Source organism: Gambusia affinis, linkage group LG14 (genome assembly GCF_019740435.1).
Source record: "Gambusia affinis linkage group LG14, SWU_Gaff_1.0, whole genome shotgun sequence".
Classification (NCBI taxonomy): Eukaryota; Metazoa; Chordata; class Actinopteri; order Cyprinodontiformes; family Poeciliidae; genus Gambusia; species Gambusia affinis.
This window is the reverse complement of record NC_057881.1, coordinates 4,267,586-4,552,491: the sequence shown is the minus strand read 5'-3', so window position 1 is coordinate 4,552,491 and position 284,906 is coordinate 4,267,586. Positions and strand designations below refer to the sequence as shown.

The 284,906-nt window shown below is 36.7% G+C and overlaps 15 protein-coding genes, 1 long non-coding RNA gene, 2 pseudogenes and 27 gene segments (V, D, J or C); 31 read left to right on the top strand and 14 right to left on the bottom strand.

Moving 5' to 3' along the window:
- The window catches only part of LOC122844129 (F-actin-uncapping protein LRRC16A), a 30,288-nt gene extending 21,348 nt beyond the window's left edge, over positions 1 to 8,940 (top strand). For both annotated transcript variants that reach the window (XM_044139321.1, XM_044139320.1), the window contains 20 exons: positions 16 to 115; positions 189 to 243; positions 366 to 538; positions 756 to 824; positions 900 to 993; positions 1,068 to 1,166; positions 1,258 to 1,386; positions 1,494 to 1,616; positions 1,703 to 1,878; positions 2,337 to 2,424; positions 2,525 to 2,686; positions 2,768 to 2,834; positions 2,979 to 3,229; positions 4,421 to 4,536; positions 4,795 to 5,332; positions 5,457 to 5,499; positions 6,106 to 6,297; positions 6,436 to 6,573; positions 7,302 to 7,457; positions 7,761 to 8,940. In XM_044139321.1, the coding sequence (XP_043995256.1) occupies positions 16 to 115; positions 189 to 243; positions 366 to 538; positions 756 to 824; positions 900 to 993; positions 1,068 to 1,166; positions 1,258 to 1,386; positions 1,494 to 1,616; positions 1,703 to 1,878; positions 2,337 to 2,424; positions 2,525 to 2,686; positions 2,768 to 2,834; positions 2,979 to 3,229; positions 4,421 to 4,536; positions 4,795 to 5,332; positions 5,457 to 5,499; positions 6,106 to 6,297; positions 6,436 to 6,573; positions 7,302 to 7,457; positions 7,761 to 7,888 (2,897 nt within the window). In that variant the 3' untranslated portion in view covers positions 7,889 to 8,940. The remainder of the gene's footprint in view (positions 1 to 15; positions 116 to 188; positions 244 to 365; positions 539 to 755; positions 825 to 899; positions 994 to 1,067; positions 1,167 to 1,257; positions 1,387 to 1,493; positions 1,617 to 1,702; positions 1,879 to 2,336; positions 2,425 to 2,524; positions 2,687 to 2,767; positions 2,835 to 2,978; positions 3,230 to 4,420; positions 4,537 to 4,794; positions 5,333 to 5,456; positions 5,500 to 6,105; positions 6,298 to 6,435; positions 6,574 to 7,301; positions 7,458 to 7,760) is intronic.
- An 87-nt stretch (positions 8,941 to 9,027) lies between these two features.
- On the top strand, positions 9,028 to 13,532 carry LOC122844130 (secretagogin-like). Its single transcript, XM_044139322.1, has 11 exons — positions 9,028 to 9,256; positions 9,773 to 9,843; positions 9,996 to 10,091; positions 10,405 to 10,494; positions 10,613 to 10,669; positions 10,822 to 10,899; positions 10,986 to 11,041; positions 11,791 to 11,836; positions 11,950 to 12,009; positions 12,336 to 12,404; positions 12,852 to 13,532. The coding sequence occupies exons 1-11, from the start codon at positions 9,187 to 9,189 to the stop codon at positions 12,975 to 12,977; spliced, it is 819 nt and encodes a 272-aa protein (XP_043995257.1). The 5' UTR covers positions 9,028 to 9,186; the 3' UTR covers positions 12,978 to 13,532.
- Positions 13,533 to 14,560: 1,028 nt separating this feature from the next.
- On the top strand, positions 14,561 to 16,278 carry LOC122844128. The gene is made up of 3 exons (XM_044139319.1): positions 14,561 to 14,798; positions 14,882 to 14,925; positions 15,001 to 16,278. The coding sequence occupies exons 1-3, from the start codon at positions 14,683 to 14,685 to the stop codon at positions 16,110 to 16,112; spliced, it is 1,272 nt and encodes a 423-aa protein (XP_043995254.1). The 5' UTR covers positions 14,561 to 14,682; the 3' UTR covers positions 16,113 to 16,278.
- Positions 16,279 to 19,238: 2,960 nt separating this feature from the next.
- LOC122844126 (protein MTSS 1-like) lies at positions 19,239 to 71,361 on the top strand. 6 transcript variants are annotated; one of them, XM_044139314.1, is made up of 16 exons: positions 19,239 to 19,660; positions 29,819 to 29,880; positions 32,341 to 32,414; positions 54,297 to 54,381; positions 55,079 to 55,170; positions 55,287 to 55,361; positions 55,993 to 56,004; positions 60,609 to 60,766; positions 61,007 to 61,114; positions 62,534 to 62,631; positions 63,761 to 63,983; positions 64,632 to 64,703; positions 64,916 to 65,176; positions 66,035 to 66,202; positions 66,293 to 66,449; positions 66,915 to 71,361. In XM_044139314.1, the coding sequence occupies exons 1-16, from the start codon at positions 19,589 to 19,591 to the stop codon at positions 67,556 to 67,558; spliced, it is 2,361 nt and encodes a 786-aa protein (XP_043995249.1). In that variant the 5' UTR covers positions 19,239 to 19,588; the 3' UTR covers positions 67,559 to 71,361. The 6 variants fall into 6 exon arrangements, with proteins under 6 accessions (XP_043995249.1, XP_043995247.1, XP_043995250.1 ...); XM_044139312.1 differs by having other exon boundaries at positions 19,242 to 19,660; positions 63,758 to 63,983; XM_044139315.1 differs by lacking the exon at positions 64,632 to 64,703 and having other exon boundaries at positions 19,243 to 19,660; positions 63,758 to 63,983.
- Positions 71,362 to 72,926: 1,565 nt separating this feature from the next.
- Positions 72,927 to 101,250, bottom strand: tmem65 (transmembrane protein 65). Its single transcript, XM_044139311.1, has 7 exons — positions 100,558 to 101,250; positions 82,685 to 82,729; positions 80,992 to 81,059; positions 80,828 to 80,882; positions 77,929 to 77,971; positions 77,238 to 77,343; positions 72,927 to 75,883 (listed from the first exon to the last, which is right to left on the bottom strand). Exons 1-7 carry the CDS (start codon positions 100,850 to 100,852, stop codon positions 75,752 to 75,754), a joined length of 744 nt encoding a protein of 247 aa, XP_043995246.1. The 5' UTR covers positions 100,853 to 101,250; the 3' UTR covers positions 72,927 to 75,751.
- Positions 101,251 to 101,624: 374 nt separating this feature from the next.
- Positions 101,625 to 108,036, bottom strand: rnf139 (ring finger protein 139). Its single transcript, XM_044139310.1, has 6 exons — positions 107,476 to 108,036; positions 105,638 to 106,293; positions 105,332 to 105,479; positions 105,134 to 105,240; positions 104,377 to 104,628; positions 101,625 to 104,284 (listed from the first exon to the last, which is right to left on the bottom strand). The coding sequence occupies exons 1-6, from the start codon at positions 107,636 to 107,638 to the stop codon at positions 103,505 to 103,507; spliced, it is 2,106 nt and encodes a 701-aa protein (XP_043995245.1). The 5' UTR covers positions 107,639 to 108,036; the 3' UTR covers positions 101,625 to 103,504.
- Positions 108,037 to 108,550: 514 nt separating this feature from the next.
- On the bottom strand, positions 108,551 to 112,613 carry tatdn1 (TatD DNase domain containing 1). Its single transcript, XM_044139307.1, has 12 exons — positions 112,436 to 112,613; positions 111,897 to 111,962; positions 111,490 to 111,539; positions 111,300 to 111,363; positions 111,010 to 111,153; positions 110,844 to 110,886; positions 110,339 to 110,424; positions 110,204 to 110,244; positions 109,866 to 109,942; positions 109,460 to 109,530; positions 108,846 to 108,972; positions 108,551 to 108,741 (listed from the first exon to the last, which is right to left on the bottom strand). The coding sequence occupies exons 1-12, from the start codon at positions 112,506 to 112,508 to the stop codon at positions 108,639 to 108,641; spliced, it is 945 nt and encodes a 314-aa protein (XP_043995242.1). The 5' UTR covers positions 112,509 to 112,613; the 3' UTR covers positions 108,551 to 108,638.
- Positions 112,614 to 112,725: 112 nt separating this feature from the next.
- ndufb9 (NADH:ubiquinone oxidoreductase subunit B9) lies at positions 112,726 to 115,450 on the top strand. Of its 2 annotated transcripts, none has more exons than XM_044139308.1 (4): positions 112,726 to 112,870; positions 113,606 to 113,798; positions 114,113 to 114,226; positions 115,065 to 115,450. In XM_044139308.1, the coding sequence occupies exons 1-4, from the start codon at positions 112,782 to 112,784 to the stop codon at positions 115,194 to 115,196; spliced, it is 528 nt and encodes a 175-aa protein (XP_043995243.1). In that variant the 5' UTR covers positions 112,726 to 112,781; the 3' UTR covers positions 115,197 to 115,450. The 2 variants fall into 2 exon arrangements, with proteins under 2 accessions (XP_043995243.1, XP_043995244.1); XM_044139309.1 differs by having other exon boundaries at positions 112,745 to 112,858.
- A 284-nt stretch (positions 115,451 to 115,734) lies between these two features.
- Positions 115,735 to 123,014, bottom strand: LOC122844121 (angiopoietin-related protein 7-like). Its single transcript, XM_044139306.1, has 6 exons — positions 122,409 to 123,014; positions 119,543 to 119,777; positions 117,969 to 118,103; positions 117,551 to 117,767; positions 117,218 to 117,413; positions 115,735 to 116,292 (listed from the first exon to the last, which is right to left on the bottom strand). The coding sequence occupies exons 1-6, from the start codon at positions 123,012 to 123,014 to the stop codon at positions 116,149 to 116,151; spliced, it is 1,533 nt and encodes a 510-aa protein (XP_043995241.1). The 3' UTR covers positions 115,735 to 116,148.
- Positions 123,015 to 126,458: 3,444 nt separating this feature from the next.
- On the top strand, positions 126,459 to 128,038 carry LOC122844119 (pro-opiomelanocortin-like). Its single transcript, XM_044139305.1, has 2 exons — positions 126,459 to 126,575; positions 127,346 to 128,038. Exons 1-2 carry the CDS (start codon positions 126,459 to 126,461, stop codon positions 127,856 to 127,858), a joined length of 630 nt encoding a protein of 209 aa, XP_043995240.1. The 3' UTR covers positions 127,859 to 128,038.
- A 1,856-nt stretch (positions 128,039 to 129,894) lies between these two features.
- On the top strand, positions 129,895 to 130,619 carry LOC122844120. The segment is given in 2 exon segments: positions 129,895 to 129,982; positions 130,115 to 130,619. Coding segments are annotated over 2 exon segments (360 nt in total).
- A 565-nt stretch (positions 130,620 to 131,184) lies between these two features.
- On the top strand, positions 131,185 to 132,181 carry LOC122844108. The segment is given in 2 exon segments: positions 131,185 to 131,594; positions 131,697 to 132,181. Coding segments are annotated over 2 exon segments (384 nt in total).
- Positions 132,182 to 134,204: 2,023 nt separating this feature from the next.
- On the top strand, positions 134,205 to 134,698 carry LOC122844113. The segment is given in 2 exon segments: positions 134,205 to 134,256; positions 134,364 to 134,698. Coding segments are annotated over 2 exon segments (375 nt in total).
- Positions 134,699 to 135,854: 1,156 nt separating this feature from the next.
- Positions 135,855 to 137,870, bottom strand: LOC122844055. The segment is given in 3 exon segments: positions 135,855 to 136,337; positions 137,216 to 137,321; positions 137,841 to 137,870. Coding segments are annotated over 3 exon segments (480 nt in total).
- A 441-nt stretch (positions 137,871 to 138,311) lies between these two features.
- Positions 138,312 to 139,151, top strand: LOC122844106. The segment is given in 2 exon segments: positions 138,312 to 138,483; positions 138,591 to 139,151. Coding segments are annotated over 2 exon segments (387 nt in total).
- Positions 139,152 to 139,881: 730 nt separating this feature from the next.
- Positions 139,882 to 142,348, bottom strand: LOC122843506. The segment is given in 3 exon segments: positions 139,882 to 140,357; positions 141,207 to 141,312; positions 142,217 to 142,348. Coding segments are annotated over 3 exon segments (570 nt in total).
- Positions 142,349 to 147,426: 5,078 nt separating this feature from the next.
- Positions 147,427 to 149,098, bottom strand: LOC122844054. The segment is given in 3 exon segments: positions 147,427 to 147,918; positions 148,689 to 148,800; positions 149,042 to 149,098. Coding segments are annotated over 3 exon segments (498 nt in total).
- Positions 149,099 to 150,506: 1,408 nt separating this feature from the next.
- Positions 150,507 to 151,197, top strand: LOC122844110. The segment is given in 2 exon segments: positions 150,507 to 150,699; positions 150,845 to 151,197. Coding segments are annotated over 2 exon segments (375 nt in total).
- Positions 151,198 to 153,119: 1,922 nt separating this feature from the next.
- LOC122844053 lies at positions 153,120 to 157,341 on the bottom strand. The segment is given in 3 exon segments: positions 153,120 to 153,617; positions 154,557 to 154,638; positions 157,336 to 157,341. Coding segments are annotated over 3 exon segments (420 nt in total).
- Positions 157,342 to 157,997: 656 nt separating this feature from the next.
- LOC122844052 lies at positions 157,998 to 158,549 on the top strand. The segment is given in 2 exon segments: positions 157,998 to 158,119; positions 158,227 to 158,549. Coding segments are annotated over 2 exon segments (375 nt in total).
- A 3,577-nt stretch (positions 158,550 to 162,126) lies between these two features.
- LOC122844112 lies at positions 162,127 to 162,717 on the top strand. The segment is given in 2 exon segments: positions 162,127 to 162,243; positions 162,344 to 162,717. Coding segments are annotated over 2 exon segments (375 nt in total).
- Positions 162,718 to 164,073: 1,356 nt separating this feature from the next.
- Positions 164,074 to 164,648, top strand: LOC122844115. The segment is given in 2 exon segments: positions 164,074 to 164,214; positions 164,309 to 164,648. Coding segments are annotated over 2 exon segments (360 nt in total).
- Positions 164,649 to 165,497: 849 nt separating this feature from the next.
- LOC122844051 lies at positions 165,498 to 166,002 on the top strand. The segment is given in 2 exon segments: positions 165,498 to 165,578; positions 165,686 to 166,002. Coding segments are annotated over 2 exon segments (369 nt in total).
- A 942-nt stretch (positions 166,003 to 166,944) lies between these two features.
- LOC122844118 lies at positions 166,945 to 167,407 on the top strand (annotated as a pseudogene).
- Positions 167,408 to 168,085: 678 nt separating this feature from the next.
- Positions 168,086 to 170,555, bottom strand: LOC122844050. The segment is given in 3 exon segments: positions 168,086 to 168,556; positions 169,711 to 169,858; positions 170,469 to 170,555. Coding segments are annotated over 3 exon segments (564 nt in total).
- A 207-nt stretch (positions 170,556 to 170,762) lies between these two features.
- Positions 170,763 to 172,106, top strand: LOC122844116. The segment is given in 2 exon segments: positions 170,763 to 170,860; positions 171,006 to 172,106. Coding segments are annotated over 2 exon segments (360 nt in total).
- A 1,475-nt stretch (positions 172,107 to 173,581) lies between these two features.
- On the top strand, positions 173,582 to 174,334 carry LOC122844109. The segment is given in 2 exon segments: positions 173,582 to 173,768; positions 173,876 to 174,334. Coding segments are annotated over 2 exon segments (384 nt in total).
- A 3,138-nt stretch (positions 174,335 to 177,472) lies between these two features.
- LOC122844048 lies at positions 177,473 to 179,178 on the bottom strand. The segment is given in 3 exon segments: positions 177,473 to 177,935; positions 178,886 to 178,997; positions 179,122 to 179,178. Coding segments are annotated over 3 exon segments (498 nt in total).
- A 659-nt stretch (positions 179,179 to 179,837) lies between these two features.
- Positions 179,838 to 180,554, top strand: LOC122844114. The segment is given in 2 exon segments: positions 179,838 to 180,040; positions 180,141 to 180,554. Coding segments are annotated over 2 exon segments (374 nt in total).
- A 1,360-nt stretch (positions 180,555 to 181,914) lies between these two features.
- LOC122844117 lies at positions 181,915 to 182,411 on the top strand. The segment is given in 2 exon segments: positions 181,915 to 182,009; positions 182,104 to 182,411. Coding segments are annotated over 2 exon segments (360 nt in total).
- A 766-nt stretch (positions 182,412 to 183,177) lies between these two features.
- Positions 183,178 to 186,545, top strand: LOC122844047 (annotated as a pseudogene).
- A 308-nt stretch (positions 186,546 to 186,853) lies between these two features.
- On the bottom strand, positions 186,854 to 189,513 carry LOC122844046. The segment is given in 3 exon segments: positions 186,854 to 187,311; positions 188,306 to 188,357; positions 189,427 to 189,513. Coding segments are annotated over 3 exon segments (462 nt in total).
- A 1,892-nt stretch (positions 189,514 to 191,405) lies between these two features.
- Positions 191,406 to 191,937, top strand: LOC122844045. The segment is given in 2 exon segments: positions 191,406 to 191,498; positions 191,606 to 191,937. Coding segments are annotated over 2 exon segments (384 nt in total).
- Positions 191,938 to 194,372: 2,435 nt separating this feature from the next.
- On the bottom strand, positions 194,373 to 196,099 carry LOC122844044. The segment is given in 3 exon segments: positions 194,373 to 194,830; positions 195,766 to 195,817; positions 196,091 to 196,099. Coding segments are annotated over 3 exon segments (387 nt in total).
- A 676-nt stretch (positions 196,100 to 196,775) lies between these two features.
- LOC122844107 lies at positions 196,776 to 197,367 on the top strand. The segment is given in 2 exon segments: positions 196,776 to 196,933; positions 197,036 to 197,367. Coding segments are annotated over 2 exon segments (384 nt in total).
- A 1,219-nt stretch (positions 197,368 to 198,586) lies between these two features.
- On the top strand, positions 198,587 to 199,116 carry LOC122844043. The segment is given in 2 exon segments: positions 198,587 to 198,703; positions 198,806 to 199,116. Coding segments are annotated over 2 exon segments (363 nt in total).
- A 2,167-nt stretch (positions 199,117 to 201,283) lies between these two features.
- On the top strand, positions 201,284 to 201,819 carry LOC122844042. The segment is given in 2 exon segments: positions 201,284 to 201,397; positions 201,500 to 201,819. Coding segments are annotated over 2 exon segments (372 nt in total).
- A 1,870-nt stretch (positions 201,820 to 203,689) lies between these two features.
- On the bottom strand, positions 203,690 to 206,879 carry LOC122844041. The segment is given in 3 exon segments: positions 203,690 to 204,211; positions 205,244 to 205,295; positions 206,865 to 206,879. Coding segments are annotated over 3 exon segments (399 nt in total).
- Positions 206,880 to 207,230: 351 nt separating this feature from the next.
- LOC122844040 lies at positions 207,231 to 207,869 on the top strand. The segment is given in 2 exon segments: positions 207,231 to 207,391; positions 207,499 to 207,869. Coding segments are annotated over 2 exon segments (423 nt in total).
- A 1,184-nt stretch (positions 207,870 to 209,053) lies between these two features.
- zgc:174904 (uncharacterized protein LOC564690 homolog) lies at positions 209,054 to 217,331 on the top strand. Its single transcript, XM_044138299.1, has 6 exons — positions 209,054 to 209,254; positions 211,916 to 212,032; positions 212,715 to 212,885; positions 213,403 to 213,578; positions 214,102 to 214,217; positions 216,050 to 217,331. The coding sequence occupies exons 1-6, from the start codon at positions 209,155 to 209,157 to the stop codon at positions 216,213 to 216,215; spliced, it is 846 nt and encodes a 281-aa protein (XP_043994234.1). The 5' UTR covers positions 209,054 to 209,154; the 3' UTR covers positions 216,216 to 217,331.
- An 838-nt stretch (positions 217,332 to 218,169) lies between these two features.
- Positions 218,170 to 229,092, top strand: gnb3b (guanine nucleotide binding protein (G protein), beta polypeptide 3b). Of its 2 annotated transcripts, XM_044137961.1 has the most exons (11): positions 218,170 to 218,249; positions 218,329 to 218,370; positions 222,577 to 222,869; positions 224,646 to 224,762; positions 224,939 to 225,084; positions 225,846 to 225,909; positions 226,238 to 226,394; positions 226,472 to 226,538; positions 227,035 to 227,236; positions 227,749 to 227,965; positions 228,099 to 229,092. In XM_044137961.1, exons 4-11 carry the CDS (start codon positions 224,694 to 224,696, stop codon positions 228,203 to 228,205), a joined length of 1,029 nt encoding a protein of 342 aa, XP_043993896.1. In that variant the 5' UTR covers positions 218,170 to 218,249; positions 218,329 to 218,370; positions 222,577 to 222,869; positions 224,646 to 224,693; the 3' UTR covers positions 228,206 to 229,092. The 2 variants fall into 2 exon arrangements, with proteins under 2 accessions (XP_043993896.1, XP_043993898.1); XM_044137963.1 differs by lacking the exon at positions 218,170 to 218,249 and having other exon boundaries at positions 218,267 to 218,370.
- Positions 229,093 to 230,460: 1,368 nt separating this feature from the next.
- Positions 230,461 to 235,355, top strand: LOC122843482 (triosephosphate isomerase). Its single transcript, XM_044138263.1, has 7 exons — positions 230,461 to 230,705; positions 231,817 to 231,940; positions 232,257 to 232,356; positions 232,820 to 232,937; positions 233,560 to 233,645; positions 234,351 to 234,438; positions 234,775 to 235,355. Exons 1-7 carry the CDS (start codon positions 230,597 to 230,599, stop codon positions 234,891 to 234,893), a joined length of 744 nt encoding a protein of 247 aa, XP_043994198.1. The 5' UTR covers positions 230,461 to 230,596; the 3' UTR covers positions 234,894 to 235,355.
- A 1,796-nt stretch (positions 235,356 to 237,151) lies between these two features.
- Positions 237,152 to 264,396, bottom strand: LOC122843910 (gamma-enolase). 2 transcript variants are annotated; one of them, XM_044139039.1, is made up of 13 exons: positions 263,974 to 264,396; positions 254,878 to 254,963; positions 254,505 to 254,600; positions 253,666 to 253,724; positions 252,975 to 253,044; positions 251,718 to 251,851; positions 251,529 to 251,620; positions 251,301 to 251,431; positions 251,013 to 251,210; positions 250,721 to 250,922; positions 239,612 to 239,720; positions 239,329 to 239,387; positions 237,152 to 238,189 (listed from the first exon to the last, which is right to left on the bottom strand). In XM_044139039.1, exons 2-13 carry the CDS (start codon positions 254,960 to 254,962, stop codon positions 238,120 to 238,122), a joined length of 1,305 nt encoding a protein of 434 aa, XP_043994974.1. In that variant the 5' UTR covers position 254,963; positions 263,974 to 264,396; the 3' UTR covers positions 237,152 to 238,119. The 2 variants fall into 2 exon arrangements, with proteins under 2 accessions (XP_043994974.1, XP_043994973.1); XM_044139038.1 differs by lacking the exon at positions 263,974 to 264,396 and adding an exon at positions 258,586 to 263,514.
- LOC122843912 lies at positions 249,193 to 250,714 on the top strand. The gene is made up of 3 exons (XR_006372794.1): positions 249,193 to 249,245; positions 249,315 to 249,399; positions 249,676 to 250,714. It is a non-coding gene; the product is annotated as an uncharacterized LOC122843912 (long non-coding RNA).
- Positions 264,397 to 268,752: 4,356 nt separating the features above from the next.
- Positions 268,753 to 283,224, top strand: LOC122843911 (cell division control protein 42 homolog). Of its 2 annotated transcripts, none has more exons than XM_044139040.1 (6): positions 268,753 to 268,828; positions 272,097 to 272,201; positions 278,347 to 278,419; positions 278,610 to 278,719; positions 279,462 to 279,659; positions 280,860 to 283,224. In XM_044139040.1, exons 2-6 carry the CDS (start codon positions 272,097 to 272,099, stop codon positions 280,947 to 280,949), a joined length of 576 nt encoding a protein of 191 aa, XP_043994975.1. In that variant the 5' UTR covers positions 268,753 to 268,828; the 3' UTR covers positions 280,950 to 283,224. The 2 variants fall into 2 exon arrangements, with proteins under 2 accessions (XP_043994975.1, XP_043994976.1); XM_044139041.1 differs by lacking the exon at positions 268,753 to 268,828 and adding an exon at positions 270,970 to 270,980.
- Positions 283,225 to 284,906: the final 1,682 nt, after the last annotated feature.

The window sequence follows — 284,906 nt, the reverse complement described above, 5'->3', positions numbered from 1 at the left end:
CTGTTGTCGGTTTAGGTTTGGACATGGATCTCACCACCCTTCTTGTGTGGCTGGCCAAAAACCGCTCCATCAGGCACCTTTCGTTGGGCAAAAACTTTAACAATATCAAATCCAAGTAAGTGGCCACAAAAAACAATTACTTTATAGCAGCCCAGGATTAGCTTTTTACAATTATGCTTTTACCACAGAAATGTTGCTCAAGTATTGGATAACCTGGTCCATATGATTCAAGAAGAAGAATCAGTGAGTGATACATTGTTGCTTTTCATTTTCCCCTCATGGTGACAATTTTATAGTGGTGGAACTTATTTACGTGGTGTTATCTTATTTTTTCCTAATTTCTTTTTTTTTTTTTTTTTTGATAGCCTTTGTCTTCACTGTCCCTCGCTGATTCCAAGCTGAAAGCTGACCTGTCCATCGTCCTTAATGCTCTGGGCAGCAACACCTCTCTGATCAAGCTGGACATCAGTGGAAACTCCATGGGAGACATGGGGGCCAAAATACTATCCAAAGCCCTCCAAATTAACACAAAGCTGAGGTGAGTAAGGATCCTAATCGTATTTTCTAAACTCATTTTCTTTGAAAATTGTGTTTCAATGTGAATCTTGAAAAATCAGGAACTGTATTTGCCTGTTAAAATTTAGTGAAAGGGGTTCTAAAGAAGAAGAAATGCCTTTTTATTAATTTCAACATCCATTGATCACAGAACATTTTTTAGGCTTAATTCTGTCTGTTTTATTTTTGTGGCTCTCCAGGACCTTAGTGTGGGACCGAAATAACCTCAGCCCCCAGGGTTTACAGGATGTAGCTGCTGCCTTGGAAAAGTAAGAATAACATTATTACATTTCCAGGTTTTAGGTTTCTTCTTGCTATTAATCTTATGTTCTCTTTAAAATTAGAAACTACACAATTCGATTCATGCCTGTTCCCATCATGGATGCTGCTCAGGCACTGAAAGCCAACCCAGATAAGACGGAGGACGCTTTACTAAAGGTTCCTGCTAATTTACATCTTATGTTTTGTAAAGTTTTAAAATCTAAATGTTCCTTTTTCTTTGATTCCTCCAGATGGAGCAGTACCTGCTGAGAAACCACGAGACGCGTAAATACCTCCAGGAGCAGGCATACAGGCTGCAGCAGGGAATAGTCACCACCACCACACAGCAGGTTGACGCAGCATTACAGATACACTATCTGAACAGTTCTTTGATTCGTTTTAAGAAATTCTTCTTAACCTTCAAACTTGTTTACAATTCAGATGATGGACATGATGTGTGTGAGAGTCCAGGATCACCTTAACTCTCTGAAGTTCTCAGAGGCCAACTCTGTTCAAGATGACATGAAGCTGGCAGAGAACCTCATGAAGGATGCAAAGAACTCCAAAACTGTAAGAAAACACAGATCATCACCAACAGAGTATCTTTATGCAGTGCACTAATAAATTCAAATAAAGAAGTAGAATAAGGGTCTTTTTTTGCTTGAATTTTGTTCCAGCTGCTCCCCAACTTGTACCACTTAAAGAGTGGGGGGTCCAGAGTTGCATTTGTTGCAGCCATTCAGGACAAGCTGGAGTCAATGGCTGGAGAAGTGGCAAGCGTAATGGACGAGCAACTGCAGGTATCATAGAATCAACGCCATCAGCATTGACAATGCAATCTGTGAAAGTTTAAGAGTCAGGATTCAAATGATATTGACTATTCCAGACCATGCTGGTGTCTATGGTTGATGCTGCTGAAGGCCTTTGTCCTCATGTGATGAAGAGGAGCGGCCTTCGTCAGGAGCTGCTTAAAGCTGCTACAGGGAGGATGACCATCCCTTGCAGCTTCGTCACAAACACCCTTCTGGAGCAGTCCGGTATGGACATCATCAACAAAATCAGGTTTGCTCTGCACCATGCATGCCTGCTGATCAGATTAACTTTACTCTGCCTTTATTAGGAGATCACAGTGCAGATCGTAGCTTCAAAAATTTATGTTGTTTTGTAATGTTTTGCCACCCAATGCAACTTTGATAAATAGTGTGGTATTTTATGAAATAACCTTTTGAACAATCTCATTATTTGCATTTTTGCATTTGTTGTGGAGTTTCAAATTACAACCAGTTAATTTACAAGAAATATATCCTGTAACTTTGAAGCAAAAACTTCAGCTCTTTGCCTGGTCCCCAGATAGCACAGTAATAAACACATTTATGTTTGTCTGAATCCACTAGAGTTTTAATCAAGAATCACAATAAAAAAAATTTCTTTGCTAAAATTATGATTCTTTGTTGCATCAATGTTCTTTTAGCTGCTTTCACTTTCATTGACACTGGCCTTATTATTTCTGTGTGAAACAGTGAAGTGAAACTTGGCGTGGCGTCCATTCTGTCTGATCGCATTGTTGATGAGATCCTGGAGTCTCTGTCAAGATCCCAACATACACTGGTTACTGCCATCTCCTCTTTGTCAAATATTCAGATTCCTCATCTTCTGGGCCATATTCACCATATTTCACCATATTTCCTTTTGTTCCATCTACCTCTAGGCCGAGCACCTGATCAGAAAGTACCATCCATTGTTACATCAGGAACCCCAGTCAGAGGCAGAAGTCCTGAATGAAACAGTTCTACATCCAGAGAACTATGACCATGATCAGAAACGGGATCAAGACAAGAAACATGGACTGAATGATGTGGAGTCATGCATGGTGGGAATATAAATTTACTTTATGAGAAATTGAAGAGGAATTTGTGAAAACAGAAAATGAAAATGTCCTTTCTCTCAATAGATGACACCTAAATCCAAAAGAAAGAGTATTCTTGTCAGAATGTTGAGGCCTATTTCTGTGGCATTTGGTAAGAGATCTGTATCCTGCTGGATGCTTAATAGGCTATCTATAGAAATATGAAAAGTTATGGAAAATTCTTCTGGAGTATCTTTAAAATTCACCATTGCATTACTTTGCAATGGTGAGTTACTATAGCTTCTCTCTCCAACAGAGATGGAGTTTGACCTGGACAAAGCTCTGGAGGAAGTTCCGATCCACATTGAGGATCCTCCTCTTCCTTCTCCTCCCCCACAAGTATCAGATAGGATGTCATATTCTGAAGCTCTGCCTCCCCCTCCCACTCCGTCAGATGGGAAGTCTGTGTGTTTAGGAGAGCTGCCACAGATGGAGCACAAAACTCTGGAAAGTTGCACCAAATCCCGACCAAAACCGAAAAAGAGAACAAAACCCACCAGAACCCCAGTAAGAAGATTAATAAGATATGGTTACGGTTTTTCAATATTTCTTTCTTTTTCAGTATTAAAAAAATTATAGCACAGTTGTAACAAAAAGATTTCATACACTTTGACTTTGTCCCTTCTTTTCATAATTTTTGTTTTAGGTCAGTTTGAATAATTAAATTGACTGAGAATTTTTCAACTTTCTTTTAAATTCAAAAGGGGACATACCTTTCCTTAATATTTTTCAGTTCTTCCTATTAAACTGCATTACTTATGTAACACATCTTGGATATGCTTCAAGCCTCAGGTTTTTAAGCCATAGCAGTCTCTATGTGAAGGCCACTCTAAATCAATCCTGTTAAGTCTTTTTATTAAATAGTTTGACAGTATCTTTAAAATGATTGTTTGGAAGAGCTGTTTTTTGGGGGGAGGGGAGTTTCTTCTAATTTTTAATTTCCAGGTTGATATCTTGATAAATCTCCTGAAATTAGAATATTGTAATTGTATAAGCTAAGGTCGGCATAATCACTGTTCCACAGGTGAATGTTTTTTGTGAAATATGTTTCTCAAGCTCAGAAAAAAAAACCTTTCTGTGTGGTAGAATGGGTGGAGATTTCTACACCGTATAAAAAATGTTGAACATGGCACTTTTCAGATATGTGGAAATTGTGCCCAAGGATGAAGCAGACTTCTGGAGGTCCAGAGTTGTCTTCCTTACCTATTGACTGATTTTATTTAATTTTTTTTCATAATGTCACAGAAATAGTGTGTTTGACATGTACTTTAAAATACATTAACAGATATCCCCCCATTTAAGTCAAATGTTGTGAATTAATATTTTACAGTCTCATGAAGTGGTGACATCACAATTGGGGTTTTCTTAATAATAATAAATATACATTTTTGTACTTACTTTCACATTATTCTGGCATTTAGCAAATAGGGATAACTGATAATAAACAGAATATGTTCAGCCTGATAACATAATAACAATAATATATAATATTTCTTTTAGCCCATTGTATGCAAGCAGCTGGTTTTAGCTATATATCATGGTTTATTACGAAATGACTCATAAGACTAAAACACTTCTGTATAAAATACTGTTTTACAATTAAAATCATCTTTGTAACTATAATTGCTATAGTTTTTAAGAAATGTGCTTTGATTGTTGCTCTTTTTTAAATTTTTTTGTCTTCTGTCTCTATGTTAGCTACAAGCCACTGGAAGCTCAGTGCCTCATGATGCAGAGCAAAATAATATGATGGAAAAACTGGATGAGGGTCTAGATGACTTCTTCTCCAAGAAAGTTGTCAAACTCAGCTTTAGGTCAGTACTGCTCAGAAATTGATTTATTGTTCTTGCGTAAAAAAAAAACGGTGGCATGATCTCTTTACAATGTTTCTAGTTTCTATATTCTTGAAAAAGAAATTGAGAAAAAAGTATATACGATATCTGGATTTGGTTGTTTTTCCCTAAAAAGTAATGAATGATCAAATGTTATCTCATAACCTCAAAAATCACAACATTAGGTGAAGTTTTCAGATCATTTTACCTTTGTGTGTCTTTATTTTGAATATTCTCCAGACTTCCCTCCATAAGAAGTCCATCAACACCAACACCAGAAGCATCAGATAAAAAACGTGAATCCAGGAAGAGTGGCTTCTTTAACCTCATTAAATCCCGAACGTCCCGCTCTGAGAAGAGCCATGGAGCTCCCGCCATCACACCACCTCACCCTGCACATGCTAACACCACCACCACAAGTCCAGTCACTGAGGAGGCCCCTCCTACCTCTCCCATACTACTTGCAAAAAGTCCAATCTCTGTTATGGACCCTCAACAGGAGATCCACGGAGCACAGTCTGCAAACCACACAGATTCTGAGATGGAGGCTCCTCCGACTTCCACTGAACCTGCAGGGGGAGAAAAAGATACCAGGAAGCTGGAAGATATAGAAAACCTGGAGAAGAAAGAAAGTCCTCCAAAGAAGGAGAATATAGAGAAGAAGGAGAATCCACACATACATCGCCATATTGGTGTTCCTATGATGGGAAAGGATCTGCTGGCTGAGATGAAGGCCAGACAAGAGAAAACAAGACAAGATAAAATGTCTGAAAAGAAGGTTGGTCAAATCAATAGGTTATACAATATTTACTTTAGTTCTAGCAGTCATTAGCACCTATAAAAATACATGCTAATGTGGATGTATGATAGAGAAATGTGGAATTTTTATTTTATTTTTTCAGTCCGATTCATCATCAGTCCTGGACAAAGTGGACTCAGACAAACGTAAGTGTGTTTATACCTGTGCTAACTACAGATCCTGAAAGAAAATCTTGCTTTTAAATTGAGTGATAAGATATGATGCTATGAGATTGCTTTTAATCGAAAATTTCACAATAATTTCCAAAATACTAAAATATTATACTTAAAAATCTTTTCCTTTAAAATTAAAATGGTATAAAAAGAAAAATTTCAGAACATTTCTAAAATTCTAAAGTGCACAGTGCTTTAAATGCTTTCATCCTTTCAAAAAACTAATATCAAAAATCAAATTACTATCACAAAAGAAGGAAAGCACTGCTGTAAAGAAAACATTTTTTAATAAATACTAAATAGAACAAGTCTATATTCAAGGTGACAAAAAAGCAGAAAAATTAGTCTAAAAAGTTTTCTTTAATGTAGTTTTCATTTGTGAAATGTTTTCTGTTTTTTTCCCTTTCTAAAGGTTTATATATGTATACATATTTGTTTTTTAATTTACATTTTATGCATATATATATATATATATATATATATATATATATATAATCTCATGTCCATGCTTCATAAAACTATCACATGATCTCCTATCATGATGTCTAAACCTCTGTGTCTTTTTTTTCTTTTTTCCAGCAAAGTCAGATATACATCCTGCGGTTTCCACAGACCCTGAAGACTCCAAACTTGAGCCACTTCCTAGGACCAAACCACCAAATGCCACCCCCAAACCAGCCCCAGCACAGCCTGCTAAAGCACCACTGGTTCCTCGCACATTTGGGCAACTCAGTCCAACCAGTCCCAGGCCATGCAGCATCTCTGTCATTGGTAAGATAAGACAAGTCTATCAACTAAATCCTACACACATCTTTTAGTTCTCTGCTGGAAGTATGCATCTTAAAGCAAAATCTTAGGTTTTCCAGATTTTTTTCTCTTATTTTACTGGTATATTTTTTTGTCTCTCAGATGATTCAATAGAGTCTGCCCCTGGCAGTGTATCTCCCAAAGCACCACTTCCTGCTCCCCGTCTGAAGAGGGCGCCATCGGAGCAAGACAGAGAGAGCACCAGCAGCAGCTATGCAGCACTTTTGTCTCCACTGGAGGGTTACTATCTCTGTCTACCATCCAATAATAACTCAATTGTCTCAGTAGAAGCTGATGCCACAGTATAATATCTGCAAATATTAACTTGGCAAAACATTCAGACTAGCTGTATTTAAATCCTAAAAATGCTACTGTAAAGATAAATATTCAGCACCACTAATGACATAAAATACTGAGGGGAAAAGAGCAGCTAAAAACACAACAGTTAATTTAACAGGTGACCAGATGTTTAATGAAGGCTTTGGAGGCCATGACGCCTCCACACGTAGAACAACAGACCCAAAGGTCCGTCACAGAAAAAAACCCAGAGCAGATGCTCTCGGCTCCAGCCTGTAACTTGGCACGTCCAGATGTCTGCGTGTATCTGTGATTTTGTAGTTTGATGCTTCACTTCTGTAATTAACACTTACAGGAACCCCTCCTCTGTAATCAGAAGTTGTTGCTCTTAATTGTTGTGTAAAAAGATGTGATTTTAAAATCAAACAGACAGGAAAGAAATGAGAATTTAACCATTTTTTATGGAGTCTTGGGTTTTTTATTCAAGCGTGTTGCATATAAAATTTTAAACATTTTAAATAATGAAGAAGCCTTTACTATACACATTTTTTTCTTTATCTGTTTATGTGAATGTGTAATTTTTAAGACTAAATAATTAGAGCTTAAAAATAAAGAACATTAATTAGTTAAAATATTTCTGAACCCAGGTTTATCTTCTCTTTATCCTGCAGCTGAGTCTCCTGCAGATGGCGATGCTTTCGAGCAGCCCAGCGTCACAGGTGCAGACTCCGGCAACAGCAGCCGACAATGGTCATCTCTGAAGAACTCGTCCAGTCCGCTTTGCAACGAGGAAGAACGCGAACGCACAAAGTCCCTCCCTGGCTATGGTTTGAGCATTTACCCTTTGTGTTATTTCATGTCCAATTTTACTGATGTATCATGATTATTAACACTATGAATATGTAATTATTATTAACACCCCACATGGAATACAATTCATTAGCCAAAAAAAGTATTACATTGAACAAAGATTAATTCCTTTGGTAGATTAAGGAAAGCAATTGAAACTTTAGAAAACGTCACGAAAAGAAACATTGTTATGATGATGCACAGAGATCGCCTATAATCTTATGTTTTTAGACCTTTTTCGTCTATCCAATGTCCTGATTTCATTTTTTTTATCATTCTAGTGAGACTTCCATCTCAGACAGACATGGATCTCAGTCCAGCTGGCAGCGAGATTTCAACTTTGAGCTCTGACCTCAAGTCTAATAACAAATCTGAGGACGAATCCGGGGACGACACTCCTTCAATGTGATTCCAGCAAGATGTTGGCATCTTTTAAATCTCATCCCATGATACCTTGGATGCCTTCACATCAAAACAAATCAGTTTGATCTGACAGAATCAGTCTGTGTATAGAAAGATTTAATTTGTGTTTCTTTTTAAAGCTTTCTAGCAACATATCATAAAGAAGAGTCTAAAACATTTCTACAATCTCATACATTTTCTGTTGTTTTCACAGCTAAGAGCTATAATAAGTTTGTAAATAGCATAGCTACAGATGTCGATATGTTACTAGTGCAGAGATCTTTTTAGAAACTTTGCTTACTATGGAAAACTCATTTATTTCAAAACATGGGAAAATACATTTTCTTCTTTTACTCAGACTTAATAAAAAGTGTATCGGTACATTAATCGGTTAATTTTCTAGGGTTCTATTTTTTTATTGTTTTTTTTTATATTATTATTTTGAGCTTGTAGAAACCAAAACAATGTCTTTCTTTTGGCGTTGGTACGTATTTTTTTTAGCTCAAGAAAAGAGCCTATTATTGTCTGGCTGAAAATATTAGGGTTTTCTTTGGGGAATGAAAACATTTAAAATTGTATTCTGCAACAAAAATTGTTTTGTTTGTCATTACCACACCTTTGCTCTCCTGCTGGGATAACATCACAATTGTTTCTTATGAAAAAACATGATTTGTTTTTTATCAACACTGCTGCTGTACCCTCACAATAAAGTTTGTTATATACTTGCATCCTAATGATGTACTGCTGCACTTATGTATGTATTATATGGCTATGTAAATATGTATTGATGTTTGTTTAGGGTTCTGTTTAGTGAATACATATTTTTGTCATAAAGAAATTTTGTTATCTTGTGAAAACGTATTGATAGAACTTGGTGATGGTCTTCATTTTACTGGGAATATATTATGTTATGCTTCCTTTTTTTAAAAAAATATTTCATTTTTAATTGATTTTATTCCTTATGTAAATGGTTATGTTAGCCTGGGAATGTGACAAAAAGCTGTTCTAAACATTTTATTGTTTATATCAATAAAATGAGTTCTTGGTCACACTTACACCCCACTCCCTCTCTCTATGTAGCCTCTGTTATTTTCTCCTGTTATCCCTCCCCTCACATATAAAAGGCTCAACCTCTCTTTTGTTCCATTTTTTTTAAAACTGATATCAGAATACACCACAGGGAAAAGTTTGATTTTTACTTCAGTGGGATATTTATTTTCTTTGCAACTCTAAAGAATTATTTTACTGTTGCAGTTTTTCTTCTTTTTTGTCATAAACTTGGCTTTTGTACGGATCACCAGAACCATGGACAACGCACTGGAGAGACTTGATGCTGCTCGTCTCTTACAGATTTGGCAACATTTCGACAAAGATGGTACAAAGACCTCCATGACTCCTAATATATCCTTTCTAAATTAAAACAGTTTTTAAATAGAATTTGCTTTTATTTTTATTTGCGGCAAATATAATAATTGATTAAACTTTGTATTATGTATTTGCTGATTCACATTTTTGAAAATCAGATCTCTTTAATTAACTCAAGGACAAAAACTGAATTACTTTATTTCCAAACAGTGGATTACTTGCATGAAATTCTATCATTAATGAAGATTATTTACATGTTCTGTATAGGAGGATCACTTTAATTATTCTGAAATCTTGTACAAAATTCTTCTATATGTCTATTAGACTATTTTCTTAATGATAAAGTTTTATCCAAGTTATCACTTTTCATTGTGATAACTTGATTTTACAGTTATGTTTTATAAAGACTGAAAGACAGGAAATCACATATGTCAATGAAAATCTATTGAACAATTTGTTGGCTTTATTCAGTTTTTAAATGGAAGATTTTTAGTAAAATATGATAAATCTCTTAATACTCTCATAGACAAAGGCTACATTGAAGGAAAGAAGATGGATGACTTTTTCAAGCACATGTTGCACAAACTTGGAATGAAGGTAAATATAATACAGTTGTGTTCAGGTTAAATATAATCACTGATTTTATTGCAAAAGAGTCTAAATATGGATGTGCTTCAATTTGGTTTTGTTTTTCATTTGTTTTGAAAAGCAAATGGGTATGAAAACACAATGTGAAATGTTGTTTTCAGGTGGAGGAGATAACGGAGGACAAAGTGAGAAGAATGAGGGAAAGATTTGTGTCTCCATATGACTCCACTCCAGACAAAAATGTGCAGATTGAAGAGGTAAGACCAAAACAGCTGAACCACTGATGGAAAAATTTGCTAAGTTGTTTTTTTTTGTTTGTTTGTTTTTGTACAACAGAAGGAAAAAATCCTGATATGCTTGACTTTAGGTTTGTGTGACTGCACAGAACTTAAATCAGTCTGGCAGACTTAACAATTCAAAAAAAGCTCACTTTTTTTCTCTAATGATTGTCTTCTGAGTAGAAATTGTTGCAAAACATAGAAGTTAATAAAGATGGATCACCTTGTAAATAACTGAGTCCTTACTGAAAGTAAAACATCTTCCACAAAAACTCTTAACGGCTGTTTCTAGCTGGCCGCCATGATGCTTCCAGTGGAGGAAAATTTCCTGCTGTTGTTTCGCAGAGAAACTCCATTGGATAATAGTGTGGAGTTTATGAGGGTAAGTGGAAAAAAATCAACAGAGATGGTAAATGCATTCATTGTGAAACAAAATACTGCTGAATCATCAAAACATTATTTTCAAGCATTTATGATTTATCGGCCTTCTTTCATTACAGATTTGGAGAAATTATGACACAGATAGCAGTGGTTACATTTCAGCCAATGAGCTCAAGGTAATGTGTCTCCAGATAAATATGCATACATCTTTCTTTTTAAGTGTATTTGAATCTGAAAAAAATATATTCTGAAGAAATAGAGGACTAAGTGGCTGCAGATTTTTACATCAAATTAATTGTGTTGCTTATAAACTCTTGCCTCTCCACAGGGCTTCCTACAGGACCTGTTCCTCCAGCACAGGAAGTCCATCACGCCCCAGAAGCTGGAGGAGTATACCGAAACCATGGTAAAAAGGCATCATGTTGAGACCAAGTTTCTAAAATATCATTCTCACTGCCTGTTGCCTTTATTTTGTCTTTTATGTACCTGCAGATGAAGATGTTTGACACGAACAAGGATGGCAGACTGGATCTGAATGACATGGCCAGGTACCACGGTTCTGAAAAAACAGTAAAAACCTCTCTAGCAAATGGCAAGCAGCTCATTTTACTGTTGACCCCTGCTTGGTGTTGCTCATTGAGCTGTTTGATTGATGTTTTAATAAACGTGGGCCTCAATAGTGAACCTCAAGCAGTCACAACGACCAAGCAATTCTACAAGTTTTCCTGGGTGCAACCCACATACACAACAGCAGTACGCTGTTCAACCCACAAATGGATTTTCCTTACAAATGTGGCACCATTAAAGCAAAAATAAATAGGCTTTCCATCTCTATTAGATTTGTTGCCATCAATTATTGTCACAACTAAGAAATAATCAATCAAGCACACATTTGTTTAGTTTTTGTTCTGTGGGTGTATGAATGGTCTCTGAAATCTTGTCCTGGATAATTTCAAGAGCTTATGGAGCCCCATGTTTCTGCAAACTTTGCTAATTTAGGGCCAATTCTGCTAATTGTATAAAGACCTAAAACTTGCTAACTGTATTTCACTTAAATTATCCATTGTTATCTTGACTTTGTCACTTGTTTATAAAGTCTGTGATTTCTATATTTCCTGTATGCAATGTACTTTGTAGATTTAAACAAAATATTTTTTTTTTAAAAGAGATTGTGAACTAAATTTTTGATTAGTATCTTTAATTAAAAGAAACAACTAATAACAAAATACATCATAAATGTCAAAATGTATTGGAATTGTTTGTTTTGTATTTTCACAGTTTTTCTGTTTTTTCTTAGAATTTTGGCACTGAATGAAAACTTTTTACTGAAGTTTAAGACAGAAGTGAGTTCAAATTTAAACCCAATTTTTCTAGGCACATTTATATGTTTTGAAATAAATTTTATATAGCATCCTTCCAGACCTCATGAACTTTAAATCTAATCTGACTGTTTCAGGCTTGCAGTCTAGAGGACAGAAAGAGGGACTTTGAGAAGATTTTTGCTCATTATGATGTTGTAAGTTCAGATTTCTTTGGTTTCATTCTTTCTCTTCTCTGCTCTTTTACCACCACATTTATAACAACTAATTGAACCTGATTTTCTTTTCAAATAATGTAAAGCCAGAGATAATTTTTTGTGAAAATGAAAGTTTTGTTATAGAATATTTCAGTTATGAGATGCAGCTGTACTGCACCACAAAATACTTATTTTGCTCTTTTGATATTGTTCTTATGTTAAGATCTTATATTTTTATAATAAAATGTATTAACCAAAATAAAAGTTAAAGATATGTTGATGCAACTTTTATACCTGTATGGAGCATAAGTATGTTTTGTGTGTAGAGTAAAACAGGTGCACTGGAGGGGCCTGAAGTTGATGGATTTGTCAAGGACATGATGGAGCTGGTGAAGGTAGAAAAAAAATCACAAATTTACAGATTATTTTTTTATTCTATGAATACAGATGAAACTGCCAGCAGTCATATTTATATTGGGTTGCATGATGACTCAGTTGTTTGCATCATTGACTTAATTCAACATGATCTTGGGTTCAAATTCAGGCCTATCTGTATGATGTTTGCATGCGCTCTCTTTGCATGAGTGGATTCTCTCAGGGTACTCCGGCTTCCTCTCCAGTAGCCCAAAAATATGTGTTAGGTTAATTTTCCTTAGGCCTGTGCTTGTAAGATTGTGTGTGTCTGTGTCAAATTCTAACTTGAGCTACAACATTTTCTAGTTGAATATATGTTATTCCAACGGTATGCAATAAGTTTTTAAAACATTATCTGGATGGAAGGACAGAAACACTGTGACCTCTGATTTTTCTTCTAAGACCAGCTCTCTCAAACCTTTCTGCAGCCCAGTATCAGTGGGATGGAACTGGACAAGTTCAGGAAAACCCTGATGGGTCACTGTGACATCAACAGAGACGGAAAAATCCAGAAGAACGAGCTTGCTCTCTGCCTTGGCCTCAAACTCAGTTAACCCTTCGTTAACCCTCAGTTAACACTTCATCATAGAGTGTTTTATCTTGAATTCCTCTGTGCTTATCTTTCTATCCACCTTAAGGCTCTTCATTTCTATCCGTTTATTCATTTGATAATTTTTTGCTACTTTATAGCATTTTTATTGTATTAAACTACTCGGCTGTATTAAAACTATTTATTTCTGTTAAAAACAAACTACATAAAAACTAAACCTTACAGGCAGACTATAGATGGTTTTAAATAACTTATCTGGATTATGTGAAGCTTTGTGATGTGATGATGTACAATGTGAACTAGTGTATGTATGATCATATTGTGAAACTAGTCAAAGCAGTGATGATTGAATATATTAAATAAAACTGTCACCTGTGTATGATTTTCTGAGTAGGTTCAATGATTACTTGCAAGAACACAAGTTACAGGTAAAATAGAAATCAAAGGCTGACAATAGGTGCAGTTTTATCATTACTTCTTATATTTTAATATATGATGAAATGTATATTTTAAAAATAAATAAATCCCTAAATAAATAAATATGAGAGGGGTTACTATACACATTGTCTGCTTTTGTCCTATATTGCTCCAGGTAGAATTATTGATTTAAGTTCCACCGATGTTCAAGTAGTAGCTCCACTTAAATTTATGCCACAAATTATCAATACACACAATTTAGGCTTAAAGTATTTTTTATACTTACCTCCATTTCTTTTTTCTGACGGGAAGTAAAATAACATTTTGAGTGATCAAGCCAGAGTCTCAGTTTTATTTTGTTAGAGAAACTCTGGAGGGAGCAAAATAGGCTCATTGTAAAGAGTCCTTCCAAACTTTTACATCTTCTCACCAAAGAAAAGGATACAGTTGAAGCAAAATATTTTCACATCCAATACTTTTATATTAATTGTAAGTAGTGCAAAGTGAGAGGTGGAAATAGTTAGGTCAAGGTTGTGCTACTATCCAGCTTATACTATTCATTGAGCATAAGTTAGGTTTCATAGAACTGAAAGTAAAAAATTATGGTAGATTATTCACATACAATAAAATAAAATCTACTCATATAGTAAAGTTTGAGTTAAATTTACTCCAATTCACATCTAATTCTCATCCAACACTGTCAAATTCAGTTAATCGTAGTAATATTAGTTGGTATGGATGTTGCATTGCCTTTATCAAGAAATATGAAGTCGCTGCTTCCACTAAATGTTTTCCTCTGGTTCTTCAGAATAGGAATTGTGCATGTTCTTATGTTTCCACAACAGGCATCCTCTTGTGGAAACAACTTCATAAACACAATATAGTGGAATAAAATTTAAATACGTATTCGTCATTGCATGTAGAAAAAGGAAATGGAAGAAAAATATGTGTGGTATTTATTCATTCATTCTTTGCCATTTAAATTAATCTCCAGTGTATGGGGTAAACCCTGAACAGGTTGTCAGTCTATCAGAGGAGGAAAATCTCTTTGTTGAATGATATAAATTTATAAAAAGACAGGAAGGAGATATTGAAGCCCAATGCAAGAACTTCCCCTTTAAGAGACTGTAGCAGCTAATTGGGTGGCTCACAGCTGTGAGGAATGAAGCTAAGTGACATCCTGAAAAAAAGTCAGCCACTTTCCCAAAAAAAGATTCCAAGCTGCTTCCAATTATTAATCAGTGAGACATGTGGCTGTCTGAAACCCTTTTAAAAGACCATTGGGCTCATGTATGTATGAAACCAGAATTGGGGTTTCTTTTCTTAGCAGTCTGTACAGCAAACATTTTACAGACTGTCTTGCTTCAGGTTTTCTGAACGAAGAAAAGATGTTTGGATTATATTTAAGGTTTGACTACACTTCAAAGTTCTGCTGAGTTAAGTTACAATGTTAAATGAAATAACTAATTCTGATTATCTGGTCTCTTTCAGCATTATATTGCTCTCTCTGATAACCTTTGGACAGCTTGCAATAGGTATGGGTTCATTGAACTCACAAAGTTTTATCTGATAACTACCTCTGACAAATGGCTTTATTTTTTTTCCCCTAGGAAATGTCTTAAGATATGCAAGTAGAAATCTTGGCCCTTCAACTCAAGCTGAGACTCTCCGCCGCTCTTACCGACCTGTTCCCTACAGTTATGAAGGCTCTCTACTGCGAAGAGGTTCTGTGTCTAGTTCAACTTTCATTGGAGATCTATCAGCTGAGGCTTCCAAACCATGGGGCTCAGTTCCTAGCCAAGGTCAAAGCGGTTATGGCAGGCAAGTAAGTAGTTACAGTCAACCAGGAAGTGTATCTAGCTACAGGTCTGCCTCAGCTCTGACTCGGCAGCAACAGCCACAAGGTGGCCTGCTCCATAGGGCTCCAGGAATGAGGGAACCTTCATCTCAAGGGGAGAGGCACTATGGCTCAAGTGTTGTCTCCAGTGGTGCAATTGAGATTCATGCACCACCTCAGCTGCAGCCCAGTTCACCTGGCACAGGCATGCAATTGATTCCAGAATCTGTATCCCAACCACCCAATCAACATGCTGCATTCTCTGCACCTGCTGTACTCCAGAATAAGGTGGGTATGTGGGACACTGTCAAGCTTCTGAGTGCAAAGGGTCCACAACCTGCTTCCTGGCCACCCAATCAACATCCTGCACTGTCTGCACCTGCTGTACTCCAGACCAAAACAGCCATGTGGCACACTGTCAGTCTTCCAAGTGCAAGAACAGAATCCACTGCTAGACGACACCAACACTCTTTGTCAGTGCCTGCTATGCTGAAAGCCAATCCTGGCCAGTTGGGCATCTATACTTCTAGTGTACGGGCCTCAGAGTCAACTGCCCAGCGACACCAAAAGGCTTTAACCTTTACAGCACCTGCTGTACTGCAAACCAAAAATTTGTGGGGTAGTGTGCCTTCTGCTGACTCCAACCAACGAGTTGGTGCTAACATCAGGAGTTCTAGACCAGTGTCACCTGGATACCATCCTAGAGGGCAGCAATCAGGCTGCCATGCCACCCAGCAGCAGGCAAGGTTGCTGGGCTCTCTGTTCTCCAGTGTACCTCAGAACAAGGATCTTTTGCAAGATACCAATGCAAATCCACAAATGAAGCCTGGGTCAAGAAGCTCTAGACCAGTTAATGTGGCATCTCCCTATCAATGTGGAAATTGACTTCAACTGTCAAACAAAAACTGGCTCTGAGATCTTAATTGTAACTCACTTTATCATTTTGCTGTTGCAGACTTGAGTAATGTCTATAAATGCTCTTTCTGTTCTCTGGTTTCCAGTCCTCTGCTTATTTGTAGATTCATACTGAAATAAACAGTTTGAAACTGTATTGTATGTGTCTGTGACAACATTGGTTGCAAGAGCTGCCACAGAAGTCTAAGCCTCAATATTTTAGAGGCTCTATGTGACTTGTTTTACCAACTAGGTGTAACTGGTGGTGATGTGGAAGAAACTTTCTGTAGCTAGTCCTTTAAGGTTGAGAGCTGCACTAGAACTAAATGCAAGCTAAGGCAAATGTTGGATGTCTCATCAAATGCACAACTGCATGACTGGGCCAGAGGGCAATGGGGGAGGGGCAACATGAAGGTCTTGGAACTATATGCTGCAACCAGTTATTGGCTCTAAATGTGGTCAAGTGCTACCTTTAGTGTTCACCATCTTGGCACTGGTAACTTTTTACTCAAACACACCTAATATGGCTTACCTTTTTAGCATGTTCTCTGCATCACTCTGGTTTCGATTAGCTTTAATGTGAGTTGAAAGGATGAATCCATGGTACTGACAAGTAGCATTTGGGTATGTCAGTTTCTACTTAATGCTGCAGTGTTGGGTGTTTTCACCATGTAGGGAAGCCCTTAAAATATAGTAACATTGTACATGAAAAGCAGTGTAAAATGAACGAGTCTGATCGCTGGTTCCTTGTCTTCACCCTCCTCATTATCCCCCTCCCTGCCACTCTGATAGCAGTTATTAGTTCATTGTTCCACTATTCAGGCCAGATAATGACAGAACCCTGCTTTCTGGGCACAGACTATCATCCCATGTGTTTTGTGCTCTCTGTCATTAAGCAGCAGGCCTACATGGTAAGTGATGGTACTCTGTAACACTGCCAGCCTCCCCAGCTGATCCCTGTTCAGTTCAAAGTGGGTTAAACACATCCTTTTACACAACATTTTAAAGTTCTTAAACTTCCAACTTCAGGTCTGCTTAAGTTCAGATGAATATTACATCTTGTCAAATTTTGATCCTACCGTTCCACCAATATTCTAAAACTTATTTGAGCTACTGTACTAAGAAACACTTCAAGGCTTTTAACTCTTGATTTTAAGAAACAATTCTCACATAATTTAATCTGAAACTAAATCTACAATATAAAGCAAAACATCTATACATAAGGCCAATTTTCTTTTGTTTGGGATTCACTAAATTAGTCATGGGTTATAGGTTCATAATTTATATCTGTAAACAGTTTTCAGTTTTGTTTATTTCTACTAATTAGGTGCATTTTAGTTCACCTGTTTTATTTTTGCCTCATAGTTATTCATATTACATTTTGCTGCACTGCAGTAAGAGCATATTTCTATAAGCTAAAACAAAAAACCTATTATTTTTTCTAGTTTATAATACAAATACACTTGAAATGAAGGGAAAAACTGCTTCTACGTGGCTTTTCAGCAAGACATAAGCTTGTTTTAAAGCAAAAATGTCTTGATAAGGTACTGGTAGATTATTTAACTTATAAAAGACATTTCCCCATGTTATAAGTCAAATAATCTGCCAGTGGAAATAGTACTTTTTATCAATATAAAGTGTGTACACAGTGAGTGGAAAAAGAAAAAGAATGCCTGAATGTGCCTAAAGACAGTCATTTGACTGAAGCACAAGTTGCCATATGTGAAAAGTGTGTGCAGAGAATACTGTGCTTCCATGTAGCTGGAGCTGTATGTTTAGAAGTAATAAGGCCATATATGGAAAGATGTGTGAGCTGTTTATGGAACTCTTCAGAGATCCTGGAAGAAGGTCATTTCTATTTCTATTTTTAGATTCATCCTGAATCATGTGCACTGAATGGTATCATGGGATTGTCTGGGGAAAAAAATCCTCCTTCTTCAGGTTAAGTCTGTATCTGTGAGTCCTTGTGTCAAACAGAAATTAAGCTGTTTAGGATTATTATCTCATCCTAAACAGCTTAGAATGAGATAATCCAAAACTAGCCATTTGTTAGTTTTGAGTCCTTCACTTACAGGTTTGCCTTACTCTCTCCAACCCAGATTTTTAGAGGTTACTGTCTTATTTCTCTTGTCTGTTGAGGCATTGAGTCAATTGCACAAAGTTTTTGTCTCAAGTAAATGCAAATTGGGTTACATACTTGGTTACTGGATGTACTATGACTTAAATGAAGAAGAAAAGCTGCTAAAGAACGCCTTCAAACTGAACTCAATTAGATAAATAATGTAAAATCAGTGCAAAATATAGAATAAATGTTGTATCTACTGCTTAAATGTATTCTGCGTGTCAATTAGATTCTAAATTCCACAAAGTCCTCAGCTAAAACTGCTAAATTTAGTATAAATTCCTGTCTATTCCTTCCTGTGTATTTAATCAACACCTAACTTTTTTCTTTACAATGAGGTAGTTCAGTAAAATATTCTCTAGATGGCGACGTAATCAAAAATATGAATGTGAACGCTTCTCAATGAAAATCCTGTTAAAACTATGAATCCAGAAATATACAAGAACATTTGTGATGTTTCTTTTGTTGTGAAACTTTGCATAAACTATTTTTAAAATAACATTTCTTACTGATATGCTCCCCTTTCTGATATGTTTTTTTATAATGAACACATTTCTTAGAGCAGCACTCTATGAGGCATCAGTCTCTAATGCTTCTCCTTATTTACTTTCAATAGTATATATATATATATATATATATATATATATATATATATATATATATATATATATATATATATATATATATATATATATATATATATATATATATATATATATATATATATATACTTTTTTGTGTGTGTTGTAAGTAAATGCTTGTTTATCTGGTGTGACTAAAATTGATCTAGATTTTTTTCCTCCTTCATCTACGTCTGAGATGTGTTTGTTTGAATATTATCTTTGCGTGTTAATAACCACAGCCTATTGGATTCAGTAATTAAATCAGTATTGTCCCACAGACAACACCCTCCATAATGAAAAAAGCCTCCCTGATTTGAAGGCGGGGCCATCTTCCAGCGCGTCCACGACCCAGAGGAGCGCGCTCCCGTGCCAGGTCCCCTGTCTTGGTGCCTGAGGCGCAGCTCTGTGGAAAGTTGCTCCTCTCTCCGGCGGTGTCGCGCTCCTCTCTGCTGTCACTTCACTTCCCACCTCCGTCATGCCTCTCCTCCTCCTGCTGCAGACATGGGAGTTACCGGCTACGACTGGAAACTAACCAACTCTGCTGCGCCTTCTGTCCGAGTTCAGGGCTCCATCACCAGCCGGGGACACCCCGCAGCGCGAAGCTGAGCCTTTCCTTATCAGTTCCACCCTTTTCTGTGATTTGTTCGTTTGGTTCCACGTCATTAATGGACTCCGGGAGCTGCGTGTGAGATTGTTTGCAATTTCCGTTCACGCAGCTGAAGATGGAGACGGTGATGGAGAGGGAGTGCAGCGCGCTGGGGGGGCTTTTCCAGACTGTCATTGGAGACATGAAGGTAACAAATGAAAATTGTTGCTTCTTTAGACTTGTGATCACAATCTTCCTGTAATAAATTTCAAAGTGATTCTTCAGGCTGCGTTGCACCAAAGCAGGGAATGGTGGAGTACGGTAATTGTGTTTGTCTCTCTGATTTGCAAGCGACATCATTAATTTGCTAATTATCCTGGGGGGTGGGGGGGAGAGCTGGGTGGGGGGCAGGATGTGAAGGGCTGCAGCTCATTGCCTCAGTAGCATGTAAACCCAGGTTTACCAAGGTAACCAAACACAGGAGAGCTTTGCATGGATGAATCACTGTTGCTTTGGTGCTGCAGATGAAAACACAATTGGGTGCAAGATGCTCAGCCTCCTTTCAGCTTAAAAAAACTCAACAGAAAACCTAGATGTTCTACTTGGAGTTTAATCTTGACATGTCTCTGGCATTCCATGAGAATGGATTACATTGTTGCTAAAAATAGATAACATTTCCCTCAAATTCCTTTTTTTTTTCTTATTTCCAGAATAGAATCCACCTAAGTGAATGGAAATTAATCAGGAAGACTGCTAATGAAAAAATAATGAGTAGCTATTTTAAAACTGTGCTATTTGTCAGTGCAAATTGTCAACTTTTTCAGCAAATGGCTTCTAAAATGGGAGATTATCCTGGGGGAAATACGATATTGATTCAGAAATGCACATTTTTTTCTTGCTCTTTCCTTCCTGATGAACTCCTACCAATTCTGATCTACTGTATTAACTAATCAATCAACAATTCTCAATGTCTTTTCATATGATAGTCCTTCTTAAGGTTCAGATGGGTGTTGGGGTTATACATCTATTGAAATCAGAATTGAAGATGAAACTACAAATTGAAAAACATGAATGGTGCAGCTCTGAGACTTACTCATGTTGTCTTTCATCTTTTAAAGATATTTTTGAAGTCAATTAAGTATTTTTCTGCTCATCAAAGCAAAAGTGCCTTCAATGTTCACTTCAGCATCTTCTGATACAAGAAAACTTGACCATAGCCATGATGAGACAGAATCCAGTGAAGAGCTGACTGATCAGAAACAGAAAAGCAACAAGCAGCTAGTCAAAGTGATGGAAATAGATTCTCATAATCTTGAGCACAAGATTTATTTGGTTTTGTTATAAAATCTTTTGATTCAATATAACATTTATTATTTTGATGTCAGTCATGGATCTAAATGCAGAATAAACATTGTTCGATGCTTTTGTATTTTCAAGTTTATTTTGCCAGATATAGTATCTGGCAAAATAAATTGGCTCTATATTGGCCTTATAGAGCCAAGATGGTACATATTTTAACATGAGTCGTTTTGCCTTCTGAGCAACTGTAGCTTTTTGTGATTGGAAATATTTCCAAACACCCAAATTTGTCTTTTCTGTCTGGAAGAAAAGAGAAGACTGTAGTCTTTCAGCAGTGTTGTGCAGCAACACTTGAGAGGGCCAGTAGTGCCCTATTTCATGCCCGATCACAGTCAGAGAAAACTTGAATCACTTCAACACTTTTCCCGACTTCTCATTTAGAGTACTTTAGACCACAAGAATGCTGTGGGTTTCTGTCTAATGTAGCAATTAGACATAAACCCCAGTATACCCAGTAAACCTAGTATACGCATTTATCAATTTTGGTTGATAAATGGGAATGTCGCATGACAGATACATCTGTTCCTGTGGGTTCTATAGTTACAGACAGGTGGCTTCCAACAAGTGTAGCTGTGGGTTCTCCGAAGAAGGTCTGGAGTTCTTTGCCACACCCTTTTCCCTTCTCATGTTTCTATGTTTTTACATTTGTTTGTTGTCATTCACTCCATTTCCTCCTCTTTCTCTACTCACTCTTTCTTCAGATTCTCCCACGCTACTCCTCCCTCTTTCACCCGGTTTGTTGTTCTCCTTTATCCTCGTGCTGCCTCTCTGTTCCTTCAGTCTCAAGAGAAACAGCTAGTCCTTTAAGATCCAATAAGACTTTGATCTTTATCTTGGCTCTGGATATCAAGGCTGTAATCAATAAAACATCACAGTAACTTTGAATGCAACTTTAAAGAGTTAAAACACAATCTTTTGAGAACAGCTAGCTATCAAAGACTTATGTATTGGGAGATCCTTGTCATCATATTTAATGATGGATCAAATGAGAAATTAATCTTTTGGAAGACAGGAACGTTTTAGTTTCCCAGTTTGAACTCTTTTTCTGTTTTTTGTTTAGAAATGTATCAGTGAAGTTGCTTTCAAAGATGTACTTTTACAGCTGCTTGGTTACTATTTCTGTTTGAGGTTGTCTTTTTGGACATATTGACTTTTACTGCTGCTTTAAAACTCTGCTAATCCCCCACTGATGTTAGTAGGAGGGAAAACTGTGTCTACACTAAACTTTATAGGGCAAAAAAGTGTTTTTCGGTTTTAGTGAGCTTGTAGTCCTTAACATAGCTGTCCTGGATTCGATTCCCAACCCTGTTCCATTTACAGCATGTTGTCTGCCTCTCTTCTCTGCCTGTTGAGCTACTAATGAATAAATGTCACTAGCAGGGCAAACAAAATCAAAATATACATTCGAAAATGATCATAAATATGCATTTGACTTGCTAATCAGGAAAAAATCAGCTAATTTTGATTATTTAATTATTCAGCTATCACAGTTTAACTGACTGGTTGAGTCTGAGACTAAGCTGAAATGTATGTGTGTTTTGCTTTGTTGAGTCTGTAACTCAACTCTGTGCTGCTATCAGTCAAAAATATAATTTGAACAATTTTGTGCAGCAGCTGCTTGTTTATTCTGGACAGTCACAGAGCGCCACATGGTTCCTACTGAAAGGATGCTCTGTTTTTCTGCTGATCTGCATATGCAATGTGGAAATTTACCTAATTTTATCTTTAAGCTTTGCATCCTAACATAATAAAAGCAACCTCACATCTGTTTGTTGCCAATTGTCTCTCTTCGGTGGTATTGCATAGCACTTACATTATTTAGTTGCATGCCAACTAAGGGATGCCAATAGTAAACAATTAAAGGCATCATGAATCAATTAAGGGACAATTTAGAGGATTTGAGACAACTTAAAGGGATTCCATGCAAGAAACCTAATTTTAACAGCTACCTCCACCCTCCTCGTTTTTAAAAATATTTTTCAATGTCTCTTTGTGCTTTTAGCTCGGATCCGATTTCTATCTTAAAAGTACTTGAGTACTTGGGAAGCTTTGCTGATGTGTTCTACTTTATTGATTACAGATAAACCCAAAGGCTTCCATAACCTTTCTTTCCCATATGAATATTGTGCATCCTGATATTATGATACTTGATTAATATTACTTTCAGTAAAAGGAAACAAGGTGGTAAAGTTAGTGATCTTTTTAACGACTACTGGCAGATTTAAATTTTAATCTGCCAGTAGTATGAATAATTTTGGACTTTGCTGTATGTTACAGTTATTTATTTTAATCTCATTCTGCAGGTGTAGAGGCAGACTTCTGTGGTGTTAATTTGTGTTAATACTGTACAGTTTTTTGGACAAGTGAAGGCCACGTGCTGTTGGGAGTGTGATGTAGTATTGGTTGCACCCACCAGTCATGATGGAAATCATTTCCAGAGGCTGTTGAGGCATCAGTAGGTGATGAGTTGGGAATAAGAAGAAAACACAGAATCAAATACGTCTGACACTGATTGCTGGGTCACATTCAAGCAAATTCCCTCACTTTCAGTCGCCAGATCTTTGAATTCTGACTCTGTAATCATTTGGCAACCAGAGTTGTATCCTTAAGGTGACAAACACACTTTCACCAGTTGATATTTGGAAACTCTAAATCTTGCTATTTGAGTCTTTTGTCTGACTTCACCATATATCTTATCTTTTAAAATTTTATTGAAAGTAACACTGACAAAAATAAATGAATTATTCTTAAGAAGAATTTCTATCTGATTTATCTCAAAGAAATTTCAGTAAAAGTGACTGATTTTGCAGACTTGCTGACAGATTTGTCATCTGATACAAATATGTGGGTGGAACCGTCTGTTTCGGTGTCGCTGTGGAGGAGACCTCAGTCTGCTGCTAATTGTCTCCAGAATGCATTAACGTCCTATTTTCATTCACCCTCCACATGTCAGCCGAATTAAAGGAAAACAAACAGGAAATGCCACAAGCACAAGGTTAATGAGGTAAAATAAGATTGTGTTTTGTCTGTAATCTAAAATGAGGTGCCGACTGTTTACCTTTACCTAACAACCCTTAGCCATGTAGAACATTTAATGTTTTTTAAAGGAGGAAGTTTAAACTAGAAGCCTGAGATCTTTAGAAAAGCTAATTTGATGCAAGTTCTTCTTTGATGGGGGAAGTGACTCTGAAATAATGAAACTGAATATTTTTAGTGGTATTTTTAGGAATTTTTGATACATGATTGAAAATGATAATGGAAGTTTGTATCAAAGCCTGTTCTTAATTAATTAAAAGAATAAAATGTGCAGCAGGAACCAGTTTGCTTTTCCAAGATAACATGTTTGAACCTCGCTCTGCTGTGTTCTGAATCTGCAGATAATTGTTTTAAACAGCAGCAGCTCAGCACCAATGAAATCATCTTTCACATGATTCCCGGAAACAAACGCCTAATATTCCCAAAATTAATCTGTGTTATTAATGAGCACTTCTTCTTTTTTTTTTTTTTTTTTTACAGATGAATTGGTTCATAATAGCCAGATGTACATCTGATCTCTGATCTGTCTTTTTAAACAGAATTCACTGTGTCAGCTGGATTTATAAAAAACAGCAAGCAATAGTTAAATGTATGTAAGACTAATTTTATTTTCTTAAATTGGACTGTTTAAGGCAACAAAATGACTTAAGACTGGGAGACTGCCACAATGTTTTTTTGTTGTCCAAAACTTGCTCATCTTTAGGTTCTAAAGACAATTCTTTCCCCAAACTCAGCACTGCGAAAGTTGTTGGAAATATAATATTCTAGTGCACTGGACTTTGTTTAGTTGACCAATTCTCTAACACGATTGTGGCTCTAGCCCAGGGTTCTGCAACCTTCACAATCAAAGATCTTTTTTGTTCTCAAAAATGGATCTTTAGCTAAATAAAACTGATTTACTGCCACAAATATTACTGTAGGTTTTTTTAAAAATTACCTACTTTTGATAAATATCTACATTGGACAACTTGTAAAAAAGATTTCATTTTATTTTAGGTTTTAAAGTAGAAAAACATAACTATTGCAAAAAGAAGACAAATACATTTTCTTCTGTAGGATGTTGTGTAAAATGAAGTGCATATTTTCCAAACGAGCCACAATAAAAATATATTTGAACAACTATTACTGATGCTTTCAGTGTCTGTTCTGGACTTTTAAAGCAAGTATTCCATAAAAAACAGCTACAATCTGCAAATGTTATCTATATTATTATTACCTGGTTCTTTATCAATTTTTAGCTAAAGTTGTAAACAGCCCCTAAAACCTGGAGTCAAACCAGTACAAACTTTAATCAGGATCTAAAGTCTGGATCATGGTGAACTGTGGCAAATGAAAACATTATGCACCACATTTAAAAAGTCTAGAGTTCCGTTTTGGTTTTGATGTCTCAGTTTTAAAATAAAAAAAAAAAAAGTTAAAATAAAGTGCTTCAACAATTACAAAATGTCAAATGTATTACCAGAACTACATTAGAATCACACCATTTCACTCCTTTTGCTGTTTAATTAGATTTTATCTGCTTTTTCCAACTGAGTTTATATATATATATATTTTTTTACTCTAGTTCTTCAATGCTGCAGGTGCAAATTAGAGCTAATTAATTAGGGCTATGGCGTTTAAAAGCAACATCTTTTTAAAACAGTGTTAACAAAGTGGTGATATGACAGAATAGCGTTAATTATTTAAAAAGTAATGATTAAGGTAAATGAGGAAATGAAAGTTATACATTGGCTATAAAAGACGCTCAGATATCAGATCATCAGCTTCTCTGTGTTACTCTGCTGAGCGCATCATTTAACTGGTATCCTGTGAGACTGACCTCCTACCCCCATTTTGATTAAACTGAGTGCATGAGATGTTTAGCGTGGCCTCGTTTTGCTTCATTCAGCGCTTCACTTCAATATCTGCATCTCCTCGCTGCAGTTTGATGTATACCCAAATGGTTTTCACATCCCTTGCAAATGTGAACGTGTCTTGCAATAAGCCGTTAATCATCTACACGCCGTAGTGCTGGTTAAAACGAAGCAGACACATTACTGTTGATCCATTTAAGTGGAACTGATCTGCATGCTTGTCCCCAGAGGAGAAACCAGCTCATCCTCTTATAATGTGAGCTGCTTTACACTGAGCCTAAAATCTGCTTTTACACCTGGATCTGCTGTGGTTTTATACTTTTATGTTTCATAGAAGCACAACTGCTGCGGTTGTCTTTATGTAGTGAGTTGATGTCCATATGGGGAACTCCTCCTGATGTTTAGTGACTATAATACATGTAGGCACACAAATATCTTGTGTAAATGCAAAATATTGGAAGTTTTTTTTCTTTTATTTTTTTTAGTAACTTCTTCAGAAGACAATAATTGACTCTCTGACTTAGTTTGTTGTAACTTTGGAAGGACTTTGAATTTGGGATTTTTGTAATTCATACCAGTTCGGCATTTGCTGTATGTTCAGCTAAAGTCTGACTGTTAGAAGTCCTACATTGTAAATTACAGGATGCCATGTTTCTCCTTGCACTTGGTTCTTGATATTCTATCGTCAAGCTCCAGAAGTTTAGTAAAGGCTTTTGACTAAGACTTCAATAAGACAGAAAAACAGCTTTTTCAAATCAAGTGTCTGGCTGTTGTTACAACCAAATAACAAAGCTTAACAGAGTTTTCAATAGCAGATAAATAAACCTTATGATGTGCTTTAGGTTTAATGGTGTAACAGCATCAAGATTGCAATGGAAACATTAAAGTTAGAGCTGCACATTGATTTTTGGAGCTCTGGTCAAATGGCACTTTGAGTTTTTATCTTTGTGTTGTTGCTGGAACAAACCCACTGGCTATCCTGAACCTTTCTCTGTTCTTGTTTTCAGTTGCAGAGGTTATGTTTCTGCTTGACAAGTCCAGTTTCATTGATTTAAATTTATTTTTAAAAGTTGCTAGGAACTGTAATATTGGTCCTCACATGACATACTATTTTTCATAACACAAAGTTTTTGAATGTATTTTATCTAAAGTAAGGCTAACAGTCATATTCAATACATTTTGATATAAGTGAAAGGGTTATTCAGTCAATTCATACATTTACTGTTCTTTTTTCAGTGAAGTAAGTAGAGATGTGTAGTGTAGCCAGATATCACAATGATGGTACTTTGAAATAATATAAATCAAGTAGAAATAAAATATATAGTGCAGTAAAAGTACTCCTAGAAGTGATTTATATATCAGTTTGACACAAATTCAAAGAAATTGCCATCAAATAATACTGAGAGTTATTCTCAGATTTTAATAAAAGGAGCAGAAACATATCCAGTAATATATAGAAAATATTAATGGTTGGACTGGCATTTCTTTTTATCTCTCTCCTTTCAGGGAGAATGAAATCAGCTTTGCTTTAGCCTACAGTTCTTCACAACAAACATTAAAGAAATGCCCTGGAACAAGCAAAAAGCAAATGATTGTATAGTTTAAGCTTGTCCAGTTGCTCACAGAGCTTAACAAATGGATCAGTGGATTCCTGAAGGACCAGCAGGCTAGTTCTGCTGCCTCTCGTTGTTACCACGGTGACAATTTATGTCCTCAGTGACTGATGGATGCAGCGACTGAGACCTTGCCCTCTCTTCTGTGTATATTTTAAAGAGAAGGAAGCCAGGAGACAGAGAGGATGTAATGAGATGTGGCTATATATACATTTATAATATGGAATGTAATAAAGAAGATTTGATTAATGAGCTGGAAGAAGGAATGCCAGTGCTTCTGACAAATTGAAGGAGGATAGGTATGGAAAAACGATGCTAAAGTAAGGGTATAATGCATATCAACATGGAGAAAAAGACAAACAGAAGCAAATCAGGAGCACAGAAGTGTGTTTGTGTGTGGTTGGGTGAGGCTACATGCACGTGAGACTCTCCCCTCCCTAAAAAAAGCAGCCCCTTTCTCTATCTGAAGCCCCTTCTGCAGCAGGAGCATTGCCATAGCAACGGTAGCCAGGCAATGACGCTGGGCATCACTCGCACAAGCGAGAGGCTAAACACTCCCAGCCACACCGTTAGATGGGGAAAATGTGGAGAGGATGACGCAGGAGAAAGAGATGGTGGTCGCTAAGTGGAACCAGAAGAGGAGGAACTCCCTCTTCCTCCACTTCCTCATTTCTCATACAATGGTTAATGTGTCAGGAATATTGTATAATATCTTATGTTTATGAATGAGAATCTGAACGACAAACATGGCAAAAGATCTTATTATAGCACCATGGACTCATGAATCCAGTCAGAATATACTAAAAACTAAACATTCAAAGTGATAGTTTAGAATTGTTTTAGACATTTTTTTAAGTCTCTGTGAAATCACAAGTAATATTGTATTTATCTCTAATGTACAGAAGTCAAATAACAAGGAATTTCTAGAAAACTAAACTAAAATAATGTTGTGAAAGGGTTGCAGGATGGAGGCCCCATTAAAAAACAAACCTAAATGTTTGTATCTGTGTATTTGGTAACTTATTTGCTTATAAACAGTGTACACTTTAGCAAGGTCAGCACCTTGTAACACTTATCATTATGAGTGTTACAATGTTAAATTAAGGCTGCTGGTTGGATCAATCCACCTCATTAGCCTGATCAGCTGATCGATAACCTGCTAAGTTAATTTCCAAACCACTCAGTATAAAACACAGTAGTTCAGATTTTCATGCATTGAATCTAGGTCTAATTAATTATTGAAAACATATAATCCTGATTATTTTGGTCAATATTGAAATGACTACTGTTTTAAAGAGACGATTTATTGCACTTAAAAAACACTGAACCGTCTTCAAACATGTATTTTCCCCGACAGCTTCTTGTTGACTCTTTGAGGAAAATGAACACTAAACAGATGTTATGCAGCAGTTTAAATTTAATAAAGCTTAATGAAGTAAACAAATAATAAATAAGAAAGACAATGAATATTTTCTGCAACAAATAATCATACAGTGATATTGCTCTTAATTTAGTGTGTCTTCTAAAAGCTCCTATACTAAACTGTCCATAGCTTACCCCCCGGTTTTAGATTTGGGCTAATCAGATTGATTGTGTTGATTTGATCATTTCACCTCATTACTATTTTGTACTCTAGTAGTTTTGGGTAAAAGGAGCCATCTAATGTGATGAATCTGCCATTTTGGGCTGACAAAACAGATTTTTAAAAAGTTCAGCCTTTTAAAAGAAGAAAGGCGCACAGCCAGAAGACATTACATGATAAGACAGTTGAAAACAAATCTGTGGTAAATTTGGTGTTTACCACATGATCCTGTGAGAAGAGACTCCCCAGATCTTTTGCTGCAGTGGAAAAGGAGGGTTTAAAAGCCCCGCCCTCTTGGATGGCACCCTGTGACTCCTGCTGACATTAGAAGGGTACCCTACTTTCTCGTGTCCCTGTGTGTTTGGCTGCAGTGTCAAAGCGTTTCCTTCAGGGTAACTTCTCAAAGCACACATAGAGCAGCACTGCATTGCAGCGTTTGTTCTCTCGGCCCTCATGTCTTTCTTATATTAGTCGCAGTCTGTGGACATGGGCTGGATTTGAATGCCCGGAGGGGCTTGTTTGGCCCTTTTCTGCACAGGCAGCTTTGGGTGGGGCGTATGGATCGACCCTATTGATCGGTCTCCATCCTGTGTGACGGAGATCGGGCTTTTTCTGTTTAGAATTTGTGTTGAGGTCAGACAAGTTATGCATGAGGGAGATTTTCATGAGGGGCAATAATTTGGTTGGTTTGTTGCTGAAAGCATATGATATCAGCTTAAAGGATAAAACGATAAAACAAACTGTGGACCAGTTGTATGAAAAGTAAAGCTGACATTGTCCCCCCTTTTTCTTCTGTGCCTACCAAATAAAAGGATATTTCCTAACTTAGTGTTAAATTAAACTTTTTAAATTTGATATTTGATTGAATATATTGAAAGTTTGCATCTATATGCCATCATTTCTTTTTCTCTCTCTGTCTTCAGGGCAGCTACCCTGTCTGGGATGACTTCATCAGCAAAGCCAACAAACTGCAAACACAACTAAGGTAACTCACACATGCTCAGTCATACTGTAATATTTCATTCTGTATGAAGTAAAATGCTGGTTTTCTCAACATTTTTGGCAGTAAGTATTATGATGTGAAAAAAAAAAACCTGATACTTCATCAAGCAGCTTTTAATAGGCAATAATAAACTGAGTAAATACAAAAATGTAGTTTCCAAAGGTGTAAAGGGAAGAAATCCATCCAAACCTAGCTCAATTTGAAATGTCTTTGATGAATTTGATATGCCATATAGACAATAACTATTTGTGACAATAGTGACAGCTATCATGATAACTTGTAATTGGTTTATTAGGTAATTGTGGAGAACTTTAATTCAGCCTTGTTGGAAGCCTTTAAGCATGAGTTGCCTTTTTAAGGTAATGCCACAAAATCCTAATAGGATTTAAATCTCAACTTACATCATCGTAAAGCTTGGTTGTTGGTATGATGATCTCTCTCGGTTAATTTTATGCCTAATGCATAAGATGCACACCTAAGTTTTGCTCTTTTATATTCAGCCATAAACACTGATCGGTCTGCTGTGCTTTATCTGGTGCTTTGGGTTATTTTGAGAGTCTTTAATGCATTATTTGGATAAAATTGGTAGATCAGCCACAATTGTTTTTCTATTTGTGGATAAAGGCTTTTGCTCGAGTCCCAAAGTCTTGGAAATCTCTGTGTCTTTGGGACTGTTATCAGTCTAATAGATGTTGTTTTCATGTATTTTTATTAATTTTTCTTATTATTGTTATTTATTTCTTAAGATCAGGGCATGTTGCTATATAAGTTTGTCAAGCCTATCTCCTATTGTCATTCAGGTTCTATTTAAATAACTTCTTGCAGCCCTGGCAGAAATAAGTAGTATTGAAATGTACTCATCCTTTGAGAAGTCTGTGCATGAGTTCATGATTTAACATAAATTAACACTATCATGTTTTACTTTTTTCATTGTTAAAACATCTGAATATTTGACCTAAAATTTTCAGCATTATCCATAGACATAAAAATTTTTCCATGGCTAACTGCTGACTTAGGTTTTCTGACCTGCTGTTCCATTCCTGTGATTATAAAAAAAAAGTAGAAGGAGCAGAGTCTGTACAGTTTTGATGTTGCTGCTATCTAGAAAACCTGCAAAATGCAAACCATGTGTTCTGAGAGCATTCCTGTTTACCACACAGGTTGATGCTCAACAAGAGCTTGACAGGAAGTCAGTTTTGCTCACGGGGGCTTTTTGTTGTCAGTTCTCGCATGGATCAACTGTTTTTGTTTTTACCTTAAACTCTTCATGACAAGCAAGTCGGTTGGAAACCAGACGAACAGTCCTGAGGCACACAGTGTGAAATACAGTGGTGAGAAAAAGTGTTTGCCCCAGTTATGATTTCTTATATTTCTGTATGAAATAATCCAAACCTACATTTTCGTGTGTGAAAAATCAATTGCCTCCTAATAAATAATAACTGGTTTGGCCAGAGTTAGTAGTATTTAAACACAGCATGTTCTTTTATGTGACTGTCTAAAATTCAAATTTTTATGTGAAACATTTGTGTGAGAAACATGGAAGAAAAATCTTAAAGGGTGCCAGCACTTTCTCACCATCGTGTTATTTATTTATTTTTTTAATAAAAACTCTTCAACAATAATGCATTAGAAAGTCTTCAATAGTTTTAGATATATTTATCATAAATGCAAGAATCTTGTGACTTGATTTAATCTTTTTTCCGTGAAATGCATTGAGATGACAAGTCGTGAATTGGCTCTACACAAACTGAATTGAATTGTTGCAAAATGCTAATGTTTCAGGGTTGCACAGCTAGAGCCCAGATCAGGGCGTTCTACAGGTGTTTATAACCTCTGTTAATAAAAATCCAATCAGTGTTCTTCATTAAGTGTTTAAATGTCAGAGTCATTCCAGACACTCTAGTTTGCTGCATTTAACACATGCATGCAGGTTCACACACTAAACAGAAACCTAATGCTGACGTTCAGCAGTTAATAAATGCACATGCATGCAAAATGCTAAGAACCTGCACTTAATCTCTACTTTGTAATGGGAATGTTAACACACATAGATTTCCTACCAGCCATTTAACCATGAAGGCCTACCTGCCCTGCAGCGAGGCCACGTGTACGGTCACACACGCACACACTTACACCCTCACTCACACACAAGCACGACTTGATTAACCTTCTATTGCATTAAACATCATCACATGTTGAATTATAACAAGGTTCACACAAACATCTAATTTGGTTTTGGATTGTATGAATTTGCTTAGTGCAACTCTTCAAAAAAGACCAAACTAAACTTTTTTCTATTCATATTTATTCAAACAAAATAAAAATAAAAACATTGTCAAGTTTGTTCAGTATCATTCTTAACATAAAATTCACATTGCTTACTGAATTATTAACTATTTGACTGCCTTTTTTAACTAATAACTCCTCTGTTGGTTCTCTCAGGACGACGGTTGTCGCAGTAGCCGCTTTCCTGGATGCATTTCAGAAAGTGGCTGATCTGGCAACTAACAGTCGAGGTAAGATTTACAGAAAACACACTGTTTTCTAGATATTTTTTTTTTTTGCAACACTTCTACGGATTCTTTTTGTTTTTCATAGAAAGCATCCAGATCATAAATCAAGCAACTTTTGCCCACAAACACTACACTGGACAGTTCTTGGTTGGTTGTGATTCTGTTTGTTACCTCTGAGTTTTGAATATGCTGCTTGTGGAGGATTTTCTGGGCGTTCTTTGAATCTTTGGGTGGAAATTAAAGCTGTTAAGATTAATCTAGAGCCTGGCTTGAAGAAGGGATGATTTGAAGCTTTTCACCTTTTGTGTCTGTAATTCATTATGATATAAAATGCATGTTTGGCTTGTAAAGTTGTATGAAAATGCTATTTTGAAAATCTTTATTTTCAAAATAATTTATGTTGCAATCAAGCCTATATTGTTTTAAAATGTAAGCATATTGAAATTCTGTTGATTTGAATTTAAAGAATAAAAGAAAAAAGTCCAAAAGCTAAAAACACTATTTAAAACATAAAAAAAATAATTTATGAGAACATGATATCTTCTAACATTAAATCATGCTTATTTAAAAATTAACCAAAATAATGCCTTCCATGGAAGGCAGTGGAAAGGAGGTAATGAATTTGATTTCAATCTATTCAGCATGTCTGTATTACTCGGATAGTTGAGTGCAGAAAAGCTCTCATTTATTTTTGGTTTTTCTCACCATAGATAAATAAATAAATAAATAACTTCAGACATGGAAAATGTTAGTATTTTACCTTTAAAGGGGAAATAGACTGTAGCAAAAAGATCACCCAAAAAGACTGGAAAGTGAAATCTGTCCTCAAAAATTTGTGCCTGAGCCTCATACACACACATAAAGCAAGACTAGGAAAAAGCAAATGCAGGGAAAGAGGTTTTGCTGGCTGAAAGCTACAGAAACCCTCAAACATACACAATTTGTGTGTTTGTTGACAGCCTGCATAAAGCTAATGTACCGTTTTCAGAACATAAACACAAGTCTCAGGGTGAAAATCTGCAGAAAAGGTCTGTGATCAAAGAAAGGGTTAATGAATTAAAGCCATAAAATTTGACCAACACAGCAGTCTCTCAATGGTAATCCTTATTATGCCTTTTGTAATTAAAATGTAGGGAATAACTCGCTGTAAGTAATTTTTTACCACAACTTATGCTTCACATTAACACTGAAACATCTCAGACTTTTTGCTGTAGGTTTCAAAGGTTAAAGATGTTTGGCTATGTGGAAAAAGAAGCATTACAACAGCACAGTTTAAATGAAGCCCCTCTAATGGCCACAACTATAGTAACTGATGCTATTATTGCCTCATTATCTGCAGCTGGATTGGGGTCAGAGAGGTAGGAGTGGAAGAAGAGCAGCTCAGCTAATAATAAAAATGCAGACTCTGCAAATAAAAATTCTGGCACGGTCTTATTGAAGATATCTGAGGCTTCGTATCTAATTCAACCAGTCGGTTTGCTGCTGCTGTCCAGAAGCAGTTTTCACAATCTCCATTGATTTGTCCTTTTCCACTATTGGCAAATGATCAGAAGCTGTTCCCCCTCCTATCAATCCTTTCAGGTATTGGTGAAAGGAAGTGGAAAGCTTTGATGCCCAGTTTGACTTGATGCACACATATGTGTGGTCTTTTTATCCTCCGTTTTTTCCAGGAAACTCCCATTTATCATGGAATTTATGTCCTTTCCCCCAGGGAAGCCTCTGGTTCAAGGTTGAGTCTGTGTGTATTTGTGTGCGGCACGTGTTGCTCACAGCGCTCAATGTAGGTCAACTTCCTGTCGAGGCGACTCGCTGTCACAGTGACAACAGTAGCCCAGGAAACAATCAGTCACTGCAGTGATGAACCTGTGGCTCTGGGTCACAGCTGCTCTGTAATTGACTTTGTGTGTGTGTATATATGTGTGTGTGTGTTGCTCAGTAGTTGTTTCACCTGCAGCAGTACGTCAAATTATTGCCTTCCTGCAGCAACTGTTGGTACAATTGCAAGGCTTTGAAGCCACATGTCAAATTTCTTCCTTCTGCGATTTTTCCAGCAGCAATCCACCTGAGCTTATGGCTGATGATCAGAAACACAATTATGTAGAATATATTTAAAATAGGGATGAAATTGTCTACATAAATCACTTTTCATACCTTTTAAGGTTAAAGTTAAGCAACAAATAAAGAAAAAAACTTACGTTTTGGTTTATGCCTCATACTTTTTTATGTTGTTTGATTGAAATGTAAAAATGATACTAACATAGTATGATACTGTGGTGTGAATATTGACAAAATAATTTAGCATTTTTGTACATGTTTTTCTAAAAGCAAAAAAAAAAAAATCTTATTTCATGGTAAAGTTAATGAGTGCAGCTTATATTCAGCTGAGCCCCACAATCTGGAAATTAAAGTCTCTTTTAAATTGACATTGTGCAGAATCGTGGACCTCATTGTTTTTCTGCTTTTGTTAGTTGAGTTATCATCTGGTTTCCTGATTTATCAGCAGTAACTTAAAACCATTATCTTAAGAGTGAAGCATAATGCTCCTCTTACTTTCCCTGCTGTGATTCGCTGTACTTTGTTACTTAAAGTACGGTATACCCAAATCATCAGATTTTCCTTTTTTTGTCAGCAAGGGAAAGTTTTTGGTAGGTTTTATTCAGTCAGCTCAAGTTTAGTTTAGTTGTATGTCCTATACAACTAAACAAAAATCAAATTACTTCAGTGTTGCATTTTATTTAGAAAATTTAGGAATGGTTTGACAAAACTTGAAGTTATTGAACTTTTTAAAATCTTGCTAAACCGGGGTTATTAACATTTACATCAAAACGCAGCTGAAAGCAATGGTGGATGGAAGCACAGTTAGGATTTGTAACCATTTTCTTGAAAATGTATTTACCTTTACAGAAAGTAAAATATTTCTGTCTGTTTCTCGTCATGGGGAAGATCAGCTTGAATGCTAATGCAAATCCCCACTGAGAGGGAGAGCCAAATTTGCCTGTGGTTGCTCTTCAAAATGCTAATGTGTCTTTTCTCTTCCTTCACTCTTTCCATCTTGGCTCTGACCAACAATGACGGGAGACGGCATAAAATGATAATTTTTGTTGTTGTTGTTTTTTTCTTTGAAATCAGTCTCACTATTTTTCCACTTCTTTATAGTTGGAGATAATCTGTTTTGTTTAGAGATGGCTTTACAGGAATGGCATAAAATCTTTAAACAAACATTTGTAGCATGCAAAAGAAACATATAGGTCTATAAACCGTAAAATTGACAGAACACATCTCTGATAAGCTTTTATCTTCTTCACTCGTTTACAGTTATCCAGCTCTGACGGAGGTGTTGAATTATTGAATTGAAGAGGTTGTACCTCATCTGTTCAATGTCACCCTAGTATGGAGAGATTCACTGTCAGATAGTGGAGGAGGGGTAAAAGGTGAAATCAGACAAAGTACTTGTTCCAAAAAGCAATGATGTTGGTAAAATGCTTAAAAATGGAATTGGTGATATTGAAATGTACTTAAACAGAAAAATGAATGGTTGGTTGTAAGAAAGAGAGCAAAGAGAAAAGGAAGATAGAGGTATGCTGATAGGGATGGGAGGTGGATGCAGGAGGAGGGGTGAGAGGCTGTTGGCTGTCTTGTCCATCCTGCTGCTGGTGCTCATGGCAACAACATGGAAATCACTGCAGAATTGAATCTGAGTAACAGAAACAGAATCTGTTTTCATCTATCTGCCAGCGGAGCTGGTTCTGCTAACAGATTCATTGATAGTGTTATTATTTTAGACATTTCTGTAGATGGACAGCCTTTTTTTTTTCTTTTTTTTTTTTTTTTTTACCAAGAAATAGATGTGGTTGTAGTGTTTCTCCAATGTGTTAAAGCTGCTGAAATATCCTACACGTTTTTTAAATTAAAAATTCATGATTTTTTTTTTTTTTTTCTTTAGGGGCTACGGTGTGGGCTGTGTCGGGTTCCCTCCTAACTGCCCTTTTGCTAAGCACAATGAAAGCAGTTTGAATCTTTCATGTTGTGTTTGATCTTTTGCTACCAAATTTCCATCTCAGAGAAAATATCCTTTGTTCTTTTGTTTATGCAGCAGCTCCACGTTATAAAAGCTGTAGACTTGCATCATTACCATTCATTGGATTGGATTAATGGACCCTAGTTTGAGTGATTGCTGCAGGAATGTTAGCATATCTGTTTTTCTGCAAGTCTTAAGAATAAGAGCAACTGCATTGGTTGTCTCTAAGTACATTGTTCAATATATTTTATATTTTACTGGGTGCTTGCTTGGAACTAAAACATTGGATACTGTAAATATTAAAAACATATTTGGTCAATCCTACCTAATTTTTGTGGAAACAAATAATCAGCAAGCAACTTGTTCTCTCAGTTTTAAATCTTTTTGGAAGATATCTTAAGCTATAATACAATTAATATATTGCGATTGTATTTTGTAAAGCTCTTGTTCTACCTTTGCTGATGTCATCCTTTAGCCAAATTAATTATGTTTAACTAATTAGCAAAGCAGGAAAAAATGGCTTCCAAACCATAGAGGTTGTGTTTTTGAAGCCAACAAATGAGGGAACTACAAAATCATTTCAATTTAAGTATCAAATCAGATGCCCCAACCTTTTAATCAAAATGTCCATACTCCACAAAGGTTCATCACAGTTCATGGTGTTTGCAAATGCATTTCTACACAGAAAAGGGTGGGAGTTCCTAATGTGAAGTCCTTGAGTGGCAAAATATCTTTTTTTTCAAAGGAAGATTGGCCAATACCAATCTCTGACTGATTGATGGGTCCATATCTAATCAGATCATATACACATTTTCTATTTTCAGAGGTTAGAGAACAATATGCCATCTATTCACACCTGCTTGTTCTTGCAGGATAATTGGACAAGAGGCTGAGTACACCATGGATGGGTTGGCAGTCCATCACAGGGCAACAGTATGAACTTAAAAGTTTAGACATGGTTTCTACTGATGATTTTTGACTGATGGGGAAGTATATTTTGTTGTTGCAGAAGTCTCTACATTTCCAATACTTCCAGATTTAAAGACTACTTGTAAAACAAAACACTGGCTTTGGACTCTGCAGGGTAACACATTTTATTTCCTTAGAATGCAAATGATAGTTTAATAGCTCATTTTCATTTTGTCTCCCTTGACAACATCAGTGAACTGAGGCAGATTCCTCACTTGCATTTCAGGCTTCCAACACTTTTTCAGCTGTAAAAACTCCTCTGGAACGTGAGCCAGATGTAGAACAGTACTTATCAGTTGTATTGTTTTGCGTTAAACATTTCACCGAAGCTGCCACATGTAGCACCAACAGAAGGCTGCTGTAAGTTTCACTTTTGGCTCCTACTGAAGGAAAATAACAGAGTTATTTCATATCCAACCAAAGCATCATAAGAGTAACTCAGCCATCTGCTAGCTTCTCTGATCTCATTTCCAATCAGCTGCTGTTCCAGCCTGCACTCTTCTGGCTTCACTCCTTGCACCAGATGTTGAGACAAGCTGCAGGGATTTCCTCCGTCAGCTGCAGGATCATCACTGAGGTTCAACAACACAGGACCCCACTGATGATCCTGACTTTTGGTCAGCAGTCTAGCTTGGACCTGCTTGCCTCCTTGAAAACATTAAGAATCACTTCCAACAGAGTCTTAACATACTGTCAGTAAATGCTGTTATTACTTCTTATATATTTAATTTTTCCACTGCAGTGTGTCAGTAATTTGCCAGATTTATATTCATGTCTAGTGTGAAAATTTACCTTACAAGAACTTCTAATGTGCAATATATTGCCTGACATTTTCTAATATATTTCTTGCCAACTGTAGTTTTAAAACAGATGGGATCTGACAGACAATCATTCACACGGTTATAAGGTCAACTTAGAATCATCAAGTACCTAAAATACATGATTTCAGTGTAGAAAGAAGAAGAACGTGTGAACTCCAGACAGGAAGACCCCGGCCTGAATCTTAGGACTTAACTCACTGACAAAAACTGCTCAAATTGTTTACTGAACAGTTATTAATCCTGTCAGTGACGAGTCGTTTTGGACCTAACTTACAAAGTTGTGTGGGAATGCAGACTGTAGTGTAGCTGCTGTGTTAATCTAGTTTGAGCTGATGCATTGTGTTTTTTAGCCCTGTGAAATGAATCCCTGTGGATGTGATGCAGTCACTATCTTTATCGTGTGTGTGCGTGTGTGTGTGTGTGTGTATAGTGTGGTGGAGTCCCCAGCAGCTCACAGATGGCCTCGTTTGGCATCTTATTTATTGATATCTCAGTTCCAGGTGAGTGATGTCATATCTGCAGTGTCCACAATCACAGTTTGAGCTTTTCCTCAAGGACAGATGGTGCTTCAGTGTTTAAACTTTGCTGAGAAAAAATATTTGCTTAGCAGATTCATTCATTCATCTCAGATTTAATGCATCTGAGATGTTGCCAGGTTTGGTGAGGAGTAGTGTTGCATGTCTTTGTGAAAGTTACTCTGCAGCGGTAGGTAGATGTGCAAAGTCAGAGCAACAAACGTCTGAGGTATGAAAATTTGATGAATTGGAATAAAAAGTGAAGATTTGTGGTACCTTTAATGTGTTGCAAATATTTACAATTCTCTTGTTTTGCCTAAATTAGGAAGAACTGCAAACATAGATTGCTTTTAATTAAAGCCAAATTATTTACTTAATTCTTCTGCTTAATATTGATTTGAAAGATTTTACACTTCTTATTAAAGAATGTAAGAAATCTAATATTGTGTTAAGCTTCATTATTATTAGTTTTTAAAAATCCCAGAACCAGTCACTGATCAAATGGAACAACTTGGAATAAATAATTAACTGAGTTCAAAACTCTACATCAATGAAGACATCAAGGTGAACTTTCATCCAACTCATATTTTATTAGTACATCTGGTAATGAAGTCGGGTTTTGCTGTGATCAAAACAGCCAAACTATAAGTGTGGAATTATTATTTTTTTTTTTAAATGTATAAAAATTTGTCACGTTTGCACAGAAAACTAAAAGTATCTGAAAAATGTGGATGATTGCTTTATTTTCAACAAGCGGACAAGTGCATTAACCTGATTTCAATACGTTTTTGTATAAGATGGATGGTAAGTGTCTAATTTTTGCATAGCATGAGAATTGTGACTAACTTATGTAATCGTCAGAGTTTAATGGTCAGATTTACCATTGATAACAAACTTGATGAAATGTAAATAAGATAATATTAGAGGGAAATAAACACAATTTTTAAGGAGTGTATATGTAAATCTTAATCAAAATCAAATAGGCATTTATTTGAAAACATGCAGCTGAGGTGATTCATTTTTGCTTTTATCAGGCAGCAGCATCTAAAGGCAGCAAAATAACTTCAAAAGATGCAGGGGAAAAACTAACAGTTGCAGAGTGTCACGCTTAAATAACCAGACCTCAGAAGAAATATTAGATTACAAGGATAAATGATGTCACAGGCTTGAACTGAGCTGGAGTCAGGAGGCTGGCGTTCATGTAAAACCAAACTGACTGTTCCTCTGTTCCAAATCCAAATTCCTCATCCTGTCAGCCAAGTTACAACCGTCTCGTATATCCTCTGCTGTGAGAGTTCTGCACTGCTGAGGTCAAATGTTCAGAAATATGGGCCCTGACACGCTGCTGCTTATAATACTAATGACTCATTTTGTATGACATTGTTGTTACATGACTGCCTGCAGACAGGGGAGTTATTAAATGAGAAAAGCCACTTTTAAATGTTCAAACTTGTCAGATCTTTATTTAATAACCCTTTCTTTTCAGCAGCATTGAAGGAATTATAAAAGACACAGGGAGAAGAATATAATGATACAGGGTCATGCAGGTAAAGTTAACTTTGAAAGAGTGTTTTTCAAAATACAAAAACCGGTTTTACAATGAGTTTTTAGTTGTAATTGTGATCTAAATTATCCTCATTTTACAGTTGGTGTGGAGGAAATCCCCATGCAGGGCCAGTTAGAATTTTCCTTCAAGTCTTTCTCATTTATGTTGCTGTAACTTTGTTGTAAGTCTATAACCAAACATTTTATGAAAAAAGGAAGTTTAGTTTTCAAAAGTAATGTATTTGAGTAAGCTATGGTCAGTGATGAGAATAATCACTTGGTAATGCACAATATGTTGGCGCCTTTAAATTGGGACTAAAAACCTTACTTTCTGCTGCATATGAATCAAATATTATTTCTCAAATTCATCTTTAAAGATTAGATTTGATTAATTTTTTATGTGCTTCCATTTTTCGCCTTTCTTTGAATGAATTGTGTGGATTTAACATGATTTTCTTTGCTCATGTTTTTTTCCTAAAAAACCATGATGTAAAAAATGTTATCTTTAAACACACCAGATAAATATTTGTTAAATCATGTAGTTGAAAAGCAGGCCCTCTCAGGTGATTCTTGTCTTGTTGGCTTTAATGTGAGTAAAGCCCCGAAGTGACGGCCAGCAGCAGGAGAAGCAGTGTGCGGCCTTTCATTATCATGTAGCATTGCCACGGCAACAGCAGCAGCTGCCTGCTTTGACGTAATGAATGTGATGGTCTGAAAGAAACAGACACAAAAGCCTGAGCTCAGATAACCATGCTGTGGATCCTGTAAATTGGGATATTTAACAGCTGGAACAAGTATGTGTGTGTGTGTGTGTGTGCGTGTGTGTGTGCGTGTGTGCATAAACAAATATATTACAGACTCACAACTAGCACACTATGTGTTGCAGGTTAATGTGCTAATGCACAGCTGAGGAAAAGATGAATGAAAAAAATAATGAAAATCTGCCTTGGTGTGATGAAGAGAATCATGTTGGGCTTGAACTTGGTGACTCTGCTTTATGTACTGGTTGTTTTTAAGTGCTCCCACATGAAATGGACTAACATAATGAAGATGATGCCTCAAGAAAAAAAGACTTCACTCATGTTTCTAGATATTTTTTGGTGAAGTTTTGGACATTTTTGGCACCACTATTTCAGATAAAGTTTTTCGGCCAGTGCCATAGTCTCGCACTGAAATACATAGGAAAATCAGTTAATTAATGCTGTTGGGACGTTGCACCCAGATCTCTACTTAAAAATGTCCTGAAATTAAGAGTTCAATCATTTTCCCTGGGCTTTAGGAAAAGAAACTGCCCATAGCTTTAAAATCTTCCCCTGTATACAATGGATATTAGGTGTTTTTCATCAGATCCACTCTGTGACTCTGGTTATAGTCTTGAGCAAACATTGCTTGTTTATATTTGTTATCGTGAGATAAAGTTGATTTGTTTCCTCCTACAGTGCCTCATAACAACAGGTTGGTGGGTAGTTAGCATCCAATATTTGTTATAGAGATTTAGTGACCCAGTGATGCCACTCTGCACTGCAGAGGTTTGTTGCCCCTTTTGGGAAAATAAATTTGGATTCTCATTCCTCCTCATTTCTTTCTATTGTAGTTGGTAATAACTTCATAATTATGATTCTGATTGGGATATTTTGGAGAAAACCCACTTCTTGTGGGGTTTTCTGAATTTAGTTTATTTATTTTTTTGAATTCCAACATAGATCAGCCTTACTGAAATTGCATGTTTTCTTGAAATCATGGTTATTCATATATCATGTTTTTCCATTGCACTAGTATGGACAAACATTAAGCATATTTAATCCTGCCCACCAGTGAGATTCCAACTGTCTGTGGAAATGTTCCCTCAGTAACTTTAAAATAGCATATCTACTCCTTCTGTACTGCTCAGTGGAACCAAGGCGCTCTTTTCCTCTGAATTAATCTTACATCTGATAAATCTCTAGAACACAAAATCATCAAAATATTTTTTAAAGGGTATTTGCTCAGTAATGGACCAGCAAGCCGTCCCAGGTCTTGATACGTCTTTAATAAATGAGAACAAAAATCTAAATGTGTGAAAGGGAATTGTTCATCATATCCAAACAGTAGTTTAACAGCAGTGCAGGGATATTCCTGCTGTAAGGTTGAGAGTCAGTCGCAGGGTGTGTTTGAATTATTAATCAGGGTCACCCAGCAGGTGAGTCTGAGCCTGTGTTGTTTTCATCTCTGCTGCAAACTCCCTCTAATTAGCAGAGAAGCCCCGCCCTGTGAAAGAGGACTTATTGTCTCCCCTGCACGCCTCAACTTGGTTTTCACATCCGTTAGTCTCTACAAATAAAAGAGCAAGTTTCTCTACCGATGGTGGTTTCTACAATTATTGGAGATTCGTCCATTGCATGGATTTGAGCTGAAAATTGATTCTGCCGATGCGTTTGTTGTGGTGGAGGCGACTGACAGAGCTGTACGTAAATGTTGAACGCCTGTTAAATAATTCACACCTACACTGTCACACTGCAGAGATAAACTCTTGCTTTCATTTTCAGACAACCTTGCTTCATCACCCCTAAGTGATTACATACATGTGCACACACCCCTCAAATGCCAGACATAAATTTCCTCCACTATTTCATATTAAAATGCTAAATCAAATACCTGCAGTGCAAATGGAGCAACTTACTGCTCTGCCTCGTTTTAATTTACAGTCCACGCATCATGTAGGTGCTTGTTTCAAAGGTTCAGAATTTCTTTGAAGCCATCAGCCATTGTTCTTTTCAATGTTTCACCTGTACTAAGCCACCTGCTTCTAACCTCCCCCTTTATGTCATGTAGAGGTGCAAAGCCCTCAAGCAACCTGAGCGCTGGGGAATGTGTGGCTGGAGGACACGCCGACAGTCGGTGTGAGTTCGGGTGCTGATGGGGTTTTTACATGCTGATAGAAAATAACAGAGGTGCTGAGCGCATCTGTGTGTCTCCCATCTCTGGGGAGGTTTGGGAGGATCAAAGAGTGTCTGGCTTAGCAGATAACAGCCAATCACAGGAGAAAGAGATCTGCCTGAACATGCTTAGGTTAGTGGAAATGCACAGTTATCCATGCACTCAAAACACAGAATACTCAAATAACGCACGGATTCATTAACTCAAAATTATTAGACTGCATTCATATAACCAATCATATGTTGGCTATAAGTACTAAGATGTCTCTGTATCTGTTCAGCCTGGGAAACCAAATTTATTTAATTGAAAATTTTTACTATCCCATCTTGTGCAATTTTCACCTACTGATTCTGTTTTCAGCTAATATAGAAACATTGGTAAATAGCATTTAAAATAATTATTTTCCAGCCTTCCTGGTAAAAGTGGTCTCAGTGATGTACTATCACATTCAATAAATTCAAATATGTGTTCCAATTTGTTGATCAATGTTCGAGTTATCATACAATTTTTTTTTTAAAAAGTTGGCATCTTTGTATTAGTTTGCACGCAAAAAGCATTTTCTTCTGCCTGTTAATCTGTGCTGCTTGGCAGCTAAACAAGCTGTCTTAATACTCTTCCTAAATCCTGAAGCACAATCTGTTATTTTACATACAATGAGCACTTCCAGGCATTAGTTGTCACCATTTTTAATGCAGCATCTGTCTGCACTTCCAGGCATCGAGTCAGTGAAACTTTGTACTGAGGCTTCTGCAGCAACCTGAGCTACGTTGGCGTCTTCTGAGGCGAGATGGAAATCTGCGCTGACACAAGCTTTCAGCATTCAGACACAGCTCTCCTGCTCAAACTCACTGAGAGGGCATCAGGTGTGCTCTGCCAGCACGCCAGCTCTTTCAGACTACAGATTAGCCCTGAAATAAGAGCTCTAGTTTCGCACTGGAGGATTGGCAGCAGCCTGGGTCAAGCAAATAAAACTCTCGTTTCACTTTGTTTTTGCCTCAGTTCAAAGAGAGTGTGCGCATCAGCTGAAATCTGTCCAGCAATGGCATTGGGAGTTGTTTTAAAATTATGGTATTAAAGGATGTGTGATGTCAGCAGGATCTTGTTTCAGCATGTTTCCACCTGCCTGTGTGTGGTCAGCATTACAAGCTTAGTGTGTGAGGGAGTAAAGAGATTGTGTTTTTGTGTGAAAGGGCTGATGGCTGTGATGGTTTGAGTCTCTCAGTGTCCTCCTCCTGAGCTGCTAAGTCGCTCAGCGTGTTTTCTCAGCTGCCAGGAGGACAAAATAACTGAACTGATTATCCCGTCTTTGAACATCTCCTGAAATATTCACCCAAAGTCCAATAAAAACTTATAAATCTGCTTCTGTGTTTGCAAAAGCTCATAAGCACATAAACGAATTAAGAGGTTACGTTATGCAAAAGGTCAGCACAATTTAATGCAAGACATTTCCTCATATTAGAAGGTCTTTGTTAAAATTCATCCCCAGATATTAAATAAAACTTTTAAATAACAGTTTTCTCTGACTCTCAAGATATTTGCAGACAAAGGTCCTCTGTCAAAAATGTAATGGAGAGATCAGCTCTAGTTTGACTTTTAAATACTGTATAGCAAGGCTGCAACTAATGAGTATTTTAGCAGTCCATTATTCTAAAGATCCCAACGATTAAGCGATTATTCTGATGATTAGTTGATTAATCAGACAACGAAATTGGTAGATTTTTAATTTAACCACTTAACCCTTTTTTATACAATATCATAAATGCATCAATAGATGCAAATGAACATTCAGTTTCTATTTTAGATAAACATTTTATTGCATAAAATCTTTCACTGAACATTTGATCACCTGCAGCTAAAAAATACTTTCAATATGTGGAAATTTTAGGCCTTTCTGTTTGACTTTAACATCAATACAGTATGACCGATTTGTGGACTATTTTTTTGGATCAATGGATTAATACTTGGAAAGTAAAAGGTGTTCAATAGGAGATATTTTTCAGTAGAATTTGATTCAGGTGAAGCTGAAACTGTCATTTGAGAACTTCAGGGTAGAACATTTTATTTTCAGACAAGGGACTTTTATTTTAAATAAAATAATCATATATTTTCAGACCATTTTGGCTTAAATACATCTTTGAATTGTTCTTTCAGAAAATTCCCTTTTTTAAGACTGAATACTCCAGTTAACAGTTAAATGAATACTAAATTTGTTGACAATTATTTTAATAATTGGCTCATCCTGTTAAGTACGATTAATCATTTCAGTCCTACTCAGTTACTGTAGTACCAACAAATTGCTAATCAACCATTAAGGTTTGTGTGGGTTTTAAAGAATTATACATCTTTGTCCATTATTATTTTTGAAACAATCTCTTTCATATTGAGTCGGTTATGGTGTAGTACATGTTTGTATGTATTAACTTAAAATCAAGATTCATATTATTTTATATTAACTACAATACCTTCAAAGAAAATCCCACATCTGTGTGTTTTCTTTTAGTATTGGGAGACTTTTCATCTCCATTTAGCATTTCTGCAGCATCCTGTGGAGCTGAGGTCGAAGCAGCCGACATGGCAGAGCAGCAGCTGGCCTACTGCAAATGACTGACAGTCATTGCTGCCCATGACATCTCTGTACTACCCTCAGGATACCAAATATACCAGCAGATATGTGGGTGAAAGGTGAAACATTTCTTTAGAGATCAGAAAGGCTTTAAAAACAAGAAATACTGGAATATTTCTGGTTTCATCATCAGAGCAGTGCTGGTATGTGGGGGTAAAATCCCAGCTGCAATAAACTGACACAACACTCCAGCTTTAGTATGCTATCAGAGAGGGGAGTTGTTCACTAGAGCAACATTCAAAGAATCCCAAGACCCTACTGTAACCCCCCACACACACACTGACACACACATATTCCTGCAGAAGGCATGTTAGGATCGTAACCTTCACTGACCGGCTTCCTTGACCTGCTCTCCCGCCCTGGTCTGGCGTGTGGTATTCCAGGACTCTGCGACCCCCTGTTGGCCTTGGACGTATCACAAGGAATTATATTTCTAGGAGGATGTTAACTAATATAATTAATAAAAGGAGCAACCCTTTGAATTTTGGCACAAATGTAAAATTATGCCCTTGACCTCCTCATACGTAGCATTGTCTGTCCATCACGGCTAGATATGATCTTTGTGACATGCTGCTAATCGGCTGGAAGTTGGTATTTGGTGCCTCTGCAATAAAAAAAGATTGACGACTGTGACAAAGTGACACTTGGGCTGCTTGGTGATATGCGAAGCATGCGTTACTGAATCCGTAAAGTGACCTTGGCTATATGGAGAGACAGAGATGCTGACTGATGCAACCAGCAGGCAACACTAAGCGCTAGTTGGAGTTACTTCTGTCACCTGATCGGTTTCTTGTGGCGGCTGTTCAGCCATCTCTAAAGCTGGAGTTTAGGCTTGTTTTGTCCCATTTTTGTGGAGATTTTTCTGTCTGACATCACTGCTAATAACATGCTTAGACTAATTTTGATTTAAATGAGGGGTGGCAATATGGTCTTGATGTTTTATCACAATATTTTGTTGTTCCGTTGTGATAAGTGACAATAACAATTATTTACTACTTTTTAAGGTATCTGTATGGATGTGAATGCACATAAAGAAGTGTGATTTGTGTCACTAAGCTGCACATTTAAATTGCATTTAATCATATTTTCAAATTAATTGATATTTTTTGATACAGTCATTAAACAGTGGAGAAAATAGTAAAACTAACAATTCCAACAATACAAACAGTTTGGGGGATTAAATATCAATAATTGAAATTTATTATGACATGATAAATCAGAATTCTTTTTGTAATTTTTTTATCACGATAAATGATAAAAGATGTGATAAATGCTCACTCCTATTTTAAGGGGCTACTTTGCTATTGCATCACTGTTGTCCTTTGCTAAGTTGTTTTCACTTATCAACTTTAAAGTTAGACAATGATTGATGTTTTTGGTGTTTTGGGGTCTGTTTTTAATCTTTCATATCACTGTGTGATAGGTTTTTTGTTACCTTGTTCTCTATTTCTTATAACATTTCATTCCTACTTTTCCTCTCCTGTTTTTCTGTTCTGTTCATTTCCTCCATCATGCTCCATTTCCTAAAAATAGCTCTCCAGCCATAACTTCCCTATAGCAACTAGACAAGAAATATAGTGTGATAGCAGGGGCTGTTGATTTAGTGACTGTCCTGCTGGGCTGCAGCTTCAGCTGCTCCAGTTCCTCAGCCTGGTTCCACCAGCGTTCGTGCAGAGTTTCTCCCATGGGAATGTGATGGCTGAGTTCACATCCCAGTCGGGAAGGACAGGGACGGGTTTAAATTCCCGTCTTATATTCCAGGTCACCTACTGTACACAGCACCACCATGCTGGCATGCCACAGCATCCCATCTTCAGGGCCAGTCAGCAGAGCGACTGCTGTCTTTGAAAAAGCGGTCAGAAACATTGGGGCATGCTGAAACATTAAGGCTGCATCCTGGCTCACTTGGCCTGTTTCTGCTCCACAAGAAACTTCACAAAGTTCTGACCCTCCAGACTGGATGGTAGAAAATGCTATCTAAGATTTCTAACATCTTTGGAGATTTAGGTTTCAGAAAAGCACCTAGTTCCACCATAAAAGTGTTAGAAAATGTTCCACTGAAAATGTAAACTTAGTTTTATATGTTAATCAGTCATTAGCAGTGCCATTTAAGGTATTTAATTTTAACACTGGAAAACAACTACACTGGCTTGAAGGACTACATACATACATGCTGATTTAACAACCTCGCATACATGTGCTATTTGAGAAAAAAATGGGAGTCAAAAGGTATTATTGTGTGTATGAGTGATATTCATTTAATCTAGAATACATAATATGTAGAAAACTACAATTCAAGAGATAACCATTTTCATGTTAAGTAAGAAAGTACATGTGATATTTTTGCTAAGCTGAGAAGACGATTTGGCTATCTACTATTACTTTATACTTATTTCATCAGTAGAATGACGAGGGATTTAATTTTATTTTTGCTATTGGTTCTTACTGGGGATTCATTCATACATTAAATGTATCAAAACTAAAATTGCACGTCTTTTTTTTTTTCAGTCTCCAGTCGACCACAGCATTGGCTGTTCGACAAAATATCTTTTAAAAAACGAAACTTACTAAAACCCCCAAAAATGACTTTGGGAATTTGTTCCAGACTGATTACAAATTATTCCAACCTTATAGCACTCACTGGAAAATCCACCTAATGGTGGTTTGTAATGTTTCCTTTTGAACGGTTGATTAAAGCTGACACAAACTAGCCGCTGCTTTATGGATGGAAATAAAAATTGAATATTTATGAGGAAAAATTAGCATCCATTCCACTTACTCTTCTCCAACAGACTGAAATGTTTTGTAATCTACTGAAGGCTTGCATCAGATCTTCTGTCTTCTTGCCTTAATCAAGTAATTACTCAGTAGTGTCCCACTTTTCCTACTTATTATGTGCTAATTTATGAGGGGAAAGAAAGCATTAGGCCATATTTAGTACAATAATAAGTCATTAAACCTTTACAACACAATTTGTTAAATTGAATTTTTGAACTTTAGTATAACTCACTTGGGGTCAGCTTTTTGTTTTCTGAATAATTGAGTTGCACCTAGTTTGCTCTCTTCTTCACAGCTTGTTTCTTTTCTAAACACTCATCTCTTTTGACATGTCACAACCTGAGTTTCTTTGGAAGATTCGAAAGCGACCCGGTTTGATCTCGCGTGCAGACGAGCTGCTGCAGAACCTCCTGTCCGACATTTCTGCAGATACAGCAAAGATGAGAGCAATCTATGCCTGCAGGTCAGAAAGAAACGCCGCTGTGTCCCACTGAATTGGGTCAGACGGGTGTTTTCTCAAAATGTAGACGCACTCGCTTGAGAGGTCCGGTGTTGGGTCAGGCAGTTTTAGTTGGCCACAAACTTATTTGCTGGAAGTTGGCACGAATTAGGTTTCCCTTAGCTTAGTGTTTGAAGAGTTGGAGTACAGTTTTTTTAGATTACAGTTTTGTGAAGAGCTGTAGAAGCAACTTTATGGCAAAAATGCAATACCATAGCACAGAAAAGACCATTTTATTTCTTCCACTTTAGATTATGCTGAATAAAAAAAACATGGAGCTGTGACTCTCAAATCTTGTAAGGTATGGAAGAACTCCTTCATATGGACTATGTTCTTTATGACTACTAAAGCTCCCCTTTAAAATTTAAGGCAAAGCTAAACAAGAAACCACTAGTTTCTCAGCATAAATGTGTCTCTTAACACCTAATACCATGGTGCTTTCTAAAAATATTGAAGAAGCAACAGCGGTTGTACAGACCTAATGATAGGTGGTTGAACGGCTGTGGTCTCAAAGACTGTGGGATCCACAGTAATACGAGGTGAAGAAATGTGGAGAATTCAGTTTGTGTGGAAACGTGCCCAAGCCAACACCGAGACCAAGAGAATAAATCCTGCTCATCTGTTAAAACATTTTACTTTCACTGCTACAGTCATTCATAACGCACCAATCCTTGGAGTTAACATCCCATGTCATACAGACCATACAAAACCAGCTCTTTCAACCTGAGATTCAGCTTGCAAGATCTTCTCCTGGGAGAATAACAACTCAAGTAAGAAATCTAAAAGGTAAAGTCTCACTGAAATTCAGTGACTTGGTAAAACTTACAACTGCCAAATTTTACTGACGGGAATTCAGCCTGAGAGGAGGAGACGATGTGAGCAGAAAGGAGGTAACACCTAGTCTGGAGGTGAGAAGAGAGCTGACAGGGGAAAAGATGAAGTGCAGCATTAAGCAAACCGAGGAAACGGCAGGATCTGGGATGAGGGGAAATGTTGGGAAAAGTGGCAGATGATGTGTGAAGAGGAATGAGGGGAGAGACTGTGTGAAGGAGGACAAGCAGGAACAGGAAAAAGGCTAAAACATGTTGGATTTGTAGCTAAAGTGGCTAGAAACGTGCATGGACAACTGATAGACCGTATGATGCACAAACCCTGGGGTTTGAAAACTCTCCCTCAGGCTGTAGTGCTGGGCATTCATGCTTTCAGTTTTTTCAGTAGGAGGCCCATTGAGAGAGCAACAAAATACAGCAAAAACCAAAGCTAAAATACTGAACTTTTTCTGGAAGACTCAAATCTTTTAATAGCATGTTATAGCATATCTACATTTGCCATCAAAGTCAATATAATGTACTCAGAATAAAAGCAAAATAGGTGGAGTGCAGATATAGCTATAGATATAGTTCAGCAGATATAGCTTGGAGATTTGTTTTAGCATTGCTTTGTAGTGGTCCAGTCAAAGGATTTCAATCTGGTTCAGGCCTGGACTTTTTTTAGCCATTCTGTTGTAGGTTTAGTTCTGTGCTTGGGGTCTATTGAAGACCTAGTCTCAGTAAGACTTCAGCTGGGTACATGGTCTCACATTTGAGTCCAGAATACAGGTGACGTTTTCATCACTCATTCCGTATTGTGGACTGAAATGAGCGATAGACCCCTTATCATCACCCGGCCACCACTATGCCTGGCTGTTGGGCTGAGGTAATGAGGGTAATATTCAATGTTTAGTTTTCTCCAAACCAGTCTTGTGTTTCATTCAGATCATCCTTCTAGAAACTTTCTATTAGTAACCCTTCATTCAAGCTAGTGAACCAACATTTAACATGCAAGATAAAGCCTGTTTGAGTTTGTTTTTTTATTTTTATTTTTTCTGTTAACATCAACTGCTTGGAAGATTTACAATCTGTCTTGAATCTTCCTCTGCTAAACAATGTCTGTAAAATTGTAGCCTTCAAATAATTTTTAAACATTTATTTAAGCTTTTTCCAAGTTGATTGGCTGCAATAGCTCCTTTGTTTGTAGAGATTGCTGCTGACTGGTTCGCAGCAAGGGTCTACTTTGGTTTTCCGGTGACTCTACAGACAGTGACCGCTTTGGGTCAAGTTTCTCTCATTGTAAAGGCTTCATTGTTTCAGGGTGTCAGCTGTTATATTTGGTTTCAGTTTAATGGAAGTTGATAAATCTTAACTGACATTGAGTCTGATTTAGCTAATCAAATGTCAGGTGAACATTTTACACTTTATACCAACAAGGTTTTTAGAACCGCATCAATCAGGTCCATCGAGACTATAAAAATCTCAGTTGTTGGTGATCCACGCTGACAGCATTACAGTGGTACTATATTTTAACAGTCTGCTCGGTGACAGGCAGTAATAAGACAGGCAGAGGTCCTGAAGAGAAAATGAGAGTCAGAGTGGGTGTGACAGAGAAGTGTTAGAGGGAGGAAGAGGAAGATGTGAGGAAAGAAGGGAAGAGCAGAGGAAAGAGAAAAGGAGTCACTGGTGCATTGCAGTGTTCATCACCACGCCCTACACAACACGGGTTTGTTCACAACTGAGCAACTTTAAGCATGTGTCTTGGTAAGACTCAGGCTGCATATCTGCTTCTGATTAAATGAAATCTGGCTAATTGTCATTTAAGATAAACAGCCAAGTTTAGATAACAAGGAGATGAGCACGTAAAATCCTTCTCAAGTGTGTAGCAATGCAAGCATCTTGTTGGTAAATGTTAAGTGTTTTTGTTGGATCTCTAGTCTGTCAAGCAGAGATGGAGAGACCCTTTCCCTAGGAGGGAGAGTCCTGTCAGGGGGAGAGAGAGGACGGCCATCTGGGCCCTTTCAGGTGCCTGTGGAGCTTCTGCTGCACTGAGAATCAGTTTAGACTCCATCTATCGCCACCCTGCTGGAGTGTCCTTCAACAAAACCTTTACACCTCGTTGGATGTTTTAATTCACCTTTTTATTATTAATAGTTTTAACAATCCATATCGTCTTTTAAAACTCAAGGTGACGAGAGCTGATTTTAAAAAAAAAACACAAAACAACAACTGAGGATTTTTGTTACAAAGATCTGAAGGCATCAGGAGAAATAACCAAATAACTTGACATAAAGTCTATATTATCTCTAAGTGAGAGCCACACAAGCTGCAGGGATTATAATTCAGAAAACAGGAGAAATGAGCAAAGTGTTCTGTAGCAGATGGCCTGGCCCAGACATTGAGTCCTGCTCTCAGATTCCTGGGCTCGGTGTGGGACTACATGGAGGGAGAGACTGCAGTGAGATAAACTTAATCCGCAGAACTGTGGTTGTTTTTTCAGAGATCTGCGGAACAAGTAACCTGCCAAGCACGTTAATACCAAAAAACAGACAAAATTTATGCACCTTGCGTGAAAACTTGAAACTTGTCTTCAAACTTGTTTGAAGTTTTCTATCTAAGCTGCCTCAAATCCAGAGGTTTAACATGGAATGATGTTGCATATTGTTACATGACTCTGTATGGAGCAGCTTTAGCAGTGTTTAACATATTAAGAATTGCAGACCTGTGGATAGTTTTACACTATGCAGTGTGCACAAATTTCTGAATGGCCATGCAATACAACTTGGGTTTATCAGTAACGATTCTTTATCATGAATGTTTCAAGTTGTGGTTTCCATCTGTCTGTAGCATTATAAAATCATCTCCATAAACTGGAATTAATGGGAATCCTGCACTATGTTGCATAATATGGGATTTATTAATGTATTCACTTTCTTATTGCTTAATTTTCTGACAAATGCAAAAGGAATGTAACCCCAAAACAGTATAAAGGTATACTGGCCAGTTTATATACAGGTCTACATCAACTAAATTATCTTATTACATCAACTTGCATTGGGAAGTAAAATCTTCTACTCTATAGATCCATTGCAAGCAGATTGATATTTTTCAAATATTTACTTTTTTTTTATTTTTATAAGGGGTCACAGCTAATGAAAACCTAAATTCAGTTCCTCAGAAAATTAAAACATCACATGAGATAAGTAACTAATTCAGGCTATTGAACAGTTTTTTTTCATTGATTCTTTGGCATTAATTGTAGCAGCAAGAAGCCTGTCTGTATTGTTGGGTTTCATGTCTCTCTTTTTGGAGATACTCCTGGCCTGTCAGGCCCAGAGACGGTCATTAAAGTATGCATTGGTGCTATTGGCAGTGTGGGCAGGTGCCAAGTTCTTCCAGAAAGTTAATAAACATCTCCATAAAGCTTGTCAACAGAGGGAACCGTGAAGTGCTCTGACTTTAGACTCTACAAAACACAGTGGACTAAAACCATCTGATGACATATAGACCCCTAAAATCATCACCAGCTGTGGAAGTGTTGCAATGTACATTAAGCAACTTCTGTGCCTCTGCACTCTTTATTCAGACTCTAGGATATGGATTTCCAAATTAAACATTAATTTGAAATGGGTCAACTGAACTAAATATCCAGCTCTTTTCTTCCTCTTAGATGGATTGGTTTACCTCCAAGAACATGACAATTGCAGCTGAGCCACCACACAGATGTGCCCACCATACAGGCTGCAGTCTACACCTTAACACTCAAGTTAACCAAAATTTATTTCATACAGTACCTCTAAACCTAAAAAAGAGTGTCCAGTGCAATAGGACCTGGTTTGGGCCCCTATGGTGCCATTGCTCTGCAGAAGGTTAGTAAATATAGTAGAAACAGCGCTATTTCTACCATATTTGTAAACAATATAATGTTTATAATGCTGTATAAACACTATATGCACACACATGGCAGGAAGATCACTCCCATGGAGGGTAAGCTGTAGCTCATTGCTAAAGAAGCTGGCTGGCAACAACCTGTGGTCCCCTGCATGTCAGTAGAAAGTTGCGTGGAAGAAAGAAATAATTTAACACCTGCACAAGCATTAGGTGTAACTGCAGCATTGTGAGTTGCTTTTGAAGCAAAGGCTATGATGGTTACCCATGTGGGGCATAAATGCAGTTACACCCACATAAATGAGATCATTTGTGTGCATGTACTTTTGGAATCGATACAATATTTGCGTGAAAACATAGCACAGCACAACAATGGTTGTATATTTTATGATCATGTTGCTATGCAACACAATATCTTTTTGTCTGTATAGTTTTATTTGAAGACAGTTGATCAGTTGTTGCAGGTTTTTAAAGCTGATAGACTGTGTTTGTTTTTGTTTTCAGGAGGGACCAGGGATATCGGTTCAGCGCTCACCAGGATGTGCATGAGGCATCGCAGCATTGAGGCCAAGCTCCGTCAGTTTTCCATGTGAGTAGATAAGAGTGTGTGACAAATGGGTACCATCTTCTTCATAGTCTTCCTAATAAAAAGTGAAAAAAAAATGTTTACTTTGTATAATGGTAACTCATCTTACACCTAGTCTTTCTCCTGCTTTTCCTAAATAAATTTCTCCTCAAAAGTGTGTGATGGCTGGGTCCTGTGAGTCTGTTATTTCCCACAGTTCAGAATGAGAGGGTCAGTCAGGTTGAAATGGCCAAAACATTTCCATACCATGTGGGCTGTCCTTCAGCTTCTCTGCTGATCCTGAGGTTTTCAAAAGATGAAATTATAGATTTTACCAGGACAAAAGAAACCAAAAGCATTGTCCAAGTAAGGTTAAAAGCCAAAGAGAGTGAAGATATTTTAGAAAATAATCACTTCTATGACTGAGAAGGTACTTTTAGAAACAAGTTAAATTGGACTCCATCAAAGAGAGTTTAGCAGGAGCTGCAATTATTTCTTTAACACAACAATTTAAAATACTTGTTGTATAGTCAATAGATGTAGATGTTCTGATCCTCCTTGGTAGCCATTTAAATTTGCACTCAAGTCTTCCATAAAACTGATCTTCCAATTGACCAACTCTAAACCTTTAACTCTTTTCCATGGAACAAATGTAAAATAAATCTTGTTCCAGTGTTGTTCTGGAACGCTGTCAGCTTTAACAGTGTGTTTGTGTTTCCAGGGTGTTTCTGGACTGCCTGATTAACCCTCTCCAGGAGCAGATGGAGGAGTGGAAGAGGGTGGCCAATACTCTGGACAAAGACCATGCCAAAGGTTTTCAAAAGCACACTCTTGGTTATGTTCCTCTGAATTAGTATGTATGAGACACTAAGAATCAAACACTGGGTATGTTTTTCTATTTTTTTCTTTGTGTAATTGTCACTTGACAGAGTATAAAAAAGCCCGTCAGGAGATCAAAAAGAGATCATCAGACACTTTGAAGCTGCAGAAGAAAGCAAAGAAAGGTTTGTTTTCTTTTCTCTGTTAGCTATTTAAGCTTAGAAGTGAAAGTTTCATTGGACTTTATTTATATGTTAAACAAATTTCCTTATGCAACAAAACTATCTGACATAATCATTTCAGATAATATCGATTTCTTTCTTTTTTTTTTCTTTTCTTTTTTTTTTTTTAGTATGGTGCAGACTTAACATTTAACAGATTAGTTATACTATCTACTTGGTTAGCCAGCCTGCATTCTGCTGGTTTAAAGATAAGAAACTAATTGTTTCCAAGCTATAGTTCTATTCCATCCAGTTTATCTATATAGCACCAATTATACAGGAGGATACAGAGTACTATACTCTATACTCTATCTAGGTGGGTGTAGCTCTACTTTCTCTGGTACTTTCTCTGAAATTTCATGAAAGGAAATTGAAAAAAACAAAAAAAAGTTTTGATTTTTGAAATCTTTTCCATTTACCACCATGGTATCCCTTGAAACTGACCCATAACGTCTGGCAGTATTTTATTTAGTGAAATGATTAGGAAAATATCAGTTGTTAAACTGTTAAAGTCTGACATTATGTAACAATGTAACATTGTTTGTTCTCTTCATTCCCTCGTTTTCCCCCGTCCAACATGATCAACTTTATACAGCTGATTTTTTTGGTAAGTTAATAGTTTGTAATCTTTCTTTTTTTATCTTGTTAAACTCTTCCAGGTTGTTCAGTTAAAAGAGGACATCTATTTCTGTTTATGATACCTCTTCTCTTTTAGTTTTGTTTATACAGCTCAGTAGCTCAGCTCAGTTTTACAACCAGGGATTTATTTGGAACATATTATGACGGTATTCCACAAAGAGGAGGTGAAAAATTGTAAATACATCAACAGTCATAATATGAGATGTAAAATAACAAACACATCTCCAGCCCTCTGTTGATGTCTTGGTTTTTATAAATCTCCCCCAGACCACATGTATTAAAGAGGGAGAAAAAAAAACAGAAAAATGTTCTCATGCTGTTTAAATGTTTGTGACTCACAAAAGCCGAGGCCTTGAACACAACAAAGCTCAGTTTTATGCTAAACAAGATTCTTTACTGAAAAACATTTTTTATTGCCTCTTCAATAAAATTTACCATGACTTCTATAAGAGCGAGTGACACGAACACATAACAACATAGAAGAGCAGCAGATCCTAACAGAAAACACTGAAATTCCACACAGTAAACACTTTGAAAACATGACAGAGCTGACAGAGATGTGCTATTAAATTCAACAGCAGCAACATCTTTAGCAGCAGCTGCTGCAGGATATGCCTGAATTCATACTAAATACTTCAAAGCTTTTGTTTGTGCTGCATATTCAAAGAGTTTGACTTTATTTCTCCACTTTAAAATCTTTTTCTCAACACTTGTCAAGCTGAGAAGTAACAGTTTATTGGTTGGAGTCACAATTAGTTGCTTGATTTTTATTTTATTCTTTCCATGAAATAACCGGTATGCCCAATTCTTTGATCTCATCTTATTGGATATTTCTGCAGCTTTTATTATGGCAAACATGACAATTAACTGTCTGTGCATTCTAAAATTGGTTTGTGAGGATAAAGAACATGTTATTTCAATTCTGTGGAGATAATTATTCTCTAAAGGGGCCAGAGGTAAATGTTGATTTCCGTTACAGAGATATTTCTGGCCAGCACCTAAATATCTAATCTCAGTCTTGCTGATTTATTCTGATGCTCCTTGTGAACCGTTTGAAGACTTAGGGTTAGTGAAATTTTGCTTGAGCATATACTCAGTATTTTGAAAACATATTTTGATACCTCATAATTTGGAGGCTCTGTAAGGTCAACAGTTTCTGAAAACTCTTAAACTTCCCCAATAATCCATCAAACAAAGCCATGATTCTGATGAGCTAAAGGATTTGGAAAAGATCAATGCAATTACTACATGTAATTTCAGTCTGAATCATGGATTGCATTATGACAGAAATCAAAAGCTTATGATAAAAGACTTGTTTTAACTGAGCTTTGTGAAGAAAATAAACAGGACCTTAGGTTGACCCCAGAGGACCCTCAGATGTGGTCAAGCCGCTTCGATCCTCTGGTACTCCCAGGCTTTATTGGTGCACAAGAGGAAACTCCCTTTGCCGTGGCTTTGAATGTTAAGAGTAGAGGGAGTTTCAAAGAACAAAAATGGGAGGAGAGACAGCTGATAAAATTGGATGAATATTATGTAAGAAAGTGAATAAACAAATATCCAAGATTGTTTAAATTCTGTTCTGAAAGATTTTTAATTGCTCGTATACAGAATATGAAACTGTTTGCAGTGTTGTGAAAAAGTATCTCCTGTGAATGCTGTGTTTGCCCAGTGCCCCTTTTATTGTTGAATCATAAACTCTGATCCTATCTGGAACAGGTGAGGCTTGTTGATGCTTAAGGGGTAGTTTTCACAAAGGGCTGGGTTGGTATGAAAGTCTCATTACTTTTGCAAATGAAATCATAATTTTTTGTATTTACTCAAACTATCTTTGTCAAATTTAAAAACGAGTTTGATCCAAAACATGATAATGTGACAAAAACAGAAATAAAGAAAGTTATAAGGAGTCCAAAAGCTTTGTCTCTGTAGGTCTTTGCTCTGCGATGTACCCCTTTTATGAGACATTCTCAAACCCACTTCCATAAACACCACACTAAATTGAATATAAGCTGAAATTTGAGCAACTGCTATCTCAAATGGATACACTGGACTTTTTCTTGGCTGGATTGTCTCCATGCACATAAAGGAAGAATGGATGGAGGAGAAAAGGAAAGAAAGAGGGTTGAAATGAAGAAAACTAATGAAACCATGGGAAAAAAACATTCCCGTCTCTTGAAAGCAGGGCTTTTTCTGTTTATCACTGAAGCATCTGCTTGGAAAAGTTTAGTTGGAAGGAGACAGACTTTGCTCCTATCAGTCAGCCTCGCCACAGAAGCTGGCTTTGGACCTCGCTGGAGGAATGAAGAACTTTAATTACATGTTTATGTCTGCCATCAAACACAGAAGGCTGGATTTCTAAGCGAGAATCTTAAAGGAGAAAAAAGTAAAGCCTTTCTGGTGCAAGAAACAAACAAAAGCTGCAGTGAGGAATAAAATTTGTGGACTAAATGGGATGTGTTGGCAACTTTATGCAACTTGAGCTCTAGGACATTGTGACACGCATTTCACACTTTGTCATGTTTTATTGTGAACAAACCCATGATATGCAGAAGAGCCATTCTTCATTGTAGGAGATGGTTATTGTTTAAAGGATAGTTGACTTTAAGTTACATTACTTAAACCCATCTTCTGAGTAATTCAGCTAATTATTTGACCAACTGGGGGCACTCAGAGCACTGAACTCTCATCCCAAAATGTTCTAGCAATCATTAAAAAAATAAAGAAAATAGTTGAAAAGGTTTGGTCATACCCCCTCCAAAAAAATGGAAAAAAATATTTTTTGCTTACATTTTATAACCATACTTTTAATTCACAAAAGACACATGGGATAAATGATTAATTAATTCACAAAATTATGCTTCCTTACTTCACATTTGCACCCCTGCAAAGAGTTTTTAGATAGTCCAACATATGAGGCAACTGTATTTGCACAAAAATGAAAATTTATAACTTGATGTGTTATGCAAGAGTGACTGGTATTACTACAGAAATACTTGAACATATTGAATTTATTAGTTTTATTTATAACAATTATATACTGTTTAATAGATGATAGACTCCTTTATTTTGCGTGCTGTTACTGCCCATCTATTTCCAAACATCTGAGTTTGTAAAAGAGAATATGCATAAAGCCTTTTTTTCAGCCTGTTGACCATCAATGCAGAGCAAAAGGTGGAGACAGGGCAGTGTAAAAATACTTTATGTTATTAGCTGCTGGAGAAAACTTTGGTCACTTTGGCTCTGTCTCTGGAATCTCATTGAAAGAACTCTGAGCTGAAGGAACAATATGACTGAAACATCTTAAGCTTTTTAGAGCTAGATAAATTTTGATACTGGTAACCACTCCCATGCCTAAAAATAAAGACTTAAGTAAAAGACTAATGAAACATTCATACCAAAGCTACTTTCTCTGTAAATTAACATTCATTTAGAATATATCTCTTTTATGACTACTTCTTCAAACTGTCACTTTAAACCATTTTTTAAAGATTACTTTTTTAAAGAGCTGGGACACAACCAAACACATGGAAATCCTTTAATGGAAACTTGTGGTTTGAAAGTAAACATGACCAGAATAAACTGACTGTAGTGTTGAGCAGGATCATAAAGATGCTGCATCAGAGAGGATTGTGAGGACAACATAACTGACAGACTCTCTGAAATTAATAATCTTCCCCACCTAAAGGAGGGGAAGATTGTAACAGTAACAGGATCCATGATGGCACAGATCCTGTTACAGTAGCTGGTAGAGTGAAGTCTGAGTGTGCAGATGAATCTGATCTGGTCTTCTGTAGAACATTACACTCTGTCCTTTACAAATGAATCTGGTTTGGCTGCATGCTTCACATAAAAACATATCAAGCCAGATGTTTTCCAAGAGCAGTTGAGTAATTCCATATGTTTCCTTTTCTTCATCAAAACTGCAGAGATTATTAGCAGTCCTCTAATAATGTGTTTTAATTGGACTCCAGCAGTTGTTTGTTTCCCAGCTCATTTGATTGGCTCTTTGAATCTGTGATGTGGTTTACTGGTTAGTGGGAGTCTCTTATTGTTGGAAGCCGTTGGAGAACAGAGGTCTGTGCAGAAGTTCTGAATGGTGAAACTGGATCGCACAGCTGGATGATAAACTGGATGTGGTTTGCCTGAAGCTATCCACCCCCTCTTTGTTTCTCCTACCCATTAAATCCTCATCATAATTATGATGACATCAGCGTGATAAAATGTTGCTATATACTACACAGAGAATTCGATCCAAAATCGAGATCTTTGGTTCACTGGATTTTATTTAGGGATATCAAAGGAGAAGGGGTAAAGCCTACGCATGCCAGAATTTTATTATTTTTATTTGATAAAAGAAAAAAAATCCTTCTTCGGAATTAAATGCTACTTATTGTTGGTGTAGGATATAAATTCCTACTAAAATTCTGATTAAAACTTGACAAAATGTGATAAAAAAAATCTGTAGGGTAATTAATATGCAAAGCACAGTAGACGACAGGCTATTTTAGCATGTTTTAGCTTTTCCTCTGCGGCATGATGTATTATCGCTGTGTCTACCCAAACCTGTGTGTTTAGGTCGCGGAGACCTTCAGCCCCAGCTGGACAGCGCCATGCAGGACATCAGCGATAAGTACCTGCTGCTGGAGGAGACGGAGAAGCAGGCGGTGCGGAGGGCGTTGGTGGAGGAAAGAAGCCGTTTCTGCATTTTTGTCTCCATGCTGCGGCCAGTCGTGGTCAGTGATGCGTTCAAAAATGTTTATTCTTTAAAAAAAAATGGTTTGATGTAAAATTTTTACATAAAGATTAGAGTTTCCACATCAGACACAGTAATATTTTTTTTAAGGTTGCTAAAATCATCAGATTCGAAATAATAATCATACTAAGCGCTCATTTCCAAAATTATTGACCTTATTTAACAGTTTTTTAGTTGTGCCGACTTTGGAGCGCTCTGATCTGATGTGTTTGCATGTCAGGATGAGGAGATGTCCATGCTGGGGGAGATCACCCACCTCCAGACTCTCACAGATGATTTGAAGATCCTGACCATGGACCCACACAAGCTGCCTGCCTCCAGTGAGCAGGTACTAGTGTTTGACACAAGATGAATCTGATTCTGCTTAGCCCTATAGGTATGCTAATACACCATCAGTTATTTCTCAAAGTTCCTGTATGATCAAAGATTAACTGTCAGAGACAAAACCTGCTCATCATTTCATTGTAAATCAGAGCTCTTGTTTATATTTTTTTGCTTTTCTTTCTCTTCATGAAGCTCCAAGCTCCTAATATTTCTTTTCTCTAACGCACTTCTAATCTAATTAATATTTGCTCTACACAAGCAAGCATCCAACTTTAAACTTTTAACTAAGCAACTGGGTAGAAAATAATGTAGAAAACTGATCAGTGATTCAGAAAATATTATTAGTTGATTCTTTTTTTTCAGTCCAACTTTCCAAATGTTTTTATTTTATGAGAGACGTTGCAGTTTAGTGGAGTTCTGGACGACTGGTTGTAGTAGAGATCCAACTGGAACACCACGTTTTGGCTCTGGATAATTGTTCATTGACTGAAAAGTGGGAATATGTGTGTCCTTTAAGGAGCCAAAACCTGTTTGACAGAGCTGGAAGCCAACTAGCAGATGGTCAGCCTCCGCTTACTCTGACACAGTTTCTGCCAAAAGTGGATAAATCAGTTCATCAAATGATCAAATCTGCGAAAAGCTTGTTTTTTAAGAATAATTTATATCTTTTACAACTACTACACTTTGGGGGAAAAAAATCTTAGATTCCAGTAGAAATAATTAAACATTTACACACATATTTTTGCATAAGTGGAAAAAAAAAAAAAAAACATTTTTCCAGAGATGCAAAAGCTTGTTAATTACCTTCATCAGATGAATGCTTAATGTTTCTTTACAGTAGAAAGAAGCAGTCAACCTAAACATATCATGCTGCATAATTATGAGAAGATCAAATTACATTTTCAGAAAGGAAGTTTTTTAGCTATATAGAAAATGTAACATATGATTCCTATTTTGCTTGTAGTTGATAGCAATTTAACTCATGTCTTTATTTCCTTTTTTCTTTCATTATTTATCTTTGTTTCTTTATTCCTTCTATCATTTTCCTTTCCTTTGTTTCTCTTTCCTTCTTCCTTTCTTTCAATACCTACCATAACTTCTCAATAAATCTTGGTATTTAAACATTTTAAATTGGTGTAACAGACTGGAGAGGTTAATATGGAAAAAACTGGAACATTTACATGAAACATGTTGGAACTCTGCATTAATGTTGTTTTCTTTCTGCCGTCCAGAGGTTAATGAAAATTTTGCAGATGTGTTGTTTATTGTCTTGTTTAAAGTTTTATATATAATGCTAATAAACTTGTATATCAAGAGTATTATCTGCTATGTCATCTCCTTCTCCACAAAGAAACATCAGAGCCAGAAACTTTCCTTAATCCTCCTTTTTTTAAAGACTGTTTTCTTTTCCCTGTTTCTGCAGGTAATTGTAGACCTGAAGGGCTCGGAGTGCACCTGGTCTTACCAAACCCCTCCCTCCTCTCCAAGCACCACCGTATCTAGGAAGTCCAGCATGTGCAGGTGTGTTTGACAGCAGAGCCCTGCACTTAACATTGTTATGAAACCAGGAAGGTTTCAATAAGAACATCAATCAATCACAAACTGAATCCTTTGTTTCTTTATCATTAGCTGCACTTTTTACAGCTTCAGAAGACCATTTGGACCAATTTGGAAACATTTGCAAGTTGGGTTTTTTTTGGGGAGGGAGGTCACCCAATTGTGGATTTTACGTCTCGTTTTATTATCGTTTGTCATTTAATTGTTAATTTCGGACAATGCTTTTTCCCTGCTTTTGTTTATTTTGTATTTTCTCATAGAATATATATTTTTAATGTATTTAGACATCTTATTTTTTTGTTTATTTTCTCAACTGTTGTTTAAGACTATTTTATGCTTCACATTTTTTAATGTCTGATCTCTGAGTATTTAAAAACAATAAATTACAGCCCTTCTGGGAGTCTTTGTTGGAATTTTCTATGGGTTAAGTCTTGGGGCTTTCAGTGTTTTGGATCGCTTAGCCTGTTTGGTTCAGCCAGCAGACAAATACCAAACTGTTCATTATCTGAGCTACCAAACTTGGTGAACTGAGAATCAATTCCCTACTGCCACCTTGTGGATATTATGTTGAATTTTTGCCTTTTTGTTTTTTCTGAAAAGCCCAATTGTTTTAGATTTTCAGTAGGTTTTGTGAACATTTTATAAAATCTGCTCTTATCCTTATGCTTCTGACGATAAACTTGTCTTTTGGTCTCAGTGCAAACCTATCTCTGTGATTTTGGTGTCGATCCAGATACAATAGTTTTGTAAAACTGATTGTGGTCTAGCTTGACTCACTGTGAATCTGCTCTGGTTACAAATGTGGATTCAACTGTTGCTGCTTTTAAGTTCTTAAACTGTAAGAATCTCTAAATGAATCATAAATTGTTCCATCTATATGCACAATGTTGGGGTTTTCTTTTATGTTCCAATAAATGCCTTTTTGATTTTCATTCATTACAAATTTAGCATTAACTTAGTAGAACTTTGAATGACTGAAGGCAATATATCATCTTCACAAAAATCCCAAGCAAACAAGAGTTTTCCCCAAACACACTTTCCCTATTAATGAAGATGAGCCATCTAACATTCCTTCTTCTTTGTCACACAGCAGCCTGAACAGCGTGAACAGCAGCGACTCTCGCTCCAGCGGCTCACACTGCCACTCCCCCACCTCCCACTTTCGTTACCGTGCCTCCTCATCATCATCTTCCTCGGTGTTGCCCCAGCAGACGCCGGCCCGTCTCTCTTCGGTCTCCTCCCATGACTCTGGCTTTATTTCCCAGGATGCCTACCAGTCCAAATCCCCTTCACCGATGCCTCCAGACAACTTGCAGGTAATGGTTGCTGGTTGGTTCCCAGCTTTGAAACACACCTGAACACTCCTGTTTGGAGAATTTTTAAGCATCTCTTTATTAAAGATGTGCTACTCCAATTCCATGCTCAATTTTGTATTTTAACCTCAACTAACAAGTCTTAGCTTGGCCTCATATTTTCATATTTTTATGAACTGAGGTAATACAAAAGTCTTCTACTGTAGGAAAGATGCTGCTGTTTTGCGTACCAGGTTGCATACAGCAATAACTTTTGCATTTCCAGTGACATGTACAGCATGCAATTAAAATCTAAATGGTTCAGGTTTGTGTTATTGTTTGTAAATGGCTTCACGTCTTTGCTCACCTCATGACATCTTGGTTTGGTTAAATATGACAAACAGCATTTTAATGTTTAGTGGGGGAAAAAAGCCAAACATCTCTGATTGATGATTGACCTTCATCATCTTCTTTTACATAAAATATCTGTGGCGTTGGCTTTTTTACAAGTCTGTCTTGCTGCTTTTGCTGCTTTAATTTTGTTTTGCTTTGTTGTTGTTGTTTTTTTCTATTATTTGTTTCCGTGTCTCTTGTCTTTATCTTGCAAACTGTTGGTTTTGTTTTTGGTGTGCTTTGCTGTCCTGCAGTTGTGTCTCTGCTTTGTTCACTCAGTCTGTCAATGAGGAGTCTTCCTCTTCCTCTTCCTCCCCCTCACATCCTGAGCCCAGCTCCGGGCAACAACAGGTGAACAAATACATGTGGAAACACATGCTGGTAATATTCTGTTGTGGTTGAGCACCAACTAAGAGAACAAAAAAAAATAAAAAATACCCTGCTGAGGTTGACCCACACTCGGAACCCCTTCACAAAATAGAATTTTCCCATCTTCGCCACGTTTTCATCATCATTAATTTTGCACTTGTGTTTCTGCCTCTCCTTCACCCGGTCACCTTCAGTTGCCAAACGGCTTTGACCATCACGCTGCCCTCTGTCTTCACGGAGTGGTCCTGCAGGGCCCGGACACCCACCTCCACCCTTCATACTTCACCTATTCCTCTTCCTCCACCACCACCTCCCCCATCTCCTCGCCCTCCTATCAGTGTGTTTCACCTACCTGGGCGTGGTCTCGCTCGGGTTTCAGCCAAATGGGAGAGCTCTCGCCTCCCGGCCCGTCAGGGATTGGAGTGATCCCATCATCCAGAGTCCCGTCCTGGAAGGTTTGATCCGCATTCCTCCATGATTTCCACCCGTTTTCCCTTCAGTTTTTCCTTATTTAATCTCGTCTCCTTTCTTTCTTAGTGGAGGCATCCAAGATGCACAAATTAGAACCAGAAATCAGATTATTTCTGCTGCTGATTAAATAGTTTAATGCTGCCAAGCAAAGCTTCACACTCAAAACTTCTTTAAAGTCTTTAATCAATGACAAACCAAAAGAACATTAAATCAGTAGTATGTAACTTTTACAAAAATTTATTTCTTTCTATATCTATTAGAACTGTCACCATGTTCTGGCGGTATGGTATGAGACAGATAATCTGTGAAAAAAATTTAGCTCTTCATCCTTTTTCCGATGCTGCTGTTGTCATCTGCAAAAATGCACCACTTCTAGTCAAAAACAGCTAATCAGAGTTGGGAGGAAAGTCTTAGCTCTGTCAATCATGCTCATGTATGCGCTCCTCAATGTGCCAGTGGTGGAGAAACAACTTACCATTACAGAAAAACTGTTTACCTGACATTGGTGGCTATGCTAACTAGCCTTAGCATTCATGACATGCTATGTTGTGGTGAACCAGCTGTAGCACACCAGTGAGTGGTGCATACACAAGAGTGATTGACAGCTCTAAGACCCATTAGAGCTGATGCTTTGTTTCTGACTGCTGGGAGAAAACAGAGGAGCTATTTTTTTCCACAGACTTATCTAATACTGTCTTGGCATAATGATAATTTTGACACAAATCTATTTTTCATAAAAGTTACATACTGCAACTTTAACTGCACCCATTAACACAGATTTGCATTTCCACATCTTTGCTACAAATGTTACAATACGTTGTTGAACTTTTCTTCTTGTGCAGGACTGGGCCAAACCAGGTCCGTACGACCAGCCAATGGTTAACACTCTGAGGCGGAGTAAAGACAGGAGAGATACTACAGATCCCAGCAGCCACCAAGGCTCTGTTGTCACCACTCCAGTTGAGGACCAACCGGGGATTAAAGGAAACCACACTGTGATGTCTTCAAAAGTCAGTTTAGGGGAAAAAACATACATTCAGAGATAGAATTTAAAAGCCAAAGATGCATACCTTGATGATGATCTCTTGCCTCCACTCCAGGGGGAGAAGGAGGCTCATGAGGAGCTGGCCAGAGCGCTGGCCCGAGGCCTCCACCTGGACATCCACGGCTCCAGTAGGGACTCGCTGCAGGGCTCCAGTGGCTACAGCAGTCAGACCAACACACCCTGCTGCTCAGAGGACACCATCCCCTCACAAGGTGCATGCACCCATGATGCTACTGACACAATACGACAGTAACTTACGGAATAATTTTACCCTTGGAAAATTCCAGAAAACAGGAGTTGTTTTTCAAACCGACAGAAACTTATTTTTAGTCAATATCTTTTTAATCTTGATGAAAAAGTATTAGTTTCATTGGCAAATTATTTCACTTATTAAAATGTCTTGCTATAAGTTAAATAATCTACTTGTGAAGCTAGTACTGTTTCATCAATATTACATAATTATTGACTTAAAACAAGCTCCTATATCTTGCTTAACAGTTACTTGTAAGTTGGAGTTGTCTTATTTCACATGTGCCAAGATATGTACTAGAAATTAGACATGGTTAGATTTTGTGTTTTTGCAGTACTATAGATAAGATTTTTGATTAATGAGAAAAGTTTTAGCTAAGCATTTATCCCGGCTAAACTTACCTTGGCAGTTTCTTTGCTCTCCACAGTGTCAGACTGCGACTACTACTCTGTTGGTGCTGATCAGGAGGGTGAGCATCAGTCAGACTTCGATAAGTCCTCAACTATCCCGAGGAACAGTGACATCAGTCAGTCCTACCGCCGCATGTTTCAGTCCAAGCGCCCAGCTTCCACTGCCGGTCTGCCTTCTAATCACTCAGCCATCATTACCCCTGGGGTGGCTACAATTCGACGGACTCCATCATCCAAACCCAACTTACGTCGACCCTCTGGGGGCCTGAACTTGGGTCCCATTCCTATCAAGCCCCCTATGATCCCAGTGAAAACCCCTACTGTGCCTGAACATCCTGGTTTCCCAAGCAGAGCAGAAGATGGTAATACACCACGGACCCCATTAAGCCCCCCAACCACCCCTTTGTCACCTAGCAGCAACGAGCCGCTGTCACCAAAGTCTGTCGCCTGGGGAACCCAGCAGCAGGACGACGGATCAGATCCTCCTACCCCACCGCCTCAGCCGGGCGGTCGGCTGACAGAATGGGAACGCCGGCCTCTCCCTGAGCTTCTGGAGGAGACGGAGTACTGCGAGATGGAGGACTTTCTGGTGACTATCCGGCGAGGTGTTAAACTCAAGAAGACGATGTCCAATGACCGATCGGCTCCCATTATTCAATGAAACCACCAGGGTCAACTGGACTACACAATCTGTCACTTTCACAATATTGTCTTGAAAGGACAGAAAATGGCTGTAGTGAGTAAGAGTTACAACCTGAAATTGTGCCAAAATAGTTGGAAGTTGCCCTGAGACTGACCGAAGATCAGTTTGAGTGTAAGGAAATAATGGAAACAAGAAACTTTGACCATTGGCACCTTGGACGAGTCTGCTTTGCTGTACATGGTTTCACAAAGAGGACAATCCGCTAAAAAACAAGGAAAGTTGGTCTTATTCCATTTTACAAACAAGCATACATGCTGAGAACTCCAACACTTGTTTTAAATTAGGGAAAGTTTGATCAGAATCAAGCAGGAGGTATAGAAAGACCATTTTAGGAGTCTTAGTTGCATTTGACCAGTGAAATATCCTGTAAGGGATTACTACAATGGTCACTGATCTGAGATTTTTCCATCAGGGCAACTTCAAGATGTAAAAGAAGGGAAATGGTTTACTTGTGGATTTTGAGAGAGTTGGATAAAGTCTTTCTGGTAGAGGAAAATGCTTAAATGAAATGGAAAGAGATGAAGATTAAATAGAAAGATTCTGAGCAACTGAGCAATTTCAAAAGATTGACTGATTCTGTGTATGTAAATATTCAAATTTCTTTTGTTCTTAGCTCATTTCACATCCTCATAGTTACCCTTTTTCAAATTAATGTGCCAAAACACCCCAAAATAATTTCCATGTACCTGAAATGATACCAGTTTTGTGTAACCGGTTTTCTGTTTTGTATATGTAGGGTAGCAAATAGAGTGAAATCCTTCACTACAAATGGTTTAATGCTACAGTTAAACAGTAGACTGCCCTGCATGATGTTACAATTTAAGTCATTTTTAGATTTTAAAGTGAAATAAATCCCAGCATTGATTGCAGTTCAGTAGGCTAAATCTGCTTTACCTGAGTAAACCAATCCATGCCTGTAAACTTAAAATTAAGAAAAAAAATTAGGTACTGTTAAATATTTATTTTTTGCAATCTAGGTTTAACTTTTGTTTTAAAGATTTTTTTTCTGTAAAGCACTTTGAATAATTCAGACAAATTAAAAAACTGCAACAGTTAGTGATGAATTACTGCAAACTGTAAAACTTTATGTGCCAACGTTACTGTATGTGTTAGCATACGTAGCACTACTAGAGGCTGTTGCGGCCTTTCTCTGGTAATTGGAGTAAATTGTATTGGTCTGTTGTGGTGAAGCCTTTGTGCTGATATTAGCTGGCACTGGTGTAAGCAGTAGTGGAAAATATTTTAGTAAAAACATTATTTAGTCAGACTTTAAAGTTTAGTAGCGTGCTACAGTAAACAGAGTATTAAAGCAAATCATATAAATATGTGAGGATTTGAAATAGAGATTTTCTGGGGACAATCATAAAAAATTTTAATTGCATTAAAATGTTATTTTAGTTTAGTTTTAAACTTGGTGACAATGTGCTGAAAGCCTTTCAAAGAAAGCTTTAGTAGATTGGAAAATCAAACAAATTATTATTATTTTTTTTGCAATTATTTAGTGGATGAAAAACCTTGCATTAAGAAATTGTAATTTACAAAATTGCCACTGTCCTAATTATCGGAAACACTAAAAATTCTTTTGAAAATGGATGTTATGGAGGTTTTTTAGATTTATACTTTTTTATGTTGATCAATGTTTTTAGGAAATTTTAATTATTAATCCAAGACTTCCTGGTTCTGTTGGGTATAAACAGGACATATCAGAGGCCCATTCCCCAGCCAGAGAAATGCCATTTGGGTAAGGCAGATGTATGTTGACATACAGTCAGAAAGAGAGTCTCATAAAAATAGATACTTGCCTAACTTTGCCCATACCTACAGTCAGAGCAATAAAGAAAATAACTAGAACTGTGACAAATCTAACTTGCCAACATACACGGTGAGGAGGGTAAGAACAAAAAGTTAGAGAAATCAAAAAAGTGCTTCTCTAGTGCCTGATTTCGACTAAGCGATACGGCACAAGTACTTCAGAGGTGTCATGCATTGGGGGAACTGCTGTGGATTTATTGGGTTTCTAATTCCTTCAACTCTTACATTTCCACCACTGAGACACAACGGTTAAATTGTCCTGTCTTAAAATCTCATTTTGAAAGTAAAGATTCAGTCTCACCCAATTTTTCCTTCTAACTGTATGTTTATCTGCTAGATTTTTAATAATCAAAAAGGTTTATAGGTTGGCATTAGTGAGTAAACAACACAAAAACCTCCTTGTGCTGCCAGAAACTGCTATAAAGTGGCATCTTCACACATTTAAATTATTTATTCTTTTAAATATATATACTGTATATGCATTTACATTTCTAAATTACCAGCTGTACTTTTACAGTATATGAAACCTATATAGATAGTTAATATGCATGATAATTCATGCCTTTTTTTGGTTCATAATTTTCCACTAGAACTCCTCCCCTTAGCATCACTCTAAAGGACCCCATTTTCTATTCCACCCTGTAATGTTCCATATGAATCACAAATGTGTCATATTTCTTGTGACTGCTGTGTCTGAGAACTCAAGCCTGTCCTGTTTCCCACTCCAGGTTTACAAAAACAGTTGTGTAGCTGATGCGATACCAAGCGAATGAAGCTGAATGTTTGAGCCTGTGACCAACCAACAGTGGGTGATTTTCCTACTGAGGATTAGACGAGTATTAGGAGTTACCTCCAGTTGTAGCGTTAAAATATTCTGCTTGATTATCTGCACCGTTCCTCAGTGTGTTCTGTCAGAAATGTTATTTAAAGTTTAACTCAAGTTGGATCTACAACCATTTTTGTCCTGTGCTCGGCGTGTTTACATGCCATTTCCGTCAGTGTCTCCTTAAAACCCTTTAACATTTGGCCTTTAACACAAGCTGCCAAATTTTTTTACAGTGTATGCTGAATAATCCTCTGAATTTAGGTTTTGTATGCTTTTCTTACTTCAGGTGCTCCTCTGTGAAGCTTTGCAATCACTCCATTGATAAATTGTTCCAGCTATTTATTTTCAACTGATTAGTTTTTTGACTGTAAAGTTATCGTTTTCCCCAGTAAAATTTTTATTTTAGATTTATTATAGGCTTATTGTGGGCTACCTGCTGTACATTCTGGCATTTGTACATTTATATAAATGTTCTAATTGTACACAATTAGAACATTTCAGTTGATTTGACTAAAACCTTTGAACAGTAAGACAAGCATGCCGTCTTGGGAACATTGATTTTGTGGTTTGGAGGTGGGTTATGTGTGAAGAGATAGATGCTAAGAAAATATTTGATAAAAGTCTTAGAATTCTTGTTTGAGTTTTTTTCTTTTTGGCTTACATTTTTTATTTTTTTTATTTTTCTACTATAAATTTGAAATTTAAGCACTCAGTGATAGCAGTAAAAATTGACATCAAGAAGAACAGATTCCTAACAAAACAGATGCTACCATTAAATCAAGAAAGTAAACATTCTGTTAAGACTTGCTAACAGTTTAAAAGTAAAAAAAAAAAAACCTACTCTGGGATATAAGTACTAAACTCCTAGCCTATTTGTCAAACCTACCTCCATACAAGTTAAACTGAAATTACTTCAAATGTCCACAATCATATCCTTACTAATGCTAACAATGTTGGATGAGACATGCTTGTTTTTTCTCTCTTTGGTAAGTTTTTGAATATCTGATTTTCTTATTCCAGTTATTTCATTCAGTTGTCACACGAATGTAAATTTTTCTACCGTTAACTCAGATGAATAAATTCCCCACGGGCTTTTAACATAATAAAGAGTAAAGCTGGATATGTTGCAATGTGTTTTTCTTCTTTCAATTGAGCTAATTCAACAGACAGGTTTAGGAGGGCTTTAATTTATAAAATCTAAACATTTGTTACATTGTTAATGCAGAAAGTTAGTCAGGTAGTCTTGTGTTCCTATATTAGGATAAAAAAACAAATATATTTAAGATAATATTTTCAGTTTGTCATTTTGTATGAATGATAAACCCAAAACAAAAACATGAATAACCAAAAATGTAATTATTATACACTACTGTAATAAAGCAATGGTTGATTTGCTTTAACTGTAGGGTGCAAAACACTGAACCAGCTTATGTTGGAGTAGTTAATAATCCTCTACTTTATCTCTTCATTCATTTCTAAATGCATGGAAAAAATGTTTTATGCAGAGTATCTTGAAGCAACCTGTTACAAAACTTATAGAATATAAGTCAGAGATCTGACAAGTTAAAATTTATGTATTTATTATCAAGCAAAAAGAAAAATTAAAAATTTTCTAAATGTGTAAAAGTAGCTTAGATTTTATATTTACTTTGAGTAAGACTTTTACTTCTGAATGGAAGTTTTTCTCAGCAGCTGGCCGTCTCTGCCTTGCTCCAGGGCACTTCAAGCATAAACAGAGAAGAGATTTAAGTACAGTGACACCTGCAGACCAACGAGTAAACATTCTCATATTTATTATATTACTTTGTTGCACACAATTCTGCAAAAACGCTGTGTAGACAGTAGTTTTTATAGTACAAACATATTTAAGTGCGTGGCAGCTGCTGTTCCAGACTGACCACAAGATGGCAGCACAACATTGCATTCCTTTGACAAAAGAATATTTATAATTCATACACCTCAAACATTTTTTATTTATTCAATAAAAATCAACCAAATATTGTATTTATATTATTAAAAAACAAGCAAGCATAACATAAACTTGATGCAAAAGGAAACAAATCAGGTTGCTCATGCTGACAAACGGCTCACTACTTATTTTAGTCCCAACTTCTAACAATTTAATACAAAACCTGAACAAACAATAAATTACTCATTATCCTTCACAACAAATCTTCCACTGAACAAGGCAGGCAGGAAACAAAGTAATCTCCCTCCTTGTTTTAACTCCTGCAGCTGCTTTCATGCTCAGATCAGCGTTTCTTTTAGCATTTAAGTCTCTTAGTCACACAATTTGTGCTCATCATTCTAATAATACATAATCTGTTCAATAAAGTAGATGCAATTAGAAATAACATATTCGAGCTTACATATTTGGTAAGATTCAACTTTCCAAAAATTGTAATATACATTAAATGTTAGCAGAGCCTAAAAGAACACATAAAGATTGAGCAATGTGTGATCCAGTGGATCAATTTAAGATGTCTCTCAGCTCCTCACACTTCCTTACATAACAGTCGAGCAGATTTTTAAAAGTCTCAGTGAACTAAAAATGTTCTGAACCCTATGCTCATATAATTGATTTTCTAATTACAACACGTTTTAACAACCAAATCAGCTTCTCTCCAGGTCAGAATAGAATCAATCATTGTAAATCTGTTACAATAACTTAGGCTGGAGCTCTTGTTCTTTGTTGCATGCCTGCATCAAAAAAAAAAAAAAAAACATCTGCATAAACTAAAGAGTAGTTCACACCAACTATTCCACAATCAACTATATTAATTTAATGAAAAGGGATTTTTTCCACTTACGTCACTTAACATGTGTCTTTTCTTTCAGGTGCATTTCAATAAATTAGATCAAAAAGGTTTTTGAGCTATTAAAGCTATGATTAGTTTGGCTTTCACCTCCAAATTTGTTCCTCAGACAAATTAAATCAATTCTGTTTTAAAAAATTAGTTTTTAAAACAGAACATGAAAACAAAGAATGAAAAACATGTTTTCAGTTTTGTCTATTAGCACCTTGAAGTTCTGCTGATGTGTTATACAAGACATCAAAAAAACAGACAGAAACAAAAGGGGAGATGTAGAAATCTCTGTGCTGTTTTTTTTTTTCATTGCATGAACGGTTTTGGAAATAAAAATCTCAACCATCTGGAGCTTCCTCTGTGATCACTTCCAAAGAGCTAAAATACACAGATGGTGGGTCTCAAGTTGAGCGCATGTAGGAAAGAAAGGAGACGAACACAAAAGAAAAGAAGCTGATACAAAACAACCTTAAAAACAGAAAAAAGAAAAAAAACTTCAGTCTCTAAGTGTGTCCTACTACTGAATGTTTCCTGATATCAAGCCATAGAAAACCTCCAAGGATCCTTTCTTATCAAACTGAAAAGGAAAACATATCTGGTATAAATTAGAATATGCAGCTACATCAGCTCTTCATGCAGAAACAACATTACTCCTCGAGGTAGCAGACAACATTAAATCTGTTTCATCTTTATTTTATCAAAGGTTGAAGTTGCACAAGACTTTTCATATGCATCTACAGTGGCTATTACGAGTTTGCCACTGAAGTAACGATTACCATCTTCACAAATAAATAGTGTTTGAGATGAAGTTTTTCAAAAGTATAAAGTGTCTATTCATGACAAAAATAAATTTTCTAAATGTGCTTTTATTAAGTTATTTGGAGTGGAAAAAGGGTCATGATAGTTGGCGAATAAAATTATAAACATGAGAATGGGTTAATCTTCTGCTTTCAGTCGGTACCTACTGACAATGAGAACTGACCAGTTTCAGTCCAAAGGACATTTAGCTGTTGATCCTCCCTTTGTGAGGAATAATTGGAAAGAGGAAGACTCGGTTCCAGGTGAGTGCTTCTTCTCAGGCAGCTTTCACAAGAGGCTTTTGTGCTTTTTGAGCGACAAACACTTAATTAATATGAAAAGAAACAAAAAAATGAAAATAATATTCTTGCATTTTTATTTCTTATAAGTATAAAATCAGATCACCTCACTGCATAACACAAATATCATACTGGGAACTGGAAAAGACAAATAAATCACATGTGCTCTCCTTATTGTTGGGGATGCATGAATTCAGCAGACATGTGCTGGTTATTGTTATGACGATTAACGAGTTGTTTTTAAAAAAGTTACATTTTCAAATCTGTCCCTAAATTGTAAAGTCATGATAATGAGATGCCAAATAGACAGAAAGAATGACCAGTTTTTCCCCCTTGTATGAAGCAAAAGTAAAGTTACAAAACACTGCCCCTCCTCCACTTGTTGTTTTTCACTGCTTGTTATCTGACTGAAGAAACCCTGAAATCTGCTTGGAAAAATGTCCAGTCACAAAAAAGACAACAAAGGTCTCAACTGAAAACTAAATCAGTGATGTAGTAAGACCGTTGTGAAACCATAGTCATGGTCTTAGAGATTGACATGGTATAATAACCTTCAGTAAAATATCTAAAAGTATACATATATATGATTTAATTACTTTAATTAAATCAGTAACGCTGCAAATATTCCTATTACAAATATGATTATACTAAGGTTATATTTGGTATTGTTATTGATATTTTGATTTTGGCACATGGATATAAGAAAATAATAAATATAGTAGTGTTACAATGTTTGTTGTGCAGAATGGTTTACCTTTTAGTTATTCCACTTTCTACTGAGTAACTGTAAGAACAAGCTGATCTTAGCTGATTCATTATTTGAGCTAACTAACCTGAAGTCAGCTGCTTACCAGTTATGCTGCTTGAAGTTAGCTAACTGCAAGTCAGGGTCATCCAGAAAAAAGGCTAACCACACTAAACAACCTCTAGAGTTGTTCAGCAACTAAACCAGTTATCAAAAAACGAACTAGAAAATTCATGTAGTTCCACCTTGTTCCCCTTTTTTTTTTTGAAATTGGAAAGGATGTTATGGTTCTCCTTCATAGAAATCAGCTGAATCAAGTTCTGTAATGGATCTAATGAAAATAAAAACTGCAATCTAGCCTCCTAACATTCATCATGACATCATTAGCTTTTATCTGATTAATTTTAAAATGAAAACAATCGAATGAAGCCAGGGACTTTAGATAATTCATGCTGACACTAATAAATTATTTTAATAAAGGAGGTACACTGTGATCAAACAACTAGGATTGAATCAGTTTCATAATAAACATGATGCTTTAAAATAAAATGTCTTAGGTAACAGACTGTGGATTGAGGGAACCAAAAAATTGCTTTAGTGTTTCTTTGAATGCCAACAATCCATCTTGAAGAAGCTGATAGAAAAATCAATAAGGAACAGGATCTCATGATGCAGACTGATCTTTCCTGAACATAAATAAATGGCAATAATCAAAAAGAATTATTCCGTAATACTGCTGTGTTTGTATTCAAGAGGAGCCAGATTGTGAAAGCCACCTGAGTCGCCTGACAAGGAATCTATTGTTAAAGGAATCCTTTGTAATGTGGAGATGAAGCAGAATCCAGTTAGAGATGTGGTGGATTGTTAGGAGTGTGATGCTGCGTCACTGCGGGGCTGAGCTTTTGCCCTGTTCTCCTTCTCCTCCTCATCATCGCTCAAGAAAAGCAGCGGGAACATTCCCAAAATACAGCCGATGGTGATGCCGATGGCTTTCCCCTGCAGGGAGCAGAGGAGGAGTTCATTTTAGACATAATGACAAAACCAAAGTCTTTCATATGCTGGGTGAGATTTGATATTTTAAACATGTTTCACAATTATAATACTACTGTTATAATGTAGTTATACAGCAGGGTGACTCAGGTGAAATGTATTATTCATAGAGGGATAGTGGTGGTGCATCCGTTGGAGGTTGCTGTTCTTATTTGGGTGCACTAAATAGGATGCTATGCTGCTTTTTATTTTTTCCCACAAATAACCAATTTCCCATTTCCTTTCTTTCAGCATCTAGTTTTGGCTAGTCCTCCAATACGTCTTCTATTCCCAGGATATCTTACACTGACAGGTGATTTAATTGCATATCTAATTTTTTATTTTTTTTTTTATCTTTGAGTGAGCGGTCTAGCACCATCAGACAGTAAAAGTCATACAGTCTAATTGGGGACTCTAAATTATTAAGCTGAATTATTTTGACAACAAAAACTTTTACTAATAGAAACATTCTTAATGGATTTATAACTTAAAGTAGAAGAGCCAAGAGACCCAGGATTAGAGGGAGAGATGATCACATTGTAATAATATTTTAGCAATTACATAAGTAAAATAGAGATAAACTCTTAGTTGTAAAAACTCTCATTGGATTTTGTTTAGAAAAGTGAGACTTTAAGTTGCTTCCACTCACTGCCTCTACAGACTCACTCAATTAATTTGAATATTATTGAAAAGTCCATTTATTTCCGGACCTTTGTCACCAAGTGAAACACTATGTAGATTAATTCCATACATATGTTTGAAAACCTTTATTTCTGTTAATTATAATAATTTTCCACTTAAAGCTAATGAAGTATGTTAAAAAACTGCTTACAGATTATTTTAAAAATGAAAAAAAAAAGGTTTTAATCTGACTTGTCAGACTGACTTGTTGTAATTTATTGAGCATTGATCTATGTTTAATAGATGAACTGCACAGCTTGCAGATATAAAATACTAAAACTGTTCAGGGTAGAGCCAAATAAGTTTTTTCTTTTATTTAGCATCTATCACAAGGATACAGGAGGACCAGCCAGCTTTTCTTTCACTATGCTATCAGGATTTTTCAAAACTAATGCAACTTGAGTATGGAAATTACTACTATCATAATCCATAGTCCTGAAAAGCCTTTAAGTGTAAATATTGGACATAAACTTATCTTATTTACATTTTGTTCCTTTTAACAGTATCAAAAATGACCTTTTCAGTTGCTGAGAGGTTTATACAAACAGTGTACATCTGGTTTGACTTAGAGATTTTCCCAGATCTTCTCTGCTGAGAGATGGCAAAGCAATAAAAACATGAAGATTTTGAGTCATCTTACCATGTGAGAGCTGAGCCTGGTCTGCCACATATCCGCCTGCTGGGGTGTCAGATCAGGAACTTGCATCCCCAGTCTGGAAGCCAGAGCCTCCACATAACCTGCCAGACTGCAAACACACATGTTACATGTGTTTTTATGAGGTAAAGCACTTTGAAATGCCTTGTTGCTGAAAGGTGTTATACAAATAAAATTTCATAAAATAATCATTTCCAACAAAATCACATTTCTGACAGCCAAGAAAAAAACAAACATAAAACGAATGTGGAATTATTCAAAAGTTATACAAAATACCAAAGGAGGAAATTAACATATTACTTTTCAGTTTACAACTCCTGTCTAGACATTAAGACAAATGAGCCTCTAAATTCAAAGCCTAATGACAAAACAACATTTGTGAATACAATTGTAATTTGAAGGGAATAATTGTTTTTAGGAGTGTAACAAAACAAGCTCAACTCTAATGAGCAATTATCCATGAATGAAAACCTAGAATCATATTTAGTTTAGAAGATCTACTTGACTTTTTAATTTAAAAACTATTAGCATACCACAAAAGGAAAAACATAACACAGCTCAATAATTTAGAGCCACTATAAACTTGAACTGCTTCAGCCTTCTCTAAACTTCATAAAATATGACATCCATTTCTAAATTAACAGGAGTCTTTGGAGGATGTTGGAATGCTGCTTACCCAAGACCTGCCAGATCTGAAACCAGGTTCCCCAGAGCAGCGGCTGCACAAAGAAAGAGAAACGCTTTGATTGCTGCTGATTTCTATGGGAGATAAAAACACTCAGGAAAAAAAAAAAAACATTAAACTTCATGTGGAATTCTGCAATATTTCTGCACCAACCTAGTGAATAATTAATGACACTGTTTAGACCATTTTATCCAAAAAACATTACAAGTGAGGATTATTTCAGATTTAGTACAGAAGGAAATCAACATCAAATGTCAACCTCTCTAGTAACTCCAATTTTTCTGTTGCAAGAAGCAGCAGAAGTTTAATAAAGTCAGAAATCCGTCAGTAATCAGTTTTTAATTTATTAAAAACGGGTTGGAAACTCAAATCTATGAAGGAAATTATCTTTCAGGTACATAGATTGTGTCCAAGATCATTTTGGATCTGTTAGTCGTTAAATTAAGAAAAACTCTGCTTAGTTGACACATTATTTTTCCCATCATCTAACAGCAGCCTAACAGATTAAAGCAACTCTAAGCCTGAAAATTCCAAAGGAGCTCCTGAGATAAGCTGGAGGAAATAAGTCTCACCTCCCCTGCTGCACCTGAAGCCCTCACCTGGATCAACCGCCACACAGACACGGTCAACAGGTGATTAAAATCTTACCAGAGAAATTAGCCTAATCCCGAGTCTTTATCCATGTTCAGAGAACCGCTTTACAGGATAAACTTAATATATTCTGAATTGTTTGTGCTATACTGGTCATAAACAGCTTGGAATATCCCAATGAATAAAAAAACAATCTAAATCATGGCAGTAAAATGGAAGCTTAAAGTGTTTTAGGGTGAGAAAAGGTGAGTTTTATAGATCAAGTAGCACTTTTGGAAAGTTACTTTGCTTCTTCCTGTGTTCCTGAGGTTTAACTGTCAGCTTTCAAACATTTCTCCTTAACGTACAACATCGACAAAACACAACAGCTATGAATAATTAACACCAGGTTGCATTTTCACAATGGGTGGATGAGAATATGGCTGAGTTTACATTTGCTTATCAAACTGCAAGGGTGAGAAGTATATTTGGTTTGTCTTCAATAAATTTCTGGAGGCATTAAAGTCCACAATGATTTAAAGTTAAAGGCAGTGACATCCCTGCAGGATTTAAATGTCCAGATGGATGACTTCAATGTGAATTCCCTTCAAAGAGAAAACTTCCCGATGGTGCGGAGGGGAGAAGGCAATCCTGTCTCACCTCGTTTCACCGGCGTTATGGCCACAGTGGAGAAACGGGTGGAGAATCACGAGTCGCTGACATAAACCTGGAACCGTCTCTTTCCAGATTGAATAAGAAAGCCGATCGCTCGACCGGCTGGGAGATGACAAAACAAATATAAAAGCAGGTTCTGCATGGATGAAGGCAACGTAGATGAGCATTTGATCTGAAGCCCAGATCTTCAGTCTTAAGGCTCTGATTTGCACTTTGCAGAGGTATTAGGAGCCAAGTAACCATGGAAACGGGGCAATCTAGCAGTGGAGAGAGGGAGAAGGGTAGCTCCAGCGCTTTTATGATTTTCACAGCATAATAAAGACCCAAACCGAGACCTAGAAATGGCACCACGATGACGATCAGCTGGGTGGCAATAAAATGCAACAAAATCAGGGGACATAAAAACATTTCAGGGCAAATTTAGATTACTGGTGACATCACCTGAGCTATATTGGCAACAAAGATTTTCTGTGCCAGCTGGGATGGAAAATTGAGGCTCTGGTTCTGGCCATGAAATTTACTTCAAAAACTCCAGTTTAGATTAAAGCAGTGACTGCAGGGTTTTTAAGTTCTGACATTTTTTTTTCTTTTATACCTGATATTATGTTCACCTCATCTAGGAAGCTCGGTATTTGGCAAGGCGACTGCCTAGATTGTGTGAGAAAGAGATTAAACTAGTTCTGAGGAATAATAAAATCCTGCAGGATAAATAACAGCGTACTAGAAGGCAACTTTTTAACAGTCTGGTTCAAAAGGAGAACACAAACAGCTCGTCTTTCAAGTTATTTTTGCATTTTCTAGCTTTTTAGTGCAAACAATTTAGGAAAAATATACATTATAAACATAAATTTGCTGATATTTACATTATTAAATCAGTTACATTTACATATACTCACATACACATACAACCACCATATAATTAATGCATGTGAGAGGTCAAAAGCAAGGTTAGTTGTTTTTGAGAAGAAGCTGATTTTGAATTTGTTTTGGTGCATCTGTAACACCTCCTTTAGGGCAGCAGGTTAAACAAGAAATAAGAAAGGCTCTTATTTTGTAAAGTCTATAGATTGATGCTTGCTTCCTCCCCTATCTAGAAAAACCACCTAGGTGAGAAACTTATTAGCTTATTAAATATTATTTTCTATAAAAAAAGAAATCCATATAATTTTTTAGTAGCTCAGAACTAAGCCATACTGGGAAATACTGGAAATACTGGCACAGAGCTGTTTCTATTCATTTGCGAAACTCACTTATATAAAATATTCAACAAGAAAAACAATAATTCACAATTTCTGAGTTTACATTGACATTTTTCTTTTTATTATATTATGATATTTTTTGACAATATCGCCCGCCCTAGATAAGAACATATTGGGCATCTAGATTTGTTTTAACATTAACCTCCCAAATGCCTTTTTCTAACACTTGGCTATAAATAGCAGGGCATTAATGAAAAAAAAAATACCTTGTGCATAAAAAGATGGGAGACTGATTTGAATTTTGCTAAATAAATGACTTATAATTATCTACTGTCAATGGTCTCTAATGATCAACTACTAAAAGACACCAGGAGCCAACCAGTAAGATAAGGAGTCAATTTAAATAATAATGAGACTTTACTGCAGGCTGTTTGATCTGTTCTTACCAGCCATGGTGGAGATCCCCAGAGTGACTCCGATGGAGAGTTCAATCTGCGTTCCCTAAAGAACACAACAGAATGAGGTTGAATATTCCTCCTGAGTAACTGTTCCCGCCTAAACATAACACTGTCACTAATGGTGAAAGAATAATTCTTAAAACTTTACTTACTGCTGCAATCATGATGGCGTTATCCAGGAAACCAAACCCGATAAAGGGGACAGCGTTGTGGAATAAAACTAAAAACCAACAAGAGGAAGAAAAAGAGGAAGAGATGAGCCATCTTTAAGTCTCAACCAGTGGATTGTATTGACTTCATATGCATGGAAATGTGGTTGTGTGACTCATGTAGCAACCAAATACAATCATGAGCTTCCCCCTAGTTATTCTGCTTTGTTCAAAAAATGTTCTAAATGTTCTAAAAGTTAACTAAATGGGGTTTGGAACCAAAAGGGAAAGGGGGCCTAAAATTAAATCTTCAGAAATACAAGAAATTATATTAAATTAGTTTTGAGGTTCTGCATAAAAATGAAGTAGATCAACATTAAAAAGGTTATTTCTGAAACTTGAACAACCTGAACATACTGTTGTGACCATTAACACATCATAAAACGATGCTGAGGGATATTGACTGTTGAGGGTCTAACAGTTTCTAGAATTTTCTGGTTGATCAAAATCCAACATGTTCTACTGCTGTGACAAGAATGCATTTTTCTGGCATAAATTTTACTTAGGCAATGATTATAATTCTGGCAAGATCAATATCTTCTTTATGTTTCTTATCTTGACTCAGTTCTCCTTTCTGTTTTAGTAAATGCATGCATTTCCTTTTGGACCAACTATAGTATTAATGAATACATTTCAGTTCAGTTTACACAAGGTTTCTTTGACACAACACACAGAGGTGTATTCATAAAACATGTTCTATACCATGGAGAAAACATGTTTTATACCAAATGATGTGAAAAAACAAACTCACAAGGATTGGTTTGAACACATGATGAGATAACCTGTCTTGCCCCAGGCCATACATTTATCAATATCAATTAAGGTAGTTTGCAGACTTTTCAAAGTACATGGAGAAAAATGCCTTTTACTCCCTCTGCGCGTGTGTTTAAGTGTGTGTGTCTAACGCTGGTGAAGTTTGTTCCTTACCAGCGTCAGACTGGCACTGCAGCAAATAAACTTGAGGGTCTAAAATGTGTGGTCACATTCTGACTCTGCTTCAAAATAAGCAGTATTCACGCCTACTTGCTTTTAGATTATAAAAACCAGTAACTCCAACTTTTTTGAATGCACATTTAATTGTAAAAGATTTTAGTACCAGTAATTTCTTGCCTATGCAGGGAATTAATTTAATTTTGAACATGATGAGATATTAGTACACCCACTTATCTATGGTTACCTATACTTTCACATTTTTGTTATGTTTTAAAATGCCTTGAAAACCTTGATGAATGTAAAAATGGACTTTAAACATTAATATTTCTGCCTTCAACTCAACTGAAGCAGGTAATTAACATTTTGGTCCATTCCTGTCCTTCAATTCTCTCATGGCAGTTTGTCTGATTGAGGACATTTATTGAACTAAGGTTCTTATTCAAAGATGGAAAACTGCTTTCATTTGCTTTATAAACACAGTAATTTTTTATGAGACACAAACTACTAAGATTGTAAGAAATCATCCAGGCTGAACTGTGGACATCATGGAAACACTAATGACTAAATGACAATATGTGAGTTTTTTTATTCTTGTAAGATGCGCGGACCAAGCAGGCTCTGTGTGTAAGTAGGCGTGTAGGTGTGCGTGTGTTTGTGCGTGTGTGTGTGCGTGTGTGTGTGTGTGGTAGACTTCATTCCTCACCATATCTGATCTGGGCTGCAGTCGGCGGTGACGGCTCCAGAGTCTCTGAGATGAAAAAAAGGAAACATCAGAAGTTCTCTCATTAATTGCTGCGGTTGCTGCTGCAACACAGACACAGTTTGCACATAATAGTCGACTCATCTGTTTGAAAATGAACATCCTCCACCAATGCTTTCCACTAACTCTTTGCAGTGCTACTCAACAGAAGTCACTGCTTAGCCTCACCATTAAAGCTGATCTGTAGGATATTCTGCTTTAGATCAGGAGTTATAATCTAAAAATAGTATGGTCTCCATGGGAATGTGTCTCCGAAATAAAAAAATGATTCAGTTAAATTTTAACACCAATGACAACACTTATTTTTTATGATAGAAAACAAATGATACAAACATTCATGTCACTTGAAAAGTTAAACTAAAATGTGACTCAAGCATTTTTTATATAAAAAATCAGAGAAAAACTGTAAATGGTTAAACTCTTGGATAATTCATTGTGCGGCGTCACTGAACTGACTCATCAGAAATGTGTCAGACTGCGAGAAACACCAATTATAAAGAAAAGTCATTGAAAGGTGCAGAATAATCTGCTAAGATCATCACTTTAAGACCGCTAAGAGTTCATACTCTTCATATGTTTCACCACGTTTTGGGAAAATAAAGCAGAGTTAGGCTAAGAGTTCAGACTGGGAGAAGGTTGTGTTGATGAATTAATGAGGCACAAGTCAAGAAACAACAACCAACACAGAAGATATAATAACACAGCTCTATTCAAAGGACAAGGTTTCGTTAAAGAAAAAATTGGCCACATTTTTTTTCTCTTTTTTTTTTTTCCAAATAAGTAGAAACATAAAATGATCAAATAAAAAGAGGTTAAGAAATAAAAGCCTTTTTGAGTCATTTCAAAATATTTACACAATTAAAATATTAAATCTGGCCCCACACCGTTCTTTGGGCACAAAGTTCCTCTTTTCCATTCCTTTAAAAAAAATCATCTGTCAGCAGCATTAGGAAGCAGCTGCAGCTGTCTCAAGACTCTCAACAAGTAAATATAGAAAACGTTGGTGAGTTTGAAACCACCCTGTCAGTGTGGCTGGACAGAAACAATGTAAGCTTTCAAATTGGCAGGTGAGCTCACAAAAAATTCACATGCTGTTCAAAAATACTATTTACAATGGGCGACTGAAAATATTTCTGGATTAATAAACAAAACTGACTTAAACTGATATACTGGTATTTGGTGAGATTGTATTACCTAAAGATGAAGTATTTAAAATGAAACCATAAAATTAATTTTTAATTGCTTTTTGCAAAGCTAATATCTACATATTTAGATGAGAAAATAAGCCTCAAGTTTTTCTGAAGTAAAAATGTGACAAAAAACAGGGTAAGGGTCAGATCTTCACAACACAACACCACTGCTTAGTGCTGCAAACGATAATTTACCCCATATTCTTTCAAGTCTTTTCTTTCAGTTTCTCTTTTCTTTGTCACAACGTCCCACCTTTTCTTTGAGCTTTAAGATCTTGGCCGCCAAAAATAAGCTCCCACAATGTTTCCCTAGGGAAGTGAAAGTCCAACAGACTCAAAATATCACTAGCATGCAAAAATTTCTGTTCATGCCATTAGAATTAAGGTAATCAACGAAAACATTGCATCAACTCTCCAAAACCGACTGTAGCCTAGGAAGTCCCATCAGAAAGTTATGTTCTTTAAGAATTTCAATTTCACTTGTTTCCAAAACTCTTTACATGTAAACACAAAATACATTTAATTTGGAAAGTCTTTTAGATGCGATTACATATATGAATTAGAATACAGTGTCTTAAAATATAAATATCTATCTATATGTTTATATATATATATATATATATATATATATATATATATATATATATATATATATATATATATATATATATATATATATCTATATCTATACAGAATCGCGGGCAGGCTAGCTCGAGCGATAGGTCAGCGGTTTTTCACCTCTCGACCCGGGTTCAATCCAGGTCGAAACCGGAAAAAGGGCGCTATCCTGTCTGGGTCCTTAGGCAAGATCCTTGAGCTACAGCCTACCTCATAACATGAGAGACACAAAGAAGCAAGGAAACATGCCGGCTCAGACGTCGCCCGGCCAAACAAGGTCTGCGTCAGGTGCTGGGGAACCAGAGCACCTACTGGAACAACGAGGCGGACAACGAAGCGGAAATGGGCAAGAGATGAAAACTTGGATCTGTTGGAATGCTACTACTCAAGTAGCCCCGATCGGAGGGGCTATATGCAAAGACTGAGGGAGGAATGGTTACTCCGACATCCCCAGTCCACACTAAGTGCTAAACAGCTAGTAGCTCAGTGTTCCAACATCCGCAAACGGCAGCTGCTATCACAGCTTGAGATTGACGAAGTACAACACAAACGCTACGGCGAAAAGGAGGAACCTGGATGTCAGAGAGGGCGGGGCTTAACTACAAGCCCCCGCCCAGAGAGGGAGTATGCAGCCACAATGACGGAAACAGAGCTGAACGAGGCTGCAACGGACCTGAGAAATAGAATCATGGCAGGAATGACAGACAGACCTCCTCGGCGCCAATTACAACGGCTGAGTGAAATACCATCAGAAAGTCTCATTGAGAATGTGAATGCAGCAGTGAGAACAATCCCTACCAATACCATAACAGCTGATTTACAACGCAGCATCAGTGATCCTTGAGCTGCTTGGCTATAAGAATAACAATGACAATAACAAATACCCACCATGGAAAAGACGGTTAGAGAGTAAAATCAAGGCAACAAGGAGGGAAGTGAGCCAACTATCAGAGCTCCATAAGGGAACAATGAAAAGACCAATACCCAGATGCACATACCTGAAGCACTCGAAACTGCCAAACAGAGGCTCCAAGCCTTGGCCAGCCGCCTAAAGAGATACACAAGGGAGAAGGAATCCAGAAGGATTAACAGGCTCTTCTCCACCCAACCAGCTAAAGTGTACTCTCAACAAGGCTGGAGACCCACCAAGGCTGGAGACAGAACAATACTGGAAAAGCATATGGGAAAGGGAGGCGTCCCACAACAGCAATGCAAAGTGGCTGATCTCTCTACGAGATGACCACAGCAAACTACCTGAGCAAAATCCGGTAACCATCACTGTGGCAGATGTCCAAGAAAGAGTCTCAGGTATGAAAAACTGGACAGCAGGGCCAGACAAGATCCATGCCTACTGGCTAAAGAAACTGACTGCCCTACATGAGCGACTGGCAGACCAAATGAACCAGCTGCTACAGAACGGGAACCACCCTGAATGGTTAACTGAAGGGCGCACAATCCTGATTCACATGCTGTTCACATGCATCTAACTACCGACCAATAACCTGTCTCTCCACAACCTGGAAGCTCATGTCAGGCATCATAGCGGCTAAGATAAGCAAACACATGGATCAATACATGAGCACGACACAGAAGGGCATCGGGGTAAATAGCAGAGGAGCCAAACACCAACTCCTTGTAGACCACACAGTTGCCAGAGACTGCAAAACCCGACACACCAACCTGTGCACGGCTTGGATTGATTACACGAAAGCCTATGACTCAATGCCACACACTTGGATCATCGAATGCTTAGAGATGTACAACATCAACAGGACCTTGAGAGCCTTCATTGCAAACTCAATGCGGATGTGGAAGACCACCCTTGAAGCCAACTGCAAGCCACTTGCACAAGTATCCATCAAATGTGGCATATACCAAGGAGATGCGCTGTTCTATGCAGAACAGTAGCGGGGACAGCCAAATCATCAACAAGACTGGCTACGGATACCGACTCAAAAATGGAGCCAACATCAGCCACCTCCTCTACATGGATGACATCAAGCTGTACGCCAAGAGCGAGCGAGACATCGACTCACTGATCCACACCACCAGGATATACAGCACGGACATTGGGATGTCATTCGGACTAGAGAAGTGTGGTCGGATGGTTACAAAGAGAGGGAAGGTCATCCGCACAGAAGGGATCTCACTCCCAGAAGGAACAATAGCAGACATAGAGGAAGGTTACAAATACCTGGGAATATCACAAGCAAATGGCAACCTTGATGAGATCACAAGAAAAAGAGCCACAACCAAATACCTTCAACGAATAAGACAAGTCCTGAGAAGCCAGCTCAATGGCAAGAACAAGATCCGTGCAATAAACAGCTATGCCCTACCAGTAATCCGATACCCTGCAGGAATAATTAGCTGGCCAAAGGAGGAGATACAGGCCACAGATGTTAAGACCCGGAAACTACTAACAATGCATGGAGGGTTCCACCCCAAATCCAGCACCCTGAGACTCTACACGAACCGCAAAGAAGGAGGCAGAGGACTAGTGAGTGTGAGAACCACTATCCAAGACGAGACATCCAAGATCCATAGATACATCAGGGACAAAGCCTCAACAGACAATGTGCTCAGTGAATGTCTCAAACAATGGGGAACAGAAGCTGAGGTGCCGGAGGAACCATCATGGGAGGACAAGCCCCTGCATGGGATGTACCACCGCAAATAACCAAGTGGCTGACATCAGAAAATCCTACCAATGGCTGGAAAAAGCTGGACTGAAGGACAGCACAGAGGCCCTCATCATGGCAGGAACAGGCCCTAAACACCAGAGCAATTGAGGCCCAGATCTACCACACCAGACAAGACCCAAGGTGTAGGTTGTGCAAGGAGGCCCCTGAGACAGTCCAACACATAACAGCAGGGTGCAAGGTACTGGCAGGGAAAGAATACATGGAACGACACAACCAAGTGGCAGGCATAGTGTACAGAAACATCTGTGCAGAATATGGACTGGAACCCCCAAGATCAAAGTGGGAAACACCCCGAAGGTAGTGGAGAATGACCGAGCTAAGATCCTGTGGGACTTCCAGATCCAGACAGACAAAATGGTGAGGGCGAACCAACCAGACATAGTCGTGGTGGATAAACAACAGAGGAAAGCCGTTGTGGTGGATGTGGCAATACCAAGTGACTGCAACATCAGGAAAAAGGAGCATGAAAAACTAGAGAAATACCAGGGCCTAAGGGAGGAACTGGAGAGGGCCTGGAAGGTGAAGACCACAGTGGTGCCTGTGGTCATCGGGACCCTCGGGGCAGTCACCCCCAAACTGGAACAGTGGCTACAACAGATCCCAGGAACAACATCAGACATCTCAGTCCAGAAATGTGCAGTCCTAGGCACAGCCAAGATACTGCGCAGAACCCTCAAGCTCCCAGGCCTCTGGTAGAGGACCCGAGCTAAGAGGAAGAAGAATCACCACCCGCGGTGGGTGAGAAGGGAATTTTTATTTTTTATTATACATATACATGTATAGATATTTATATTTCTATATATATATATATATATGTGTATCTATATAGATATATCTATATATAAATGTATATATGTATCTATATCGATTTATATATATATATATATATATATATATATATACATATATATATATACATATATATATTTTTTTTTTTTGCATTTTAAAAATAATTATAGTATATAACAAATTAATCCCAACTGCTGGTCCATGAAACCATACAAATATTCTGATCTGGAATAGTCAGACCACGAACCAGTTCCATCTGTAAATTCATTTGTTAAACTACACATATCACAACATATTGTATTATAAATCTGGCTTAAAGCCCAAACACACCGTCTGTTCTTTTTATTTTTGATCATATTTTCCTAAATTATTTTCCTAAACAAAGAAAAATTTTTCTTTTTTTGGGTGTCCCTCCAGCTGGCAAAGTAATGTTGCTTAACATCTTTGGTTTTAAAAGATGTTAAAGATGTTGGTTTTAAACGTTTATCTGAAGTGATGAGGAAGTGGATATTTGCAGAAAATGGTCTAGATGGACTGATTAATATATTTTAGGCCAATATGGACCTTTCAGTTACAGACAAAATATAAAAGAACCATCATGACAGCAAATATAAAAATCACTAAAATCCCAGTGAATTACTTTCAGTAAAAATGGATTAACATTCATATAATTTGGCACAATGAGCATCCAACCTACTAACAGGATCTCCTGAGGACACAGTAATCTTGAATGATGAGTCCAGTTAATATAGCCTACTGTGCTTTTATGACTAAAAATGTTCAAAGATATAAAATCTTAATAAAAGTTGCAAGAAATCACTTTTAAATACATCACTACGGTTTAATTCCTGATATTCCTGTTCTTTTTCAGCTACAAAAACTCTGCACTTCTAAAAAAGATTGTTATGTTACATATCTTGTAATATAACATCCTTCGTACTTTGTATCCTTCGTGTTCTGTGCAATAATCGGCTTTTATACAGATAAACTTCACACATCTAAAATATACTTGTTGATTGTTAGACTATTCATTTCCTTAGCAGTGCTGTAAATATCTAGCCACCTACTGGGAATAACCCATTTTCTGCCTTTCTGAATCTGACTTACTAATGAGTTCAGTGTGAATACAAACACTGTGACTCCTGGGACATGCATCCAGAAATAGACCTGACTGAAAAAATAAATACAAAAGCACTTTATGCAACAGCAGCAGTAACATAAAGAAGAGTTGTACCCTATTAATGGAGACTAGCTCATAAAGCTCTAACTGACAGCTGTGTGTGTCAAACACATTTCATACGTCAGTGTGAAATGAAATCAAACAGTCTGAATGTGTGTACATATTTGGATGGCTGCAGATGCTGCCTCATCTATCTGCTTTCATGCTGCTGATTAACAACGTTGGAACAGCTTCTGCAGCATAAGGCCAACTTGATCAACAAACAACAAGCAGGATCTTTCCGTGAATAAATCTGAATATTTGAATACAACATTAGCGCAGTTATTAACACCCAATGCCTGAACAAATTCATTCATAATCATAATGCCAACATGCATTTAGCAATTATATTTAGCCCTGTGCTGCATTGAGAAAGATTTTGAAGGCCAAAAATACAATTTCATCATCAGCGGAAAGTTCAACGCTGAAATCTGAACCACTGAAGGCTTCCAACACTAATTAAAATTACTCAACTGTGGAAAGAAAAGGAAAAAAAAAACTATTTTTGCATTTGCTTTTCAGAACATTTTAAGTTCATACATTAGAGGCTGTGGAAAAACACTGGCACAAATTTTCTGTAATTTGTACTTTACTGTAAACCCAGGGAATGAACTATAATATCCCTGCAAAGCACATATTGAGTTAGTATAACTTTATTCATGGAAAAAATAATGTGTAACTGTGTCTTTTTAATAAAACTAATAATGTTTAAGAGAAACACGGTCCACTGCCGTGTAATTACATTAAAACAAATCAGGCAACAGAGAAAACAGGCTAGTTGAGGGTTAATTTCTTTATTAAAATGTTTCAGCAACTCTCAATCTGAATTAGAACGAAACACTGTTAAAACCCCTTTGAATTTCTAAAACCAAAACGAAAACAGATGACAGACCCAATTTGCTTGATTGTTAAATGGGTGACATAAAATTAAGGAGAAATATGGAGAATGCAGAGGAGAGATAATCCCATCAAGTGTCTTCATGTCACACACAAATAAAGAACATGAACCACCATCTGCCAAACTCACTTCTACCTCCTCCAACCAGCCTTAAGTTTTACCTCATTCACCTCACACTGATATTTTACACCATCTTTCTAAAATGAATTCAAAGATAAGAGTGTCCCTTTTGAGACACCAGATTTCATGTTGTGATCAATGTTGACACAGAAATATGAGTCAGCCTAATTAAATGTGCCACTGAATAAGAGATTTTGCAGACGCTTGTGCTCTGAATACAAATTATGCTTTTAATTGTAAAAGATGATCCGTAGATTTGCAGCTTCTTGTCACAGTAGTGCAATATGAATATATATTTTTGCTTCATTTGAACATAAGATTAGACATCACAAAACTGAGCAGGAATTTATTACTTATAATTAAAGAAGCTCCCTCAATATCTACAGATGAACATGGTAATTAAACAATGCTAAAATTACTGAATAAAAAATTATTGGTCTTCAGAATGAAATGCAGTGTGGAGATGTTCAGTGTAACAAGAAGAAATGACATACCAGCAGAATTTCATTATTCATAAAGCACTAATCCACTTTTCTAAGCCAATGCCAATTTTAGGTTTCTCCTGCGGTTCTGCTCGGAGACTTGGTCGATTCAGGGAAAAAATGGTCAAATTTGATACCTTGGATGTATTACTAATTACTATACAAATAAATTGACCACAAGGTCAAGTGCAATCAAAAATTCAATCAGAATTTGATTGAATTTTAAGTCAAAATTCTATTAAAAAAATCTAAACTCCAGAATAAAAATGGTAAATTACTTGTTGACATTGAAATCAATATGGACATGCTAACTTCCTGCACAACTTTAGGGTTTTTGAAGATATTAAACTGATGTGGAAAACGCTCAAGTTTGCTAAAGAGCGCAGAACGGTTTGCTTCTGAGAGTGTTGATGTATGGGTTTGTTTTTTTGTTTTTTTTTACAGAATAATAAGAACTTCATCAATAATATAACAATGGCTGAGGTCTATAATGTAGTGTCATACATTCTCTCTGCGTAGATGTTAAAAGCTATTTAGCAGGAGATGCTCCAGTGGGAGAAAGCCTCAGCTGCCTGCCAAACAACAGGGAGAACACAGTAGTGCTGATGGGCTGAGTAAGAGAAAAGCACAGATGTCTGCAAAAACAACAAAGGACAGAGTCTAGCTAGTGCCAGCAATTAAGAAGCTTCCTTTAGGATTTCTAGATTCTTTCAAATAAAACAACACTGAAATCTCGGGTACTGCTGGACTTCCTGTAGCAACAAGAATAAGAGTATCGGAAAATAATACAGAATCGATGTAAGGTTCTGTCGGAAATCTAAAGACTAATATAAGCAATATAATTCAGTAATATTGCAAAAAATGTTTTTTAAGCAGTTGGTTATTGCTAAAGAGGTACTGAACTATTATAACAGTTTTTTCAACAACTTTGCTGATAAATACATGTTTTATAAATAACCAGCGCTCTTATGAACACTTTACAATTGTGATCAGCTGGTTTCTTAACCACAACAGCAGCTTGAAAACACAAGGTAAACGCTACTTTTAGAGCAAGATTATCAGAATTTCTTGGAAATATGTACAGACTAACAATGCAAAAGGATCGAGTCAGAAATAACGCTTTAACTTTTTAAACTCTCTGATGGGAAGTGTGATTTCAAAACAAAAAGATGCTTTTTAATCCAAAATCTTATGTTTGGAGCATGTCTCTTTTTTTTAAAGTTTATATTTAACCAATCAAAAAAGCCATTAAAATTCAGAGTTTTGAAAATGGTGCTAAGCATTTTGATTGGCTGCTGTTCGCCATGTAATTGCCCTGCCTGTTTTAAAGTGTGAGCACTTCAGGTGACCACTTTGGGGAGAAATAACACACCTGGTGTAAAAGCACTTGTTCAATCAAAGCACCGACTCCGGTTCTCTCCACAGTTCCCATTTTAACCCTGCGACATCATGCTATGACTGGCCAGGCAGGCTCCACAATCGGCCTAACAATGCAGCTGAGGTTTTGGAAAAAAAAAAAAAAAGTCCTAGTTTATGTGCCGATCAGCACCTTTTCAAACTTCCTAGCCACCAGTCAGCACCTTCAAACTGCTTTCCCTAAAGAAAGTGTCTTTATCTGTCTCAAATCTCTGAGGAAATCAATGCTATGTTCAAAGCTCTGCTCAGTGTTAGTGCTACAGAATGAGATGAGATTGACAAGATTGTCACAGCGTGTCGGCACCATATTGTGACTGAAAGGCAGAAAGCATACTGCAGTGACAGCAGGCTTGGCGTTATACCTACTACAATAACAAGAATTACCAATGTTGTGACAAAAACACAAGTTTAATATTCGCTGTAGGAGAGAACAGATCTCAATACAGAGCCTACTCTGATAATTTAGCAGACATAAAAATAAAGTTTTTTTGTCTGTGAAACTTTACAAGTTTCACTTTCTAAAGTTTACAACGGAACTTGGAAACTTCAACTGATTCAGTTGTAAACTTTACAACTTAATCAGCAGCTAAGAGCCAGCTGATTTCTTATTCCTCCCAACATCTAGGATAAATGTCAGGGTTTTCAGTGGGAAATGTTTTGAGCATGTTGTCCAGCCTTTTCTGTTGGCATGACAGGGAGTGAAGGAGAAATTGCCTGAGGCTCCTGAACTGCTCTGATGTGAGCCCAGCACCAGTCCAGAAACATCCAGCCAAGAGCTATCGCTAACCGAAATAAACTGAACAATAGGATGACTACTACGGAAACATCTAATCCTTTTCTTTTAGTTGCTTTAATTAGATGTAGCCTCACTCTGATCTGGGATTATTTTCACTGAAACATTCCTGCTTGGAATTAATAAAAGCAGACAGCGAGAGCAAAGATACTTCATTGATTCGACCATCTGCTACAAGCCCATAGACAGTCTGCCCTCATTCCTACCAAAGGTTTGTTGAAAAAATAAGCTTTCATTAACCTGAAAGCCTGAAAAGCTATAATTATCTACCTAATCCAACCCTTTATATTATTTACCGCAACCGTGAAACAAAAGTATAGTGATAAGCTTTGTGATGATGAACTTCAGCTGATCATGTCTGCAAACCCTAAAACCTGATGGTTTGATTTGGATTTTTGCTTTCTTGTTTAAACAACATAAAAACCTCTGTAGAAACACTGAACACAATTTCCTTCTTCACAAAATGTAAGCAACAATGAGGTGGCAGCAGAATTTAGCCATTGCAGGAATTCTCTTTTGTTATTAGTAATAGACCACGAGTTATTTCTTTTACTAGCGCATTTGTTTTTGCCGTATTTACCCAGAATGCCCTGCGCTACACTCCGCTTCCTGCTTTTGGAGTAGCCTCCAATCCACTTGGCATAAATATACGCATTTGAACTGCTAAACAGTTCACTTCGACTGAACAGAGACCCAAGTTTTAAGCTAGACCAGTGTTTGCTATTTCAGTCCACATCAGTTTCGTTGCGCATTCACACCTCTCCAAAAGAACCAGACTTTCTAGGCAAATGAATCGTTTGACTAAAGCAGACTAAACATGAGTGCTGTAAATACACCCTAAAACCTAAGACATTCTTGATTACAAATCATTGCAATTGTATAAAAAGATGAATAAAAATCAAATAGGAGTTTTAATATATAATATTAAATAATATAATATAATATAATATAACACACAAGTTTTACATTAGAAATGTTCAAGACTATTCCTGAATACTTGAAAGCTCTAGTCTGAGCAGTTCAAATTTAAAGAGCTTTGGTTTCATCATAAAAGTCTCCCCCCAAAAAGAAAACAATTCTCTCTCAAAAACAAAACCCAAGGCCATGTTCAGTATATTACCGGTACTGGCCAACATCTTGCTGCAGCATAAACCTCTGCTGCTGTGGATTGCTGTGTCTGTAAGCTGCAGACTGGTGAGTGCAGGAAATGGTTTCCTTTAGGATGTCACTGTCAATTTCAGATTCTACAATTCAGCCTTGGATTATAGATAATGATGACAAATATTTTTTGCAGTGCCATACTTCTATATTTTTGGTGACACAAATGGCTAGAAAAATAAACACTGTTCACTAATGTAAATGAACATCCACTGCATTAAACCACAAACAATTGTGTTTTAAGAGCTCCAGATAAACAGAAATAAAACAATTCAACCTGTTTTTTCCCTAATGTTAAGACCCCATCATCTCAGAGGGAATAGTTAACATTTCAGGGCTGGCTATCAGGAGGAAGGTTATGTAACGAGTGAGGAAGGCTCCAGGTGAGAGGTGGGAAGAAGAGGAGCTGATTTCCATGAGCATTTCATGGAAATGTGGAGTTTATTTAAATAATACAAGCATTGGAGACTTTTTGTTGCTTGAAAGAGAAATGTGTTTATACACCTGTGGTGTGTATAAACATCACAGATGTTTATACACCTGTGATGTAAAATTACATTTTCAGGATCTTCTGATTCCAGTGTTGTTTAGACAACTCATAGCTAGAGATTTATGTCAACTTGTAGCTCTATGTAGCATTAAATGATACCCAGTTTATTACCATAGTAAATCAGAAGTGATCTTTTCAGCAATGTCAAAACAGCAGATATACCAAAGTTGCTGCAAATTAAAAAAAAAAAAAATATGTGGAACAACTGAATATGGTGCCTTTCTCTGCCTGCAAAAACAGAAAGGAGAAACATCCTTGCACTCATGGAACGTTTGTTGCATCAGTAACCAGCCACAGGCACCACTAAAGTACTCAACTGTTACATCTTATTTATTGTATGTCTGTATAGTCTTTGCACAGGTGAAATTTTCTACTCATAGCAGTACAGTTTAAGGACTTTACATTAGCCTTTAACAATAACCTTTTACCGGTGAAGTGAAATCCTATTCATAACCTAAAGTCCCTTGTGATGCCACCCAAACTGCCTTAACGGGAATATTCTAAAGCATCATTATCTACATTAAAACCCAGCAGTGTGGCCGCTGCCCAGATGCCAAAGCAGCATGAGCAATTGCAGATTTCCACAGTGATAGGGCATTTTAATTGGACTCAGTGGGACATCTTGTCAAGCTGGAGCAGAAACAGAAAAAGACAGAAGCTCAATGATAAACAATGTATATAATGCAATTTAAGATACTGTATATAAACCTCTAAATTTGAATGAACCTGAGTTTAAGCTCAAAGGTCATTTTTCACTGCAATCATTCTGGTGAATCAGTCAAAGTATTTCCACCCACCAAAGCGACACTTCCTTCAGACTTCTGACAGGAATTAGGAGGCTTGGACAACAGCTTTAACGAGATGTCATGAAACAAGATCTACACACATTAAAACAAAATAACATTTCTTCCCAAACGGAGGTCTGTTTAACTGCCATGTCAGTCTAACTTAGTAAGAGCGCCCAATAACAGGAAGTATTTTCTGAATCGTTACCCTGTTGCACTGATGGAATTCACAAACAACGTTTATTGTCAGCTGGAGAACAATGATGGCAACATCCTTTCAAATTATAGTTGCAGAATTTTCATACCCGGAAGAAACACAAAATAAGAGCAGACAAGATTTTTTAAGAAGAACTGCCAAAAACAACTTTTGAACTGAATTGATACTGAACAGCATTAGTAACTGCTTTTTAAATAATCTGAACTGTAATTGAAAAACTATAGCTAAAAAGCAGAGCTAATTTGACAGGTCAAAGCTAAACTACATTATACTAAACACTGATTTACTAAAATAGTTTCAGATTTATGAAACAACAAAAACATGAATTTACATCTGGGATAGAAAGGAAAAGAGGACCTCAAGAGATTTCTTTTCTCCATATGTTTTTTCCTAACTGCAGCTCCAACTCAGTCACAGCTGGTCTATCACCATATGACTTGACAACAGAGTCAGTGGCTAATATTAATGAAGCTTCAGGTAAACATGAAAACATCTTTGTTTGCTGCATTTTAATTGTACTAAAACAATGTCTCTGAAGATGTGATTTGTTTTTATAGACTTTTTGTTACATCTAACTTGATCCCAAGATGGTCAAGACAATTTAATGCATTAAATTGTCTTGCCCAAAATGTAAATTTATTGTAATTTAATAAGTATTGTGTCAGAAATGTTTTGGAGCTCTGAAGTAAACATTTTCACCCTCCTCACTGCTCCTGGGTGGCATTTAGCTCATTAGTTGTTAGAGTTAAATGGGTTGAAGTTGCTTATTAGCACAGACGTTCAGCGCCAACGTCTTTCTCTACTCAGCTATACGGTCTAATTACAACATTGGACAGTGAAGCAGGATGATGTACTGCTATAGTCAATGATGCTGCACAATAACACAGTAAAACGGAGCCAAGAAGATAGGCCACTATTATAAACTTGAACATAAAGAAATCTCATTCACTTCCAAGCTAATTTCGTCTTAAAATGTTTGCAATCACTCAAATTTAAAATTCAAGATCAACAGACCAAACATGTGGGTAGTGGCCAAGACTGTGAAGTAAAGTAAATGTGAAGTAAAAATGTATGATGTTATCGGTCCTGATAATGCCACATTACATCACTCCTCTCCATTTCTGCTGTGCCTCTACTGCTAGGTGAACTTTAGGATCGTAGGAACTATTTAAGAGTCAGAAATGGGCATCTACTGCAGTTAAACGCAGTTAAATCAAACAAATGTTAGGCTATTGGCACGCAAAGTGAGAATGACCATCAGGGGTTAGGACCACAGCTGCTTGTAGGTAGCTCAAATCTGTGAATACTCTGAAAATATTTTTTTAAGTTCAAACACTAAATGTAACCTTAATATGCACTACCACAGAAGCTAACATCAACAGTTTTTTTTTTCTTATTTCCATTATTGATTTAGTAAGTATTATTGGCAATACAATAAGCACCAAGAAAAACAGATGACACTCCTAGATTTGCTGATTTACACTAATTAGAATGAAAAGTAACATTGTGCCAAAGTATTTCAGCTTCTCAAGCTACATGTTTTTCCCCAATATTTCAGAAATGGTCTGCCAAAAAAATACGGAAATATTTTGTAAATAATTTTGACTTATGTTTCATAGAAATGTCTGTGAATACTTAACCACAAATAGGGCGGGGTCTACTGTACGTTGGCAAATATTATTGCATTTCAAATAGTATTTTACAACACTGATATTGCTGACACGCACAGGTTTTTAATAAGTATAATGGTAGAGGTATTGGTTTAAAATGAACCATTTTTTCAGTACTAACTAGTCAATCATTGATCGTTGTTGTTTGTGGTGAAACTATCATTTTATGTGAGCGGCGCAGTCAAATTGGTAGTCCATCATCAGCATGGGCAACATATCAGCAGTGCCAAATTTCTGCTGTAAGCGTTCGATGTCTGAGAAGTAATATGCTATTGTTTGGGTCAAATTGTCTCTAAAGGGGGTTCTTTTGCCAGTTTGACATTTACTGCTTCACAAATCATAAGATGCCAAAACATTGTGACCTTCTGTGTTAACTTTCTAGGGACTCAACACAGGGAAATGAATCTAATGCTTCTATTAATTAATTTACTTTTTTTTTAATTTTGAGAAACTTTTATTAAAAAGATATTTTCCGACAAATATATCTATTGTATTTAATTCTTAATCACACATGTAGAAATGGATTTGATATGAAATCGCTTACACAACACTCTGCAAAAAAAAAAAAAAGTGTTAAAACAATTTAATTCAAAAACACTTTATTGATCCCCCTAGGAAATTAAATAAATGGGTGAGGATGAGAGTAGCAAGGTAAGGCATTGATGTTGGGTTCATTTATGAGTCAACCCTGAAAACAACACGAGTACAAAACCTAATGCTGGGTCTCTGGGTAATTAAAACAAGTCTCTGAGGAAACATCAAAGCTGTCTTTCAGATTGAACATACAAGCTTCTTTCCTTGGTTCATCAATGTGTAAAAGAAAACCTTGTTATTCCTTGGGCAGTTGATAAATTACCAGGTGGAAAAAGACAACATTAGCTAAAAAAATAATTGATTTTTTGTCAATTTAATGAGCAGCTTGGGTGCACGGTAATAATGAGCTGTCTTGTGCAAAATGAAAGGATAAAGACAGTCAGAAGGTACAACTTTATCTCTTTCAGTTAAAACGACACATCTGCAACAGTTTCAGTATTATATGACTTTTAGAATAAGACGTTAGATGTTGGGCAATACCATACAGTAAGCAAAAGAAAAACACACAATTCAACAAAAGTTACTAAAGAGGAGAAAAAACTGGTGAGTTCAATTCAGATTCTCCATAACTGGCAGGTTTGTCAAGTGTAAAACATATTGGTCTCAGCAACACAGAGCAAATCTGAAATCCATACGGCATAGACCAACGCATAGAGATAAAAATCATTACTGTTTTCCAAGCAAAGAATATGCAGATTTTCCTGTTGTTTTCTACTACTGACTAAGAAGATGGTTGTAGTGTTTTGAACATTATGATGAGTCACTCTGGTCTTGAGACAAATTGCTTTAAGATCAAATGAAACCAGCAATGACTTCACAAAGCATTCAATGTTTCTACCAACTTCCATAATCTTGAAATAGAGCTGGTCTTATGATTGAGTAAACAGATTACTGTAGTGAAAACAACATATTCTTGTTCCAAAACAGGAGGGTATGACCATCAGCATCCTTCACTTGTTCCATGTAGAGCAATTTGTGAGCCAGAAAAGAAAGAAGCTGAGAACAGCTTGGCACAAATCCTGGATAGAGAAGAACGGCCAAGAAGCGCAGTAAACCTCAAAGATTTTTTTAATGGTGGGCGACACATCATAAATGGACCATAAATGACTTGTAGTGCTTGGAAAAGAAAGTGTAAGATTGCAGCTTTCAACCCTCACTTACATGGAACTCCAAAGGGTCCACAATTTTAAAAAAATCAATAAATGTCAACTTACATGTGTCAAAAACCAATTAAAATGGAAACAAGCAAATCATTTATTAAATACATGTAATTAAATTAGTTTTATAAATTAGTTTATTTGTGATAGGCCATAATCAATCAGCAGGTGAGGGTCAAAGTTAGCTAGTAAATATGATTTCTCAGTAGAGGCCTTATTGTGCAGGTTAACCAATCAAATGGTCAGGTCTACATGGTGAAATACAGTGATATTTACATTTATATATACAGTAACTCTAGAAATATTCATAACCCTGACAGAATTCAATTTATTTTTTTATAAAAATTTGTTTCCGTTAGGAAAAGGGATCAGGTTCTCTTTATGGAATAAAAAAACTTAGAACTCCCTTGTTGCTGAATTGTGCTACACAAAAAAACTTGACTTTACTCTCAGAGGATTATAAATATGGATACAATATATACCAGCATTAACACCAGTGTCATTTTTAACATAATGGTATCAGTTCTAGAAGTGAAACCTATAGAACACTGTTATTGGCTGATATTAATAACGGTGCTTATTTTTATCTTGGTGTTTGTGTCTTGGGATGGCAAGGGGTTTGCCTATGTGGTAAATGTTTAGTGATAGCGATGTAGCACAGGACTGGGGTGTGTTCAGCTGGCGCAGAAAAGCAAGGTCACCACTGTGGTCATTTTTTACAGTGTTGAAAGGTTATTAGACATTCAATATTGGTATTAGATTGATATCAGACCAAATTTTCATATCTGTGCACCTCTAATGATGAAACCATAAAAACACAGGTATCAATTTTGAAATAAAAGAAATTTAAATTTTTTTTAAAAAATATTTAAACTGGGTGGATGGAGAAAAATTACAATTTACACCATGCGATTTACTTTGTTTCATATCAATACATATATGAATGCTTCTTCTGCTAGTGTTAATGCAGAATTAAGTTTTGCTTTTAGGGCTCCAGTGCTAACTTTGCAGCTTATTGACAGACTGGTTACTGTTTATGTGTGAAACAAACCCTTCTGCTTTCAGGGTGAAGATTCACCACTAAAATTAGTGCAAGTTCAACACCAACCGCCTGATGTTATCACGTTTACATCAGTACGTCAACTCATTGCCAAGCTCAGGGCTTGATCTTCTGATTTATTGCAGTCTCTATGTAAAGAATTTAATTTAAACTTTAGCACAAATAAATTTAAAAAAAACATTGGTTAAAAAAAATTTCCTGCCGACTTAGTAGAGTTTACCAATAATGGGTAAAGTTTGCACCCTGCTGTGTACAATACATGAGCTAAAGCATTTGATATCGCTCACGTGGGAGCAGTATAAATACTGGCGCACTGCCTACGAATAACCTGTGGCCTCCCATCAAATCTCGGTTTGTCATGGAGCTAGCACCTTTAACCCAAGTTAATTTCTTACCTTGGGCGATTGCTTTGGACTCGAAAATCTGAAGCTCCTGTAGTAAACATGTCCTCTCATTCGGGTGTAGGCGATAGATGAACTCTTTGGCCCTTTTGGGGGAGTTGAGCGGCTCCCTGGGCTCGTTTCTCCTATGTGTTCCCATCCAGCAGCACGGCGAGTGTCGCGTTGTCCCCGGGAGTCTCAGCGCCACAACCGCCGGTGCTGGAGACTGCCTCAGTCCCGACGGTAACTTCTGTACAGTCGGCCAGAGAGCTTTCCGCAGGCATACCTTAAGCATTGTCCGGGTATACATGACTAAGTCAGATTATAAGATGTAAAAACCTAATTTATTTGAGGGTTCTTCGAACGGCGAGGTACGAAGACGAGTCTCCGTTCCACCAACGATGGACGCTGGGGCTCAAAGTTGCGTGTTGGTCGGTCCTACTAGCCTCATTCGAGGTCAACTAAAGAATGAATTGACGACTTTTACAATCTGTAAATCCCGAGCAACACGTTAAGAAAACGGACATAGTCTGTTTTCGAGCTGTCCGTCGCCCAAACCTCATAATCTCCTAAATCTGGGTGATCAAGAGTTTAACACATGAAGTTCAAGCTGCAAACGAACTGGAACTACAGGAGAGTCAAGTCAGGAGAAAAACCGGAAGTTGTTGATTTAGAGTTTAGAAGTAAAGCTTAGTGTTTCCGGTCATAATTTTCATAACAAATTGAAACATTATTTTGAAGGGTATATAATTTTTTATCGTACTTATATTGTATTTTTACATAACCAGATCTTTGAATGTATAGCCATTTTATGAAAAACGAAGAACTAATTATTTGTTTCTGTCACTTGAGAATTTCGTCCAAAATTTAACAATCTGCAAAGAGTTAATGTTTTAAAGTTCAAATCAAGTCTAAAAAGGAATTATGGTAATACTGAAAAGTATGCAGAATGGTGGAACAGCACCCTATAGTGGCTAATTTTATCAACATCTTTATACATTACATTTTACAGTATTTATTTAATAATGTAACGTTAAAAAAATTGGGGAAACCACAGTAAAAAATTGCAATAAAGACAGTGCTCAAATGCAATATCAAAGACAATTTTATTTACATAAGTCTTTTTAAAACAAAAGGCAAAATTAACAGCTTTTACCTTTCAAAAAGCTTAAAGATTAAACTAATCAAAATCCTTCACAGCTCGAGCATATTAAAAAGCACAGCTTTCCAATCATATTCCCTAACACTTGATCAGGTTCCTTGTAGGTCATCCTCAACTACCAGTATGTGTTATGATCATGAGCTTGTAGATAAACCCTCACAGAATTCAAGATTATTAAATCTTTACCACAATACTCAGATTTATGCTTGAAAACATTTTTTTAAATCAAGAAATTCAATGTTAAGATTTCTAGGTACTGTGGTTGACTATATTTTAGTTTCAAGGCAGAAAAAATAAAGACTTTTCAGTCAACTTGCCTTAGTCATGTACCAGGCATCAACATTTTTGAACAGTAAGAAGTGTTGCTCAAAATTGCAATGTACATCATAGTGTATATGAAAAAATATTTGCAAAAATCAGAAAACAGGTAGTTTTAGAAGCCGTGGCTGCCCCCATTTTATTGAAGAAACTCCTGCAGTAGAACTCGAGACAATAAGCTCACCCCATCAGCCATATTGCACAAGGGATACATTGAAAAGTAATGCTATTGAGAAAAAAGACTGCATGTTTAATGACTGATATAACCACTTGGAAAATGACATCCATCCAGCAGAAAAATATTCCACCTGATATTTTAAAAATACTTTTTCCCTTTCAAGTAATGTGTATACAACAGTTGGCAATGTAACCATCATTTTTTTTTTAATTGCAACTGATTTTCTTTTTCTAGAACCAGTAGTCTTACTATAAGTAAGTCATTCTGCACCTGAAACAGGCATTTAACCTAATTTAATAACTTGTGCAGAAAAATTTAAATATTAATAGAAACAAATCACCTGAAACCTTTAATATTACAGAGAACATGTGCACAGGTTTCATCATGTGTACGACAACGTACACAGTAAGTGAGGTCACAGAAGAGACCAGTAGTAAGCAATGAGAGGTATATCAGGGACTACAGTAGCAAGTTAATCTTTAATCAGACGAACCTCGGTTTTTCCACCAGTGAGTGCCTTCACACTGGCCTATTTCACAAGGATTTCGCTAAAAGGACAAAAATACTGAGTTCACAACAAACCTGAGCCAATCAAAATCTACAAATTGTTGAATGATAGGAGATCAGAGCTGGTTTGAAATGAGTTTCTGCAGCTTTCACAAAAACTAACCACAAGAAACTCATCAAATCAATTATGTATGATTGAAAACTGATTATTTTAGAAAAGCTAAAACATACGGTTTGTCAAAGGACTAAGGTGACAAATGAGAAAATGAAAAAAAAGAATGGATCCAAAACTAAACAGATCAGAGAATTGAATAAAAATTCTGCAGTATTTAAATTATCCAGCATTTTCTATAAATTAGAAGGGAGCATGACTATTTTAAGTCACTGTCTAAGCACATTAAATGTCGGCACATATCCCAGAGGCATCCTGATATCCCCACTTCCCTGTAGGTCTTCAAAGACAAACCTTAATAAAAACTGATTTTTGTATAATCGCATCAAGGCAATGAGAACTTGAATTTTTTTATGAATTTCTGATGACTTTTCAAAGGAAATTTTAAAAAAGAGCAACATGAGTTTTTGGTCTACATCTTGCCCACACAACCACTCGACACACACACACAGACTGAGAGCAGCTTTTACTCTTTCCAAAAGCCCTTATAGAGTAAAACTCAAAAGAAACTAAGGAGAAAGAGAGACTGAGATTCCTGACAATTTTCCGAGGACAATTTAAGTGTTCTTTTTAACTTAAATATAATAAAGACATATGTATATTATTCTCTATAGATCCTCTCTCGTCAGTCTTCTGTAGAGTCTGTGTCGTCATTGATATACTCTTCTTCTATCGGTGTGCTGCCAATCTGAGTCCCCCACTCGTCTTCGTCGTATTCTATGCTGTCATTGTCCTCCACCAAATCGTCGAGCCCCTCTGGTCCTCCAGCGGCGTGCGCCCCGGCTGCTGCTCCGTTTGGCAGCAGCTCGGCTACCGGCTGTCCATGCAGGTTTTCTCCTTGCACCGGTGGGCCTTCTGCAACGGCGTCCTGCGGCGCTGCGTAGCCCCCATTGTTGTTAGAGAAAGCAGCTCTATCTCGGCCATCGTCCTCAACGTAAACTCTCTGGTGGCACATGGGGCATGTGTCCTGGATGTAAAGCCACTTCCTCAAGCACAGCGCGTGAAAGTGATGGTGACATGGCGTGAGGCGTGCAGAGCTGGCAAACTCCTGGTAACAGATGGCACACACGTCCTCAATCTCCCTCAGCTGGTCGCCTCGGACCTCCGGCAAGGAGTTGATCTTCTTCACAGCGGTGCGTCGGTTGATGAAGGTCTTCCAACCGTTCTTGGCCTGAAGGTAGATGTTGAAGTAGGCGTGCAGACACATCATGCAGGCACGGATCTTGCTGCCCGTCTCAAACATCATGGTGTAGGCACCATTTCCAAACATGATGACACCGAACAGGAACTCGATGATGTTGCCGGTGGAACGCACGTAATAGACGTAGTCATCCAGCTTCTCCCAAAGGACGTTGGAGAATCCGTCAACCATGAAAAGACCGTAGACCGTTAATGACACCACAACCTGAAGCAAACGGAGATAAGAACGTGAAGCAGTTTGACTATTTTAAACAGCAACATAACTAATGCGAAAAGACTAAACCTTTTGGCACTCACCTTGAGACAGAGCTCAACACAGAAGGCTGTGACGGCGAAGAGCCAGGTGTTTAGGGCGTAGTGATGCCAGAGGGTGAAGCTGAGCGCTACGGGGAGTACAAAGAGGGCCACAGACACCAGCAGAACGGGGAAGTGGCGGCGAAAGGAAGAGACGTGGGATGCGCTGAGGGACATCAGGACGGGGTCGGTCATGCCATGAATAAAGTGCAGAATGGCCGTCAGTAGAAGGCACATGTTTCGGCTCAAGCGGACCTTGGTGGAAAAGCGACGCAGACATTTTGTCACCAACACATTGTTTCAGACAAAAACTCAAGTGCCACTATCTTCCTCGTGAGCCTTTATCCCATTTCAACACAGCCAAAAAGTTTGTATCTTACAGTGGAAAAGAAAAGTTTGAAGGCCACTTGTAATGTCTACAGTTTTACGTTTTGCGACCTTCATTCAATAACATCAATGCTTTAAGTTTTGAAACCTTCAGACACCCGAGTGAGAGAAAAACTTCCTTTGTCCCAGATTTTAATTAAACTGATGTAGATGAGTGTGTTTGCAATGTAAACCCTTTAATTGAATCTTGAGATTGAACTTTTAATCTGTGATTACTCATATAGGAGCATTAGGAGACAGAAATCTTCATTCACACGTCCCAAAAAGTGCTATAAAAATATAAGAAACCTAACAGATGAAATTGAAAGCAAAATTTAGTATAAATATCCCGTTTTAGCAAAAATACACAACTCTTGAATCTTGTGTGACATACCAAACGATCCTCTGGATCCAGGCTGCTGAGGCCAGTCTGTAGAGCCAGAATAAAGAACAGAACAGGAGCCACGAAGCCTAAGCGCTTATCCTCTTCCTCAGTCGAACCTGGACATTTCAAAGAAGATAAAGCTCAAACCCAAGAACCATTTTACAAAATTTTGTACACATGCTTCTATAACACAAACAAAGCTAATACCTATGAAAGCTAGGATGCTGAGGCCGAGGTAGTGTGCCATGGAGGAAATGACAGCGCTCATGCCCAACACAGTCAGAGTGGAATCGCATCCAGAGATGATCAGGTTGCTCGTCAGATCCCAGAACACGTCCCAGCTGAACAGGTAACCCTAAAAACATCCAAAAAATGGTAATGAGGCAATTCCCCAAAAACTGCACAGCAGATTTAGAATTTACAAAATTAAGAATTTAAAACACCTGCACAGCTTAGGAAAGTATTATTATTTTTTACTAAAATATTTCAGGTACTAAGGAAAAGGCTACTTACTTGTGCATCAGAGCTGCCCTCTGTAGCTCCACCTGCTGCATCCCCACTCTCCTTCCTCACCGCTCGCACAACATAGACCAGTATGAGTGCTTGGGCGGTGACTCGGCTCAGCCAGAACATTCGCAGGACGTCGGGAAACCGGATTCTTTTCCATGTGTCTTCCAGCAGCAGCTGAAGTCCGTAAATCCTGTACATGTGCCGCACCAGCAAGTAGACGTACCGACATGAGTAGTAGAACCACTTCAGCCTCATGGCTAGGCAGACAGCTGTGTTTAGAGCGAGCGCCAGGCCCGAGACAACCGCCGTCATGTGCCTGACGTCCGCGGGAAGCTCAATCATCATCCCCCACAGAGGGATCATGATGTCCAAAACCACCAGAGCCGCAAACACTGACTGGAGATTGAGCAGGAACACGTATCCAATGCCAAACATCAGCTGGACAGCGGCCATGCCAAGCCAGAGCGTCGTCCCATTTCTGGGCAGCAGTCTGAACCCCAATGCTGCTTTGCAGTATGCACTGTAGAAGTCTATGTGTGAAGTGGCGTAATAGTTTATGAGGACTGCTGCCAAGCCGAGGAGGACAGCAAGGAAGAGAGTGTAGAACTTGAACAAGGCTTTCTGGGAGAGCAGCAGCACCACAGTGGAGATGAGGATACCTGAGACAAACAGCATACCACATACACTGTAAGCGATGATGATAATGTTTTTGCACAATTAATTTTTCAGGGAATATAGAAAATTGCAGATTTTCTGTTCTCTGTTGCTATTGTAGATGTATGTCCAGGGGTTATAAAGTTAAATAAAGTGAAATAGTAAACACGATTATTGTTTTTAGGTATTATCCCCTAAGTCAGTCTGAGCTTGAGGAATTTTGCAAAGGAAAAGGAGGTACATTTCTGTCTCTCAATGTGCCTGGCTGGTAGAAAGTACCCCCAAACCATATACTTCTAATTGGTGGTTCTAAAAGGAGGAGTGTGCATCATTAACCTTCCAGACCACCATTAAGCACTACTTTATATTCCTCTGTTACATTAAAAACCCATTAAAATACACTGAGGTTTGTGGTAATGTGACCTAAAAAGATGTGAGCTTTTCTAAACGCTCTGTAAACGTGTTTTTGATGGCTTACAACCAAATTAAACACACAAAAAAAATTGCTTTGGCCACTTTATACCAACTTTAAATTAAAAATGTTGCTTTGAGATTAAACTTCACTCTGAACTATCACCAAGAAGTTTGTACCATAGCCCTGAACCGTTCAAAGGTCTCCCATGCGGTAGCATTATGTAATCTACCTGTTAAATCCACAGAAAAGATTTGGCTATTAAAAAAAATAAATAAATAAATAAAAAATGCTACACTAAAAATGTATCATTCGAAACAACGCACCAAATGTTGTACTGGCGGTATCATTGGCTGTGTAATGTAACAACAACACGTAAACCATGTTTTAAGAAAGTTCCAGCTTAATTTGTAAAGGCAGAGGTTTTGGACAAGCACAATGTCAAGCTGCCAAAATACCCCCAACAGCTATTAAGAACGGCGAGTCAAATATTGACACTGCACCTGTGGCTATACTCTGCATTAGCAGTAACCGAGAAAGTCAGAGAACTGTTAACGACGGAGCCGAATGAATAATACAATCTACTTAAGCAGTTAATCAAACAGATCTGATCTGAATGCGTGCTCCTGCTGGTTGTTAAGTCGGCTTTAATCGGACTGACAGGTGGCAGACGAGATAGCGCAGCTTCAGTTAGCTAGCTTAGCTGTCAGCGCTAGCTGTTACTTGTTGACATTTACTGGAGGCTCTTGATCTCTACCCTCTTAAAAACACTTACCCATAACTCTGACCAGCACTTTTCCTGTTGCCCCAGCCCATCCCGATCCCTGGTCGTAGTAAGAGTTAAAAATGACGTCAATAGTAAAAATACATGGAACTCTTAGAGCCACATCTAGCAACGCTAAGGCCTGCTGGCCTAACCGGGCTTGAGTGGACGCCATACGTCTTCGGTGGTGGCGTTCCAGTCCTGGTCAACTCCGAGAATCCATGTAATATTAAGCTGTGTAAAAGTCCTCCAAACAAGCGCCCCTCTCCTTTCCAGTTTCGTTTCGCTTTACATTTATTCGAGAACTGGCAACCTGCTGCGACTCGCCATGTTAGCCTAGCTCAACCTCCTGTTGCTTCTTCTGTTTCTGTTAAACGTTAAGCTCCTGTTTTCGTTTAGACGTCAGCCGTTTAGATGTCAGGGTGTTCCATCAGATCCTGCGCTGCGTAGTTCCAGAATAAACTGCGAAGTTATCAAAGAAACAGCAATTTCCTTCAGTTTTACTATGAGAAAGAACACTGAAGTTGCTGGCTTGCTCAGGCATAACGCTACGTAATATCAGCGTCTGTGGGTGTGGCAGATGACGTAACATATTTCATAAAACTATTCTGTCTCCCACTGTTTAAAATTCTCATCACATTACACAATTTTTTTTAAAAAAGGGTACACATTTGAGATGTTCTTGAAGACGAACATCCAAAATTTCTGATAAATTATTTCAAAGAAATGTAGTAGCTATGTCTATTTTTTTAGATATGGAATGTATGCTCACATTTGAAGCTAACACTTGAAATAACCTTGAAAAATTTTATTTAGACTTAATTTGAACAGCAAGACACAGGCACCTATAGAAAGCTTGTGCGAGACCAAAGCCAGCAGAATTTTAAGTTTAATTAAGAATCTGGCTATACTAAACATGAAATTTCCCTCTGTTAAGACAAACTTTTTTGTCATTATTTGAGAATGGTATTATAAAAACGATGCACTGTTGAAAACAAAAAGAACATAGAAATAAATAATAAATATTGCTGTAAAAAAGGAACCAGTTTTAGTTGGAACAACAGGAATATTAAGACATAGCAAACGATTTCACTTTGGAAAATGGCAATGTTTAATCCATACATTTATTCAGGCATAAAATATACATGCATTTATGCACATCTGTGTATTTATCATCAGCTAGAGCTGAAAAATACTTTGATGGTGTTGCTGTAAATTGTGTTGGCTAACTCCACTGGATCCTCTTCCCTCGCAGCTGCCATCACCTCTAAAACTTGTCTGAAAAAAAAAACAAAACATTTAAAGACTTCATAAGTATAGAGCTCATCCAATGAGTTTCACAAACAAGGTAACTTTTGTTATTCATCCATAGAGATACTCACATGATATGACAGGGTTCATTTCGGTCTTTCAGGCAGTGACCTACTTCCCATTTCTTCTTTGTGGGAAATGTTGTTTTAACATATTTGGAGCCAGCGTGAGTGTTCTTCACACCACACCATGGAGCATCTGAAAGAAAAACAAAGTAACAATCCAGATGCAATACTAATATGGAGGTTTGATATCCTAGCTTGAAGTCCAAGTGTGCATTTTCTATGTGTCAAAATATTTCACTTATGTATTTCATGAAAATTAAAAAGCAAAGTAACTTGTACTTCTGTTGTACACAACACATCTCTCAAATTTTGGAAATTCAGTATGCTGGTAATGTTAGATATGATGGCAACATATGATATAAGTTTAAGATATCAATGATTCAGTTATCTTCTGACAAGGTGAAAGCAATGATAGATAGATAGATGATAGATAGATAGATTAGATAGATTAGATAGATTAGATAGATAGATAGATAGATAGATAGATAGATAGATAGATAGATAGATAGATAGATAGATAGATAGATAGATAGATAGATAGATAGATAGATAGATAGATAGATAGATAGATAGATAGATAGATAGATAGATAGATAGATAGAAAGAAATCGTTTACTCACCAGTTTCAATCATGAGTCGCTCAGTGGGAATAGCCTTCATGGCTTCCATATTAGCCTCTGTTTTCAAAGAGCTGAGAAAATGTGTTGTTAATTAAAGAACTGGATATGATAAGCAGCAGCGTTGTTTATACTATGCTCCTACAAGACTCAGCTAACATACCAGGTTTTTTACAAATATTTTTTACAGAAAATATTATATTTTTACAAATTTGGAAACTGGTTACAAATACCCAATAATTTAAAACTTAATTTGCTCTCTTTACTTATATTGCATATTATATTATAATATGCAATAATCTGTTTAAATATAAGAATGGACCTAAACTAAATCTAAGAGTTTCATTCAAGGAGTCAAGCTTTTAACTTTTGCAGCCACACCAAGCATCCTGTTAGAAAATCTCCTCACCATCCATTTATTCCAATATAAAGATCCATGTCAATGAGTGCTGCAGCATCCTCTGCTGTCCCATCAAATGAGTGGACCTGAAGGAGAACATTTGAAACATCTGATTCTTTATAGCTTACATACCTGTCAGATGTTCTAGTTTTACAGAAATGTTTTAGAAAAGAACTTGTCACAAAAATGTGCCTTTTACACATTTCTGTTGAAGGCTTTGTGATTCCACAGCACAATAAAATTCTAAACAAAAAGTGCATTAATGATGACTGCTTCCAAAAACAAACAAACAAAATAATTATACCGAAAAGTAGACCATATAAAACAGCAATCAAAACTTTTCTTACCACTCCTCCAACACATCTGTCTCGATTTCTCTTCATGATATCTAACAAAAATAAAAAAAATAAAAAAATGGAGAGTTATTGTCATCATTAAAATCAATACTTGGCATGAAATGCTTGACTACTCCATAAAACTACCAATGAATTCCTGATGGGAGTTTCTGCAGTGGAGGAACATGGGCAACTTGGTCTCTTCTGCTAAGTCAAACTGCTTCTCAAAGTATCTGGAAACAGAACCTTAAGTAAATGAATGAAACAAATGACAGGGCACAAAGAACTAGTATCATTGATTTATTTATGGAAACTGAACCAAACATTCATATCTTTAAATATGTATTTGCAACTAGCGCTGACCAGCTGGTTATATGTTTACATCAAGCAAATGAAAAACAACCTAGATAGAATCTGAAGTTAAAAGGATACACACTTTCCTTTTGTAAATATTGAGCAAAATATTTCTTCAGAATAAAATGCAACCAATTCGGAAGAATTTGCATATTTTTATCAAGTTATTACGACAAATATGGCTGAATTAAGTCCCAGTTTTAGACATGAAACTAGATGACAAGTGAGTGTTTTGTCCAGGTACTAAAATTGTTAAATTAACCCCAATGTATCTTGCAATAATAACATAAAAACCTACTGAAGTTGAGTCTCTTTTGGGCAAAATTCCAATCTGTCAAAATCTGAAGCAAGAAAAAAAATAAATCATCACTTCCCTGGATCTGAAAGTAACAGCAAAACAATTGGAATAACAGAAAACATCTCAGGGGAAGAAAAATGTTAGATGAGTTATTATTTAGACTCACCTAGCCCACACTCCCCAATGGCCACCACTTTTCCTCTGTGAGCTGCTGCCAGCTCCTTCAGCCCAGAGTAGTACTGTGATTCTCCATTCTGCTCAAACTCACTGCAGCGGGTGGGATGGCAACCAACTGTGCAGTAAAATTCACCTGCAATAAAAGGGGAGCTAAAATCGGTCTGGTTCTATTCTGAAGGAATGAGGGCCGTGGAGAGATGTGATGGATTTGTCTGTATGTATGAACAAGGTTCTGTTTTCTAACATTATACCAAAAATGTTCTGCTCTTTTGCTGTTACCTCGGGTCTCAGCCAGTTTGAGAGCTTCCTTGCTGTCTTCAAGGTTCCCCCCTGTGATCATAAACTGAAACACAGGAATAGATTCACAAGTCCAAAAGGACAAAAAGCATAAGACCAAAAATGTCTGATATTATGTAGTGCCAACTGCACTAATTTCCTCCTCCATGAGACCTGTCAATATGTAACATACCTTTTCAACACCAATTCCAAGAGCTCTGCCGATGATCTGAGCAAAGTCATCTGTCAGAAAAATTTACAAAGTTTAAACTGATATAGACACCTCACATGTTAAATTAGGGTTGCACCAAAGCAGGAAAACATATGTGACAGCGATGGTGAGTGTCATGATGTCAACATGACTTACTATAAACACACAAAAAATTAAATAACACATAAGTAGAACCTGTCAAACAACATGAAGTAGGCTAAAGGACTTTGAAAAATTAGCCAAAAACAACTTGATGATACAGTAGTGGTTTTGGAGTGACCTAGTCAAAGTCTGGGCTGAGATGCTGTGAGGTGGTTCAATTTATTTTCCTACTCATCGATGGTCTGGACGTGTATCTAATTAGGTTCAGATAGTGGAGAATAACTCACCGTCATGTTTTTGCTTCCCCCTGTAGAGTCCTCTGAACATGGGATCAGTCAGGTTCACACCAATATCTAGACATGGAAAGGGTGGAAATTAGTCATTATTTAGCATTTAGCGTTGTGATATTGGTAATTCTTGTGAGGTATATTCGGCTCATCGACATGTTTACGGTGTGGTAATCTAAAAATCAAGAAAATTTTGCGTGAACTCAAAGTTCTGTGTACACTAGAAATGCAAAAGGGCAGTAGATGGATTTTTTCTGATGCGCTGACATTTGCAACGATTGCTTAATTTAAAGCATAATCGCTTTACCAGGAGTAACATAAATAGTTGGCTGGATTAATTTAGTGTAGGAACTGAATATTTAAACTTTAGTGTTCGTATTCTTGAACTCTGTTACAGAAGCTTCAGCTCTACGTACAACCAAAGAGGGTTAGGGCTAACTGCGTTAAACCACCACTAAACCTGGCATCAAACAAGCGGGCACAATGAGTCGATCACTTTTATCTACGTTTTTAATTTACCAAAAACATAAATGTCTCACCAATGAATTTATACTGTGTCATGGTTGTAATAGTTCTGCAAAGAGCTACACACGCAGCCCTCACCATTCCCATAATGTCGCTTTACCGTAATAACGTACGCAGAAATAAACTACATTTCTGAAACACTTGGCTAGCAAGTTCTAATATCTTATGCAAAAGACACAGACTAATTTTAGGTGTCAACATACAAATGCACTCTTCCAGCACCTTGGATTAAAGGATGACTACGTATATAAGACATATGTGTGCGCAATATTTTGGCATTTACGTTAATGACGTCGAAAGGAAGCAAAATCCCAGAATCCAACGCGCTGTTCTGTGGGAAGGTGACAGCGGACAGCGAAAATGGCGTCTGGTTTTCTTACTCACCAGCAGAAAGTGATGAGACTTTACAAGAAGTCTTTAAGGCACCTCGAATCATGGTGTGTATTTAGGTAAGGTCAGAGTTTTTAAAATTTATTTAGTTAACAAAATAATATGGTTCAAGTGCTTTGGTGAGGGCAGTTGTTCTTGCCAATCTAACAGTGAAGCTAGGTTAGCTACTTGCTGTTAGCGCACCAGGTCATCCAAGACGTTATGTTGTTTTCATTGCTGTCACATATACAGGAATATCACCCTGTATTTGCAGCTTCATCACTGGGTTGCTTTAAGCTCTATTTTAAAGGACTTTTGAGGAACTCACTTGGCATCCAATAATAGAAGCATCCATTAGCTTCTATTATTATTATTTATGCAGAAGCGGGGTCTCAAGCGCCGAGATTAAACGTTGTTGTAAACCGCCGTAAGTTTATGTAGGTTTTGAGAGAAAATGATAATTTTCAACTTTGCATCTAATTTTTTCTGTAGAAAGTCTTTATTTTCAGGTATACGGTGAAATGACAAGATGTATGTTTTTGTTTTTTGTCCTTGGCAAATCAATGTTATAATTTCATTTTAAAAAGCATAAACGATACAGTTGCAGTTGTTACAAGACATATCAGGTTTGTTTTATATTTGTACTAAGTCATAATATTCTAGTTTTACCTTGAAGATTTTATAGGCCAGCCGAACTCTATCTTTACTTTCTTGTTGTAGCTGTCATCCAGGTCCTTTATGTTTCCAAGTTATACTTGATATTATTTGTATAAAATGTGAACATTGAAGCTTTGCATGGTGTTTTTCTATCACAGAGATAAATACCGTTTCTATGCCTGCCTTCTCCGGGCTCGCTTTGACGAGAACAAGAATGAGAAGGACATGGTGAAGGCCACGATGATGCTAAAGGCAGGCGAGGAGGAGTTCTGGACCAACCAACATCCCCAGCCTTACATCTTCCCTGACTCTCCTGGAGGAACCTCCTATGAAAGATATGAGTGCTACAAGGTCAGATGGGACCAAACCAGGAGTGGTGTGAATAATGCTGTTTCGTTGTTGCTCGAGTTTTCTTGTTTGTCTCTCTCTTTTTTTTTCTTTTTTTTTTTACAGAGTAGAAATCTTGCTAAAGAGTAATCTTTACCGTGTGTTTCTGTAGCTAACTATTGACATGCTGTGATTATGCAGCTGAACTGTAGGTAGTTCGTGGAAGCATCTTTGTTTATCTTAAATACTATTATTGCAGGTAAAATATACCTTTACAAGGTAGGCAGAGCAAATTTGATGTATTTGTGAATGATTTAAGATGGAGTTTGTGTTTGTAGGTCCCAGAATGGGTGCTGGAACACTGGCACCCCTCAGAGAAGGCCATGTACCCTGACTACTTCTCCAAGAGGGAGCAGTGGAAGAAGCTCAGAATGCAGAGCTGGGATAGAGAGGTAAGCAGGGCTTACATTCCTTTTTCACTTATCTTCGTCGTTTTTAGGAAGTTTATCTTGACATAAAAAGTTTGTAAAGAAAAACAATTGCAGTCCTAATCTTTTTCTGATGTGTATTTGAGTCTGAAAATTGAGTGTTTTCCCTTAAAATGGGACTCTTTTAATGTACCTCTCATGGGCGTCTTTTATTTTGATGTAAAGTATTTTTTCAAATAATTTTTTTTCTTCCTGTCTACATAAATTTGGCACATTAAACTAATTAGGCATTAATGCATCCACAAGATGGCATCAAAGTTTAATGCTAAAAAATGAAGTAACAAAACCCTAGACTTTTGTAAAAAAAGTAGACGTGCATCTCATTTACAAGGTTGATGTAAAAATGCCACTGTTTTACATTGCTATACATTATGCTTGTGTATCATTTAATTTAATAGAATGAGTACATTGATTAGGTTCCAGGCATGCAGCTGTAATGTATTAAGAGACTTTTATAGTTTTATGTTGAAAATTATGAAAACGTATTAATTATATTGTGGTCTGTTTCTTTGAAAAATTTCAAACTTAATTTCTACTTAAAATTGAATAAATATCTCAGGACCATGCTTATTTTACGTTGGAGGATACATTTGTTTGGAGAAGATGTTCTGCTTTAATCTAGTTTACCAGATTAAACATTAAAACTAGATAAAACATTATTTTTAAAATGTTTTTTAGAAACATTCTAAAAATAAAGGTAAGCGTATTTAATTGTCTCACATGACATGGAAAATAACATGGGAGAAACAAAACAGATGCCCGATAAAAGTATGAGTCGGTTTTTGCCTTCGTCTGCCTCCAGGTTGCTCAGCTGGAAGCCGAAACTCCAGCTGGTGGCCCCAGGACTGAGGCTCTGCCTCCTGCCCGCAAGGAGGGTGACCTTCCCCCTCTGTGGTGGCAGTTCGTCACCCGCCCACGAGAGCGTCCCACATAAACACCTCACCTCTTCTGAGATTAGTCAGTCTGACTATCTGAGGGAAAACCTGTCCAAACACACAATGACAACACCAAGACTGACTGATCTCCTGGTACAAGCTGTCTGAAGAGTCATGGCTGATGGAGTTCACCTTTACAGGCTGCACCACTAAGTTAGGAACCTGTCTGAATTCACAGTTGATGACTCTGAAAAGTTCTGTAGATTTTCCAATTAATACCTGTAATTAATAAAGAAATGTATGATCAATTTTATGTATTTGACTGATTATACAACTAAAGGCATGCCGTTGAGTTGGCTACAGTAAGTTCAGGAAAATGAGACACGTTGATCAATTGGGGAAAAAAATATGTTTATTTTAATTGAACTGTTTAAACTTCAGTTATTCACTATTATCAGGTTGGCCTGTGGCAGTGGTGTATTTCAAGCATAATGCACAGAAATTCTTGAATTTATTCAACAGAAGTCAAAATGTATCTGCTAAGCTTAGACTTTACACCCTATCTCAATAATAAAAAAAAAAAACTTAATGTACATTACAAATACATAACTGTGTCTGACTGTTCATTAAGCTGCAGCCAGGTAAGAAGTGAGGTAACAAAAAGTATAAATTCATAATTAAATCTTGGCAGTTATTGTTTAAGCAGTGAAAGTCACTGTAATTAAATAATTCTGGTTATTGGCATGGAAATTAAACAGGTAAGCATCTCTCCATAAAACCAACATGGGTCATTCAGAAAATTCGTCTACAAAATCAAACCTCTTGGTAAATCTTAAGAAAGGTTTGATACTTATTTAATTTAGAACAGGCTGCCTCCTGTAAATTTGAAGAAATTAATTTTAAAGTGAAAATCAGGCATGCCAAGGGATTATTTTTAGCAGTAATAATATATTGGCAGTGTTAGTACATTTGGCAGTTTTCTTAATAAGCAGCAATGAAACTGCCTTGTCACTAAGGTGACAGACTTCTGAAATTTCGCGGCCGAATCATCATGGTGACCCCCTTCAGAGAGTAGAAGTCTGAATCCTTCCAGGAAAACCAGACGATGCCATCTGGCCCCAGCAAGTTGTGAGCCCTCAAAGAGTACCGGCCACCCTAAAGGAGAGCACATTTTTACACAGTCATGCTTATGTACCTTGAATAGCAAAATAGTAAAAAATAACTTTTGTGAGAAAACCATTATGTCTTATTAAAATTCAGCATTTCCCTACATACATATAGTTTATCTTGTAAAATTCATCTAAAAAACATGGTGGCTGTATGAATGTGAACATTTTTAAACTAATGTTTTATTGAAACACCTTTTGATTAAATTTGAGCATTCAAGTTTTTGCCAGGAATCTGTCATCATGGTGCATCTAGACTTGGCAATATAAGTCGTCTCCACCTTGTAAAAGATTTCCAATAGAGATCTCTCATCAACAAATTTTCTGATGGATTGAGTTAGCTGACAGTTTTGTTTTTTTCTATTGGTCATGTGCAGTAGGATTTTGCATCAAAGATAACTATAAGAGAAAGATTACAGGCAAATAAGGTCATACCAAATTTACATCAATTTTAGAGCAATACCATGTTTTTGTAGCATCATTGTCCGCCATGTTCTCTCCAAAAGTTGAAAACTCTCAAGAGTGTCTCATGGTACATTCATCCTTGTGAAGTTGTTTTGTTTTCTTTACCTGACTGATACCTTTAAACAGTCTGGTGCTTTAAATCGTCTGTGACATCTTTCAGATGTCCTTTAGCTCAAGGATGCAAATTAGCTAAAGTATCATTGAATAAATGGTGACAGATTAAACCCCAAAACACTAAATAAAACTTAAAACAGGCTTCAATCAGTTTAAGGATTTGCATCCCATTATTTGCAAAATAGCAGGTTTTTTATGTTTTACTTTTGGTCCTTTTATTCAGGTTCTAGAAATTTCTGCTGTATGTTTTGGTCAGAGTAACAAATACTTCCATCTACTTTACTGTTAACACAGACTATGGTGAGTTAACTGTTAAGTGTTGGTCTGGCATATACCTTGTAATAAACTCCATTGAGGTTGGTATAGAAACATTGGTGGAACCACCAGCCGGCGTGACTGATCTCAGCACAGATGTTCCCCGTGTCTGGTGTGCTGAAACCGTGTTGGTCATGATACCAGCCGAAGGAATCCTCCACTGTTCCACTGAAACCAGAAACATGAAGACGATACTGGTTTTCTTCATCGTCTATCCTGTAGAAGGAGGACAAGTAGCCAACATTTTAACCCATTTAATGCTATTTATTCTCTATTGGATGACATTAAGCAAAATGCCTCAACACATCACCAGGTTTATTTTTGTTGTCTTTGTTTACAGTCTCTGTTTGTACCTGAAAGACTGATACAGGGCGTGCCTATGGGCGTGGCTCCAGTCCTGCATGTCAATGCGGAGGCTGTAGTGACCCTGGTTGGACAACAGATGAACATGATGGTTGCCCAGCCAGTGTTCTCCTCGTGCTTCACCAAAACCATCTCGGTATTCAGCCCAGCCACGGTTAAAACTGACTGAGCCGTCACGCCTGCGCTGAAATACAGTCCAGCCTCCACCTGGTACACACATGTAAATACATGAATACTACACACAATCCACTTTAGAGATTCATTGCAGAGTTGTGTGCAAACAGGAGGGCTGTTTGTTTTCATCAACATTTTCCTTCTTAAAGAAAAAAATAAAACATTAGATTGTTAAATGAAAAAAATGGATAGTTTGGTCTTTAAAAGTTTCTTTATAGCTTATGGGTTTCTTACCATCTGTGTCCATGTCACAGTAAACAGGAAAAGTGGTGCCTGGTGACATGACAATGGTGTAAACTCCTGAACGACGCACACCATTGTGATACAGAGATGTACAGTCTGATGGGCAGAAAGACAGGTACTGTCCACCTGAGGGAGACAGAGACAAAGAAACACACACTGTCTGAAAACAACTAGCAGCAGCCTTTCAAAAGCTTCAAACGTTTCACATCTTGTCATTTTAAGATCACAAAATTCTGACTGTTGGGGTTTTATGTGACCAACTTAAAGTAGAGTTTATCTGTGAATTAGAACACAATGAATTTTAAATTTTTATGTTCTTCTTTTACAAATAAATATCTAAGAAGTATGGCATATCTTCTGTTCAGCCCTCTTTAGTCTAATATGCTTTAATAAAATACACTCTTCTGTGAAGGACTCAGATTTGTTGGACAACCTTGGTGAACAAATAGCATCATGAAGTTCCAGAAACACATCAGACAATTCAGAAATAAAGATGGGGAGGTGTTTATAGCAGAGTTAGCTGTAGAACAATATTATAAAATTTTAACATCTTGTGGTGCAGCTTTTCATCCATCATCTGAAAATACAAATACTATGGCAAGATGTGGCCGCTTACCCCAATTGACAGATCAAGCAGGAAAAAGATGAGTTAGAGAAACACTACAGAAGTCCTTAGGAACTCCGGAGGAGCTGCAGACATTCACAGCTCAGGTAAAACAATGTATTGATACAACACTCATGCACTCCACAACTCTACAAGTCTTTGTAGAAGAACAGAATAAAAAATTGCTTAAAGACGCTGAAATACACAAAGGTTTCTAGATGTAATGTGATTAAATGTGAAAAGTTAAGGTGGAGGAATATATTTGCTAAAGTAGATGAAGAGAATGATTCTTTCACTTTTTCTGAGTGAATTTATGGGTTACAAATGTATTAAAAACTTCCATCCAATACCATTTTCAAATAACTTCTGATTTGAAACTTGCTCTCAGTAACAAGACACTTCTGAGAAACAAGAACAGCCAGCCAGACTCAAAAATAGTTGTCTTCCACTGGCCATCAGATTGTTCAACAATCCCATCACTAAAACTGTCTGAGACTGCTTGAAAATACTAAGTTATATATATTTAGCAATGCATAGTTATTTGTTTATTATGTACTAATTATAGGCACACTTGTGTTTCTGTGTGTGCTTCACTGCCAATTTTACTTATGTTTCTTTGACCAATGACAATAAAATAAGTCTAAGTCTAATAAATTTTGAATATTCCGGTGTAAAGATAAAACTGCAATTGATTGAAAGTTTCAAATCTAAATCAGAAGATTAAAACCTTGAAATACTTTGAGCTTGCATTCAAAGCTTGGAAAAAAAGAAAGGAGTCCAACAAAATATTAAACCTGGAGTTTGTTCAATAGGTAAGTTTCTTACATAGCAAAACAGGGATTAATTCTACTTTTGGGAAAATTGTAGCTGGTAGGTCTGTTTGTTGTATTTTTATTTATTTATTTTTTTGTGAAACAATAAAGTTGCATGCAGCTCCCAACTCACCACAATGCATGTGTACCTGGTGCCAGTGTGTTTCTCATGCTGAGAGGCAGCGTGGCCTTGATCACGTTGATTGTGCAGCTGCTGCTGCGAGTCATGTGCTGCATGGTGGCTGACAGGTTGCGAAGCTGCGCCTGCAGCTCATACAGCAGCGCTGCGTGCACTTGGAGCAGCGTGTCGGCCTCTGCGTGGCGCAGCTCCAAGAAATGCAAGCGATGGCCCACGGTTAAGTTCAATCTGATGCTGTCTTCACCCTGTGGGACACAGGCAGAAAAATGCTGCTTGGGTCATATAGACTCACTCATGTCTCTGAAATCTCATTTCTGAGGATACAACACTGCAACTCTTATAAAGTCGTTTATACAGATGGATAAGCCAGAATACACTAGGTAGATTTAAATTTCTAAACATTTTCATTCAGCCAAAAGTTTGGGAATGAGATCACAAAAGATTAATAAACATTAAGACAAATGATTGTCTTTAAAGAAATATAAATTTTTATATACGTTTTATTAAACAATGGCCATTAAATATATTTTACCCTATTCTGGAGGGTAGTGGCAGGATGCTTATTGTCATAACAGCCAAAAAGCCAGAGGTGGCTGATACTGGGAAAATAAATGCTCTTCTTTTTGTTTTCATTCCACTTCTATTTGTGAGCAAAAGCATTGTGTTGTGAATCAAGGGAAACAGAAGAAGGTGTTGGAAGAAATATGTTATTTGCATTAATAACAGCAATACTTGTGCCCTGAAGAGCCTACCAAATACTATATCCACGCAGACTTGATTGATTACTATGTTCCCAAAACTAAAATTTTATTGATGACTGCAATACACTGGGCAGCTCTAAATCAAACACTTTCAATTCCTGCACCGCTAAATCTTTGGAGATATTTAACTTAGTTCTTTATCATCACTCTGGATTTAGCTCCATTCATTGCAGATGTAGTTGGGACTCTGATTGGGCCACTTCAAAACATTATTACGTTATCATTACTTACAGTGAGAACAAAAAGTTGTTAAAATCAAAAGATTCATCAAAATCCAGAGGGTATGAAGAAGTTTTGGGCTTATCTTCAAGGCTTACCTGCCAGTTTTTATTTTAAGTAAAAATGGCTCTTTTTACTCAAAGTCTTAGGTTCTCTGTGTGTTCTTTTTTCCTTTCTTGTTTCTTTTTTCTCTTCAAAACTTTTGTTGTACACCGATGGTATAGAATGTCTCCTTTTAAACAAAAAGAATACTGTACTTCAAACAAGAAGAAAACAGTTTTGAATTTACAGTATTATTAAAAGTTTAATATATTAATGCATTAAAATGTATACGCCCTTACTTTTTCATTTTTGTCCCTTTAGTTCAAAACCTTTTCATGCAGTTTCACTGAAATGACTTTAAATGATCTCTAAATTAAAATAGAAAAAAACACAATTTTTATTTGTCTGCAAATATTCAGAATATTGAATTTTATTCAGTAAATGGCTCTATCTCTCTGTGTTATTGCGACAAATTTCTCATGTATTTTTTCATCGAGATCTAACATAGTAAAATGAAATTAAAAGTTGTTGAATCATAAAACTTTCCTTGCATGCTTCAGACTTTCAAACTTGACGTAGACGATTGGGAGCGCATGGACAGTACAGCCGGAAAGGATCCTCTAAGTGTCAGGCAGACTCTTAAGGATATAAGTGCCCTGACCAAAAGGTCTCCAGATAATCCTGTTAGCATTCAGGGTTAAGGAGGACTTAATGGGTGTGAAGACAGGGAGATGAAGTTAGACAGGGAGATCAACAAAAGGACTAGATAAACAAAGGCAGCAAAAGAAAGATGCTGTGTTGTGCATATTTTTACATATTTTGACAAAAGTAACAAATATTAATTCACTTCTACTAATCTTTACTTCCTAATTTACCTTCCTTTTGTTCTAAATAAATCTGATTTTGCCATGGGCTATGTATGGTTGTTAGCAATGTTGCCTTGCAGTAAGAAGATCCTGGGCCAAACTTCTTTTGGCAAGAAGTTTGGATTCTCTTCCAACTACTCCGCTCTCCTCTCACAGTTCAAAAATATGACTAAGTTAATTTGGTCTCTCAAAATATACATGAATTCAAAGTGTGTTTGTACATCATTGTATTTCCTATATGTCTCCGTGATGCCCCATGTTGGCATATAGCCACTTGTTTAAGGTGTACCCAAAAATAACCACTGGAGATCTGCACCAAATCTCCAGATTTGGAGATTCTCTATACACATTTTTTTGTCTATACACAAAAAAATGTGTATAGAGAAAGAATAGGTGAGCTTACAGGGTCACACTGTAGAGTTTTATTATATTAGACACATGGGCAGTTGCCAGGGCAGCATTGGAGGGGATTAGGAGGAAAAATATGTGCATAAGTAATAGATCTGAAATAAAATAAACTTTTGGTCGAAACTTGAGCTATTTTTTCACACTTTTCTTCATGTGCAGTACGGGGAGTTGCCGCCCCCTGCTGGCTGCTCAGAAAACGGACATTGTATGTGCTTTTGATGATTACATGACAGGCCTTGATGCTCATGTCCAATTTTTGGGAATTAAAAAAAAAAAATTATTGTGTATTTGTTTATTCCACTGAATGATGCAGCCAAAATCAGGACTCTGTGTAAACCATTTAGCAGCCCAAAGCACGAAGGGTGGTTTGGTTACCATATTGCATCCTCTACCAAGTCTGAAAGTAGCCTCTCATGGCCTAGTTCCATTCTGTCAACAAATCTACTGACAGGGGAAGTGTTACTTCCAGAAGGTTGGCGTCATGTTTGGTAGCCAAAACCTTTATTTTGTTATTGGAATTTCTTCTACTTGAAATTAGCTATAATAAGTACACAAAAATTGCAAGTTTCATTAAGTATACCTGCATCTCCAGGGCCTTGACTCGATGCCGGTGGTTCCTCACCTCCTCCTGCAGCTCAGACATTGTCTCCCTCAGCTCCTCAAGCTGCTGCTTTCTGTTTTGGTTCTCTTGAAGCCAGAATGAAATCTCATCTGTGCAGCGAAACATGTCCGGGCAACGTTTTTCTGTCGTTCCCACATGAGGCAGAGTTGCCATCAGGCGACACTGTCCATTAGGCATCAGCTGGCTGCTGTACTCTCCACAGTGTGTCTGGTTGAAAGTTTGGTTGGTGCTACTGTCCGCACCACCTGCACTGTCAATCTGTATGACTGTTGGGGCATCAGGATTCAGGTCAGAAAATGCTTCTAGGATTGAAGCAGAAGGGTGCCAATCAGCATCTTCATAGGTGCCCTGGTTTAAGTCAGGTACATTCCAGTTTGACTCCATCTGCATGTCAGGTACATCCCTTGGTTTCCGGGTGTTCTTGTCCAAAATATTTTCCTTGGACTCTTGTGCATCTTGCAGTTCAACTTTAGAGTGTTCATTTAAGTCCACAAAGTCAGTACTGGCATAATGGAAACACCAGCCTGTGAGTAAAAATGTCCACAGCACTGGTTCTAACTTCATATTGAAAATTTAGCAAGTTGCTCTTTCTGGCTGCTGTTGACTTTAATCCATTATAAATCCAATTCACCAGTGTACTCAGTTCCAGGATGAACATCAGGAGGCAACATTTTAGGAGCAGAATGACGTCTTGTGTGGTTCCACATTCAGAAGCTGGTAACATTTACCTTGAGTAGATAAAATTCTCATGATAGTTACAAAATCTTTTTGAATGTTCTGTGGCTGAAAATCGTTTTCAAAAACAGAGGAATCAAAAGATTCTACTGTCTATGCTCAGCAATAGCCTGACTGTAAGAAGTCTGTAAAAACAACAAAAAACAATCCATTGCTCTCTTTTTGCTGCCTCAGATAGGACTTTGCCAATGTATTTGTGGACTCAAATAGTTTCAGGCCTTATTATCAATGTTGCAAATTATGGTCACATTTAGCTTTAATGCAATTAAAATACAAGTTTTAGACAAGCCAGCCCTGTGATTAAAAGGTAACTTCCCAAATACATATCTAGTTAATGCAGTTCTCTATCAGATGCACCACTATAAATATTTAATTTAAAAGGAAAAAGTCTGAAAAGGGGAAATTAGCTTTGAGAAGGGCAGTCCTACCTGTGGCCATGTCTCAGTCCTGAATTCAACTCAGTAGAACACCACCTACTCAGCTACACTGTAAGACCGCGTGTGTATATGTGTGTGTGTGTGTAGGTGTGTGCGTGTGTGTGTGGGTGTGTTCAGCACCGGGTATGACATCTTATCCTGATAATCTGATAAGAAGATTGGAAGCCATTTCCCTTAAAGGTAATAAATTACAAGGAGGATCAGAGTAACCTGAGTACAAATTAGACTAAAAACATTATAGGAGATAAAGGACCAAATAAATACTGCACATATAGTCTGTATTTTCAAAAAAATAATCATTTTAATTGTTAGATATTATTATGTTGTTTTGTTTTTACTTTAATGTTGTCCTCCACTTAACTTCAGGCTTGCACATTTGCCAAGTTCGAGTGTTCAGTTTCCGGTTACTGTTTTAATGTATTTATTGTTTCAATACATTTTTTTGTCATCTGCTCCTCTTTTTTCCCTGAAGCACTTAGATTTAACCTGAACTGTGCAGTACAAATTACTCTGCTTTACAACACCTGAAAAACTATCACAATACATATGCATCAGTCTCCTCCATAATAATTAGCATCCCTCATGAAGATATGTGCACAGCTCTAAAATAGGCTTATTTTATTACTGTAACAGCATAATTTCCATAATTGTTTTCAATTCAATTATTTATTTGACTGCTTCATTCATTTGCTAATATTTTTATTTTTTTTTATATAAAATGACTAAAATTACTACACTCTTTACTTTGAAAAAGTTCCTTTATATTTGGACTTCACAATTTTGATTTGAGTTTTAATTGGGTGCTTTGTAGGAACTTAATTTATAAATGACAACAACAACATAATGAAGTGCACAGAGGCCCACTTCTCTTAGATGTTCTTCACAATGGGTAAGACAAGAGAACATGCCATTGAATTAGGACAGTCACGTGTTGCTGTTCTTAAGCCAAGAAATATCTACCAAAAAACCCCAAAACGTTACCTCAAAGGCAAAGGCAAAAATGTAATAACTGGAATTACAAGCAGCTTAGAACCCAGAATAATCTTTTCCCCCAAAAACCATGAGCAAAAAGGGCTGCCAAAGATTGTGAAGGATGCTATCCTGCTTATTTATTAAATGTGTGATTTGAGTGTTCATGCTTTTAGAAGGTCCTTACATTTAGCTCCTTACATTTAGGACCATAATTCTGTGTTGAAATTCATAATTTTATTTCCATAGAATAACACAGTGTTCAAATGCACTTTAATATGTTTTATTATTGTGTCAACTTTTCCAATGTCCTTTTTTATAACTGAAACATTTATCTGTTAGGTTATCAAACTTGCACAACAAATCCTATTTTACGCTTTAATTTTCTGTAACTTTGAGATTTAGAACATGTTTTTATTGAACATGACTACAATTATTAAAGAGCAAATGATGAAAACCGAAGCAAATTGATGTCTGTATTTCCTCCCTGAACATGGTGCCCCATATATGGACTGAACTAAGTGGGGGCCCAAGGTCAAAGCTGCACTAAAGGGTTTTATATTTAGCTGCCTGCCTTCTGAAGAAGCTTGTGTTGTTCAATTAGAGAAAGAAAAACAACCCTGAAACTTTTTAATGGCCTCTGACTTGAAGTAAAGTTTTTATTTCTGTTAGCTAAATTGCTTTGAGATGCAAAACAAAAAGTATTAGACTTTTAATTTACTTGAAGATTGAAGCAAATAAATGTGGTAATACTAGCAGTCAAGAATTACCTTTTTTTCTGTCACAGCTTTATATTTTCAGCTTTGGGAATTTATTTAATAGAGCTGATGATACAACACCTGACCAATTTTCATCTTGATAAAAACAGATGCAAATGGAGATAATCTTCAGATTCTTTCAGTCTTGATCAAAATGGTAAATAGGACAACTAACACCTTTTAATGCTTTCAAATTTGCCATTTTGTAAATTTAAATGCATTGAATAATAAATGTGTTCCAAAAGAGCAACAGATGTCAAGGTAAATTAGAACTACATTCTGTCTGAAAAATCTGCCACATACCAATGAAAATGATTATGATTTTAAAATATTTTTTAATTCAAAATATTAATATTTACATAATATTGTACATTTTGTATTCTTAAAAGCCTTTCTTTTTCTTTTCCAGGTAGATATAAGTGATAATGAGGATGGTGATGTGTGGATGTAGGTGGAAAATGTGGAGGGCCCTTAATTGGTTGTTTACTTTTGCAGAGTAATCTATATTTACAGACCTCTTGAACAAAATCATAGAGGGTTGCAGTGACGTCAGTTTGTTTGTGCGTAATGTTTGAGTGTCCTTGGCTGAAAGGGTATAAAGTCAATCGATCGGTCAGAAGTAACCAAGAGGAAAGACAGAAATCTTTGGTGGAAGGAAGAGCAGAAAGACCAAGGAGAAAAGGTGATTATTATTATTATTATTATTATTATTATTATTATTATTATTATTATTATTATTATTATTATTATTATTATTATTATTATTATTATTATTATTATTATTATTATTTCACAGTAGAAATAAATAGTTTAGAATATTTAGTAAATAGCTTTGATGGCAGTTGTTTATTTAAGTTATTTAATTTGAAACGTAATCAATTGCAAGTTTATTGACGGAATCTGACTTGATGTTGTGTTTTTATTGTTGATTCTATGTTGCACTGTGTTTTGTGTTTGATTTGATGTAAAACACTTTGAAATGCCTTGCTGCTGAAATGTGCTTTACAAATAAAGTTTGATTGATTGATTGATTAAGTTTCAACATTTATATTCTACATAGTCATAATGAAAAGCGTTTATGTTGCTAATCTCCCGCAGAAATCAGAAGAATGAATCCTGTGTTGCTATTGGTGGTTGCAGTGACGGTGGGCGGGGCCAGAGCTACGCTCAGTCGCTGTTGGGAGCGCATGAGCTGCCAGGAGCTCATCTCTGAGAGCAGCATGACGGTGAATAGAATCAGACACATTTGGCTTCATGAAAATCAGTTTGGGTATAATGTCACATTTTTTAAAATTGATCAAATCCATTTCCATGAATAATATTTTCGTCATAAAAAGCATTCATTTGATTACTAATTTTATTTAAGTAAAACCTCTTAATTGTTAAAGTTTAAAGATAGATAAAAACATATATAATCAGAATGGTAATGCAAAGTATCTAATCTTGACAGAAGTTTGATATTTTAACAGGCAGAGACAGAAGGTTGAGACAAACGTGAAATCTGTGACATCAAAGAATATCACAGATGTGAGAAGAGGAAACTATTTTTCTGTTGACATCAAATATATGTCAACACTGTAGCAGTTGACATATACTGTAGCAGTTTTAACATGTAGTCATTTCACAGGATAAAAGCATTTCCAACATCAACTGTGAACCTTATAAAGATGGATTGTTCCAAATAAAGAAAATAAAGTGGGTAACCTATATTATTGTTGTGAGAGACAGACATAATGTTTTGAGAAATATGCTTTTTGTGGTGGCTGAATAATTGCTCAAATTGCTTTAAGAATAAAAAGTTATTTGAGTAGTTGGGTGATGTTTGTTCTGGTTGTTGGGATATTATCTGTGGGAATCCTCAAGGGTTTGTACTGGGTCCCAAACTTTGTCTCATTCATTCAATGTTACTGAATGAAACTGAAGCATCATTAGAATTTAAAATATGTTTTTTTTTTTTTTCACAATTTCCCAATTGTTACCTCATCTTATCCTGTAGGAGTGTTTCCAGGTCTGTGGACTTGACCCTCATGAGATGACCACCATTCTTAGCAGTCTTCACCTTCAGCATCCTCCTTCATCCATCTTTCTTTCTCCTTCACCATCTTCCTCCTCCTCTCAAGCCAAACATTCCTACTCCATGGAGCATTTCCGTTGGGGGAAGCCTCTTGGGAGAAAGCGTCATCCAGCGAAAATCCCTGCAGGCAAAAAGGTAGATGGGGACTCAGCTGAGATTTTCCCTGGAGAGCTTAGGTGGTGGGAGCTTTCCAGGGAAAAAATGACAGCTGAGGATGAGGAGAGACAAGAGGAAGCAGAGGAGGTCTCCAATGAGCAGCATGATAAAAAAGACATCCCATACAAGATGAAGCACTTCCGCTGGAGCGGCCCTGTGGCAGGCAAACGGTACGGGGGCTTCATGAAGAGCTGGCAGGAGCACAGCAAGAGGCCGCTCATCACACTCTTCAGAAACGTCATCAACAAAGAAGGAGAGGAGGAGAAGAGAGCAAAGTGAGGAAGAAGGGAGGGAATGGAAGTAAACCAGATGGGAAAATGATCAAAATACAGAATATTAAGTTTATATTGCAACTAAATATGTAATACTTACTTTATAGTCTCTTGTAAAGAAAGAAAAATATTATTTAACCACGTTCATAGTTTGTTTTGTGTATGTCACAAAATACAGATTGCTGATACTTATTTCTTTACTTTACTTGTAAATATAAAAAATAGCACATCTGTATCTTTATGTCATTTGTACAAAAATAGTTTTGTACAGATGACATAAAGATACAGAAAATAGGGAGAATTATCATGTTAGATATAGAAGGTTTTCTGTCAAATCCATATTTTTCTCCTCTGTTTAAAAGTGGAAATTGTGATTTATATGTCTAAAATCTTTAGAAAAAACCCTGTGCTATCTCTATTATGGCCACATGAGGGCAGTAGTAACACATGACTAACACTTCTGAATCTTTTATGGACTTAAAGTTGGGCATGAACACGTTGCAGGGCAGTAACACTAAGTTATTAATACAAATAAAAGTTGAAAATATAAATATCTGTTTCATTAATTTTCAGTTTTCTTATTTCAGCTCCACACTTATTATTGTCTTATATATTGTCAATGTTAAAGAAATGTTAGAGGATCAAAGAAAGAGGAGGCAGACGATGAGTCATGGTGATATTTTAATTTTCACTTCATGAAATTATTGTGGATGTCATAAAAAGTATAAAGAGCGCTACAAGAAAAACATATGTGGTATGTGAGTTTTTTCCTCTCCTTTTAGAAGTGCACATCCATAAACCACTAAAAATGATTACGAATGTCTCATTATAATAAGCAGAAAGGTCAAATAAGCAGAAAGGTCTCAAAAAGATGAGACTGAGAAAAAAAAACTGGTACATGAAACTCATGCAAATGTTTCACTCCTCTCGTGTCAATTAGTTACCATGACAACTGACAGGCATCACTGATGAACCATAACATCAAGTCGGTTTCAGGACCTTTTTAAATATCCTTTTTAGACTCTACAGGAAATGGAGAGGAGAGCAAAGAGGAAGAGATGCTGCTGAGAGACATGCTGCAGTTTATTTTTGTAGGTACATTTCTGAGAACAGGTCAAGTTTTGTTCTCCAAAATAAATTTCACACAAAATCCCCCCCCATCAGTCAGACCAGAAACTGACTGGTCTGACTGACCAGTCAGTTTCTGCATCAGTGCACTCAAGACATCCTTCCTCACCCCACCCACACACACTCTCAGTGTAACAGTTCAGTTTTAAGAATATTTTTAAAAAAGAATTTCTATTGATATGATGAAAAAAAAAAAAAACAACAATCTTAGGCCCAAATATTTATTTCTAGGTTGCTGTAAATAAAATATCAAAGTTGACTTTTCATATTTGGTGAAGAATTTGGAAGTGAACACATGTTTGTGTTTAATAATATTTCTTATCTCATTTTATATTTCCTTATAAAATGATCTTCTGACTTGCAAATCTTCATATTTCCAAGACTATCTCTCTGATATGAACCCATAACTATTTTTTAACTGTCAGGAAGAGTTAAAAAATAAGATTAAATTTTATGTTCACACAAACTGAACTTTAATGTTAAAATCCAGGCAAAACCAAACTGAACATACGACTAAACACAAAGCATTTAGCCATATGACCTGAAATCATTTGGCACATAATTTTTTATTTATTTTTACAGTAAATATTGTAGTGATTAATAAATGCCCCGTGTACTTATGGTATGTTAATGTCTTTTTCTGTTGATGTAAATTACAAGACTTTTAGTTTACCATCTTTTTCTATAGAATCCAGTATGATTAAATATTTCATATGATCTAAAAAAAGAACATCAACTGATATTTATTCAGTTCACAAGCAGCAGATTATTGCTACATGTTAGATACATAGACATTTATCTGACAGTGTTCAGGAGAAAACATGATGATCCCATGTGACTGACTGTGTGTGTTTGCATATGTGTCCTGCCTCTCTGCTCCAGCTGATAAGAGGTCAGAGTTGATCAGTGGCTCTCCAGGCCTTTCAGAGCCACTGACACACCAGCAGCACAATGATGATGTCACTGACTCTACTGCTGACCATCCTGGGGCTCCTGGTTCAGGGTGAGGATGTTGAAAATGTCATCAGATTCATCACAAAGACTTTCTGCTGTGATGGAGAGATTAAAATATAAATTTGGATCTTTAGTTGAGTTTTCTAAGTCTAATGAGTATAAATATTTTTTTCTCTTTCAGGTTCATCAGGAGACATAATTATGACTCAAACTCCAGGATCTCTGTCTGTTGATCCAGGAGAGAGAGTCTCCATTAAATGTAAAGCCAGTGAGCATGTCAGCAATGAGGTAGACTGGTACCTCCAGAAACCTGGAGAAGCTCCCAAACTCCTGATTTATTGGATATCAAATCGTCAGCCTGGAGTTTCTGATCGTTTCAGTGGGAGTCATTCTGGAACTGATTTCACTCTGACCATTAATGGAGTTCAGACTGAAGATGCAGGAGTTTATTACTGTCAGCAGGATTACAGCTTTCCGTTCACACAGTGATACAACGTCGTACAAAAACCTCCCTCAGCTGCAGAGGAACTGATCCACAGCTGGACTGAAGCAGAAGTTGTTTACAGAATCATGTTCAAAATGGTTAATTTAAACATCACATTTTTAATTAAATAGTTTTTTTCTTTCATATTATAAACATAACACATTTTCTTTTACACATTAAATTTATAGCTCTTCAAAAGACATGAATTAATCTGAGAAAAAGCATGTAGAGCATGAGGTATTTTCCTTCTCGTTTAAAACATTTTAAAAACTTTGAAGATAATTTGAAACTTGACTGAAAGCAAAACTTGATATAATAATGGCAGAGTTTATAAATATGATCTGTCACTAGCTTTGCTGAATCTCTTATTTGATCAACAGAACAGAAATAAATTCAGAATGAGAAATAACAAACTGATGTTGATAAACATGCAATTTCTACTCGTCATTTTAATATTAGTTGCTTGCATTTTATAGAAAAAGTGGAAAACATGAAAAAATTCCATTACAATATAATTTACAGGTGGAAATTAGTATGAAATAGAGAATTTATTTCAGAGACTCAATTTACTCAGTAAAGCTCTTTGTAATGACTCATCACATACAAATTGTTGTTTTCTAGCCTTTTTCTATGTTAATTATAATAATTTTCCACTGAAAAACTGATGAAAACATTTAATTCCATAGAGGATTAGGATATTTCATCAGACTGACAAAAACAAAAATATTTAAATGCAAAACGTGATTTTAATAAAAAGATACCTGCTTAAAGGTTGTTAATTTCAAATGTTACTTTTATGCAGATAAACAGAACACATATTTCAATTTCCAGTATAGTTTTGCGGATTTCAGCATAAAAAAGAGCTCAGACAGTCATTTTGCAAAGCACACAAAAATACACAATGCCTAAAATATATGATGGTACCTGTGATGATAAATAATATAATCACATAGATCCAAAATCCCTGTTGGAGTCATTCAGAATATTTCCATAGAGTCACTTTGCATCAGCAGCTCCATGCTCCAGTGCTCTGGGAGAGTTTATAGTCCTGACAGTTGAACACTGGATGACTGACAGCTGTCCTTCATCACAACTGAAGACACAGAAATCCTCCTCATCAAAAACATGACTTTGATCTGCGTCCTCATCTGGACTCTCCTCTGCTGCTGCTTCACAGGTAAAGTCCAGAGAATCCAACTCCTCTATGAACATCTGTCCCTCTGAAATGAAGCCGACTAAACCAGGAAGCTGCTGCATGTTTTTGTCTCTGTGTCCTCAGAGGTCAGAGGTCAGGTCACAGTGACTCAGCCTGCAACAGTGAGAGCTGATCTAGGAGGATTTGTAATCATCAGATGTAGAACCAGTCAGAATGTTTATGTGGACAGCCATGGCCACCGTTTAGCCTGGTACCAACAGAAAGATGGACAAACTCCTAAGCTCCTCATTTATAAGGCTAACACTCGAGCATCGGGGACTCCAGGTCGTTTTCCAGGCAGTGGATCAAACTCTGACTTCACTCTCACCATCAGTGGAATTCAGGCTGAAGATGCTGCAGTTTATTACTGTCAGAGTTTTCATAATATTGGGAGTCAGTGGGTGTTCACACAGTGAAAAACAGTCGTACAAAAACCTTCCTCAATCAAACTGAACTGAAACTCAAGTTTCAATGCATTGTCAGTGGCAGCTGGAAGCTGCAGTAAAGACAGACACAATTAAATGAAAACAAGTTGGAGTGTGTTCAAAGACTGGCTGAAAGCATTTGATTATCTGACAGTGTGAGTTTGCCTGAGTGAGGCTGAAGAAGGGAAACAATCAGGGAACGACACAGGTGTAAGAAATAACAGTAATGAGGAAAATGACATGGATTGGCTCTAAACAAATGACACAGAGCTCCCTGTGAACATCACAGCATGGAGATGGCTCAAAGCATATTAGTAAATCCACGGAGGAACGACTCTGAATAAATGGTGTGGTGTTCTAACTATTTTTTAAGGTAGAATACTTAGTGTTATCTGTTGTTTAAAGTAAAATAATGTTAATCTTTATTTTAAAATAAATGTTTAAATATTGATGACTAATGTTTTTTAATTAGTGGAAATGAAAGAGATTTAATTACATGTAAATTATAAATCTTGATATTTCTCCATGATTGTAGGTTCATCAAATGGCTGAAGTCATTTGATAATTTATCAATCATGCATCACTGCATCAGTATTTGTTCTTAATTTTTCATTGTATTTTTTTGCTTTTTGTTACTAGATGTTGATCTTGAACACTTTAGGAACATCCTTTTAAGCCTAAAATAACTTTCACCAAAATATTTTAAACATAGTTAAATCAGAAGAGCTCAATGAGAGGAATTTTATGGAGCTAGGACTTTAAATATCAGGGAAAAAAAGATGTCAAAGTTGTTTGATGAACTGAGACTCACAATGAATCCTTTATCATTTATTCAATCAATCAATTTTATTTATTAAGCACCCTTCATAATAAAAGCAGCTCAACATGCTGTACAGATCAGTAAAAACAAACAAAACAATTACCCACCTCAACCCCACATGGAAAAACACACAACTGCATTGAAAATGCAAAGACTGGACATGCTGTGGTGTGTAGGGGATATTGCTACCCACAATTTGAGGCCTTGAATCCTTGACGCGGCTGTCTCGGGTTCGATTCCCAGACCCATCGGCATTTACTGCATGTCTTCTTCCCTCTCCTTCCTCCTTTCCTGTCAGCCTACTTTCAAAGAAGGTACACTAGAGCCCACAAAAGACCTCCTGGAGAGGAGGGGAAAAATGCACAGACTAAGCAGAAATGATTAAATTCAGGAAATACATTTAAATAGATGGGTCTTGAGCCTGCTCTTAAAGACAGCAACATTTTCTGCAGCCCTCAGGTTCTCTTGCATACTGTTCCACAAATGGGGGCCATAATATTGGACAGAAGTCTCACCATAAATGTGAGTTCTGACTCTGGGAACTGTTAAAATTGCCAGAGGACCTCAGTTTCCACAAGGGTTCATAAGGTGATAGCAGTTCTACAAGTTAAGATGGTGCAAGACCATTAAGACATTTAAAAACCAGTAAAAGAATATCAAAATCAATCCTGAGATATACTGGGAGCTAAGGCAATCAGGTTTGTTTTAAAGTCACACCTGATATTAAAACAGGTGTGATGTGAGCCTGCCTTCTGGTCTTGGATAGCAATCTAACAGCAGTTTTGTGACAGCTAAAGGCTGTGCAGAAATCTGTTATGGAGACCAGGCAGCAGGGCATTGTAATAGTCTATACGGCTGGAAATAAAAGCAAGCATAAAAGTCTCAGTAATAGCGAGGGAAAGGGTTTAGAAAATAAAAACCTGTTTTAACTATTTGTGTAATATGCGGAACAAAAGTGAGTTCAGAGTCAAAAAGAATCTCCAGGCTTCTGACTTAGTTTGAAGACTTAAAAGATGCAGTTTGTAATTTTTGAATTATAATTTCCTTCTGATCCTTACAGAGTAAAGCCACTTTTATTATTATTACAATTATTTTATTCACAAATTTACTATCAGGCAAAATGTATAGACACCAGTTCAGAAATTATATGAGCTTTGTCTTAAGTTCATCACATTGATCTTCCTCTTTATTGGACTCAGTCAGATCATTTCCATAGAGTCACTTTGCATCAGCAGCTCCATGCTCCAGTGCTCTGGGAGAGTTTATAGTCCTGACAGTTGAACTCTGGATGACTGACAGCTGTCCTTCATCATAACAGAAGACACAGAAATCCTCCTCATCAAAAACATGACTTTGATCTGCATCCTCATCTGGACTCTCCTCTGCTGCTGCTTCACAGGTAAAGTCCAGAGAATCCAACTCCTCTCCTCTATGAACATCTGTCCCTCTGAAATGAAGCCGACTAAACCATGAAGCTGCTGTATGTTTTTGTCTCTGTGTCTTCAGAGGTCAGAGGTCAGTACACACTGACTCAGCCTGGAGCCGTCAGAACTGATCTGGGAGGATCTGCTACCATCAAATGTAGAACCTCTCAGGATGTTTTTAATAACAACTACTTAGCCTGGTACCAACAGAAAGATGGACAAACTCCTAAGCTCCTCATTTATGCTACCAGCACTAAAGCATCAGGGACTCCAAGTCGTTTTTCAGGCAGTGGATCAAACTCTGACTTCACTCTGACCATCAGTGGAGTTCAGGCTGAAGATGCTGCAGTTTATTACTGTCAGAGTCTTCATTACCCCAACAGCCAGCATGTGTTCACACAGTGAAAAACAGTCGTACAAAAACCTCCCTCAGTCAAACTGAACGGAAACTGAATTGCAGCTGCTGATGGTGTCACCTCAAGGACTAAAAGCCATGCCAGACCAATATCAACACTATTTAATTAATAATAGGTTACAATATGTGGGTGTGTGTATTAATTAATTAAATTAAATTATATATATATATATATATATATATATATATATATATATATATATATATATATATATATATATATATATATATTAATTAATTAAATTAAATATATATATATATATATATATATATATATATAAATTCCCTTCTCACCCACCGCCGGTGGTGATTCTTCTTCCTCTTAGCTCGGGTCCTCTACCAGAGGCCTGGGAGCTTGAGGGTTCTGCGCAGTATCTTGGCTGTGCCTAGGACTGCACATTTCTGTACTGAGATGTCTGATGTTGTTCCTGGGATCTGTTGTAGCCACTGTTCCAGTTTGGGGGTGACTGCCCCGAGGGTCCCGATGACCACAGGCACCACTGTGGTCTTCACCTTCCAGGCCCTCTCCAGTTCCAGTTCCTTGGCTGTAAAATATATATGTTTTACAATCAACATCTTGGTTAGCACAGAAATTGGGTGATGTTCATTATTTGTCCAAGAGAAACGTTTCAGGGACTTTGGTTTCATAGACAGTAGATTAAACTCTGACCTCTCTCTGACAATTAATAAAGTTCTGGCTGAAGATTCTGTCAGAGCTCACATTTATAACAGTCAAGTTGTGTTAAGACACTGAAAAACAATTCATCACTGATGACTGACAACTGAACAAACACGAAACATTTTTAATAGCTTATCTAAAAAGAGAGCTTTTAAGACCAATTTTTTAAAATATTTTTTTTAAAGAATAAGTCATAAACTGAATTCATATTTTACATAACTTAATAGGAAGGTTGGGTAGCTTTTTCACTTTTAAGCCTATTAAATGCTTTTTGGTATAGTGCAACTACACAACAGTTTCTGAAATAAATTGTAGCTATATAAATAAACTGAAATGAAATGATAGATTTATTATAATATTGAGGAGCTGTTGTTCCTGTGCAGTAAACAACATCTACTAACATGCAGCACACTGTGAACAAAATATTATTTTTCCTCTGACAAGGTAAAAATAGACAAATAAAGAAGTCAGACCAAGAGTAAGGATTTTCTTTTTATTATTTTTGACAGAAATTGAGTTTTAAACACAAAACAGAGGTTATGAAAATGAAATAGAGCAGAGATTTTTAAAGCAAGAGATATATAGCAGATTAAAAGCTTAGAAAACCCATGAATCAGCTCAGGACTGGGAACACTGGTCTCTCCTCAGTGTCTCTGTGACTGCAGACTGGGAGCCCTGGGAGGCCTCACAGGTCACAGAGCCCACCTTCCTCCACTGGTCTGCAGGGAGCCTCAGGGTGCTGCTCCAGCTGTAGAGGCCGTCATTCTGCTTCACTCCGTCGCTCTTGCTCTGCTCCCAGCTGCTGCTGCTGCTGCTGCTGCTGCTGCTGCTGCCGTCCAGCTTCCAGGACAGAGTCCAGTCTGAGGGGAAGCCCTTGTTGGCCAGACACAGGAGGGTAACCTGCTGCTGCTGCAGCTCCACACTGGAGGGGGGCAGCACTGTCAGGGTGGGGCGGGTATCACCTAGGAAACACCAATCAGGTTAGAGATTGGTGTTTCTCTAACCTGATTGGTTAGAGAAACACCAAGAAGTCATCAATGAATTGATACCAGGACAGCTTCACTATGAGAAAGTTGAGTTTCTATTTTAAAATGTTTCTGCCAGATGTTTTTCTGCTCCAACAGTTATTGAGACTCTTTGTTTCACTTCCCTTCAGTAAACCTCTCATGTACATCAACACAGGGAGAAACTTATAACTTTATCCTCAATGAATCAACAAAGAATCCATCAAGAATTATTGTAACTTGTGAATAAAATATGTCTAATACATGTTTACACATCATATAAATACATTTCAACATTTTCTAAATAGATTTGCTTCATTCTCTTCTTAAAGTTGAATTAAAAGCTATTCAAAAGATGCTCAGTTCATCAGTTCCAGAAAAGATGTCAAGTCTATGAAAAGACTTTCATTCTACTAAAGTAGACTGAAAACATTTCATGTGAGATTTAATTTTTAAAATTTGCAGAATATCTAAACATAGATTTAAAGTAACACAGAGAATAACAGAAATAATAAATGAGATCTCTCTCTATCTTGCCTAAATCTTTTATTTGGTCAAATATAAAGATTAAATAAACTGTAATTGTTTCCAAATATTTTTTACTAATAAACTGCTGTTAACATACATGTATTTTTCAGTCATAGAGATGAAATAACATTCAGATTCTAACAAGCTGATTCGATTTGTTCTTGGTTAGATGATGATTTTTTTCAATGAAATTAAAACATACTGCAAAAAACTTTTCACTTCACCACATATAAATGTATGTACAGATTAGTGACAGAACAATATAATATTTAAAATTAATTGAAGCAAAAAAAAACCAAACAACTTACGTCCAACATCCAGTCTGGTTCCTCCACCGAACGTGTACCACAGTGATACAAACTGGTTGAACCGTCGTACAAAAACCTCTGACTGTAGAGACACGGCTCTCTGACTCTGACACAAACATATTTACCAAAACATTTGTTATTTGTGGAAACTTATCAAGTAGCATGAAAGTAAAGCAACAGAACGTGAAGCTAACATTGTAAAAACAAACAAAAAAACCAAAAACAAAAAACATTTCCAACAATTTACTGTGTTTAGCAGAATAGGTGACAAACTTCTCTAAGGTCATTTTTTAGTAATCAGGTGATCAACTCTGTCAAAATTTATTACAAGAATAACTTTATAATATAAATATCACATAAAACATTTTAATTTAAAGGTCTTTCTCAAAAATTATAATAACATTGAAAGGTTTATTTATTTCAGTAAGTCAATTTACTTAGTGAAAAAATCAAAATAGTTTATCAAACTTAATTTATTAAGTGTATTTTACTTAATTAATAAGTAAAAGAGGGAAAACAAATAAACAAGGTTATGAGGCTGATATTGAACCTGCAATGGCCACGTTGAGAACTAAAGTCTTCTTATGTGAGTTGTTCTCAACCCCTGTCCCACCACAACACATACAGGATTTGATCCTGATGAAGCTTGTGTCATGAAGTCAGACACAGGATACAAACAGCATTGAACTTAATTGTTTCAAACACATTTTTAGAGCATGCTCTCTTTATTTTATAAAGGCTGTTTATATCAGGCTGTTTGATTCCAGCCTGATAACCTTTGCTGCATATCTTCCCTACTCTCAAATAAAGGCTGCCTCAACTAAAAACCCTGGTAAAAAAGAGATTGTTCATTAGTTTCCTTTGATATTTGAAGTAAACTAAATGATTTGAGTAAGACTGTCGTAAATGTGTCATTTTAAGCACAGTTAATAAATTCAGTTTAAAATACTTAACAAATTGAGTTGGATATACATAACTTGAGTTGGTTAAACTTAAATTAAGTTGAATAAACTTAATTGAAATACTTGATACCAATTCAAGCAATTCAATTAAGTTGGTTCATTTACTTTCTCTTTACAGTGTGGAGTCACTTTGCATCAGCAGCTCCATGCTCCAGTGCTCTGGGAGAGTTTATAGTCCTGACAGTTGAACACTGGATGACTGACAGCTGTCCTTCATCACAACTGAAGACACAGAAATCCTCCTCATCAAAAACATGACTTTGATCTGCGTCCTCATCTGGACTCTCCTCTGCTGCTGCTTCACAGGTAAAGTCCAGAGAATCCAACTCCTCTCCTCTATGAACATCTGTCCCTCTGACATGAAGCCGACTAAACCATGAAGCTGCTGCATGTTTTTGTCTCTGTGTCCTCAGAGGTCAGAGGTCAGGTCACAGTGACTCAACAGCCTGCAGCAGTGAGAGCTGATCTGGGAGGATCTGCCACCATCAACTGTAGAACCAGTCAGAATGTTTATGTTTATAGTGGCTCCCACTATTTAGCTTGGTACCAACAGAAAGATGGACAAACTCCTAAGCTCCTCATTTATACAACCAGCACTAAAGCATCAGGGACTCCAAGTCGTTTTTCAGGCAGTGGATCAAACTCTGACTTCACTCTGACCATCAGTGGAGTTCAGGCTGAAGATGCTGCAGTTTATTACTGTAAGGGAGAATTTGATGCTAGCAAATATGAGCTGTTCACACAGTGAAATACAGTCATACAAAAACCTCCCTCAGTCAGACTGAACAGAAACTCCAGCTGGACGCTACAGCAGAAACTGACACAGCTCACTAAGTACAAACACCATGACATTCACATGAATATTGAAATAAGTGGCAACATTCCCATCAAATTTTTAAAGTTAATGTAGAGGTTGGAATATTACACCTGGAGAAACTTTGTTGGGGAAGATCAAATTTGACTTAAGGCTGAAATTAAATGTCATCATGTAGATACACTTGGAGATTTTCTAATCACAATCCAATGTTGTGTGTTGAGTTTTTTTTAAATAGAGGTACATTTGTTTTAGCCTAATTTTCTCTGTGAGAAGCAACATGACTTTAACAAAATTGTTAGCACATCTTGGTTAGCACAGAAATTGGGTGAAACTCTCTAGCTGTTCATTATTTGTCCAAGAGAAACGTTTCAGGGACTCTAAATGGTTTCATAAACAGTAGATTAAACTCTGACTTCTCTCTAACCATCAGTGAAGTTCAGGCTGAAGATTCTGTCAGAGCTCACATTTTGAACAGCCAAGTTGTGTTCAGACACTGAAAAACAATTAATCACTGATGACTGACAAATGAACAAACACTTTTAATAGCTTATTTAAAAAGAAAGCTTTTGAAACCAATTTTTTAGCACTTTTGTTAAAGAATAAGTCATAAACTGAATTCATATTATACATAAGTTAATAGGATGTATAGCTTTTTCGCTTTTAAGCCTATTATTTGTTTTGTGGTACAGGGCAACTAGACAACAGTTTCTTAAATAAATTGTAGCTATATAAATAAACTGAAATGAAATAATAGATTTCTTATAACTAATATTGAGGAACTGCTGTTCCTGTGCAGCAAACAACATCTACTAACATGCAGCACACTGTGAACAAAATATTGTTTTTTCTCTGACAAGGTAAAAATAGACAAATAAAGAAGTCAGAACAAGAGTAAGGATTTTATTTTTATTGTTTTTGACAGAAATTGAGTTTTAAACACATAACAGAGGTTATGAAGATGAAATAATGCAGAGATTTTTAAAGCAAGTGATATATAGCAGAATAAAAGCTTAGAAAACCCATGAATCAGCTCAGGACTGGGAACACTGGTCTCTCCTCAGTGTCTCTGTGACTGCAGACTGGGAGCCCTGGGAGGCCTCACAGGTCACAGAGCCCACCTTCCTCCACTGGTCTGCAGGGAGCCTCAAGGTGCTGCTCCAGCTGTAGAGGCCGTCATTCTGCAGCACCCCGGAGCTCCTGCTCTGCTCCCAGCTGCTGCTGCTGCTGCTGCTGCCGTCCAGCTTCCAGGACAGAGTCCAGTCTGAGGGGAAGCCCTTGTTGGCCAGACACAGGAGGGTAACCTGCTGCTGCTGCAGCTCCACAATGGAGGGGGGCAGCACTGTCAGGGTGGGGCGGGTATCACCTAGGAGACACCAATCAGGTTAGAGATCAGGAACCAAGAAGTCATCAATGAATTGATACCAGGACAGCTTCACTATGAGAAAGTTGAGTTTCTGTTTTAAAATGTTTCTACCAGATGTTTTTCTGCTCCAACAGTTATTGAGACTCTTTGTTTCACTTCCCTTCAGTAAACCTCTCATGTACATCAGCACAGGGAGAAACTTACAACTGAATCAATGATACAACAACGAATACATCGAGAATCATTGTGACTTGTGAATAAAATCGGTCTAATGTATATTTTATTTATTTGTATAGCACATTTTACACAGCACATTAATACATTTAAACATTTCCTAAATACATTTGCTTTATTCTCTTTTCCAAATTGAATTAGCGATTTTTCAAAAGATGCTCAGATGATCAGTTCAAGGAAAGATGTAAAGTCTATGAAAAAAATTTCAATCTACTAAACTAGTTTGAAAATATTTGATATGAAATTTAATTTTTAAACTTTGCAGATCATTTAAGCAAAGATTTAAAATAATATGTATAATAACAGAGACAATTAATAAGATCTCTTTGTTTCTTGGCTGAATCTTTTATTTGGTCAAAAAAAGGTCAAATAAAATGTATAATTTACTAGTAAACTGCTGTTGATATACATGTATTTCAGTCTTAAAGATAAAATATTATTCACAAATTCTAACAAGCTCATTTGATTTGTTCTTGACTAGAATACAATTTTTTTTTCAAGGAAATTAAAACTTAATGCAAAAAACTTTTCACTTTAGATAAATAAATGTATCTAAAGATAAACAACAGGACAATATAATATTTAAAATAAAATTTAGAAAAAAAACAAACTCACGTCCAACATCCAGTCTGGTTCCTCCACCGAACGTGTACCACAGTGATACAAACTGGTTGAACCGTCGTACAAAAACCTCTGACTGTAGAGACACGGCTCTCTGACTCTGACACAAACATATTTACCAAAACATTTGTTATTTGTGGAAACTTATCAAGTAGCATGAAAGTAAAGCAACAGAACCTGAAGCCAACATTATAAAAATAATAAAAGAATAAATATAAACATTTCAAACAATTGTGTTTAACAGAATAGGTCACAAACTATTCTGTCATCTATTTCATTTATCATTTTGAAGCAGTGATTTTAGTTACCAGGGAATCATCTCTGTCAAAATATGAAAGATGAAAAAAAAGTGTTACACAAATAACTTCATAATATAAATATCACATAAACATTTTTATTTAAAGGTTTTTCTTAATAAATTGCAATATTGAAAAGTTTACTTATTTCAGCAACTCAATTTACTTTGTGAAACAAAATATATAGATTAATTAATTCTGTTAAATATGATTAATTTTCTCTTAAAACATGTGAGAACATGTTTATTAAGTTAAGAGAAAATTGGAATGTTGCATCAGACCAATAAACAAAACAATGAGATTAAGGAAGTTTATGAATATTTTTTTATTTCAAAAGGTACTTTTAATCTGACAAACAGAACACAATTCCACTTCACTGATATATGTATAATTTAGCAGATTTCTTTCATTTTGGTTAAAAAAACCCCCACTTGATTTAATTTTCAAAATGATCCACATTACACAATGCCTACAATAGATCATGACACAAGAAATTTGATTGATTCATTGATAAATAATATCATCACACAGATCCACATTCCCTCCTGTAGTCATTCAGAACATTTCCATAGAGTCACTTTGCATCAGCAGCTCCATGCTCCAGCGCTCTGGGAGAGTTTATAGTCCTGACAGTTGAACACTGGATGACTGACAGCTGTCCTTCATCACAACAGAAGACACAGAAATCCTCCTCATCAAAAACATGACTTTGATCTGCGTCCTCATCTGGACTCTCCTCTGCTGCTGCTTCACAGGTAAAGTCCAGAGAATCCAATTCCTCTCCTCTATGAACATCTGTCCCTCTGAAATGAAGCCGACTAAACCATGAAGCTGCTGCATGTTTTTGTCTCTGTGTCCTCAGAGGTCAGAGGTCAGGTCACTGTGACTCAGCCTGCAGCAGTGAGAGCTGATCTGGGAGAATCTGTCACCATCAGATGTCAGACCAGTCAAAATGTTCATAAAGGAGCCTTCCATGATCAATTCTGGTTTCAAAAGAAGGATGGAGAGCCTCCAAAATTAATTATCAAGTATTCTGATCAGAGAGCATCTGGAGTTTCGGATCAATTTTCAGGCAGTGGATCACATTCTGACTTCACTTTAACAGTAAGAGAAGTAAAGGCTGAAGATGCAGCAGTTTATTACTGTATGGGCACTTTTCCATCATCTGCCAGTTTCTACACACAGTGAAATATCGTCATACAAAAACCTTCAGTGCAGAGAACAGAAACTATGCAAATTGTCATTCCAGAAGACATAACAAAGGAAACCTGCCAAACAAAAAAGCCTCTAATGGAAGATTTAACAATAGGAGAATGTTATTGAGAGAACCAACACATGAAGGGATTTCATGCAAACTCCATGTAAATGGGAACCCCAAACCAGGAGTTTAACTCAGGACCTTCTTGCTGCAAGGCAGCAGTGCAACCAATTGCCCCAAAACACAGCCTCTCTTCTTTTAAATGTTTTACAAAATCACCATAAGAAAGCATCTCAAACTGTTGGACAGTGGTTCCATGACCAACTGTTTCTATTTCAATCAATTTCTCAGTATGTTACTATTATAAATTTATGGAATACTTTGGGGGCTGCACAGTGGCGCAGTTGGTAGAGCTGTTGCCTTGCAGCAAGAAGGTCCTGGGTTCGATTCCCGGCCCGGGGTCTTTCTGCATGGAGTTTGCATGTTCTCCCTGTGCATGGTGGGTTCTCTCCGGGTTCTCCGGCTTCCTCCCACAGTCCAAAAACATGACTGTCAAGTTAATTGGTTTCTCTAAATTCTCCCTAGGTGTGAGTGTGTGTGTGAATGGTTGTTTGTCTTGTATGTCTTTGTGTTGCCCTGCGACAGACTGGCGACCTTTCCAGGGTGTACCCCGCCTCTCGCCCGGGACGCAGCTGAAGATAGGCACCAGCAACCCTCCCAACCCCATTTAGGGAAGAAGGGTGTAAAGAAAATGGATGGATGGATGGATGGAATACTTTGGAAAGTTTTAAAACATGTAAAGAGAGAGCTCAAAGAAAATGTTAGGAAGTTGATTTGAGGTGTGAGGTGGTGAGGAAGATGAGATAATCCCAGGTAGTTGAGTGAGAATGATGATTAAATGGTTAAATATACAAAAATCCAAAGTCCAAAATCCAGTCAGCACAGATTGAATGGAAGGATAAGGCTTAATATGGATAGCAACTGGAAAACAGGAGACATCGGACAGCAGACTTAACACGACTAGACAAGTCTACAAATTAGACATGACAGATTCCACAATGATCCCACAAGGAACAAGGAACTGATGGGATTAAATACACAGAAGGTAATCAGGGAACGAGACACAGCTGGGAACAATCAAAGGGTAGACAGGACAACATGGAGAGTAAATGGACACAGAAACCTAAAATAAACAAACAGAAAAACTAAAATCATCAAACAACAAATAAAAATTTTTAAATCTATTATGACAGAAATAAAATGAGTTGCAACAAAATAGTATTTTTATGTTTTACATCATGAAAACTTTCAAGAATAAACTTCACATGAATCTGAGAAACATTTGAAATAAATTCAGATTTAGTTTAACAATCCATTCAGGCCTCCAATCTGCACAGCTACTAATCCTAACAGGATCAGTAGGAGGGGCCTGTGACTCCTGGGATTTTGATGTGAGATATGGAGTACACCCTGGACAGATCGCCAAACAATTGCAGAATGACCATATAATTAATGAAAACATATATATCCTAGCAATATTTGTGCTTTTGAAAATATTTAAGCACATATTGATGCACATTTTGGAAATGATTCAGATCCCTTCAGGTTTTTAATTTTACACAATTAGACAATAATGTTCCAAAACTGTGAAATACATAGTTACATTTTTGCAAGTTCAATTGATTGACTGGTTCTACCATCAGATGTAGAACCAGTCAGAACGTTTATAATAACAACTATTTAGCCTGGTACCAACAGAAAGATGGACAAACTCCACATCTACTCTTCTATTATGCTGGCAGTCGTGTCTCAGGGACTCCAAATCGTTTTAACGATGGAGGATCAAACTCTGACTTCACTCTGACCATCAGTGGAGTTCAGGCTGAAGATGCTGCAGTTTACTACTGTCAAAGTTACCACAGCGGCGGTGTGTTCACACAGTGAAAAACAGTCATACAAAAACCTCCCTCAGTCAAACTGAACAGAAACTATGTTGTTGAAGCTTCCAGCTGCTGCAGAAAATGAGTTTACTGACATCTTCCACATGGATACACACACATTTTTATGAAGATGTTTTAAAATATACGAGTAAAATATTACTCGTATGATATTACTTGTATGAACAGCACTCTAAGATAACTTAAAGAAACCCTTCTAAATTCATGAAGAAATGGATGGTAGTAAGAAACAGAACCTTCACTAAAGCATTGAAAATTATCACACAGGTTACTTTAGTTTGTATGAGTTCTATGTTTAGCACTAATGTTATAATTAATTGATCCATTATAATCATGTGACATGAATCATAAAATGTATAATTTGACACAAATCCTAAGATTATTTGTTGTTGCTGTTGGAATAGGAACAGCTACTGTGAGGGTTTTGCATAGACCAGCCAAGGAGATGTAAAATAATTTCCAAAAATAATCTTAATTTATTACAAAAAGTATCCAAAATAATTCAAAAGTGACAAATTGGGCCCAAAAACTGAGGTCAACATAACAAAGTGTAACTCAAGTGATAACAAAAGGAACTCAAGCACAAACTGACCTAACAAACAAGACATGAGGGAAACTTAAATAGTGGCTGATCAGACCACTGCTAACACACACAAGGGGTAACTAAACACACAACAACCTAACAAATACTAGTGAGATTATTATTAAATCTTTAAATTAAATAAATATCAAATTTAAACTAACTTTCAAAAAGAAGAAACATCAAATAAATAGTCAAAATAAACTATAAACCAAATATCCCCTACCCCCTGGTGAACAAATGGACCGGCCCGCTGAGGGAGTTTGACATCCGTGGACCTCAGTCAGCTGGAGCTCATCTGTAATTTCCAGGGGAAGGTCCAAAGGAAACTAATAACTCAAAAGGAAGAAATTAATTGGTTGTCTTTAACAAAAAATACAAAGAACTGACAAATAAAGTTAACTAAATGTGTGCATGTCAAATAGTTAACTTAAAAAGTCAGACTAATAAAAATATTTTCAAAGATAAAGATAAATCTAAACTAAGCACTAATTAATATGTAAAGTAACATTAAGGAAGAACAGAAAACCATTACCAATTCTGTGTGACAGCAGGGTCAGCTGTCACAGCCACAATGTAAAGAATAAAACAACTAGATTTTCACACAAACATTTTGCAGATCTTAAATGAATAAAATGATCTGAATGTTTATGTCAACAGGTTAACTTCAACAAAAGTTTAGGAAAATGTGTTTGATTATTGAGCTTTAGTGTCAGGATTTTGTTTTCTTGTTTGTGGAGAAGATCTAATATTAAACATGCTTCAAATAAAAACATCAGAATGTTGTAATAATATAATAAAAAAGTGTTAGGATGAAACATATCAGAATTACAAATAGAGGAAATGAAGAAAGCTCTTTACACTAGAGTTTTTGTTTCCACTGTTTTAATTTATCACAACTGTCTGAGCAGTGAGGAGGAAACCTGATGACATGTAGAGCTGAGCTCCATGTGACTGACTGTGTGTGTTTGCATATGTGTCCTGCCTCTCTGCTCCAGCTGTTAAGAGGTCAGAGTTGATCAGTGGCTGTCCAGACCTTTCAGAGCCACTGACACACCAGCAGCACAATGATGATGTCACTGACTCTACTGCTGACCATCCTGGGGCTCCTGGTTCAGGGTGAGACTCTCTGCTGTAGCATCACATATACAGTGAAACCGGTTACTATAAACGTTAATCTTATTTACATTTAGATTCTTATTTAGATTAGATGTGTGTTTGTTTCATGTTCTAAAGGTTCTTCAGGAGACATCATCTTGACTCAGACTCCTGGAGCTCAGTCTGGTGTTCAGGGACAAACCGTCTCCATCAGGTGTAAATCTGACAGACTGATAGGTGATGACATCAACTGGTATCTTCAGAAACCTGGAGAAGCTCCCAAACTTTTGATTGTGGATACCACAGCACGTCAGCCTGGAGTTCCTGAACGTTTTCGTGCAAAAGCAGAACAGACTGACTTCACTTTAACCATCAGTGGAGTTCAGGCTGAGGATGCAGGAGTTTACTATTGTCAGCAACGAAACAGCTTCCCACTCACACAGTGATACAAGGCCATACAAAAACCTCAGAGGGAAAGAGGAACTGATCTGACTCAAAATGGTACAGAGCAAAAAAACATTTTTAATAAACTAAATTCAAATTATTTTCTATTAATTAATTATGAGAGCAATACAGTTCCTGTTTAAAAGTTTTATTGGATTCGCATTTTAATTCAAATTTTGTACTGAACAGTTTCAAAAGAACAAGAACTGAATTCAATAACCAGAAATTCAGTCCAGAACTCTTTTCAGCCAATGTGATACAAAGATCTGCATTAGGACATTCTGCTAATACAGAGCAAAGATCTCAGACTATTTAAAAAAAAAAGTATATAAATGTAATATTTCTTTTTATAAGTATTCATCAATGATTTGGCCCATTTCCCATTATCTAAGTGAAATCTTATTGATTTATACATTTCCTCTCAGAACTGCAAAGTGAAAAATAAAACAATCAGTAAAGAGTTAAACCAGTAAAATTATTTGCTTAGATCATCTTGATTGATACCACTAGTTATTTGAAACAAAAAAGATTTAAACAGAATTAAATCTGTTACATAAATTATTCACATAATTTATTAGAAACATTTCCAATGACATTTCATTTTTAGATGATTCCAATTTCAAAGAAACAAATGACAATAAATGATATTGTTTAAGAAACCAGAGTTTATTGAAAAGAAAGAAACATTTTCAGAATCAAACTGGAGAAATATTTTGTTTTTACAGAGAGAAGACTAAGAGTAGTAATGTAATAAAACTGGTAAAAAAAAAAAATCAAGTAAAAAGCAAAGAAGAAGAATCAGCTCAGGACTGGGAACACTGGTCTCTCCTCAGTGTCTCTGTGACTGCAGACTGGGAGCCCTGGGAGGCCTCACAGGTCACAGAGCCCACCTTCCTCCACTGGTCTGCAGGGAGCCTCAGGGTGCTGCTCCAGCTGTAGAGGCCGTCATTCTGCTTCACTCCGTCGCTCTTGTTCTCCTCCCAGGTGAAGCTGCTGCTGCTGCCGTCCAGCTTCCAGGACAGAGTCCAGTCTGAGGGGAAGCCCTTGTTGGCCAGACACAGGAGGGTAACCTGCTGCTGCTGCAGCTCCACAATGGAGGGGGGCAGCACTGTCAGGGTGGGGCGGGTATCACCTAGGAAACACCAATCAGGTTAGAGAACATAAATCATAGATGTTAATCAGCAGATACTGTGTCATGGTTACAGTTAGAGGGGTTTGCTAAAATAAGAAGTTTCTCCCAGATGTTTTCATGCTCCACTCGTCACTCACTGACACATTGTTTCACTTCCCTTTAGGAGTCTCAGATCGGCATAAAAAAGTCACCAGAAAATATAAAAACCTACTTTGAAAGATTAAAAGTAGGCTTAAATTTAAAATAAGAAAAAAAAAGAAAATCTTTAAAAACCCGTGTTTAAATGCAACAATACATCCTTTTATGATTGCAGCAAATATTTGTAAATTAAATAGATTTTAAAGAAAGAGTTTAAATTGAAACACGAAACAAAGTAAATTTTCTCTGTCTGTGTTGAACAGTAGATAAGAGAGATTTAATTCCACCAATAAAAACAAGTTAGGTTTTTACTTGAGCTCATTTAGATTTTTCACACCAAATCACCAAACTGGTTTACAACTGGCAGAAAAACATTAAAGTTAAAAAAGTGATAACATTAACAAACATATCAAATCTCAATCCTGATATTAATTTACAAAGCAAGATTTTATATACGGTAATTTGAACATAAAATATTTTACTTCATATTGAAGTGAGATTCTATTTGTTTGGCATAAAAAAGTAATTAATGCACAGATTTAATTTCCTGCTTCATAAAGAAATACAGAAATTTACCTTAAAGCATCCCAACATTATTTTTTTATTTTGTATTAAGCATGAAGTAAACTTACTTCCAAACTCCAGTCTGGTTCCTCCACCAAAAGTCCACCACAGTGATACAAACTCACTGAGGCGCCGTACAAAAACCTCTGAGACACGGCTCTCTGACTTTGAACTCTCTGACTAAAATGAACTTAAAAACCAAGATTAACTATTAAGTCAAACCAAATACTTTTTACTCAGTAGATCAGCACTGACTTGTTATACTTTGTTGTAATTTGGGATATTAATTATGACTTAACTGTATCTTGAAACTTTTTTTGTAAAGCATTTAATAATGAATGTCTTCTAGCCTCAATCTGTCAAACAAAATTAAAACAATAAAAGCAAATCAGAAAAAAAAACAGCTTTATAATTTACTTACTTCCAAACTCCAGTCTGGTTCCTCCACCAAACGTGTACCACAGTGATACAAACTCATTGAGGCGCCGTACAAAAACCTCTGACTGTAGAGAGACACGGCTCTCTGAACACAAAACATGGAGAACTACAATTTTTAAGATAAAAATATTTTGCTTTAGACATTTTATTCATTTTTATAAGCAAAAAAATGTGCAAAATTAGAACTCACAATGATTTATTGTTTGTCTATTATAGTTTGATGTATGAATATTTATCGCCAATTTCAGAATTACTGAGAAAATTAAGTAAAATCCTTTATCAACAAAATATGAAGTATTTACATTTCTTATTTCTGTAAAATGTAATAAAAAATATAGTTTTTATAGAATAATATATTAAAACAGTCCCACATTTATTCCTGTTTAAAATGATAGTTTTGTCGTGATTAAAACATTATTTCTTATTAATTTAAAGTAGATTTATTCTGTTTACATCTCTTACATTTAGACTGATTTGTTCCTGATGCTTTAAATTAATCTGTGAACCAAAGAGTTGTCATCCTGTCAGATTGAAGATTAATGGGGGTACCAGACACAACTTAAGAGTCTAGAAATGGACATGAAGAAGTCTCAGAACTACGTTAAATAAGTAGTTCTACTGTAAGGAAAGGAGCCTACTGGTAGAAAAGATTGAAAACAACAATCAACAGCTTTTGACCAAGAGAGCTCATCCCCAAATCATAGCATAATCTGCCGAAACAAGTCTCCAAAAATACAAAATATCATCAAAAGATCCAAAGCTTTGTCTTGCTACTGCTGAGATGAAAGGAAATGACAACAATCAAAACAGTACGTGCTAATCTTTGTCAGAATTATGCCAGGAGGTAATCTTTGCACTCAAAATAATAAGGAAATATCACTTCTGCTATAATAACTTTATGGACACGAATCGTAAAACTGAATTATTTGAACACTAGAGGATGTGACACAAGATAAGAACCTCATTTCAACCTTGAACATTGCATGGAGGTGTAAGTGTTATGGTTGCTATGATGCAGCAGAAATCGGCTACATTGATCTCTACATTATTAAAAGCGAGGGAGGAGAAGCTCAAGTTAAATAATTTACCCAAGAGGAATGATGGAAAACAGGGAAGTACTCTGATTAATTTAAAACCAGCCATGGTGTATGTGAAATATTTATATAGCTCAGACACAACAGAAGTAATTGATACATTTATTGTAAATTAATGTTGTTAATTAATCTTTGAAATAATGTAGTTTGCCTTCATAAGTTTATAGGTAATGCGTCTTCACCTGTCCTACAAGTTTTAATTGAAGCTGCTTAAAGGGGTTTAACTGGAAGATTTTCTCTTTTTATTTACTTTTTTATTTAGTATGTAGGTTCATGTATTTTTTAAGATTATTTCAAAATTAAAACAATCCACAGTTTAGAGAAAAGAGCAAGAGATACTGAGCACATTAGAAGAGAACATGTAGAGCTGATCTCCATGTGACTGACTGTGTGTGTTTGCATATGTGTCCTGCCTCTCTGCTCCAGCTGTTAAGAGGTCAGAGTTGATCAGTGGCTGTCCAGACCTTTCAGAGCCACTGACACACCAGCAGCACAATGATGATGTCACTGACTCTACTGCTGACCATCCTGGGGCTCCTGGTTCAGGGTGAGACTCTCTGCTGTAAACTTTGTGTTAAAATGTAGCCATGTTCTCCAGGATTCATGACATGACAGCTTCAATTTGGATGGTAATAGAATTTATTCAACTTCGATTTTTCTTCAGGAAAGTTTCTGTCTTTTTGTGTTTTCAGGGTCTTCAGGACAAGTCACCATAACTCAGACTCCTGGATCTCAATCCGTTGTTCCAGGACAGTCTGTCTCTATTCAATGTAAAGTCAGTCCAAGTACAGGCTACTGTTTCAGCTGGTACCTTCAGAAACCAGGAAAAGTTCCAAAACTCCTTATTACCTGCTCAAGCACCCGTCATTCTGGAACCCCTGATCGTTTCAGTGGATCAAAGTCTGGGGATACTGACTTCACTCTGACCATCAGTGGAGTTCAGGCTGAAGATGCTGCAGTTTATTACTGTCAGAGTTTTCATGTCATCAACGGCCAGCAAGTGTTCACACAGTGAAAAACAGTCATACAAAAACCTCCCTCAGTCAAACTGAACAGAAACTCCAGCTGGATGCTACAGCAGACACTGACACAGCTCACTAAACAAAAACACACAAAGAATCATGATGATTTCGTGGACATATTTTTCCTGCATCCATACATTCTGAATACTAGTATATATTGAAATTAGTGGCAGGTTTTCCTACGAAGAATACAGCTTGGAATGTTGCATAACAACTGGAGAAACATTGTTTGAGGAAGATAACATTTAACATTGCACACTGAGATTTGAATCTCTGTGCTTGACACGATTCTCACAGGAATTTACTTAAACAGAGATATATTTGTTTTGGTATAATTTTCTCTGTAAAAACAACATGGCTTGAACAAAGATTAAAATGAAACACTATTTATTAGTCAGATATTTGACATGAAATATCTTGCTTGCAACAGAAAGAGGACAAAACTCTCCAGGTGTTAATTATTTGTTTAACAGACTCTAAATGGTTTCATAATTATAAAAAAAATCTGAAAAATAGCAGTAGTTGCTGTTTTCCCTGGATTGAGATTGTACTACTGTTTTCAACACTCATAGTAACACTGTTAGATTTTAATTCAAAATAAAGGCAAAATTTCTCACCTGAGCTTTGTCAGTAGTCTGAGGAAGTTACAGATTAGGTTAATTACAAAAAGATAAATCATCACATTACCGTAGAAAATGGGGAAAATCTGCATGGCAACTATCTAAAGTGACTGACTGCCAATCTAAGAAAAGCTTATACACTAATTATTTAGAATAGCATAAACAGTTATCGACACAGCATGTAAAAAACCCCATCTAAATATATATATATTTTTAAAAAAACTTATTTGAAGTTATCCAACACTAGTTATGTAACCAAGCTAGCTAACATTACTGCCTATACTGCCTATACTACTTTAGTGGAGGCACAAAAATGGTCAAATATTTTCATAGCTACATTTCAGGACTGCTTGGATTTCAGACTTACCTTTTCACATAGTTTACTTATTCTTTAAATTGTGGACTATTTTAAACAGATGATCCATATTTATTAAACAATTTATGAAACAAAACAGAAATTTGGATCAACATAAAGAAGTGTTCACTTTTTGTCCATTTTCTTCACTAGAGCTAAACATCATATCTAAAAATTTAAACACTCATGTACTATTCCTCAACTGTGGTAGAAACAGAAAAAAAAACATAAGAACCAATGTGCAGCATATCAGTTCACACAAACCCTGTGTTCATTTCTGTTTTTATTTCATGAACTGCTCTTACGATATATTGAATATATTATAAATTTTCCTTTTATGAAGTGTGTTAATAAAATCCAACATGCGCTCTTTTTGTTAAATTAACAGAAAATAGATGACATACTTTTCTTGAAGAATTAATATTCCATGTATGTTGGTTGGTTGTTTTTAAAAAGATTCCTGCCTCGTTACCTATCTTCTTAACTTCTAAACTTCTAAACTTTTTAACTTAATAAATTCGATTTTATATCTAAATTTGCTAAGAGTATTAATAATACTTGATACAAGAATAAATAAATACGCACAAAAAAGCGAAAAACATTTAGGAAACATTTACTTCTCGTTGTAATAATGAACTTCACAAGAACACATTTAGAATTAGATGTGATAGAGCTGTTTGGGGAGCAAATAATATCCTTTTTAAACCAACACACTCCCAATTTTTTTTTACAAAACTAAACAATAAAATTTAAGAATATGATGTATGTATAGGCACCAGCAACCCTCCCGACCCCATTAGGGAAGAAGGGTGTTCAGATAATGGATGGATGGATGGATGGATGATGTATGTATTAAAGTGACTTTTCAAAAACAGAAACCCGGATGGTAGGAGAAATGCAGTTTAGAATTTCTCCTGTTAATGCTATTTAAATTCACACAAACAAACAAAAAAGTTCACAAGTTTTGTGTTTATTGAAGATATTTTATGAAACAGTTAACTACTAGAAGATATATTTTTGAAAGTAATGAAATTAAATGAGCAAGTATATAGAAACAGCTTTCCAAGAACTACTGGATTCAAAGAAACAGTTGTGAAAGAGCACACACAAAGCAAAAACAAATTGAGTGAATCAGCTCAGGACTGGGAACACTGGTCTCTCCTCAGTGTCTCTGTGACTGCAGTCTGGGAGCCCTGGGAGGCCTCACAGGTCACAGAGCCCACCTTCCTCCACTGGTCTGCAGGGAGCCTCAGGGTGCTGCTCCAGCTGTAGAGGCCGTCATTCTGCATCACTCCACCGCTCTTGTTCTCCTCCCAGGTGAAGCTGGTTCTGCTGCCGTCCAGCTTCCAGGACAGAGTCCAGTCTGAGGGGAAGCCCTTGTTGGCCAGACACAGGAGGGTAACCTGCTGCTGCTGCAGCTCCACACTGGAGGGGGGCAGCACTGTCAGAGTGGGCTGGCGATGAGCCACTGCAGGGAGAATTATCATATTGCAGAGTCAAGTTTCACTTCTTCATCTGGGTTTTGTAACCATGGTAACACACATGCATCACTGCTCAACCACAGCAACAGACAAGTTTCAGTACAACGCATAAAAACTGACATGACACCTTAGTTTCAAGGATTTCTCATTAACTTCACACACTTTCAAAATTATTTTAAAACATTTTTATACAATTTTGTTGATTTTTTTTTACCTTAATACACAAAAACAATAATTTACACACACATCAGTAGTTTGTATAATATAAGCGCACTATTAAGAAAGATAAAAATATCCAGACATTTTCATTTTAAAAGCAGTCATCACAATATCAGTATTTTTCATGAGCCACAAACAACATATTGCACACAGATACACTCATTATTCGGCTCATTAAATAGTCAATATCACTTCTTTCCTATTAAAAAAAAAGTGGAAGAGAAAGCTCAAATGTTTGAGCAAAGTTTTTTAATAGAAAAATGATAAAATGTGACTTTGGAATGTAAAATTATTAATCTCAGAGAACTTTAAACTACTAAATTTAACTCTTTTTTTCTTTTCTAATTGAGAGCTGGTTTTGAGCATTATATTCCTGTCAGACATGACAGGAATATAATTACTGTAATTATTATTACAGTAATTTGCATTTTTTGCTATATTGTTGTAAAATTTATCAAAGAAATTAAAACATCTGGCGAGAACTAAACAATTCCACATTTAATTTCAAATGAAATCACAGACATGTGCATGATCAGAATATCCATGTTCAACAATTTGGAGGTTTGATGAGACAGCTTAAATACATAGAACATGAACAATACATAGAAATGAACAAATTCCAAGAATAAATATTTTCCTTTGAGAAAAAATATGTGAAAAGTTTCTAATGCAGAACAAGTAAATTTTTTTGAGTTAGTTGTACTTACAGTTAACATCCAGTCTGGTTCCTCCACCGAACGTGTACCACAGTGATACAACCTGATGAAGCCGTCGTACAAAAACCTCTGACTGTTAGAGACACGGCTCTCTGACTCTGACACTGGGTCAGAATCTTCTTTTCAGAAGATGAAATTATGTAACTATGACACAATAATGTAATAATGAAAACTCAAACTTTTCATGTTTATTGTTTCATGTTGTTTCTCTTGTGTTTTGATCCTTTTTGTTAACAGAATATTGTCTTTACACATGGCCATCAGTCTTATCAATTTGGACTGACTTGTATTTCAAATGTGCTTATAAAATCTGAATGATGAGGTATGAGTTATGGATAAACATGACCTTTTGAAACACTTTTATATCCAACTATGCATCCATCATCTACATTGATATATCTTTAAAAGAGTAGTGGAGGGAGATCATACATATTTACTGTCATTTGGTAAGAGGCAGAGTTTAATCATATTCCAGTCCATCACATTTCAACACAGAGACAAGTAATCATATCTAAGATCAATTTAATAACCTCAGCTTGACTTGTTTAAGTACAGTGGAAGAAAAACAAAGTTTTTCACAGCATTTAAAATGAGAACATGATAACGACATCCAGACAGAACTTTTTTGCTGCAGCACAACTGTGATAACAACTTGGCCTCTCCATATCCCTTCTCTGAATTCAAAGTCAGTCAACAAACCTTCTTTTTATGCTGATCACTCCTTAGCAAGTTTCCACTGATATTTCAACGATTTTTTTTTCTTGCTAAAAGCTTCAAATCATTGAAGGTGGAAGGTCGATGTCATGGAAAACTTACAATAAGGTCACATCTGCTAGTCATGTTATATGAAATGTTTATGAACTCTCACCAAAAGACCTATTTGGGTAACATGTAGAAGGTTGGAAGTTGTTTTCTACAGCTGCATCAGAACCAGACTGTCTCACCCCTTGCTATTAATTCTTTATCTCTGGTATAAAACTCATGTGTTGTAAGAGCTGACAGAGCTTGGCGAGGTTTTAATCCAGACTTGCTTCATTACTGATTGTCTATGAGCTCTCTGTATTGTGCACAATATATAAATAAACCTGAATGAGTGATTTTACCTGAACAGTACTTGGAAATAGCATTTTTTTCCCCACGACAGTCGTCTTGCCATCACCCTAGTATTTTATTCACACCACAGATTTGCTATCAGATTCAAGATAAGACTCTAAATGTGCCACATTGAAATATTTATGTTACTTCCAGTATGAACAAGAATTGAAACTTAAAAGGTTACTTTAATTATATATATGCCAATGGTGTACATATTTTTTTGGATTAACTGAAAATGTGGTAAAGGTTAACATTTGTCTTGTTTAGTTTATTTGAAATTTTGTCATACATTTAAAAAGATCTCTGTTCTTTTCTAAGATTAACAGTAAAAAGGTGAAGAACAATAAATCCCTTATTTCCATTTACTAAAGCTAATCTTAAATACGTATTTGATCTATCATATTGATCCTAGTCCTTCTGAAGTCCATCATTTCCATAGAGTCACTTTGCATCAGCAGCTCCATGCTCCAGCGCTCGGGGAGAGTTTATAGTCCTGACAGTTGAACACTGGATGACTGACAGCTGTCCTTCATCACAACTGAAGACACAGAAATCCTCAGATCTCTGTAACTCAGCAGTATGCAGCAGTGATAGCTGATTTGGGAGGACCTATCACCTTCAGATACAGAACCAGTCAGGATGTTTATAACAACTATTTAGCCTGGTACCAACAGAAAGATGGACAAACTCCTAAGCTGCTCATTTATTAGGCCAGCTCTCGAGCATCAGAGACTCTCATCGTTTTACAGGCAAGAGGATCAAACTCTGACTTCACTCTGACCATCAATGGAGTTCAGTCTGAAGATGTTGCAGTTTACTACTGTCAAAGTTTTCTTCACTCCAACAGCCAGTATATGTTCACACAGTGGAAAGCAATTGTACAACCCCCTTCCATCAGTATGATCTAAAACTGAACTGCAGTTGCAGAGACTGATTCTGTTCTTTTAATGAGTAAAAAGTTCTGCCATTTATGTAAACTAAATGCAATGTTGTCTAATCATTTATGGTTTAGTCATATATTAATTAAAAAAAACATAAAATAGTCATGTGTTATTTCAGTAATTTGCATTTTTTGCTATATTATTGTAAAATTTATCAAAGAAATGAAAACATCTGCCGAGAACTAAACAATTCCACATTTAATTTCAAATGAAATCACAGACGTGTGCATGATCAGAATATCCATGTTCAACAATTTGGAGGTTTGATGAGACATTTAACTTTGTGTGGTTCTGATTGTTAAAGTGAGAGTGAACATCATGTTTTATTCCTTCATGAAGAAGACGGTAACAGCTTTGAGGCTAAAAAGGATTCAAATAGATCTCTAAAGAATTTGAATTCAACAATTCTCCCTAATAAAAACCTGCCAAAAAGTGAACCAACATGCCAAAGATCTTACAGTCTGTCAGATTCCATGTTTTTCTGTGTATTTATTTCTAGTTTTCTTGTGTGTCTGAGTCTCTGTGTTGTCCTGTCTCCCCGTGATTAGTTCCCAGGTGTGTCTCGTTCCCTGATTACCCCTTGTGTATTTAGTGTCACCTGTTTGTCTGTGTCTTCGTCTTGGTAATGTCTTTGTCACGTCTTAGTCATGTCTTGGTCATGTCTTGCTACGTCAAGTTGCTGTTGTTCTTTGTGCCCAGTCCGTCTTTGGGTCTCTCGTGTAACCGGTTGCTACCGGCATCGAGTTCTGGTTTACGCTCGGCCGTGCTGCCCGGTGTCTTGGACTTTGTTAGGACTGAGTTGCTTTGCTGGACATTTTGATCATTAAATATATAATTTTTCCTCACATCCTGGGTCTCCCGCCTGTTGCCTCACCACCTCTACACCAATTTATGACATCGTCTGAACTATTTCACCCTGAAAACAGATCATAAAATGTTTGGAGAAGTATCAGAAAACACAAAAATATCAACACAGTACATATAACAAGCCATTACTGATGTTGATATGAAAACACATGAATGACTCTGAGATAGAAGAGACTGAACAACTTTAGCTCCCTGTGTTACTGCACAGAAAATGTGTCACACAGAAAGCATTTAATTCTGTCCAATATCCAAACCAGCTTATCCTTGAAGGGTTGCGGAGGGCTGGTTGACATGCCTAGGTCTAGTAAAATGAATATATTTTAATCACAAATTTACTATCAGGTAAAATGTGTAGAACATTAGGATGAAAAAATCTTTAAACACCACATAAAAATAAATATGAGTGTTGTCTTAAATCCATCACATAGATCTTGGTCTATATTGCAGTCAGTCAGAGGATTTCCATAGAGTCACTTTGCATCAGCAGCTCCATGCTCCAGTGCTCTGGGAGAGTTTATATTCCTGACAGTTGAACACTGGATGACTGACAGCTGTCCTTCATCACAACAGAAGACACAGAAATCCTCCTCATCAAAAACATGACTTTGATCTGCGTCCTCATCTGGACTCTCCTCTGCTGCTGCTTCACAGGTAAAGTCCAGAGAATCCAACTCTTCTCCTCTATGAACATCTGTCCCTCTGAAATGAAGCCGACTAAACCATGAAGCTGCTGCATGTTTTTGTCTCTGTGTCCACAGAGGTCAGAGGTCAGGTCACAGTGACTCAGCCTGTAGCAGTGAGAGCTGATCTGGGAGGATCTGTCACCATCACCTGTAGAACCAGTCAGAACGTTTATAGCAACAACTACTTACACTGGTACCAACAGAAAAATGGACAAACTCCTAAGCTGCTCATTTATATTACCAGCACTAAAGCATCAGGGACTCCAAGTCGTTTTTCAGGCAGTGGATCAAACTCTGACTTCACTATGACCATCAGTGGAGTTCAGGCTGAAGATGCTGCAGTTTATTACTGTCAGAGTTTTCATGTCATCGGCAGCCAGTATGTGTTCACACAGTGAAAAACAGTCATACAAAAACCTCCCTCACTCAAACTAAACTGAAACTATGTTGTTGAAGCTTCCAGCTGCTACAGAAACTCAGTTTCCTGAAATCCTTCATATGAATACACACAATTTTTCATGAAGGTGTTTTAAAATATATGGGTAAAATGTACAGCATCACTCTAATTTGAATAATAAAAGCTTATTTGGTTGACAAACGATAGGATAACTTAAAAAAAACAACTTTTTATTTCATGAAAAAATGGATAGTAGTACGAAACAGAACCTTCACTAAAGCATTTAAAAATTTCACACAGGTTACTTTAGATTGTATTAGATCCATGTTTAGCACTAATGTTATAATTAATTGATCAATTAGAATCACTTGACATAAATCATAAAATGTTTAATTTGACACAAATCCTAAGATTATTTGTAGTTGCTGTTGTAATAGCAACAGTGACAATGTAAAGAAAGAAAAAACAACCAGATTTTCACACAGTTTGCAGATCTTAAATGAATAAAATGATCTGAATGTTGATGTCAACAGTTTAACTTCAATGAGAGTTTAGGAAAATGTGTTTGATTATTGAGCTTTAGCGTCAAGATTGTTCTGTTTTTTGTGGAGGAGAATATCTAATATTAAAGATACTTCAAATAAAAACGTCAGAATTTTGTAATAACATAAGAAAAAGTGTCAGGATAAAACATATCAGAATGTAATCTATATATTGACTGATTTGTTAGTCTAAGAACTTTAGCTCATATCTCATGACATACGTAGAGTAATAAATGTAAAAAACTTAAACTAAATTTGGTTGCAGTTTACAAAAATGAGGTTGACTAAAAATAGTATTGCAATTTACTATGCAGTACATTATGTTGCAGTAACACCTGAGTAATCCTTGATCTTGTTGGAGGATTGCCTTAGAGAGCCACTTTGCATCAGCAGCTCCATGCTCCAGTGATCTGGGAGAGTTTATAATCCTGACAGTTGAACACTGGATGACTGACAGCTGTCCTTCATCACAACAGAAGACACAGAAATCCTTCTCATCAAAAACATGACTTTGATCTGCATCCTCATCTGGACTCTCCTCTGCTGCTGCTTCACAGGTAAAGTCCAGAGAATCCAACTCCTCTCCTCTATGAACATCTGTCCCTCTGAAATGAAGCCGACTAAATCATGAAGCTGCTGCATGTTTTTGTCTCTGTGTCCTCAGAGGTCAGAGGTCAGTACACACTGACTCAGCCTGCAGCAGTGAGAGCTGATCTAGGAGGATCTGTCACCATCAACTGTAGAACCAGTCAGAACGTTTATAATCAATCAATCAATCAAACTTTATTTGTATAGCACATTTCAGCATCAAGGCATTTCAAAGTGCTTTACATCAAATCAAACACAAAAATACAATGCAACATAGAATCAACAATAAAAACACAACATAGTCAGATTCCGTCAATAAGTTTGCAATTGATTACGTTTCGAATACAACTCTAAACAAGTGGGTTTTTAGTTGAGATTTAAAGGAAGTCAGTGTTTCAGCTGTTTTACAGTTTTCTGGAAGTTTGTTCCAGATTTTTGGTGCATTGATGCTAAATGCTGCTTCTCCTCGTTTGGTTCTGGTTCTGGGGATGCAGAGCAGACCAGAACCAGAAGACCTCAGAGGTCTGGAAGGTTGATACAACAGCAGCAAATCTTTAATGTATTGTGGTGCTAAACCATTCAGTGATTTATAAACTAACAACAGTATTTTAAAGTCTATTCTTTGAGCTACAGGGAGCCAGTGGAGAGACTTTAAAACTGGTGTTATGTGCTCTATCTTCCTGGTTTTAGTGAGAACACGAGCAGCAGCATTTTGGATCAGCTGCAGCTGTTTGATTGGTTTGTTGGACAGGCCTGTGAGGACTCCGTTACAATAATCAATACGACTGAAGATAAACGCATGGATGAGTTTCTCTAGATCTGGCTGAGACATTAGTCCTTTAATCCTGGAAATGTTCTTCAGGTGATAGAAGGCCGTCTTTGTGACTGTTTTTACGTGGCTCTGAAGGTTCAGGTCAGAGTCCATCACTACTCCCAGGTTTCTGGCCTGATCGCTGGTTTTTAGTTGTAATAACTGAAGCTGTGCACTGACTCTAGATCGTTCCTCTTTAGGTCCAAAAATAATTACTTCAGTTTTGTTTTTGTTCAGCTGGAGGAAGTTTTGGCACATCCACACATTTATCTGTTCTAAGCATCTGTTCAGTGATTGGATGGGTTCTGAATCACCTGGTGACATCGTAATGTAGAGCTGTGTGTCATCTGCATAGTTATGGTAGCTAATATTATTTCCTGTTATAACAACAACTACTTACACTGGTACCAACAGAAAGATGGACAAACTCCTAAGCTGCTCATTTATCTTTCCAGCACTAAAGCATCAGGGACTCCAAGTCGTTTTTCAGGCAGTGGATCAAACTCTGACTTCACTCTGACCATCAGTGGAGTTCAGGCTGAAGATGCTGCAGTTTATTACTGTCAGAGTTTTCATTACCCCAACAGCCAGCATGTGTTCACACAGTGAAAAACAGTCGTACAAAAACCTCCCTCAGTCAAACTGAACAGAAACTGAACTGCAGCTGCAGAGACTGATTGTGTCACCTCAAGGAATAAAAGCCATGCTAGACTAATATAAACACTGTTTAATTAATAATAGGTTACATATAAGTGTGTGTGTGTGCGTGTGTGTGTGTGTGTGCGTGTGTGTGTGTGTGTGTATTAATTAAATTAAATTAAATAATTGATATATATATGAAGTAACATTTCAACACAGGACATACAGCAAGTTCTCGCTGCTTTTGTTATTAAACACATGAGTGACTCTAAAATAGAAGAGACTGCACTAATGTAACTTTTGTTATGGGAGATGATCAAAGGGTAAAGCTCTGATCTCTAAGTGAAAAGGCCAGACTACAATTTGCCTGATTAATTATATTCCAAGACAAGGACCTCTGTAATAATAGTCTTTGGACAAATGAGTCAAAAACTAAACTAAGACTTTTTGTTTTTTTGTTTTTTTCTGAAAAGGAACAAAATAATTGTCTTCAACCAAGACAGCACTCCCTGTCAGGGATCTCATACCAGCTGTGAAGCATGTAGTAGGAAGTGTCATGCTTCTAAGATTCTTTGCTGCAGCGGGATCACTGTCACACAACTCACCATGAATGCTACAGTGCATGATGGAAAATATGAAGCACTGTGAACCTTAAACAGCACTGGACTGATTCTTTGTTTTTAATTATATGGTGTATAATCCCCCAAATGATAATTAGATATTAAAAAAGACAAAAGAGAAACGTTTACATACCATAATTCATACAAAACAAGTAAATATGCTGTAAGGTCAATATACAGTTTTGAGATCTGTGTTGAATGTTACTTGGGAAAAAAATTTACCGCAGAAAAATTAAAATAAATATGCTGTTATTAAAATGAGTGTCACATAGTTCCAAATCTCTGCTGGAATCATTCAAAGTATTTCCATAGAGTCACTTTGCATCAGCAGCTCCATGCTCCAGTGCTCTGGGAGTGTTTATAGTCCTGACAGTTGAACACTGGATGACTGACAGCTGTCCTTCATCACAACTGAAGACACAGAAATCCTCCTCATCAAAAACATGACTTTGATCTGCGTCCTCATCTGGACTCTCCTCTGCTGCTGCTTCACAGGTAAAGTCCAGAGAATCCAACTCCTCTCCTCTATGAACATCTGTCCCTCTGAAATGGAACCGACTAAACCATGATGCTGCTTTGATGTCTGTGTCCTCAGAGGTCAGAGGTCAGGCCACAGTGACTCAACAGCCTGCAGCAATGAGAGCTGATCTGGGAGGATCTGTCACCATCAGCTGTAAAACCAGTCAAAATATAAATAGCAACTATTTCTCCTGGTACCAACAGAAAGATGGACAAACTCCTAAGCTCCTCATTTATTATATCAGCTCTCGAGCATCAGGGACTCCAAGTCGTTTTACAGGCAGTGGATCAAACTCTGACTTCACTCTGACCATCAGTGGAGTTCAGGCTGAAGATGCTGCAGTTTATTACTGTATGGGTGAATTCTACATCAACAGCAAGTATTCATTCACACAGTGAAAAACAGTCGTACAAAAACCTCCAACATTCAGACCCAACAGAAACTGAACTGTGTTGCATCTGGAAGTTCCAGTTGGTTAACCAAACACAGAAAACACTTTGGTTTTCCATTCAGACATTTAGAATAAACTTCAAGTTTCTGTCTACAATGAGTTTTGCTGTAGATCATTATGGGTTCTTACAGTTTTAGGTTTTATTTAATGGATGATCAAACTCTGATTTTATTGATGTACCCCAATTTTTTTTATATGTATTTTAATTTTATCAGATTGTTGCTGAAAACTGTTGCCAAAAGAAAAGATGTGCTTAGTTTGGGTTGAGTCACAAAAACCTCAATTTCCATTTTGTAAACACATTATCATGCTACTGTTAAAGTCACAGGTTGTTTATTTGAAGAAAGAAAAATCTAAGCAAAACAAATGCAACTGTATATGAACAAAACATTCAGATAGATGATTCTACGACATATTTTTTGCACAAATTTAGTCTTACCTCTACTTAAAATATTTAATGCATTAATCATTAATATTTGCAGGTAAATAATTCTCCAAAACATCAGGGCTTTCTAATACCTTACTAATACTTTAATACCGATAAATAACAGTTTTTGTAGATTTAACAAATCAGAACACAGAGCTCTTCCCCCTCCACCACCACTGCACTCTAATCCTGAAAGTTGATAATCCTGGATATTCCTCCTAAAAGCAGAACAACACAAACATGGAACTCACTAATTCACAATATAATTTAAGTGTTATTTTAATTTTATTTTTCTCTTTTGGTACAACTTCAGACTTGACATGGCTGTAAATTATATTTAATATTGATTAATTTTTAACTTGTTCGTTTAGTGTTGTTTTATACAACAATATTTTATCTGTAGATCATTTGGCTGGTTCAAGGCTGAGTATATCATTTATAAAGCCACCAAACATAATATTTTTGTCCTGGAGTGATAGTCAGCTACAATTTATTTTCTAAACTGCCTTTTATTTTCTAAGTCACTTTCATCCAAAACTTATCCTGTATTAATTATCTTCAAAATCTTGCTTCAATCATTAAAGTTGGTATTCTTTATTTTAAACAAAATCCAAAATACTTTTTGTCACATCACAAATTTTGATTAGGACTCAGCAATCTTGTTCTTCTGAGAAGAAACTAGCTTGTTATTTATGATGCTGTCATCAAGCCAAACTGAATCACTGTTTTAAAAACTAAAAAAGAAAATGAAAACATATATACAAGTCTTTCATCCTTTATACATTCTCTGAAAAGCAGCACCTCCTTGTTGGAGCTCATTGTGGTTATTTTTTTTTTTTCATATGCAAATCTTTGAGCATTTTTCTGGATACTGGATCACATGTAGAGCTGAGCTCCATGTGACTGACTGTGTGTGTTTGCATATGTGTCCTGCCTCTCTGCTCCAGCTGTTAAGAGGTCAGAGTTGATCAGTGGCAGTCCAGGCCTTTCAGAGCCACTGACACACCAGCAGCACAATGATGATGTCACTGACTCTACTGCTGACCATCCTGGGGCTCCTGGTTCAGTGTGAGACTCTCTGCTGGAAACTTTGTGTTATTATATGATCACTGAAATAAACTACATATGTCTGAATAACGTCTTTATTCTGTACATTTTCCAGGTTTTATGGCTGAAATCATCCTGACTCAGACTCCAGGATCTCAATCTGTTACTCTGGGACAGACTGTCTCCATCAGATGTAAAGCCAGTTCAGGTGTTACAAATGATTTACAGTGGTACATTCAAAAGCCCAGAGAAGCGCCTAAGATCCTAATTTACAATGCCAATTCACGCTGGTCTGGAGTTTCTGATCGTTTCAGTGGGAGTCAATCTGGAACTGATTTCACTCTGACCATCAGTAGAGTTCAGGCTGAAGATGCAGGAGTTTATTACTGTCAGCAGGATTACAGCTTTCCATTCACACAGTGATACAACGTCGTACAAAAACCTCCCTCAGCGGCAGAGGAACTGATCCACAGCTGCACTGAAGCAAACGTCTTACTCAGAATATGGTTCATAAACTGTCACATCACAATATGCATTGGTTTTCAATAAAGTTTATTTTCATTAGTAAAGTCTTAAGTAACTCACATGCCCACAAATAATTCTTAAAATTAATCCTGTTTTTGGTTTAAACAGATACTTTCAAGAAATTAACAACATAGTTTTCTCATTCACTGAGAAAGAGACAAAAAGAGTATTTTTATATGTGTTACATCATGAAAACTTTCAAGAATAAACATCACATGAATGTGAGAAACATTTGAAATAAATTCAAATTTAGTTTAATAATCCATTCAGGCTTCCAATCTGCACAGCTACTAATCCTAACAAGATCAGTAGGAGGGGCCGGTGACTCCTGGGATTTAAATCAATCCATCAATCAAATTTTATTTGTATAGCACATTTCAGCAGCAAGGAATTTCAAAGTGCTTTACATCAAATATATCACAACAATAAGTCGTGTGATACGACTTTAATATGTGTGCTTCTGAAAAATACTTAAGCACATATTTTTGTACATTTGTACAGGTATTTTTTTTACACAGTTAGACAATAATGTTCCAAAACTGTGAAATACATAGTTAAATTTTTGCAAGTTCAATTGATTCAAAATCTACAAAATCAAAATGGATATTTTCTTATCCATCTCCTTATGAAACATGTTGCTTCACAAAGAAATCACACTGATCACTGAGCATTTCCATAGACACTTTGCATCAGCAGCTCCATGCTCCAGTGCTCTGGGAGAGTTTATAGTCCTGACAGTTGAACACTGGATGACTGACAGCTGTCCTTCATCACAACAGAAGACACAGGAATCCTCCTCATCAAAAACATGACTTTGATCTGCGTCCTCATCTGGACTCTCCTCTGCTGCTGCTTCACAGGTAAAGTCCAGAGAATCCAACTCTTCTCCTCTATGAACATCTGTCCCTCTGAAATGAAGCCGACTAAACCATGAAGCTGCTGCATGTCTTTGTCTCTGTGTCCACAGAGGTCAGAGGTCAGGTCACAGTGACTCAACAGCCTGTAGCAGTGAGAGCTGATCTGGGAGGATCTGTCACCATCAACTGTAGAACCAGTCAGAATGTTTATAGCTCTGACCGTTTAGCCTGGTACCAACAGAAAAATGGACAAACTCCTAAGCTGCTCATTTATTTTTCTAGCACTAAAGCATCAGGGACTCCAAGTCGTTTTTCAGGCAGTGGATCAAACTCTGACTTCACTATGACCATCAGTGGAGTTCAGGCTGAAGATGCTGCAGTTTACTACTGTCAAAGTTACCACAGCGGCGGAGTGTTCACACAGTGAAAAACAGTCATACAAAAACCTCCCTCAGTCAAACTGAACAGAAACTATGTTGTTGCAGCTTCAGCTGCTGCAGAAACTGATAGAGTTTACTGAAATCATCCACATGGATACACACAAAATTCCGTGAAGGTGTTTTAAAATATACGTGTAAAATGTACAGCATCACTCTAATTTGAATGATATAAAGCTTATTTGATTGACAAAAGATGGGATAACTTTAAAAAAAACAACTTTTAATTTGTTGAAGAAATGGATAGTAGTAAGAAAGAGAACCGTCTCTAAAGCATTTTAAAATATCACGCAGGTTACTTTAGTTTGTATTAGTTCCATGTTTAGCACTAATGTTATAATTAATTGATCAATTAGAATCATGTAACATAAATCATAAAATGTATAATTTGACAAATCCTAAAATTATTTGTAGTTGTTGTTGGAAGAGCAACAGTCACAATGTAAAGAAAGAAAAAAACAACTAGATTTTCACACAAACTGATTGCAGACCCTAAATGAATAAAATGATCTGAATGTTTATGTCAACAGGTTAACTTCAATGAGAGTTTAGGAAAATGTGTTTGATTATTGAGCTTTAGCTTCAAGATTTTGCTTTGTTGTTTGTGGAGGAGAATATCTAACATGCTTCAAATAAAAACATCAGAATGTTGTAATAATATAATAAAAAGTTTTAGGATGAAGCATATCAGAAATACAAATAGAGGAAATGAAGAAAGCTCTTTACCCCAGAATATTTGCTTCCACTATTTTAATTTATCACAACTGTCTGAGCAGTGAGGAGGAAACCTGATGACATGTAGAGCTGAGCTCCATGTGACTGACTGTGTGTGTTTGCATATGTGTCCTGCCTCTCTGCTCCAGCTGTTAAGAGGTCAGAGTTGATCAGTGGCTGTCCAGACCTTTCAGAACCACTGACACACCAGCAGCACAATGATGATGTAATTGACTCTACTGCTGACCATCCTGGGGCTCCTGGTTCAGGGTGAGACTCTCTGCTGTAGCATCACATATACAGTGAAACCGGTTCCTATAAATGTTAATCTTATTTTGCGATAAATGTGTGTTTGTTTCATGTTGTAAAGGTTCTTCAGGAGACATCATCTTGACTCAGACTCCTGGAGCTCAGTCTGGTGTTCAGGGACAAACCGTCTCCATCAGGTGTAAATCTGACAGACTGATAGGTGATGACATCAACTGGTATCTTCAGAAACCTGGAGAAGTTCCCAAACTTTTGATTGTGGATACCACATATCGTCAGCCTGGAGTTCCTGAACGTTTTCGTGCAAAAGCAGAACAGACTGACTTCACTTTAACCATCAGTGGAGTTCAGGCTGAGGATGCAGGAGTTTACTATTGTCAGCAACGAAACAGCTTCCCACTCACACAGTGATACAAGGCCATACAAAAACCTCAGGGAGAAAGAGGAACTGATCTGACTCAAAATGGTACAGAGCAAAAAAACATTTTTAATAAACTAAATTCAAATTATTTTCTATTAATTAATTATGAGAGCAATACAGTTCCTGTCTGGAAGCTTTATTGAATTCAAGTTTTAATTAAAATTTTGCACTGAACAGTTTCAACATAACAGGAACTGAATTAAGTCAACAGAAATTTATTCTAGAACTCTTTTCAACAAATGTGATACAAAGATCTCCATCAAGACATTGTAATAATACTGAGCAAAGATTTCAGAATATAAAAAAAAAAATAAATGTAAATGCTACATTTATTTTCATAAGTATTCAACAAGGATTTGGCTCATCTTCCATTATCTAAATGAAATCTTATTGATTTAAACATTTTCACTTGGTACTGAAGACTGCGAGATGAAACAATCAGTAAAGAGTTAAACCAGTTTGCTTAGATCACGTAATTTATTAGAAATTACATCTAAAATATATTTAGATGTAGTCATCTAAAATATATTTAGATGTAATTTCTAATAAATTATAATTATAATCAATTATAATAAACATCTATTAGAAATTTTACATCTAAAAATTACAACCATTTTTAGATGGTTGTAATTTCGAAGAAACAAATGACAATACAGTAAATGTTATTGTTTAAAGAAACCAGAGTTTATTAAAAAGAAAGAAACATTTTCAGAGACAAACTGGAGAAACATTTTGTTTTTACAGAGAGAAGACTAAGAGTAGTAATGTAATAAAACTGTTTAAAAAATGTTATAGCGAAGAAGAAGAATGAGCTCAGGACTGGGAACACTGGTTTCTCCTCAGTGTCTCTGTGACTGCAGACTGGGAGCCCTGGGAGGCCTCACAGGTCACAGAGCCCACCTTCCTCCACTGGTCTGCAGGGAGCCTCAGGGTGCTGCTCCAGCTGTAGAGGCCGTCATTCTGCTTCACTCCGTCGCTCTTGTTCTCCTCCCAGGTGGAGCTGCTGCTGCTGCCGTCCAGCTTCCAGGACAGAGTCCAGTCTGAGGGGAAGCCCTTGTTGGCCAGACACAGGAGGGTAACCTGCTGCTGCTGCAGCTCCACAATGGAGGGGGGCAACACTGTCAGGGTGGGGCGGGTATCACCTAGGAGACACCAATCAGGTTAGAGAACATAATTCATAGATGTTAATCAGCAGATACTGTCTCATGGTTACAGTTAGAGAGTGGTTTTCTAAAATAAGAAGTTTCTGCCAGATGTTTTCATGCTCCACTCATCACTCACTGACACATTGTTTCACTTCCCTTTAGGAGTCTTAGATCACCACAAAAAAGTCACCAACAAATTCAATTTTAAAAAATTCAATGTACTCTTAAATTAAATAAATAAATAAATAAATAAATAAATAAATAAATAAATAAATAAATAAATAAATAAATAAATAAATCTGTAGAATCAAATTTTTAAATGCAATTACACATTCATTATAATTGCAGCAAGCATTTGTGAATTCAATAGATTTGGTAGAAAGAGTTTAATTTGAAATACTAAACATAATAAACTTCAAGTTTTCTGTCTGAGTTGAACATTAGATTAAGACAGATTTAATTCCACCAATAAAAACAAGCTAGGTTTTTACTTGAGCTCATTTAGATTTTTCACACCAAATTATCAAACTGGTTTACAAATGGCAGAAAAACATTAAGATTAAAAAGTGATAACATTAACAAACATATCAAACCTCAATTTATTTCTGAAGAAACTTTATATATAATTTGAACATAAAATATTTCACTTCATATTGAAGTGAGATTCTATTTGTTTGATGTAAAAAAGTAATTAATGCACAGATATAATTTCCTGTTTCATAAAGAAATACAGAAATTTACTTTAAAGCATCCCAACATTATTTTTTAATTTAGTATTAAGCATGAAGTAAACTTACTTCCAAACTCCAGTCTGGTTCCTCCACCAAAAGTCCACCACAGTGATACAAACTCACTGAGGCGCCGTACAAAAACCTCTGACTACAGACACGGCTCTCTGACTTTATCTGACTAATATGAACTTACAAACCAAGATTAACTATTAAGTCAAACCAAATATTTTTTACTCCTTAGATCAGAACTGACTTGTTATACTGTGTTGTAATTTGGAATATTAATTATGACCTATCTGTATCTTGAAACTTATTCCGTAAAGAATTTTAAAAAATACATGTCTTCTAGAGTCAATCTGTCAAACAGACTTAAAACAATAAAAGAAGATCAGTAAAAAAGCAGTTTTATATTTTACTTACTTCCAAACTCCAGTCTGGTTCCTCCACCGAACGTGTACCACAGTGATACAAACTCATTGAGCCGTCGTACAAAAACCTCTGACTGTAGAGAGACACGGCTCTCTGAACACAAAACATGGAGAACTACAATTTCTAAGATTTTTAAAAGCTAAAAACATAAAGACTTAAAACTCATAATGAATTCTTGTTTCTCTGTTTACATTTCTGACATTTAGACTAGTTTTTTCTCAATGTTTTAAATGAGACTATGAACCAAAGAGCTTTCATCCAGTCAGAAAGAAGATTACTGGGCGAACCAGACACAACTTATACATCTGGAAATGGTTTTTAAGAAGTATCAAAATTATGTTAAAATGGCAGTTCTACAAGTTGAGGAGATTGGAAACAACTGTTAACATGACTAGAGCATTGTGACCAAGAGAGATCAGCTTCAGCAACAGCAATCCAAGATAAGAACATCATTCTATCTTTGAATCATGGAGGTGGAAGTGTTATGGATTGAGGTTGCTATGATGCAGCAGGAATTGGCCCCAGTGAACTCTACATTGTTAAAAGTGATGGATCAGAAGGTCAAGTTAAATGTACCCAAAAGGGATGATAGATATATACATATTTATTTCCATAAACTACTTGCAGATTTATTTAAAACCAGCTATGGTGTGTGTGAAATGTTTTTATAGCTCAGATATAACAGAAGTAATTGATAAATGTACTCTAAATTAATATTCTTGGTTCAAATTTGAAACTATGTATTTTACCTTTATAAGTTTATAACTGGTGTGTTTCTTCACTTGTCCGACAAGTTTGAATTGAAGCTGCTTATATGGCCTTAACTGGCTTATCATCTCTCTTTTTTTAATTTAGTACATATGTTCATGTATTTTTGTAGATTATTTCAAAAGTTAAAACCATCTGCAGTTCAGAGAACACGGCGATAGAGACCTAGGAGGTTAGAAGAGAACATGTAGAGCTGAGCTCCATGTGACTGACTGTGTGTGTTTGCATATGTGTCCTGCCTCTCTGCTCCAGCTGTTAAGAGGTCAGAGTTGATCAGTGGCTGTCCAGGCCTTTCAGAGCCACTGACACACCAGCAGCACAATGATGATGTCGCTGACTCTACTGCTGACCATCCTGGGGCTCCTGGTTCAGGGTGAGTCTCTCTGGGAGAAACGTTTTTTGGAATTCTTTTTTCTGTCAATGAAAAAGAATCAAATGAACCGTCCTTTACATGAGAATCCTGATAATATTTCTCTGATCTACATTTGTGACAGTATCTCTTTGTGTCATGTTTTCAGGTTCCTCAGCAGTCATCACCCTGACTCAGACTCCAGGATCACAGTCTGTTACTCCAGGACAGACTGTCTCCATTAACTGCAAAGCCAGTTCAGCTGTTGATGATGATTTGCACTGGTACCTTCAAAAACCTGGAGAAGCTCCAAAGCTCCTGATCTATGAAGCTACCAGACGTTGGACTGGAGTGTCTGATCGTTTCACTGGAAGTGGATATGATATTGATTTCACTCTGACCATCAGCAGAGTTCAGGCTGAAGATGCAGGAGTTTATTACTGTCAACATAGTGAGAACTTCCCGTTCACACAGTGATACAACGTCGTACAAAAACCTCACGGCTGCAGAGGAACTGATCCACAGCTGCACTGAAACACAAGTTGTACATATAGGGAATAAAAGAAGAGTTTAATACAATTTTTGTACTAAAATATGACTGTTGTTAGTTTTAGTTAGTGATGGGAAATTCGGCTCTTTCAGAGAACTAGCTCCAAACGAAGGTTTTTCAGCTTTTAATTTATTGTCATGTGCAGCCACATATTTTAACTCAACTTTTTGTTTGATGACTTCTTTTGTGTTCAGTGTTCCCTTTATGTGTAGCCTTACACTTGCTTAATTTTATGTGCTTGTTCTATGACGAAAGCAGATTTTCTTACTTTGTATAATAATTTTATCAACCTTTTCCTTTTTGAGCAAAACAGTGCAAAGAAATCCAAACCCATCAAAAATAAGTTATTATTATATCATATAATATATAATATTTTTTTAAATCCAGCCAGATGCTACTTTGCTTACAGGTGTCAGTGTCAGTATTTTTAATTCCATGAGTAAGAATTGAAAAAACACATTAGACAAGCCTGCTACTTTAACACACCTTTAAAGGTTTAAACACATAATATTTGAAGCAATATGAATGTTTGAAAAGGTATTCACTGGAAATATGACAAAAGATCATAAAGAAAGAACCCCCACCATAAGATAATTGCAACATGGTGATACTTTTAGGATTTATTTGAAGATTTCAGTAGTTAAATATCATAGAGTTGAGAAGATTAACATTTATGTTTTACAATAAATGTCAAAAGACCACAATTGTGACAAACATTTTGTATATATATATATATATATATATATATATATATATAATTCCCTTCTCACCCACCGCGGGTGGTGATTCTTCTTCCTCTTAGCTCGGGTCCTCTACCAGAGGCCTGGGAGCTTGAGGGTTCTGCGCAGTATCTTGGCTGTGCCTAGGACTGCACATTTCTGGACTGAGATGTCTGATGTTGTTCCTGGGATCTGTTGTAGCCACTGTTCCAGTTTGGGGGTGACTGCCCCGAGGGTCCCGATGACCACAGGCACCACTGTGGTCTTCACCTTCCAGGCCCTCTCCAGTTCCTCCCTTAGGCCCTGGTATTTCTCTAGTTTCTCATGCTCCTTTTTCCTGATGTTGCAGTCGCTTGGTATTGCCACATCCACCACAACGGCTTTCCTCTGTTGTTTATCCACCACGACTATGTCTGGTTGGTTCGCCCTCACCAGACATAGTGAGGTATCCTGTCAGCTATTGAGCTGACAGGATAGCTCAATAGATAAGTCAGCGGTTTTTCACCCGGTCGACCCGGGTACGAATCCAGGTCGAAACCGGAAAAAGGGCGCTATCCTGTCTGGGTCCTTAGGCAAGATCCTTCGAGCTACAGCCTACCTCATAACATGAGAGACACAAAGAATATATATATATATATATATATATATATATATATATATATATTAACTTCAAATATCAGAAAAAAGACATCAAATAAGGAGGAGAGTTTGATTCATGGCCTTAGATTATAATAACGTTTTTTCAAAAGAATGCTGTGTTCTTCAGAATAGCAGTTAGGTTTGCCAGAATAAATCCAATCACAGTGATACAAACTCACCGAAATACTTCAGAACTCTAAAGCGAGAGATTAACTTTTTTCTTATTTAGATACATCTATGATATGTGGGTTCACCAAACATGCAGATGTTAGATATAAGACTTTTGTGGGACTGTATATCAGAGGATGAAAATATTTTTCCATACAAGGATGTTCACTTGGCAAAAAATCCTTTAGACATTAAACTTTATGTAGTCACTGTGTTTAACTGTGTGTTATTTCCAATATCTACACCCATTTATCCTTGCAGGATAGCTGGGGACAGGGGCCTATCACCAGGTAAGATCTTTGATCAATTTTAAATTAAGGTAAAGATATTTTGCTCAAAACAATCAGTGCATAGAACATTGTGATGGAAAGACTTTAATCATCAAATAAAAAATGTATTTGTTCATCTGTTGTTTATATGATGTATAATCCCCCAAATGATTATTAGATATTAAAAAAGACAAAAGAAAAAGGATTACATAATTCATACAAAACAAGTATATATGCTGTAAAGTCAATATACTTTTCTCAAAAACAAACTGTTTCATAAATTGTGTTGAATATTAGGTGGGTAAAAAATTTACCACAGAAAAATTAAAATAAATATGCTGTTATTAAAATGAGTGTCACATAGTTCATAATCTCTACTGGAATCATTCAAAGTATTTCCATAGAGTCACTTTGCATCAGCAGCTCCATGCTCCAGTGCTCTGGGAGAGTTTATAGTCCTGACAGTTGAACACTGGATGACTGACAGCTGTCCTTCATCACAACTGAAGACACAGAAATCCTCCTCATCAAAAACATGACTTTGATCTGCGTCCTCATCTGGACTCTCCTCTGCTGCTGCTTCACAGGTAAAGTCCAGAGAATCCAACTCCTCTCCTCTATGAACATCTGTCCCTCTGAAATGAAGCCGACTAAACTATGAAGCCACTGCATGTTTTTGTCTCTGTGTCCACAGAGGTCAGAGGTCAGGTCACAGTAACTCAGCCTGTAGCAGTGAGAGCTGATCTGGGAGGATCTGCCACTATCAACTGTAGAACCAGTCAGAATGTTTATGTGGACAGCCATGGCCACCGTTTAGCCTGGTACCAACAGAAAGATGGACAAACTCCTAAGCTGCTCATTTATTTTTCTAGCACTAAAGCATCAGGGACTCCAAGTCGTTTCTCAGGCAGTGGATCAAACTCTGACTTCACTCTGACCATCAGTGGAGTTCAGGCTGAAGATGCTGCAGTTTATTACTGTCAGAGTCTTCATAATATTGGGAGTCAGTGGCCACACACACAGTGAAAAACAGTCGTACAAAAACCTTCCTCAATCAAACTGAACTGAAACTCAAGTTTCAGTTCATTGTCAGTGGCAGCTGGAAGCTGCAGTAAAGACAGATACAATTAAATGAAAACAAGTTGGAGTGTGCCCAAAGACTAGCTGAAAGCATTTGATCATCTGGCAGTGTGAGTTTGCCTGAGTGAGGCTGAAGAAGGGACAGGTGCAAGGAATAAAAGTAATGAGGAAAATGACATGGATTGGCTCTACCAGAGGTGTCAAACTCCAGTCCTCGAGGACTGCTGTCTTGCAACTTTTAGATGTGCCTCTGCTGCACCACAGCTGAATAACTAGGTTATTAGCAAGGCTCTGGAGAACTGATCTACACAACGAGGAGGTAATTAAGCCATTTCGTTCCAGTGTGTTTTACCTGTGGCACATCTAAAACCTGCAGGACACCAGCCCTTGAGGACTGGAGTTGGACATCTGTGCCTAAACAAACGACACAGAGCACCATGTGAACATCACAAAATGAAGATGGCTCAAGCCATATTAGTAAATCCACAGAGGAACAATTCTAAATAAATGGTGTGGTATCTATTTTTTAAGGTTCAATACTTATCTGTTCTTTAAAGTAAAATAATGTTAATCTTTATTTTAAAATAAATGTTTAAATATTGATGACCAATGTTTTTTAATTAGTGGAAATGAAAGAGATTTAATTATATGTAAATTAAAAATCTTAATTTTTCTCCATGATTGTAGGTTCATCAAATGGCTGAAGTCATTTGATAATTTATCAAACATGCATCACTGCATCAGTATTTGTTCTTAATTTTTCATTGTATTTTTTTGCTTTTTGTTACTAGATGTTGATCTTGAACACTTTAGGAACATCCTTTTAAGCCTAAAATAACTTTCACCAAAATATTTTAAACATAGTTAAATCACAAGAGCTCAATGAGAGGAATTTTATGGAGCTAGGACTTTAAATATCAGGAAAAAAAGATGTCAAAGTCCTGTAGTCTATTAACAGGAGACAAGGTTGTTTGATGAACTGAGACTCACAATGAATCCTTTATCAATTAATCAATCAATTTTATTTGTAAAGCACCCTTCATCCTAAAAGCAGCTCAAAGTGCTGTACAGATCAATAAAAACAAACAAAAACAATTACCCACCCCAACCCCACATGGAAAAACACACAACTGCATTAAAAATGCACAAACTAAGGTTCTCTTGCATACCGTTCCACAAATGGGGGCCATAATATTGGACAGAAGTCTCACCATAGGTGTGAGTTCTGACTCTGGGAACTGTTAAAAGTCTGGTGCAAGAGGACCTCAGTTTCCGCAAGGGTTCGTAAGGTGATAGCAGTTCTGCAAGTTAAGATGGTGCTAGACCATTAAAACATTTAAAAGAATCTCAAAATCAATCCTGAGATGTACTGGGAGCTAAGGCAATCAGATGTGTTTTAAAGTCACACATGATATTAAAACAGGTGTGATGTGAGCCTGCCTTCTGGTCTTGGATAGCAATCTAGCAGCAGAGTTTTGTGACAGCTAAAGGCTGTGCAGAAATCTGTTAGGGAGACCAGGCAGCAGGGCATTGTAATAGTCTATACGGCTGGAAATAAAAGCAAGCACAAGAGTCTCAGTATTAGCGAGGGAAAGGCTTTAGAAAATAAAATCCTGTTTTAACTATTTGTTTAATATGCGGAACAAAAGTGAGTTCAGAGTCAAGAAGAATGCCCAGGCTTCCATCTTGGTTTGAAAATGTAGTTTGTAATTTTTGAATTATAATTTCCTTCTGATCCTTACAGAGTAAAAGCCAGTTTTGTCAGCATACATTCAATCACAGTGATACAGACGCACTGAAATACAACAGAAATATTCTAATAGTAGAGAAGTACTGTCCTCTTATGTAGTTAGATTATATCTGAGATGTGGACTCATAAAAAAAACATATATTTTATTGGACAAGGTAGTCCACCTGAAAAACTATAATTTCCGTTAACATTTAAGTGTGTCTAGTCACTATGTTTAATTGTGTGTTCATGCACAGAAAACGTGTCACACAAGGAGCTTTAAAATCTATCCTGTCTGAACAAGCTTATCCTTCCAGGATCATGTAGGTGTGGTTCAGGTCACAATGACTGAACAGCCTGCAGCAATGAGTGCTGATCAGCTGTAAAACCAGTCAAAATATAAATAGCAACTATTTCTCCTGGTACCAACAGAAAGATGGACAAACTCCTAAAGTCTTCATTTATTATGCCAGCTCTCGAGCATCAGGGACTCCAAGACGTTTTTCATCCAGTGGATCAAACTCTGACTTCACTCTGATCATCAGTGAAGTTCAGGCTGAAGATGCTGCAATTTACTACTGTATGGGTGAATTCTACATCAACAGCAAGTATTCATTCACACAGTGAAAAACAGTCGTACAAAAACCTCAACAGAAACTGAACTTTCTGTTGCATCTTGGAGTTGCAGTTGGTTAACCAAACACAGAAAACACTTATGTGACAGATATTACATACAGATATAATACAGATCAGATATTTAGAAACAACTTCAAGTTTCTGTCAACAATGACTTTGTTCAGGAAAATTATGTGTTCTTATGATTTTAGGTATATTTACTGCATCAAACTTTGTTTTTATTTTATTAATGCATTCCATTTTCTTTGTTTACCTATATTTTTATAGGTGATGTTACTGAATCATAGCTAAAAATACTTTTTCTAGAACAGAAAAAGAAAAGAAAAAATGATTTAGTTTGGGAACACTTGCAAGAGTTGAAAAAAATAGTTTGCTTTTTTCCAAACACTGTTTGCTCTGCTGCTGTAAAACCATGAAATGTTCCTTTGAAGAAAACAAATTCTAAACAAGACAATCCTAAATATAAGATGTGTACAATAAACCCTCTCAGTTAGTTGACTCTTGATTCAGTCTTGAGGATTTTTTGCATACATTTGATCATATTTAATCTTTTGCCACAATTGCATTGTTTACAAATATTAAAATACATTAAAGGAATAATTTTATAGAGAAACAAATGAAAGAAAAGTAGGATGATGTTCTTTAATGCCTATGACAAGAGCATACTTCAGTACTATTACTAAAACATTAAATTATAAATGCTGTCCTTAAAACAATTCATGAAATTTGAGAATATTCATTGTAGATTAGATATTTTATTTTGAAAATGTCCAGTGCAAAGTAAAAATGTGTTAAAAAACATAATACTATTTTGCTACAAAGTAAAAAGTGAGAAAGTCAGACAACTATTTTTAGGAAGTTTTATTTAAACAATCATGTTGTAGAAGAACAAAAGAAATAAGAAAGAAAAAGGAGAGAAATACTTAAACAACAAAGACAGCAGTAGCAGAGAGAAACTAGTGATCTTCTAATGAATCAGCTCAGGACTGGAGACACTGGTTTTTCCTCAGCGTCTCTTTGACTGCAGACTGGGAGCCCTGGGAGGCCTCACAGGTCACAGAGCCCACCTTCCTCCACTGGTCTGCAGGGAGCCTCAGGGTGCTGCTCCAGCTATAGAGGCCGTCATTCTGCAGCACCACAGAGCTCTTGCTCTCCTCCCAGGTGAAGCTGGTTCTGCTGCCGTCCAGCTCCCAGGACAGAGTCCAGTCTGAGGGGAAGCCCTTGTTGGCCAGACACAGGAGGGTAACCTTCTCCTGCTGCAGCTCCTCATTGGAGGGGGGCAGCACTGTCAGGGTGGGGCGGGTATCACCTAGGAGACACCAATCAGGTTAGAGAACAGAAACTCCAGACATTTGAACTCTTGTACTGTGAGAGTTGATTATCTCCACAAAGACGTTTCTAACAGATGTTTTTCTGCTCTACCAGCCACTCAGCTCACATTCTGTTTCATTTCCTTTTCAAAAATCTGTCATGCATATCACCTCAAGAAGACAGATAATACTGTTTAGGCTGAAATATACCAGTAGTGAAATGTAGAATAAAAATATATATATTGTTTCCCTGATATTAAAAATGATAAAATCATAACAGTAAATGTTTTAGAAATTTCTTTCCATGAAATTAATCTGTTCAGAAGCTCTGATTAGTGTCAGATGTTTTCTCATGTCTCTTGTTTTAAACTTTGACATATGAGTTAATTAAATCAATAAGTCAAGGTATGCCAATGGATTGCAGATCATTATTCTCATAACTACCACTCTTAGAAATTATTTATTGATATTTTACTTCCAGTGGTGAATTATAATACAGCTTTTATAAATCACAGTAAAAGAAACTCATAAGAACACAGATTTCTACTTTCAACTGGGCACTAAATTATATTTAAAAAATCATCCAAACATACATCCAACCTGGTTCCTCCCTAATTGTCCACCTTATTAATACAAACTGGTCGAACTGCTGTACAGAAACAAACTTTGACTGTAAAGATAAAAACTTCTGACTTTTTCATACTAAACAAAATCTTCAAGCCCAGATTAGTGACTAAAATAATCCCAATTTATTCTAATATTACATTAAACATTAACATATATGATTGTATCTTATATTTGGTTTCTCTTTATGAAAGAAATGTTGGTTCAGTGCATTTATTTGCAATTAAAATACTAAAAACTTCCCAATTCATCCAATTTTCATTTATCAAAGTGAAATACCGAATATAGAAAATTACAATTTAAAAAAAAAAATGTTTTGGCTTACTTCCGACATGTAGTCTGGTTCCTCCACCGAACGTGTACCACAGTGATATAAACTCATTGAGGCGCCGTACAAAAACCTCTGACTGAAGAGACACGGCTCTGACAGTTTTAGACTAAACTAAACCTTATAACCAGAACATATAAAAAATATACATATTCTGAGCTTTATTTTCGAGTAACACGAAATATAAAAAATTGCTAAATGTTTATTAGAAAGTATTTTTAAATTTCACTTACTTCCAACCTCCAGTCTGGTTCCTCCACCAAAAGTCCACCACAGTGATACAAACTCATTGAGGCGCCGTACAAAAACCTCTGACTGTAGAGAGACACGGCTCACTCACTTTCCTGAAGACAATAAATCAAATCTGTTGCTTGTGTCAAATCTAGATCTGTCATAGAAACCAAAAATGCTTTAAAATAATTAAGATTTTTATTGAGAGAATATGAAACTATAAATATTGTTTTGAATATTTCCTTCAAAAAATTTAAGTGAAAAAATGCATTTCTTTTCTTACATGAAAGATTTATGATCAATTACATAAATAAATCAATCAGATGAATAAAATACATTGAAACTTAACAATAATCCAATTTTGAGTAATTATCTGTTGTTTTTTCCTTCCTTGTGCTCATTTAGCAACACAAAGTTTAAGTTTTGATGAAAAGCATGATCTTGATTTTCACTGATTATGGATTTTCATTTAAGCTGTTATTTCATAGTTGCTTAATTTTTTCTCAATTATTGAGAACTCCAGAATATTTTTTGAAAATAAACAGTTAACAAAAAGAAGTTAATGTGGGATACTATAATCAACAATTAGTTAAAAAACATAATTTTAAGAAAATTAAAATTTAAGAAAATTTTAATAATCTTTTCATGAAATTTTGCACAAATAATGTTCTGATTAACTGATCTGCTCCATCATATTGATCCTAGTCCTTTGTGGAGTCATTCAGAGCATTTCCATAGAGTCACTTTGCATCAGCAGCTCCATGCTCCAGTGCTCTGGGAGAGTTTATAGTCCTGACAGTTGAACACTGGATGACTGACAGCTGTCCTTCATCACAACTGAAGACACAGAAATCCTCCTCATCAAAAACATGACTTTGATCTGCATCCTCATCTGGACTCTCCTCTGCTGCTGCTTCACAGGTAAAGTCCAGAGAATCCAACTCCTCTCCTCTATGAACATCTGTCCCTCTGAAATGAAGCCGACTAAACCATGATGCTGCTTTGGTGTCTGTGTCCTCAGAGGTCAGAGGTCAGGCCACAGTGACTCAACAGCCTGCAGCAATGAGAGTTGATTTGGGAGGATCTATCACCATCAGATGTAAAACTAGTCAGAATATTTATAGCAACAATTTCTCCTGGTACGAACAGAATATGGACAAACTCCTAAGCTCCTCATTTATTATATCAGCTCTCAAGCATCAGGGACTCCAGGTCGTTTTACAGGCAGTGGATCAAACTCTGACTTCACTCTGACCATCAGTGAAGTTGAGGCTGAAGATGCTGCAGTTTATTACTGTATGGGTGAATTCTACATCAACAGCAAGTTTTCATTCACACAGTGAAAAACAGTCGTACAAAAACCTCCAACATTCAGACCCAACAGAAACTGAACTGTGTTGCATCTGGAAGTTCCAGTTGGTTAACCAAACACAGAAAACACTTTGGTTTTCCATTCAGACATTTAGAATAAACTTCAAGTTTCTGTCTACAATGAGTTTGCTGTAGATCATTATGGGTTCTTACAGTTTTAGGGTGTATTTAATGGATGATCAAACTCTGATTTTATTGATGTACCCCGATATTTTTTATATGTATTTTAATTTTATCAGATCGTTGCTGAAAACTGTTGCCAAAAGAAAAGATGTGCTTAGTTTGGGTTGAGTCACAAAAACCTCAATTTCCATTTTGTAAACACGTTATCATGCTACTGTTAAAGTCACAGGTTGTTTCTTTGAAGAAAGAAAAATCTAAGCAAAACAAATGCAACTGTATATGAACAAAACATTCAGATAGATGATTCTACGACATATTTTTTGCACAAATTTAGTCTTATCTCTACTTAAAATATTTAATGCTTTAATCATTAATGTTTGCAGGTAAATAATTCTCCAAAACATCAGGGCTTTCTAATACCTTACTAATACTGTAATACCAATAACTAACAGTTTTTGTAGATTTAACAAATCAGACCACAGAGCTCTTCCCCCTCCACCACCACTGCACTCTAATCCTGAAAGTTGATAATCCTGGATATTCCTCCTAAAAGCAGAACCACAACACAAACATGGAGCTCACTAATTCACAATATAACTTAAGTGTTATTTTAATTGTATTTTTCTCTTTTGGTACAACTTCAGACTTGACATGGCTGTAAATTATATTTAATAATGATTCATTTTTAACTTGCTCGTTTAGTGTTGTTTTATACAACAATATTTTATCTGTAGATCATTTGGCTGGTTCAAGGCTGAGTATATCGCTTATAAAGCCACCAAACATAATATTTTTGTCCTGGAGTGATAGTCAGCTACAATTTATTTTCTAAACTGCCTTTTATTTTCTAAGTCACTTTCATCCAAAACTTATCCTGTATTAATTATCTTCAAAATCTTGCTTCAATCATTAAAGTTGGTATTCTGTATTTTAAACAAAATCCAAAATACTTTTTGTCACATCACAAATTTTGATTAGGACTCAGCAATCTTGTTCTTCTGAGAAGAAACTACCTTGTTATTTATGATCCCGTCATCAAGCCAAACTAAATCACTGTTTTAAAAACTAAAAAAGAAAATGAAAACATATTTATAAGACTTTCATTCTTTATACATTCTCTGAAAAGCAGCACCTCCTTGTTGGAGCTCATTGTGGTTATTTTTTTTTTCAGATGCAAATCTTTGAGCATTTATCTGTATACTGGATCACAAATGAGCTCAGCTCCATGTGACTGACTGTGTGTGTTTGCATATGTGTCCTGCCTCTCTGCTCCAGCTGTTAAGAGGTCAGAGGTGATCAGTGTCTGTCCAGGCCTTTCAGAGCCACTGACACACCAGCAGCACAATGATGATGTCACTGACTCTACTGCTGACCATCCTGGGGCTCCTGGTTCAGGGTGAGACTCTCTGCTGGAAACTTTGTGTTATTATATGAACACTGAAATAAACTACATATGTCTGAATAACATCTTTTTTTTGTATATTTTCCAGGCTTCATGGCTGAAATCATCCTGACTCAGACTCCAGGATCTCAATCTGTTACTCTGGGACAGACTGTCTCCATCAGATGTAAAGCCAGTTCAGGTGTTTCATATGATTTACAGTGGTACATTCAAAAGCCCAGAGAAGCGCCTAAGATCCTAATTTACAATGCCAATTCACGCTGGTCTGGAGTTTCTGATCGTTTCAGTGGGAGTCAATCTGGAACTGATTTCACTCTGACCATCAGTAGAGTTCGGACTGAAGATGCAGGAGTTTATTACTGTCAGCAGGATAACAGCTTTCCATTCACACAGTGATACAACGTCGTACAAAAACCTCCCTCAGCGGCAGAGGAACTGATCCACAGCTGCACTGAAGTAAACGTCTTACTCAGAATATGGTTCCTAAACTGTCACATCACAATATGCATTGGTTTTCAATAAAGTTTATTTTCATTAGTAAAGTCTTAAGTAACTCACATGCCCAAAAACACTGCCTAAAATTTATTCTGATTGTGTTTTAAACAGATACTTTCAAGAAATTAACAACATAGTTTTCTAATTCACTGAGACAGAGACAAAAGAGTATTTTTATATGTTTTACATCATGAAAACTTTCAAGAATAAACTTCACATGAATCTGAGAAACATTTGAAATAAATTCAAATTTAGTTTAAAAATCCATTCAGGCTTCCAATCTGCACAGCTACTAATCCTAACAGGATCAGTAGGAGGGGCCGGTGACTCCTGGGATTTTAATGTGAGATATGGAGTTCACCCTGGACAGATCGCCAACCAATTGCAGAATGACCATATTATTAATGAAAAAATATATATCTCAGGAATATGTGTGCTTCTGAAAAGCACATATTGTTGGACATTTTAGAAATGATCCAGATCCCTTCAGGTTTTTATTTTTACACAAGTAGACAATAATGTTTCAAAACTGTAAAATACATAGTTGAATTTTTGCAAGTTCAATTGATTCAAAATCTACAAAATCAAAATGGATATTTTCTAATCCATCTCCTTATGAAACATGTTGCTTCACAAAGAAATCACACTGATCACTGAGCATTTCCATAGAGTCACTTTGCATCAGCAGCTCCATGCTCCAGTGCTCTGGGAGAGTTTATAGTCCTGACAGTTGAACACTGGATGACTGACAGCTGTCCTTCATCACAACAGAAGACACAGAAATCCTCCTCATCAAAAACATGACTTTGATCTGCGTCCTCATTTGGACTCTCCTCTGCTGCTGCTTCACAGGTAAAGTCCAGAGAATCCAACTCCTCTCCTCTATGAACATCTGTCCCTCTGAAATGAAGCTGACTAAACCATGAAGCTGCTGCATGTTTTTGTCTTTGTGTCCTCAGAGGTCAGAGGTCAGGTCACAGTGATTCAACCTGCAGCAGTGAGAGCTGATCTGGGAGGATCTGCCACCATCAACTGTAGAACCAGTCAAAATATAAATAGCAACTATTTAGCCTGGTACCAACAGAAAGATGGACAAACTCCTAAACTCCTCATCTATTATATCAGCACTAAAGCATCAGGGACTCCAAGTCGTTTTTCAGGCAGTGGATCAAACTCTGACTTCACTCTGACCATCAGTGGAGTTCAGGCTGAAGATGCTGCAGTTTACTACTGTCAGGGTGCTCACTACATAAACAACCTGTGGGTGTTCACACAGTGAAAAACAGTCATACAAAAACCTCCCTGAGTCAAACTGAACAGTTGCCGCTTCCAGTTGCTGCAGAAACTGATAGAGTTTATTGAAATCATCCACATGGATATATACAATTTTTCATGAAATTATTTTAAAATATACAAGTGAAATGTACAGCATCACTCTAATTTGAATGATATAAAGCTTATTTGGTTGACAAAAGATAGTATAACTTAAAAAAAAATAAACTTTTAATTTGATGAAGAAATGGATAGTAGTAAGAAACAGAACCTTCACTAAAGCATTTAAAATTATCACACAGGTTACTTTAGATTGTATTAGTTCCATGTTTAGCACAAATGTTATAATTAATTGATCAATTAGAATCACTTGACATAAATCATAAAATGTATAATTTGACTCAAATCCTAAGATTATTTGTAGTTGCTGTTGGAATAGCAACAGTCACAATGTAAAGAAAGAAAAAACAACTAGATTTTCACACAGTTTGCAGATCTTAAATGAATAAAATGATCTGAATATTGATGTCAACAGGTTAACTTCAACGAGAGTTTAAGAAAATGTTTTTGATTATTGAGATTTAGCTTCAAGATTTAGTTTTGTTGTTTGTGGAGGAGAAGATCTAATATTAAACATGATTCAAATAAAAACATCAGAATGTTGTAATAATATAATAGAAAACTGTAGGGATAAAACATATCAGAAATACAAATAGAGGAAATGAAGAAAGCTCTTTACACTAGAGTTTTTGCTTCCACTATTTTAATTTATCACAACTGTGTGAGCAGTGAGGAGGAAACTTGATGACATGTAGAGCTGAGCTCCATGTGACTGACTGTGTGTGTTTGCATATGTGTCCTGCCTCTCTGCTCCAGCTGTTAAGAGGTCAGAGTTGATCAGTGGCTGTTCAGACCATTCAGAGCCACTGACACACCAGCAGCACAATGATGATGTCACTGACTCTACTGATGACCATCCTGGGGCTCCTGGTTCAGGGTGAGACTCTCTGCTGTAAACTTTATGTGTGATAGAATTTATTCAAGTTCGATATTTATTCAGGAAGGTTTCTGTCTTTTTGTGTTTTCAGGATCTTCAGGACAAGTCACCATAACTCAGACTCCTGGATCTCAGTCTGTTGTTCCAGGACAGTCTGTCTCTATTCAATGTAAAGTCAGTCCAAGTACAAGTAGCTGTTTCAACTGGTACCTTCAGAAACCAGGAGAAGTTCCAAAACTCCTTACTGGATGCACAAGCACCCGTCATTCTGGAATCCCTGATCGTTTCAGTGGATCAAAGTCTGGGGATACTGACTTCACTCTGACCATCAGTGGAGTTCAGGCTGAAGATGCTGGAGTTTATTACTGTCAGAGCGTTCACTACATAAACAGCAAGTTGATGTTCACACAGTGAAAAACCATCGTACAAAAACCTCCCTCCGACAAATAAAACTAACAGGTTTGATATAGTTCACTGATCCCCCCTCACGCTCCCACACACACACTTTTTCTGATCTGTAGATCTTTTTTTATCATCTCCTTCCATGAGGAAACTGATTGTCTAGGCAATTTCCTCCTTGACTACAGAAGCAGCGTTGAGTTGACAGTGCTAAGGTTCAGCTGCCTTAAACCACCATCTTCCCATAAATACTCAGGGTTTACATCCACTCATTGCCAGATCATATGATTTCACTTCATACAAAAGCCTACCCCAGTCTGACTGAACAGAAACTCTGAAAAACTAGTTGGAAAATGAATAGATTTGTTTTTGCTTTTCACAGTATCCAAATGGAATCAAAATAGAAGTCAACTAAATAGAACGTGTCAGTTATCATACTGACATCTCTCACAGTATGATGAATTCAAACATGAATAAAACATTGAACATTCCCTGTTAATCACATTAAGTTTGCATTAAATATAAATGATACAAAACTGAGTGACAATTTTTACAAAAATATAATTCAAGAAATTGTTCATAAATAAATTACCCTGACATATTTAAGTAGGCTACACCTTCACTAAAGAGGTTTTGGATAAGTTTTTTGGATTTAGTTGCAGTTTTTGTCAAAGATTTTTCATTTTTAAAATTACATCAAAAAGATCCAAATTCCCTCAGTAAATCAGTCAGAGCATTTCCATAGAGTCACTTTGCATCAGCAGCTCCATGCTCCAGTGCTCTGGAAGAGTTTATAGTCCTGACAGTTGAACACTGGATGACTGACAGCTGTCCTTCATCACAACTGAAGACACAGAAATCCTCCTCATCAAAAACATGACTTTGATCTGCGTCCTCATCTGGACTCTCCTCTGTTGCTGATTCACAGGTAAAGTCCAGAGAATCCAACTCCTCTCCTCTATGAACATCTGTCCCTCTGAAACGAAGCAGACTAAACCATGAAGCTTCTACATGTTTTTGTCTCTGTGTCCTCAGAGGTCAGAGGTCAGGTCACAGTGACTCAACCTGCAGCAGTGAGAGCTGATCTGGGAGGATCTGCCACCATCAACTGTAGAACCAGTCAGAATGTTTATGTGGACAGCCATGGCCACTATTTAGCCTGGTACCAACAGAAAGATGGACAAACTCCTAAGCTCCTCATTTATCTTTCTAGCACTAAAGCATCAGGGACTCCAAGTCATTTTTCAGGCAGTGGATCAAACTCTGACTTCACTCTGACCATCAGTGGAGTTCAGGCTGAAGATGCTGCAGTTTATTACTGTAAGAGTCTTCATTACCCCAACAGCCAGTGGGTGTTCACACAGTGAAAAACAGTCGTACAAAAACCTCCCTCAGTCAAACTGAATAGAAACTGAACTTCAGTTGCACAGATTTGTCACATATGTAAATGTGAGTTACTGGAAAGAAAAGCTGTTGTAGAAAATACAAGTTGATATTGCATTTTCTACATCATATATTGTCATTCCTCATCCATATTCTATGCCCACTCTTCCAATCAGTCACACGTGAGCCTTTTTCCAAAGGTCCTAGGACAAGAGCTGGTTGGTGTCCAGTTAAACTATTGTCCATATTTCTTGTGAATAATGTGAATAAGTCAAACAAAAGATTTCAGAAGCCTTTGTGAAACATTTATTGCTGATAAAATTGAATCAGTCCAATTTAAAACAATATCAAGCACATTCAGAATGAAACAGAGAAGATGGTCATAAAAAAAAATTAAAGCAAAGATAAAATTAGCTACAGATTCAATTTAGAAGCACTGGTCTCTCTTCAGGGTCTCTGTTACAGCACACTGGGAGCCCTGGGAGGCCTCACAGGTCACAGAGCCCACCTTCCTCCACTGGTCTGCAGGGAGCCTCAGGGTGCTGCTCCAGCTGTAGAGGCCGTCATTCTGCAGCACCCCAGAGCTCTTGTTCTCCTCCCAGCTGCTGCTGCTGCTGCTGCCATCCAGCTTCCAGGACAGAGTCCAGTCTGAGGGGAAGCCCTTGTTGGCCAGACACATGAAGGTGGCTGTCCCTTGCTGCAGCTCCTCACTGGAGGGGGGCAGCACTGTCAGGGTGGGGCGGGTATCACCTAGGAGACAACACCGAGGTTAGAGGACAACGATCACAAAGCTGTCAATCATATAGGAAGCATCTAATGCTTAGACTCTAAGCAAATTGAATGTAACAGATCTTATACGCCAGGATGTTCCTCCCAGATGTTGTTTTGCTCCAACAGTCACTTAATGTTTCACTTCCTCTTCAAAATCTTCTCAGCTCCATCATCATGCTGTCTGACCCTAAATATTTAATTTATTCTTTAAAGTAAAAAATTTAATACATTTCTCTTGCAAACTCAAATATTTTTTAGCTTAATTTTGAACTGAAAATATAAAATTAAAACATACTCATAAAATTTAAAATTTTACTGATAATTGACAACATAAAGTGATTTGACTTGTCTGCATTTTTTTCAGTGTTTTCTGTCTTCATCTTATTAAAGATTTATAACAGGATAAAAGTTTGTTTTTGAAAAACAGATTTATTCTCAGTTATTTTATCAACTATGGACATAAAAAAATATTTGAAATATAATTTTAAATGGATTACAAATTCAGAGAAATCTTACACTACAAAATGAAGTCAAAGTACCAGCAAGTGTGGTAAAAAGCAAAACAGAAGCATTTTTAAAGAGCTTATGTAATTTTTGGTTTAGTTTTTAAATGTTGCAGACTTAGTTGGAAACAGAAATCTGGTTCCTCCACATACAAATTAAATGGGTCGCAGTAGAAAAAATTCTGACTATAGAAAAGTCACAACTCTGTGACATTTTCAATCTAAACAAAATCTGTAAGTCCAGATTAAACTATTACAATAACATTAATTAAATCACAGACTGATCACCATGTATTGTGGTCCATAATTTTTCTTTTAGATTTAAAAATACAAAATCGCCTTTGGGTTTTCTGTAAATATTTTTGTTATTTAATATAAAATTGCCAAATGTTTCACTTTCTACCTATTATTGAAAGGAAATAAAGGAAAACTGACAAAAGGATAACTAAGAAAATAAACTTTTGACTTACGTCCAACATCCAGTCTGGTTCCTCCACCGAACGTGTACCACAGTGATACAAACTAATTGAGCCATCGTACAAAAACCTCTGACTGTAGAGAGACACGGCTTTCTGACTCTGAACACAAACAACTCTGTGAAAAAAGGTGTTGGTTCATATCCATCACCTAAAAAATAAACATTAGCAGAAAACCAACATTTTCCTGAAATTGACCAGAACTTAATTCTCTTTTCATGAAAAGATTGAAACAACATTGTGGGAAGCCAAGACTCTCCTTTGGGAATAAATGTCTTCAAATAAAAGCCTGGGTAGCAACCATTATCAGCATTCGTATAACAAAACATATTCTTTGATTTCAAGAAATCCAAATTAGCGCATTCTGCAATAACTTTATTAGAGACAATTAACAATCAAACTTCTAGTGTAGTTTGAGATATGTTTAGGATATTTAACTTTGGTTTTGATCACTGGGTTTTCCCACATAAATCTGGTGTGCCTGGAACACAAGTAGGTACTAAAAAAAACTGTCTGGTAGCACAAAACCACTACAAGTGGAATATTCTTAATAGGAAGATTTCAATTCTCTTCTCGTATGAAAGTATCCAAAAGTAAAACATGAAGCCTCTCCTGAAATCCACTTTGCTCAATGATGAGTGATCTTTGAGAAAACTTCATAGATATACATGCAGACAGAAAACTGTATTGCTAATTCTTAAAAATGTTAAAAGTTTAGAGAAAGAAAACATCAAATTTATGTGACAAGAAAAGAATTAAGTAGCATGAAGACTAGCATGCATCCAAAAACTATATGGAAGGATTTACAAGATGATCTTAAATAAATTTTACATTTTTCATTATTATTGAACAAAACAACATGCTAATGAACCGCTTTGTGCATTAACAAAGATCTGTTGAGACTGTTAGTTATATTTAAATGAATCAACCATCATTACACTGATCCAAAGTCCCTGTTGGAGTCATTTTGAAAATTGTGAGTCACTTTGCATCAGCAGCTCCATGCTCCAGTGCTCTGGGAGAGTTTATAGTCCTGACAGTTGAACACTGGATGACTGACAGCTGTCCTTCATCACAACAGAAGACACAGAAATCCTCCTCATCAAAAACATGACTTTGATCTGCGTCCTCATCTGGACTCTCCTCTGCTGCTGCTTCACAGGTAAAGTCCAGAGAATCCAACTCCTCTCCTCTATGAACATCTGTCCTTCTGAAATGAAGCCGATTAAACCATGAAGCTGCTACATGTTTTTGTCTCTGTGTCCTCAGAGGTCAGAGGTCAGGTCATAGTAACTCAGCCTGCGGCAGTGAGAGCTGATCTGGGAGAATCCGTCACCATCAGATGTCAGACCAGTCAAAATGTTCATAAAGGATCCTTCCATGATCAATTCTGGTTTCAAAAGAAGGATGGAGAGCCTCCAAAATTAATTATCAAGTTTTCTGATCAGAGAGCATCTGGAGTTTCAGATCAATTTTCAGGCAGTGGATCATATTCTGACTTCACTTTAACAATAAGAGAAGTAAAGGCTGAAGATGCAGCAGTTTATTACTGTATGGGCACTTTTCCATCATCTGCCAGTTTCTACACACAGTGAAATATCGTCATACAAAAACCTTCAGTTGAGAGAACAGAAACTATGCAAATTGTCATTCCAGAAGACATGAAAAGGAAACCAGCCAAACAAAAAAGCCTCTAATGGCAGATTTAACAATAGGAGAATGTTAGTGAGAGAACCAACATATGAAGGGATTTCATGCAAACTCCATGTAAATGGGAACCCCAAACCAGGAGTTTAACTCAGGACCTTCTTGCTGCAAGGCAGCGGTGCAACCAATTGCCCCAAAACACAGCCTCTTTTCTTTTTCATGTTTTACAAAATCATCATAAGAAGGCATCTCAAACTGTTGGACAGTGGTTCCATGACCAACTGTTTCTATTTCAATCTATTTCTCAGTATGACACTATTATAAATTTATGGAATACTTTGGAAAGTTTTAAAACATGTAAAGGCAGAACGCAAAGAAAATGAATAATTACTAAACATGTGATGATTTGAGGTGTGAGGTGGTGAGGAAGATGAGATGAACCCAGTTATTTGCGTGAGAATGATGATTAAATGGTTAAATATACAAAAATCCAAAGTCCAAAATCCAGGCAGCACAGAATGAATGGAAGGATAAGGCTTAATATGGATAGAAACTGGAAAACAAGAGACATCGGACAGCAGACTTAACACGACTAGACAAGTCTACAAATTAGACATGACATATTCCACAATGATCCCACAAGGAAAAAGGAACTGATGGGATTAAATACACAGAAGGTAATCAGGGAACGAGACACAGCTGGGAACAATCAAGCTGGGACAACATGGAGAGTAAATGGACACAGAAACCTAAAATAAACACACAGAAAAACTCAAATCCTCAAACAAATAAAAAACATTGAAATTTTAAATATATTATAACAGAAATAAAATGAGTTGCAACAAAAGAGTATTTTTATATGTTTTACATCATGAAAACTTTCAAGAATAAACTTCACATGAATCTGAGAAACATTTGAAATAAATTCAGATTTAGTTTAACAATCCAGTCAGGCCTCCAATCTGCACAGCTACTAATCCTAACAGGATCAGTAGGAGGGGCCTCTGACTCCTGGGATTTTAATGTGAGATATGGAGTACAACCTAGACAGATCACCAACCAATTGCAAAGTGACCATATAATTAATGAAAACATATATATCCTAGCAATATTTGTGCTTTTGAAAATATTTAAGCACATATTGTTACACATTTTGGAATTGATCCAGATCCCTTCAGGTTTTTATTTTTACACAATTAAACAATAATGTTCCAAAACTGTGAAATACATAGTTGAATATTTTCAAGTTCAATTGATTCAAAATCTACAAAATCAAAATGGATATTTTCTTATCCATCTCCTTATGAAACATGTTGCTTCACAAAGAAATCAAACTGATCACTGAACATTTCCATAGAGTCACTTTGCATCAGCAGCTCCATGCTCCAGTGCTCTGGGAGAGTTTATAGTCCTGACAGTTGAACACTGGATGACTGACAGCTGTCCTTCATCACACCTGAAGACACAGAAATCCTCCTCATCAAAAACATGACTTTGATCTGCGTCCTCATCTGGACTCTCCTCTGCTGCTGCTTCACAGGTAAAGTCCAGAGAATCCAACTCTTCTCCTCTATGAACATCTGTCCCTCTGAAATGAAGCCGACTAAACCATGAAGCTGCTGCATGTTTTTGTCTCTGTGTCCTCAGAGGTCAGAGGTCAGGTCACAGTGACTCAGCCTGCCGCATTGAGAGCTGATCTGGGAGGATCTGCCACCATCAACTGTAGAACCAGTCAGAATGTTTATGTTTATAGTGGCTCCCACTGTTTAGCCTGGTACCAACAGAAAGATGGACAAACTCCTAAGCGGCTCATTTATTACGCTAGCACTCGAGACTCAGGGACTTCAAGTCGTTTTACAGGTAGTGGATCAAACTCTGACTTCACTCTGACCATCAGTGGAGTTCAGGCTGAAGATGCTGCAGTTTACTACTGTCAGAGTTTTCATTACCCCAACAGCCAGTATGTGTTCACACAGTGAAAAACAGTCATACAAAAACCTCCCTCAGTCAGTATGAATAGAAACTGAACTGCAGCTGCAGAGACTGATGATGTCACCTCAAGAAATAAAAGCGATGCCAGACGAATATAAACACTGTTTAATTATTAATAGGTTACATATATATGTGTGTTTATTAATTAATTAAATAAAAAGTAAACTTAAGTTAAATAAACTTTTGTTATGGGAGATGAACAAAGAGTAAAGCTTTGCTCTCTAAGTAAAAAGTCCTGACTAAAGTTTGCCTGAATAATTATATTCCAAGATGAGGATCTCTGGAATATTAGTATTTGGACAGATGAGTCAAAAACTAAGTTGTTTTTTAGTTGTTGTTTTTTTGTTTTTTTTTCTGAAAAGGAACAAAATCATTGTCTTCAACCAAGACAGCACTCCCTGTCAGGGATCTCATACCAGCTGTGAAGCAAGGAGTTGGAAGTGTCATGCTTCTAAGATTATTTGCTGCAGCAGGATCATTATCACACAACTCACCATGAATACTACAGTGCATGATGGAAAATACTGTGAACCTTAACCAGCTCTGGACTACAATATGATGATGCGCCAAAACATACCAGTGAATCCATCCAGGAATTACTGTGAATAAAGGAACATAAAGAAAGTCACATCAAAATTTGCAATTTAAAAAAAAATGTGTTTGCTTTATTTATTATTAAATGTCAAATTATATTGAACACTTGAAAACAAGTATGGAAAAGAAGACCTTTTATTGCATAAAATAACTTTCAACAAAATATTTTCAAACCTCACGAGTTTAGATATAAATATATAAATATATATATATATATATATATATATATATATATATATATATATATATATATATATATATATATATATATATATATATATATATATATATATATATATATAAATATATATATATATATATAACTTCAAATATCAGAAAAAAGACTTGAAATAAGTTTGATTTGATTCATGGCCTGAGATTTATAATAAATCTTTTTCAAAAGAATGCTATGTGTTCTTCACAATAGCAGCTAGCTTTGCCAGAATAAATCCAATCACAGTGATACAAACTCACTGAAATACTTCAGAACTCCAAAGCGAGAGATCAACTTTCTTCTTATATAGATACATCTATGAGATGTGTATTCACCAAACATGCAGATGTTCGATTCAAGGCTTTAGGGGGACTGTATATGAGAGGATAAAAATATTTTTCCCTACAACGATGTCCACTTGGCAAACAATCCTTTAGACATTTAACTTTATCTAGTCACTATGTCTAACTGTGTGTTATTTCTAATATCTATACCCATTTATCCTTGCAGGATAGCTGGGGACTGGGGCCTACCACCAGGTAAAAAGTATGTAAAGTGCAAATTACAAACAAGTTTATTTAAAACATCAACAATAGACAGTATGAATTAACCACAGGAGGAAAGATTAAATGTATCAGCTTACAGCTCAAAGTGCAAAATTCTGACATTTGTCCCAGACCCAGCTAATAAAACATTTTAAAAGAAGATAAAACACATTCAAAGTATTTCCATAGAGTCACTTTGCATCAGCAGCTCCATGCTCCAGTGCTCTGGGAGAGTTTATAGTCCTGACAGTTGAACACTGGATGACTGACAGCTGTCCTTCATCACAATTGAAGACACAGAAATCCTCCTCATCAAAAACATGACTTTGATCTGCGTCCTCATCTGGACTCTCCTCTGCTGCTGCTTCACAGGTAAAGTCCAGAGAATCCAACTCCTCTCCTCTATGAACATCTGTCCCTCTGAAATGAAGCCGACTAAACCATGAAGCTGCTGCATGTTTTTGTCTCTGTGTCCTCAGAGGTCAGAGGTCAGGTCACAGTGACTCAGCCTGCAGCATTGAAAACTGATCTGGGAGGATCTGCCACCATCAATTGTAGAACAAGCCAGAATGTTCATGGCTCTGACCGTTTAGCCTGGTACCAACAGAAAGATGGACAAACTCCTAAGCTCCTCATTTATATTACCAGCACTAAAGCATCAGGGACTCCAAGTCGTTTTACAGGCAGTGGATAAAACTCTGACTTCACTCTGACCATCAGTGGAGTTCAGGCTGAAGATGCTGCAGTTTACTACAGTGAAAAACAATCGTACAAAAACCTCCCTCAGTAAAAGTGAATAGAAACTGAACTTCAGTTGCACAGATTTGTCACATATGTAAATCGGAGTTACTGGAAAGAAAAGCTGTTGTAGAAAATACAAGTTGATATTGCATTTTCTACATCATATATTGTCATTCCTCATCCATATTCTATGCCCACTCTTCCAATCAGTCACACATGAGCCTGTTTCCAAAGGTCCTAGGACAAGAGCTTGGGGTTGACCAGTTAAACTATTGTCCATATTTCTTGTGAATAATGTGAATAAGTCAAACAAAAGATTTCAGAAGCATTTGTGAAACATTTATTGCTGATAAAATGGAATCAGTCCACTTTAAAACAATATCAAGCACTTTCAGAATGAAACAGAGAAGATGGTTATAAAAAAAATGAAAGCAAAGGTAAAATCAGCTACAGATTCAATTTAGAAGCACTGGTCTCTCTTCAGGGTCTCTGTTACAGCACACTGGGAGCCCTGGGAGGCCTCACAGGTCACAGAGCCCACTTTCCTCCACTGGTCTGCAGGGAGCCTCAGGGTGCTGCTCCAGCTGTAGAGGCCGTCATTCTGCAGCACCCCGGAGCTCCTGCTCTCCTCCCAGCTGCTGCTGCTTCTGCTGCTGCCGTCCAGCTTCCAGGACAAAGTCCAGTCTGAGGGGAAGCCCTTGTTGGCCAGACACATGAAGGTGGCTGTCCCTTGCTGCAGCTCCTCACTGGAGGGGGGCAGCACTGTCAGGGTGGGGCGGGTATCACCTAGGAGACAACACCGAGGTTAGAGGACATCGATCACAAAGCTGTCAATCATATAGGAAGCATCTAATGCTTAGACTCTAAGCAAATTGAATGTAACAGATCTTATATGCCAGGATGTTCCTCCCAGATGTTGTTTTGCTCCAACAGTCACTTAATGTTTCACTTCCTCTTTAGAATCTTCTTGGCTCCATCATCATGCTGTCTGACCCTAAATATTTAATTTATTCTTTAAAGTAAAAAATTACATACATTTCTCTTGCAAACTCAAATATTTTTAGTTTAATTTTGAACTGAAAATATAAAATTAAAGCATACTCATAAAATTTAAAATTTTACTGATAATTGACAACATGAAGTGATTTGACTTGTCTGCATTGTTTTCAGTGTTTTCTGTCTTCATCTTATTAAAGATTTATAACAGGATAAAAGTTTGTTTTTGAACAACAGATTTATTCTCACAGTTATTTTATCAACTATGGACATAAAAAAATATTTGTAATGTAATTTTAAATCGATTACAAATTTGAAACATCTTCTCAGAAAACTTTTACACTACAAATAAAGTCAAAGTACCAGCAAGTATGGTAAAAAGCAAAATAGAAGCATTTTTAAAGAGCTTATGTAATTTTTGGTTTAGTTTTTAAATGTTGCAGACTTAGTTGGAAACAGAAATCTGGTTCCTCCACATACAAATTAAATGGGTCGCAGAACAAACTATTAAAATAACACAGTAATTAAATTACAGACTGATCACCATGTATTGTGGTCCATATTTTTTTTTTTATTTAAAAATATAAAATCACCTTTGTGTTTTCTGTAAATGTTTTTATTATTTAATATAAAATTACCAACATTTTTCACTTTCTACCTATTATTGAAAGGAAATAAAGGAAAACTGACAAAAGGATAACTAAGAAAATAAACTTTTGACTTACGTCCAACCTCCAGTCTGGTTCCTCCACCGAACGTGTACCACAGTGATACGAACTAATTGAGCCGTCGTACAAAAACCTCTGACTGTAGAGAGACACGGCTTTCTGACTCTGAACACAAACAACTCTGTGAAAAAAGGTGTTGGTACATATCCATCACCTAAAAAATAAACATTAGCAGACAACCAACATTTTCCTGAAATTGACCAGAATTTGATTCTCTTTTCATGAAAATATTGAAACAAAATTGTGGGAAGCCAAGACTCTCCTTTGGGAATAAATGTCTTCAAATAAAAGCCTTGGTAGCAACCATTATCAGCATTCGTACAAATAACATATTCTTTCATCTCAAGAAATCAAAATTAGCACATTCTGCAGTAACTTTGTTAGAGACAATTAACAATCCGACTTCTAGTGTAGTTTGAGATATGTTTAGGATATTTAGCTTTGGTTTTAATCACTGGGTTTTCCCACATAAATCTGGTGTGCCTGGAACACAAGTAGGTACTAAAAAAAAACTGTCTGGTAGCACAAAACCACTACAAGTGGAATATTCTTAATAGGAAGATTTCAATTCTCTTCTCGTATGAAAGTATCCCAAAGTAAAGCATGAAGCCTCTCCTGAAATCCACTTTGCTCAATGATGAGTGATCTTTAAGAAAACTTCATAGATATACATGCAGACAGAAAACAGTATTGCTAATTCTTAAAAATGTTAAAGGTTTAAAGAAAGAAAACATCAAATTTAAATGATAAGAAAAGAATTAAGTAGCATCAAGACTAGCATGCATCCAAAAACTATATGTAAGGATTTACAAGATGATCTTAAATAAATTTTACATTCTTAATTATTATTGAACAAAACAACATGCTAATGAACCGCTTTGTGCATTAACAAAGATCTGTTGAGACTGTTAGTTATATTTAAATAAATGAACCATCATTACACTGATCCAAAGTCCCTGTTGGAGTCATTCTGAAAATTGTGAGTCACTTTGCATCAGCAGCTCCATGCTCCAGTGCTCTGGGAGAGTTTATAGTCCTGACAGTTGAACTCTGGATGACTGACAGCTGTCCTTCATCACAACAGAAGACACAGAAATCCTCCTCATCAAAAACATGACTTTGATCTGCGTCCTCATCTGGACTCTCCTCTGCTGCTGCTTCACAGGTAAAGTCCATAGAATCCAACTCCTCTATGAACATCTGTCCCTCTGAAATGAAGCCGACTAAACCATGAAGCTGCTGTATGTTTTTGTCTCTGTGTCCTCAGAGGTCAGAGGTCAGTACACACTGACTCAACCTGCAGCAGTGAGAACTGATCTGGGAGGATCTGCCACCATCGGCTGTAGAACCAGTCAGAATGTTTATGTGGATGGCCATGGCCACCGTTTAGCCTGGTACCAACAGAAAGATGGACAAACTCCTAAGCTTCTCTTTTATTTTTCTAGCACTAAAGCATCAGGGACTCCAAGTCATTTTTCAGGCAGTGGATCAAACTCTGACTTCACTCTGACCATCAGTGGAGTTCAGGCTGAAGATGCTGCAGTTTATTATTGTCAGAGTCTTCATTACCCCAACAGCCAGTATGTGTTCACACAGTGAAAAACAGTCAAACAAAAACCTCCCCCAGTCAGTATGAATAGAAACTGAACTGCAGCTGCAGAGACTGATAGTGTCACCTCAAGGAATAAAAGCCATGCCAGACTAATTTGAATACTGTTTAATCAATAATAGGTTACACATATGTGTGTGTATTAATTAATTAAATTAAATAATTAATATACATATGTAATAATAAAGTAAGTTTGAATTTGAATATGTATGTGATTAAAGGTATCATATACATATTCCTTTGGAAATAGATATCTATTCCTAAATAGATGTCTATTCCCAAAGCAGCTTTATAGTCTGAAGAGGGATTTAAATTAGTCTTAAAAAAATGTGGAATCAGCTAGTCTATTGCATAAAAACTGTCAAAAAGTGAACCAAAAACTTTGTTCACTTTTTGACAGTTTTGGTCTGGCTGTCCAAACTTATTCACCCTGGAACAGATTGTAAACTATTTGGTGAAGTCTCAGAAAACACAAACATTTCAACACAGGACTTACAGTAAGCTCTTGCTGCTTTTGCTATTAAACTCATGACTGACTCTAAAAGAGAAGAAACTGCAATAATGTAACTTTTGTTATGGGACATCCATAACAAAAGTTAACAGTGCTTATAGGTTCAGCTGCCTTCAATCACCATCTTTCCATAAATACTCATGGTTTACATCCACTCATTGCCAGAGCATTTGATTTCACTTCTGACAAAAGCCGACCTCAGTCTGACTGAACAGAAACTCTGAAAAACAAGTTGGAAAATGAATAGGTTTGTTCTTGCTTTTCACATTATCCAAATGGAATCAAAATAGAAATAAACAAGTTACATCTGACACCTCTGACATTATGATAAATAATCTGTTTTCAAACATGATTAAAACATTGAACAGTCCCTGTTAATCACATTAAGTTTGCATTAAATTTAAATGATACAAAACTGAGTGAATTTTTTTGCAAAAATCATATAATGCAAGAAATTGTTCATAAAAAAATCACCCTGACTTATTTAAGAACACCTTCACTAAAGAGGTGTTTGGATAAGTCTCATGTTATTTTCAATATATTTAGATGCATTTTTGTCAAAGATTTTTCATTTTTAAATTAAGTTTATAGATCCAAATTCCCTCTGTGAGTCAGTCAGAGGATTTCCATAGAGTCACTTTGCATCAGCAGCTCCATGCTCCAGTGCTCTGGAAGAGTTTATAGTCCTGACAGTTGAACACTGGATGACTGACAGCTGTCCTTCATCACAACTGAAGACACAGAAATCCTCCTCATCAAAAACATGACTTTGATCTGCGTCCTCATCTGGACTCTCCTCTGCTGTTGCTTCACAGGTAAAGTCCAGAGAATCCAACTCCTCTATGAACATCTGTCCCTCTGAAATGAAGCCGACTAAACCATGAAGCTGCTGCATGTTTTTGTCTCTGTGTCCACAGAGGTCAGAGGTCAGTACACAGTGACTCAGCCTGCAGCAGTGAGAGCTGATCTGGGAGGATCTGTCACCATCACCTGTAGAACCAGTCAGAATATTTATAGCAACTACTTTGCCTGGTACCAACAGAAAGATGGACAAACTCCTAAACTGCTCATTTATTATATCAGCACTAAAGCATCAGGGACTCCAAGTCGTTTTTCAGGCAGTGGATCAAACTCTGACTTCACTCTGACCATCAGTGGAGTACAGGCTGAAGATGCTGCAGTTTACTACTGTCAGAGTTACCACAATGACCCCGTGTTCACACAGTGAAAAACAGTCGTACAAAAACCTCCATCAGTCAAACTGAACAGAAACTAAGTTGTTGCAGCTTCCAGCTGCTGCAGAAACTGATAGTTTAATGAAATCCTCCACATGGATATACGCAAATTTTTATGAAGGTGTTTTAAAATATTCGGGTAAAATGTACAGCATCATTTTAATTTGAAATATATAAAGCTTATTAGGCAGACAAAAGATAGGATAACTTAAAAAAATACTTTTAATTTGATGAAGAAATGGATAGTAGTTAGAAACAGAACCTTCACTAAAGCATTTAAAATTATCACACCGGATATTTTATTTTGTATTAGTTCTATGTTTAGCACTAATTTTATTATTAATTGATCAATTATAATCATGTGACATAAATCATAAAATGTATAATTTGACTCAAATCCTAAGATTATTTGTAGTTGCTGTTGGAAGAGCAACAGTCACAATGTAAAGAAAGAAAAAACAACCAGATTTTCACACAGTTTGCAGATCTTAAATGAATAAAATTATCTGAATGTTGATGTCAACAGGTTAACTTCAACGAGAGTTTAGGAAAATGTTTTTGATTATTGAGATTTAGCTTCAAGATTTAGTTTTCTTGATTGTGGAGGACAAGATCTAATATTAAACATGATTCAAATAAAAACATCAGAATGTTGTAATAATATAATAGAAAACTGTAGGGATAAAACATATCAGAAATACAAATGGAGGAAATGAAGAAAGTTCTTTACACTAGAATATTTGCTTCCACTATTTTAATTTATCACAACTGTCTGAGCAGTCAGGAGGAAACCTGATGACATGTAGAGATGAGCTCCATGTGACTGACTGTATGTGTTTGCATATGTGTCCTGCCTCTCTGCTGCAGCTGTTAAGAGGTCAGAGTTGATCAGTGGCTGTCCAGGCCTTTCAGAGCCACTGACACACCAGCAGCACAATGATGATGTCACTGACTCTACTGCTGACCATGGGGCTCCTGGTTCAGGGTGAGACTCTCTGCTCTAAACTTTGTGTTAAAATGTAGCCATGTTCTCCACGATTCATGACATGACAACTTCAATTTGGATGGTGATAAAATTTATTAAACTTTGATATTTATTCAGGAAGGGTTTTTCTTTTTGTGTTTTCAGGGTCTTCAGGACAAGTCACTATAACTCAGACTCCTGGATCTCAGTTTGTTGTTCCAGGACAGTCTGTCTCTATTCAATGTAAAGTCAGTCCAAGTACAAGTAGCTGTTTCAGCTGGTACCTTCAGAACCAGGAGAATTTCCAAAACTCCTTATTAGATGCACAAGCACACGTCATTCTGGAATCCCTGATCGTTTCAGTGGATCAAAGTCTGGGGATACTGACTTCACTCTGACCATCAGTGGAGTTCAGGCTGAAGATGCTGGAGTTTATTACTGTCAGAGTGCTCACTACATAAACAGCAAGTGGATGTTCACACAGTGAAAAACAGACGTACAAAAACCTTCCTCAGTCAAATTAAACTGAGGAAACTGATTGCCTAGGCAATTTCCTCCTTGACTACAGAAGCAGCATCAAGTTGACAGTGCTAAGGTTCAGCTGCCTTAAACCACCATCTTCCCATAAATACTCAGGGTTTACATCCACTCATTGCCAGATCATCTGATTTCACTTCATACAAAAGCTTACCCCAGTCTGACTGAACAGAAACTCTGAAAAACTAGTTGGAAAATGAATAGTTTTGTTCTTGCTTTTCACATTATCCAAATGGAATCAAAATAAAAGTTAACAAGTTACATCTGACACCTCTTACATTATGATAAATAATCTGATTTCAAACATGAATCAAATATTGAACAGTCTCTGTTAATCACATTAAGTATGCATTAAATATAAATGATACAAAACTGAGTGACAATTTTCACAAAAATCATATCATGTAAGAAATTGTTCATTAAAAAAATTAACCTGACTTATTTAAGTACACCTTCACTAAAGAGGTTTTTGGATAAGTCTGATGTTATTTTAAACATATTTAGATGGATTTTTGTCAAAGATTTTTCATTTTTAAATTAAGTTTATAGATCCAAATTCCCTCTGTGAGTCAGTCAGAGGATTTCCATAGAGTCACTTTGCATCAGCAGCTCCATGCTCCAGTGCTCTGGGAGAGTTTATAGTCCTGACAGTTGAACACTGGATGACTGACTGCTGTCCTTCATCACAACTGAAGACACAGAAATCCTCCTCATCAAAAACATGACTTTGATCTGCGTCCTCATCTGGACTCTCCTCTGCTGTTGCTTCACAGGTAAAGTCCAGAGAATCCAACTCCTCTATGAACATCTGTCCCTCTGAAATGAAGCCGATTAAATTATGAAGCTGCTGCATGTTTTTGTCTCTGTGTCCTCAGAGGTCAGAGGTCAGTACACACTGACTCAGCCTGTAGCAGTGAGAGCTGATCTGGGAGGATCTGTCACCATCACCTGTAGAACCAGTCAGAATATTCATGGCACCTATTTAGCCTGGTACCAACAGAAAGATGGACAAACTCTTAAGCTTCTCATTTATACTACCAGCACTAAAGCATCAGGGACTCCAAGTCGTTTTTCAGGCAGTGGATCAAACTCTGACTTCACTCTGACCATCAGTGGAGTTCAGGCTGAAGATGCTGCAGTTTACTACTGTCAGAGTCTTCATTACCCCAACAGCCAGTATGTGTTCACACAGTGAAAAACAGCTGTACAAAAACCAAAAGTGTCACTAGTGATATAACTGGAAGCTGCTATGGAGCGACCCCATATGGGCACAAATGTGCTCTAATAAAGTTATTCAACAAATTGAATAACTTTATTAGAGAGCTATGATTCTTTTTCACCGTTTACCACAAAAAGTAGTTTAAATTATATATTCACATCTTGAACATGATTAGCAATGCTGCTGTTTTTAAAGTCAGTTAGAGAATAGTGATTTTGTTTTCAGTCCATTTAACAACTTTCAAAATTATCCTATATCGATAAAGCTTTTAAAATTTAGCATGGCCAATTGTCAGGTGCAAAATAGCTGCAAGCTTTCCCATTCACACATCTTAAATATCCTGAGAAGAATTCAAAATCTCCTGTAAAGTGGAAAATATAACTTAAACACATACAACTACTACAGCAAACATAATGCAATGTAAAAAAACAAATAAAACAAAAAAAAGTTTCATTTGTGGTTGGCAGAAATACGGAAAAATCCTTAAAGTTCTGGCAACCACAGCTGTTGGTCTTTTATTGTAGATTAGAGAAGTTCTTTTTTTACAGTGTATGCATACTAAAAGTGTAGGTTTTAAAAAAAAAAATAATAAGTTGTTTAATGCTGACATCTTCTGGAGTGAAATGGCAAATGCAACTGCGTAAGACAGTATTCAAAGACTTTTCTGTTGCCCCCTCACCTTTTATATTTAATTAGTCACTATCGTGTCCTTCTGCAACTTTCCCATTAATATAATCTTCTTCTTTGAGACAGAGTATGGGAACACAAAATTAGGATTCACTATATAAAAAAATGACATTGACATCCACTAAACTACAAATATTTTTGAAAAAGTTTTACTTAGTGTTGATTAATTTAATCTCCTGTGTTTTATATCAAACTCTTTTACCAAGTATTTTGTTGACATGGACAGTTTAGACAGAAGCTTCCAGTGAATATTTAAGATTTACATGCTTTGAGCTTTTTATCAAGAAACAGATCATATTTCCAAATTTTTAGTCCATCTAACCATTTAATATTTGCTTAATCCTATTTGGTGTTTTGGGCCCCAATTTATACTGCTTTTTCTGTCAACTGGTACTTTAAAGCAGTTTTACACCACAAGTAACACTGAGGTATCTGCAAAGACAACTGCTTACACAATTTCTTTTAACACAACAAAAATGCAGGCAATAATTTTGACGGATCACAGGGGAGCATGAAAATGCTCCGGAGTGGCTTAAAATTCACAGAGTTGTTCTGAACCACTTCTTTGAGATCTGCTTTGTCATGTCCTTCAGGTGCCTTTTGGCAAACAAACAGATGGATCACCATGACAAGTCGATTTATTTCAAATGCAATATATGTGGGAAAGAGAGGGAAAAAAGGACAGTCTTCTTCTACATTTGCAGAAATAGAGGAGAAAAAAGAACAGAAGGTACTAACAACATGTTTGTAATAACGACACTGAAGAGAACATGATACTAATTAACTCAAGATGTATTTATTGGCAAATTCAACCCAATATAATCTAAAATAACGTAATCTAAATACAAAGACAAGTGAAACCCTAAACAAGCACAGCAGTGCATCCTGGGCAAGAGTGAAGAAAAGATGTAAATAAACATTTTTTTATTGTCATGTATTGAGAAAAGATCGACTTCTCTAAGTTACAATTATTTTCTTCATGATTTCTCATACAGTGAAACTGAAAAAAAAAAAACATATTTCCTTTCAACACCTTGTTTTCTTAATAATTGTGCTAAAAATATAGTTATTTATAATGCTATAGAAAATATATATTTTTTCCATTTTCCTCTGAAATGCTATCATTCATGGCAAAATTTTGTATCAAATAAACACAAGCTTCTCCATTGAAATACATAACTCAGACAAAACACGTTGATGTGTTGATGAATTTTATTGCTTTAAGATTTTAAATCAACCAGGATGGCAACAAGAAGCAAGAAGGCATCAAATGAAAAGAAGCTTTTGAAGATATAGAAAGAACAGAAAGCAGTGAAAAAGCAATAGTTCCCATCTTCTAGCATGTCAGCTCAGGACTGGGAATGCTGGTCTCTCCTCAGTGTCTCTGTGACTGCAGACTGGGAGCCCTGGGAGGCCTCACAGGTCACAGAGCCCACCTTCCTCCACTGGTCTGCAGGGAGCCTCAGGGTGCTGCTCCAGCTGTAGAGGCCGTCATTCTGCAGCACCCCGGAGCTCCTGCTCTGCTCCCAGCTGCTGCTGCTGCTGCTGCCATCCAGCTTCCAGGACAGAGTCCAGTCTGAGGGGAAGCCCTTGTTGGCCAGACACATGAGGGTAACCGTCCCCTGCTTCAGCTCCTCACTGGAGGGGGGTACAACCATCAGTGATGGAGGCACTTGACCCACTAGAGAAAAAGCAAAAAAAATTTGTTGGAACTGCTGTTCAATGTAGTTGGTCCAGGATGAACAGCCACTCTCCAAACCTGGCAGGAGAAGCCGGCTTAGTCAATGAAAAGACGATCTACAGTTTTTCACTTCCTTTTAACTTGCAGGCATGACTGCTGAAGCGTGGAAGCAGGCAGGTTTCAGAGCTAAAAATACAACAGCTGGTTTTGAGAGCACACTTTTTTTAAGTTATTTTATCTGACTGTTAGTCTACAACGTAAAACTTTTATGAATTCTGCATCAACTAGCAGATTAATAACAACACTGTCATCCAGTAAACAAACCTGTTCCATTAGTATTATTGCAGAAGTACCGAAATTACTCCTATGAACAAATCATTTTAGCAAAATGAATTTAAAGCATCTTAACACACTGAATTATTTCACATAGAGTGCTGAGATAATTGAGTGAAATTACACCCACAAAAATAGCCAACAACACAACTGTCTGGAAATTTAGCATATTTATGAACACCAAATAAAGGATAATTGTAGGTTATTCTGATGGCACTGAAACTTCGTGATACTTTTGGGAGGAATAGTTGTAATATTTACAAGTACCTTCTAATTGCAATAAACTTTTCCGAACCTGAGTAATTGTTGGTCTAAAACAGAGGAGGCTTCAAGTCTTCAGCTTTAATTTTTTTTTCTGATTCTATGTTGACCACTGGGTGCGACTTTTATGTGAATAAAAATCCGTCAACACAGAACATGGGGAAACACTATCACTGATATTTGTCCAATGGAAGTATGAAAAGTAGAGGTTGATTTGATAATAAACACCTTGCACTGAAAAATATTTAAAACCTTAGAATGCTTAATTATTTAATCAACATTTTTTATTTCATAACAAATAAAAGGTGATCCAAATGTGTTAAAGAAGAGGATAAGAATTACTTCCTCTTTGAAACACAGTTATATACAAATCTTGACAGTGTGAAAAAGACTGAAAGACTGAAGATTTTTGGTATTTAAGGGATCAAATGAACTTACCGTTAACTTCCAGTCTGGTTCCTCCTCCAAACGTGTGGCACAGTGATACAAACTCACCACAGCATCAAACAAAAACCTTCGACTGAGAGACACACAGAACGTTTCATTCAAAACAAACACTGAAACAACGTTTCAAACATTTATCAAGTGGATGTGTTTGGCAATTTCTTATTGATTAATATATTCTATATTATTGAGAAAATGCCACAAAGAAAAATTATTTTCAGAAAGCCAGTCAACCTTTAAGATAATTTATTGTAGATTTCTTTAAAGGTAGTCTTGATCAGTAGTTCTTTAGTTTTCTGAAAGTTTGATTTCTCTTTTTCATTGTTTGACTGCTTATTAGTCCTGATCATGTGTAATCAGCGTGACTCTAGTGTAGACACTTTTCAGTTTATCCAAGAGCCAGGTTAAAACTATGTCTTTCAAAGGTACATTTTGTTTTACGTTTTTTAGCTGAAACTATGGAGAGCACCGTTTGACAGAGAGGAAAAGTATTTTAGCTGAAACAAACTGATTCCATTAGAGCACTTATTTTGATTAGTCTCAATGATAGAAGGATGACATGTCAGATGATGTTTCAATTCATCATCTTCCTAAAACAATGGCCACTTTTTTACCAAAATTTACCAAATTAGGTAAAATAAATAAATAAATTTGGGCAAAAAAATGACTTAGGCCATTGTTTTAGGAAGATGACGAAATAAAATTCTAATCTTTAAAATGAGATCATTTAAGATTATTCTGCTTCCAAAGATATCTTCCAAAGGCCTGAAACATATCCTTCTCACTTCCCCTTGTTATCCTTGTAAACAGTGCAATGCTGTGTTTGGGCCTGGAGCACAGACTGGACTAAAAATGGGTTGGAGAGTAAAATCGTCTGAAAGATCTTTAGAAAGATGGAAAGCTGTAAAACAAGACCACTTGAAAAAACCAAAAAGAAGGAGTGTATTATGAGTGTAGCAAATGAAATTTAGAATAGTTTAAATATTCTAAATTCTAAACTATTTTAAACTATTGCAGTCATCTTGCTGTTTTGTTGAGATGTATTTACAAAATAAATAATTATGAAATCACTCAAAACAAGCGTCTTACATCTACACAAACAGAAACATTTACATGTTCACATGTTCACAAACCGTGCTAAAAGATTAGTGTTAATACATATTGTAAGATGCAAAAAAAAAAAAAAAAGAATGTGACGTTATTTAACACTGATAACACTGATAAATAAGCCTAAGCAACTTTTCTGCTGTTGATTTGGACTCAGTGGAAGTTACAGTAGTGTTTACATCAGTGAAGACCAAATTCATCTTCAGGAAAGTGGAAGTTTGAATGGAAATGTTTTTTCCGTTTTTGTTTCCTGTCTTTAGCAAAATAACCATGGCAACGGTCAAGGATGACTGCTCTTCCTTGGTAACAGTTTTCTGATCAAAATATAAACATTTTAAATTACGGTTGACTCCAGAGAGAGTAACTATTTTATATGCTTATATATTTTGAGTTATATATTTTGAATTCTAATTTAGAGATGATATGTATATATTAAAATAAATTAGTACAAAGTAACCTTAAATAATATTAAATTCATGTGAAGTTATACAGAAATTACAGACTGTACCTGAAGAATTCCCATCATGAAAGCAATCGTTTTACTTTATTGCATTAAAGGGTTTGAAAAAATAAACATAAATTTAAAAAGCTAAACTTTATCACAATATTTCTTTATTTAAATAAACAAGTTTTGTTTATTCAAATAACCAAATCTCCCTGCACAGAAAAGCAAGTACAATGGATTGATGGATGGATGACACAGTGTGATTATATGAAATAAATATTTATAAACCATATGCAGGAGAAAACGTTTTTGTGGAAAGATGACTTTTAAAACTGATCATCTATTACTAACTCGTTGGTAAATATGATCATTGCACAAACTGTGATAGTAAAATAATTTCCATAAAAGGTCACTTTGCATCAGCAGCTCCATGCTCCAGTGCTCTGGGAGAGTTTATAGTCCTGACAGTTGAACACTGGATGACTGACAGCTGTCCTTCATCACAACTGAAGACACAGAAATCCTCCTCATCAAAAACATGACTTTGATCTGCGTCCTCATCTGGACTCTCCTCTGCTGCTGCTTCACAGGTAAAGTCCAGAGAATCCAACTCCTCTCCACTATGAACATCTGTCCCTCTGAAATGAAACCGACTAAACTATAAAGCTGCTGCATGTTTTTGTCTTTGTGTCCTCAGAGGTCAGAGGTCAGGTCACAGTAACTCAGCCTGGAACAGTGCACTCTGCTGTTGGAGAATCCATCACAATCAACTGTAGGACTAGTCAGAGGGTCTACTCTTGGAATAGCCAGGATTATATGGCTTGGTACCAACAGAAAGATGGAAAATTCCCTAAACTTCTGCTGGTTAATGCTAATGTACCTGCAGATGGGATACCTAGTCGCTTCAGAGGTAGTGGATCCAGTTCTGACTTCACTCTGACCATCAGTGAGGTCAGGGCTGAAGATGCAGCAGTTTACCTTTGTCACTGTGTTCATGAGGGTTATAGACCAGGGCCGCACACACAGTCAAAACTCTTCATACAAAAACTTCCTCCTAAAATAAACTGACTTTTGCCATAGGAAGTCACTGAGCACACACACAAACACACACACACACACACACACGCACACAACAAAGTGCTACAGAATAAGTACAGTTTTAAGATTTTCCTCTGTTTATGAATTAATTTGACAAAAAACAAAAGTGACCAAAATTACACTTCATTAAGATGTTTATGTTATGATGTAACAAGCTGTACATTCACAGAATTAAATTGATTTTAGTTTTTATTTGTATTTAATCCATAAATAATAACAGCACTATATGTCAGTTATGATGTTATGCTGCTCTCCACAATTATAAAAAATTGAAATATTAAATATTGAAAGGTAAGTCTGTCAAACCTAAGTGAACATGTGATGTGTGTTTTTCTTCATGTTGCAGAGTCGTACGCATTTCACATTTAGCACTTCCTTAACAAAAACATTATGACGAGTATAAGTTGTGAAATACTTAAAACAAAGTATAATATTCTGTAACAATGATACTTTAAGTCATATTAAAATGTATTTAATTGTGAAGTGTGGAATACTAATCCCTTCATCCACATATCTAGACAAATGTTGTTTTTGTAGGCATCAGCATCTATGAACGTTTGTCGATAAAGATGGTGTAGTAGAGGATGGATGGATGGCTGGATGGATGGTGTGAATTTTACTTAAATTGTTGCCAGGAACTACTGCTGTGATGTTATCCGTCCACCAGATGTCCCTGTCTATTAATTTTAAGGAGCGATTCAGATTTTTAATCCGTCATCCAATCACTTAACCGTCTTGTTGTCCTCGGGTCAAAATGACCCGCCACTGTGTTAAAACTCCCCAAAGATCCACTAAATGTTATTTTAGGACAACAGGATGGTTAAATTAATTTATGTTCAGAAGTTAGATGTTTCTTAAATATGCCCAAGGTACCAAGTATATCGCATTGCAACTTTTGTACCATAAAGTATAGCGCAAATCATTTCCCCAGCACTTTGCGACTTTTTTCAGTGAAAGTTGCAGAGTTAACTTTATTTGATGTGGAGTCCTCTCACCTCGCCGGTTTTTACATCTTAAAATACATGTTTATTTAGTTATTTTAATTTTTAATTTTTGCATGAGTCTGCTTTGCCTTTAAGTGTTGGACCTAATTTTTCCCACCTTTTACCAGGGCTTTTATTTTGAAAGCTCCATCCGGAACGTCTAATTAATTTCGCTCAGTGATGCGTGTTTGAAAGCGGTGTTTGTTCATAAGTAGAGAACATGGAAACGTTTATTATCACTCTCCATCAAAACCAGTTCTTGTGTTGTTGAGATGGCGACCACTGGCAGCTCCTCGGCCTCGGACAGGATGTACTCCCAACTAATAGACGAGGGGAGTTATGAGGAGTCCAGACCAGATGTGCATCAGAGCGGTAAGCAGAGGAAAGTGTGAAAGTTTTATCCAGCTGCAGATCCAGTGATTCTGATCCCTGTTTTATTCCTGTAACAAGAAAAGTTTATGCAAACAAACATTATTACTGTACAACAAAACTCGACTTTTCTTACAATATCATCTATTTTTTATTTACACTGTTTGCAGTGTTTATTTTGCAACTGTTGCGTAATATGGTCAAAAGATTTATTTATTTATTTATTTATGTCAGAATCATGCTGTTTACTCCCCAGAGAAGAAGCACGTCTTATACCCACTTTTGTTTTAATCGGGATTTTTTTTGTACACCCAAATTTTAAGTTTCATGCGAGCTAAATATTGTCAGTTACTAAAGTTATCTGAAACTTTATTGTGCATTTTAGTGTATAATTCAATGTTTGTTTGAAAAAGTGAATGTAACCAAAAGTGTTTAACATGAGCATAAATCTAATGATCTAAACTGCAATGCTAAAGTTTCATCAATGTTCCTTTACAGCGACTTTGTTTTTCCACATGTAGGAAAAGTGTAGAGTTTGTTTGCTGACTGCAGTTTAAATTTGCGTCGTCACTTCATGATTGTACTGTTACTTTTTATTCTTTATTATATATTTACCATATTATTTGTCATTCTTTATATTTGTTGGGTCCTGTTTGTCTTAATATGGTAAATCTGCAGCTTTAATTCAAGTCAAGTTTATTTGTACAGCACATTTCATTAAAACATAAAACAGTAATCAGTTATGAAACAAGCAATAAGACTTACAGTTTTGTCAAATACCATCATCAAATATGTTGATCAGTGTTCCAGTTATTATTAATAAAAAGCGACTCTCAACAGGTGGGGATTTAGTCTTGATTTTGAGGAACTCAATATTTCGGCTGTTTTCTGGAAGTCTGTTACAGATTTGTAGAGCATAGAAACTGAATGCTGCTTCTCCATGTTTGGTTCTGGTTCTGGGGATGCAGAGTAAAGTAGAACCAGAAGACCAGAAGGTTGATCATAGAGGAACAATAGCTTAGTTTTCAAAAAGCTTGTGTACAATATTTTAATACAATTTTGAGAGTGGAGTTTTTTCACAATAGTTTTCTGAATACAGCTCTGCTATAAGAAATATACTTCCCACTTTCTTTTATTCCAAGAAAGGAGAATTCCCACCATAAACTCTGTTCTGTGTTTTGGGGTTGACATTTTTCATGCTGAAGAACCAAGGTTGTATATGTAATGTTTTTGTGTGAGCACATTATACAGAGTTTCAGATGAAAACAGACTGCTTACATGAAGCACCGTGATTTTAAGCAGATGTCTGGGATCAGTTTAGAGCTCCTGTCAGAGCTGTAAATGGATTTTTGTGACTAGTAGTATTTCCAAAAAAATAAGCAAAATATCTACTTACTAAAACTCACAAGTTATTATATTTCCATAATCTTAATATAAAAGTTTGCATGGAACTGCTTGAAGCATATTGTCACACTTCAGCTCTGAGGAATCAGACTTGTTTATTTCTTAATTCCAGGCCCGGCTCCAGAGGAGTTTAGCTGGGGTATCATCATAAACCAGCTTTTATTTTAATATAAATACATAAGCAAATCTTTCTGTGACTTTTCAAATAAAATAACCATGTAAAATAAACAAGGATGTACACAGTGACATGTATAAAATGTTGACTAATTATGCTGAAAATGTGCTTAAACTTTAGCACATACATTACAGAAATCTAAGAATGTAATGTTTCCAGTCTCTGAAGTCTATTTCTTTAAATGCTAAATCAATCTACTCAAGAGTAGAAATAATAATATTACTCAATTAAATGAAAAAGTACAGGGGCGTGCTGTGGTGGAGCAAGAAGTTAGCACGCCCCACGCCTGGAGGCCTTAGTCCTTGACGCGGACGTCACAGGTTCGACTCCCGGTCCTGACGACCCTTGCAGCATGTCTTCCTCCCTCTCCTCGCCCTCCCCACTGTCGCAAAAATACGAGCCACTAGCGCCGCAAAAACTCTTGGGAGAAAAAAAAAAGTACAATGCAGTAAAACTACTCTAAGTAAAAGTTACTCAAGTAAATGTAACCAGTACAGTACTATCCACTTTTGAACACAGATAACAACAAAATTAATAGCCTGTTAACAAGCTTAATGTCATATATTGGCCTCAGTTAGTCATCATTTTTCTACATCATCTGCATGCAACAGCATTACTCTGTGGGTGAGGAATGCTCCCCAACGCCCACCGGGGCTGCTTCATTCAGATATGATTCATACCATTTCCATTGTGTTGTGTAACTTCAAATAAACAGTTAGACATGTGCATGCATGCTACAGTTCCTAATACAAGTTCAGCAAAGACTCTTAACAGAAATTTGCACAAGTTCACTTTTGTTTCAATATTTTATACTTTAAAAAAAAAAAAAAAAGTTGTGTGTTATTTGTCAGCAAGATTTCAGCTGCAGTATTCGAGTTGGCCTGACACCAAAAATTATTAACTAGTTGCCAAAAAACGGCTAGTTAGCTTTTTTAAGCGTTTGGGATGTTTTTCAAAGCAGCTGATATCAAAATGGAGGTACAAAAAAAACTTAATTTTACATAATTGATCCCCTTTAACAACACCCTTTAATATCTGTCAGATATCTTCATCTTCATTTACCAAGGATTCTGTTTTTCCTCCAGATTGCCCGGTCAAAGACCTGAGGCGGAGTGGCCCGGGTCCTTACCGCTTTGCTACCATCTGCCTGGCTACACTCTGTGCTATCCTCCTGATCTCAATCATAGCTGTCACCGCTCACTGTGAGTATACAGTCAGAGAGGACTAGCGTTTCCTTCACTCGTTCTGCTTCATATCTAAAACAATTCAGTAATTTGCTTCTGTCAGACACCAGTAATAACTAACAATAAATTTGTCTAATTTTGTATACTTTAAGGTTTTCTCTTCATTTACTTACCTTACACAAAGTGCCTGTGGGTGAACACTAACTTTTTCACATAAGGTAGTTTCTCATAAGTTAGTTTTGTTAATGAGAGCAGCTTTGGAATCTTGCTCTCCATTTGAGCAAACTAGTATCATTTCTGTAACTTGTAAAAACCTGTTTACCAAACAACTTGGAAGCTTCAAATCAAATGCCAACTTCAATATGTTAGACCTTGATGAGTTCAGTTTAGGCACGCTTCAAGAATTTTGCTCAGGTCTCTTATTAAGATTCATATGTTTTGTCCTTTAGAAGACAACATAACCACAAGATATTACATTTTTAACTTTTAAATCAAATGTTCTTGTTAAATGTGAATATAGTGCATGCCTGTCTTCACATTCTGGAATAAAGTACAATCCACACCCTTGGCTTGCTTCTTCAGTGTATTAGCAAACTTGGATCTGTTCCTTAGAGGGCTATATGTTGCAGAAACTAAGAATTATGTTTAAATTAGCAATATTTATCCAATCAAATGTTTCCTGCTCTAATATTGTTTGCAGATAAGAACAAACCCCCACCTAGTGCTGAAGCAACTGCAGAGATGCAGAAGGAGAATGCAAATGTTTCAGCATTGATGGTGTCAATCACGAAACTCCAGAAGGAGAATAAACAACTGCAGAAAGAAAAGGAAGAGCTGCAGATGAACCTTACCTCCATAATGACAGCCAAAGGTACAGTTCTCCTTAAAATGTTGATTAATGTTCTCATGGGTTTAATAAATACAGCATCATGTCGAGTTACCGACATTGTTTCCCTACTTTCATAAGAGCCTCAGTGTTCAGTTCAGAGACTGTCTAATATTTTAGATACTGTGTTTCTTACCTGAGTCTAATTACTACCCTGGGTGTAAAACTATAAGGCATTACTGAACAACTACAACACTCTCAGTCATACCAAGATGTCAATAAATATCAGCTCTGTGAAATTAAGAAGGTCAAATTGAAGTTTTGTCTTTCTTAGGGAACATGTCCAGTGTTCATCATATTTGGTCAACCGTTAGAGTGCAGAATTAATATGCAACTAAATGAAAGATGATTATTTTAGCATCTCACTTATACAATAAACAACTCAAAGCATAAAACGAAACACAATACAAGGCTGCAGGGAATTCAAAGTCACCTAGGCCTGATGATTGGATTTGCATATTATTCTTATGCATCTGATGAATGATGTGCTGTTGGTTTTCAGCCACTGCACCCACAGCTAAACCGCCCAGAGCCCCTATTGTGTGTCCTACGGACTGGCGTCTCTTCAACAACAGCTGTTACCTCATTTCTAAAGATCGCAAAAGTTGGACTGGCAGCCGAATGTACTGTCAAACACAAGGAGGTCATCTGGCCATTATCCTAACAGCTGAAGAGCAGGTAAAGTATTGTATTTAGTGCAGCATCGGTGATCTTTTCCTTTGATTCTGTCTGACAGAGTTTATTTTAAAGTTGAGAGCATAAAGTAATTTGCTTATACTGCCTCCCAAAATCCTTTAAAAAATCACTCAAATATCAGATTTATTTGCTCTGCAGTGCTTTCCTTTGACAGAGACCGTTTTTGTCCAAACCATATTTTATGCAAAAACTGTCAAATTCTACCCAAAAATAAAGTGAACGTTGTAAAGAGTGTTGCAATGTCCTAAAAATCTCTTATAAAATGGATATATTTGACTCCATTACAATCTTCAATAAAACTCAGCATTGTTCCTGTCAGTAATGCTTGTTGTGGCCAATCGTTTCCTGAGGTGGGAAGCTAATGGTACCAAGTTTTCTTTTTTGTTTATTTCTATTATACGCGTAGTTTTTTGAACAATAATCAAATTTCACACACAACGTCGAGCTTACAAATGCATTCTGTGTTGGATTTTATGTAAATAATCCCACTTTGTTTATCTGTCAGACCTTTTTGTGGGATCTCCTTCCCAGAGGACACTGGAACTCATACTGGTTTGGAATCACAGATGGAGAGACGGAGGATGAGTGGAAATGGGTCGACGACACTCCGCTAGTTGGAGGGTATGGACTTCTCATCAACATACTACAAAATATTGTCACTTAAATTAATATGAAGTTTTAAAAATTACACATTTCTCTGCATTAACACATACACCATGTGCTTAAATTGAGTGAGACATCAAACATCACTGAACTTTAGTCACAACTGGTTTTTGTAAAGCTGCTACAAAAAAATATTACACAGTCATCAAGTGGCAGAAGGTGACTAGATAGTTTCAGTCTGAGTCAATCTAGCAAAAAGAAAAATATTTTTTACAATGTATGAATACTACTACAGTTGGAGTCAAAATATATTACATGCATTGATACAATCCATTTTCTAGCAGATCAAACAGTGCAGAATACAATTTATTACGTTAACTTTTTTAAAACAACTTTATAGTAAATGACAGAGAAAAAAGACTTTCATTTTTTTCAGCTTTGATAGACATTCACTCCAGTTTTAACTGGGGCAAGCGTTTGCAAACAAACTGCGGGTCCAGTGGACCTTTACCTTTGCTTTGCCTGTTACGTTTGGCACACTGGCAAATTTTAGGGAATATTTTAGCAGGGAATTAACTTCTGTTGATTTATTCTACAAAAATCACACGTTCATTCCTTCTGTTACAAACATTCATTTCTTCAGTATCTTCCACAATTATTAGCACCCTGAGAGATGTACAAAAAACTTCTTTGATGAAGCAGAATTAATGCCATTCATAAATATTCCTAAGAAATTAATGTATTGGAAGGATTTTCCAAATATTATACTTTGTATGTTGACTGTGTCATCAAAATTGTACTGATCAGATCTCAATTTTCTGTTTTTCTGGGATATAAATTGTGAATTAGTCAGTTTTACTTAAACTTAAACAGCAACCCAACAGACTGGGTGGGTTTTTCTTTTAGTCTTGAAAATGTGCAACTATGGAGTGACTGATAAGAACAACGACTGTACACTGCGAGGGTATTTTTATGGGGGAAACACTGATAAAAAAAACACACAAATATAATCAAATAAGTAACTGTTTACCCACTAGCATATTTTCTTTAAAGTCCTCTTTTTCAGTATCATATTCCTTTTCTTGGGATCTAACTCTATATTTTTTCCGGTGTTAAAAAATATTTTTTCCAGGTTCATGTTTTCCACTTCTGCTTTGTAAGACAAATACTGTGAACTTCCTTTTCACCTCTGGTTCTTTTACACCAAATGCCTACTTGGCATATTTTATAAGAAACTCCTGATTTTCGTTCCTCATTTTGAAAGTCACATATTGTGTTATTCCCCAATGGTCACCTACATTCCTGGTGTTCCTCTTTTTTTTCTACATATATTTTGTCTTTTCTTTTTTCATTTGGTTCTCCTTCCATTTTAATGTTTTGTTCCATTTTAAACTTTCATGCAGCATTCACCACTTTTTTACGCTGATTGCAGCTTTTTATGTCCGAACTTCTAAATGGACAAATATATGTTGAAATCACTTCGATTTGTGCCATTTTGTTTACTGGTTACCATACAAAACAGAGATTTTATGTATATCTGTTTAATTCTCTAATTCTTATTTAAGTGTGAGAGATTCTTTACTGGACTCCCTTTTAGTGTGTTTCTTTGATTTTTATGATGCTGTTGTTTTTTAGCAAATCTCTGAAACCTTCACTGAACATTAGGGTTCAAGTTTCAAAGTACTTTCCATGATACAGCGGCAGAATACAAACATATAGCGTAGCACACAGCATAGCAGATTTTTGTTGTGGAAAAATAAACCTGTTGCTTTTCACTAGTTGCTTGTACCTGTAAAGTATAATACTAGCGACTAAAGAGCTTGCTTTATCTTTGTCTCTCTTCACAAAAGTTTCTGGGAGGAAAACGAGCCCAATAACCACATAAATGAGGACTGCGGTTACATCGTCAAGACGGAGGTGTTGGAACGTGTGGCGACAAAGAGCTGGTACGATGCCCCCTGCTCCATGGGCTTGCCCTTCATTTGCGAGAAGGAGATGGGCGGTACCACACAATAGTGAGATGTTACCAACTAGACTGGCTAAAGCGAGACCTTCGGCCAGCTGGTCGTTTTATTTTACAAAGAAGTCGGCTTTCAGAGACGTTCAGAAACTGGAAGCTTCTGATTGCAGGTTATCTTAATTAAATTGTGATATAAACCTCACTGGCCACCCTGAGGCTTGTTAAAGAAATACTTTTGCAGTGTAATTTGCACATGTTTCTACATTTTTCTCTAAGATCCACTGCTAATATTAGCACAAGAAGTCAACATTACAACCATCTCTGGCTGGGGTAGGAAAAACACCAAATCCTGAACTGTGTTTGTAACATTTTCCTGCACTGATTTATTTTAGTGATTCCACCTGTTTATATGAACACATATGAAGTTTATTTACTTCTTTTTGTCAGATGTTAAAAATGGGGCAACTGTGGCTCTGTAGTTGACTTGTGATTGAAAGGTTGTAGGTTCTATTTCGGTTTCCTCCTGTCACATGTCAATATGCCCCTGGGCAACTCCAAGTTGCCTACCGATCTGCATATAGGTAGATAAATGTGTATGTTAAAGGGTGAGTCTAATGTAAAGCTCTTTGAGTGGCCAAAATAATTGGAAAGCTCTCTATAAATCTTTGTAGAGAGCTTTCCAAAACTTTAAATAGAGCTTTAAATTTGAGCTTTCCAAAACTCAAATGTAATGCAGTGCCTTTAAATCATAGACAGAAGGTAATATTGCTAAATAATCTAGTTAAAGCTTAAAATTTCATTTTGACTAATAATTCTGTTCTTTTTTATCTTTCACTATGAAAGGTATTGGATGTTTTACTGGAATATAGAATACTTGTATCTGTGGTTGTGTTTGTGTGGGATTTTATTAAATGTAATTTTAGTAATTTCAAATTTGTATTTGATCAGAATGCATTTAACATGCCAACATTTCTCATCATTTGAAAGAATCAAAAGATTTTGCAGGATTAAGTTACACTACTATTTAGTCACTAATAAATAATTCAAATTATTAAGATGTGTTCAGAAGGGATCTTGTGAATTTCCAAAGTTTTTCAGGTTAACTGTATTTGACCTGTTGTTGTTTCAGCGATTTATCAGATTAATACAAATAAACTAAATCTGTGCTATAATTTCTAGTCTGCCATTAAATCTAGTGTTGTTTGTTTATGTCTGGTTCTATGTTTATCTGTTTTTGTCAAGGGTAATTTGTTACTTTTATTATAATACTGCAAATGAAAATTTAAATTAACAATGTAAAACTCTTTACTGAAATGATCTGTTCTGTACATTTGTGTGTTGTTGTTTGTTTTTCAATCATTTGCTTCCATTATTTCCATTATCAATAAGCAGATCCAAAGACCTATTTTTGACTTTATATCGGGCCATATTCATGTTTTAATCAAGTTTAAAAATATGTAAGGATGTTTTTAAGTATGACAAAAAATATAGTTATTCCAAAATGGAAAGTGACACCACCATATATATTGATTCAGGGGCTCAACTTTCTACTCAGGTCTCTCCCAGCAGGTGGCAGTGGAAACTGACAACAGTTTCCTTTGTAAATTTGCTTAGACTTCTCAAGCCCCAACTAATAAACTGGATTCATTTTTGATCAATTCATTTGCAGATTTTAATCACTACAGAGGACAGTCATTCATTAACAACACCACTAGCCCTTTGTTTTTGTTCTTAAAAAAGGCGGACATTAATCTAATTATTTTCAAATTAATTTATTTATATTTAAAATGTCTGCACATTGAGAAGAAGTTAGAAAATTACTTGTTTATGTACACAATAAAACTGAGTGGTTCTGATTTTGATCATGGTTCAGAAGAGTCAGAAGTTAACATGCAGACATCATCCATGTTTATGTGATTATATTTGTTAAGATCACCATTATTTTTGCTTTTTGTGGTTTACATTAAAAAAACCTACAGTCAACTGTTACTGCAGTAAGAAGGTCTTGGGTTCAAATCCCAGCCTGGGTCTTTCTGTGTGCAGTTTGAATCCACAGGCTTCCTCCCACAGACCAAAACCATAACTGTTAGGTTAGTTGGTCTTTAAATGTGAGTGTGTTGTTTGTCCTGTGTCTTTCTCTGTGTTGTGATGGATTGATGACCTTTCCAGGGTGTAATCCGCCTCTCACCTAATGACTGCAGGAGACAGCAGGTAAATTATATTTCATTTCTTTAAAGTTCCACTTGCCTATAGATTTCATAAAACAAATCTAAATCCCTCTGTGAGACCTACATCCAGTCTTCCGTGCGACTCTGTCCTCTCTCTCTGTGTTCTCAAAGTCGACTAAGAGCGTCACTGAATGAAGAGGCCAAAAGGGGAGAGAGTTAGAGTGCAGGGTTTTACTCCTGAGCTCGTTACAACTGAGAGATACCAGGAAGTAAGATAGCCCTCTTCTGTCCCAGTTCATTAGCCTGGATTACAGCTTGAGACTTACTGCAGGAGAGTGGGATAGAGCAGCACAGCGGCTCTTCACTCAAACTGTGAAACAAATAGAGCAAGAAATCTCCATTTCAGTTCTGTTTCTGGAAATTGTGCTCAGATTTGTTGTAATGAGAAATGCATCATTGCCACAGGACTTTTAACACAGCACCTACTGCTTGATTTGTTCATGCTTTCTCTATAACTAAGGGAGAAAAATATTTGACTTTTTTTCTTAAAGAAAGGTCTAAAAACATTCTAAAATTGATGCATGATATTAAATTGTTGGCTAGACAACAATTTCCTCCCTCTATCACTAAGAAAACTGGATGCTCTGTTCTTTCGTAAGTCTGTTCAGGCAGTCAGTCAACTGACAAAAAAAAAAAACAGTCAGCATCTTTACCTTGGAGAAGAGATAGGAATTTTGCCAATGGCTTTAAGAGACCTAAAAATAATACTGCATTGCTCTAAGTCAGCTAAGAAAGAACAGTATTGTTTGACATCTTGCATGAAAAAAAAATTGAAATGTAGATATTAAATGCAATAATCTGCTTTCACCCAAAAAATTATATTTTTTGTTAAACAGATTAAGAGCACAGCACTCATTTGACCCATATCTCACCTTCCTATTAGAAAGCATTTGTTGGCTTGCTCTGTTTTACTGTTTATTCCAAGCCAGTAAGAAACCCATTACAACACAATATGATGTAATTTCTTTGCACTTGGTATGAAAAAAGAGAACAAAAAATAAAAATATTGTGGAAAGAAAAACAGCAACAAAAAGAACAAGACATAGGAAAGACGTAGGATGAAGGAAAACATTTACTCCCACGATACCGACCCATCAGACAGCCTTGTGACTGGTCCATTATATCTTGATTTAAATTGAAGAATCTGTGGACATTGTTTGAGCTGTGTCCCCAATCAGTTCCAAAGTTTAACACCACATATAGACACACACAAACGCCAGTTGCATCTTAAAGCTTAACCTCTTCTCTTTGTGTAAAAATATTTTAAATATTTGTAGGTAATGCATTTTTATTGGCTTTATATAGACGTTTTACCCCAAAATGTTCTACAAAATAAAGAAAAAGTCAACAATTTGGGCTGCCAGAATAAGGAAGGCATGATCAAAAAATGTAAATTTTATATACAATTTTCCCAGCATGTTTTTGGAGAGAAGATAGAGTAAAGTAAATTTTCCCACAAATTTCTATGCAAAAACTCACAAGGAGCAACATTTATGAACAATACAGTAAGTACTATGCATTATTTTCTAAGAAATGTTTAGCCTTTTTAATAATTGAGATACCTTTAGAAACTTTACTTGTGTATATACACTATCTATATTGGTGTATATACTCAGTAGCTATACTACGTACACTATGTGAATTTGTGTTTTACAGTACTTTGGTGTTAAAGTTTATCTGTGAGGCCATTTTAAAAGTTGAGCAACTTCATCTGTCACCGATATAATGAAAAGATAAAGTTCAATATTCATTCCTTGTGAATTTCTCTTTATTCTCCCAAAAGTAGATTGATAAAGAGGTGTATGTAAAGTTGTAGAGACAGATTACTCTATAATAATAATGTTTTGCTTGTCAAAAATCAAATGTACTGTGTTAGTCAACTTATCCAGAACCTAAAAAGCACAGAAGGATGGTTCAGTTTCCTTCCTTATTCTGGATGAATCACCAGTTCAACATGGAAACAAAAGGGATAACTGTTCATGGACTCACTCAACCTTCAAGGATCACATCGCACAACAACAAGTGCAACACTGAGACAAAGGTTTTGTGATCAGATTAAACTTAATGCTAAAGATAAACATGCATAAAGTGCTCATTCGGGAAGAGTTTAGTGTGACTTACAGAAGCTTTTATTTTTAGACTGCATCACGTGAGCCTGAGGAAAGAGATAAACATTTCACAAGTGTTTTAAAGTCTTAGGCAGACAAAGAGCCAGCTGGAACACTTTCAAGAGAATACAATTAGTCTTAACTGATGATGTCCATACTTGATTTGCTAGTGTTCTGGTGTTTATAATAGAAAGTCAACAAATAAAGACATGTAGTGTAAATACAAAATTCAGGCATATCTTTTTGCTGGATTGTGAAATAGTCATGATAAATTGTGTTTTCAATCAGTTTCACTAGCCATACCAATGTTTGATTACTGCCAGACTTGCAGATTTTGTAAAAAAAGAAAAGAAAATCACTTAAATACACTACCTGAGAACATGACATAGGCTAACATATTATTTTAAAAGAAATAATTACCAAAATTGTAACTGATTAGGGCCTTTGACATAGTTACTCTAAAGCATAGATGTATTGTCCTGTGCAAACCACTGTGCAACTAATCCAGAGGTCCTCATGATTCCTTGAGAAGTTGATTCAATATTTCACATTTTTGTTGTTGCTTTTGGATGATGACTTCTTCCTTTCTGAGCGGCTTTTCAGTTAATGCCAAAATCATATTTCTGTGGATAATCACTCTTTCTTACCAGCATCAACCAGCATCATCATTGGGCCTTTTCCTTTTCTTCTGGGATTGACATTCCACACCAAACTGCATCCATTCCCAGAGACACAGAATTGCAATTGAGAGATTTAGATCTTACTATTTTTTTCATTGAGACTTGTAGAAAATCTTCAATTAAAAGTGCAGCATTGCACTTCCCAAAATGTGCAATATAAATTAATATTGTGATTAAATTTTATAGGTCCATAAAGACTTGTTTCATTTAGAGCTTAATTGGTCCAATGAGTATGGAATGATTTAAACATGTTCTTAGATTTAGCTCCCAGAATATGTGCTTTTTTGTATCCTCTTTTTAGCTTGATATTTCTAAAATATTCAGTCAAAATATGCATTGTTTTCTGGAATCAAAGCCATTGGCAGACAATCATATTTTATGTGAAAATTCAAGAATTCAAACATGCATTCGGCCCCCAATCCTTACCTCTATCTTTCCACTTTAATGGAAAGAGGTGATCTAATTACCTTTAGTTGCCCCACCTCTAAATTCGCCCACCCTGATTTCCTGGAAGAAAGAGTACAAATCCTCCTGACGTTGCAAGTCAGATTATGAGATGCCAGAGGGGTAGACCAAACAAGATCAAACCAAAACCTTCTCCACTTCACATCAGAACATGGCTCAACCCCTGGTCACCTGCTCTCCTGTTGGCCTTTACATTCTCCAGGTGCCATCCAGTCTTGGAGTGCTTACAGGAGCAATGAAGACTTTCATGAAGACTTGATCACTTTGGACAGGTTCTGAGAGCATATCTTTTTCTTGCAGTGCATCTCTTCAGTTGCAAAGATCACCTGAAAGTTTTCTGAAAAAAGCACAATGCCACTGTTGACTCTTGATCCACTTTTCGTCCCTACCTTTGCAAGTCAAGTGTGACGCATGTTTAGCCCGACCCGCTCTAATTCCCTAACGAGATTGCCCATCCCCGGATATCTCATACAACCCCGATTAACCAGGCTCAGCTCATTAGCTCTGCCAAACCAATTCGCCCCTTGTCAACCTCTGCTCCTAACTAACCGTCCCATCAACCCCCGTAGTCATGAAAAACATGGCCTACAACAAAAACACACAAGTGACTGCACAGACTTGATGGTTAAATGGGCATTCAATGATGCCCATTTAACCATTTCTATTGTTTTCTCCAAAGGTTAATCATTAATTCAAAGGAAGTTTGAATTATTGATATCTACTTCATAATCACCTGTGTGTTTGGGAAAAAAAGAAATTGCTTTATTTCTTTGCAAATCTTGAATCTCTCAGGTTTCCATTTACGTTTTTTACTTAACTTCCTGCCTTCCTTTGGTTCCTCACCTGTTTTGTCATTTGACCTCATAGCCTCTTTTTTTTCTTCCAATCAGTTTACCTGTTGCACTCTCCCATGTTCCCTCCCCCTGTTTCTCTCAGTCTTGCTCCTTTCCTCTCTGTTTCCATCTTTGTGCTTTATCCCTTCATCCCTTCATCCCTTATCTCCTTCATCCCCTCCAATCCTCATCTGTTCTTCACAGTGGAGGAAGGGCAGGAGAAAGAGAGAGTTTTTTTGCAGGTGAAGCAAGATTGGCAGTCTGCATTAGTAGAGCATCAGAGGAGCCGGTGAACCTGGGACTGTGGGATCTAAACTCATAGGGACCACAGAGCCGGACTAGGACCAGCAGCTGCCCGGGTTGCAGGAGAGTAGGTCCTAACTGTGAGAGGAAAAGGTGAGTTTCTGCTTAAATGTTTATGGGCAGGTGATTCCATTACTGTTAAAGGAAGATTTTTAAGTTTGAAAAACAACATTGTTTCACCATGCAAATGCAGGCAAACCGTGGCAGCCATAGATCTTTTTTTACATCTCCATTTTGTGATTTTTTTTTTTCACTGATTTCAGGAATATAATTCATACACAATTCTCAAAGAGCCACTAATGGTTTTTGTCTTCATCCAACCAACCACTCCAATAGCTTCAAGCTAGCACCAGATAAGCTCATTTTAAGACCTTACCTGTGACTGCTTTCATCATTTTGATGTCCGTGTTTGGATTAAAAACAAGCACCCAAAGAAGATCTTAGTCTCAGGTGACAAAGTTATAACCAAACCTAAAACCAATTCCTGCCTCTAAGATTTCCTCTGCAAGACTTTTTCTTATGAAGAGAATTTCTGGTTATAGGATGTTTTCAACCAAGAAAAGTAGAGCTCACATTAGATGTTTTATGTGCTGGATCTAAGACACTTTACCAGTGTGTGCTGGTTATGGTTTTGACTCCAAATGAACAATTTCTTTCTTCATCATCTTCCTCATCACCTCTTTCTTTCCCTGATCCCGAGGTAAAGAGTAGTAATCGGATGAGAAGAGATTTGGCCGTAAAGCCTCCTCTGAGATCTCCAGGATTTAAACCCCTGCAGCAAAACCACCTCAGAAACCCCCTCAACAACAGAACTATTCCACTTCCTGTCTTCCCATCTTCTACCCTTCATTCTGTCACAGGTTCAGTCTTCCACATGTGCAGTAGACAGGCCAGCAATCCATTTCATCTCCATGATAGTCATGTTTTATCGTGTGTAAGATGCTGGGGTCAAGAAGGCAACACTCAGGATTTTTTCCCTACGCAACAAGTTCATATTTTGCTGACACTTTACAATTTCTTGCTGTTCTGTTCACTATGAGTTGCATGCAGTATGCAAGTTGTTTTTGCTTCCTAAGTTCCTGAAATATCATTTTTAATAGGACTAGGACAAAAAGTGAATATGATACTCAATAAAAAGATATATATTATGTAAAAATCCTGCGAACGTGTTTGATTTTAGCCTTGAACGTTGGCCTCAGTAGGATGTAAGCAGGTTCTTGGCATTAAATTTGTCAGACGTCAGTATCCCATTACAGAGTATTAGTCATACTGTACACTTCTGCACGCAAGGCTTTTGGAAATTTTTGATTCTTTGACATTTAACCCTTCGTATGTTGATTGACAAGTACAGAAGTGACTGAATGAATACCTTATATTTATGATTATTACTAATGTCTTGGAACAGCAGGTAAACAGTTTTTTGTATGTACAGCAGATGAGCACAAAACAGGACTCAGAATCCTGAAGTTAAAAGGTTGACACCGTTTTTCCCCTCACTTTATTCTTCTTTTTATAAAATATTTATTTTGACCTCTTTTTCATACCTCCCTGTTTTATCCTACTTACCATTATTTGACCTGTCAGGATTATAACATCAGTTTTGGATCCGCAGAATTAAAATTTTGTGATTTCATGGTGCAGCAGAAACCAATCGCTCTAGATGGATAAATCAAGGTCACTCACTGATCCAGAGAAATGTCAGAAGATAATAGTGTAATTTACTGCTGTGTCAGCTGAAAGGAAGTTTATTTATCTTAGTAAAATAAGAGTGATATATCAAGATCTATGAAGTAATTACCGGTAATTTATTTTTTCTGTGTAATTTCCTCCCTACCTTATTGTTCCTTCTTGTACTCCGTTTTGCCACAGAGTGATTGTTTCACCTTCCTTCAGTAACATCCTCCAGCAACTGTCATCATGGCAGCTGAGAAAGCTGAAATGGATGCACTGAAAAAGGAGTGTGATGGCCTCCGTGCTCAGATTGAGGTGAGCATTTCCTGAATGAGACAAACTACTTGCGTAGAAACTCCTTAAAACCTTCAGACAGGACGCAATGTCTTTATCGGGGTATTTTCAGCTGGTCTGACTTTCATTACATCGTTTATCCATTAAGATTTCTTCAAACTTATCCTAACATATGTATTCCCTCATGTGTCCACTAGGCGGCGCGTAAGGCCGCGAACGACACCACCATGACAGCTGCAGCAAATGGCGTGGCCCCTGTGGGCCGGGTCCAGCTGAAGCTCCGAAAGACACTCAAAGGCCACCTGGCAAAGATCTATGCCATGCACTGGGCAGAAGATTCAAGGTAACAGGACAGGAAATTCTAACTTCTTATTGAATATTGTGCCCGTTTTTCATAATGTTTGATTTATTTGTTTAGCTCAAATAATAGCCAAAATGATTTGGGCTAAATTAATCGTTTCCCCCCAGAGAAAGTATATTTATTCAAATGTCACGGTTTGACATTTGAATACATCTTATTTCTGTAATTTACTTCAGTAACTCAAGTGGAGCATCATCAACTTAAATGAAAACATTTTCATTTATTTTCTCTTTAAAAAGAGAATGAGGAAAAACAAGGTTTTATTTTATAACCAGGAGCTTAAAGCACTATATTTTATGTCTCAACACTATCTTCTAACTCCTTACATAAAAATATATTTTAAAAATAATAACCAGCGGGTTAAACAGTAAAAATAAATGTAGTCTCTAAACACAAAAGGCTCTTAAAGATGATCAGTTTTACTTTTTTTCTATTGAACTGGATATCACGTTTGTTATTGCAAAGTTTTATAACTTATTTCAGAGCTTTTAAATTCAGACACCATATTGAACATTGTTGAGAAATAATTATTTCTTGAAAGAAATATTTTCAAAACATTTTGACTCAAGTCAGATTCCACCATGCTCTTGTAAAAAGCATCCATCCTCCCATTTTCTTGATTATCTTAGGGTCACAAGAAGGTAGAAAACAACAATTTCTGGGCGCAAGCTCTTAACTGCGATATTGTTTTTCTATTCTAAAAAATCAGCTGTATTTACAGTGATGCTGTGTTCCTCTCTAAGGCAAATGGTCAGTGCATCACAGGATGGCAAGCTTCTAGTCTGGGACACGTTCACTGGAAACAAGGTAGGATCACGGCCAGTATTTTATCAAGTGTGAACTATGTTGCCTAATGACTTATTGTTAATTGCCTTGTTTCAAATTCTTATGAACAGTGGTTTGGTATAAATTATATATATATGTTATGCTTGCATGCTTGCAGAAATTATGACTTGCATAAAATTTCTAATTGAAATTTAAGTTACTTACTGTTCGGTGAGTTTGAATGGAGGACATATCAACGAGACATAGGACATAAAACCCCTAAACGATAAGTTTGATTAAGTGGTACTGGTGACCAAAACCTGTGACTGTCTGAATGAACTCAACAACTATCCTGAATTTCTCTCCTCAGTTGGTTGCTGTCCCCCTGAAGTCTGCTTGGGTGATGAGTGTCGCCTTCGCTCCTTCTGGTAACCTGGTGGCCAGCGGTGGTCTGGATAACATCTGCACAGTCTATAACATTAAGGCTACCAGCCCCAAGACCCTCAGGGAGCTGGACGCACACACAGGTGAGGACAAGTCATGTCTGCTACCTTAAAAACTTTATTGTAACCCACTTTAAAAAAATATTGGGTCTCTCACACAGGTTACTTGTCTTGCTGCCGTTTCCTTAGTGATTCTGAGATCCTGACAGCTTCTGGTGACACCACCTGGTGAGTTTCTTACAGTTAAAAACTCATTTATCCATCCAGGAGCCATTTGTGGATGGGTTTTGTGCGGCTCACAACTGTAAATCAAGAATGATGAAACCAGCTTTCCAATTTCTGCTTTCCATATTTAGCCAGTTTTAGTTAATTTCTTCTGAAGTGTAGAAAAATTTATTATGTAAATATGAATGTTATTTTATTTAATTTTATGTATCCTCTTAATATTATATTAATTTCACAATACATTATAATGATACTTTATATCAATGGATTTATGATTTATTAAGATTATTTTATTTTCTATAATAATTTTCAAGTATGTTGCTGTGCCATTGACAAGACATAAAACTTTTATTTGTGTGTTCTGCCAATGTGTTGTTTCTGACTGCTTGTATGGTTTTACTGTATCAGATACAATTTGTGCTCACATTTAACAAATACACAAATCCTAATAATTAGATTCAAAATGCCACCAACATGCCATCCTTCTTAACTGTCCTAGCTGCCTGTGGGACCTGGAGACGGGCAAGCAGAAAATGGTCTACACCAACCACATTGGAGACTGCATGTCGCTGGCCCTGTCTCCGGACATGAACATATTCATCTCAGGAGCCTGTGACTCTCTGGCCAAGCTGTGGGACCTGAGGGAAGGAACCTGCAAGCAGACCTTCTCCGGACACACCAGCGACATCAACGCCATTGCTGTGAGGATTGTTTGATGGTTTGTTTTACAAGAATCAAGAAATTTAACTTTACTAGAGTCTGTAGGTCAATGTCAAGTATGTTTATTTTATTTTATGTATCCTCTTAATATTATATTAATTTCACAATACATTATAATGATACTTAACTTTACTAGAGTCTGTAGGTCAATGTCAAGTATGTTTATTTTACCTTTAGTCACCAGACTTAAACAAATTCAAGAACACAGGAAAAAACAAGTCAGTCTTGACCTAGTGGTGCCCAGGTGGTGCCTACTTTGGGACCCAGTGGTGCCCAACGTGGGCACCACTGGGTCTAAGATAGCAATTAGTTTTTCACTCAGGGCCCTGCTGGTTTAGAAAGTTGCATTTTGTTTATCCTCTAGTTATCCTTCTCCAATCTAAAACACTTAAATGTGACAAAATCCTTCACAAATTTTTCTTATCAGCTCCATATTACACTATTCTTCACCATCTTTTCCTCAAACACTCTCACTTTTTTCTCCCACTTTCAGTTCTTCCCCAGTGGAAATGCCATCATCACAGGCTCTGATGACTGCTCCTGCAAGATGTATGACCTGCGCTCCGACCAGGAGGTGTTGGACTACACGGACACCTCCCTGAATGCCGGCGTCACATCTCTGGCCCTCTCCAACTCTGGCCGCCTTATCTTTGCAGGCTATGACGACTTCAACTGCCACATCTGGGACTCACTGAAGGGCGAGAAAGTCGGTGAGAACTCTATTAGTGTTACTATGATCCTGGCTTCCTGGATGTGTTAGCTCAAATGTCTGCAAACAATAAGACAAGTGTATGATTATTACTCTATCATCTATTTACTTGCAATTCACCCCCTGTCCTGCAGGTGTGCTCTCTGGCCATGACAATAGGGTGAGCTGCACCGGCGTCCCCGTTGATGGAATGGGTGTATGCACAGGATCCTGGGACAGCTTCCTTAAACTGTGGAACTGAGGCAATTCAGTGGGAGGAAAACATCTCGGGAAGAAAAGAGGAGGAGCAGAAATGAGGAGGAAAGAATAAAGAAATGAAGGAAAGAGGAGACGCTTTGTAAAAAAAACCAGGAGGATGCATGAATAAAAAAGGCCTCCTCTTCCTATCTTCCTCTCTTCTTCCTTAATAATGTATGCAAAATATGAGTGGTTGCGATTGAGCCTCATTGTGTAAATGGCACCAGGGAAACAATATGCGATGCATTCTGCTGAATGTGCAGAAGAACTTCAGCGATGTCATTTTAAATAACAAAACATGTTTTTAAAAATAGCACAATTAATGTAAATGTTGCCAGAGCAGGAAAAAAAGCTCTGGTTCAGAAACACATAGAGGCTTTTGTCAATAAAAGGAGATCAAAGGCATAAGCACTGAAGACAAAGTCATAGAATAACATTTTTTTTTCTCGAGATCATTAATCTGTAAAAGAGCCCTGAACTTCCATAGATCAGGTATAAATTATTGCAATAGTTAGACTGAAGTTTATGTACAGTGGGTTTTTTTCTTTACTTTTTTGACAGACTATACACACCAAGTGTAAATATATTGCAAAAAGTCATCATTGCTCGCCTCCTAAGAACAGACAGAGTTTAACACAGGGTGGAGTTACACCAAGTGGATGTGAAGAACCCCCTAAAAAAGAAAGTTTCAGTCTGGGAGCAGGCTGGTAGACTGGGCTGCAGGGCGGCTGTCTAATCAGAAAGACATTCTGTAAAAACATATACATTTAATTTCATCCCTCTCAGCCCAGCTGCATTCTGTAGTTATTGTACAAGTGTTGAACTCTAATGTACAAAAGGCAAAAATGTTTCCTGAAAATCTTTCTAATAAATAGTTCTGCATTAACGTTATGTTGGACTTTGTGGGTTTTTGTCTCTGTTCCCAAACGTAGTTTCAGCTCCTTCCAAGAGTGAACACATCAGAACCAGAACCAGAAACTTGAATGTGTTTGGCATTTTCATTATGTCAAGACAACACATAGCAGCATATAACTGAAATGGAAATGGAAAACTAGAGTTTTCAAATTTTTCACCAGAAGAACTTGGGAATTGTGGTCTGCATTTTGAAATTAACCTCCTTTGATCTAATAACCCTAAACTAAATCAAGTGCAAGCACTTACATTGCCTACACAGTGAACAGAGTGCATGTGTGTGTAATTTAATCCCAGTTTGTGTATGGCTGTTTCAGTGAAGGCCACTGATGTTTCTTAGACAATATTATAGAACAGCAGAACAAGAAACATACCAGAAAGGTCAGAAAGAAATTTAAAGCAGTGGTATGTTGTAAAAGAATGAGCCTAATTAGGATAGCTCACACAGTTCTGTTAAACTCATTTTCTGAGAACGAAAAGAACGTTCATCAGAAAAGAAGCCAAAATCTGCCTGGTAACTCTGGAGGAGCTGCATAGATACACCACTCATCTGGGAGAATCTGTTAACAGAGCAACTTTTAGATTTGCACTCTAAAAATTCACTACTTGTAGATTATTGGCAAAACAAAATTCCCAACAACTTTCTTTTTTGTTCATCTCTCTGGGTACTTCAGCTTCCTCCACTCACATTCATTCATTGGTTTCTCCAACTTGCCCTTGCATGTGTGTGTGCTGTTTGTCCTCTATCGCCCAATGACTGCTGGAGATAGGCACCAAGCTTCAATGCAACCCTTCAAGTGCAAACGGGTGTAGAAAATTAATGGATGAAAACATTGCAGTTCTATGTCAGATTCCTACATGCTTCATGTCCTTTTTTGGCATTTAAAGAAGCTTCTCAATTCTACTAGTTGATCTCAGCTGTGTGAAGGAAGCTGCTTGTATTTACTGTCACCAACCAGTGACAGGGTTTCTATGCCTCATTAATAAGCTTTTGAAGATGAAAGTGTATAGACATGTTTGTATTTTCTTATTTAATAAAAATAGTGCTTGATTTCAGGTAAAACTTTCAATGATGTATAAATTGATGTGCTCACTTGCCTTTCAATATATAGATATTTGGAAAAATGAATGAATCAGTCATAAAAATACAGATGAGAAATGTACATAATTATTCTAAAATAGTACACTCAGCCTAATGGTCTCAGATTTTTTGTGTGTGTGAAATAAATGCTTAGTGTAGTAGAACATTTTACAACAATTGAAATAAGCAACATTTTAAAGGCTGTTTTTTGTTCGCACAGCAGGAGGCGCTATAACCACCCTTGAAATTTGCTCCACGTCGGTCTTTAATCCCAGCTCAGAAGAAGACGGATTATGTTTGGTACTGATATTTCCAACAGTTTCTGAACTGCACACCACCCTGAACTGAACACCGGGGCCTTCATCTCCTCTCTCACCGGGTATCAGCCACCAGCAACCGGCCATGGCACGGAGGTTCTTCGTCGGGGGAAACTGGAAGATGAACGGAAATAAGGAGAGCCTGGAACAGCTGATCACCACTCTGAACACCGCCAGCCTGGACGATCAGACCGGTAACCCTGACTGATGAGCGGCTGCAGGGCTAGATGCAACGCTCCCATATAAATATCCGTTATTAGCAGTGTTTTCTAAATAAAAGTGGGAAACAAATATAGGGATGCAGCTCGATGTGGAGTCATGTGATCAGGATGACTTGCAAAAAGACGTTTCTGTCTTTAAGTATTGGAAAGTAACTGAGTACATTTACTCAATTACTTGCACTTCTCTTGAGAATGTTTTCTGCATGAAAGAACCTACACTGTCTTTCAGACCATGAGTTAAATTTGAGCACAGAATAAAATCTCTTATTGTTTTTGTACTTTTAGAAAACATAAATCATATTTGAATTAAAAACGTATATATATATATATATATATATATATATATATATATATATATATATATATATATATATATATATATATATATATATATATATATATATATATATATATATATATATATATATTGTTAGGATTTGATTGCAGGAGTCTTATTACTATGCTTGATAATTATTATAATAAAACTTTTAAAAGCGTCCCTTTAATGTAAAAAACAATTCATTGACAAAAGAGCACCTTAAATGCAGTTTCTTAACAGAAAATCCTGGGTAGTTATTTCACCCATATACTAGAAGATGCATAATTTAAAATATGCACCGAACATTTTCTGTCCTCTCTATGCATCTACTTTCCCTGATAATGATCAATATCATTTAACTTAAATTCTTCAAGCTACATTTTGGGTGAATGTAAGATGCTATATAAATTAAAGTTTACTTACTTAGTAATCTAAGCCCTTTGTTTTTTAAAAATGTTTTTTGTTCTTTCTGTTGTTTTTATTTTTTCAAAGTGCATTAAATATAAACTTTATTATTTTTTCCCAGAGTTTTCCAGTAATGTGTTTAAAAAGCCACGTATGAAAGATTTTAAGTAAACTCATAAAGAATCCAAAATAGAAAAGTGTGAATAATTTAAAATGATAAAGATTAATGCTTAGTTTCTATACATTATCAAGCAAGTTTTAGCAATTATGATCCTTATAAAATTATATTACTTTGAAACTGCTCTTACAGAGAAGAAAAATCAACACTGAACTAACATAACTCTTCTGTATTGTTTTCAGAAGTGGTGTGTGCTGCTCCTTCCATATATCTGGATTTTACTCGGTCCCTTCTAGATCCTAGAATCGGGGTCTCAGCCCAGAACTGCTACAAAGTGGCTAAAGGAGCATTTACAGGAGAGATCAGGTGTGTCAGATAGTAAAATAAAAACCAAACATCGTTTTGATTGATTGTATGTTTCAGATAAGTGGTTCTTTTTTAACCAACTAAAGGTTGAAAAACCCTAAAGTCATCCCATATGTCATATGGTGAGATCTATTTTGGAGGAGGTAAACTCTGAGAAGATTGGAAATATGTTTTAGAAAATGAAAAACAGAATTCAATATTTCCAAACGCTGCAGTAAAATCATACTTTGTTAAAATAAATACAATATGTTGTAGTTCAGCTCTTTAAGAGGTGGCCTACTCCCCACCATGTTTACCCGCCTCTGCCTCCCTCCAGCCCAGCCATGATAAAGGACTGCGGGGCAGACTGGGTGATCCTCGGACACTCAGAGAGGCGCCATGTGTTCGGGGAAAGTGATGAGCTAATCGGCCAAAAGGTTAGACGTTATTCCTGATACAGACTGTTTATTTCACAGACTGACTGTTATGTCTGTCTGCATCATTGCGTGTCATAGAAAATGATAAAGTCCTTTTTTTATTATTCTTTTCAATTTATTACCCTCAATTAATTAGAAACCCATTCTGTTTCCTCAGACTTTTCCTATTTCTTCTTTTGTGCTGTGAAAAAGCATAAAATGAAACAATCAAAAGTGCAAGAAATCTGTAATGGAGCAAATAATTTTTATTGTTTGTTGATTTGAGTGTTTGAAAATCTTTTCTTCTCTTTGTAAATTATTAAAAAAACATCTGGGATTTAAATATTTTTGTTGCGATAATGGTATCAAGTCATATCTTCTGTATCAGAATGCCTTTATTGTCATTGTACAGAATCAAAATGGATTTTTTTACAAATAGATGATATGTGGCAGGTAACGCATGGATAAGTTATGATATCTGCAGGTTGCTCACGCGCTGGAGAGCGATCTCGGAGTGATCGCCTGTATCGGTGAGAAGCTGGAGGAGCGAGAGGCAGGTTCCACAGAAGAAGTCGTCTACGCTCAGACGCAGGTTATTGCAGGTGAACAAATCTGTCATGTTTCTTCCCGGCTCAGTTTTTGTTTTTTTCCATTCCCTTTCTTGTTTTATTTTCTTTGGTCTAAGTTTTACATTTTTGTTTAGCTGTTTTTTTTTTTGTCTTAAAAAAATTTAAAAAATACTATAAAAGTTGCTATACTAGGCCAATGATGACTAAATATTGTATTTTAATAGGTATGTTATTATATGAAAAGTGATCAATAAATAAAGTTGGAATGGATTGGGACAATTGGTTAAAACCTGCAAAGCAGTTTTTTTGTATTCTACTCTACAATACGTAACCTGACTAATAATCTTTTCTCTGGTCACGTGTTGGCCTCATGCATTTTTCTCCTGTACTGAATCTAGGTTGCTCACTGCTTTAAAATGTAAATAGGTCAGTGGACTCTGCTGCTGGAGAAATTTTAGGAGACACAGCTGTGTCTGCAGCTTCCCACTGCTACAAGGACACGTTTCTATGTGAACTTTACTTTCTGTTTGTGTGCAAACGTTTCTTTGCAGACTTTGTGTATTTGCTTTCCGGATTACTCCGTTTATGAACAGATTGGGTTAATTACAGCTTCAAGCTTTCATTTGCAATGGATTACAGGGATGTTGTGTTGCAGAAAATGTGACGGACTGGGAGAAAGTGGTGCTTGCATATGAACCTGTTTGGGCCATCGGCACTGGAAAGACAGCCACACCTGAGCAGGTAACAATAAAGAAGGGACAGAATAGCTTTGGCTGCTTTGTCTCAAGAGGCTTAGAAAGCACAAAAGACTGAACTAATCCTAAAATAAAACGTCAAACAAGAAAAATATGATTGAATGTTTGTTTTTTTTCTGAACTGCGCTACCAGTTCATGGACATCTGCAGTTCCATAAAAGTCTTGGGACAAACTTCATGTGGAAAAACTTGGTAATTGTGGCCCAGATGATTTCATAACAATTACTGTCTACATTTTTTTTTTGTTTGCCCCCACAGAATAAATTCACTAATGACAAAAGTTTATTTTTTTCTACAAGTTTCAGTGTGAGATTATTCTGCTGTAACAGAACATATATCATTTATTTTAAGTATTTTTTTACCATACTGCTGCTAATAACTGTAAAGAGTAGTGGAGATCTGAATGAAAAAGTGGCCTAATGTGAATGATTATTAGATGACAACTAAAAAAGGTAAGTTTTTAGAATAATTAGGGGCTGCCAAGCAAAAATGTAGAATAACACAAAAAAATACATTACAAATGAGAAAGAAAAAGAATAAAGTGTCTGACATAAATACAGATGTGAAGGAATAAAAACACACACAACAGGTGCAACATAAACTAATTTATTGAATATTCCCAGATTGATTTCTGATTTATTTTTATAATTGTACTTACTTGACAGATGTATAATATGTGTTCCTTCCTTAGGCTCAGGAAGTTCATGAAAAGCTGAGGGCTTGGTTCAGAGCAAATGTATCAGATGATGTGGCTGATTCCCTGCGCATCATTTATGGAGGTTAGTGGTGATGTTTTTCTGCATTTATTTCTATTTTGCTACTATATTTAACTTCTGTAGATATACTTGTCTAGGCAACAAACGTCTTCTGTTGTCTAATTGGATGCTTTGAATTCTTCCTGATTAAATAAGAATAAAGAATACCAGAATAAAGAAGTTAGTGAAGATTTTTTTTTAAGTTTTGCATAGTACTTTAAGTGTAAGTCTCCCTTTAATGTTGTGTCTTTTGCTTTTTTCAATGCAGCACTCAGTTGTGTTTAAGAATTATTTCCTCCAAAGCTTTTTTCTTACTGCTTCATTCACACTGTGCATCTCTTTGCTGGGTGTGTCCTCCAGGTTCAGTCACTGGCGCAAACTGCAGGGAGCTGGCTTCTCAGGGCGACGTGGACGGCTTTCTGGTTGGAGGAGCCTCTCTGAAACCGGAGTTTATTGACATCATCAACGCACGTGCATAAAGTGGAAAGACGATCATTAAACTGGGATCATTTTCACACTATTCTGTCACACCTCATTTTTATGAGAACTAAGTTGACTTATACACAAACAAATGTCTGTTTTACCTGAATATGTTGTTTTTTATGTAATTTTAATGCTTATTTGTCTAAAAAGTGAGATATAATTACCACTGACATATTTTCAGCAGTTTTTAAGTTGAAAAGTGTATGTTTACTTACTTAATGTGATTTTTTTTCACTCCTGTATTCCAACACACAGTGTGTAATAATTACTGTTCTAGACATAATTCCCTTAGATTAACATATGCAAAGGAAATGTGAAGAGTCAGTGACTCTCAATAGGTCTAAAAGCTTTATGACTGTATGTAGCTTAACCTGGCTCAGGTTGCACTTTAGAAAACGTAGCAATCAGGGAACTGGTCATTGTACACTGGAAGCAAATAAATAAAATGTGGAAACACATTGCAATGGTTTCATTTTTATAAGGGCCATTTTTTAGGGCAATAAACATAAATGTGCTTGGGGAAAGCATTCTGGCTTTATTCACAAACATCTGCATTAGGTCTTTGTAAAGAGTGCATTTACAAACTATTATAAGGCTTCCTGCGTTGCTTGTGGAGTGTTCGCTTCTTTCTTGTTAAGCAGCCTTTCAGTCCATAGCGGTGTAGGACTCATCAGTGTCCTGTTCTGACACATTTATGTTTACATTTTGTCTCTCTACAAGTGAATAACCTCTGTAAACTCTTACAAAGGTAAAATCATGTTTATGTCTCTGTGAAGGTTTTACATAGACCAGCCAGAGAGACGTAAAATAAATTTCAAAATATATTCTTAATTTATTACAAAAAAAAGTCCAAAAATAATTTAAAAATGATAAATTGGGCCCAAAACTGAGGTCAACATAACAAAACTATAACTCGGGTAGTAACACAAAGAACTCAAGCACAAAACTGACCATGAGGGGAACTTAAATAGTGGTGGATCAGACCACTACTAACACACGCAAGGGGGTAATTAAACACACAAGAACTTAATCAAATACTGGTCTGCACATTACTAAATCTTTAAATTAAATAAATATTAGAATTGAACTAACTTCCAAAAGGAAGAAACATTAAAGAAATGGTAAAATTAAACTAGAAACCAAATTTCCTCTTCCCCTGGCAAACAAATGGAACGACCCGCTGAGGAAGTTTGACAGCCATATAAGGACATCAGCTGGAGCTCATCTGTATGATTTCAGCAGCAGGTCCAGAGGAAACTGGTAACTCAAAAAAAGAAATTAATTTGTTGCATTTTGCAAAAAATACAAAGAACTGACAAATAAACTTAACTAAATCTGTGCACAGCAAATAGTTAACTGAAGAGTCAGATTAATGAAAACAATTTTAAAGATAAAAAATTTAAACTACTCACTAATCAATATGTAAAGTAATATTAAGGAAGAACAGAAAACTATTACCATTCCTGTCTCTGTGTGACAGTAGGGACAGCTGTCAGTCTCACGTTGGTAGTTTTTAATATGAGCAAATTTGTTGCTTTTTGCAGGAATCCTCAAATGTTTTGTCTCCCATTTCTCCAGTTCCACAAATTGAGCTGACTTTTTATATTTTGACAGATTTTCAAAAGGCATACCTCCATGGCAGACCCTCACTAGTGTTTTGCCTGTTCTAATAACTGTGTAGATAGCAGCAGGGGTTCTTGTATCAACAGCTGTAAATCAAACTGAGCCCACATGAGTGTGAGTGCAAATTAATCTGTCAACACCTTTACTGCCTTTAGACTGGCCCAACAGAAAATTTTAGAGACGCTGCATTTTCAGAAGCATTGCAGTTCTGTGAACGTTTGAACCCTGGAAGCAAACACCAAGAACAGGAACTGGAATAGAGTAGGAAAGCCGAGCCTTGTGAAGCTCTTCAAAGTACACTGCGAGCTATCTGCGACTTTGGGTATAAGATTTCACAACATTTTTAATTAGCTACTGTAGCTGGAATTTTTCGGTATATGCATTTTTATGTATGCTCATGTATTTAGATCCTACAATTTTCCTCCACAAAAACTCAGAGATACCTGCATTGATTACAGAACAGCTATTGGGGTTTTATTTTATTTGAAGCCTTCAATGTATATCTTCCTGTAGTTCTCAAATGATATTTTGAAGTCACATCTGTAATATGTAATCATAATACATGCAGTAGGTGTCAACTTAGGGAGAAAGATTCAGATAAGTACAAACACAGACAGAGTAGAAACTTTGATTGAAATCTTAGAACATAATCTTTATTTCACATATTTTCACATTATTTTAATTGACAAGCGTTCCATTATTGTTTTCATATTTTTATTTTCATTGCTCTTTCTTCTTTTTTTGACACAGCTATTCTATGGACAAACAGGGGACGGGGGAACCAAAAGGGTCAAAGGTTTGCGAGTTTTAAGGATTTTCTTTTTTTCTTTCAGGACAGAAGCAGGACTTCAACCATGAAGGACAAATAATCAGATTCACACAAGGTTGAGAAGAAAACCAGAACAGTTAAAACTGAGACACAGATACAACGAGAAGAAGGAGAGTAAAATATAGAGAGAGAAAGGGAGGAGGATAGAGCTGGGAAGAGTGCAGGTTCTTGAGTGTCCAGGTGAGAGAGAGAGACACAGCTGAGAGTGTGTGTGTATGTGTGTTTTGGTGTTAGAGTGCTCTTTATTGTTTTATTGTTGTTTTCACTCAGTTCCTACATCTGCATCATCCTCGTTTGGTCTTAAAAGTTTGATTTTTTCATCTCTTTCAGTTGCGTGCTTCAGACTATATTATTCTACAGAATTTCTACGTATTCACCTCTGTTTTTTTACAACAATAATTGTTATCTTTGCAGGCCTGCCTCCTGGGTGTACATGAACTATTCCTACAATAACAGTGCATGTCTGGCTTATAGATTCTGGGGTTTTCTTTAGAGTGTTCCCCTGCATGTGCATTTTCAGGTGTTGCAACTGTGTGCGCGTGTGTGTGTGTGAGTGTATGTGTGTCTGCATACAGCATCACCTCCCTTTTTTTAAGTCTAGTGCATAATTGATTGATTTCTTTTGCTTAGCTCTTTTGCGATTGTATTTTTCCTGAATTTCAGTGATCGTTCTTTGTACATGGCTCATTCCTTGTTAGTCGTTTGTGTCAGTTTGCGTGGGCATTTTGCGTGCGTTGAGTGTGTGAGTCATTCTTGTCTGTCAGCTGGTTTCACAGGACGCTTGGGTTCCTGAAGTTATGGCCGGCGAAGCGAGCCTGGTCGCCCAGCTCCTCCTCAATCCTGAAAAAACAGACACAAGTCTTTGCATTCCTTTATTTTTCTATTTTGAATGAAAGGGATCTATTACGCAAAGTTCATATTTTGCATGTTTTTGTACTTCAATTTGGGTCTCTGCTGCTTCTAAAATCAGCCATAGTGCTTACAAAACCCACCAAGCCAATTTTGGGCAATAAGTTAATGTTTTTGGTGTCTGAAAAATGACCCATTTCAAAAACCTTCTGAATGTTAAGTCACAATCAGCAGGCACTGCCTGTCACCTAACAATCCATCAAACAAGATAGGTCAGGAGAGGTAACCCAAACAAAGTGACAGGAGAATCAAAAAAAAAAAAAGATGCACCTTAGTTAAGAAAAGTTACAACAAGCTGCATTTATTCAGTGGTAGAAAAGTAAGTATAAATTTTTAAACCTTTCATAATATTGGCATGAGTTTGAGTTAGACAAGTCAAACATTTCACCAGCGTTTTCTTGCTCAACTGCACAGATTAGCGATTCTACCTGGCTAATGCCATTCTAAGTCTTTCCAGCCTCCACCTCTCCCATGTGCTTCCACAGCAACCCAATGGGATTAAATCACTGAGCCGATCCCTCCTCCTCCTACTCTCCCTGCTCCTTCTAGCCGCTGACTGGTTCGGACGCATGGGGTGACACTAGCGATGCCGTCGACTGTCACGTCAATTAGCTCGGACTCTAAGTACTAAAATAGAGTAGGCACCTAAGGAGAAGTGGCTCTGCAGAGCTGCTGCTGGGCCTGATTTGATTTAGGTTGAAAGGTGACATAGAACTGCAGCAATACTGAAGAAAGTTTAGGCATAATAGAATAAAAACTGAAAAATGTGTTGAAATATGTTAGCTCTGCATATTTCAACTTTCCATAAGATTAGTCTATTTTCTCTATATTTTTGTGAATGAGGTTTGACATTTGCAAAGAAAATGTTAATTACATTTTGTTTTCCAATCAAGACACAAAAAATGTGGCTTTTTCCAGAAATTGGAAAACTATTATTGTGTGACACAAAGTACAGTCTCACTGTCAACCAACATTGACAGTAAACGATAATAGCTCAAATTATCATCAATAAAGCCTTATGGGAGACCTAACATGTGTGAATGATAGAGTTGAGTCTGCAACCTACTGACCTCATGAGCTGGTTGTATTTAGCAAGTCGCTCAGATCTGCAGGGGGCTCCAGTCTTAATCTGCAACAGAGAAAGAAGTTCAGTAAGTGTAAGTGAAGTTGGATAAGACCAAATTAACCTTTGGTGAGTAAGAGACGGAGATTTAAATCCACAGATTGAAAAAGCTGTAGTTTTTCAAGTCACAGCACAATCCTGTCGATTTATTGCTCTGCTGTGAGTTAGCTTAACAGTATGTTATTTTGTCAGATTACACAAATAGTTTGTTAGAGCAATGAAGTAATTACCTGTCCAGTACAGAGTCCCACCACCAGGTCGGCGATAAAGGTGTCCTCCGTCTCCCCTGAGCGATGGCTGACCATCACTCCCCAGCCATTGGCCTGAGCCAACTTGCATCTGAAAGGAAGAGCCAATAGTTTACATCATAACCTAATTTTTGGAGGAATAAATACTGTGGCATCTCAACATTTGACCAGGTTGTGCTGCTGTGCCTTGCAGCCCGTCATTTACTCTGAAAGTAGTATGTAGGTAATGTTCAAAGGGAACATTAGGAGTCACTAGGGAAATTTTGATTTAAAAAAAAGAAACGTTCTGTTTTTCGATCTTAAAAAGAAGCATGAATTTCTACAAAATAATAAAAAAAGAGCCGAGAATAACTTAAGCACTCTTAACATATATGTTACTCTCTCAATATAAATTCTGCGGCATGGTTGCTGAAAACTACAGTGAAACTTTCTTAACTTTCTAAATATAAAGGAATTAAATATCTGTTGACTTGTATTTCCTTTTCTAAAAGCAAACAAAACAACTCTCACATCAAAAAGGCTAAATCCAGTCTTCTGTGATATCCATGTATTGAATATGAAAATCTCTTAACTAAATGTAAAGGTTTGCACTTTATACAAATATATTATTTACATGACCCCGGACTTTGGTGCAGTTGTTTCACTGTTGAAATATTTCATATTATTCATAGTCTTCAGCACACAAAATTCATTCTTTTCTCTCCCCTCATAACTGCAGTATTGCATATATTACCCTCTTAATTGTGTGAGCGCATTAATCACATTATGATTCATTTGCAGCCGCAGGTCATCTGACAAGTTAACAACATAAAAATTAAGACGTCCTCTGAAGCTCCAGGCTTCTCGGGATTTCCACTCAGCCAGCTGAGCTATTAAATATAACAGATTAATGATGCAGGGCGATTTTTTTTTTAGGAGATGAAGCCAATACATCACTAATAGTGTCATTGGTTCTGTTTGTCATTTAATCTTCCTCACACCCTCTTCTCTCCTGCTGCTGGACTCAATGATTGATAGTTTCATAAGGCTGAGTGACATAATGTCAGCTTTCAGATTAATGACACACACAGTCAGAGGAAGAGTGCATACTACTGTGTGAAGGCAGCTAAAAAGAAACAAAGAAAACAACAATCCCACTTTCAGGAATAATTTAAATGAACAGAAAATAACTGGTTTGATTAAGTTTGTGTATCTGATTTCTCATTATTGTCTCAAGATTGGCACTGCTGACAGCGACCTGACTAACTCTGAGTTTGTTTCCAGGACTGATTGATGAGACGACACAGAAACCTTTATGATTCAACAAGGTCAGAGCCTCCATAAGGTGCTTCTGTTTGTTCCTTTTCATTTCACAGAAGAGTGAGTTCAGGTTGCAAGTATCCAAGCTATTTGCATAAACACTGCATAAAAGTATTCAAATTAAAAGGCAGCTTTTTGGGATCTTTGTTGTATTTACGATTGTTCTGCTGCAATAAAATCTATAATTATGCTGGGCTTTTTACATTATTACCAACAGACCCACAAATTTGTCTAAATCTGTCTAGTACATTGCTAAATATTGGCAAATTAAACTAAAAAGAACAAATACATAGATAGCCATGTCCTAATTTAATGTTTTCCAACCCAGATCCATAGTCCTGTATGTTTTTGACGTTTCTCTCCTTTTGCTCACCTGATTCAGATGACTGCAGTTCAGCAAAATCCTGCTAATTACCCATCAATTAAACCTGTTTAGTTCATTGCAGCAGCTATGACAAGGGCAGCCAACCTGCAAGCATTCAATAAATCAATGGCCAAGAGACATCTGTAACCCGGGTGTAAATTTTGACTTCCATTTCCCCCATTATCCAGTTTTCTGAACTCCCTGTTATTTTAAATCTCGCGATACCGCTAATATAATACCAGCGATTCTCGCGAGATTGTCCATAGCCAATCGCTGTTGGGCTCTGTATCACATGTACCAACACCGCCCATTCGGCTAGGTATATTAGTTGGAGCAGGGAAGAGTGAGATTAGGACGCGCTGGGAGGAGCAGAGCTGCAGGTTAGTTGAGCACAGTCATTAATCAATTTTCAAATCTGTGTGATGCTCACACAATCTACTAAACCATAGGAGCCGACTACATGTACCCAGAAGGAGGTGGGGAAAAAAGCCCATTGTGTGGGTGGAAACTGTCCACTGTAAAAGTGTGGAATCGGTGAGTCTCTGTCGTGACTTAGCATTAGCCCATATCAGTTGGTTGTGTAGCTACTAAATTACTGACGGTAACCCAATTGAGTAGCAATAAGGTGTCTTAAATTATTTATTTGAGCACTTGTTTAGATTTGAGCTTTCATATTTCATGTTAAGAAATTTACATGATATTTATTGGATGTAACTTATCTGGAATTTTATATTTATGAAAATGCATATTGACTTTTAGAATTATTGGTAGTGCAAAGAGTGCTATGTGATTAATTTGTGTGCACACTAGAAGGATGGCGAGCTAGAACGTCTGGAAGGAAAGACTGCACTTTGTGCTGAAGAACTTCTGCTTCTCCTGCCTGGTGGTAGGAGGCTCTTGCAGCGAACGAACAATTTTAAATTCCATTGTGATCTGACTTTTTTTTTGTCACTACGGACCTGCACCAAGTACGTCAACAACAGTTGATTGGGACCTCTAACCAACCCCAGCTGGGGTAGATGAACTAAAGGGTGGAGGTTCATTGGAACTGTGGAACGGATGATTATTGTTTTCTTTAGTTATTGTTTTGTTTTCTTTTCTTTTCCTTTATTTTTGTGCATTTCTTTTGCTATGGCAAATCAGATCTTGTAAATATGTATAAATACCCACAATATAAATTCAAGACACCTGCAAACTGCAAAATTTCTACTGTCTCCTCCTTCATGAGTCGATCCTATTCTCAGAATTTCTAAACCTAACTCATTGATCTTGGTTACTACCCATTTACATTTATTGAGAAAAGTATTACCTTTCATTAATATGCTACATTAATTTATGGCGAGCTAGCCAGGAGGAGTTGTACAGAGTTGAAGTATTGCAGTTGTTATTTTTTTTTTCTCTATTATGGATGTTTTGGCGAAATATGGGGTTAAAATACCGAATGCAGTGTTGATTAAATATGCAACAAACACAGAAACTGATAATGAAGTAGCTGATTTTCTGACAGGTTATGGGTCAATGGAAAAGTTTAAATTTATAACTGATTCTGACTCAGATTTTTATAACTGCATAATTTTTGAGTTTTCGTCAGGGAGTGCGTTAGAGAGGTTGCGTAAAATCTTGCCGTACTCGTATATTGGCCAAACTGAAAAAATTACTTATGAAATCGAAGAACTGTCAGTGGTTTGCTCTGAGTTAGAGACCAAAATAAAAACTCAAGCTTACCTGAGTGAAATGAAAAATGTGGCTAAGCTTACAGGTCAAAATTTCACAGATGTCCTCAAAGGTGTAATGTCTCTACTGGGCCAGTCGATCACTGAACTTTGTCCAGCCCCATCTTTGAAGATTTCTTCAGATGAAGAGGAATTGGCTATGGCTACTCCCAGTACATCACAGATGACAACCAAGGGTGCTATCCATCTCAAACCAGAAGATGTCACTGCAGAGGAAAGGGAGCTGCCACACGCCCAACCTGATCCTACAGCCCACTACACGTCACATCCTTCCGGACCTTTGCCAGCCATGTCTTTCTCAGATATCAATCCACCTGGAGTGCAGAGGTATGTGGTTGAGCATATCATGAAAAGTGATGACAATGCAATGCACATGTCCTCATTAAAACTTAGATCATTTTCTGGTCGATCTCCAAGACCACAACATGAAATAGATTATGAAACTTGGCGATCTGGTGTTGATCTTCTGTTAAAAGATCCTGCTGTGTCAGAACTACAGCGTTCTAGAAAGATATTTGACAGCTTACTATCACCTGCTGCAGACATGGTTAAATATCTTCAATCAGATGCACCTCCTTCAAGTTATCTCAAAATTCTTGACTCTGCCTATGGAACAGTCCAAGATGGTGATGAACTGTATGCAAAATTTATGGAGCAGTTTCAAGATGCAGGTGAAAAACCATCAGTTTATTTGCAACGTCTGCAAGTGACTTTGAACCATGCTTTGAGAAGGGGTGGAATATTGGCTACTGACTTTGAAAAGCATTTGTTGAATCAGTTCTGTCGTGGTTGTTGGGATAACACCTTAATCTCTGAGCTTCAACTTAAGCAGCGCAAGTCAAACCCACCATCTTTTGCAGAACTGTTGTTATTGTTAAGAACAGAAGAAGACAGAGAAGCTGCTAAAATTCAGCATATGAAACAACACCTTGGTTCCAGTAAACCAAGAGCCAGTGTGCATTCACATCATGCTTATGCAGCAGTTGAAGAAAAGAGTGCTTATGATAACCTGACTGTCATCACCCAACAACTTGCCAAGCAGTTAGCTGATGTACAAAAACAGTTGGTTGCTCTTATAACTGCTCAGTCCAGTCAAAACCAGTCTGTTTTGCCAAAATCTATGCATGCTGCCAAGCTCAGTCAGCCCCCACAGACTAGTAAATGTGCATCTCGACCCTCTCACAAAAATGCAGTTTTACCACCCAAACCAGGTTACTGTTACAACTGTGGAGATGATGGACATATAAAGACTAAATGTGACAATCCTCCTAATCCGTCACTGGTTGCTGCTAAGAAGAAGCAGTTTATGGAAAAGCAGAAGAAGTGGCAGAAAATGAACTCTCATAGTGCCCTGTCGTTAAACTGAACCAGGTTCTCGTTGAGGGGCGAACGGGAACTGCAGAGGGCCAGCAAAGTCCCACTAAGCAGACGCCTATAAGATGCACCGGTTTGTCTCATATAACTCCTGAGATTATAGAATTCCCACCAGGGTTGATTGGCTCAAAATGTACTGGTCAAGTAACAATAGCTGGTCAGCAAGTTGAATGCCTGTTAGATACAGGATCACAAGTTACCACAATACCAGTTTCATTTTATAATCAGTATTTTTCTCATCAACCTGTGAAACCATTAAAAGAGCTATTACAAGTAGAGGGAGCTGCAGGCCAAGCTGTCCCATATTTGGGTTACATAGAAATGACAGTCATTTTTCCTAAGGAGTTTATTGGCACAGATTTGAATGTTTGTACTCTAGCACTTGTGGTTCCAGATGTTAAAAGTGGAACCCAGTCCCAAGTTTTGATTGGAATGAACACTCTTGACTCATTGTATGACAAATGCATGAACGATGAAAGTGTTAACTTTAGCCCAGCCAAGCATGGCTATAAAGCAGTTCTTCAACTGCTTCAGTTACGTCACCAGCAGACCCAAGAGCCCAGTGTATGTGATGTAGCACTAGACAGTGAGGCACCTGTTGTTTTTCCTGCAGGCCATACCATCGTTCTAGAAGGTTATGCCTGTACTAGCTTGTTGCCAGTTAGGGGTTGGGCATTAGTTGAACAGCCATCCATTCCCTTGCCGGGAGGATTGTGTGTGAAGAATTGCCTAGTATCATTGCCCAATCATACACGACATAAAATCCCAGTGGTTATTACAAATGAGTCAAAACAGAGCATAACATTGTCACCACCTGCTATTATTGCAGAGATCACAGTATCATCACAGCTTCTATCTGAGGTTTCCTGCTATAGTGCGCAGCTCAAGAACACTGACCAAGTTGATCTCCTGTTTGAATTTGGAGATTCTCCAATTCCTCTTGATTGGAAAGAACGAGTTATTGCTAAACTCAAAGAAATACCAGAAGTATTTTCCCATCATGACCTTGATTTTGGATGTACTGATCGGGTGAAGCATCACATCCATCTTCATGATGAGACTCCAATTAAACATCGTCGCCTATCCATCCAAATGACATTGAGGCTGTTCGCAATCATTTGCGAGATCTTCTGGAGACAGGAGTAATAAGAGAATCAGAATCGCCATTCTCATCACCTATTGTAGTTGTTCGGAAGAAGAATGGGGATGTTCGACTTTGTGTAGATTATAGAAAGTTGAATCTACAAACCATAAAGGATGCTTATGCATTACCAAATTTGGAAGAGTCATTTTCAGCTCTCACTGGTTCACGTTGGTTCAGTGTTCTTGATCTGAAATCAGGATATTATCAGATAGAAATGGAAGAAAGTGATAAGCCTAAAACAGCATTTGTAACACCACTTGGGTTTTGGGAATTCAACAGAATGCCTCAAGGTGTGACTAATGCACCAAGTACTTTCCAGCGTCTTATGGAGAAGTGCATGGGTGACTTGCATTTGAAAGAAGTTTTAGTTTTCTTGGATGATCTGATTATCTTCTCGGACACCCTAGAAGAGCATGAGAGTAGGTTGATAAGAGTGTTGCAGAAACTCCGAGATTATGGTCTTAAAGTATCCCCGCAGAAATGTAAGTTTTTCCAAACTTCTGTGCGATATTTAGGCCATGTAGTTTCTGAATATGGGGTTGAAACGGATCCGGAAAAGATTAGTGCTTTAAAATCTTGGCCAGTTCCTCAAACTTTAAAAGAACTGCGATCATTTCTTGGTTTTGCCGGGTATTATCGCAGGTTCATTAATGGCTACGCTGCTATTGTTAAACCTTTAAATGACCTGACAAAAGGGTACCCCCCTACCCGCATAAGCGTGGCAGCAAAGCAAAAATCACAATGAAAAGCCATGATGCAAAGCAACCTTTTAATGAGAGGTGGACTGCACAATGTCAATCTGCTTTTGAAACATTGATTGACCGATTGACAGCTCCAGTACTCGGTTTTGCCAACCCAAGTCAACCTTACATTCTGCATACAGATGCCAGCGCCATTGGGCTCGGAGCTGCTCTTTATCAAGAACAAGAGGGGAAGCTACGAGTTATTGCATATGCTAGCCGTGGGTTGTCTGCCAGTGAAGCTAGATATCCAGCCCATAAATTGGAATTTTTAGCTTTAAAATGGAGCGTAACTGAAAAATTCCATGACTATCTTTATGGCTCTAGTTTTACTGTTGTTACTGATAACAATCCATTAACTTATGTCTTGACCTCTGCTAAACTTGATGCTGCTAGTCATCGATGGCTTGCTGCACTGTCTACATATGACTTTAAATTGCAGTATCGTGCTGGCAGCCAAAACAGAGATGCTGATGCCCTCTCCAGGAGGCCGCACCCTCAGACGCCCGATCCGCACAGAGAATGGGATATGGTGCAACAGTTCATCACAGCACATATGACTGACGCAGAGGATGCTGCAGAACTCACCCCAGATGTGGTCAGAGCCATTTGTCACAGCTGCCTGTGGAGAGGCCAAAGTCCTGATGGTCCTTTGGAGAGAAACATTACTTTGGTTGAAACCATGACTATGACCCCTACAGTTCTCCCTGATTTGTATGTTGATGAGTCCACAGGGCTGCCAGTGCTTCCATCACTGTCCCTTCAAGACATCAGGGAGAAACAGAGAGCTGATCCTGTTTTGAGAGAAGTTATCCATCAGCTGGAAACAGGAGAGAAAATCCCTCCAACGGCCAGGGCTGAGCTTCCTGACCTTCCTCTGGTGATGAGAGAATGGAATCGCCTGGAATTAAAAGATGACACCCTATATAGAAGGAGGCAAAATGGTGAGGTTCTATCGTTTCAACTTGTGTTGCCAGAAGAATGTCGTTCTGCTGTTCTGTCAAGTCTTCACGATGACATGGGTCACATGGGAGTCGAAAGAACAATTGATCTTGTAAGATCTAGATTTTTTTGGCCACGCATGTCTGCAGATGTTGAAAATAAGATCAAAACCTGCAATCGCTGCATTAGCGAAAAGCTTTGCCAGAGCGAGCTGCACCATTGGTGAATATTCAGACCAGGCCACTTGAACTCCTCTGTATGGATTATCTATCAATTGAACCTGATAAAAGTAATACTAAAAACATTCTTGTCCTCACAGACCATTTCACCAAGTATGCTATGGCCTTTCCAACAGCCAATCAGAAAGCAAAGACTGTTGCTAAGTGCTTGTGGGAAAACTTTATTGTGCACTATGGGTTTCCTGAGCCTGCATACAGATCAAGGACCTGATTTCGAGTCTCATCTTATTAAAGAGCTCTGCAACATTGCTGGCATTAAAAAGTCACATACCACACCATACCATCCCCGTGGGAACCCTGTTGAAAGGTTCAATAGAACTTTGCTCAGCATGTTGGGAACATTAGAGCCAGAGCAGAAAACTAGGTGGAAAGAGTATGTCAAGCCACTTGTTCATGCCTATAATTGCACCCGAAATGAGGTTACAGGTTTTACTCCATACGAGTTAATGTTTGGTCGCTGTCCAAGACTTCCTGTTGATATAGCTTTCAACTTACCTGTTGAAGATCTATCATCTCAAACACATTCTCAATATGTACAAAACCTGCGTTCACGGCTAAAAGAATGTTTCCAGCTAGCTTCTGAAAATGCAAGAAAAATGGCAAAAAGAAACAAGATTCGTTTTGATCAAAGAGTGAAACCAGCCACTCTTGAAGAAGGTGATCGAGTATTGGTCCGAAATGTGAGGTTCAGAGGCAAGCATAAACTGGAGGATAAATGGGAGACAAGCATCTATGTGGTGATTGAACGTGTGGGTGATCTGCCTGTGTATGTTGTAAGACCCGAAACGGATCCCTCTGGAGGGACTCGAACTCTGCACCGTGACCTTCTTCTCCCTTGTGGATTTCTCCCTCAGGTTGAAGTTGATCAGCCAGTTTCCACACTTACTGCAGGCCTCTGACCCGCAGCCTTCAGGAATCAGTGGAAGACCCAGAGGGAGTCCAGATGAGGAGGATGAAGGGTGGAGTGCACCAGTTTTCAGTTTTTCCAACAGTGAAGGTCAGTGTTGAGGGTACAGTCCCTACCCAGCCCATGACCAGAGTTCCAGCTCCTGAGATGGAAAGACAGAATCCCTCACCGGATGTGGATAAGTCGTCTCTACTGTCTGATGCTGTGGACCCACTTCCTACCATGGAAAAAGTTTCTTTAGGAGATCAGACAGACCCAGGAAATTCACCTGTGCCTGAACATGTCCCTGAGCTGAATCCATCTGAAGAAGATTTGGAACTCCATGGCCCAGTAGAGACATTACGAGAATTGACCATATCATCACCACATTCTAGTGAATCACCTATAGCTGTTTCTCAGGCTAGTGATGGTTTCGAAGCTGAACAGCCAATTCGGTCCAGTCGAGAGCCAAAACCAATCAAGCGCCTTCAGTATGCTGCTTTAGGCAATCCATTAAGCTCTGTAGTGCAAAATCTTTTACATAGCTTAGCTTCTGCTTATGGTGAAATGTTCACGGAACCTGTCTTAGATTCTCCTGTATGTCCTAGTGTTCAGATAATTTAGCATGCACCGGCGTTGCATGGATTTAAGGGGGGAGGGTGTAACCCGGGTGTAAATTTTGACTTCCATTTCCCCCATTATCCAGTTTTCTGAACTCCCTGTTATTTTAAATCTCGCGATACCGCTAATATAATACCAGCGATTCTCATGAGATTGTCCATAGCCAATCGCTGTTGGGCTCTGTATCACATGTACCAACACCGCCCATTCTAGGTATATTAGTTGGAGCAGGGAAGAGTGAGATTAGGACGCGCTGGGAGGAGCAGAGCTGCAGGTTAGTTGAGCACAGTCATTAATCAATTTTCAAATCTGTGTGATGCTCACACAATCTACTAAACCATAGGAGCCGACTACATGTACCCAGAAGGAGGTGGGGAAAAAAGCCCATTGTGTGGGTGGAAACTGTCCACTGTAAAAGTGTGGAATCGGTGAGTCTCTGTCGTGACTTAGCATTAGCCCATATCAGTTGGTTGTGTAGCTACTAAATTACTGACGGTAACCCAATTGAGTAGCAATAAGGTGTCTTAAATTATTTATTTGAGCACTTGTTTAGATTTGAGCTATCATATTTCATGTTAAGAAATTTACATGATATTTATTGGATGTAACTTATCTGGAATTTTATATTTATGAAAATGCATATTGACTTTTAGAATTATTTGTAGTGCAAAGAGTGCTATGTGATTAATTTGTGTGCACACTAGAAGGATGGCGAGCTAGAACGTCTGGAAGGAAAGACTGCACTTTGTGCTGAAGGACTTCTGCTTCTCCTGCCTGGTGGTAGGAGGCTCTTGCAGCGAACGAACAATTTTAAATTCCATTGTGATCTGACTTTTTTGTCACTACGGACCTGCACCAAGTACGTCAACAACAGTTGATTGGGACCTCTAACCAACCCCAGCTGGGGTAGATGAACTAAAGGGTGGAGGTTCATTGGAACTGTGGAACGGATGATTATTGTTTTCTTTAGTTATTGTTTTGTTTTCTTTTCTTTTCCTTTATTTTTGTGCATTTCTTTTGCTATGGCAAATCAGATCTTGTAAATATGTATAAATACCCACAATATAAATTCAAGACACCTGCAAACTGCAAAATTTCTACTGTCTCCTCCTTCATGAGTCGATCCTATTCTCAGAATTTCTAAACCTAACTCATTGATCTTGGTTACTACCCATTTACATTTATTGAGAAAAGTATTACCTTTCATTAATATGCTACACATCTGTTTTCATTCTGCACGTAAAATGGAGTGTCATGATCTTTGGGTGTTTAGGTTTTGGTTTTCATACACAACACGGTTTTTTTGGCCTTATCAGTTAATTCATGAGTGCTTTTTGGTTTTTAGGTTCCTCTGTCTGTGCATTTTGGCTTCTTCTTGTTTGTTCATATTAGACTTTTTCCCTTTTGGTTTGTAGATCCTTCTGTGTCTTGTTCAGCTCTAACTTGGAACAGCTGTTGTCAATCCCACTGATTAAGCTCACCTGAATCCCATAAATCTCCACCATTACCTCAACAGATAAGCTCACATGTTTTCATTGTTGGCTCCATCTGTTACATATTGTTGGTCAAGTCTTTGCTTTTTAATGCCCCCTTTTAAAAGCCACAATATAAAACACAAAGGTCTTCCGAATGAAATACAGTAAATATTTGTAGATTCTGTTACTTTCCTGCAAATTGAAGAAAAAGTTACCCTACAAATGAAAAACCACAAAAAAAAACAGTTAAATCGTTTTTGAAAAGCAGACGTACGCCTGTATAGCTTCAGTGACGGAGCCGATCTGGTTGACTTTGAGCAGCAGGCAGTTGCAGGCTCGCTCCTCTGCAGCTTTCTCTATCCTTTTTGGGTTGGTCACCGTCAAGTCGTCTCCAACAACCTGGATCCCCACCTGGGCCGTCAGACGAGACCAGGCCTCCCAGTCGTCCTGGTCAAATGGATCCTCGATGGAGACCACTGGGAGGAAACGGGGAGAGATGATTTAGTCTGTAAGAAAAGCAAAAAGGATTTTGTATTTTATTATTTTTCAAACAGAAAGTGCTCCACCTGGGTAATTATTGACAAAGCTTTGGTAGATGTCAGCCAGCTCTTCTCCGCTGATGTGTCGGGAGGAGTCCGGAGGGGATTTGAAGTCCAGATCGTACTTCCCCTCACGGTAAAACTCAGAGGCGGCCACGTCCATCCCAACTACGACCTTATCGGTGAAGCCTGCTTTCTCAATGGCAGTCTGCAGCAAGTCCAGGGCTGAGAACCGAATGAGACATTATAAAAAGGTCAAGACATTAATGCTTAAAAGCAGAATGGCCTTATTTTCAACTACATTTCCATTTTCACCTTCACTGTTCTCCAAGATATTTGGAGCAAAACCTCCTTCATCTCCAACGTTAATGGCATCCTGACCATATTTCTCATGAATCACGCCCTTCAGCGTGTGGTAGAGCTCGGATCCTATCCTCAGGGCCTCCCTGTAAACCAAACCACGGGAAGAGGAAGATGAAAACATTCCGACAGACAACAAATGGAAACCAAGATAGATGAAAAACAGCTAAGCACATTTCTTACTTGAAAGACTCGGCCCCAACAGGCAGAACCATGAACTCCTGCATGGCAAGTTTGTTTCCTGCATGAGAGCCTCCATTTATCACATTAAAGGCCTGGAAGGACAAAGGATAAAATGGCTTTTAATATCAAGAAAAATGAAATATTTTCATGCGACTGTTGTAGACACTCTATAATTTGGTTGAGACCTACAGGAACCGGCAGCACAAGCTCGGTGTTTCCAGCTAAGTCGGCTATATGGCGGTACAAAGGGACGTCCTTCTCTGCTGCACCGGCTTTACAGATGGCGAGGGAAACTCCCAAAATGGCATTGGCTCCAAACTTAGCTGTTTGACAAGCCAGATGATTGGGAAAGGCAGGAGTAAGTATCAATACTTCTTGAAAACCTTTATTTTTGAAAGAATAACAATGTTAAATTTCCATTTTCTTTTTACTTTTAATACATCATATACTCTCCGATATTTCAGACCTAGGCATAAGAACTTTTGCTAATTTATATTTTTAGGTTTTTATGTTGTTTTTGATATTGCAACTGATGTTTTTTTGAGAGGGAAAGCACAAAAGTATTTTTTTCTTTAAATGGCACAAAATGGAATATTTAGTATTGAGGATGTGAGTTAGCAGTTTAGATTAACAGCTACTAATGGTTATATCAACTACTAATGAGATAATTGATTTTAATTTGTTATTACGTGTCTTTTATTAGACAACTGTTGTGTTGTCAACAAGACAAGGCATGGGATTTAAACATGAATTTTCTCTGAATAAAACTGATTTGGTTTAAAGTTTACAAGCTAAAAGTTTATATTTTTTTCTTGTTTCTATGGAACAATGGTTCCTTGAATTTAGATTTGAAAAAGTATAAATACAGTACAGACCAAAAGTTTGGACACACAGTTGCGTCCAAATCTTTGGTCTGTACTGTATGTTTGTTTATATTTTCGTAACTTGGGGTACAATAAAGGCAAAGTAATCAAAAATGTAATTATTTATCCAGTAAAGTTATCTTTTGGTATTTATTGCTATCATAGAACCTAAATAAGCTAAATCCTTCTTTATCATTCTCTGCCAGTTATTTCCTACTGATTAATTTTGTCAGGTTTATTGTACCTACTAATATTAATTTCTTCCTACCACCCATTTTCATGGCTGTTGGTTGTGCTTCCAGAAATGATTGCTTGTCCTGTTAGGAAGATTAAATAAATTCAGAGTGAATTTATTAACCAAACATGTGAGTTGGTGTTCTCCGAGCCAGAGCAATCTATTTGCTCTGTCTTATTACCGTCTGTATTTATGCAGCTTATTGCTCTGCAAAGGACTCTGTGACAAACGAGCCTTTGGTGCAAACAGTTTTTAAAATATGTGTAAGCTGCTGAACACGAGAGAGTTCCAGCTGGCTGGTACAGGCTGATGGTGTGGTATAAGTCATTCTGTCGTGTTTTGACTCACATTTGTTTTCTGTGCCATCCATTTCAATCATCGTGTTGTCCAACTGCTCCTGCTCCACCACACTGATGCCCTGCAGACAGCAAATGAAACTTAGTGAACAAAACTGCTTATCCTAAAGTTATAGGTTTTAAAAAAAACTTTAAACGCCACTCCTTCTGAACAGTTGATACTTAAATTAGTTAAACTTTTTTTTTTTTTTTTAGGTAATTCAGAACTTATTTACACCGCCTTACTATGTCAAAAGTCCCCTATTTATTAACTTTAAAAAAAAAAAACTATTTTGATTCTTAACGTGGCTGAATTGTTAAACTTTTGACTTGTTTGTACTTTTTTTAAAATTTGAAATAATTCCGATATTGAACTGGAGTGCATGGAAATGGGTATGAATTTGACATGTTTGTATTTTGGCAAAAAATTTGAAGTAGTATTACTGTTTTTAGTTAATCCTATGTAAATGAACTGCATTAAATTTACTTGAATTACCAATTAAACGGGTTAAAAGCATGAAAGTTTGTAAAAATTAAATTATGACATTTCCAAAAACTCTCTTTGACATATTCATAATTTCTAAGAAATGTGTTAATTCCCTTCACATTGGTTCATGTGTTTCTACATTTGAATTATGAGCGCTTTAGATTTGCTGTGAATGAATATTATTGCTAATGAGTAAAAAAATGTTTTGAAGACTTACAGAGGCTATGAGGGCTGGCGCCAGAGTATCATTGATGTGTCCAACTGCCTTCAAAACACCTAAAGCACAAAATGCAGAAAAAGAGAGTTTTACAGAATAATAAAAAAGGAAAATCAAGAAATTAACATTGGGATGAATAAAGTGAAACAGAGCCACTTCACATCAGTTTAGAGCCAATTTTAGTGTTGAACCCGATGCAGAAGAATTCTAAAATTATTTTACTCAAACACAAGACGCTTTTCTGAAGACAATTCAAACTGAAAAGTGTTGGGGTTTTTTTGTTTTGTTTTGCTTTCTTTTTTGACATATCGACAAATACTACATGTTAACAATGCTTCTTATTTTCTGGTAAAGTTGCTAAAACTAAACTTTTGAAATGATTGGAGACTTTATGGAGACTGTGGAAAGACAGAAAATGCATTTAACCCAAGGTATAAAACTTCAATTAAAGTGTAGAATTAATTAAACAATAATTTTCGTCATTTGAAAGAAAATAACTTTGTGACTAAAACAATTATCACAATGCTCTATTTACATTAACATAAAATACTTGTATAGTTTTCTGCCAATGATAAAAGAAGGCAGGATTTAAACTTCCAACACATATTAGAAACAAGGTTGCAAACTTAAATTTTCTGAATATTTTTGTTACTTTTTTGCTATTACTTTTATCCCTAATCTACATTCCAAATTCATAGAATAACAAAAAAAGGTTTTTCAAGCTTTCTCTGCAGAAGCTTTAAGAATTCTTTATATCTGAATGTTGAATTACTTTATGCAGCACTGAGTTTCTGTTGACTGTAATTAAACGTAGATGCCCAGCTGATTTGTCTTCCTACCTTTTCCCTTGAAACGGCTTTTATCGCCATCTCGGAGCTCCAGAGCCTCATAGATCCCTGTGGAAGCCCCACTGGGCACTGCAGCCCTAAATAGACCTGAGAAACAGATAAAAAAAAATGGGTTTAAAACTGCTAAATGTCATGGAAAATGTTCAAATCAATAGGTATATTAGACAGAAAATGAATATTCAGTACAGCCTCTCCTCTGAATTTTTGTAATCTTGAGAATGTCCTTGTATCTTTTCCCAATCTTCAATTTCAAGCATTTATTGATATTTTATCTTAGTCACTATGTCATAGTTAAATTGATTATGCTGTTGGCCACTAAATCATAAATAGAGTTTTTTCATTTTGCTTCTCAAAGTCAACGAACCTTTTTCTGTGCGAAGATCCACTTCCACAGTGGGGTTTCCCCTGGAGTCCAGGATCTCCCTGGCAACAATGCTGACGATCGACATCCTGAGGGTCAAAGAGACTCACTGACGTTATCAATCATAAATGAACTGTAAATCAAGGCAGCAAAAATAAATTCAACTGAATGTGAACAAGTCAAAACTGCAGCTGTAAAAGTCAGTTGTTGTGGTCTTTAGACCACATGCATGAGGCAGATCAGATACTCAAACATTAGTGTGACGAATCAAGAAAGACTGACCTTTTCCATGCTATATTTTGAAGTTTGAGTAAAATTATTTATGTATTTATTTATTGAAGACTTTGTTTCTGTAATAGGTCAATGGATTTATTTTGTGTGTTGTTTAGGAAATGTAACAGATTATGACCATGTGAATTTACAGCTTGCAGTTTTTTATTTAAAAGCAAATAAATTCAATACATAAACTGAATGTCTTTGTGAGAATTTAATATAGCATTGACCTACATTGAATCAATGATACCCTTTACAGTAACTGCAGTTTAAAATGTGTATCAGAAAAGTGTTAAATTGTTTTCAGTGATGCGTTATTTTTATAATGGTCTGCGTAATTCCAAGAAACACAGGACACAGCATACCCAGATTCACAGGATGAAATTGAACTAAGACAACACTGCTTTCTAATATATAAAGCAAGAAGAAAAGCTTTGCATAAAATTCAACCTTATGCATATTCACTTTTGTGCTGTATTCACAGTATCTTTATGTTTCCGCTGAACCTGTTTACTTCTTCAGCTTTTCACATCCCAGGAGAGAGATCTCGGAAACTCTTGCAGCACAAATGCATTCTAGATGCATCGTGTGGTGCCAGTCTACACCCTTGGAAAAACACCTCAGCCACTGGAGCTTTCACCTAAATAGGTCACAGCATCAACACACATCTCTTTCAAAAATCCAACAAAATCTTCATGCAAGACTTGCAAAGCGGTGCAATTCAATACATTTTAAAGCCAGACTATTTATCAACATTTGCTGTTTATACACATTTTATCCAAGACTTTTCTCCATTTAGATCTTTAATGCACTTAGCCAGTTCTGCATTTGGTGCAGAGAAGGTTTATTTTTAGCAACATGACAACAAAGCTCAGCATAGTAAATGAAAAAGATTTTACCGTAAACATTTTTCAGAAGAGAACATAGTTAAAAAAAAAAAACAAGAAAGAAAAGGAAATCAAAGGACAAAACTTGATGTTGTTAGCAAGCTAGTGTAGCTTTCTTGGAGTGACAGTACGGTGACAGAAAGTTGTCTCTGAGTACATACAGTCCAAGATGGCTGTTTTGGATTGCACAAACTAGAGCAAGTTGCAGAAACAGTAATTCTACAATTGTGCAGTCTACTTGTGTGCATGATGTTCTACTATTAAAATGAAGAGAAATATTTCCCTTTTGGCTCTGTTAGGAGTCAGTCTGACCTTCCTCTTCTGGGGTGTGATAGCATTACTAGATCAGAGCACTAATTTTGGAGTCAAATTGAAGTTTTTTCTGTTATGCGAGATGAGAAAAAACACTTGAGAAAATTGAAGAAGTTAGATTGACCTCCCAGCTGGGCTTTTCTTTCTCTGCTTTCGTCCAGAATTACCTCTTGTCACTTTACATCCAATTCTAACATTCACTTTAAAGTACAACATGAAAGGAGCAGCTTCTTTGTGACAGACTGAACTACCTTTCATATCAGGATTAAAAATTCATTAATTCTCTTTGATGATGCTTTTTAATGTTTTTTTTTTTTTTGTACTGCCATGAAATTATTAGACTGCAAAAACCTGCTACAGTAATGGAACCTGTACCTTCAATGCCATTTGACTTTGATTATCTGTGCTCTCCTCCGTGGGTGTTTGCCCATTGATATTCCAAACACGTAGAATTGTAACTGCAGCAATATGTCAAAAAAGTCCTTTTATGCTCCTCTTGTCCCTCTTTGCTGTATGAATACTTTATCGATCGATGAGCTAAATTTGGCTGGTAGCTTGCAGAAGCCTGGCACCAAGGCTGTATTTTTCAATTGCACTGACAGAAAGATAGAAAATCAAAAACAAGGTCCACTCCTTTTCTCTCCTCACTGCTTCACAATGTATTTATAAGAATAGCAGTTTGTATTTTGCCAATTAATAATGAAGATAAGATCTTAAATCAAAGTTTAGGCAAAAAAGCCTTTTTAGTTTTTATCAGACTGTGTCTGGTCAAAGCTTGTGGGAACATGCATTGGAAGGAAATTATGTTGCTTTTTGAGATTCTTTTACACTGAAGACTGAGAAATTTCTCTAGAAAAACAAAGGTGGGACATTTGTGTGGTAGCATGTGACTTCATGCATTTGGTTGCTGCAGCAAAAATAGCAAAATGTTTTTGATACCATGACCTGTAAATATGTTTCAGAAAATAAAACCACTTGGTTCATATCCAGTACAAGTACGTTTTATGACAAAATCCCTGAACATAAATTAAAAGATTTACATCCAACAGCAACTCTGTCACTGGCCTGACAAACCAAAAGTTTCATATTTTTTGCTCAAAACACCTTAAATAAATACGCAATTATAGCAAAGGGTTTACACACACTCATCATAATCCTGGATATAATATTAATTTTAGCCTTTCTTGGGACCTTTTAGAATGTTTTCTTTGACTGGGTTGAAGAAATGCACAGACCTAGTTTTTAATCAGAGCATTTCAGAATGTTAGTCTGCTTCATTTTTATACGTTTTTAGGATTGTTTTCCAGTTGGAAGACCCAATTCTTTAGGTTTCAATTTTGATCATATGTGAAGTTAAAAAAACTTCTTTAATTTAATTCTTCTTTCAGCTTGTAAATCATGCATGACATCTGGTTCATTGCTTTGAAGTTTAAAATATTCACATTGACAGCTTTAAACATACTTCTTCTGTCAAACAATTAAATATTTGACCATAAAATATTCCTGACATTTTCCATATGGTCAACTAAATATTTAAGTTTAACCTAAAAGTGTTCATTTTTCTATGGTCATTGCTGCCTTGGGTTCATCCTGGATTTAATAGCTAATTTTCTTCCATCAAAACAAGTTTGGCTGAAATGGCAGAAACTTGGACACAATATATTGGGATGCAATCATTGCATAATGACAATTACAAGCAAATTCCCAACCTTTACTCTTCAAATATGACAAATATATGCTCAAAATAAATAATAAACTTGGTTCACATTATTAATATCTTAATGAAGCAATACGGAATCATGCTTTAGTTTTCTTTAGTCTTTTATGACTTCATATATTTGTATTTTTATGATCAAATAGGCAAATTTTAGAATACTTTTTGGATCACTTGAAAACTTGTATGTTTTTGCATGAGCCAAATCTAGAATATGTTTCAAAGCATATTGTTATTTTCCCTTATCAGCCTAAATTCTAGCATGACCTTCCTGATAATGTTAAACTCTATTTAATGTGATTGTTTTTATTGCTCATTCCTACTTATCTCCCATATGAAAACTTTCTCTGGTAACATAAATTTGTTCACCCTAACAAAGTGCCTCTTGCCCACTCAACTCTCAACTTTATTGAAGTCTTTAAAGTACTTAAAGAAATTTAACTTTTAAGGTTTAAAATCTGTTCTAAAGCTTTTTGCTGATGGTTAAGTGCAGTCATGAGAGCCTATAAATTCTTTCTCACTCACCTATTGTAAGTCACAGCACCTGAACGGGTCAGGGAAAAGAGTGACGAGTAAATGGTGCTCAGCTGAAGAAAAAGGCAGAGAAGGTGCCTTCAGAATTCGCTTGGTCAGGAGTGAAAGCAATTGATGTGTGGGTGGATTTTTTCTACAGGCAACCATTAATTTTATGGATACTGGTTCTCTGTTCCTTTTCGGTGATCCTCTGAGGCCCCACCCTGCCGTATTGCAGAGTCTTCCCAAACAGTTCCACCTAAGGGTGGAGCAGCACCGCATGAGATATCAACAAAGAGATTTTGCATTTCCTAATAAATTATCTGCTTGATTAATAACTTTCAGATGGTGATAAACGACAAGAAAACCAGAGACTCAGCTGAACAGTTTTCATATATTTAAATTATGCAAAAACTGCTCATAAGTGTGTTTTCATCTTGTTTACTTACATTTATTACTTCTTCTTCTGCATTCAGTTCAAGTATAACATGCATCTAAATGAAGTTTAAACATCACGCTCTGAAGAAAGTATAATTCCATTGTCCCTGAGTCAGTCATGCATGCATTAACATCACTGGCATCCTGCTGCAATTTGCACCATCTAATATACATGAACACATGTTCTTTCCTCCTAATCTGTCACCATTCTCAATGAGGTTATTGCCTAATCAATCTCATCTTTTTTTCCATTCTTCTTTCTTTCTCCTTTTTTTTTCCACATCCCCCTGTGTTTCTCACCCTTTGCTGTTTGTACACGTTGCTGTGTGTTACGTAAGCTCTACAGCAGCAGCAGCAGAGAGGGAGGGAGGACACTCACAAACGCATCAAACCACACCTAACAGAGACTGCAGTGCTCAGCAGAAAAGATACCAGCACTGATCGGATGGAGAAAAAACTCCATATAGGCCAACACAAGTGGATGAAGCAGGAATGGAGTGACACGGAGGTGATTGGTTCAAATAAGTAAGGGGAGGATAGGAATAGCAACAATATCTATCTGCAACGAAAGACTAAATAAAAGAGGCAAAGATATTGTAGATGTGGTTAAAATAATACCGCTAGAATCAAGTACAACAAGAAAGAACAATGTAATAATATTTAAATTAACATCAAAGACACAGATAGTTCACACCAAACTCTGACCCCACCACCTGAATTTCACTGTTAAAATCAAGATTTAAGATCTTCTTTCCATCTGTAACAGTCTGGCAGTTGCTTAAGCCTCAGTTTCTTGTTAGATCTCAAGATTGGTCTTCTGCTGCTGTAGCCTGGGCTCCTTCACAATTTTAAATCTTGGTGTTTCATGTGGTGTTTTTCACACTTTGACTATAGTTTAACAATTGATTATTTTAGTCTCTGATGCTTCTACTAAAATGTCAGTCCAGTCTGTTCAGTCACCTCTGATGTCACCAAGGCATTTTTTAGCACACAAATGCCACAAAAAAGAGATTTACATGACTTTTGTCACTGTAAGCAAGACACCAGGTTAACTTTCTCTTACCTATGTTTTCATTGCCATCAAACCTAAAAATCTGACATATTACCCAAATATTAGAGTTTAACAGCAATTAAAATGAAAGAACTCAAAGGTCCAAGGTAATATTAGTTAACAAGACTTTTACTGGTTTTCCAGCATTAAATTATTTACAGTAATAACATGGATTTTTTTTACTTCACCACATACTACTTTAGGCACAACAAGCTAAGCAACTAATATTGTAATCCTTATTATTAACATTAGAATATAAAATTGTGTGCCAGTTATAAAGAACAAGACTGACAAGATTTGTTTCTTAACAAATCTTGGTTTATATTGAACCAATTGACAACAAATGCAACCTGAATCATTTTGCAAGGCAAGACATGAAAATTTCTAACAATTTAAGTCTAAATTCAGATGAAATCAGATTTTGACATAAGACTAAAATCCAATCTTGCAGTCCAATCCAATCTGAACTGTATAACAAAACACTCAAATTAGGTTGCTCATGTAATTTTGATACATAAAAGTACATCTAACTAAGCCCAGCCAATTGCATCAAATCACCAACTTGCAGCAATTGCTTGTTACCTCTGAACAAGTCTTTTATTCAAGTCTTTTAGGATATTCAAACAAAGTTCATATTTACAGGAACAATTTAATAAAGACTAATGCAGTAAAATAACAAGTGAATAATGCATGAATACCATTTGATCAATAAAAACAAAAGCAAAGCTGTGATGAATTCTTGATTGGTTTACATTTTATTAAATCACTTCTTACTTAAATATTTTATGCTTTGTGGTTTCTTCCAGAAAGAAATGCAGAACATGTAGCTTTTCAATTCAAAATAGTAATTAATCAATATTGTACTCGTCAAGACAAGGAGCATGTGTGAAATAAGAGAGCTAAGATCAAAATTTGGATGCAGGGAATAAAAAAATCAGCAGGATATGAGCACTGAAACATGGCTTTGCATGTTTGTCAAAACGAAAGGAAGAGTTTCCCGGGAATGGGAATGGCCAGCAGGAAGGAGAGAGGGAGGGAGGGAATGATGAAGGACGAAATGGAGAGGAAGAGGAAATGAGGCAGAGTGAGGCAGAAATAGAAGGATCACAAGAAGAGGAAAGACATGGATAAATAATTAAATGACCGTATATGGCTGGAGAAGAGGGGAGAGATGGAGGAATGTAGCGAGGGAGAGGAGAAGAAAATGGGCAACAGAACTGTGGCATATGGTGCATCAACATGCACACACATGCACCAACACACAACTACATGTATATATTGACATAAATAGATGTAAGGGGTTTTATTTACGCTACTAAATACTATAATTAGTATTATTTCTTGCTCTGACTGTCACAAATGAAGATAAACATGAACACTGGCTAAGGAAAATAATCATCTGTATTCATCATTTTAAGACTTATCATGGTCATCAGAATGTCACTAATGATTCAATTAAACTATTTTTAACATGATTATTGTCCTAGCTGAGTAAATTAACATTAATCATATGTTCTATTTTCTTACATGATTTCTACTTGATAAAATCTAAATGTAGAATATTTTTCTGTTCATTATTATAATTTAGTGAATGTGTTTTACAGACTGTGTTTTCCAGATGTCTCAATAACTATGAACAGGGCTCTACCTGCTTTTACAAAATAGTTCAGTCATCAGCAGAAAGTAAAAACATAAATTCCTCAAAAACGATGCCAGTAATGCTTGTTTTCATCCAACAAATTTATATCACTAAGGACTAATTTGTTGAAATAAAAAAACAGATGGTGCATCTCTGCAACCAGCTGCCATTTAGCTGTGGATAGAGAAGATGGAAGGCCCAAATTATATCAGTAGACTAACTACAGTCATGTGGAAATGACATAGAAGAACCAGAGAAACATGGTAAAAATCTACAATTTTACATGATTGAAGAACCAGATGTTTACGGTTAGCTATTGTAGAGCTAAGGCTTTCCAGATTTCATCCAAATCAGTGTGTAGTAGCAAAACATTTTCAAAATGGTTTGTATCAGCAGGCAACAATTTTTATTTCTAACATTAGAAAAATGTACTAAACCCACAGATCATTGTTGATGTAGTCTATATGTCTGACTAACTTGAAAACAAGACCATACACTGTACTAGCTCCCAAGCTGAATCAAAAAAATGGAAGAGTTCACTGTTTTTCAAAAAAACCTGGTCTGCATATAATCATCTCTGCTCAGATCAATAATCTACACAATGACCAAAGTTGACCAAACGGGGATTACTAAAAACACAGATTAAGGTAGAAGAAAACATTATTTTATTTGCCAAAAGGCCAAAAATAGTGTTTTGAAAGCTTTTGACAAAATGTTAAGGGTCTAACCTGGACTGATTCTTTCCCCCTTCTGATTATTGATGCTTTAAAATATTGTTTTTACTGAAACACTTTTCTGCATTTGTGAAATAAAAAAACAAATAAATGCATGTAGAGTCATATTTTTCTCAAACATTTTGCAAAAGTCCAAATCTACATACTTTACAGGTAAAATTACCAGATTTCCTCTTATCGTACTCTGCTTTTTAAATTCTACATCAAAGATAATATTAGTAAAATTAAGAAGTAGTACTTAAAATATTGTGTTATTTATTAAAATATAAAGTTATAAAAACAAACATAACCCAGTGTGAAAAAGATTCAAGTGTTTGTGATGAGTAGCAACTAGCTTTTTTCTTCTTTCAGCCACATAGGAGGATCTTAAAAGTATTGAATCCACAGAAGGTTTTCTGAGCTTTGACTAGGTCATTCAAAAACCTTAATTTTAATTAATGTATTGAATTTTTCCTTCAAGATTTTCTGCTCAAGATCAAAATTTATCAATAAATGGGCCCACTACATAATGTTTCTCCACCATTTAGTGCATATGTCTATATATATTTTTCTTTATCAAAATTAAAATATTGCAAGTTCACATTATAATGTTAATTTGTCTTTATGGACTTAGCTGCCTTTTCTAAAACCAGGCATGTTGTTATGAACATATTAATAGCTGATAGCTTTACTTGAATGTATTGATGATCTATAGTAAGTGTTTCAGTACAACCAAGCATATTTCTCTGAGACTCAGAGATGCCTATACTCTCATGTGTTCCTGCCCCATCTTCAAACACAATTAGAAACCAGAGACCTGGACATTATTGACTGCAGGATCCTATCTCATTCACACACACACACACACTGCAGGCAAGAATCACATGAGCAAACACCAGCCATTTTCCAAAAAGTCAGAGGATATTCAGGTCAGTCTTCCTGTAAGCTATATTGCCACCTTCTAACACACACATACACACATGAATGCATCAGTCCTCACACACTATATTTCTACTGCCACAACACTTATGAACAAATCATCCCTCTTCAACTACAAGGACACACATTAACACCAAGAAACTGCATATCACATAAACACACACACATACACACATTTCTGTGCAGCTTACATGAAAAGAGAACATCTGACAGCAAAATGCATAGCAACGCAAAAATGCACACACACACACACACACGCACACACACGTATTGTTTTCTTCATCCTTTCTCTCCTATCAGACACATTCAACCATACTGAGAGCTCAAACTGACACACAGGCACACACTGTGCACGTACGAGGAAGCTCACACATGTACGCTCTGATGTCTCTCTCTGCACCCACAAAATTCACTTGACAGCCATTTTCCAAACATGCATGAAACTGCAACAGTGACACCTCTAATATCTCACAACCCACACACACATGCATTTTTTTAATTATGTCTGCTTTACGCAGCATGAAGTCCACATCAAAACTAAAAAGGAATAAGTAGCGATGGAGAATGACAAAACCTAACAGAGAAGAGGATAAGAAAAACAGCAAAAATCCTGTCTTTACCTGCCACCCGTGAGTGTGTGAGTGTGTGTGTGTGTTCTGCCTTGCACGGCAATGGAGAAAATACTGGAGAGGCTGAGCAATGAGAGAGGGAGAGGAGGAAAACAGGAGGGGAAGAGGAGGGGGTGAGATGTGAGACAGAGGGGGGGGAGGGGAGATGACTCAGAAGGGAGATGGAGGGAAGGAGATGAGTGTTAATTAAAAAAGGAGAAGATGGACCAAGGCTTTGGATGAAAGGATAAGGACAGGGTGCAGAGGCTCGATATCCGACAGTGGTGGTAAAAATAGATGATGGGTGGACAGCTTCTTGTCTCCCAGTGTCTCAGTGTCTTTCTCCACTGCTGTAGTGGGGTTCAGTCCGAATACATGCGATTATATAATCCATCTTCTCCACCATGCTCAGACATGATGATCCTCTGTATGAATATGTTTCTGCTGCCCTGAGAGGGAATTAGAGAAATTTTAAGGTTGATTTTTCCGTGTTGCTGTATTAACTCCAAAATCATTAAAATAAAACAACATTTCCTCTCCTTGTGTTCATGGATGTGCAGCTGTGACCCTTTATTTATAAAACTAACCAATTTTTCATCCAGGTGGTCACAATGTGAGAGCTCAAAAATATGGGAGAAACCATATGTATATATGCAAAATTTTCATCACTGTGATTTTAAGAGTGAATACATATGTCTTCCTCTTCTGGAATAAAATAATAAACACAGTTATTTACATCACTGTATGGTTTCATTAAGCCATCCGGAAGTCCTGGTTTGAGTTTCTAATAATTAGGTGAACGTTTCACAGTATTTTAGTGTTTCTTTTGCAAAAAATATAATCCAGAACTCACTTTCAGTACTTTGCATCTCTTAATTTAAATAACAGGGGTAAGGCTTGCGGTACTGCATGCTTGATACAGTTATAATGTATATATTTACAAGTTATAGGTCTGTGCAAAATATGAATATGTTTATTCATCTTTTAGTATTTGTTTGTTTTCATTCCTTTTTGATTGTGAACCCAAAATAATCTCTAAACTCATCTGAGAATATCCCAATATCATTTTCATGCAACGTCAGCTTTCAAAGCCAGCCCAATGCATTAGCGAACAGAGCGCCTCCTAAAAATAAACCCCAGGCCAGAAGGTAACCTCCAGAAGTTGTGGACTCCATGTAGAATGTGTCAGTATTTAAATATGACTGAATAGTTTATGTATTTCAAACTTCAAATTGTCTAGAATAATAAAATGTAATATATATGGAAAGAACTGATCTGTATACACATCTGCATACATATGAAAATCCTAATCCTAACCCTACTTTAAGTCAATAAAAGTCAAATAATGATCCCTAATGTGCATTTGTGTTTGTTTCTTTGTTAGAATCTTGGTAATCCTGAAGAAAGACTTTGCTTCATACAGTGAAGTCTTGGTTATTGTCACTGTTGGACAAAAACTTTTTCTTCATTTAGTCCATTTTGTTAGCTTGTGAAAATCAACTGTATCAGTATTCACCTCTGTCTGGGTTTCATTGGCACATTTAACATGAAAAATATCAAAAAGAGCAGCTGACTCTTAAATGGTATGAATGCACATTTCACTTTCACTCACTCTTCACTTTATTAAAAACACTACTAATATCTAGGTTGTTCTATTGTTCTTTGAACCATTTCATGTGGGATATATTCAACAGCATGTGCCAGAAATTCCTCATAGATTTTAACTCATATTGACACTGTAACAGAGCACAATGGCTGCAGATTTAGATCTGATCAGATCACAGAGGAGAATCTCTTATTGGACTGAGATCTAGCAGCTGTCCAAGCTTATGGGTTAGCGTTAGGTCCTTTGACTTTTGACTTCAATAAATTCTTTTTGTACATAAGTCACTGGATATATTCTCTTTTTAGGACTATCCTCTAATAAAGTAGAAGAACATTTAGACCAGATCATTTGACAGAAGCAAATATGTCAAGTTAAAATTCTTTTAAATTGTCCTAACTCCTCATTTTGAACTTCAGTAAAGTATCTCTACCACATCTAAAAACATCGAATGCTTTTATTGCAACAAGCAGTTTTACAAGTCTACCTAATAAACTGGCCTGATTTTGTTTAATTCCTGTGAGATCATAATTGGAAATTAAATGTATTTATTGCCATATTTGCAGATCATGTCACAATTACAACAATTGTTTGGTTATTTTGTAAAAATTTCTTTACGTTTACAGCAGTAACTTTAATTTAAAGTACAGAAATTAAAAAATAATTTGTTTGCTACAGCTAATGTGTCCTTGCTGTTCTAAAAACAGACCAGTGAAGTTGTTAATGCTGACTGCAGGGTGATACTGATACACATTGACAGGGCAGTGTGTTCTTGGTGTGTGTGAACGGGTTTATCTCCTAACTGTATGCCTTTTTGTTCACCTGTGTATTTTTCTGACAATGCAAGTGTGTTAGTGTGCCAATCGTGGTACGTTCTTATGTGTAGGCATACATGCGTGTGAGTGTGCAAAATGTGAGATAATCTGTAATTAAACTCCTGAATTTAATGGGATTATCTAAGGGAGACAAGCAGCACTGTGTCCTTGACATCCATCCCCCTGTTAGCCACAGCCAAGCAGCTGACAGACACACACACAGACATTTGGGGGAAAATAGAAAGAAACAGCGAGAGAAAAAAAGATAAAGTAGAAAAAAGCAACAAATTAAAAAAGATAGAATTACTAGAGATCAAAAGAGCACAATGAAAACCTTGTGAAGATATGAGAACAAAGGCCTTCCAGGGTGATGGTAATAAACAACTGACTTTCATTGTAATTATCTCATTTTCTGTTGCGTTACACTGAAGGTCATCTGGCCTTCCTCTCAGCAAGGTTCTCAGCACAAACGGACAGCCAGGTCAACCAACATAAATATTTGAATCACTGAACACAAAAAGAATTAGGTTACTTTGACAATATTTCACACATAATGACTATTTTCTAATCTGTACGATTTTTTTATTCATGGTTGATTGTTTTGTTTTTTAAAAAATTTATTATCCCCAACTCTGTAGTGGTTTTTATATATCTCTATATCTCTGGTCATTAGTGTATGGACAGGCGCCTTCTTTAAATACCTCAGATTCTCGTCTTTTTGTCTTTCAGATTATTTGGTTCTTTTAAAATATTTAGACAAAGACCTTAAGCCAGCATCCAGAGGAGCAGTTCACAGATTCAGTTCCATTATCCTCCTGACTACAAGAAAAAAACAAATATTGTCTTATCATTCTTTTTTTATTTTTTATTCCCAGTTGTTTGGAATAATTTTTATTTTTGATGCATCCATTCCAGTGGACATTGGAAGGTCATACAATTGAAACTAGCTTCATGGATGCAGAGCAGAACCAAAGAGCAGAGAGCGCAGGGAATTCAAACTATCTCATCCATTGATCATAATGGGTAAGATATCCCATATCTCCCATTCCAAACCCCAACATGTCACTGCCTGGCTTTCTAACCACACAGGCAGACAGAGATTTGAAGAGGTGTGGCAAAAGCAAGGGAGGTGGAGTGGGAGTGCTTGCCAACAAATGATGGTGTCATCAAGAAAATACTACTCTGGAATATTATTTCTGCCCCCTTGAAATCGAGCTGTTTCAGTCACGAGATTCATACTGTGACAGTCTTCAGTCAGAGTCCTTTTCATATTCATTGTAAAACTGACTGCTACTGGATGTCCTTCTTGCCCATAGACATCACCATTCACTATGACTCTTTGTAGCTATGGCTGATTTGAGTTAAAACATTTAATGTACCATTGAGATAAATTAATAGTTTTTGAATTGAAATGGACTTGAATTGATTTTAATCATGTTCCATATGGCCTCTGAATGCTTTTAGATTTATTTCAGTAGGAATTGGAGAATGATACTATGGAGAAAGATATCTGTGCTTCCCTCCTGGTTCAGTTACCCTCTTGTTAAGTCACAATAACTGAAAACATGAAATGAATATTCATCAATTATGCAACTCGGCAACATAATTCAGAATTTTCAGATAAATTAAATCTCAGTTGGCTAATTCTTCCAGTAAGGCAGTGTTACGGTACATGTTATCTATGAATTTGAGACTTTTGTGGATCATATTTTTTGAAACATTATAACTGTGAACATTCTTTGTGTTTTAGATATCATTTTATTGCCACTCTGTTATAACTTTATGTTGCATTTCTCAAGGAAAAAACTGCAGAAGACAAACCACAGACTTGGAACAAATACAGTTTGACCTATATCGCCCTCTATTGGTCAACGAGGACAATTTCGCTCTCCCAACATGTACTCAGTATTGTTAGTATTAATGACATTTGCTTGATATATGTAAGTATGTAATAGAAAATGTTGCTTTTCAGGGACGGCTTCTTGAAAGATATTTTCTAATATTTTGGCGGTAGTGTAGATGCAGCAAAAGTCACTTTAAAAGTAAATTTCAGAAGAAATAAGATTGCTAGATTTTTTTTCTGTAGTTAGACAGCACACCCTGAGGTGTAACTGAATAACCTGTAGGATAATTTACTTTAAATGAAGCAAAACAAAAACGTAAATTCTTTATACGTTTGTCAAGAAAAAGTGCTCTTGTAATCTGTTATGACATTTTATTAATTATGTAAAATTATTTTAAAAAATTTTCTTTAAAAAAATTACTAAATAAAATTAAAACCGAAGCATACAGTGTAACTGATGTGAACGTATTCAGAAAAATTCCAGGCGTGCCTGAACACAATCCAATTCATTTGTCTGACTTCCCGAACAGGAGGAAGTGGAATTTCCAGGAAGGAATTGAACGCACCACACCAGTCGGAACACTCCAGCGGTGGTGAACGGACAAGGTAAGAGCTGACAGCTTAAGAACGTGTAGTTTTGCGACTTTAAATGAAGAAGTATAGTTTAGGAAATAACCACAGTTTTTAGTGTAACTTGTTCTACTGTAATAGTTTTACCGGCTTGTCGGTTGAAAACTAATTCAGCTTACCCCAGCTGTCAAAACAAACTACTTCCTTTGGCTAACTTTATGCTAGCAGCGCTGTTAAATCTCTGCTCAGTTACCGAACAAGTAAACCAGCGTTACTGCTGGTGAGCTGAGTCGTCATTATACTTATATGTTTAGTTTTAGATATTTCCCCCTTCTCCACTTTTATGTTCTTCCTTTTTTCTTTTTTTCTTTTTTCTTTTCAACGCATAATATTGATTGTGGGCGTGGGGGTTGGTTTACGTCAGTTTAGCTAACTTTAAAGATCAACACCCTGTTAAATATTAGTTTCGTCTTAAAGCTACCGTCAGCAATCATTAACATCACGCTTTTATATCTGGTTTTATTTCTAAAAGTAACATCGTGGCTTTTGAGCCGATTCTGATTGTTCATCTATTCTTTCGATGCGGAAGTGACTAAGAAGAAACTCTCAACCAAAAATCTTAATCATTTAAAGGTTTAAATACATTTAAATATATACTAGAACGATCTGACATTTCTTGTAACGTTTTTTACGTCTTGTATTAGAAGTAAGAATTAAGTCATTCACTTGTTTAGTTGTTTGTTTGTATATAAAATGAAAGTGTTAAAAAAATTAACCATTACTAGATTATTGTTACAGATCTCTCAAGACATTTATCTAACATTTTATAGTGTTTATTTTACTAAGTTCAAAAAACATTAAAACCATTACTCGTATTTGTAACATTTAATAAATGTTTTACTTACCTACCACAAATCAGAGCCAACAAAGAGAAAATCTGATTTCTGGCGGATTGGTTGGTGTGTTTTCATAGTAAGCACAACATAATTAGCAAAGGAAGAAATGTTATTTTTCATAAAAATTGGTTACATTAGTTATATTTTAAGAAGATTTAAATATCGTGTTGGATCTTTAAATTCTCTTCAAATTATATTTTGTCAGGAGAAATTCAATTGGTTAAAAGTCTTAAATAAGCTCAGCATTTCTGCTACTTTCTTAAATTGATATCTCATTTTGTTGTGCAATTAATTGTATGATTGTCTGACTACTCTTCTTTCTCAAATAAATATGAAATTTCATATAAAAAGAACATTGTGTGCATCTAAAGTTGTATGATTATTTCTCTGCTATTCAGAGACTTTCTTTCTGGTGGAACCTGTGATGGTTTAGATCTGCAACAAAAACAAACACTTGACGTGTTTACTTTCTATATGCTTTTGGAACCCATTTTTAAGATGTTAAACCGTTTCAGAATGACTTATTCTGAACCTGAGAAGAAAAACTCTTATCATTTGTTGCATTTTTTAAGGCTGATGGCAAACAGGACCAACTTGTTATCCCTGACAATAGTGTGTGCTAGTAGCAGAAGTGAATTGAAGGATTTTGCTTGCCAATAATTGTTCAGAATTGTTTTCATGTGAATACAAATTACCTCTGAAGAATGTTTTCCTGACATAACTGGTGTCATCATTCCTGCAGCCAGTTACCGTGTGTCCCTGACTCATCAGGGTTTAGCTGAATGCTGCATACTGCCAAAATGACCCAAACAAAGAGCCAGTGATGGAGTGGCAGCCCATAGCCCTGTGCCATTGTCCCACCTAATGAACCAGCAGCCTGGGTATGCTAGCTGCTTGGTGTCTGGGTGATCACAGGTTCTGCCTTTATTGTTTTATAAACACTGCTGTACAGCCCGGCCACTATTTCTGTCTACTTGTCTCGTAGTCAGTTCCTGCTCCTGGCATTCCTGTAAGGCATACAAATTTTATAGCTCGTGGTTGTTATCTTATGGAAAAGAAGAAGCAGAAGGGCAGGATTTTTTTTCTTCAATTAGTGTAGTTGGGCATGCTCATTGTGAAGATCACCCCTTTTGTAAGCTTCACCCATTAGCTTTGAAATGGAATAAAAGTACATGTATAGAACACACCTATATTTAAGCCACAGATGTCCAATAGCCTACTAAGGAAAGTCACTAATCATTATTTTTGTCTTTCTCCTGTGCACTAAAACCACTAAAGTCATCTTTTTTAGGGTCAGTATTGAACAGTCTCACACATTTCTTCAGTCTCTTTCACTGACTCTCTCAACTCACTTTTGATCAATTCACTCTTGAGCTTGTGCTGTGCTCTTCTTCACGCAGCAGCCCTGGTGGTAGTAGCAACCTTTTCAGCCTGTCAATGTAGGCCTTCTAATGAGCCATCATTTGATCCAGGTGTGTTAAACCAGGGAGAGAACTAAACATGAGACAACCCTTGAGGACCAACTTTGGGCACCACTGATCTAAACCATTTAATTGTATCTCAGGCTGAATGCTTAGGGCTGGGGTGCCCAAAGTCAATCCTCAAGGGTCGGCATCCTGCATGTCTTAGTTCTCTCCCTGGTGGTAGTAACAACCTTCTCAGCATGTCAGTATTCTCCTAAGGCCTCTAATGAGTCATCATTTGATCCAAGTGAGTTAAACCTGGGAGAAAACTAAAAGACGCAGGATGCCGGCCCTCGAGGACCGACTTTAGAGATCCCTGGCTTAGGGCCACTGTGCAGGTGGAAAGTGAACCTCCACTCCAGTTGCTATGTCTTTTGAGCTACTAACAGGTTTTCTTTCTCTATCTGGATATAGCTCTATTTTTAAACTCTGAACAGCTTTCCATAAACCATGCCCACAGCATGATGTAGCCACAACTATGTTTTAAAATGGTGATGACATGTTCAGGGGATGTTACTTTTCTGGCACACAGCATCTTGTATGTAGGTCAAAGTTTTAAATGTTTGTCTCCTCTGACCACAGCACCTTCTTCCACATATCTTCTGAGTCCCATGCATTGCTTCTGGATTCTCATGAATTTATTTATTTCTACTGTTTCTTAAAGGCCATGTTTGTAGGCAATACAATTCATAGTTGTCCCATTGACTGGTTTCTCTTTGTAAAAAATCTTTGAAAAAGCACATGCTATTTTTCATCCACTTAGTTATGTTACTTTTGTGTTGGCCTGATCCCTATGTTATGCATTGATGATTGTAGTTATGTGACAAAATGTCCCAAAAAAATCCAAGGGGTATGAATACCACTGTAGATTTTGTCTTGTTCTCACATGTAACTTCTCTGCCTTACCTTTTTATCTGTGTAATCCCATTAATCTCTCCTCCCCAGATGCAGACTATAAAATGTGTGGTAGTGGGTGATGGTGCTGTGGGGAAAACTTGCCTGCTCATCTCCTACACAACCAACAAGTTTCCTTCTGAATACGTACCAACTGTGAGTAACCAATAATAAAATACCACTTGTTATACACTGTGAAGTGGTCAAAGCAGATATGAATTGATATTTATAGAGCTACAGAAGCAGGGTTATTTTTTTACCCTTAACACTGTGCAGCTCTTTCCTGGCACAAAGGAAGTGATACTTGTTTACAGTGCCTGGACTGAGAAAACAAAATGAGCTTTTTCCAGAACACCAACCTTTATGAAACTGAAAGATATCACACTACTGCCAAACATGAATATAATGTTACATTTCACTGTAAGTTTATACCAAAGGGTTGTTTTTCCCTTTAAACAAAATGTATCAGAAGTTTGCACAATAAAGCTGAAGACAGATCAGTGAGTTTCAACCCTTTCTGGCCATTCAGCAACTGATTTAGCCTCCGTTTGTTGGTCGATCTGCAGAGTGCCTGAGTTTTATGGATCAGATTACTGCTGGGAGTGGTTCCAGAATAGTTCTTGTTAAATTCCCGCACAAGCGAGACTGATCTTGCACACCTGAGAATGTATGCTGGCATAAACACAGAGATCTACTTTCACTTTTATTATCAGTTCCCTAAACTGATTAGATGTTTTCAAAATGAGAGAGATCAAAATTAGTTTTGTTCTTATGCTTTTTTATTTCAAAGATACAGTTTACACTCATAGTTATATTATAAACATCATTGAAAAATCCCAAACTTGGTATGATTTCATTTTAATGTATACATTTTGGATTTATGCAACTCTTGGTGGCAGTTTGTTGCGTCTTATGAAATCAGCCATGCATATTCTGTTTGATTGTAAGTATTGGAGCAGCACCCTGCTGAGTAACAGAACCCCAACATTCTGCAGCTTTATGCAAAATGTGGTTCAGATTCTCTGCTGAGGATGCAAACTCTGCGTTCTGCCTCGTAACAGCAGCTGACTTTAAGTTGGAAACATTCAGTGTATAGGCAGCTTCTTCTCTTGGCACTTCTTAGCCCAGTTTGATGAGACGTTTGCAGAACCAGCAATGCTGACTCAATTTTTACTTCTGTTTCTGTTAATCCTGTTTTTAGCACTGATTTATATACTTATGTAGCTTGCTTCCCATAAAACTGCATCTTTATTTCCATATTAATTTATTTTGTCTACAATTTTCATATAATACTATTCTTATCTCTCCAGTTTGTCAAATTGCATTTGCATTTTGGTCAGTTATGGTTTTATTGTTAGAATTCTTATCACCTAAACAACATCCTCTTCCTGCCTGTGTTTCTATTATTAGAAACAACCTTATTTTTCCACTTTATGGTAAACCTTTCATCTATATTTCCTTATAGCCTCCAGGATAAATTACAAGAACGTTTGAACAAGTAGTTTTTCTCACAGTTTTATATATTAGCTCTTGCGTTCCAGCTTTAGAAGCATGCTCAGCTGTAGCCTTGTCAACCGATTCATCACAGCAAACGCAGACCAACCTCCGGTTTCCTCTTTAATTCATTGTGTTGTTGCAGCTTCTTGCAATGTTGTTTCCTGTGAGTCATCTGACAATCACCACAGTAGGAGAGGTGATTTTCAAGGAGAGGGTGACTAAGTCTAACCCTCTCCTCAGAATTTACTGATTTATTGTTTTTTTCAAGGGGTATCTTGTTTTTTGATTTGGCATCATTTCTATATCAACAGTACAGATGGTGTACATTTTTTAATATTAAACTTTTTTTACTGTATCTGTTTTTGATTGGGTTGTTTGCTGGAGTTGCTTTAGTCATAGCGTAATCCAAAAACGTATACTGAAGTAGGTAACAAAGAGCAGCCCAAGAAATTACTCAAGTAAGAATAAAACCGAATTTTAGAACACATCAGCCCTTTAATATTTCAAAAGTACATCGTCAGACAGACCAAAATGGATACGTGGAAATGTCTGTATTTTAAGGAGGAAAGTGAAAATAACTCATAAATTTATATAATTACCAAATAACAAAATCAGGCAGAAGAAACATTTTTCCAAATCAATTTCTTTCTATGAAACTTTAACTAAAACTGCAAATGTGTGTCTGTTTGGTGATTTTTTTGGTTAAAACAGACTTGTTGTTCATTCAGTGAAATTGCTAAATTTTACTCCAGTGAGAGTAGTAATACTTCAGAATAAACTTACTCAAGGAAAAGTAAAATGAAGAGCATGGTAAAAATACTACTAAAAGTAAATATTTTCCAAAAAGTTATTCAAGTAAATGCAACTGAGGAAATGTAGCTAGTTACTGCCCAACTCAGTGCAAAAGTATTCACATTACCTGACCTTTTCTACATTTGACAAAGCAAAAAACATATTTATATTCTTCTTCATTCCATTCTCTGAAACCGCTAAATTAAATCAGGTACCTCCAGTTGCCTCAAGTTGTTATCTAATTAGTAAATGAACTGATCGTGTGTAATATTTAATGCCAGCTTAATCAAAGCTGTTTTGTGAAGGTCTCAGGGGATTATTGTAGAACAATATTGAATAAACCACATTATTAAGACCAAAACCAGTGATATTATTAGGAAATACCAAGCTTTAACATCTTAGGTTTTGCCATCAGTCCCCTGAACATAGAAAAACTAACTGCGCATCCTGCTGATGACACCATCCCACTGTGAACTTATTCAATTTCCAGCAAGAGGTGGTGGAATAATTCTTTTCGCCACATGTTTAGATTTTTATTTTAAAACAAATTTGAAAACCTTGTATTATGGTACAAGAAATGTATTAAGGTAAATTTCTGAGATTGCGCCTATAGTGTAGGCCTCGGAGTATCCCATCTTTACTTGACTTTACTGAAGTCAACATATTTCCCTTGCCTCGCCCTTCCGCTCTGTTTCCTTTTGCCTGTTTTTGTCCATACATGTCGGTGTGATTCACCTCAGACTGCCTTTCCAACTCAGCTTCTTGAACTGAACTAATGCACATTTAGTTGTTTTTATAAGTAATGATGGAATTAAAGTAAATTTAATTCACTATGTAAATAATGTTGGTCTATTTACAGCGTATGTAAATAATTAAATATTTCTGTTTTATGTATTATTTGAATCTGGAGGATCTTTTATTTTAAAAATTCTTTAACCAGATTTTCTTGGTTACGTCTTGCGCGCCAACATTGAGCCCACAAGCAGCAAAATGAGTAAGAAACAGATCAGATGTCTTTGGAAAGTTTCTTTGCAAAGGGAAAAGGCCCGGAGAAGAGATAAGAGAATGGATTTATCTTAGTAGGTGATTTTCACATTCCAAGCCTGCTCTGCATTATATGGTGACCAGCTCGTTAATGAGGCAATGAAGCCTTCAAACGGCTTCACCACGTAGAGACCAAGCAACCTGTGCATAAGCAACACTTTGGGTGTGATTGTCTCTCATCATTTCCAGGTGGCGCTGTCTCGTTGCAGAGAAACAAGCTCAGAGCTCCCATTAGTCGTTATCGTGAGTTAAAATTTTCACAAAAGTAAAATTTTTGCTTTTGTGGTACATCTGTATCTTATTTTGAAGGGATATGTAAACATTACCATAGCGACCAGAGTCAGAGAGCGTTAGGGCAGTGGTCGAGATGAGAGGAGTAGGGCTTGTGAGTTTTAGGTCTGGTTCACAGACCTGTTGTACTTTTATTGGCACAAGCCGATAAAAGTACAACAGGTTTAATTGGTTTGTGTGTCCAGCCACAAGGCAGGAGCAACACACCACACACGAACCGATTCCGCTCACAAACATCCCGATTCCAGAAGAAAATCCAGTGAAATCCCCAACATACCATATGTGAATTTAGAATAGATGTAGAAGCAGTAGTGATCATTTGTGGACTCATTTTAAGTGATAAAAGATAACCACATATAAAAATGACCTTTACATATAGTAATGAACATTTCCACATATCACCTCCGATGTCCACCGGACTCTCGCCTTGTCAGCTGATTCCCATTAGCTAAGTACAGTAAAATGGCAGTACTGATACAACTACTACACCTTGAAGCCTGTCTGCTATACAGTCTTAGTTGTGGAAATGTTTAATGACTATAATGAGTGCCCACCCCTAATGTAAAGGGTGTGTGGATCTCCTGTTTTCCTCATCCAGCGAAAGCATTTTGCTGTGACGTGCACAATGTTGGAGGCATCAAACATCTTGATCTCATCCAAAAAAGATGACATGAACTTCTTAGTTCCTCTGTCCATTGTAGTAGCTAATATATTGTGAAAATCCGGTAGAAATGATGTACTAGTCGAGTCAGAAATACACTGCAGAGAATCAGTCGAAGTGGAAGACGCCACGTTTACATAGAAACAACGCGCCGCAAGGCTTTGTTTGTCAGACTTGCTGCCACGTGGGATTTTCTAGGTTGGTTGGTAAGCTTGGTAAGGTCCATTGTCCCAATTCTCCCATGTTGGTTTGGACAGCTTCTATTGTACAAGATGACGTTTTGTTTTTACTTGTAGAGTCTTTGTCTGATATAAAAAAATATTTGATCTGAAAATGATAGCATAAAAAAATGAATCCCAATCCCAATAGATGATTTTGCTAAATTTTGGTTCAACTATGATTTACGGTGTAAGAAAATTGTATGTGACTTCTATTCAGTCTGGTTTAGCTGGAGCTTATCTCAGCATTCTGGGTTTTATTTAAACCAAAATGTCTGCAGGCTACAGCAAACAGCAGCAGGGCTGGGTGTTTGTTGAAGCTGTGCATTCCTGCTTTAGCTCATTTCCACTTTTGAAGAACTGATATTCATGCATGTTGACATGACATGCAACTGCGCTGCATGTCTTTGCGCGTGGCAGTAGGCTGAGGATATGGGGAAAAAAACAAGAAGAATAAGTAAGAGTCAGCAAGCTTGTTCACCTGAGCAGCAGTTCATATTAATATCTTTAACGTTCCTTTTCAATGGTATGCTGCTAGTTAACAGGATATTTGAAGCCACTCTGTTCAACACAGTCCATACAAAAGGGAAGCCTCACATGATTTCTGCTTGCATGAGGGTGGAGCTTCGTCAGAGCAGTAACACCACCTGACAAAGGGTATGTTAAATTTAAACAGGAAGTTTGTTTTTGTTGCTGTGGAGATGACACAGTAAACAAGATATTTAAAACACCCACAGAGACGCATCCCCATTTCACCTTCATCTCAAATGCTATGGTTCAAATAGCTCAGCTGTTGCAGCTCATTGGTCAATGTCCCACACATTTTATGAAATAATTGGCTTCAGAGTCAGAGCATGGCTTTCTGTAGTGTTAAAGCAGGGGTGCCCAATGTCAGTCCTCAAGGGCCAGCATCCTGCATGTTTTAGTTCTCTTCCTGGCAGTACCAACAACCTTTTCAGCATGTCAATGTTCTTCTTAGGTTTTCTAACAAGCTGTCATCTGATCCAGGTCCTTTAAACCAGGGAGAGAACTAAAACATGCAGGATGCCGGCCATCGAGGACCAACTTTGGGCACCCCTGTGTTAAAGTATGATAAAAACAGTTCTTGCATTAAAACAGGTCAAAGAGGATTTTGTTATATTGCTAAACATCTCAGTACAGCTGCATAGGTGGTAAACCTTTACTTTGCATAATTTAATAATCCCGGAAAGCAAAGCCTGAGTTTCTTTTTGTAATTTTATTTATTTGTCCCCAAGTGAAACTAAATGTACTGAGTCATTGTGGATGGTGATGCTGTAGGCAGGGAGGATCTCCAGTAGCAGTAGGTCTTGCAACAAATCGGAAGAAACCTCTGGCTGAAGAGGTTGAAGACACTGTTGCTGTATGAAACATTCATGACAGTCAGTCAGAGACAACATTACATGTCTTGGATGACAGCATCAGTTGTTAGCAAGCACGGCTAACCCACCACTGCAGCAAAGGAGAATAAATGAAAGTCCATACAATCATCAGTGAATAAAACATCTTGGAAATGTTTGGCAAAGCAAAACAAAGTATGTTGGAAGGGATGACTTGTTTTTGCCATCCTTTCTAAAAATCTGTTTAATGGAAAGTTCATTTACTTTCCATTTATTTGTGCATTCCATATGAACAAATTTAATTCAGTCAAGCGTCTTTTTAAGTAAGCCTTTCTTCAGCCCTCTTCCTGTTATTTTTCACAATTTCACTTCCCTTTTACCATGCTTCCTCATAGCTTATTTTTAAGTCTGTTTCATCTTTTGCCCTGTTTCATGACCAGGTCTTCGATAACTATGCTGTGACAGTGATGATCGGAGGGGAGCCATACACCCTTGGACTGTTTGACACTGCAGGTGATAATAAATCTGCATATAACTATAACCTTTTGTGATTGATGATTCAGATGTTGTTAGCACCTAAAGTAACTGAAAAATTAAATGCAGTGTTGTAATTACCCCTTCTTTTAATGTTGAAGATTTAAAGTAACTTGCTTGTCTCCTTCCTGTCACTATTTAATTGTTAAAATTTTTTCTCCCCCTGCAGGTCAGGAGGACTATGACAGACTGCGACCTCTTAGCTACCCTCAAACTGATGTCTTCCTCGTCTGTTTCTCAGTCGTATCGCCTTCCTCCTTTGAAAACGTCAGAGAGAAGGTTTGGCCACTTTAATTGTATAGCAATTGACATTCTTCCTAACTTGACAAAGAAATGATCATTTATTGAACTTATGCAAATATCATTTTTGCTACAATAGAGATGAAATTTTATAGGTTGAAGTTCTCCCTTGAATAGTTACTGTTTTTTATTTATTTATTTAATTTTTAGTTTAGTTTTTTGGCAGTCTCAGAGTTGTTGCAATCCATATTTTATCCTACTCCCAAAAGAAATGAGAAGATTATAGATTTAAAATACTGATACATCTGCCAGCATAATTAGCTTTGTTGTGATGTATCCTCAATATGCAGATAATTATAACTTTCTCCCAAAATTACATTTGGATTTAGCAGCTCTGTAGCTGAGATCAGCTGTCGGTAGAATGTTAAACCAACCAATTGCTCTTACCTTGAGATTATTTTTATTTTTGCCAGTTAAATAAATAAACTTAAATGAAAGACTGAGTTTTTCTTCAATTGATGGTTTTTACTGCAAGAAAAGCCAAACATATTTTGAGGCCTTTAGTTTTGAGACATTTTCTACAAATATAAATAAATGGAGGACACAAATAATCTAGCGCAAAACCCAGCCTGATTCTAAATTTTTATTTAGTGTCACTTCTCGGCTTTGCTTTTAGAACAAGATACTGTACAATAGAACCAGTCATAAAAGCCTTGGGATATAAATATAATCTAAATTTATTCCATTGACTTTAAATTTTTTTTTTTTTTTTAAATCATAGTGGGTCCCTGAGATTTCTCATCACTGCCCACGGACGCCCTTCCTGCTGGTTGGAACTCAGGTGGATTTAAGAGATGACAGCAACACAACGGAGAAGCTGGCCAAGAACAAACAACGACCCATGAGCTCTGAAAGCGGGGAGAAACTGGCACGAGAGCTCAGAGCTGTCAAATATGTGGAGTGCTCAGCACTGACGCAGGTAAATAGGAGGGAGGCAACTGCTTCTGACTACAGTCTCTCACCTCACCACCACTAGAAGGCCCCACAGTCCAAAGCCCTTTCTGACTCAACCGTGTCCAAGTTCTCTTCTGGGTCACAACTGTCCAAATACTGATAAACTATTTATAATTTGTCAGTTTACTAATCTAGTTTGTGACTAAGGAATTAAGCCATGAAAGTAAAAAACTTACCAACAGAAGAAGGCCTCAGAAAATGGGGGGCCTGAGAATGGTGCCATATAAAAACTGTTAATGATTATATTATAATATATGCCAAATATTTAAATACATGAATGTGTTTTTAACCACATTCATAAAGAACTCATATAAAGGCAGACTCTCCAAGCACAAACAAACAGGTTGTTTATTACAATTCTGAGTGTGTTTCTTAACTTTTACACAAGACGGGACTTGTCAGGCTGTAACGGACTTGTCAGAGAACAGTGCATGATCACATTTGCATTGCACATTGCATGAATGCCTGAAAGAGCAGGAAGTGTTCATAAAGTCATTAAAACAAATTTTAAAAAAACATGCAATAGGTCCAACAAATCAGTCAAGTCCATAATACAGCAAACCTCTGCAAAAAATGCACAACCTCACATAGCACAAATGATGAGCATCATTCAAGGATTTTTTTGAAATTATTTTGATTTATGTAGGTGAGGGTACTGAGTAAAATAGTGACAGTTGCATAATAAAAAAGAGTAATTTCAGTTTTTTACTTTAAAATGCAAAAATGTAAATGATGTAGGAGTGTAACATCTTATGATTTCAAAAATATTTCTTATTAAACGTCACAAAGTGCTATCTTCCTGAGATTATGAAGTCACTTTCTGAGGAAGCAAGGGTGAGCTATTATGAGTCCTATGTATAAGCTTTAACCTTAACATCTTATATCTATTTATAAAACTCATTTTGATGTAAGATAAGTTTTTTACATGTTTTGACGTTTTTGAGGAGAGAACATAGAGCAGTAATTAAGCCTACACTGTACAAAATATACATACTGCATTTAAAACTTAAAAATAAAAACCTTCATATACCTAAAACTCTTCAAGAGGTTTAGTTTTGACTTAACACGGTTCAAATTTTGTAAAGAAAAATAAATGAACAGAAGTCTCCTATTAAGCATTAAAAATGTTTCTCTTTGTGCCTGATTTGTTTTTATCTTTTTTTAGAGAGGATTGAAGAATGTGTTTGATGAGGCCATCTTGGCAGCCCTAGAGCCCCCAGACATCAAACCCAAAAAGCGTTGCCTTCTCCTATAGAAACCTTCCGGAAGATGTGGAAGACGAGAAGCAGAAGAAGATGGAGGTGGACGAGGAGGAGATCAATCCTGTACGGGAACAGAGGGAGGGAGCACCAAGGGGAGGGGTGTAGACACATGTTTAAACAGTGCCTTCAGCCGTAGTGACCTAACATGGGTGTGGTGTTAAAACTGACAGGCGCTTTATTTTCCTAGTAGATAAGTCGCACTAACATGGTAAACATTTATGAACTACACTCCACACTAACAAGTAAACAGGATTTTCTTTTGTTAATGGGATGCGATGAACTGCAAGGCATGAATGGAGAAAAGTTTACAGCTGAAACTGAAAACCAGCTCCTCATTTGGAGAAATATTTTAGCAATAAGGCACTGACGGTCTGCAGGAAATTAAAGAACTATATTACTAATGTTTAAACAACTTCCCTTTTATGTGCCAGCTTTACTTCTCTGTACATCAAGTTTTATATGCGTTCATTTTCTTTTTCATTTTTCATTCTTCTGCCATAGATCTTTTCTAGCACCAAAAATGCATTTTAAATCCATATATTTATTCAGAATAACATCCTTAAAGGTTAATAGAAACACAATAAGTGCTTTGCTTATGCCACTGGAATTCAAGGTAGTTTTTGGAGCAACTTAAAGGCATTTCTAATGTTAAAATATTTACATCTAAAACTATGTCTAAGTGAGTTTAAAAAAATAAAAACTAATATGTTTTCAAATCTGGTCACAAAGTATTGTTCTGTGATGCTTAAAAATTTAAAACAGAATAAATAATTTACCTTTTATTCGTACAAAAAGAAACTGAAAACCTTGCCCTCTATCTGAACAAGTTATCTGGAGCAATGTAAGAACATGATGAGCAGGATCTGCAGGTTTGTCCACACAGCAACAAAGTAAAGTTGGTATCTGACCAATGTGGAACAAACATGCATTTGAGACTTGAAAGGTTCTGCGACATCTTGAATCGAATGAGTCCGATCAAACTCATATTTACTTTTAAGGCTTCGATTTTTAATAATAAGTCAATTATGGTTGTTTTTAGTTTTTAATAAAAGTGCCAAGAGTAAAAGGTATGTATTCTTAGAGAAAAAAGCTTTTTTTAAGACATAAAATATGTTTCATTGTTAAATAAAAATTGTGCCTTTCTGTTTCTGCACTCCAGAGAAGAATGATTAAAACTTTGCTTGAATACATTTTAGATTCTTGGAGGTTTAAAGTGCTCAACATGTTTGATAGTTTTATTGCCTTAACCCAGTCAAACTCCTAATAGTTGGTTGCTTTAATGTAATGGTGGAAATTACCCTTTTATCTTTATTATCATTAAGCTGTTTGGTGAGCCATAATGTCGAGAAATTTTGTAGCTTTATTCTCAAACGGTTAACACAAAACCATGTAAGGTTTTCTATTTTGATTATTTTGTTCTTCTGGAAAGATTTCTCTAGTTTTTAGCACCTGAACGCCTTAAAAAGAAGAGCTGTGGTTCAAATGTTCCTTTGCTGTTTCTTCTGCCAAAGTTCAACTAAATCATTGCTTCACAGATTCCAGGATGTTGATCTAGATGTTAATATAATTATTAGGAATTATCATTTGAATTATTCATAGATTTTATTTTGTTGCTGTTACGCTGCTTTCTTAGCCCAACTTCTTTGAACAAAATGAAAATTAAAGCCTGTTTTGTTAGCAGAGCTTCACATTTTCACTCAGAAGTTGTGCTTATTCAAAAATTGTTTCTCTTGGGAATAGATTTTGTTTAGCATAGAATGGGATAAATGGGGATGTATATTATTTTATGGAGTTTCAGTGCTGTACAGCACTGAAACTCCATAAAATGAGCCCAGAAAACTCTTTTAGATGACTGTATTTTCTAATGAAATGAACACAAAATCTTTTTTTTAAAAAAACCAATCTGTTGATGTTGACATTTTGATTAGATATTGAATTAATTATTACGAGTATTATATAGATATTTTTGCTTCTTATTGTTTCTTTGGGGACGGTAGTCTTGCAGGGTTTTAGACACTTTAAGTTTTGATTTCTTCTTTGTGCTTTTAAGATATTTTTACAACCATTTGATGAACACACAGAGTGCCAACAGTTAAGGTATCGCCGGCTTAGTTTGGCAAACAAAAAGATCTTTAATAAGCTTCTGATGTCAAAAACAAAAGATATTTTAAAACAATACTTGGAGATTGAATATTTGTCATGCATTAAATTTGTATGTTTGTTGGAATGGGTGTTTATGGAAATAATAAAAATAGTACTTGAATGTTTCATCTTGATTGATTCTATTTTATTGCACCTATCTGTCAGAACTGCAACACTGAAAATTATTGTGTTTTGCAGTCTGGTTTAAGCAAAGCATTTCATGGCAGTGTAATTAAATCAAATTATTTAGTCATTTTATAAATATTTCTGTTGTAAATGAAAAAAAAAAACTAAAAACAGTTATTTTCAAGAAAGGCAATATTTTTTCAGTTTTTCTATACAATACTAACTAATACTAATTGGATTTTATTTCATATACCAACGCAAAGTAGTGTAAAATTGCCCTAGTCTCAAGTTATTTTGAGCCTCTAGCAGGTTGTCTTGCAGAAATGTCCTTTATTCTTCCAGCTTTTTGCTCTCATCTGAGCAGAGTGCATTTCTTCGCAAAGTTGCTTTTTCCCCTACATGTTCTGCCAGCGTGACTTATTTTGGTTTTCTGAAATATGTTTGCTTAAATTTTGCCACTTTACCATAAAGATTTATTTGAGTTATCTCAGCTGCAGGTTTTTCAGCCTGAGCTGCACATCCCTGCAGCTCCTCCCGAGTTACCATGGCCCTCTTTGCATCTTTCGCTGCCATTTTAGGTGAACATCCATCTTTTGGAGATTGCAGTGTATTGTTATTTAATTCAATTATTCCAAATATTTGAATAATTACTTATCTTTTTATCATCTCATTGAAGTAGGGCAGAACTCAAATGCTTGCCATACTTTTCAGATTTATATTTGTAAAAGAAAAACTTTGCCGTTCACAATTTTCTTTCCAGTTCATAATTGTTTTCTTTGCCCATCTTAAAAATGGGCTTTTATGTGATGCTGACAAAAATAGGGTGAAAATATATTTTTGTCAAAATGACTTTTATTGTTTCTTTTCATTTTAAATAGAACAATTAAGACTAACGTAAAACTTTGTTGTTAAATTGTTGCATTTGCCACATCTGCATTTTTTGAGAGGTGCAGTGCCCCACAGTGACCAGCAGGAGGAGTTGCTCCCCTGGTTTTCAATGGTCTTTCCCAGTTGATACAGTATGTAAATGACCAAGACTCATTTTTGATTGGCACTCTAAAATGGATCCTTCAGGCCGACACAGCATGGAGGCTCCATGTTCCTTTGTCTGTGTGACGACAGCATGAATGAGACGAAGAAAAAGAAAAATATATGTAACTGTTCAGTCTCACCACAATCTGGTTTCTCTTGTCCTCCCAACCTCTGTTCAGCTCCTTATTGTGTTAGCTTTCTCCTCACATCTTTATCTGTCACTTCTTTTGTTTTATGTCGGAGCTGTTTGCAGATCGGGTTCTTTCGGCTGCTTCAGGAATTTCTTTTTGCAACATTTCTCAATCACATGGTTTTTACAGATATGGACTCCTGGGAGTTCCTGTGACTACACATCTTCCTCTATCCTTTTTATTTGGACAAGTTACCAAAATATGGATTCTGATAACTTAAGGTTCATTTCACAGCTTTAGATCCACTCACATTCAATCTCCATAGTGTTGGCCATGAAACACCCTTTGTGATCAATTAACTTGCCATGTATGTTTAATTTTAATGTTTTGTCTTTCAACTAAAATTGATTTTGCTTTACATAATCACATTTGCATCATGAAGCATCTAAATAAGCATATTGATAATTACCTGTTTTTGGATTAGCTTAGTTCACTTGATTGTTGGTTATGCTTGTAAAA

Bases quoted from the DNA above. Each gene is read 5' to 3' on its own strand.
- LOC122844130 (XM_044139322.1), top strand. From the start codon at position 9,187: ATGGACAACGCACTGGAGAGACTTGATGCTGCTCGTCTCTTACAGATT. The intron at 9,257-9,772 runs GTACAAAGACCT...ATACTCTCATAG, and splicing joins GCAACATTTCGACAAAGATG to ACAAAGGCTACATTGAAGGA. The intron at 9,844-9,995 runs GTAAATATAATA...TGTTGTTTTCAG, and splicing joins TGCACAAACTTGGAATGAAG to GTGGAGGAGATAACGGAGGA.
- LOC122844128 (XM_044139319.1), top strand. From the start codon at position 14,683: ATGTATGAAACCAGAATTGGGGTTTCTTTTCTTAGCAGTCTGTACAGC. The intron at 14,799-14,881 runs GTTTGACTACAC...GGTCTCTTTCAG, and splicing joins ATGTTTGGATTATATTTAAG to CATTATATTGCTCTCTCTGA. The intron at 14,926-15,000 runs GTATGGGTTCAT...TTTTTCCCCTAG, and splicing joins CTTTGGACAGCTTGCAATAG to GAAATGTCTTAAGATATGCA.
- LOC122844126 (XM_044139312.1), top strand. From the start codon at position 19,589: ATGGAGACGGTGATGGAGAGGGAGTGCAGCGCGCTGGGGGGGCTTTTC. The intron at 32,415-54,296 runs GTAAGATTTACA...TTTTGTTTTCAG, and splicing joins TCTGGCAACTAACAGTCGAG to GAGGGACCAGGGATATCGGT. The intron at 61,115-62,533 runs GTACTAGTGTTT...CTGTTTCTGCAG, and splicing joins TGCCTGCCTCCAGTGAGCAG to GTAATTGTAGACCTGAAGGG.
- tmem65 (XM_044139311.1), bottom strand. From the start codon at position 100,852: ATGTATACCCGGACAATGCTTAAGGTATGCCTGCGGAAAGCTCTCTGG. The intron at 80,883-80,991 runs GTAAGTAAAGTT...TGTGTTCTTTAG, and splicing joins ACGCCATCATGATTGCAGCA to GGAACGCAGATTGAACTCTC. The intron at 77,344-77,928 runs GTAAGCAGCATT...GTGTGTTTGCAG, and splicing joins TCAGATCTGGCAGGTCTTGG to TCTGGCAGGTTATGTGGAGG.
- rnf139 (XM_044139310.1), bottom strand. From the start codon at position 107,638: ATGGCGTCCACTCAAGCCCGGTTAGGCCAGCAGGCCTTAGCGTTGCTA. The intron at 105,241-105,331 runs GTATTAGCTTTG...TGAAATGTCCAG, and splicing joins CAGCATCCTAGCTTTCATAG to GTTCGACTGAGGAAGAGGAT. The intron at 104,285-104,376 runs GTGAGTGCCAAA...CGTTTGCTTCAG, and splicing joins GTGTTGAGCTCTGTCTCAAG to GTTGTGGTGTCATTAACGGT.
- tatdn1 (XM_044139307.1), bottom strand. From the start codon at position 112,508: ATGGGAATGGTGAGGGCTGCGTGTGTAGCTCTTTGCAGAACTATTACA. The intron at 111,154-111,299 runs GTAACAGCAAAA...CTTTTATTGCAG, and splicing joins CAAACTGGCTGAGACCCGAG to GTGAATTTTACTGCACAGTT. The intron at 110,425-110,843 runs GTAGGTTTTTAT...TTCTGTTTCCAG, and splicing joins CCAAAAGAGACTCAACTTCA to ATACTTTGAGAAGCAGTTTG.
- ndufb9 (XM_044139308.1), top strand. From the start codon at position 112,782: ATGGCGTCTGGTTTTCTTACTCACCAGCAGAAAGTGATGAGACTTTAC. The intron at 112,871-113,605 runs GTAAGGTCAGAG...TTTCTATCACAG, and splicing joins GAATCATGGTGTGTATTTAG to AGATAAATACCGTTTCTATG. The intron at 113,799-114,112 runs GTCAGATGGGAC...TTGTGTTTGTAG, and splicing joins AAAGATATGAGTGCTACAAG to GTCCCAGAATGGGTGCTGGA.
- LOC122844121 (XM_044139306.1), bottom strand. From the start codon at position 123,014: ATGAAGTTAGAACCAGTGCTGTGGACATTTTTACTCACAGGCTGGTGT. The intron at 118,104-119,542 runs GTACACATGCAT...TGTCTCCCTCAG, and splicing joins GAGAAACACACTGGCACCAG to GTGGACAGTACCTGTCTTTC. The intron at 116,293-117,217 runs GTATATGCCAGA...GCTCTCCTTTAG, and splicing joins TCAATGGAGTTTATTACAAG to GGTGGCCGGTACTCTTTGAG.
- LOC122844119 (XM_044139305.1), top strand. From the start codon at position 126,459: ATGAATCCTGTGTTGCTATTGGTGGTTGCAGTGACGGTGGGCGGGGCC. The intron at 126,576-127,345 runs GTGAATAGAATC...CTTATCCTGTAG, and splicing joins TCTCTGAGAGCAGCATGACG to GAGTGTTTCCAGGTCTGTGG.
- zgc:174904 (XM_044138299.1), top strand. From the start codon at position 209,155: ATGGCGACCACTGGCAGCTCCTCGGCCTCGGACAGGATGTACTCCCAA. The intron at 212,033-212,714 runs GTGAGTATACAG...TATTGTTTGCAG, and splicing joins CATAGCTGTCACCGCTCACT to ATAAGAACAAACCCCCACCT. The intron at 213,579-214,101 runs GTAAAGTATTGT...TTTATCTGTCAG, and splicing joins TCCTAACAGCTGAAGAGCAG to ACCTTTTTGTGGGATCTCCT.
- gnb3b (XM_044137961.1), top strand. From the start codon at position 224,694: ATGGCAGCTGAGAAAGCTGAAATGGATGCACTGAAAAAGGAGTGTGAT. The intron at 226,539-227,034 runs GTGAGTTTCTTA...TAACTGTCCTAG, and splicing joins GCTTCTGGTGACACCACCTG to CTGCCTGTGGGACCTGGAGA. The intron at 227,237-227,748 runs GTGAGGATTGTT...TCCCACTTTCAG, and splicing joins GCGACATCAACGCCATTGCT to TTCTTCCCCAGTGGAAATGC.
- LOC122843482 (XM_044138263.1), top strand. From the start codon at position 230,597: ATGGCACGGAGGTTCTTCGTCGGGGGAAACTGGAAGATGAACGGAAAT. The intron at 230,706-231,816 runs GTAACCCTGACT...TATTGTTTTCAG, and splicing joins CAGCCTGGACGATCAGACCG to AAGTGGTGTGTGCTGCTCCT. The intron at 233,646-234,350 runs GTAACAATAAAG...TTCCTTCCTTAG, and splicing joins AGACAGCCACACCTGAGCAG to GCTCAGGAAGTTCATGAAAA.
- LOC122843910 (XM_044139039.1), bottom strand. From the start codon at position 254,962: ATGTCGATCGTCAGCATTGTTGCCAGGGAGATCCTGGACTCCAGGGGA. The intron at 254,601-254,877 runs GTTCGTTGACTT...TCTGTTTCTCAG, and splicing joins GGATCTTCGCACAGAAAAAG to GTCTATTTAGGGCTGCAGTG. The intron at 251,211-251,300 runs GTGAAAATGGAA...TTCGGTTCTCAG, and splicing joins TATCTTGGAGAACAGTGAAG to CCCTGGACTTGCTGCAGACT.
- LOC122843911 (XM_044139040.1), top strand. From the start codon at position 272,097: ATGCAGACTATAAAATGTGTGGTAGTGGGTGATGGTGCTGTGGGGAAA. The intron at 272,202-278,346 runs GTGAGTAACCAA...TTTCATGACCAG, and splicing joins CTTCTGAATACGTACCAACT to GTCTTCGATAACTATGCTGT. The intron at 279,660-280,859 runs GTAAATAGGAGG...ATCTTTTTTTAG, and splicing joins AGTGCTCAGCACTGACGCAG to AGAGGATTGAAGAATGTGTT.